The 277,103-nt window shown below is 51.4% G+C and overlaps 26 protein-coding genes and 1 long non-coding RNA gene across 28 annotated transcripts in view; 13 read left to right on the top strand and 14 right to left on the bottom strand.

Annotated features, from left to right (window-relative positions):
- Positions 1–40,983: 40,983 nt before the first annotated feature.
- LOC100899476 (forkhead box protein P2-like) lies at positions 40,984–61,961 on the top strand. The gene is made up of 11 exons (XM_029112301.1): positions 40,984–41,034; positions 49,952–50,125; positions 56,913–57,197; positions 57,340–58,201; positions 58,268–59,044; positions 59,189–59,367; positions 59,547–59,552; positions 60,092–60,273; positions 60,984–61,107; positions 61,315–61,578; positions 61,719–61,961. Exons 1-11 carry the CDS (start codon positions 40,984–40,986, stop codon positions 61,959–61,961), a joined length of 3,147 nt encoding a protein of 1,048 aa, XP_028968134.1.
- A 3,000-nt stretch (positions 61,962–64,961) lies between these two features.
- On the bottom strand, positions 64,962–69,619 carry LOC100899338 (integrin alpha pat-2). Its single transcript, XM_018640581.1, has 13 exons — positions 69,615–69,619; positions 69,343–69,512; positions 68,966–69,245; positions 68,615–68,820; positions 68,239–68,453; positions 67,902–68,124; positions 67,652–67,786; positions 67,422–67,545; positions 67,192–67,325; positions 66,898–67,088; positions 66,695–66,766; positions 66,296–66,566; positions 64,962–66,197 (listed from the first exon to the last, which is right to left on the bottom strand). Exons 1-13 carry the CDS (start codon positions 69,617–69,619, stop codon positions 65,185–65,187), a joined length of 3,039 nt encoding a protein of 1,012 aa, XP_018496097.1. The 3' UTR covers positions 64,962–65,184.
- A 17,110-nt stretch (positions 69,620–86,729) lies between these two features.
- On the top strand, positions 86,730–92,076 carry LOC100907958 (receptor expression-enhancing protein 5). Of its 2 annotated transcripts, none has more exons than XM_003746112.2 (3): positions 86,730–87,006; positions 90,842–91,046; positions 91,169–92,076. In XM_003746112.2, the coding sequence occupies exons 1-3, from the start codon at positions 86,880–86,882 to the stop codon at positions 91,356–91,358; spliced, it is 522 nt and encodes a 173-aa protein (XP_003746160.1). In that variant the 5' UTR covers positions 86,730–86,879; the 3' UTR covers positions 91,359–92,076. The 2 variants fall into 2 exon arrangements, with proteins under 2 accessions (XP_003746160.1, XP_003746161.2); XM_003746113.2 differs by lacking the exon at positions 86,730–87,006 and adding an exon at positions 87,097–87,135.
- Positions 92,077–93,112: 1,036 nt separating this feature from the next.
- LOC100899193 (uncharacterized) lies at positions 93,113–96,651 on the top strand. The gene is made up of 12 exons (XM_003746220.2): positions 93,113–93,252; positions 93,608–93,861; positions 93,965–94,084; positions 94,167–94,304; positions 94,451–94,698; positions 94,806–94,992; positions 95,075–95,165; positions 95,246–95,350; positions 95,663–95,728; positions 96,039–96,129; positions 96,253–96,475; positions 96,568–96,651. The coding sequence occupies exons 2-12, from the start codon at positions 93,622–93,624 to the stop codon at positions 96,649–96,651; spliced, it is 1,593 nt and encodes a 530-aa protein (XP_003746268.2). The 5' UTR covers positions 93,113–93,252; positions 93,608–93,621.
- Positions 96,652–97,598: 947 nt separating this feature from the next.
- Positions 97,599–102,442, bottom strand: rictor (rapamycin-insensitive companion of Tor). Its single transcript, XM_003746219.2, has 4 exons — positions 99,851–102,442; positions 98,820–99,714; positions 98,401–98,716; positions 97,599–98,280 (listed from the first exon to the last, which is right to left on the bottom strand). Exons 1-4 carry the CDS (start codon positions 102,326–102,328, stop codon positions 97,599–97,601), a joined length of 4,371 nt encoding a protein of 1,456 aa, XP_003746267.1. The 5' UTR covers positions 102,329–102,442.
- Positions 102,443–103,431: 989 nt separating this feature from the next.
- On the top strand, positions 103,432–107,046 carry SMSr (Sphingomyelin synthase related). Its single transcript, XM_003746110.1, has 7 exons — positions 103,432–103,714; positions 104,865–105,079; positions 105,201–105,374; positions 105,459–105,755; positions 105,847–105,961; positions 106,133–106,518; positions 106,640–107,046. Exons 1-7 carry the CDS (start codon positions 103,652–103,654, stop codon positions 106,743–106,745), a joined length of 1,356 nt encoding a protein of 451 aa, XP_003746158.1. The 5' UTR covers positions 103,432–103,651; the 3' UTR covers positions 106,746–107,046.
- Positions 107,047–108,614: 1,568 nt separating this feature from the next.
- Positions 108,615–110,897, top strand: Rbpn-5 (Rab GTPase-binding effector protein rabaptin-5). Its single transcript, XM_003746218.2, has 2 exons — positions 108,615–108,781; positions 109,289–110,897. The coding sequence occupies exon 2, from the start codon at positions 109,309–109,311 to the stop codon at positions 110,653–110,655; it is 1,347 nt and encodes a 448-aa protein (XP_003746266.1). The 5' UTR covers positions 108,615–108,781; positions 109,289–109,308; the 3' UTR covers positions 110,656–110,897.
- Positions 110,898–111,214: 317 nt separating this feature from the next.
- Suv3 (Suv3 RNA helicase) lies at positions 111,215–115,475 on the bottom strand. Its single transcript, XM_003746109.2, has 3 exons — positions 115,364–115,475; positions 114,028–114,106; positions 111,215–113,591 (listed from the first exon to the last, which is right to left on the bottom strand). Exon 3 carries the CDS (start codon positions 113,589–113,591, stop codon positions 111,447–111,449), a length of 2,145 nt encoding a protein of 714 aa, XP_003746157.2. The 5' UTR covers positions 114,028–114,106; positions 115,364–115,475; the 3' UTR covers positions 111,215–111,446.
- LOC100898758 (E3 ubiquitin-protein ligase Hakai) lies at positions 115,415–117,435 on the top strand. Its single transcript, XM_029112300.1, has 7 exons — positions 115,415–115,427; positions 115,773–116,009; positions 116,096–116,301; positions 116,398–116,583; positions 116,686–116,905; positions 116,996–117,056; positions 117,162–117,435. Exons 1-7 carry the CDS (start codon positions 115,415–115,417, stop codon positions 117,433–117,435), a joined length of 1,197 nt encoding a protein of 398 aa, XP_028968133.1.
- Positions 117,436–117,702: 267 nt separating this feature from the next.
- Positions 117,703–119,324, bottom strand: Sms (spermine synthase). The gene has a single exon (XM_003746216.2). It carries the CDS (start codon positions 119,135–119,137, stop codon positions 118,037–118,039), a length of 1,101 nt encoding a protein of 366 aa, XP_003746264.1. The 5' UTR covers positions 119,138–119,324; the 3' UTR covers positions 117,703–118,036.
- A 2,035-nt stretch (positions 119,325–121,359) lies between these two features.
- On the bottom strand, positions 121,360–129,730 carry LOC100898476 (kinesin-like protein KIF2A). Its single transcript, XM_029112304.1, has 11 exons — positions 129,575–129,730; positions 126,936–127,030; positions 125,951–126,064; positions 125,719–125,821; positions 124,832–124,903; positions 124,160–124,368; positions 123,945–124,069; positions 123,422–123,824; positions 122,547–123,290; positions 122,204–122,451; positions 121,360–122,077 (listed from the first exon to the last, which is right to left on the bottom strand). Exons 1-11 carry the CDS (start codon positions 129,615–129,617, stop codon positions 122,011–122,013), a joined length of 2,223 nt encoding a protein of 740 aa, XP_028968137.1. The 5' UTR covers positions 129,618–129,730; the 3' UTR covers positions 121,360–122,010.
- A 1,473-nt stretch (positions 129,731–131,203) lies between these two features.
- On the top strand, positions 131,204–135,253 carry LOC100898327 (kinesin-like protein KIF20A). Its single transcript, XM_029112299.1, has 7 exons — positions 131,204–131,255; positions 131,455–131,620; positions 131,744–133,284; positions 133,407–133,806; positions 133,913–134,049; positions 134,243–134,728; positions 134,843–135,253. The coding sequence occupies exons 2-7, from the start codon at positions 131,482–131,484 to the stop codon at positions 135,251–135,253; spliced, it is 3,114 nt and encodes a 1,037-aa protein (XP_028968132.1). The 5' UTR covers positions 131,204–131,255; positions 131,455–131,481.
- Positions 135,254–135,806: 553 nt separating this feature from the next.
- LOC100907390 (kinesin-like protein KIF20A) lies at positions 135,807–140,301 on the bottom strand. Its single transcript, XM_018640580.2, has 8 exons — positions 140,172–140,301; positions 139,610–139,769; positions 139,149–139,501; positions 137,856–139,031; positions 137,337–137,739; positions 137,000–137,136; positions 136,457–136,882; positions 135,807–136,376 (listed from the first exon to the last, which is right to left on the bottom strand). Exons 2-8 carry the CDS (start codon positions 139,767–139,769, stop codon positions 135,939–135,941), a joined length of 3,093 nt encoding a protein of 1,030 aa, XP_018496096.1. The 5' UTR covers positions 140,172–140,301; the 3' UTR covers positions 135,807–135,938.
- A 1,530-nt stretch (positions 140,302–141,831) lies between these two features.
- On the top strand, positions 141,832–145,384 carry LOC100898043 (nucleoporin Nup43). The gene is given in 7 exon segments (XM_029112298.1): positions 141,832–141,868; positions 141,871–141,956; positions 142,610–142,720; positions 144,157–144,228; positions 144,341–144,639; positions 144,733–145,052; positions 145,182–145,384. Coding segments are annotated over 7 exon segments (1,128 nt in total).
- Positions 145,385–146,533: 1,149 nt separating this feature from the next.
- LOC100897897 (kinesin-like protein KIF20A) lies at positions 146,534–149,786 on the bottom strand. Its single transcript, XM_018640578.1, has 6 exons — positions 149,696–149,786; positions 149,396–149,555; positions 148,903–149,258; positions 147,643–148,806; positions 147,131–147,533; positions 146,534–147,002 (listed from the first exon to the last, which is right to left on the bottom strand). The coding sequence occupies exons 1-6, from the start codon at positions 149,702–149,704 to the stop codon at positions 146,548–146,550; spliced, it is 2,547 nt and encodes an 848-aa protein (XP_018496094.1). The 5' UTR covers positions 149,705–149,786; the 3' UTR covers positions 146,534–146,547.
- A 679-nt stretch (positions 149,787–150,465) lies between these two features.
- Positions 150,466–152,617, top strand: ND-42 (NADH dehydrogenase (ubiquinone) subunit ND-42). The gene is made up of 6 exons (XM_003746106.1): positions 150,466–150,681; positions 150,932–151,177; positions 151,342–151,499; positions 151,594–151,802; positions 151,916–152,175; positions 152,301–152,617. Exons 1-6 carry the CDS (start codon positions 150,560–150,562, stop codon positions 152,536–152,538), a joined length of 1,233 nt encoding a protein of 410 aa, XP_003746154.1. The 5' UTR covers positions 150,466–150,559; the 3' UTR covers positions 152,539–152,617.
- A 925-nt stretch (positions 152,618–153,542) lies between these two features.
- LOC100897750 (uncharacterized) lies at positions 153,543–155,335 on the top strand. Its single transcript, XR_001951215.1, has 3 exons — positions 153,543–153,798; positions 154,526–154,654; positions 155,150–155,335. It is a non-coding gene; the product is annotated as an uncharacterized LOC100897750 (long non-coding RNA).
- A 2,224-nt stretch (positions 155,336–157,559) lies between these two features.
- On the bottom strand, positions 157,560–159,719 carry LOC100907102 (protein big brother). Its single transcript, XM_003746107.2, has 5 exons — positions 159,333–159,719; positions 158,283–158,474; positions 158,048–158,164; positions 157,859–157,960; positions 157,560–157,721 (listed from the first exon to the last, which is right to left on the bottom strand). Exons 1-5 carry the CDS (start codon positions 159,465–159,467, stop codon positions 157,653–157,655), a joined length of 615 nt encoding a protein of 204 aa, XP_003746155.1. The 5' UTR covers positions 159,468–159,719; the 3' UTR covers positions 157,560–157,652.
- Positions 159,720–164,169: 4,450 nt separating this feature from the next.
- Positions 164,170–173,506, bottom strand: LOC100906810 (protein big brother). Its single transcript, XM_003746105.2, has 5 exons — positions 173,011–173,506; positions 172,584–172,682; positions 166,944–167,060; positions 166,359–166,486; positions 164,170–164,608 (listed from the first exon to the last, which is right to left on the bottom strand). Exons 1-4 carry the CDS (start codon positions 173,230–173,232, stop codon positions 166,361–166,363), a joined length of 564 nt encoding a protein of 187 aa, XP_003746153.1. The 5' UTR covers positions 173,233–173,506; the 3' UTR covers positions 164,170–164,608; positions 166,359–166,360.
- A 9,412-nt stretch (positions 173,507–182,918) lies between these two features.
- Positions 182,919–188,859, top strand: Polr3A (RNA polymerase III subunit A). The gene is given in 17 exon segments (XM_029112261.1): positions 182,919–183,105; positions 183,217–183,402; positions 183,491–183,736; positions 183,868–184,051; positions 184,165–184,800; positions 184,919–185,109; positions 185,210–185,428; positions 185,431–185,661; positions 185,771–186,034; positions 186,111–186,356; positions 186,450–186,612; positions 186,710–187,013; positions 187,109–187,329; positions 187,452–187,632; positions 187,717–187,998; positions 188,137–188,443; positions 188,673–188,859. Coding segments are annotated over 17 exon segments (4,152 nt in total). The 3' UTR covers positions 188,777–188,859.
- A 10,375-nt stretch (positions 188,860–199,234) lies between these two features.
- LOC100906663 (nose resistant to fluoxetine protein 6-like) lies at positions 199,235–201,765 on the bottom strand. Its single transcript, XM_029112302.1, has one exon. It carries the CDS (start codon positions 201,732–201,734, stop codon positions 199,371–199,373), a length of 2,364 nt encoding a protein of 787 aa, XP_028968135.1. The 5' UTR covers positions 201,735–201,765; the 3' UTR covers positions 199,235–199,370.
- Positions 201,766–218,211: 16,446 nt separating this feature from the next.
- On the bottom strand, positions 218,212–222,526 carry hfp (Poly(U)-binding-splicing factor hfp). Its single transcript, XM_003746102.2, has 7 exons — positions 222,362–222,526; positions 221,949–222,015; positions 220,345–220,580; positions 219,994–220,227; positions 219,377–219,893; positions 218,955–219,270; positions 218,212–218,864 (listed from the first exon to the last, which is right to left on the bottom strand). Exons 1-7 carry the CDS (start codon positions 222,395–222,397, stop codon positions 218,582–218,584), a joined length of 1,689 nt encoding a protein of 562 aa, XP_003746150.1. The 5' UTR covers positions 222,398–222,526; the 3' UTR covers positions 218,212–218,581.
- A 296-nt stretch (positions 222,527–222,822) lies between these two features.
- MED31 (mediator complex subunit 31) lies at positions 222,823–223,372 on the top strand. The gene has a single exon (XM_003746103.2). It carries the CDS (start codon positions 222,934–222,936, stop codon positions 223,288–223,290), a length of 357 nt encoding a protein of 118 aa, XP_003746151.1. The 5' UTR covers positions 222,823–222,933; the 3' UTR covers positions 223,291–223,372.
- A 127-nt stretch (positions 223,373–223,499) lies between these two features.
- Positions 223,500–228,036, bottom strand: LOC100897313 (histone demethylase UTY). Its single transcript, XM_029112297.1, has 5 exons — positions 227,977–228,036; positions 227,712–227,864; positions 225,801–227,615; positions 225,481–225,648; positions 223,500–223,553 (listed from the first exon to the last, which is right to left on the bottom strand). The coding sequence occupies exons 1-5, from the start codon at positions 228,034–228,036 to the stop codon at positions 223,500–223,502; spliced, it is 2,250 nt and encodes a 749-aa protein (XP_028968130.1).
- Positions 228,037–251,369: 23,333 nt separating this feature from the next.
- Positions 251,370–258,397, top strand: vir (VIR_N domain-containing protein). The gene is made up of 12 exons (XM_029112295.1): positions 251,370–251,432; positions 251,887–252,030; positions 252,235–252,475; positions 252,588–252,822; positions 253,016–253,350; positions 253,481–253,783; positions 253,883–254,162; positions 254,340–255,291; positions 255,435–256,794; positions 256,898–257,133; positions 257,250–257,410; positions 257,559–258,397. The coding sequence occupies exons 1-12, from the start codon at positions 251,370–251,372 to the stop codon at positions 258,016–258,018; spliced, it is 4,770 nt and encodes a 1,589-aa protein (XP_028968128.1). The 3' UTR covers positions 258,019–258,397.
- Positions 258,398–270,388: 11,991 nt separating this feature from the next.
- Positions 270,389–271,015, bottom strand: LOC108864593 (neurogenin-1-like). Its single transcript, XM_018640577.1, has one exon. The coding sequence runs from the start codon at positions 271,013–271,015 to the stop codon at positions 270,389–270,391; it is 627 nt and encodes a 208-aa protein (XP_018496093.1).
- Positions 271,016–275,327: 4,312 nt separating this feature from the next.
- The window catches only part of LOC100909276 (uncharacterized), an 8,606-nt gene continuing 6,830 nt past the window's right edge, over positions 275,328–277,103 (bottom strand). The window contains exons 15-20 of the mRNA XM_029112294.1: positions 276,932–277,103; positions 276,724–276,827; positions 276,446–276,645; positions 275,959–276,336; positions 275,549–275,821; positions 275,328–275,440 (exon numbers count right to left, since the gene is read on the bottom strand). The exon at positions 276,932–277,103 is cut by the window's right edge and continues 138 nt beyond it. Of these exons, the coding sequence (XP_028968127.1) occupies positions 275,328–275,440; positions 275,549–275,821; positions 275,959–276,336; positions 276,446–276,645; positions 276,724–276,827; positions 276,932–277,103 (1,240 nt within the window). The remainder of the gene's footprint in view (positions 275,441–275,548; positions 275,822–275,958; positions 276,337–276,445; positions 276,646–276,723; positions 276,828–276,931) is intronic.

The following is a 277,103-nucleotide window of genomic DNA, read 5'->3' as shown; positions in this document are numbered from 1 at the left end:
ATACATAGTTACAAGTTAGCAATCGTCTAATGAGTTGCCGTTCTTCGTACGAGGATAGAATTCGCAAATTACTGCCCACAATTTCAAAGCTGAGAGTAGGTTGTTGCAAAACGAGACCTGGCAGCGGCTGCATACCTAGAAGAGCTCAGACGAGGTGGAGTTGCCCGCATACATTGTCTATCCCGCTGTATCCAGGCGGTCCTTGGGAATAAACTGAATATCAATCATTTGTATCGGTCGACCCTCGAAATCTGTACGAGTGTACCGATTTATCGCGCAGTGGCGAGTGTCGACAGTTGTAATCAGATTCGGTGGACAAACAGGACGGCGGTTAGGCTACCCATGTTTTGATGCGATTGGTTTCTGGAAAAGACACACGTACTCAGTCGGCGCTCAGCTCGATTCGATTTCCCCAAAGTATGGTCTTCGATTACCGAACAGCGAGCGAATAATACCGAGTCTTGAGAAACTGCCAACTGTTTCCCGATAGTTTCTTCTTTCGTTTATTCCTCTACCAGTACTCGAAGTAAACTGTGCATGCGCTGACCTTGGCTGTCAACAGACCACAAGCTGCTCAAAAGATCTGCCGCCTTCTCCCTCGTTGTGGTGCCATTCTCCGAGAATGTTGAGTGTGTAAGTTCTTGCGAGACGACGACGCTCTCCCTTGCGGCACGCTCCCCGTCGCATCTGTGAACGAGATCATCTGTTTGCGAGATCCGGAAATCGTCTGATTTTTGAGGTCTTCCAACGCGCGCACGGAAGTTCTCTTTGTGCCGTCGAGCCAGGCCGTCGACTGGGCATCCTGGTGCTCGAGAAGAAGGTGAAGCCGGCCGCGATTTGTCCTTTCCAACCAATATTCTCGGGTTTCTAGAGAACCTGCTCGAGAGAAGGATCTCGGTGTTGAGGACGACCGGAGTTCGATTATCCCCGGCGTCCCTTCATCTGCTGGCTGACACTTTGTCATTTTCGTTTGCGTTCGACAGACACCGACAGCAACGAGCTTAGCTGCCACGTTTAAAACGAACCTCACGTGAGAGTCAGGCTCGAGTGGCGCCGGTGCTTGCGGTGTCGCTAAGCCTTGCTTTCTTTTTCCTGCTATCCTTCCTTCTTGCCGTCGCTTGAGCGGCTCGAGGGGGCTGGAGCCAAGAAGGCTTAAGCCTTCAGACTTGAAGTGACGTACATAACCCCTTATGCTTCTTTCGCCTATCCTTCACTCTGCAGATGCTGATCCTTCAAGGATTGGGGAGAACTGCAAACGGAGAGACGGTCGACCGACTAGCCAGCCTTCTAACCAACGGAGCGACCGGCGAAAAAAGAAAATAGGAGAGACGACGATGGGGTTTTGATTAGGACGAGACTGGCGCTGTTGTTAGAGAAATCCTTAGGAGAGAAGCTGCATAGCTGCTGCCAGCAGCGATAGCGGAATGAGGGCATTGGAAAAATTGCGGGAAATCGAAAGACGACGGGCAAGGCGGGGCGGTCGGTCGCTGGGTCGGTCGATCGGCAGGCAGGCAGCCCGGCAAGCGGGGGATGCCCGCAGGGACCACTGCAAGACCCCACCCTTTTTCTTGTTCGGAATGCAAACGAGTGGATTCGATGAGTAGAAGCCAGCAGCCAGTGAGCTCCTTCTCCTATGAATGTAGTCGGAACGAATTTGCATCTCTGATCAGCAGCAGCAGCGGTGGCGGCGGTGGCGACGGAGACGCAGCCACGATTTGATTTCAAATCTGCCCAACGTAATCAGAGCAAGCCGAATAGAAGACGAGAGAGCACGTCAGCAAGAATCGAAATCACCTACGAACCGATCACAAACCGAGCGACCGACCAGCCTACCAGCCAACCAGCAAGGCAGACAGCAGCCTCATTTATTCGACCATCAGGCTAACAGCTATCAATGGAGACCGGAGGAGGCGCTTGGCTCAGCAACCAACCAAGACTTGGCTCGCGAATCATTCACGACGAAACAGGGTATACCGTCCGGGATTTTCCTCAGGAACAATGGCCGGGCCTGGAGATGATTTCTCCGGGCTCCTCAGGTGACTCGAACGGAACCTCGGGGATACCGTTGGCACGGTAGGAGGAATACCGAAAATCCCCCCGCTCTTAGCTCTTGTGAGTCGGCTTTCGCCGATTCCCGATTCGGGGAAAAAGTTGCGAGCTACGTGGGACGAAAAATTCCTCGTGCATCGGCTGCGGCAAGGAACGCCGACAGTTGATCATGAGGGGGGAGGGGGATCCGCCGTGAAATTTCAGAGTCGCAGTCAGGTTTCTCAATCAATTCAACCATGGGCACAATCTCTAGTGGCTCCGCTCTCCTGGGGTCTTCGCTCCTTCGTTCCTCAGGACGACAACCCGCTCCTTGGCGGTACCCTAGCTGCTGCGCTGCTATGGACGAGTAATTATTTTTTGTTTGAAACTTTTTCCCTTTGCTGTCGCTCGTTCTTTTTCCCCGATAGCGTTCTTAACGAACCCCTTCCGGCGCGATCGGAGACCTGGTCTCCGACGACGAGTGTATTCAATGTATGGATTCAGGAGCGCCGGTCTGTTCCTCCGTCCATCTGGGGATGGCCACGAAATTTTCGCAAGTTCCAGTCAGGGAAAAATTCCGTGGTCAGAAGCGGCTCGGGACCGAGTCGAGACCCGCCGCAGATACGGTGCCGTTCAGAACGGACATCGCCACCACTGTCAGTAGTCGAGCCGGTAGAGCTGACTGGGCGGGGTGGAACGCGTACACACTCACTTACGCACAGAGACTTAGTTCCCCGTCCTTTTTCTATTAGGTATTCGTTTATTTTCCCAGAACGCTCGCGTTGCTCGATTCGATTTCGAGTGCGGGCTCCGAGAGAGATGGCTGCTGGAGGATGGGTAGCGAAGAAGAATCGGGGGCGGGGGAGACAGGCGGGCGAGGAATCGGGGCAAACAGTTTCTGTGGGTGGCTAGGTGGGCGTCGGAGGCAAACCAACCTACGAACCAACCGTCGTCGAACGAACAGTCGTCTACTGCGGATGAAATTGATACACACTTACCGACGGCGGCGTAGTCACCAGGAACGAAAAGGACGACGGAGTAAGAAAAACCCCCAAGAGCGATAAGAACTCCTCCCTCAACTCTTTTTTTCCTGCTTTTCTTGAAGAGTGTATGCTAGCGAGCGGGCGAGCGTGTGTGTTTGAGTGTGACTCGTCTCGACGACAAACCAAGACGAATCCAATTTAGATCTCTTCGCTTGTGAAAACAGATTTTGTATTCTTGAGTAACCAACCAGCCAACGCTCCCCGGTCGGTATCACTTTAGAATATGCGCTCCGCTCAATTCATTCGCCAAACGCTTTCAGAAAACGCTCCGCAATCGCTATCCGAGCAAGTCATTGTGGTGGCTGCCGGCTTTACATGGAGTCAGAGGATTTACATAATTGGACATCATTCACTTGATATGGAAGGATTTTCGTCGCTGACACTGCAAGGAGTACTGGGGAAAATGTCTCCGCTTACGAATCAATCCGTTACCCGAACAGCTCCGAAAGCCGATCGGGACCACTGATCCCCAGAAAGATCCATTCGGCGACGGATCGACGAGTGTATGAGCAGTCATTCGATGAGGGAGCTATCGCTCTCATCATGATAATTATAACGATTCATATATCATGCTTGGTTTTTCAATCAACCAACCAATCAATAAATAAATCAATCGAGCGAGCGTTATATGCTGCTCGAGTCTGAAAGTTGCTGTACCTCCAATTAATTATCACTCTCCTCATTGACCTGCAGTTGGAGCTCCCTTATTCCTGCCTATTATTATTCCTTGAATAAACCGAAATGATGGAATGAGTGCAGCCGGAGTGGGTCAGCGAGCCAGGCATAGAAAGCTGTACATAGACAGAGCCGTCGGGGCTGGCCAGCTACGAATCATCTTGGTTCCGACTCGGAGCCGGGAGAGATCTAAGAATCTTCTGCGACTACATACAACTATTGAAACTACTGCCGAACATAAAGGGAGGATCGTGAGGAGGGACCGTAGGGACCGAACGGGAAGGAGGGGTTTCGGCGAAAAGTAGATGGACGACAGCCACTCGCCGGTCGGGAACAGAGGGACGAGGGGGCTTATCAAAGGAAGGAAGGAACGCGGCCAAAGCCTACTCTTTCATTTAATTACTAATGCAGCCAGCTAGTCAGTTTCGATCCCGGCGGGCAGGCGGCGGCGGCCAGCAGCCTCGTAAGACTACTGGGCAGCTATTCGCTTTTGCTGCTGCTGCGGCAGCGGCTTCCGCCGCTGCTTTGCTGGTTTTTAGAGGAGCGTGTGGACTTTTTATGAATCATCACCCCTTGCTTCCCCGGAGCCCCGAGCGGCGAAGCGACAACCCCACCCCTCAGTTGAAAACCCTTTGCTGCTCGTGTATGTGTGGCCTCGAAATTTGAGCCAGCCGTCGCCAATTCCTCGGCCTCGCCCTGAAAACCAAAATATATTTGCTGCAATATTTCCGACAACGACGACTACCACAGCGAGCAGCCCGACGCGGACTTCGATTTGAGGCAACTTGCTGACTTGCCGAAAACATGTCTGCATTCGAACGAGAACGACCGAGGTCAGGGAGTTGTCAACTCGCAGCCGAATTTCTTCTTGTCTGCTGGCTAACTGCCTCGAAGCCGTGGTTTCCCTCTCGATTCCCAGTCTGGCAGCGCACAGTGCTGTTGAGGCGCTTTTCCTCGCAGTCAAAGCCCCCGCCCGTGCTCGACCCTCGATCCGGACGCGAAATACGCGCAGAATACAAATAGTGCCCACCCTTGGATGCCCCCCCCCCTCTCCCACGTCGCAATCTTCAGGGATCAGAGATTGTTTTCAGCGACCTGGCCTCAGCTTCCTTGGTTCTCTCGAGCGAAGGAAGGGAAGCATCGGGGGGGAAATCAGGAAATGGGAAAAAATTATCTTCGCTGTATTTCTCCGTGTTTGACGTGCGGATCATCCGGATTTGGGCCGCGACTTCATTGAATATTATTTTTCTTGACTATGTCTTGAGTTCCTCTCCGTTTTTTTTCGCTTCCTCGTAAAAACCTGCGGCTCCCGAGCAGCCCCCTGCCCCCCTGCTGGCTTTGTTTGTTGTCAAGCATCGCTGCCGATGCTGAGACTTCTTGCAAGGACCCGCTTAGATGGGCAATGGAGCTAATAGATGGATGCTGAGAAAAAAAATGCTCCAACTAGCTTCGGAAGGAGTTTGTCTAGATTTGTGTCTTTCTCCTGATATCCGGATATCAGAGGCTCGCCGACGACCAGCGAGGCAAGCAGCGAGCGAGTCGACAGAGAGGGCGAGCACGAAGGCGAGGTCCCTTGAAAAATAATGGTCTCATATACGCTTGCCTAGCTGCTTGAATGCGAGCGTACGATGTGAATGGAGGGGAAATAAAAGAGTTTAAGAAGAGTACCAAAAAGGTGTGGCTGATCGACCGACGTGAGTCAACCTCGAAAATCCTCGCGGGCGGCTCGACCGCTCGCCCGATAGGGTTGCTTTTGCACTGCGTGTGACTGTCGTAAAGCATGCATGCAAGCAAGTAAGCACTGAGAGTAGGATATCTCACTCGAGAGCGGACAGTAGGGCGAGCGAGCGAGAATCGAAAACGGGAGGCGGGATAGGCCTTGAAAATGTGCAGGCTCGTTCTCCTCGTCCTGCGCTACGAAATTCCATACATGTTGACTTTTTACAACTCGAAGGATTTCATTTCGAAGAGACTGCATGAACTCGATCGGACTCGTTGCGTTCCTGATCGAATCCAGGACCAGGGTTGAGCATCCCGGGAAACTCGCTAGACACTGATCGGAATTCGAAATGACGTCAGAGGGAAATTGCAGGAAGTCCGGAATGTGTAGCGTCCCACAACTCGACGGGCGAATCCCACTGTGTCACGTAAGAACGTACGGGACAAACCGGTCTCAGATTTGGCTTTCCGGACCAGTTGCCTGGACAGGGGCGCAGGGCATCAATCAAGATAGCTTCTGGGAGTGAGAATCCCGCGAGATGGTTTGTCGGACGACGCAGTCGGTCGGGATGTTTCTGAAGAAAAGAATCCAAGGCAATCCACTGCAGATGTCGTTAGCCCCAAACTGGCTAATGCCCGAGATTCGCGAATCCGCTACGTGTTCTGTGGTCACGACAGGTCCGAGCTCCAGGACTGTCGGAGCGACACTGTATTGCGATATAGTCGAGTCCCTGGTCGATTACACAATTTTTTTGCTCCTCGGCCCCCAACGGTTTCGCGACAAGGGGCTTCACGGTCCCGTTGCGCGGGGCTCGGCAACGCACGGCTTGAGGAATCCCCTCCTGCATTTCCTCGACGGTCTCATTCCTGCCGTTGTTTCCGTGGAGCTTACGCAGGCAGTCGCCGAATCCAGCGACCGGGCGCTCTTGGCGACGGTGACGTCGTCCAAGCGGGAGGAGTTGGTCTACGTATTTCTTGAAATTCGGCTTCCAGCCGCCATTCAGAACTCTTCCACTCGGACCTCGGAAAGTTTGCAGACAATTTCGTGGGGAGAAGACTTCGGGCGACTACGATCGTATACGCTGTCTCGCGTTTTTCGAAACGACCCTTCGTCCCGGACAGATTCAGCCGTTCCGATGACATCTGTCAATGCTGTCGTGAACTCGGTCGTGCCGCCCATTCAATGTCGGTGTAACACATTGGCGACGACGAATGTCTGTGAACGAGAGGGAAGAAAGAGCCAAGGAAGTGAATGAGCACCAGGAAAAGCGAATTGTTTGTTTGTTCGGGGTTCGATTCTTCCGCGTCATCCGATCGGAGCTCCCACCTGCTGATCTCGACGATAACGGATAGCGCAGACAGAGACTGAGCTCTCCGATACCTGAGATTTCCGGTGACCGGGAGTCACCTCCTAGAAAGGGAAATATCGCTCACTACTCACTAGTCGTCTGGATGGCGAGGACCTTCTCTGTTGATATGGTCGAGTTTTCAACTAGGTAAACACATATAAGAGAATTGATCTCCGCACCTCATGAGCATCATATTCGAGCAGCTCTTGTGTTTTTCAGGTTCGGTCTCCGATGATCGTGAACTTTGCGTCCTGTTTCTCGTTCTGAAACTCCATCAAAATAGCTTCGACGGTTCTCTCCGCCTTGCTGCTACAGAGGGCAGCCGAGGTGTTGACCAAGGAGGGTCCGTCGAGGTTCGCTTCCGAACAAAGTCCCGGACGTTTCGGCGACGGAGTCGACAGCGGATTATTTCATCGACTCCTCAAAAAGGTGAGTGCAAGGCGTCCGGCGGGAAGGTCCGATACGGGAACACATGCGGGCACACTTGATTTTCATCTTCACCGTGATACGCGCATAACTCGAGGTATATTTCCCGGTGCGCGTCGGCGTCGCTCGAGAATACATGCACGGAAGCTTCGCGGCGTATAGCTAAGGATATCGTCTTTCTCAGCCGTGAGCGGGAGCGCCGTCGAATATTTCACTCTTGTTTCGGCAGCGCGTATTTTTTGTGTTGTGTAATTAACGGTATCATTAATATAGATTGTGGAAGAGAGCAGGCACCCCGCTCGCCTGCCCGCCCGCTCGCCTGCCTGGCAGTCGGTCGGTCGCATTGGCAAGCATACCTTGCTTGCCTCAGATGGATGAAAACGGATTCGAGAAAGACGATCGAAGAATGCGGTTGAGCGAAATTTTAATGACTGGGGAAAAAAGAACAAATTATTGGGAGACATTTATCAGAGGCGAGTGAGCTGCCTGCCATATGCTGGAGCCGAGGGTTCGGCGACTTGTGCTTTGCTTCGAAAGTGTGAATTGCGTCTTTCTGTTTCGAGCCCTCCCTAAGGTTCTCCCTTAATCGTCTCACTGGTCTGGATAGACCTAGTCTTGCTGTGGCCGGCCCCGTAATTGGTCGTCGGCAAACTCCCCACAAACACACACCAGCTGAGATCTCACATCTCGGATGCTCAGCCCTGTCTCGTCGGGTCCTACAGATGACAAGCGCAGAATGTGGTTCAGCGTGCGTGGTTAATCAGCTCTTGCGTTTTCGCCATCTCTCGTCTGCGTACCGTGCTCATATTGTTGTCCTCTGTTTGAGTTTTAACACCTAGATAGGGTATTCAGTCCGAGAGAGATGCAGCTGGGATTTTTTGTGCACTCCACTCATTGCCGCAATCTTACTCCTGGCATATGTCGCGCGAATATGCACGAAGGATACTCGGAGAGATACGCGAATTTAGTCGGCGGTAGCTCAGGACGCTGATGCATCCCTGAATGTCGTTTTATTTCGTAGAGGACGTAGTGAACGGACGGCAGTTCCTTCTGTAGGCCATAGATTTCCAGTCCCTCAGAAAAAAATTCTTTGCGAAATTTCAGACTTTTTCTTTTATCGCCGAAGGAACAATTCTCAAAACTACCTGCGTGGTGGTGGTCCATATGCTGCGATATATCTCTCGAAGATATATTTCTACCCTCGAATAACTTCCTCCGCTGGCTTTTGGGCAGATGATCTCAGAGATCGTGACCGGATGCTTACGAAGATTCGGTGTCTTCTTACAAAGCAACGAACAGCACTCACGATTTCCTCTCATGAAGCTCTCATGCGGGTGGCAGGAGACTACTGGCGGTAATGCTTCTTTCCGATCGCTTCTCGTTCTAGTTGTTGTCGATTCTTTCGTATGAAGGTTTTTAGCGGTTGCTACACATACTTTGCTCGCTCGGGGGAGTAATTCTCCTTTTGACGGGTTTTTCTCTCCAAATCACGGGAGCTGATGGGCTATCGGGAAAAATGGCGAATCTTCTTGAGCTGCTGAGCTTCTTCGGAAGGGAAGCCCCCGGTCCCAGAACTCGCGAACATACATGGCCTTCTCGCGGAATTCATTACGAGAAGAACTGGACTAAGCTCTCCCACGCTTCTGTTCTCTTGAGCACACTGACGGTGCGGCCCGACGTAGAGCCCATCGCGTGTCTCTCTGATACGATGCGCCTTCATTGAGTTTCCAAAGTCCTAGAGTGACGATTCATCAGGGAACGAGAATCGGAGCCGAATTGAGTCGATCGATCTCAGTATTCCCTCTTTCCGGGAGATGGAATGATGCAAATGATGAAACATTCTGTCTCCTATGAATACTAATCTCGGTTGCTATCTCTTCGTCTCTATGATTCGCATAGTGGTGCGCGAACTCTTCCTGTTCACTCCAGAACCGATTCCAGAGAGGAGGACCTAGAAGAGAAGTGTCTTTCCACGCTTCCGTAGACCTAATTCTTCCTCTGACTGAGCGACCGAAATCGCTGCCGACGCGACCTCTGAAGGTTTGGAAGGTTCTGCGTTGGCTGGCGACTATAGAGTATGGATAGGAGGATGATGGCGAAATGTCGTAGTTGTCCATGTCGACGGTGAACGACAGAACTGGGATCAAACAAAACCCGAGCGTAGAAAAAAATAGAAAAAAGAAAGAATGCTCCCAAAGGCACCGCTGACGCCACGCGCATGCAGTCGCATGTGTTCCCCTTCCTGGCTCCTTGATAGACACGCTGAGATGGAAGAAAAGGAAAAAACAATTTTTGAAAGATGACGATCGAGAAGACGCAGCCAGCCAGTAACCGAGCGGAGCGAGCAACAATTCGAGTCAGCGACTATATGACGGACGGACTGACTGGCGCTCGGAGGCTCTTTCGGCTAGATACCTACGAATGTCTTTGTTTCAAAAATGTCAGAACCCGGAGTCTGGTCCGTGGTGCTGGAATGCTTCCCGGACAATTATCTGACTGGACCGTTTTCGACTCTATATGAGAAACCGATAGAACAAACAGGAGATTCAAACTTATTCCCTCGGATAAAGCGAAGGGGCAGCTTTCTCCGAGTCGGAGACGTGTTCGTCTACCGATCCCGATCAGCGGTGAAGTCGAATGCAATGCTCGGCGAGAATTCCGAACAGATGGATGCGATACGGAGGCTTAAAGAGACAACGACTGACCCAAGGAGAAGAAGTTCAATGCGCTCCGTGGGGTTTATTTTCGCCCGAGCATCCTCCCCTGTCTCTCGATACGAGCAGGCGGACGACCGGTGGGCTACCGGCCGGCCGGCCAAATCAGGCTTGCCAGTGATCAGCAAGCCAAGTAGCCGCCAGGCGCACGACCAAGTCCATGGAGGGATTAAGCATGCACTGGTGGATGTTACGTAGCTTGTTCGGACGGAGCAAATCGTTATGAATGCGACCATTGTTGTTGCATTATATGGGGGATGATGATGTCCCCCGGCCAGTGGTCGTCGTCTAGTGCGCTGTTTTCGTAGTTGTCGTCCTATGATGATGTCTAATGCTCTCCATCTGGTGGAAGGACACAATCCTCAACGACACCATCGGCACAGTGACCTTGGAGTGGTCGCCACTCGCGTGCCACTCTCTAGACCGGCGATCGACCGACGCAGCGGTGTCACCGACATGAATGTGTTGCGAGAATGTTTTTTATTTATATTTTTGCGCCTACTTCCATCTATGTAGACATTCGTTTGTCGGTCGTTGGGTCGCCCGGCAGGAGTGTCGGTCCCGGCGAATTCCTTCAGAGGAAGACGACTCGAGTTTAGAATGTATGATAAAAAACGCTCTGTATCCCGCGGCTGAGATACGATTCCCTCCGGTTTCTAATGAAGCCCTCGCGAGGGAATATGCATCTCGACTGTGTGGGGAAGCCGTAGAAGCTCAAAGTCGTGGAAACGTATGGAAAACCACGTTTGAGGAAAAGAGTCGCGATATATATTGGAAGCGTTTCCCCATCGAATCCGTGCCTTCCCTCCTCCTCGGGGATCGGAATAATGACCGGGAGCGGCTGTTTGATTGATTTCTATACGAATGCAAGTCAGTCGGTAGGCTTGCTCGGGATGCTTTTCACCAAACAACTCGCTGCAGAGACGATTCTACTGCAGCGGCGGCGGCGGCGGCGTTCTCCGCATCCGGCCTGGGGTGTGGTGTCCTTGAACGACGGTGAGCGTCGAGCACGAGGCAGATGCCAGCCTCACTGACTGTTAGCTATGCAGCAGTGTCGGCGGCGAGTCAGCCAACCAGGTCCTGAACTCTGGCTCCTTCCTCTTCTGACAACAGACTCGCGCGCACAACAACGATTCCCTAAAAATAAGTCGTTCGAATGGTTCTCTTGCCGGTGCTGTCGGCAATGCTGGTTGTGGGCGATGTAGCTTACTGGCTCGATCTGTCACGAGTCGCTTCGTTCGTTCGTCAGATGAGATTCTGCCTTGGGGAGTGAAGTTTTACGGCAAGCAAAGGGACGACGGATCCCGACGGGCCTGAATCGTCGTCACCAGAGGTCGCTCACTGAGAGCCCATGAGCACCCGTCACTGACGTTTGCAACAAACCCACGAGCCCAAACAAGAGTCGGCCGACCCAGCGGCGACAGACAGACAGACAGACCGAGCGGCCGATGCCGGCTGCCTTGACCGAGACATTCGCGTGCCTCTCCTCGGTGAGAGAAGAACAGGGTACTACATTGAGTAGTCAGAGGATAGGAAAAGAGAAGGATAAGAAGATGGAAAAGGGGAGAATCCGGAACACAAAAGCAAAAAGTCAGAACAAAAGAACAACTCAACCAAATAGGTCAAAGGATTTGCCGCGCGGAACTGCTCGGGATGCTGCGTGCGCCAAACCGACGAATGGGGACCCGGATCGCTTGATTCTTCATTTTGTCGTTATTCCAAGTTTCTTGTGCGTCGAATGATGCTAAAACTCGATCAGCTGACGATATCTCCTAGCTCAGAGTCGTTCAGATCTCTCGTTCCTTGTGAGAAGTCAAATCGAGAGATCTCAGCTCAGGAAACCTCTCGCGATGCGACTTGACGCGGAAGGAGGGAGGTTAGGATTCTGTCCACATACATCGGCATTCATTTCTTCACACGGCATCACAACAGGCCATGGGAGGCTAGAGGCTAGACACGTGCCTTTTCGACACGAGGTCGAGAGGAGAGTAAAGGGGTCACCTGTAAACAAATACCTCCGCCTGACTCTCACTCTTGACTCGTTCCCCTGCGGGCTCTCCTCCCCCACCAAAACAAAATGCTCGCTGCAGGTATGCTGCTCCATAACATCATCAACAACAATAAGACGGAGCCTGGCGACCCGGTCCGCATAGCGCTCCAGCTGCACTTACGTCCTCGTTCTCTGAGAACGTGGGGGTGTTGGCAGGTGTAGGAATTGTTGTCGATGGGGGTGTCGAGTTTGTTTTTTATTCATCTCGACTGATGGTGGTTGTTGTTTGATGCGGCATCGAAAGCGCCCATGTTTTTGTCGATTGACTTCACGGCTCCGCTCCACGAGCCCCTCACAACAACAAGCTCTCGGAAGCATTCGAAACGGGTTCGCTCTCGGACGGGCGGATCGGAGATGCCCGTCGGCCGATTGAAATCCGCTCGCCTGCCCGATCGAGGGAACAAAAAGCAACGAGGTAAAGGGTTGTGAATTGAATTTTGCGTCTTGTGCAAATTTATGCAGATTGCTCGCCGGCAGTTTCCGAAAAGGGGTGAGGTAGGTTAGGAAGACCCAACCAACCAACAACCGGCCGATGCTGCAGGGTTACTTTGCAGATAATAGCCTCCAACCCGTCCCACCTCTTCCATGCCCAACAAATCGTCCGCGAGAGAAAAAGGAAAAACTCCCCGAGGAAAGCGAGAAAAAGCAAAGTGCCACGGCAGCAGATTTCTTGGGAGCGAGCTAACTAATTCATTTGACATACTGTATACCCGATAATGTATTCTCATCTCCGTGGGTGCGAGAGTGAGCCCGTGCCTCAGCGGATTCCTTCAAGAATCAACGGGGGCTCAGAAAGCAAGGAGTGGGTGATTTGCAGCGAGACGGCCACATTTCCCCCGTTTCCATTGCTCATCGACAACGAGCCCATATTTGTTTCGTCGCTCACCTTTTCCGACGGCATGGTGCGGCGATCGACAGGGGTCGAAACTGGAAAAAGCGCATGGAGTGTCGATGGGAAGGGAAGATACTCTCATGTGGGGGTTCTGCCGCGCGACCAAACCGGGCAGTAGGGCACAGGGAGGAGATGGAGGTATCAACTGCGAGCAGAAAAGAGTGTGAGGACGAGAGGAGACATGAAGACGGAGAGAATTCAAATTTTTGTTTCCTATTTTTTGTTTAGCGAGAGTCAGCGGGAGTTCCCTCCTATTTTTTCCTGCCTTTTATACTTAGCCGTATATGAGCGCGCACACGAAACCCCACTCTCGCATCCACCCGAAGAGGCGAACGGGCCAGCCGGCAGGCAGCAGGGCGGGCAATCGCGATGAGACGAGAGGGGTCTAATACCTGAGATTACTGGCGATCGCGCAAAAAATTCAAACGCCGAGCTCGCCGACCGTCGATCAAGCGGGAAGGGAACAACAGTTTTTTCTTTCTCGACGCCTTCGACCACTGCATTCGCACGGCTTGCCACCTCACTCCGAGTTATGAGGGCAGCCCGAACTGAACGGTAGCGCCCAGAACTCCAGCAGCTGTTCGATGGCTTACCGTGGGGAAAAATCACGATAATGAGAAGAATGCCGTGAGGCTGACAGCTCGCACTGGCTTCCCCGATAGCGCTACGTAGAATCGAAGGGAACGTTATCGATCCAGGCATCATGCAAGGAAATCAATCATCGATTCGTGACGAATCCAGTTCGACGTCCTTCCTCGACTTCCCTCATTTCATGGAGTGGAGGGAGGGAGGAAGTCCGCCAGGAAGAACCCGAGTCTGACGTCCGGGACCGAGTAGGAAAGAAGAGACAGGAGAATGTTCTCTACGTCCACTGTTACGTGTCGTTTAGTTTTGAGAAGTCAGCGGCAACGATGGGTTGGTCGCTACGGTTTTGACTTGGTCTCTTTTATCTTTCGCAGTTGTATCTGTCTGTCCGTCGGTGTGCGTTCGTCTCCGTTTTTCTCTGCCGTTACTGCTGACTGTCGGCCTGTCTGCTTGCCTGCCTGCCTGCCTGCCGCAGCTCAGTTCCATTTTTAAGCAATCAACGACAGACGCAGGGCGAGGAGCACGCGACCGAGGGACATGTCTTGGCATACACACACATAGAGACCGACCGAGGGCCCCTTCTCCCATCCTCCTGCTCTGGCCCTCGTCCTCTCGCTTTTGCCCCCTTTTTTGCTGCTGCCGCTGCATGCGCCGCCGCTGCCACCACTGATGCTCGGCCAGTCTCTCGCTCTGCCCAAAGGGAACGGTGGAGAGAATGCGGGGGCTCGGGAGACTTTAGGGGAGTGCCGGGGAGCAGCTCAGGGTGGCCAGTCAGTCAGGCTGGCTGGCTGGCTGGCTGCCGGCGAGCGAGGCAGGCAGGCAGCCGTCGCTAAAAACTTTGCTATTTTTTAAAGCCGCCGAGAGCGCCCCCTAGAAAGAGAAAAGATAGGGCAACGGGAAACGGAGTCGGGGCATGGGCTTCCTCCTGGGGGCAGAGCCGCCGAAGGGGAAACTTTGAAGAACGCCGGATGGGGGTCTCGGAGGCGAGTTCCGAAGAACGCGGGACAAGGGTCTGGCGGGGCCTCGAGGTGGTGGGCATCGCAATTAGTCCAGGGGAGTGGCCCCGACCTGGGTCAGGACTCCGTCGACGACGGAGGCAAGCGACGGGCGGGCGGGTGGTCGGATGAGCGGTGGACGGGCAGGCAGCTCTTTTTTATTCAGCTTTGCTTTTGCTGCTAACAATCGGACGTTTTTGTTGCATGCCGTAGTTTTTTCCCCGGTCAACCCGTGTTCGCCTGCATTTTTTTCTCCCTCTCCCGGTGCAGGTGCTCACGCGGGGCCGGTGTTGTTCGTAGCATTAGGAAACGGAAAGCAAATGAGACGACGACGACCGACGTCGAGGAGCGGGCAGAGGAGAAGAAGGAGGACAGCAGCGATCTGTCTTCCAAACACGCTTAATTAAGATGGGAATGAACGCACGCAACTAAGCAGCTCGCTAGCCTGGCGGCCGGTCCGCGTCTCGTGCGGTGGAAACGTAGGAATTCGTTTCGTTTTTTTCTCGTTCCGCAACGTTTTCTAAGGGACGAGCGACCGCACGGAAGAAGTGGGCCCGCTCACACACCCACACCCTCGGACGAGAGAACGACAAGACTCACGACCACCTCCAGAGTGATCGATCTGTTTTTCCGCCTCACTCCACCGGCAATACCCTCAACCTGTTCGCTGTGCTGCACGCGTCTCTCCCCGCTGAATTTCTTGGAGAGATTCCGTACTTTTCCCTATCGTTCGAGTTTTCGGATCGTTCCTCCCGGATTTTTCCAGGACGATCGCCATGGATCCTCGCCAGTCAATCGCTGGTACCCATGGCATCGACGTTCTACGCATTCATCGATGAAAATACATAGGAACACCTGTGTATACATCTGAGAAGATTCTTGCGTATCGAGACCGTTGTCGACTGAAGGCTAATCCATACCTAGGTGGACGCTGTAGGGAAGATTCTCCGCCGGTCCCTGCACTTGGGAAGGGTTCCGGCTCCTTTGACAACCCACGTGCAACGTTGTAATCATTCCGCTCGTCGCCGGCTTCGGTCGCTGCAGTCGTCCAGCCGTCGTCGCTGCTGCGGAGTTGAAACTCCTCCGAGAGTATTAGTCGAATGTCGAGCGGAGTTCTTTTTCCCCTCGAGGCGGCCCTCGGACTGGTCCCCCAGCTGCGTCCGATGGTTCGCTCGTTCGTTCGTTTGTCCGTCGGTCCCTCCGTTGGTTGGTTGGTTCGTCCATCTTTCTCCTGCTCTTTCCTTTACTTGCTCTCTTGCTCACTCAGTCGACGTAGGCAGCAGCAGCAGCGGCGGCGGCATGGGGTGTGTAATCCTTTTACTCCTAGGTCCCTATTTCCATTCGTTGGTTCGTTCGTTCTTCTTCTTATTATTACTTATGGCCTTAAGGGGTGCTTGCTTGGTCCCTAGCTCGCTCGTTGGTTCGCTCGCTCGCTCGCTGGGCAAGCAGGCGGCCGTCGGTCGGTCGTCCCGAGGTCCAAGCCGGCTAACTCTCTCGTCGAGAGCCCCTCGACGGACCAAGCAGTCGGTGCTCGCTTGGAGGAGTATTTGAATTTTTTTCTTTCTCTCGGCGGCGACGGCGGCGTCGCTCCCCTATTTTTTCTTTCTTAATGCCCCACCGAGCACAAGATCCGCGAGCAGTAGGCTTCCACGTCTAGGACAACCCTCCGACTTGGTCGAGCAGCAACCAACCAATGGACCACCGCCACCATTGGCGCTGCCCTTGCCTCGAGAGGAAAAAAAATTAGAGAATTACCACCACCGGTCCGAAGCCCACGGAAGAAAAGCTTACGGAGGTTTTCTCAGTTTGTCGATGATGTTGAAAACCCTCAGTTGTTGAACAGCTCTCAATTTACAACCGAGAGAGCCGGTGACAGCGGCGGACGCAGCGTCGAAAGAGGTTCTTCCTTTTCTCATCTTCGTCTCATCCCTTCAGCTACACCTGCGCCTTGTTCTCCTTGAGCTTTTTCTGCGGCTCTTCATCCGAGGTCCATCCGGACCGGATTCTGATCGTCTCCGTATTAACGTTGTAGCGAACCCCCTCCTGATTTGATTTCGAGGAGGCTCCCATTGAGATCCTGAGGAATATACGAAATATATTTCTGCAAGCGCTTGCGGACATTCCATCGGAGCTCGAGAAATGTCTGCGAGAGAATCCACCGCTCGAATCAAAATAATCACCACAAGTCTAGCGCCCGGCTTAAATGACTGACTGGATGGATGGATGGATAAATTATTCATCACTGTAGTCTAAACGTGTCGCTATCGGTTGCCTGCTCCCACCCCTTCGACGGAACTTGGGGACTTCGAGCCCTACTCCAAGCCTTTGACGAGGAGCAGTACCGAGCCTTGTGAATGAACGAAGGGAGTCCGAACGAAGAATGAAACAACCAACCACGGTTCCGTTGGCAGGCGGGATGGAAACTCCGGAGGTGGTGGTACCAATAGGGTTGCACGCAGGCTGGCCGTGTTGCTTGTTCTTAGCATAAAAAAATCAAAGGTCGCCTCGATTGATTCAAGAGTGGATTTCATTTGAGACGAATCGAAACCTCATGAAGACATCCCGTTCCGGCGGCGGCGATCGCCAACACTAAAAAAAGGCTTCCGGCGCAACCAGGCCGGCTGGGTACTACTGTTTCGTAGCTCGGTTACCTCAGACGGGCCATTTTCTATGGCTTGCTCGCTCCTTCGTTCTCAAGCAGCCGCCAATGCTCGGTAGTGCACCATCTCCGCAAGCACTTGCTTGGCAGGCGAGAGACCTCCGCCGGAACCAAAAAAAATCCAAAGCCAGCTAGATGAACTTTCTCTCTAGCTCGGCCGCTCACTCGCTCGCTCGCTCGCGCGTTCGTCCGCCTGCCTGCCGGCGAGTGAATGCAGTTTGTGAGGTGGCGGCTCACTCCACCAGAGCAAAGTGCTCGAAGCGGGACTCACCTGAGGACGGAAGAAGATTATACTGATTCAAAATCATCTCGACAACTCCGAGTGAGCCGACGGATAGGCGATTGTCGATCGGCTGGCAAGCCGATCGTCCGACCGACCGACGGACCACCCTCCTAAGGGACTAGCCCATAGTTTTATTGAGAGAATCAGAGGAAGAGCCATGCAACGGAAACGACGGCGCAAGCCGATAGCCAGCCGGAGAGAAACCAACAAGCGAGCAAAACAGAGCGAAATGTTTTTTGTTTCAACGAGATTCTCAAATCTCTGTGCGCAGACCGGCGAACCAACGGAAACACCTTCAGCCACACTGTCAACTCCCGAATGCATCCACTTCAAAGAGCGCGAGTTCCAATCAGACACACGCGAATCATTTTTCAAAATGTTGTGATCAACAACTCGAATGAGACAGAGTGTGACTTCCATGAATTTCGTTCACACTACGAGCTCGAATGAGGGAAGAAAGATTTGAGCGAGTTTCACATCGGGGAAAGTTAGTGAGGGATGCTTCGGGTGCTTTCGACTATGCGAGGGCATCTGCGACCATCGCACATTCTCATGGATGACTCCTCGTCTCTGGTTTTCCACTCGTTTCAAGAGGCTGTCCTGAATCGCTCCGACGCGTCGGTGTAGGACTCCCTTTCTTCTCCATCTCAATGGTGGGTACGATTCTTCAGCCGTTGCCACCGGCTCTCAAAAACCCGAACTCAACCTAACGGAAATGACCGTTTCGAATTTAATCTACCGTTTTAAGGTCTATAAAAGACAAGACCCGGCGAGGGAATGAAAGAGTTCGTCGGACGCAGTTTTCATTCTCTTCTCTCGCGGCACGAGGAGCCGTTCGCGGTGGAAAGCATTCCCGTCGTGCGTATCATTCGCTCACTCGTTCGTTCGCTCAGGAACTCGGAGACTTGAGCTGAGCGGCTCAAAGTCACCGAGCTCGTCCGCAGTTTTTTTTGTTCCTCTCCACCAACAGTCAAATGGACCGTCAGAAAGATACTCCCTTGGAGATATCGGGGGTCGCCCCAATAAATTCCGCAGACACCTCAATTTGAAGCGAGGTGTAGGAGACCAGGAAAAGCAGCGGCGCCGGCCGTGTGCAGATAAAGCGCCTCTGCCGCCCCTCAGTATCGGTTGCGGTGATGGTGAGCGTTCCGCCTGGTTTTGCCAGTTTGTTTCGCAAACCACGGGTTCGGGCCGGGCTTCGATTCTCTTTTTGTCGTTTGCTCCAGACTCTCCGCCGGAAGACAGGCAATCAGAGGAAACCGCGCCGTCGAGGGAAGGGAGAATATCGAATTTTATTTCTCTGTGGCATCGACGACGCCCGTGTTGACGGCAGTGCTCACAGAGTCTCAGACAATTTTCCGAAGAAGTTGAAAATGATAGACGCTAGACCTCCGAATCCAATGATGTCACCACCGTCAACCGCCCTCTTGCCATCCGATGGAGCTTGCGGGATGAAACGGGACGAGAAGGCGAGAGGAGGAGAACGAGTGCGAGGTTGAGACGGGACGTCTCCTCGATATTTGTTCGTCGCTTTCGGCCTCTGGTCTTTGGAGGAATTTATTGCGTATCGATCAGGGTCCAATGCCGTCATGATCGTCGTCGCCATCGTTGCTCCTCTGAATCCATCAGGGTTCGATCAGGATCAGGACTACTCTCGAGGAAGACTTCAGTTTCGAAGATGTGCTCGGCCGGACTACTGAAATTCGATGATTCAATGCGCTAAACTTTCCTATACGTCTCGAAGCTCACCATGAAGTGCGGTGATCGAGAGCGAAAGCAAAAACGAGCTACGTCGACTTCGAGGAACTCTCGGAGTCGAGAGAAGCGGCTTTGTTATTCTGACGAGAATAAAAAACAAAGCTCAGGGCTGACGCGTGCAGTGCGTGTTTATTTTTCCTCGCTTCCATCCTCGACTTCAGCGACTGCAAGTTTAATTCAGTCTTGTTTTGTTGCAGCGCTCTCCCGCCATTCATTTAGTGAGTCAAGGTCATAGAACAAGATGGATTAGGGGTGTCTTCAAGTTCCGCTGGCCCAACTGGCTTACTGAGTCGATGCTCAACTCACCGAATGCCTTTGCCGACGAGTCTCCGGTAGTCTATTTTTCGGCATTCGATCAAAATCTGCCAACTTTTAGCAAAAAAACTCCATCTATAAAATGCGACTCTCGTGCGGTGGTGCCTTCGATCATTCAATCGATTGTTCGCTCGCGCTCGATACCTTCAACAAACCTCTCATTGGTTCCCGATCAGCCTTCTATTTAATTCTCGATTGACCTCTTAATAAACTCCTGAACGTCCACGCACCAATAAAAGAAAATGCCCCATAAGGGCGAATGCCGGTATTCATAATTTAATAATTCAAGTAATCATCGCAATTATCAAAGATTCTGACCCTTGCCGATCGGCGAGCGAGCGAGGGGCACGTCGAAGAGAGTCTTGCCTCCCCAGTCCTACGATGCAGTCGACACCATTCATCCCCCGCGTGATGTTTTCGACGCGTAGTTGATGATCGCGATGATGATGTTGTTGGGCCAATTTGTCGCCGCGAGGGCGATACGAGCTAAGTGAGCACTCGGTGAGAGCTCCATTCAAGTGTGCCGCAACTTGTTGTTTAGGGGTGGTAGGTGTTCAGCTAGATGTTTGGTTGTTCGGCTGGCTGAGTGACTAGCCGGCCGCATGGGTTGCGAGGCGGTTTCACGGGTGGGTGGGAAACCAAATAAAAATTCCTCGTCGCTGATATCAACAACAACAGTGCTGCGACAGCGAGTTTAGAGAAGTAGCCTCATGATCGCGGAGTCACATCGATTGGAGGCAAACGAGGGGGAGCTCGGAGAGGCTGCTTTCGAGAGTGCGCGGATAGGTAGATGTCTGGACCGGGCCAAGGATCGCTGGGTCTAAGTGCGGTTCCTCCGTCAAGCATTTGGGACCTTATGTTTGTGGAGCAATCGTTCACGAACACTAAAGATGCGTCGAGCCTCATTCCCTCCTTTGGAATGCAACGGGAAACAGCACCTAAATAAACAATGCATTACACTCGATGATCGCAGCTCTAATCTAGTGGATTCGCTCGCTCGATGCGTGACCGAGCCCGATCGCGGGGAACCCCGATGCGACTATGCTCTCAGCTTCGGGTTCTGCGGAAGTCGATAGAGTCTTCGCGTCTGCATTCCTCGCTATACGTACGTATCTCGAGGATATCGCTGGATGTTCCCGTGCCCACGCACTCGTCAAGAACTCAGCAGAGAACTCGAGATCCGCATGAAATCAGGGAAATGACCCTTGTCGTCATATGCAACATTGTCTCTAGGCCGACTCGCGGTGGCGGGCGGTACGAATGTGAGGTGTTGCCGCGGCTTTGTAGCCGTTTAGCGGTGTCAGTTTCCTTAGGGAGGGCGGCAACGTCCGAGAAGGACGAAGGACTCACTCAGTCAGCCCGTGATTTATATTCAGTGGTATTTTCGCTCGCTGCTGTGGTCTCCGATTTCATTGGGTCACGACCGCTGGCATTGAGCTCGGTGGCCTTGTCGGCGTTGGAACCCTGCAAGCGATGGATATCCCTGACCGTTCTCGGTATCCCGTGCATTTTAACATTATGGAGGTGATAGGAAAGAAAAACGCCACGACCGAACAACGTTCGAGTCGATCCCGGAACGGGTCCATGAAGAAGAAAGGGAATCATCTCGCAGCGCGAGGATAAAAGGCTGCGCCCCGCATTATTTCTTCCGAGGTCTTTCCCAAGTGGCATGGGAACGGAGGCAAAAGCAAAGGCTCGCTCGGAAGAAGAGGCGGGTTAGCGGCTTGAGGCTCAAACGACGAGAACGGTGGCTGCTGCTGCAGCCGCCGCTGCCACCGCCGCCGCCGCAGTGGTGGCAGCAGCAGACGGCCGACCGAAGCTTATGCAAAGCAACGCAGGCAAACAAGCCCCGCCTTTCGGGCCCCGTGTCCCTTGCGTCGTCGTCGGAGAACTCCTAGAGAGAATCCTTGGGCCCTGCTGCTCGAGCGAGCGAGCGGATGGCAGTCTGCTAAAGCAGCCAGGCGAACATGCAAGCAGCAAAGCAAGCAGGCCGGTCATCCAGCCTTCCACTCAGGGCCGCCGTCGCTGCTGGTGGCGTGCAGGGATGATGGCCCTCCTCCTTTCGGCTCGTTCGGCTGCTCCAACTGCCGTCGGAGCCACACAAAAGGAAAGCCCGCCGAGGGATCCAACAGGATCCCTCGTCCGTCTCTCTGGGACCTTACCCCGATGGCGAGGAGAGTTCTGGAGTTGTTGCGGCCATCTGACTATAGCGGCGTCGATGCTCGCGCCATCGAGGCCAGGATCCGGGAATGATTCCGGCTCGGAGGGAGGACCTCGTCCGCATTGGGTCAGAGGAAGAGGGAAATTTTCCACGGCTTTTCGGACTCGGGGTCGAATGCGTCGCCGTACGGCTAACGACGGCAGCGGAGGGCTCCACGTGAAGACTCCGGCGACTTCCGGCGTCGTGAGCTTCCGGTGTAGATGACTTCCTTGGATTTGCAGCTTCCGTACTGCAAGTTAGTCCGCTGTCTGTCTGCCCGTCTGTCCATCGCCAGTCAGTCAGTTGCTCGGTCGCTCGCTCGCTGGAGCAATCAGTGAACCTCACTACTTACCCCTTTGAGGTTCGTCGTGGTCGTGACCCCGTCATTGTCGTCATCGTCGTCGTCGTTGTCGACGCCGCCGCCGCCGCCGCCGCCGCTGTCTATAGAGGAGCTCGATGTCTCGCTAAGCCCGTACAGCGGCGCCAGCCTCAGTAGTCACAATGCAGCCATTAAAAAGTGCTCCCCTCTTGTGAGCTATGTGTAAAAAACGCTCTGCCCCTGTCCGCTCACCCACCCGCTTGCCTGTCTGCCTCCCTGCCCGCCCCTTGGCCCGGTCGGTTGGCTGGCTGGCGGGCGGACGACGGGCGGACTGCCTGCGCGCCGACGACCCATTGCGAGTCCTGGCCATCCACTTCTTTCTCGAACTGCTAGCTAGCAAGCGAGTAAGAAATGAGACTACGACAACGACGGCGGCGCATACGAAGACTAAGAGGAGAAAGAGAAGGAGGGTTAGTACATAAAAAACGAAAAAGGGTGCGGCCGATGATGTCATCAGAACAGTTCGCTGCTCGCGGCTCGTTCACCATCGCCACTGCTACCATCCTCCGGCGACAGCTAGCCCAGAGCATACAGGCACGAGACTCATCTTAACCATGGCGGCCACTCATTCAGTGACGCGTAGAGTTCGTATCCTCTTGTTCCTAGCTCGCTCGCGCGCGCGCACACGATTATTCCTCGTCGCTCCGTCCACCGGGGTTGGTCTCCGACTCGAATCATCTCGAATTATGCTCGTCGCGCACGTCGTAGACCGTTCCGATTGTCGATTTACCCCGCGTCGACCCTTGAAATAACGGCAAGACCGACCCGTGGCCGACAGAGCTCCAGCGACTATTTTCCTCCCCGGTAAAAGGGAAGGGCACCGATGTCCCCGGTCATAGTGAAGCTTATTCGGAAGCGGTTCGTATCGAGTAGAGAAAGGCTGGGTGGGGGTCAGTACTTCTCGGCGATGACTTCCAGCTGTTCAGGCGGCGCCGATCCGGGGACTTTCGATGTACGGCAGAGCGCTCGTTTTGGTTTCGATCGCGGAAGGAGGTCTTCAGGTCCGTGATCTCCGCGCGCGAATCGGATGACCGTGGGCGATCATGGAAGCGCGTGGTACCATTCGAGAAAAGGTTAGAGAGTCATTCGCGCACCCAGCTCTTTTGCGAGCAGGGCAATCCTGAACACCTGCATTCTGATTTCCCGGTCGGAAATTCTCCCGATCTCGTTCCGTGATCCCCGCCGTTGAGGAATGGCGATTTCCGACTGACAAGCTAGAAACGTTGCTGATGATCTCGAGAATTGGGGATTGGGGAGCGTCCGTCGTACCACCTGTGAGACGGTCCGCGGCGGGACCTGTGAAAACTTTTCTGCGCCTTCGCGGAATCGCGTGAGGTTTTTCTTCATGGGTTCGTTAGGGTGGCGAGATGGACGGGCAATCGAAGATTCCCGAACTCGACACGATGGTATGACCAGATTCTCTCTTCTTATCCTCTGCTAACCCCGTTGCTCTGAAGCTTTGTTTCGAAGTGTTCCTCCTCTTTTCCTTGTGTGTCGTCTCTCACGGCCGACAAAAAAACCGACGAATGGACCGAAAAACCGATTTGCCTGCAGCTACAACTGCTATCCCCAAAGTTGGGGTTATTATTAGCGAGAATCTTTCCGATGGTGTTGCCGTTCTCCTCGTGTGAGTTCATACGCTGCGCGGCTGAGAGAATGAAAGAGGTTTCAAACACTCGGTCTTGTAGAACTCCTAGATGATAGATCGTCGGATTGCGAACTCGAGCAACTCTTCCGAGCGATCCCCAGCCATAATTAGCATCGAAACTATTGAATTCGAGGTCATCACTTGGAAAATTATTTCCTTGCCGACTGCCACCGTACTCGCAACCATCTTAATAGTGATACTCGATCACAATCCGCGAATAAATTGATGGTCTCCATGAGTAGGTAATCGCCCCTAATCGTCGGTATCGAAGACGGTGCTCAACTCGCGCTCGCGTCTTGAACCCCGCACGCAGGCGAGGCATCGAATGCGATGCGCTCCAGCGCGGGGAACTATCCGCAGCGAAAGGCTGATTTTGGCAGCGCCGACGTTTTTTACGTAGCAGTGTCCAGACGCTCCTTCGGTAAGATCCGCACCGGAACCGAAGCCGCCAGACTTCAGCGCGAACAGTCACGTCTGCCTTTCCGATTCTCTTGCTTTCATAGGGGTGAATTTCCAGGAAATAGATAGATTCACAGAAGAAGCGATTATAGGATCTAGGAATATCGCTCGCGAAACCCAGTCCGCTCGAGAGGGCAATCGAGGCTTACCGAGGGCAAGAAGCTCCGATGGCAGGGGGGCAGCGCTAACTCGGAACTCTGATGCGATGCCTGCGTCGAGCTGCTTTTGGGATCGCGTTCAATTTGGCTCGGTATGTCCCGACGGGCGAGTCAACTGAACGGAGGTATATATATGATGATATGGCCGTGCCGGCTGGCCACCCGACCGAGCGGATGGCTGCCTGCTCGCTTGACGGCGAACGGTAGCAGCAAAGCCGCTCGCTTGTCTGTGGGGTGATATGCTATCTGCCGCTTGTCGCTGGTTCGTTTGACCGCAAGCGTTCGCAAGGGACTCGTAAAAGCGCTCGAACTCCAAACTGCTCATCCGACAACTTGAGAGACAGGCAAACTTCTTGCTGGCAGGCTCCAAGGAAACTTTATTCGACGGTACGACAACAGACTTTCGAGCGCCCTGCTTCGTCCCTCCGATCATCATTACCGTCATGCCGCGGCTGACGGGGGCTCTTCTTGCACATCGCAAGCTAATCAGTCCGCGTAGCGACCGTGTCCATGGTTTGCCGTTGTTAGCCCTGCATGCCGTCCTGCATGGCTATTGTCCATCGCCTATTACTGTCATCGCCAGCTCACGGCGAATCGGTTGTGCGTGATCGATGGCCCTCAGTTGATTGGGGATCACAAGGTGCGCCCACCCGCGTGTCCACCGAAAAGTCCGCTCGTGCGCTCGCTAGGCCGAGTCCTACGTATCCCTACACTCCGGCGAGAGACAGCGGACCCCGGGCCGGAGCACCGTGGAGGCCCGGGGCGTTGATCCGAGGCCCACCAGAACGTTTTTTTTTTTGGGAAAGCGATGATGGCCGCGGTGTCTCTCTAAATGAATCAGAAATGCGTAGGAGGAGCTACATCGCGAGCACTTCGACCCGTGACGCCACGAAAAGCGTGACTACGACAAACGGGGCCGAATTGACCTCCTAATAAATCCGCCGATGTTTTTTCTTACATTTCGAAACACGTAACACAAGGACAACGGTTCAAGTCTCCCGATGGCTACGGAGCTCTCCCTTCCCCGATATTTTCTGTCTCGAGCACGCGTCGAAAACGAGGACGTGGGATGTGCAGCAGTTCGACCCAGTCGGCGATGATGAGCAGCCTCCCCATTTCCTTCTGCAGTGGTAACATTCGTTATCTGCTCCGCTTATTCAGGACTGTTGTCGAGTGCAGAAGGGCGACCGACGTAGGCCATTAGCGTAGTTCGTGCCATCGTCTACGTCTGCTTGTAGCATTCCCAGCATCGTTGTCTGTGTCTTATCGCATTGAAGGGGTTGAAATTTACACAAGCTTCCCTCGTTCGTCTTCCTTGCTCCGTGCTCTGTTCTTGCTCGAGTAGGAGGAGGTGCGGCTGAGGTAGTGGTGGAGGTCGTAGTGGTGGCGGTGTCGGCGGCCGATGGGGAGTGGGGGTTTCGAGGGTTAAGGAAGTTTCTCGATATGAGTTAGCTGGCTTGCTTGCTTGCTTGCCTGGTAGCTAGCAAGAGTCCGGGCATAGAAAGGGAGTGGTTCTTTTGGGAGCAAAGGGGTTGACTCACCTTCATCATGAAGCAGGAGGGAAATAGGGGGAAGTAGAGGGGTTTTGCTTGCTGCTCGGCTGGCATGAGAGGAAACTACGGAGAGCGAGCGGCAGCATTTTTTTGATCGAGCACACACACACACACAGGCGAGCTCGAGCAAGGCAGCAGGCAGGCAAGAGCCAGGACGATGTTTGGTGGACACGGAGACAGCGCCATAGTTTTTGTAAGACCTTGGAAATAGCGGCGGGAGCCAAAAGAGAGGGATCTGGGTTAGAAGGGTTGATGGGCTGCCCTAGACATTAGAATCAACGAGAAAAATTCACGGGTGGGGTTTGAATGCAGTCGGTATGTCCGTTTGTCCCTATGTCTGTCGTCCTCTTGTCGCTCCGTAGTATCGGTCTTCTTGCTTGCTCGCCTGCTTGCTTACCTCGAGGTATGCGGCTGGGCGCTCCGGATCATGATAATGCGGAGAGAAACGAAATGAAAGGAGGAAAACCAAACCAAGACCGGATGGATCCGTTGCGATATCTCCGCTCGTTTCGAGAATCGCATCGCAAATCATCATCGCGACATCGTAACGGCGTCATCGGACGCTTCTAATTACCACACGGGTAGCATAAAAAAAGGTTTCCGTGGGATAAGCGCTCCGCGTCGATGGAAGACCATTGGCCCAAGCTCCCATGCGACGCAGAAGGGATAAGTCGGTAGAGAATAACTTTGTCTTTGAGGAGTATTTACCTCACCGATCTCGGGAGCCGTCGATTTGAGCGCGATAGACTGAGGTGACTGAGTAGCTCTCTCGTTTCGCGTGTCGTTCCATCGTGGATGAATGTCCTGGTAGACTTCGTCTTTTTCGCCGGAACGTCTTCTCGGGGAATTTTTCGTAGCGCGTTGGCGTGAACTCCTGTGATCCTCAGAACCCTGTTCAGAGTTGCCTGACGGAGATGGAGAGCAGGACAGCTTGATTATGAAAGTTTCTTCGAAGCCGCTTGTTACGCGCTGTCAAAATGCAAATTCGGACTGCGAAAAGACAAGCAAGCAGGCCAGCCGGCGGGCGACAATTTTCCCGGGCAAGAGACACTCTCCGGAGACGTCGTACATAAGGCGGCGAACAAATGGAGCCTTGCCAAATGTTGGGCAAGCTTGACACAACTCCACCCTGCTGACATCCTTGATGTGATCACCGAGGAGCCAGCAGTCGTGAAGTAATTCTGATTTTTTCAAAATTCAACCTCGACGAAGAGAGCGAATGACGAGAGAGAGAGAGCTTCCGTTCCTCGATCGCGTCTTTCTCGCCATGATGGTTTTTGATACGATGGAATTCCTAACCCTTTTTCCTTTCTCTCGAGAGATTTATGACCAAAATATGATGAATTTAGACCTTGAAATCTCCGTGTGCAAAAATGGGAAAAGAATCCTCGGCGCCTGCTGGTTGAGCGCCCGAGTCGGCGAACAGACGGGCGAGTAGCGGGGTTGGTTTGCGGGTGGTGGGCATTGATACTTTCTCCATTCCGTCCGCCTCCCACGCCCCGATTTCTGATCGAAAAATTGGGGTTCGCGTCGCTATTCCTCCACTGCGCCTTCGTTCTCCGTCTCAAACGAATCAATCGAATGAAATTTTGAATTTTCTCCGATTCTGAGCAATGGCATCACGTGAATTCCCATTAGGATTCATAACTTACGCCTCTACTTTCCCCCCTTCCAGGTAAGCGCCAGACAACGGATTCAATTGCTTCCCGTGTGACGTTTGCAGAGATCAGACTTCTGATTGTAACCCACTTCTTGTGTACTCGCGGACGAGTTCATCGACTTCTTTGCCAAGTAGGTACTCATCGGGGTCGCGGAAGCATCAGACACAACGACCCTATTGTGGCCTCGTTGCCGTCGTCCTTAAAGCGTGTTTACCCCGGGTGTTTTTTTTTCCTCTTCGCCCCCCTCATAGCCTCCGTTAATTACCCTCATTAGCAATGGGTCCCCAATCAGGCACGAGACATTCTAAAAAACTGTGTCGACCTGCTGTACTTCCTACGAGGATGCGAGGGAGAGCGGGCGACTGCAACTCTGGAGCACACTCTGCCGTAGGATCGCATCTCCGGAGCGTACAACGGCGGACCCGGGAGGATGGCGGCAGCGGTAGCAGCAGCAGACAAGCGGGCAGGTAGCTCTCCGAAAACAGCCCGCAGTCGCCCTCACGCTCTGCGAGCCGGCTGCGGCGTTTTCTTTTTTTTTTAGCAAGGAGAGCGGACTCGTGGTGCGCGTCCTGGCCATTTTTTAGTTAGCAAGGACTTGTTGGTTGTCATGGCAACCCGCGTTTGCCTCCGTGCAGCGGTTGCTGCTTGCCATTCTGCTTGCCTAGCTGGATGGCGAGCTGCCTGCAAGAGGCTTTAGCAACGAAGGGGCGTTTGATTAATCGCAGCAGCAGTGCATAGAGTTTTTGCTGCTGCCACGCACGACGACGGAGCTGAGGATTCTCCTTGTCGTATCGTTCTTTCTATTTTTTCCGTTGTCCTGTGTACCCATGCAAATGCAGTGCGACGAAAGAACGAACGCATGAGCCAGTGGTTCGCTGGACGATTGAGCGGATCTGGAAAGCATACGAGATAAGGAAGAACCCACGGTCCGGAGGGACGGAAACTCTGGCAGCAGCACATTCTTGCCACGGTACGAGCACTTGTTGAGAGAATATCCCGCTCCGAGAGGGAGATTCCTCTGTCCTGATACTCCTCAGAAATGCGTCACATCCTCGGCACCGTGTTTTTTCGGGCGACGCTGCAGTTCACTTCTCGGACCCTCATCGAGTCCCTCGGGGAATGGATAGGGTTCGCTGAAGCTGGGGAAACTTCTCATGGATCAAGCGACCTACCAATCCGATCAAGGTACAGCTTCATCACTCAGATTGGCTCGCGATAATTGCGGGCGTACGCGGTCGACGGTTTCGTCAGTTTGTCAAGTTGATCAACAAAGAACTAGCGGCTCTCGAACCGAACGAACACCTGTGACCATCCGCAGTCTCACAGAGGGCAATACCGGCTGATAGACTCTCCTCACCGATATCAGAGGACTCCTGTTTCTACTGTTCCCATGTTCTTCAAGGGCCATCCAGCTCAATGACAAAAAAGATTCTCTGAGTGTAAATCCCATATCCTCCCTCTCCCAGAGGTACGCGGCTTTGGAGTATCGGTCACTCCATGAATTTTGTTTCATGTTCGATTGCCTCACCTTACGAATATCGATTGTAATACTATCGATGGATTTATCGTCCGGCTCGATCGATAGGGGGTCAAGTCGGAGACAATGAACTCGCGGAGATGGAAACAAAAGAGCGACATCAGCGACCTCCTTAATGATCTCTTCCCGGAGCTTCCACATCCATCGGGAGCGATAGTCACTGCGTATATTTTCCCGTCGCTTCAACAAAAGGCCGTTTTCTCGTGACGAGGTCACAGCTGGTGGAGCAATCAGTTTGCTCGTTTTTCCCCCCCGCATCCAGTAAGCAAACCAGGGAGCGAAAGAGGTGCAGCTGACGTCAAGGACGAGACACAGGTTTTCGTCTCCCCTCACACCGAGGGCCAGGAGGCTCCGGGGGAAAGCGTTCGGTCTGCTGCCGCTATCGACGTCATCGATGTTCTTCCCTCTCCAGCCGCCACAGATTCCTGATACGACGCTAGTCGGAACTAGCAGCTGAGCGCCGATGGGAAAAAATCGCTGCATACACGCCAGCGGAATAGGATTTCCTAACGGAGACCGTGGACGCAGAGGAAAAAAGAACGCGCGTTATCGAGTGAGCGACGAATCGCTGCGCGTCCGTATGGCGAGCGGGGCCCTTCCCCCGTCGGCCGGAGCTACCAAAGGTCGATCGATGAGAACTAAGAGGGACGGGGACCTGTGTTTTCCGCCGTTGGCTCTCGCTCGGTTCCGGACGGTGTTGGAGATGGGCGACACGAACAAAGTTACGGCCGTTACGACAACGGGGATTCGAAATGTGACGCCACATCGGCGGTACATGAGGGCTGCATGTTTATTCGACTTCACCGCGCGAACAACCAACGGAAGATGACATCAAACAGCTGACCAATAGAGGCCGATAGGAGATTTTTTGGCCCAGCGAGCACGCCCCCGAAAAGTCGTGGCAAACTCTCGCTCGCAGTATTCGCTACGAGAACGATTTGGCAGCCGCTGTGTCCGGCCGAAAATCGCGCTCACGCCCGGCGGTGTCCCTTACATAGGATGAGCCCGTTAATAAAATAATGACTGAGACGCATTCTGCTCGACGTGACCGTCCGACCAGCCAGCCGCCGCGGTGGTCGCTCACTCTCCCTCCCTGCCCCGCTTGCTCCCCCGCTACGACTGACTGTCACATTTGAAATTGGAATTTTTAATAACTTTGATGCCAACTCGATGCGCACCTCGTAGAAATAGCCCCGATGGAGTCTGATGGTCGTCGCGTATTCCACTGATTGGAGTTGGCTGCTGCTGCTGCCGCCGCCGCCGCGACCTCTGTCCCCGGAACAACTACAGGCTGGCGCGGGACATCGTCGACGGGCAATCCGTTGATTCAAGCGGCGAGTTGTTTTGAGCAGTCGAGATCACTTTTGCCCCGGTGCCGGATGTACCTGATCGCGGCTCGATAGGCAAGATACGAAACGACAGATAACGAGAGCGTACCGTCGGGTTCGATGTTGATACACGTACGCGCAACATCAACTTCGGAGTCTCTCGTTCAGGCCACTCGGTCGCCTGTTCGCCCGGTCGGGGGACAGGCAAGCAAAGGTTGATCGAGTCGAAACACGGGGCTCGAACGAGAGTTTTTTTTTCTGTGATGTGCAAAGGAGCGACGTGCTCCGGTGAGCCTCGTCGCCGTCGTCTCGACCCATTCCTAATTGTATGTCGCATCATTTGGAACTGCATGAAGAATACCCGAGCAGTGAGCTCGCTGTCTCTCTGTCCGACCGCCTGGCTGCTCGCTCGCTCGCTCGTCCGCCCGCCCGCCCGCCTGCTACGAGGAAATGATACGCGAGCAACGGCAAAAGGAGGGAGCACAGTGGCCCGCAGGAAGCACTACTCCGGATCAGGGAGATCCACAACGAGGCGAAGAACAGAATGTTCGTAGTTAGCTAATGCAATCGTGCGCGAATGAAGAAGGGTGCGAAAAAAAGACTCTCGTTTTCGGATCGAACCGGCTGAGCGGGATTTCTTCCGAGCAGCAGCGGCAGACTTTTTTTTTAATCAGGTTTTCCCTCTAGCTCTCGTCTCTCTCGTTTCTTTTCCCCTCGATACGTGAGATTTCCGACAATGGCGTCTTTGTTCGGCGTGATCACGAGCTTCCCGCCGCCGTTGAGCGCAATGACTTTTACGAGCTCCGAATACGAACTGTTTATGAAGTCGGCAGCGATCTGTCGTTGGATCGATCGATCGCGCGAACGAGCGAGAGAGCGAAGAAACTAGATACTTTCGTCTGTTGCGCAAAGGCGGCCTTAAGTGTCTGAGGGAGTTTTCCGAGCAGTCTCCTTCATCGAATTTCCGTTCAGATTTTTCCCGGAAACCCGAATAGCTGCGCGGTGCTCTCAAAATAAATCGAGAAATACGCCGACTCGGACAATAATTATTCCCGACTGATCCGGACAGAAACCGAAGAAGTCCGCGTTCGAAATGGAGTGAATCGTCAGCGCATGGGAAACGTTTGTCAACGAAAAGTTTCACATCACATTCTGCAAGGCAGTGGGCCGCATCGCTTGCGTAGTCTATCTCGTATGCGATCTAACAGCGAGAGCCATCGTCGTCGTCCACAATTTCGACAGTCCGGCGGCCAGCGTCAATCCCCGCCCCTCGAACGGATCGCGGACAGACCCCCGGTTTCCCTCGAAAGTATTCAGAGCCAGAGCCCAGTCGGAGCCGGGCTGGACGGGCCCCTTGATTGCCCTTTTCCAAAAACGCCCTCGGAAGCCAGCCCCCGAACGCAGCCGTTATGCATTAAGAGATCCCATCTACCGACGAGCTATTCGTCGGCGTTCACATCTATCACGTGCATCAGGATATCACTGGGACAGGACGAGGAGTCCCTGTCTGGCAAGCCGATCCAGTAGCTTGACGGTCCACCCGAGTCCACCCACCCCCCCCCCCTGTTCGTTATCACGTAGCAATCCTATGTTGGTTGGTTACAAATAATCGAGTAGTGCGTTACAATTTTGTTGTCCACTCGCTTCGTTGCCGGTCGGAGTCAGCGGCGGCTACCCGCACCGTCTGCCGCGTTCGAGTCCAGGTAATGGATGGCCGGACGACAGTATGCCGTCTGGTTCGAAGTGTATCGTCCCACAGTCCGACAGTCGCACAGTTCACCCAGATGCTAATTCGACTTTGATCATATTTTCCTGGCCATTCCGTAGAACTGAACGCCCCGACACTCGACGAAGTCGGTTTGCTCGTCACCGTAAAACATGGGTGCGTCGTTCGTTGCGTTCGGGGAAAAGCGACACATCCTAATTATCATAAGAACTATCATCATGGAGTCGGAACCGGGTTACGAGCTCCGAGCTTTTCCCCTCAGAACCATCGGATCAGCGCTCTGCCGACAGTCGATTCGCGAAACCCGTGAGATTATTTTCTTCGCTTCGAATTTTATTCCTCAGGAATCCCGGGGGAGCGGGGGAACGGATCGGCGGCGATCCGGTCGTCGGTCGATCTCTTCCGGCCAGGCTGGAAATAACGCTAATCGTCGAGACCGTGCTGGACCTCGACGTGCGATAGTGAATTAGTGTTGCACACATCCCTGAACAACAATCAGCGGCGTGTTCTACATTGTTGACCGAAAGCCAACGACCGTTTGTGACACGCTCTGCAATTCGTGGACAACTGTCCGCGTGCAGCGTGCCCCAAAGCTGAATGGGAACGTGGGTCATCGACGTCGTCGGGGACACCTATGTATGTAGGTACCACTATGAGAGCTGTTGCGAGTATTCCTGCGTGATGCGACGCTCGTGCTGGCGGTGGTGGTGGCATGATCTATGTATCCACGCCTGCATCCGTATGCCGACGTATACACGCTCCGTAGCATGCGGACTTTCGATGACGACTCCACGAGGCGGGACTCGAAATGCACTCGGAGCGGAGAGAGCCCTCGGTAACAACAAAATTACGGTCGTTCGACCGTCGGAAATGTGAGTAATTTCAAATGCAAAACCGCACCTTCATGAAGGGCGCGCTGCAGCTCCGTTATGTCACAAGTATAAACTCACATCAGTCAGTGAGTGAGCGTACGAACGGTCAAGCAAGCGAGCATTCAGTCGGAGTCGCCATTGATGTTGTACGTGCCTGGCCACACCCTGAATTCATCACGCACAACGATAGGGGTGGTTTGTTGAAGTCGTTTGTTTATGAACAACACAACCAACATTACTCCAGATGCAGTGAACTGGACAGAACACCGACTGCTACTCCATGCACGGCCGTGCCTGGGGTATCGCCTCGGATGTCGAATAGATTCGGCGGCAGACCGAAGGCCGAAAAAAACCGAGCTCCGATCCCAGATCTTGGTACCGCCGTGATTTCGTCAAGTTCCGTCGAATTCGCGTCCCCCGCCAGCCGTTAAGCGGCGGTAGCGCGCAGATTGGCCTAGTGAGTGAGCGGCGTGGCTTGCCGACCGACTGTTTCCATGCGCGACCACTCTCCGGGACAGCAAAGCGGGGCGCATGTCATCAATTCCGAATAGATCGACGAACGAGGCTTTTGTCGTCATATATCACGATAATGCTAATAGCGAACAATAAGCTGTCAACTAAGCCTTGTCCTCCTCCGTAAACACAACCCGTTCGCTTTCGGCCAACGAAAACGTGTCGTGCCTTCGAAACAGGCCGTCGCTAAATTGGCCTGGCCTCCTCTTACTCGGTGGTGCCGTCGGTCCTAGCACAGCTCCTACACTGCTCCTCTGTCGAACCTTCGTACCTATGAACTACCTGGTACACACAAACAGTCGCGTTCCCTCCTCCGAATCTTTGTCCGAGTCGACTTCTTCCTCGAGCTCAGAGCTCATTTCCACCATTTCGTGAGCTCGGGATTGTCGGATGGGCGTAAATCGGTCGGGGATCGATGAGAACGGCGACTAACGCTAGAAATGGTGCCGTATGACGCGCATAATCCCATTGCGTGAGAACGAATTCGGGGAGATGCGCGATCGCGGTTGTGCCACAGAGCATTATGTAATTGGAATCGCGAATGTTCGTTAAGGATGGTGGATGAATGAAATCCAAAGAGCCACCCCAGACTCGGTGCAAAGGGAACAGAGCTAAATCGAGTCTGCCGAGCAGGAGCCCGCGGGTCGCGGAAGACATTTGCAAGCTCTTTTTCTTTTTGTCATCTCGACGTTTTGCTCCTTTAGCAGCAGCAGCAGCATGCCAAGGAAGACACAGCCGGAGGGGCGACGACTGCGACAACGAAAGAGAACGACGACAGGCAGAGGAGTCAGGAGCCTCCGAAACGAGTCCCCGGCTTTCGTCTAAGCCACTCCTTGACGGCGCATATGGGTCACTAGGATTTTAATGTCGGTGCCATTCTTTCTCCCTCGGGGAGAACCCTCGTGGGGGAGTCGCGGAGTCCGTGCTTCGGAATGGCCGTACGGAAAGCTCTTGTGTACATGTTATCCTTTCGGTTTCGCTTTCCTCGGCGCTTTGCCCGATCGGACCGGACTCGATAGCGGCTCGCTGACTGAAGGAGCGCTCCTCCGACAGCTCGGTGTCTTTTCTGATATCGACGGACTCGCCCGAGATGGAGACTGCCGGGAGGTCAAGGCATGCGGGGAAACCTGGACACCTAGGAAATTCGAACCGTATGCGCATCACGGCTTCGCGAGATCCTGGATTTACAGACGTTTCGGGTCGCCGACAACTGCCGGCCGGCGGGCCTGCTCGAAGTCTGCCTGGACGGGGCGACCCCAAGCCGGCGTTTAAATATTGCGCTCAGTCACGTAGACTCGAGCAAAGAAATAGACAGACTGTCGGATATGGACGGAGAAGTTGTCTCGTCACGGGAAAGTCTCCACGGAGAGAAGACTCGGAGATTCGAACAAAGGCGCGGTATCGAAAAGTCGACGCTTCTTCCGAACGTCGATTTCCAATGAAAAAGGAAGGCTGCTTATTGCCGCTCACACTCAGTCGATTCCAATGATGAAAACAGCTAATGCAAAGCAGGGAAGGCAGGGAAGGTCGAAGTTTTTTCCCCAGCGTTTACGCTTCCGCTGTGCCACCCAAGGGAGAGGGGTTACGGCGTTTTTCCACCTGCTCCGAAGTTCTCCTTTTTCTTCGAAACTCTTTCCCGCTCAAGTTGTCGTCGTCGACAACATCGACGACAAAGTCCCCCGAGCGTCTCCCCGAAAGCGCGCTTCCTCTCAATCGAAATTACCATTGAAGGCTTATTGAATTTGCTTCCAATTTACGACTAGCAAACGAGCGAGCGACGCACCGGCCGATGTTCCGTTGCGTTTCAATACAAATATAGCTCTTCTCTCAAAACAAATTATCCCCCGTTGTCGAGGCATTCACTCCGAGTCAGAAGGAGGGAAATTTCTGCTTTTCGTCGTCGTATACATACCGTCCTTGACGATACCATGCCCGCGGCTTTCTCCATGACCCATATGGCGACTTCAAATCGTGAAGAGAGTCTCAGAGAGGTTACGGATTCGATCGCCGTCGTCAATCGCAGTCATCCAGTCGTTTCGGGAAGGACAGGTGGAGATGGGAAATCTAAAGACTTGTGATGATCGGAGCGAGTGGGGCAGACCCAGCCACCCAGATTGCTCTTGGTAAAATGGTTTTTCAATCTCTCCGCCTGTTTTTGGATGCGCGACGCCATTTCCGATTCTATTTCCGGCCTTTGAAGTTTCTTCTCGTGGATCCGGGGTGTTTAGGGAAGCGAGCGAAGCACCCATGGAAAAGAGGTGGGTGGATAGCGGTGACCATCAAGCCGTGGCTAAATGACTCCGCTTCATCGGAGAACGGGTGATGCCCACCGCATGTTCGGGGGGGGCGGTTCGCATTCGCTGAAGTTGGACAATAATGCACTTTCCCTCGTCCCTCAGGAACGCAATACTCCCCCATCACTATAAACAACAAATTGCTTTGTCGCTCCTAGATGAGCGTCTTCCGCTCAGCTTGAATGCGGGTGGGGGGCTTCTTTTTGGAGAAGCGGGGGCAGACGAGAGATGGGGGAAGGAGGGCAAGGGATTTTTTGATGACAACCAGGTAGCTGGAAGAGATCCGAGGCGCTGAGGACCGTGATGGGGGGGGGGGGCAAGGGGGCGATGGAGTTTCTGGGGCGACAAAGCGTCACGGCTTGTCATCCGAGCCTGTTTGCCACCATCAGGAAGACCTTTGTCAACGACTTCATATTTGCTACCGGCCTTAGTCGCAGTTAACGTTAACCGCCTGCGTCATTGTTCTCCTCTTTGTCTGCGGCTACTGCTGCTTCTGCTGAAAAGAGAGCAGACGATATTAATGAGACTATTGTACAGTGGCACTATCACATCATAAAAACAGGCTAACGACGAGAACAACGCTGACGATAAAGTTGATTAATTACTCACAGCTTGTGTCCGATAAACTCGACCAACGCACGCACGGACGACGGACGGGAGATGCGTGAACAGATTGACGAACTGATCGGAATCGACTCGCTGATGTTTACACTCTTCAGCGAGCGCAAACTGAGCTCGTCTGATAACAAGGCAACAAATCCGAGTGTGTCCCGATTATCCCGCACGTACGCGGAATCCGATAATTAGCGACTTCCGAGCTTCCTGGGCTCACGATCCGAGCTCCGATCGACGGGGCATGCAAGATGGAAGAGAAAAAGTGAAACTTTCCGTAGGAGCGTCTCGTATTCCGTCCAATGTGAATTTAATATCGACACCGACGTAGTAGTCCATGTGATCAAGGAAATTCAGGCGGGAAGATAGGCAAGAGAAGAAGACACGAGGAAGCCTCGAATCTCAAAGCGACCGGGCGTGAGCCTCGTCGGTTGGTTGGTCGGTCGGTCGGTCGCCCAGGCGGCTAGTTGGTCTCGGTCGCTCCGGCCGCTGCAGGAAGTATAAAACGGGTTGAAGCTTGATTGATGGGTTTGCTGCTGGCAAGCTCCGCTGTCCCTCAGCTTGCCAGCAGCAACGGCTGTGGAAGTCTCCTCAATCGGCTCCAGATAAGTCGAAGCAGCCCCACCCAGCCAGTGGGCAACGTTGGCGAAGAGATCTTGCCATCGTCGTCGGCGGCGGCGACGACGACGATCAGTCCGTCGTTCTTCCTCTTGCTCGCTCGCTCGCCTCACTCGAAGTCGCCCCGTGTGTGACCGAGCCCTGGCTGATCAACCATCCAGTCAGCCAACGAACCCTTTGACAAAAAGTAGACTTGAGAGATGTTTTTTATGTAGCTGCTGTTCCCGGCTTTGCCACCACCACCATTCGAGCTTCCTCACCGCTCCCGGGCGGCTAGCCCAAAGGGACCAAGGGGAGACAAGAGAGAGAACGCCGATTGGCCAACGGGGGGAAGAATTAAAGAATGGCATAATTCGAGATAGGACGAAGAAAGGAGGGAAAAGGGTGCTGCCCTGCCAGCTAAAGCGGCGGCGGCAGCAGCAAAAGCACGAGATGAGTAATGCAACGTGGACACTCCCCTGAGGTGGGGCATGCCAACCAACCAAAGCTTCTTATCCTCTCTTTTTTTCTAAAGCCTATTCCTCCTCTAATTTGGGCCGGCCTGCCTGCCTGTCAGGCTAGCTGCCTGCTTGCCCAGCAGCAGTGCAGAGATCTGCCAAAAGCAATCTATGCTGACGGCTTGCTAATGTGATCAGTAAAGGATTGGCGTCGTCGTCGTCGCCGTAGAACGACCGGCTTCGTCGGTGTGGAAGCTTGCGAGGCATACGAGGACGGAAAGATGTTTCGCCATGAGGAGGGTGGAGGTGCACCTTCGTATCCCATCGGCTCGTCTCGAACAGTCAGCCAGTGACATGTCTCTGCTGTCTCGTCACCGTCCTCGCCTCGGGAAGACGTGCTGTACGCAGGAACCCTATCAGAGACGTCACGTCTCTCGTGCCGTTCAGGCGCCGCAGGCATGTAACGAGTCTTGCCACGGCGGCTCGGACGCCATCGTTCCACTCCGACAGGAGAAATACGGGAGCGTTCTGGTTCGCTGCTGGATACGCTTCCACGACGTCAATCTGAATGATCATTCGTTCGGTTAAGCGCGAAATGCAACCAGCGGTGTCTGTGATGTCCTCACAGGCGCTTCTGTGGTGGAAAATGTTCCCGTCTCTCGGTGAACGGTGTTTTCAATTTTGAGGTCGATTGAGAAATGAAAACAAAAACCCAATTTATCCGACGAAAGTGAGCGGCGGCGCTGTTATTCTTGTAATTTGAATGCTCGAGGCTCTCATGACGTATCCGCGGCGACTGGGGAATTCTGGAAATGCATACGTACCTGTATCGAGACTTCATCTCCTGTCCTGGACTTGAGGCGATCATCCCGCAGAGGGATCCAAGGCGCTCTCGGGGCCTCGATTTCCGGGGACTCGTTCGATTCGCCCGACGTTTCGCAGCGTCGGGACGACCTCAGACAAGGCTTATTTGTAGCGGGCTTCCTTTCCCCGTTTGGGATCCCCGCTACTTCGGCAGCACATCGGAGAACGCACAGGTCGAAAAGCACAAGACCTGTCTGCGGTGGCACTCCAAAAAAGCGGTCATCACGCTTGTTCCAATCGAGCCTTAACGACCTCCCTCTCTTCTCATTAACGTTGGGGAAGACCAGCTCTCGGCTCCGGTTTCTTCCACAGCTTGCGATCAGCGCTACCGTCTCATCAGCGACGGAATCGAGAGCGATGGTATCGCAAAATGATGCATTGATTAAACATGCATCGTCGGGAGGGCATACGACGGCGTCGTAACACGGACCACGAACCACGCCTCGGGAGAACGAAACAAAACTGTGCGGAAATTTATTGCAATACGGCTTGGAGGTTTTGGTACATTCGCGACCGTCTCCATTGGGAGGAGGAATTCTGTCGCATCTCATTGTTCCTTAGTGAGGATCTTCGACTTTTTTAGCCGATCAAAGAGCCTTGATCGGGAAGTCTGGATGAGACCAAATTGGTCGAGCGACCTAAACGGGAACAACGCGAAGAGCTACGTCCCTCCTGCAACCGGAGGATTCCTCGCACCATTCCGATTCGCGATAAATCCGATCAAAATAAGATCGGCTCGCTTTCTTCCGATGCTCACCTCAGCAGCATAATTAGAGTTTGCGTCTCGCTTCCGGGAATCTAGCCCCTGTAGGATCGTATTATGATTATTGTTTCTTCGCGTCATCTGGATCCGTGACCCTTCCCCACCCCCCTCAACAACGCTTCGGGCCTTTAGGATCACTCGGTGGGAGTCCTCGATTCACAAGTGCGCCAGATCTGGCGCTGCCAGCCCGGGTGCGAGCTCCCTGTCGAGACCAGCGCAGTGACTCTGCGACTGAGTGTCGTGCGCGGAGTTGTCTTGCTCTGGGATTGCTTAGTTGCTTGCCGGATTGCTTGGTTGGTTGCTTAGTTGCTTGCTGGGTATCCCTTTCCTTCAGAGTTGCTGCTTGATGGCTAGCTGGTTGGCAGGCTTTGCCGCTACCCTCGCCATAGCAGGCGGGGCTTGAACTGAGAATTATTCCCATTGGGAAAGGGTGTGTTTAAATTGGGAGAGTAGAGCGCCCGCCACGCTCTTCCCAATTGCAGCAGCACGCCTGCCTTTCGCAGCAGCGGCGGCGGGAGAAACAGCAAAAAATAATAATAATAATAACCAAACTCGGCCCCGTTCGCTGCTGCGGCTGCTTGAGAGAGGACTCGTAGCAGCAGCAGCATCGACAGCCGCAGCTCGACGACGACGAGGACGAGGAGCGAGCGCGACTAGGACGAACGACTAGCTTCGTCCAAGAACACTCCCTCAGCAGTCAGAGCACTGTGGAGCCACGCAGCGGTTCAAACCATTTGCTGCCGGCCGCTCCGTGAGCTGCGCTACCGAACAACACGTAGAGACCGACATTGCCCTCGTTGGGCAAGCGCCTCGAAAACGAACCGTGTGTGCAACAACAAGAAGCGGCGGCAATATTAACGCGTAACATAAGCTCCCTTCGGCTGCGAGAAGGAAACGAGCATCAACGAAAACCTTCACAGTTATCACGAATCTCGAGTGAACAATGCCCCTCGTCTTAAGGATAATACGACTTCATGAGGACTACATGTGAAGGAACCCGTTCGTGCGACTTGTGCTAGCCGATTGCGAGGCTGATCCCGGACTCACGACATACCATACGCGATCTGTGAACAACCGTTTTGATTACAAACATAATTTCATCTCAGATCTCAGAGCTAGTCTCTCCCGTGATCCGTCGAGGTGATTTGATCCAATTTGCTCGTTGGATCAAACACTGTTCGTTCGGATCCGCAAACGACCGGCGAATATCCCAAAGGATCCACGTTTAAATCCCCGTCGTCCTGGTGACTCGGTGCTCATCCCCGACCCTGTCCTTTTTCATCACGACTCTGCCAGAATTCGAGTTCATGTGGCGGCACTTGCGTGTTTCGTAGCTTTTCGCACACCGTCTGGTGGAGCGTGATGTTTCAAACTGGTTAGGAGCTCACCCGTATCGACTCTTCTTGGTCTCCTGCGTTGATCTTGAGTTTCTCTCCAAGGAGTCCTTCGAATCGTTCGCTCCTGCCGCATTTGTGTCTTTGATTCCTTTCTAATCTCTAACGATGGTCGAGGCGTCCTGATTCATGTGAATATTATCTCTTGTGCTTCTGCTCCGAGTCACCGCTGTATTTCCCCTGGTTTCCGGTTGTGATAAGTTCGCGTTTCGGTTGTCGTCGAGTTAGGTGTTCAGCATTCATCACCCCTCACCATTTCGTAGAGATTCATAGGAACTCATAGTTTTACTTTGAAGCGAACTCTGTAAATAACGCCACAGCGAAATTGTGTCTCACATGTAACCCGAGATCAGGGTTTTTCATTGCTCACGCGAAGGAGAAACGAATATTTGTGCAAGGCTGTTGTGTGCGTTTGACGTCTCGACTGTGTTTCGTGTTCCTAGTTCTCCTGGAAAACACACTGAAAACCGTCTCTCATGGTTCTTCTGTGGCCTGACGCCGACCAGACCAAACTTCTGCTTGGAAACGTAAGTTACGCCGATATAGTCCGTAACGTCTCGACGGTCTTCGGAGACTTTGGAAACTCCGCCGAGAGCACTCGATCTTTACCTTCATGTTTCCGCGATTGCTTCACCTTCATGTTTCTGCGATGGCCAAACTGTGTATTCGATCAATTTTTCCTTCCATGCATCTATCACCCCCCCCCCCCCACCTCTCTGTGCAGTGAACTTTCCCTCGATTGAGAGTCCATTGATAACGCCTCCGATCAGGGAGAATCGCGAGGAGGGAATCGGGGAAAATTATTTACAAAGGAGTCCTCACAAGATCTACGGTTCGCGTTGCGGGAAACATCTTTCTATACTCTATCGTGCGTCCCCCAGTCTCGACATTTGTGACTGGCCCATTCCTGAAACTACTTCAGTGGATGGAATAAATCTACGATCCCTCCTTATCGATATCGATGATTTCTACGAATCCGATGTCCCTCCGAGACTCCAGTTTTATGCAAGAGGTGGCGGGAGTCGAGTTCGCGCTCAGTCGCGCACATGGTGGAGCCCCCTGGCGAGCCAGGCCACAAACTCTGCTATGAAGCCGTTAACGAGGGAGCGCGCTCCCCCTCCCGAGCCCTATTCCGTTCGTCACCTAAGGGTTTTCGCGGGACGTTCAAGAAAGGCGCCCGCGTGCATTCTTCTTGTCACGATGCATCATAAGAATTACACGGAGCCGAGACTGGCACACATTCGTTGTAGTGCTCTGTGTACAGTTATCCGTCAAAAAACTGAGCCTACCGACTGAGCCTATCGGGGGAAGCGGACGTTTGAGTAAGCTCTCGTCAACGGAGCCATCAGAGCTCCCTTCCAAGGGCCCATGGGAGAGTCTATCGTGGGAGCGGAATTTCCCTATTGGAATGAAGCATATCGCTCATTCAAATGAGCGGTGAGCCCGAGTAAAACGGATCGCGGCTTTACGGTGGCGAGAGGATCCGGTCTTGTTGTCGCTAAGGAACTGAACCTCTCAGATCGAGGAAGAGCGCTTCGAATTATTATTGTAGGCCGATGATTCCACTTCCTCCAAGACGCAAGTACAGCGCGGAACGATCCATACGGCTGTTCTCGCGACTGAACACGATGAGCGACGCGGATCGATATCCTTTCCTGTCCTTGCAAGTGTATGAGAAAACTCGAGACTCTCTCGTCCTGGACAGGATCCGAGCTCTACACCCTCATCACCTAGGGTGATGCACATTCAGTGATCCCAGTTTTGGGAAAGTCTCGAAGTTTGAATGGAATGTGATCATCGCTACAAGAATCACGAAACAATCTTCGGAGGACGAATGATTACGTGCAGGGAAAATTTTGCTCGCGACGCTGCCCCGTGAGATGTTCGAGGGGTTGGGTCGATCCGAGCTCACGGGGGACTCTCTCTCCCAGTCTCAGAGCGCTCACCATAATTATTGTCAAGCGGGTTGATGCCTGAGAACGAGCGCTCTCTGAATTGTACAACCGCAAACTATTGTCCTACGGGTCGAAATTACGCAGATTACCATTCTATTCGTATTTGTACGGCGTAATCACTCGCGAGCAGATCGCCAATCAGCTATTGATTTGTGCTTTGACCGGTTCATAAGCGTCAAGCGAAGAATGCGTTTCTGAGCGGCCGACTTCCGCTTCCCGTGGCTCTCGCTCGTATTCAATTCTATCTGCAACGAGTATGTTTACTAAGTCTGGACGGGCGAGCTATCCAGTCTGTCTCTATGAGAGCGTCAGCAAGTCTGTGTTAATGTTACTTGTCTAAAAAAATATCCAAGCAGTTGCGGTGGCTGCAACGGCCGCTGCAACTGATGCTGATGCGACACATACGATCAGCTGAGATGAGAAAAATATTCACATCGCAAAAATCCGGAGTATACGAATTTAGAATCTTTTATCTAGTAGTCGATCGAGGGAAAACATAAATAGACTACTCGGAGGCCGAATCGGCACCAATGTGATCCTGTAGAATGTAGAGACTACATAGGTGCATGGGTGATAGGTCCGATACGTCACAGAGGAGCTCGGTTTTATGGTTTTTTCTTCTGTTTTATGGTTCGGATCTCGAGAATGTCGGTGAATGGCTGTCAGCTTGAGAGTGGCCGCTCAAGTGGTCAAGCAGGAGAGGGCAGTAGCGTCTGACTCAACCACCTCGTGGTCTACTCCAAGGTCATTGCGTCGATACATATTCGTGAAAGTCCTACGGAGGCTTCGGCCCATTCCTTACACTCTGGCTCATTTTGCTGTTACCCGGAAGTACCCTGCCCCTCATTCAGATCAGGTGCTCAACACACAACCTGTGCCACACTAGATTGTCCATATCGACGAATTCGTTGGCATGAGTGACTCTCGGGATGGCATTTCCTCTTCCTCCGCTATCAGAGGTTTTCGGACGTCTCGTGACCGGAGGATTGTCCATTGAGAGCGAGCAGATGCGAGATTCGGCGCGAGGCCGGGGAGACACGCTGAATGTTCTCCACCGCCACCGTGGCTCCCGCTTGCGCTTGGGGCGATCGCGCGCTCCGGGTCGGGAACCTGAAAGTTTCTGTTCTTCGGACTGAGCAACATCGGAAGCGTCAAAAAGCGGAGTCTCGTGTCGCGGGTGACTCGAGGCGCTCTTCAATTTTCATCGAAGAACGCTCGCCTCGAACGCTGCCAGTAGTCGGTATCGTGACGGATAACGTGGTGAATAGCCTGGCAAAGGCTATCTCCGGCCTCCCCGGAGACCCTGATGAGAATCCTGATGGGAATCGAAACTCCACGCTCGAAAGGTTTTCGGTGTTTCTTGCCACGTTTCGAGCTTAACCATGAGGCACGCTGACTTCTTGTTGCCCGTCTCGCCGGCTGCGTCGATGCGGTGCTCTTGACCTCCCGTGAATTGATTGAGTCGTCTCGAAATGGATCTGCATGCATCAAAGCAGCGGTCCGAACAGACATCAAAGTGGTAAACATATGCGATCGTAAAGAGCAGGGCGTTCGCAAGGGGAGGAACGTCTGCGATTCCAGGAGCGACATCGATAGCGGCCATCAGTGTTACGGTTGCGAGTCGATCGGATTATCAATTTCGTACAAGGAGTGGAATTAACAGCTCACGCTTCCGGCGATATCCACATTTGCGATGAATCGACACGTAACCGTGTTCAGAGAGCCCTTTCCTCGGGTTTCGATGCATTCCGAGCGGATCTCGGTGGTTTAGGAGTTGGTATAATCCAATAAATGTTTCATTTGATCCCTCCCTGTATTCGGTGGGACAAAGCGTTTCTAATTTGACGAGATGGCCAAATCATGGAGACCGACTACGCGGAACGAGCTACCCTGTCTCCCTGTTCCGTGAATTGACCTCGACGCTCGGACTGCGTAAGATCGGAAAATAGATTCATGAATAAATATATAGACTCAAAATCCGTTGACAGCAGTCGGGCTCCGGGTGATTGGCTCCAAGATTCCCCTACCCCTATCCTGCACGGTGGGAACCGGTGCTTTCGAGGGGATAGCGTATGAAGAGACGGCGAAAAGGAACTTATTCGGGCCTCGCCCCTCTTCTCCCCCATCACCCCTTCCCTCGTGCTTCTTCATCTTGACATTTCTCGCGACAGCAACGACGCGACGGTACTGTACGTTCTCCCCCCCTACCGGCCCCGCGCAATGCTCCAGCAGGCAACGGCAGCGGGTCGAACTCTTCCCCGTATTTGCTCAGTTGTTTACAGTAAACACGGCTGGCGCGGTGGTAGAGACCGCCGCTGCTTGCCTGGCGAGGAGGCTGGCGGGCCGCTTGCTGCTGCTGTCCGTGCTTTCGTCGCATAGACGATCGTTCGCTCCACGAGCCGAGTCGCTCTCTTCTCTTGTCTGTCAATCCCCTCGCTCTCAGACGGTCCCTTTCCATACAAACATTCGGCCTCTGGAACAACACAACTACTTTTTCGCAGATGCTACAGACACCGGCGCGAAGCAACAAGCGAGCCAGAGCATAGCCGACAGCTATTCAAACTTGACGCGGACTCTCTGAGCGTCATTCGGTGACGGCGGGCGTATAAGGCCCGGAAGAGGTTCTGTTAGTCTCCGAACAATCTGCAGGCTTTCGCCCACGTTGCTTGCGCGCGGAGTTTCTAGAAACCGAACAAGAGAAGTGCGTCGAAACTCATGGAGTCCGCGCGGTGCGGTGAAGTCCCCGGCAGGAACCTGCGGGGAAACCTGCCACAGGGTAGACTATCTGCGTGCTAGTGCGGAGTTCGGTGACTATGGTATTGAGGTGCTCATTAGCAACGAAACCGATTCGTTTCTTGTTATTAATGCTGGACAGGAGAAAGCCGTAGCAGCTCCTGGGAACTACCTGTGGAACCGTGCAGCGGTCTCGAAGTGTGTCGGTGTAAATTAATCTGTGATTACATCCAGTCCTCGCGATAAGTTTACCGCGGGAAAACTGAGTGCGAAACATTTTAGGACAATTATTCTAGTCATCGGTCGTCAGAAAAATCGAGTCGTCGGAGCGAAAATGACGTTACTCACAGTAAGTACCCCCTCTTCACCCCCGTTCCTTCCCCGCCCCGGGTCGCAGTCTCTCACCCGTATTTTGAAGCCGAAGACATTTGCCCCTCGCTTCCCCGCCCCCCCCCCCCACGCTTACTCGGAGAGCCCGCTCGATCGTTCCTCTATGCAACGACCGCGACGACTCTCATCGGTGACTTGACATGTGCTCGTACCCGTTCACTTTTTTGTGGAGAAAGCGGAGTGCAACCTACATAGTGATAAACGCCTAAGTACGAGTGGACGGAGCTTTTTTTTTTGAAAGAGACATTTCAGCTGTTTTAAGCAGCCGTAGCGGCGGCAGCGGCAGCAACGTAAGCACTGGCCCTCTCCACGATCGTATCGCTCCCTGTATCTCGAGTTACGCAATGGACGACCTCTACTCAGTCTCGAGAAATTGACCCGATGCGGCCAAAAGCGCCCAGAATGGATCTCGCGGCCACACTCCCACCTCGAGCGTGGCAGGGAGCGGCAATGCTGCAGAGTGTTGCAATCGAGGGGCCTATACTCAAAAATATTGAGCATTCTGCCGCACCCTATATAGGTGTTCCATGATATGGAGTCTCGAGTGAGCTAGCGCCGGAGCCTTTTTTTGTGTCCAAACTGAAGCTTACTGGGAATCTTGATAAAAAGACCGATAATAATGAGCGTCTACGAATATGCTTGGTCCGTATAAAGCACTTCCAAGCCGCTGGTAACCCCCAAGGTCGCTGTAGACGGACGTCGTGGCACCCAACGTTACGGCATCTACGGCCCGTTGTCACCGGCTTCAAGTGACTCGGGTCACTTTACAAGTCGTTATTCTCGATGACAGGGCTCAGTCTGTCAATAAAAACAATAACACGATCGGAATGAACAACGATAACCGGAGTACCGGGAGCCGCACCTTATGACTTATGGTCTTTAGGAGCGGTCTTATCAGAGCCGTCAAAATGTCTGGCTATCACGCCGGAAAAAAACGAAGAATTCTCCAGCGGAACTCGCTGAACCTTGAAACTTCCAAACCCTGCTGCCATCGAACCTCCACCAAACTAATTAGGCTGGATTTCCGTCAGTGAAGCCGACGAGCCCCGGCGGCTCGAAGGGATCACCTAGCGCCGACGCGGCTAAAAACAGAGAGTTCCAAAGGGAGAATCAGGATGCCAGAACGGAGCGGACCGGGGTCGAATTTTCGAAGAATTAAAAGTTTCTAAGGCTATCTCGCGGCCCCGATCGTCGAATCGACAATCTAGCAGCAGAAATAGATCAACGGCATTTCCTCTAATCTCGAGAGGACACTATTGAGGCTCCGGGCATCATAATAATCATTGCGAATCATACTGAACGAAAACAGCTGAGCCCATCAGCGCAGAAATGCCCTGTTTCGCCAGCTCCCAAGCTCTCGTTAAATTGAAGAGGACTTAAAAATGAGTCGGAATTTGAAATGTCCCGCATCATTATTACGAGCTACAAGTCAATGGAGTCCTCTGACCAACGACAACAGATTTATCGATTGAATGCTGATGTCACTGCTTGCGTCGCCGCCGGCTGCTCCGTCGGATCAGAGGCTACCGCTGGCAAAACGGCGAAAACACGAAACATCAAAAAACACTGCCACGACGACCGGAGCTACGGCAAATCACGTAACGTCTCGACCGAGCTCAGGAGCGACTGGTGAATTTCTGATGATGATGCTCAGACGATTCCATCGAACAAAACATCAATCCTGAGCTTCCGTTAGAGCACACGCGTGGCGCACTCCCATGCGATCTTCCAATCACCCGTCACTCGGTGGCTGGGCAGGCGGTCGACACTGGTTGGCGGCTCTGACGAGCCGAGTTTGAAGTGCGCCGACCGACGTTGCCCCGTTGTTGTTCCGAGTTTCGCAATGGTCTCGTCTGTCGTCTTTTTCTTTACCAGAACAACATATAGGATGAACGAACTGAACCGGGCGAGCACCGAACGAACCAAGCGGTGGACAGACAGACGAATGAACGGACCGACGGGCTGCTTCGTGTTGTTTACTCTGCTGGCTGGCTGCCTGTCTGCCCGGCTAGCTGCTTGGATGGCATTCGGGCAGCCAGGCTGGATGGCTGGCTGGCTGCAACGCAGGCTAGCTGCTTGTGTTTATCCTTCTCCCTCCACAAACAACGGCCTACTCCCGGCGTGGCCTCTAGCTAGCTCGCTCGCTCGTTCGCTAGCAACCAAGCAAGCAACCAAACAAGTCGGCAAGCAGGCAGGCCGACAAGCAAGCAGGCCAGTCATCCAGCAAGGCAGCCTCCCTGCAAAGCTTCCTCGTGTCGTGTAAAAGACGAAGTAAAGAAAAAAACTTATGCTTCTAAGAGTTTCTCCCCTCGGCCAGTCGTGGGGCTCCCGTACAGTCTCGCGCAAAATTTCTCATTCCACATCCCAGTCTTGACCGATAATGATTATTGTGGCAGTCCACCGGAAGGCTCGAGCAGGAATCAGATTCCTACGCCTAGGAGCTGAGATCAGCTGATTGTCTTCTGGGGGAAAGGGACGACATTGCGCCGAAAGGTTGATGAATGGAGACTCGTAGGTCCTTCCTTCCTCCAAGCTCTGAATGATCAAGTGTCAGCGAGAAGAGAGGAAATGTCAAGGTCAACTTTAAGGTGGCACCTGGCAAATAAATTAGGAGCATGATTTCTTCTGCGCGCGGTCGGTGAAGCGACGCCGATCCGAAATCTGCGGAGGGGTGAATTCGGTTCCTCCTGCAGAGAATATCCTTGACAGGTGGTTGTTTTTAGACGGACCCGAAGGGTGAAATAATGCTGATTGCCATCTTTTTTTTCCACTATTCATCCCCTTCATCTGCCGGCCGCTTGACTTCCGTCGATCCGCGATACTCGGCAGAAATACTCCCTGCCCCCGCCCCCACTGTCCCTTTGACTGTAGGGTTCATGGCAGTAGTGAATGCGATCCCACTAGTGGTAGATATTTCGTTGTCGGTGTTGTTGCCGGCGTCTCTGTCGCCGCTGCGACTGTTGTTGTTATTGCTGATGCTTTCGATGTTGTTGTTCTTGCTGTCGTTGTTGCCGCCCTCGCCGTTCCATTGAAGGGTCTTCAATGCAGCAGCAGCGGCGGCGGCAGCTGAGTCGAGGTCTGTTGTGCTGGGCTGGGTGTTGTTGGGTCGTGTGTGTTTGTGTTTGTGATGTTTATATTGTGTGTTTACCCACGGGGCCCTTGTCTATTCTGCGCGACGCTGTTCTCGTTCTCGCTGCTGCCGTCGTTCAGAGAAGCCTCCCATATCGACTAGGCCCTCTGATCGGACTGACCATCGGTCACGGCTCGATCACGAGGTTTGCGGATCACTTGGGCCCCGCTCAGTTAGCGAGGTGGACTCTCGCATCGATTTCAAGTGATTTTTCCCTCCACACCCACCTGCTTCAAAGGGATCGAAAATCCTCAGGTCGATCGGTGCCGGAGTCGGGACCCACACCGAGAACTCGAGTTCCTTCCTCTCGGAGAATTCGGAATTCTAAAACATCTGACTCGTTATTGAATATTCCATGAGCTTCCATGAAACTGACGGGAATATATCCTGAGCCGTCCGGTAGAGCGACCTCGAGATTCTATCCGATCGGAATTAGGTGATAAGTGACGGGGTCGTTTTTCCGCCTCTAGAAACACTATGGGAAAGCGGAGCTATCGAAGACAGCATCCGAGCTTCGGCCTCTGTTTGGAAGTCCGACATTCACTTATTGGACCGACATCGAGGGCTGACAGAAAGAATTTCTCAACACTAGCCGTTTGGAAGTGATACGAGCCTCGAGATCCGACATCCCGAGGAAGAGAGAAGGCCGATTCGGATCATTGAGAATCCTACCGTCTTGTCCAGCAGGCCTGGCGGCTGCTTGCTTGGGAAGGAGGCTAGAGATGCCATCGGAGAAAGATGGTGTTTATTTATTTTTGATTCGACGCGACTTGTTGATGAGCACGATTCTTGAGCGAACACGGTCCCCGAACAGCTAACTGGCTGGCCAGCAGTCTGGTTTGCCGCTCGGTCTAGCACTCGCTAGCACCATCGCTCACCGTTCATCGGGCTTCTCTCCGTAAGCTACCATGCAAGCTTCACAGATCACGAACACTAGACGCTCGCTCGACGTCGACCGTCGAGCCCTCCATAATTTAAGAGATCAATGATTACCGGATACCGCTTCCATCCTGAAAGAGTTGATGTATGTAGATGTGTAGCTGGAGGAATCCGGTGCAGCGAGACCGAGGAAGCTTTGGCGATGAGCAGAAGAATCTCTGGGACACCTTGCCTGGAACACCTTTCCGAAAACCTTCGGGGACTGTTCCGGAAGACTGTTCCCGGGAAAAGTCAATGCGTACCGTAGAGGAGCGCTCAGAATGACGCGGGATCATTATTTCTCTGTTTCCATTGCAGGAAGATGAACGCATGATGGAGCATGAGGGAACATTGGAGACGGAGCCCGGCCACGCGATCAACTTAAGCACTTCTACGTCTTCAAGTGTGGCGCCTTCGTCCCCACCTTGCTCTCAAACCAACTTGATGGGAGGTGACAGTTCTCCACACACCACTGACCTCTCTGGAAGACAAGTGAGTGCAGTAGATTCGAATGAGAGCTCGTAGACACATTATCGATCCCGAAGAGAAACGGGCGGGAAAGCCGTCGGAAAAAGCTCACGGGAGAAGAGTGAGCGTCTCGAGTTCAGGATTCACTTTGATCGGGAACAAGTGGGTTCCGTTGAGGGATTATAAATGTGAGCAGGCTAAAGACGGAATCATTTCCGGGACGCTATCCGCCCCGACAGAAGCCCAACACGTCAAGTTACGAGGCAGATATCAAATTCTGACGATAACAACAATCAATAGTGTCGTTTATCGATCATGTAAAGGACGCGCGTTATACTGACGTCCGTCTCCCAGCGACCACGCAGCCATCCAAACTGCAGGCAGACAGGCAGGCAGTCAGTAAGGATCGTGTTGGCTTAACCCAAAACATCGGGGCGTTAACGTTTTTTTACGTCGACCGCTTTTCCTAGAATGTTTACGACTCATACAAACCCACACGAAAACACATATATACACTTACTCCGCAGAGCCAGACATAGCCGAAAAAACACGCGACAGACAAACACAAACACCAGCTTCGACTTTTTGTTGTTCGAACGTCGTTTCGACAAACTCTGGGATATTCATTTTTTCATTCTTTCAATTTCCACTCCTTGGTGGCATGCCGGCCGCTATTGAGCTACGATCGCTTCCCATGAATGTTGTGGAGATTGTCACCTTCGGCGGCCTCTTCTGCCTGTAGCAAGTGACTGTCCGTAAATTCAGTAGCCGGCGGACGAACCCTGGGAATCGCTGCGTCCCCATGAGTCGATCTCTGTGCTCCTGATAACATGGAGGTGCAATCTGAGAGTCGAGAGAACGATTCGCGATTGGATTAATATTTGTCAGGAGACTGAACCATTGATTGGTGACGACGCAGGATGGTCCTTTGGCAGGACTCTGAGAGGCTTCGCGCCGTCGCTCGCGATACCAACGCGTCGAGCGTTGCCGTTGCTGCAGTCTACAGACGAGTTCTCTATTTTTCCGTGTGTCGTTGTTGTTGTTTGTTGTCTAAACAGAATGCGGGAACGCGTACGCCGTGGTTCTTCCGTGCGCCCGACGGCTCGTCCGTAGATACTCGAGTCCCTCGATTTGTCAGCTCTTTTGGTGAACTTCGACAACCTCATTTCGTGCTGTCGTTGTTGCTGCCTTTGCCGCCATCGCGCCGTTATTGTTGTTGTTGTCGCTGTTGTTGTTTCCGACAGGCAAACCATCCGCTAGCCTTCGCTATCGGAGCTGAATTGACAGAACTCTCGTGGAAGTTGGCATCACTACAGCAACCACAATGACATCAACAACAACGACAACAACAACCAGCAGCAAAACCGCCGTAGACTTGTATTGCTGTTTACCAGTTGTTGTTGTCGTCGATAGCGTCAGTCGACGGGTGATGTGGTTTCTCGTTGTTAACGACAACAGCGGCGGTAAGAACTTGACGACGACGACGACGACTATGAAGAATAACCGAAACGGGGCTCCGAAAAAGGCGGCAGCCGACAAATATTGGTCGTCGTTCCAATGAAGCGCGGCTAGTCAGCCGTCATACGAACAAACCTAGCGACGAGTAGACAGCTAGCACCAAAACGGCAGACAAACGCAAAGACCGAAGAAAGGACACACCGACAGACAAACTCGCAACGGAGCAAACAAACTCTCCTTGTTGACCAAAGTCAGCGCGGCATGTTTTGGCGTTCGCTTGCTTACTTACCAGCCAGCCAGGCTCGCTGTGTTTTCCGAACGCGACATGCAGCTAACAATTGCAAAAACAGCCCTAACAGCAATCCACGCACATCGTGGCAGTCAACTTCTCGTCTTCCCGGCTAAATAATCTCGACAGTATTCGAGGCGTTTTGGCGAAGCTCTCGAATCGTCGTCGCCATTCTCAATAATCCATGCCCACGGCTATTTTTGCTCATCGACATCCCTTTTTTCATGTTCGCTGTGTTTTAATATGTTCATCCGTGTCGACCTAGTGGCTGGCTGAGCCGATCTAGAGCTCGTCCCGCTCGGCCTCGCCGCCAAACCAATTCACATCACGTGAACGATTAGAAAGCGAACCATTCCGATAAGTTCACGAGCTCAACTTCCATTTGCGAGACTCCAATTTGATCCGACAAGCCACTCAGACCGAGTGCTCAGCGGCGCGCGGGTAGGCAGAGTCTTCGGGATGGAAGAGTGAGATCGGCGGCAACGTGCTGCTGGGCGTGCGACGCGACGTTATTATACCAACCGATCATGCAGCCATCTGGTTATGCGTATCCATTTTATGCGGAGCCTTCGATGGCTCTGGTATGGTGATGATTCGAATGGCGACATTATTCATCGTTTTCACTACGTACGGCGGTGGCTCACGAGTTCGGGGTGTATCGTCGCTTCTCGATTTATCGCATTGTTACCTAAAACCGAAAGAAAATTCGCGAGTACAAGCACGACCGGGGGATACCGAGCCTCTGGGGGACTTATTTTTTCCAAGCGACATGTCCCGGACTGCACAACGCAGATCCGTGGGTGGGGAATTAGGGCGACGCGTCGCCCGTATCCACAAGAAGCAAAGGCTACCGCTCTAATCATCATCATCATGATGAAGAGCTAACATCAGCCGTCGGTGAACTCTACGGAGGAGTAATGACGCCCGCGCTCACTTGCGGCCATGACGTCACGGGGAGTCGATGAAGAGATGAGCAAGATGTGGCCTCGTTTTTTGTGCTGGAACATCGCACGACATGTGCTCGTTTGTAAGTAACTCCGCATCGACTGGGCTCTGACGTGAGGTCCTCCCTCCTGTCGGCTAAGCATGTGGTCACCTTGGCTCATGTTGGTCTCAACCCGTGCTCTCCGCGCCGCCGGTGCTGAGCGAGTCTACGGCCCGGATGTTGATTGCCGTGGTCGGCTGCGGTCAGCTGTGGTCGGTGTTAATTACGCTCGGCGAATACAAAAACACCTCCCATATCGTAAGCGGCTCCTGCGCGCCGACATCGGGTCTCTGCCGTGGAGTTCTTTCGTAGCGTCCGCTCTCGGAAGCTCTTGCTTCGGATGCTTCGACGTTTAGACGCTGAATCGGATAAGTAGCGAGCACAGCCGGACCGCTACGGGGGCTAGGGGAACCGAGGAGCCCGATGAAGCCTCCTATCGCCCAGGGCTTCGGAGCGCTGATCATCATCATTGATAAATAATTATTCGTGTATATTCATGAATAGCTAGAGATGGCTCGTGACCGAATGAATCGAGAGCGGAAATTACTGATTTATAAACAAATCGAAGCGGAGGATCGCGTTGCTCTGACATCGCTGGCAGTTGAGACGGTCGCGGCGGCGCCGGCTGCGTCGCGGGTGCATTGCTACTCTAGTTTCTTCCGAGTGAGCGCGATGGTTAAAGCCGGAGAGAAATTGTATACAACCCGAAACCGGAGTTCAAGTTGCTCGATGGTTTTCGTGTTATTTTTCGCTCCTTCTTCCCGTTTTCGGCTGCCACTTGAGCGGTTGATTGACCTAACCTAGACTAGTTCAACGCCCCTGTTAGTCGATGCTGCAGGACGCTGTTGCTTGTCCGTATTCGCGTCGGAAGCCTTTGGTCAGGAAAGTCCACGACGGTATACGTGCTCAGTGATTCCGAGTCCAGTTCCGGATACCGCTTCTGAATGTTTCACGAAACGAATCCGCGCTGCGACTTCTTTCTCTGGGATTCGCGATCCCAGATGGTGAGTTACGCTTGTTTTCGCTCGCCTCGCCTGTCCGAGGGAGCTCCTTAGAAATTGGGTACTGTTCTCCAAGAGAAATCTGTGTACGTACCTCGATTCGTTGAAGTAAAGTCTATACTAGATATGTCACAAGGTTGCGCTCCAGATCCTGATGAGCTTCGCAATCAGCTCCATTCCACGGGGTGAGAATTTGGGTGGTGAGGGGCGGGCTGTGTATGCCGTTGCTTATTCGAACGCCAGGACGTCATTAATGTCCCCTTTTGGCGCGACCCGAGCGATACGGTCGGAAGAGGGATCGAATTCGGGTATTTTTTATCTTGCCAGCCATGAGGGTGGTGTCGGGAAAAAATTCTGCGCAAAGTGTCGCTCGGGTGGCTATTCGAACGAACGCTCGGCGGTGGCGCACGAGAGACAAACAGAGGGAGGCCACTCAGGGGAAAAAAGCGGCATCATGTAGGGAGGGGGCTTAATGTACGCCGATATCATACAGCCGCCCGCCTGCCTGCATGCATTCGAGGGTGCATGCGAAACATGACGATCGATCAGAGAGACTCAAACCGAATCATCATTCGCCCCGCCAATTTCGACAGAGTCATGGTCATTGCTTTTCCTTTAGCGGGTCGAAGTGAGCTTTTATTGGGCTGCATTGAGAATTTGATGAGTGTAACCTCTCGTTACGTCGAGGCTCTTCGCTCCACCTCCCCTAATGAACCGATTCGTGCTCCGTTCGCGTCGAGCTCCTTTATACGGTATACTTGTTGCTCGGCTCACCACGAAAATTCGTGTTAAGACCTCGTGGTATGAATATCAGACACGTATGATGACAGTTTAATGTCCATCGTCGTTCCGGAGTCTTATCGCGAGGGAAGCTCATGTCCGGTCCGATTTCCGCAGAATTTCATTCCGAGCCTCGTCCGTGCCCCTGTGATATCTGAAAAACCTGGAGAGATTGCCTCTATTCTCTCGATGCTCTGTTTGGGACAAAACTGGAACGAGGTCCCCATGAACCCTCTGACCCGAGCTGCCGCCTACTCGCGCTCTCCGCGTCCCGTCTCCGGGAGCAATGCCTTCTGCCATTTAGGTGTATACGAGGAATTCTGGAATACTCAGATGGATGGCATCCAATCCATCGGAAGATCTAACCGAGCCCTTGGTGAAAAACAGAACGAGTTTTCGCACGGACAAGAGACTCCACGAAACACGAAGAGCTGATCCAATTGATTTCTGCTGGGAGCGATTTTTTGTCTGAGCACAATCCGTCAGAAAATCCGTAGCGAAAGTAGAAACAAAATTACAAAGGGCCACTGCCACAGCGGTAGCGGCGGAAGCGGCGGCGGTGGTGGCAGTGGCACCAGCAACAACAACAACGCGGACAAACAACAAGAACAGAGTAATTGTCGTTCGAGGCCACTGACGGCCGACCGGCAAACATCGGAATATTACGCATTGCTGCATCAGAATTTCTTCTGAATGACGTACCCTACGAACGAACGAACGAACGAACGAACACACACAGGCAACTGCCCAACAGGCCGGCCCTCCTCGTCTCGTTTGCGACTATCGAATTGTTTGTTTTACCCCTTATTGTCTCCGTTGTTTTCGATGATGCTGATTTCATGCCTGCCAAGCGAGGTGTCGTCGTTCCTGGCGTGGATTCCGATCAGATGTACAAGAGTTGACGATGCTTTCATCGATCCGACGACTACACGTCGTTTGATCCCTGTTCCTGATTCTCCCCATATGGATTTAAGTGAGGGAATCGCTCCAAGACTTCATGCTCCGGAACCGACTCGGGCTCTGCGGTTCGAGCAGGAGGAGAGGTTCGCTTTTTGAACTGAGAATCAGGGAGCAATCACATATGAGCGGATAGCACTCCGACAATCACGGAGTCGACCCGCAGTGATCGATCGAATAGTCCGTCCCAAAACCCCAAAAAAACGTATGATTCGTGATGAAAAAAACAGCCATAGATCTGCGGCGATATCCGTCGCTCGATTTTAAATACTACCCCCGTCTCTGACCAACGTCTGTTTGTGTTTTTCGCTCTCAGGCCGAGGGCTGATTGTACAGTCTGTCTCGGGTTCTCACTTGTTTATTCGTTTGTTTGTGTTTTTGTTTATGTTTTTCTAAGCCGATGCCGTCGGCATTCCTTCGGCTCGCCACTCGCACTCCGTGCCTGAGCGAAGGCAATTGAGGCTTATATGAAAGCTCTTGGTTTGTTTACCGCGGGCTCTGCTGTAATTGAAGGCCAAAACAACAACAAAAGCAACGGTGGCGACCACGGCTCCGTAGGCGATCGCGATACACTAAAGCCGTGTCGACGACAACGACGAAGGAATGATCAGCGGCAACGTCTATAGGGATTATATACTAGAATTGCGAACAGCAGCAATATTCTGATTTTAGAAAAAAACACGAAGTCTCGATACGGGTCGGACGACCGGTCGCAAGACGGGTCGTTCGGAATGATCGATGAGACTGTCGTTCTCTCCCAGACTGCCGGGAGATTTCGCTGGAAAGTCACGGGGAAATCGGGAGCAAACCACGGGAAGAAAGTGTCCCGTACCAAGGGCCTCACGGCCAACCATTCTCGCCTATCCGCGCTCACTGGACGGAGCGTCCTAGCCTCGAAAGATCAATTTTCTTGCACGGAGGCAACGGGCGAGTTCTGCCGTTTCTGGAGGACCGAAATCATTTGATATCCGATTGACTGGTGGATTGCTGTCGCAGGCACAGGGGTGGAACATTCTCGAGCGAGTTCTTCTTTTCCCTCCTCGATATTTCACCTTTGGTTCAGAACAGTTCTTTCTCGTACACTGGGTCTTTTCGTGTTGTCGTCTCCCCGCTCTCTCTCTCGAGTCTGGGACTTTCTCAGCTGATGTCTGTCGCGGTTACCGCTGGTGTACCGTGGCAATTAGGAACAGAAATGAGGTCCTGAATATACAGGTCTCGAATTAAGATAGACGTCCGTCGTACCTAATGAGTTGTGCAAACTCTTAGGAATATTTTCGCCCCGAGTCAGTCTTCTCGGAGCGAGTGACAAACTCTGTCTAATAAAGTGTCTCTCACTTCCAGAGTCCCCTGGCCATCAAAGCCTGGTCTCCGACGAGTGCGGCCGACACAGCCGAAAAGTCGGCAGTTCTCTCATCTCTGATTCAGAGCGCCGGAGGTCAACTGGACGGCATCAACGGACTCTCAATGAAGAGACCAATTTCCCCTCAGAGTTTACTCATGAACACATTGGCCCAACAGCAGCAAGTGCGGCAGCTCGTCGAAAACCTGAACCTGAACCCCCAGCAGATAAACCACTTGTTCCAACAGCAATCACTGCAGCTGCTGCAACAACAGCAACAGGTGAGTGTGAGATCCGACCTTTCGGTATAGGTACCCCGATCCCCGTGGCGTCTGATCGGATCCCTTACTCCGCGATGAATTCACGCAGTCGGAGTCTTCAGTTTCAATGCGAGCTGGTTTTGAGAAAATTTTCCTCCGCTCTTTCCAGCACACTCAGCAACAGTTCCAGGAGCAGTTGCAGCTGAATGTCATGCAACAAACACAGGTGTTTCAACAGTTGCAACAGTTGCAGCAGCAGTGCAACAAGAGCCATGGTAGAGATGGGAGCGAACGCGAACGAATACTCCAGGTTCAGCAACAACACTTGGCCGAGCAACAGCAGCAGCTCATTCAGCAGCTGCAAATGTCGCACAGAGGATACTTGTTCAACGTGCCTGGTCTGATGAACTTCAACCACCAGTCGGAGCAGCAGCAGCAGCAGGATCGAGAACAGAGAGACATGTTAGGAAGCGAACGGGAACGGGACACAAATCGGAGAAGTCCGTCAAACGTGAACACGACAGCAGCAGTCAATGGATCCGGCCATTCTACCAATGTTCAGCAATCGGATCATCGAACGTCTCGCGAAACGCATCGCGGTAGTCAGCTAGCAGCAGCGAATGCGAATGGCGTTAGTTCAGCTGTTCAACTTCAGAACAGCTCCAGTGGAGGAGCGGCAACACCGCAGGCTCAATCTCAGCAGCAGCACTCCCTCAACAGCGGTGCTGTGTTACCAAATAGCAACAACAATATCAGCAACAACAACAGCAACAACAATCAGTCGGTTACGCTAGACGGCGTAGGAGGTAATGGCGGCAACAACAACGGTGTTGGTGGTTCGACCAACACCGCGGGTTCGGCCTCAACGTCCACGTCGTCCCCGTACCATTCACAAACACAGACGCAGTCAGGGAAGGAGGAGAAGTCTTCCAGTGCCAGTAACCCCGTGAGTACCGTGAGCAGTCTGAGTAGCCTGAGCATGAGCCTCAACAACAGCCACAGCAACAACAACAACAACGGCCTCAGCAACAGTATCAACAACATGCACCCAAGCAACAACCTCAGCAACAACCCAAATAGCAACCAAAACAATAAAGACTCGCGGTCGGGTACGCCCGCGGTCCTAAGTCACCATTCCCTATATGGGCACGGTGTTTGCAAGTGGCCAGGATGCGAAGCGGAATGCGCAGATCTCGGAGCCTTCAGTAAGCACCTAAACCTCGAACATCAACTCGACGACCGTTCAACGGCGCAAGCTCGCGTTCAAATGCAGGTCGTCAGCCAGCTCGAGCTGCAGCTCGAGAAAGAGAAGAACCGACTCGAGGCAATGATGGCTCACCTGCATTTGGGTGGGGCGCAATCAAATTCGTCAGCGGCGGCGGCGGCAACGGCAGCCTCGTTGTTGTCGTCGCCGTCGTTGTTGGCGTTGACGTCATCGCAATCATCATCATCGCACGCCGCGACGTCAATCAACAAGAATAACGGTTCCTCGGTGATGGCAGGCGGCAGTAGCGCGAACGTCAACAGCGCCAACAACTGCCTCGCCTCGGCAGCTGCGGCAGCAGCGGCAGCGAAAGCCCTACAATCGACCCAGGATTTGCTGCGGTGCGGAAATGAGTCCAAGCCAGCCATATCTTCTCCGCAGACCCCCAACCCCGTGTCTCCTTCACCACCCCCTTCCTTGAATCCCAACCTACTCCGCTTCCCCCAAATCCCAAATCCTCATTCCTTGCCTCCACCGTCGGTCAAGAACAGTCGCCGTCTCAGTGACAAAGGCTCTCTGTCGATGGTGGCCTACAACGACCCACAGAACTTCCCCGATTCCCCGATGCGAAGAAGGGTCGCGGAGAGAGCTAACTTGGATATCACTGAAGGTGAGCCCAACTCCTTCTACCCTCCCCGTCCCCCTTCCTCGAAGCGTCGAGCTCCCCGAAAATCGAGGGAAGAGAGGCCGACCCTCGGGTCGGATGCGAAAACAGAATTTTCGGCCCCTGACAGCACGAGTTTCCCCTTTCCAGAAATCCAACGCAATCGCGAATTCTACAAATCATCTGACGTACGACCTCCGTTCACGTACGCCTCTCTGATCAGGCAGGCGATCATGGAATCGCCCGATAAGCAGCTCACTCTCAACGAGATTTATAACTGGTTCCAGAATACGTTCTGCTACTTCCGTCGGAATGCTGCGACTTGGAAGGTACGTGGAGCAACCTGGAAGGCACGTTTTCTTCTTTACTTTTTTTGTTCTGACGTTTATATACAAGCGACATATATTCTACCGACATATGACCCTCCCCAACGTTGAGTTGTCCGTTGATCTCCTCCCCAATTAAGCCGGTAGGCGGACATGTTAAACATGCAATTCCTACTCCACAGAATGCGGTGAGACACAACTTAAGCCTTCACAAATGCTTTATGCGAGTAGAAAATGTTAAAGGGGCGGTTTGGACAGTCGATGAAATCGAATTCTATAAACGAAGACCCCAACGACTTCAGGACAGGATTGCCGGGTGAGACTTCGCCTCCGAGCGGTTTTCGGGGCGAGGTCGAACTCTTGAATTAGTGGCTCACATTCACCTACACCTCTGACACCTGTCGAAAAAAGAATGCCTCATACCATTCGTCGACTCATCCGTATGATACGAATTGCGGTGGAAAATCCTCTAGAGAGATCACTCACAGTAAAGGCTCATCTCCCGACTCACACGAAGCACAAACACCTCGTAGATAGAGGCATGAATTGCAGGCACTCCCGCAAGGCAGCGATGAGAGCAACATTTTTTCCAAAAATCATCGAAACCCAATATCGATATGGGAATTTTCTCGACCAGTTCGAGTTCACCGGTTTAATTATCCCCGTCACGCGGTCGTACACCCTAACGCCAACGGCGGAACTAACTCCGTTCACTCATTACGCACAGAACGCCATTCGTACGAATCTTTCGCTGCACAAATGCTTCGTCCGCTTCGAGGACGATTTCGGTTCCTTCTGGATGGTAGACGATAATGAATTTGTCAAGCGGCGTCACCTGAATCGTGGTCGACCGAAACGCTTCGGTCCCCAACAATCGGATTCGATCGTTCAGTCCGAGGGAGCTCTTGAGTAAGAAATGATAACGGTGGAACGTTATCTTTTGATTCCCGTCGATCGGGGGACGGGTCATTTCATTCCCCGATGTACGCGCGGTGCTTTAGGCCCCGCTAGAACCCCGTGTTAGGCGGGCAAGCATCGGAACTCTGGAAACTCGTCGGATTGGGAACACACCAACTCGGAGAAAATTCTGTGCATGCATCGAATTCGTGATGCATTTGCTCTCGTTCTGGAAACGAACACTAGCGTCTCTTGCTGTAGTTTCCCCCACGCTCTACCCGCGCTTACCTACACCCGACTCGCTTTTTAGTTGAGGGAAAGAAAAACAATTATTAGAAAGTCGGAGCCGACTTATCGAAACCCCGCAACCCATTGAACATCAGTTCTGCTTAGGGAACCTGAACTTTGACGAGATGTGATTCGATTTGAATTCATCTCGATACTTGCTAGACTCGGTGAGCGCTCGATATATCGGCTGAGTGAGTCGTAGATAGCTGCATTGTGTTGACGCTTTGGAATTCATGCCTGCTACATAGTAATTCACAGCCACTAGTTCTGAGGGTTCGTCCTCGCCAGGTTTGTGTAGAATTTTCATGTATACGGAAAGAGATCGTGAACTTGTAGCTTAAACTCCCTCACGAACGTCGAGGGAGTCGGTTTTGTGCGTAGTGGCATTTTTCCTCCCGATCGATCCCACTAAGTGATTTTCTTTTCCACGACAGAGGTGGCGATGAGCATCAGATGTCCCCTGGAAGTACACCTCTCAGGGGCGGCCTCTCCTCGAGACAAGTTCGAAGTCCTACACTGACGAATAGCCTTTACGGCGACCACCTCAGCTCCCTTCATGTAAGCTTCGCGTTTTTGCCCCCTTGCCTCCGCAGCCATGAATATTCCTCGCGCAAACCGCAGCCCCCCGAGCCCGACCATGTGATTCGGAGAACGTGCCGCGCTCGTCCTACTGCCCGATGGGCAACGATTGATTGGCGGCACGGCGACGATGAAGCATCGGTCGATGCCACATGAGAAATGGTCGTTAACATAAAATCGTTTCAGGCCGCTTTGGCCGAGAGTAACCTATCGTTCCTATCGGCGGCTATGCAGGCCGGTGCGCCACCTTCCATGGCGAGCTCACCCCTGCTAATGACGCCTACCTCAACGGCTTTGTCAATGAGCGACGCCGAGCGCATAATGATGTCCGTGATGGAGCTCGGCCGCCATGACCCTGCCTTGGTTAAAAACGGTCCTAGCCCTGTGAGCCTCGTCCAGCAGGCAAATGGTACCTCGAATAACCATTCGGAAAAGCAAAACATCAAGCAGGCAAGTATTGTTTCCGCGAGCCTTCGCTTAACCAAACGAAGAATCATCACGTAGCCTCTCGAGCCCCTGTCCCTCCCTCGTTTCCATCGAAGTCAGTATCACGAAGGTTCCTAATGTCGATTCTCGTGCTCGTTCCTCAGGAACCCATGGAATGTTCCGTCGGGGGCCCAGATAGTCCCCCTGCCTCGGGAAGCGATCCCCGCTCACCCAGGTCCCCACGGTCCCCCTTACCGATGATGACAGAACCATCGTCTGACAACGAGATGAGAGAAGACGATGATGCTCCTCCCCTACAACTGAAGAGAGAATTCCATGAAAGCCCTACGGCCTCAGCGGAAGCCGAGGATCTGTCGCTATCATCGGAGCCGGCGAACATTTCGTGAAAAGTACTTCAACATTTATTTCGTCGAAAATCAGATCCGATAAATTGTCGACCCGATGGGGATAAGAGGAGGAGACTCCGCGACGGAGCTTGATTGAACGAAAGGGTTTCGGTCGATCAGTTAATCACGGCTCCGATTCGCCCCCCCCCCCCCCAGTGATAGTCGACATTCTGTGCCGCATATCTCTCATCTCCGGACATGGTTCTCGGTCATCTACATACATCAAATCTCATCTACGCAACCTCAGCGTGAAGGTGGTTCCCGAAGACCTACTCATTACACGAGAGCAACTTCGGCTCCATCATCATCATCAAATTCACAATCATCATCATAATCATCAGGAAAGGCTTCACTCTTATCTTGAGGGGGAACTTCCCAAAAAATCGAAGAAATCGAGCCACACAAGGAGAGCGGGTTTGAGAGGAATCGTACACAGACCAATTTAGTTTGTTTTTGAATTTTATATTTTCCCAATTATTGCTAAGACGTCGTCGACTTCACACAACTACATCATCCATGTATTGATCAATCAATTACAACTACGCCATTATAAAGTCACTCTAGTAATCAATTGAGGGGGGAAGAAAATTCCACCGCACTCTCGCATCGGGTTCGGTGCTGGCTGATTCGTGTTCCCAATGGAGCTCAGGTTTCCTCGACGCTGGAAATTCTCGTGGTGATCTGACTCTGAGGAATGGGGGGACATCGGAGAATAACATTGTTAGTCGTTTGATGGATGGAATTAGGAATTGAAAATTCAGTCTGTGGTTTCATTGACGGGACGACCCGAGATTGATGCCTCGGTTTCGTGCGATCCTCTCCGGAACAGGGTGAGGGTTTCTCTCTCGATGTGTAGAATGTTCAAACACGTTCAACGGTGACCTTCACGAAGATTGTTCTCTAGTACTGACGATCACTCCTCCCCCTCGGGATGGAGTTGAAGGAACACCAAAACTGTTTAGTGAGTCTATACCCTTGACGTCGACGACGAGACGGAGGAGCGTCTGTGAAAGAACTCGTTTAAGTTCAGAGAAGTAGGCGTCAGCGGTTTGTTTTTGGAATATTTTCTCAACTTTACACTTATTTGATCATTATTATCATTATTATTATATTATTATTATACAATATATATCCTGTGTAAAAACAAATGGTAGCGAGAGCCGGAGGCAGATCTCTGTACTGATTCTTCGTCTTCTATGCTAACCATGGAGACGAGCACTTGGCCAACAAAAATTCGAGAAATCCCCGCCATCGAACGAGCGGCACCGATATTGAATCGTCGACTGAACTTGAAGGGCATTACGACATACTGTCTATGGACGGATAGACGAAGTTGAAGGAAACGAAGATTGCGACGAGGCCGACGTTGGTTCCAATGGTCGATCGTTGAAGAATCGATCGTCTCATCGTCGAAATTCGGAGAGCAGTCGAAGACAACCGTTAAGCCGATCGAGGACGACCCGTTTGATCTCATCTTCGAATGTTCACTGATTGATTCAGCATCGATTGTTTGATAGATGAATTGATTGCGCGATGTTCTTATTCGATCGGTCGTTCAATCGGTCCGTCGGTCGGTCTCTCGGTCGGACGGTTGGTTGGTCAGGTTCAATTATAGTAGGAAACGAAAGGAGAGTCGACTCAAATCTTGATCATATCAGCAGCTGTATTGACTGTCTGACTGACGACTGCCACCTGCCCTCGTCTATCCACGAACATATCTCCGTGCTGTGTATAGGAAAAGAGATAAACAGGCCCGCTATATAGATATATATATATATATATATATCTAAGCAGATATGACAAAGAATACGACCGTGCTAGATATCGGAGTGTTTCTTTCGGCCAGACGAAGCTTTCCCGTGCAATATACGTCAACAACATTATATCCACTCACGTCCCGTTTCCCATCCCCACCACCACCTTCCCCCCGCCCGGCAGTACCTCATCCGCCCCTCGCTCTCCTCATGCGCAACAGCTCAATCCGGTGCTGAGGCGTCGAAACGCTGTTCCGCAAATTATAAATGAGGAGCACTGGAACTGTGAGTCTAGAGCGGCTCTCCTCAGTTGCTCGTTTGGCCGGAAGCGCACCACACCTCTTTGTTACCCGCGCGGTATAGTAGCGGGGTCTATTTGTGTAAAAGTAATAGACTATATTGAATAATATATACTAGATAGACCTTGACAACAGGGCGATGCATACCAAGAAAAATGGACAGCGTCTTGACGTGGAAGCAAGAGCGAACACGACGAATAATGACCGAATGGAAGCTGAGATAACGATGGAAGATGATTCAGGAGAACGAATACAATTGTAATCGAACCTCATGGAAACGTGACTTCTGATCCGAAAGCAGTACCGTGTACCGAGCTCGTGCTGGGCATGGAGCCCGCAGATGTCGATTTGTCACTCGAACTACGAGATGCGAACGATAAGATGAAAGGGATTAATGATACGGAGAGAATAAACGATGGAGCCGGTGGAGGATGGAGTAGAGAGAAAATTTCGAGCGATAAATAAAAAAATCTTGATAACACCTTGACTCCCTCGTAATCGTAGTCCCAAAGATCGTCGGACCTGTCCACTGATTGAACACCGGACGAGGAAACATGATTAGCTTATGAAGAGCACGCTCACGGGGACGCTCGATTGAGAAAAAAAAATGCGCGGAAGTGGAGACCAAGTTTTCGTAAATAACTTATTATTTATTCGCTTTAACTTATTCTTCTTCTCACTTTGCACAACCCGCTCCTCTCCTCCCTCTCAACTCTGAGAATTGATATTATTTTACACTTACTAATTACAATATCGGTCACTCATCTTGTGCAATCTCGACCGGTTCATTCTTCAATTCACTGATTTTTCAATATCCGATCAGTCGGTCACTAATATACGTTCCCCGTGGTCGTTCCCCCCCGCAGTTGATGTTGCCCCAGTAGCTGCTGGAGCCGTGAAGCGCGACCCTGACTGAAATATTTACAAGTTGGGCTATACATGCTCGGCCGCGAGGACATTGCGTCGACCGGCGCCTCAAAGCCGAAAACTTCCGCGGGCAAAAAACCCTGAAAGCATCGCGTTCTCTCTAGTTCTACTTATGCTGCATGAGTGAAACATCGGCTTGACGCGTCTACGAAGCGTGACTGGATGAATTATCCAGATTAGTGGAAGTTTGTTCCTTAGGAAAGCTTGTGGAACGGGGCAGACACCAGAGTTTGAGTTCTAGACCTAAACCTTGGAGTCATGGAATGTGGAGGTATTATCATTATCGTCAACATCGACCATGTTGTTTATGGGCGAATGATGAGCGGCTAGTATTGGACTGGCTGACTGAGGCTCTTTCTGCAGTTCGTTCAGATCCTCGCGGGAGTTCCGCTTGAAGAAGCCGCATTTGTAGAGCCCGTAGAAAATTATCGAAACCATTATAAGTCCGACAATGACGGCGAGCAGAATCCACCACCAATCGATACCTCGTCCGAGAGGTTTGCCCTCCCTCACTAGAATAGTTTCGATAGCGGCACTTTTCGGTTTTGGATTCAACTCGCTCGTGAACGGCTGCCGGTTCTTCAGGACTATTGCGGCATCTGAGCGGAAAACGATAACCTCCGGAATAACGCGAGCTTGGTCGATCAGCTCAGAAATGTTCAATTGCAGCTGCAAGTGGAACGTTGTTCGGATCTGATCAGCCATCAGCGGACCCAATGAACATTTGTACAATCGACAGCTGAACGATTCGCAGTTGATTTTTAATTGTCGCACGGTGGAAGTTGGCAGTGTCAACGAGGCGCTCTTCGGCACCGAGACCGTATTTCTTCGAACGCGTTTCTCATTCTGATAAATGCAGTCGATTTTGACGCTCGAGTCACTTGTCTTCGTCTCGGCTGAGAACACTTTCACGAGTGGATACCGGTGGAGATAGTCAGATTTTTTTGCTATCGGAACCCGGACCGTGAGCTCTATCGAGTCTACGGGACTCTCGTGGTACTTGGTGACGGTGTAGACGTGATCCATGGTGATATCGGAAGAATTCTTCTTGAAAATCACGTTTTCCAGCAAACCAGCGCCGGAGATCCCAGCGTCGGCGCGCAGTACCAGAGGGAATTCGAAAGTTACGTTGTTCGCCTGCGCGTTCTGGTCTTTCGAAGCCGTCACCAGGGCCACTCCGAAGCTAACGGTGGACGTGCTCGATGAAAGGCTCGCGTCGAGCTGTAGCTTGAGGGAAATCGACCGCGATTCTCCAGCTGAGGACAAGAAACGATTAGACCCCTATCAAACCGAACTCTTCCAGATGGCCGAATGAGACTCGATCTACATATATCACGCTGAGGGAAGGACTGACCTTGGAACTCATTGTCGACCAAGCAAGCGATAGAGTCCTCGGTGTTCTCCACCCGACTGCACTTGTCTGGGTTGTTGAAGACGAACCCGGAATTTAGCGTGACAACCACTTCGGTCCTAAAAGCAATGTCGCTCCTCGAAGCCGAGTCGACATCGATTTTAAGCGTAAGCGGTTCTGTACGACCGATAGCGATCGCTTGTCCGTTCTCGAGACCGTCGACAGAGGCACGAAGCCGAAGGTGGACCACGCAGCCTTCGTGTTTGCAGTTGACCTGGAAATTCCGACGCTCTCGTAAAGCTTACCATCGACATGAAGGTCTCCTGAATTCTACTGTGAACATGGATAATTCTATAGAGCTATAGAGCTAGATAGTCGTACGGAAATACGGAGTGCACATACCATGTAGGCGGTCGTTGCGCTAGCGGGTTCTTTCGAGTACAGAACTGGGCAGTTGGCACAGAATTGACCGGGCTGTAAGAATTTTTCTTTTTAGTATACATTGACGATTGGCGCATTGACGATTAAGCGGGCAGGTCCGTCTGTAGCCCTGGATGGACGTCTCTCCCAAGCTATCCCCGAACAGAAGGGACTAATCAGCTTACCTGCTCCGCCTCGATGTCATACATCACCCGGAACTCGATCGGATTGAGCATGTCCCGAGAAAGAGAGGCGGGTAAGACGAAAGCTCTGACATCGATACATTCCTCTTTTCCCGGGCTGTCTAGCTGAACCACTCGAGTGACTGCGCTCATGGCTGTTTGCTGATAATCGTAGCTGTCGAGGGCGATCAACGCTAGAGATGAGAAAAAGTCCTTTTTAAGTGAGGATGCTCATGTTCGGGGGGAGCATGAACTCAGGATAAGGAGGAAGGCGCTTGAGCTCTAGCGGGAATTTACCTCTCGGCGTTTTACTCTTGACGTCGGCACTGATATCGAGCTTCAAAAAGTAGCTTCTAGCCTCATCGCTGCTCGTGGGTTCGGGGTCATCGTACGAGGTACAGATGGTCATGTTTACACAGAATAAATCTCTCCTGAAAAATTCAAATCAAATGAGACTTCTTCCAGCTGTGTCCATTTCTCGCTGAAGCTCGAAGGGGGGAAAATCAATATTCCACCAGGAGACTCACCGTCCGTTGGCGGAGCATTTCCCCCCATCTTTCGGGATTTGTTTCTCGGTCAATTTTATCGAGGTCCTGACGATGATGACGGGCCGAGATCTATACACGAAGCCGTGACCACTGAGAACAGCACCTGGAGAGGCGTAATTTGTTTCTTAACTCTTTCGTACAGAATACAGCGAGGGCACGACAGTCATCCTATCGGACGGAAATCGACGAGTTCCGACGGGCAAACTTACCAACGGCAAAATCGAGGTACTTGTTGCCTGTGATATCCAAACCCTTGGAAATACTGTAGCCGAAGCCTTCAACTTCGGGTCGCGGTGGCTCGATCTTGATCCGATCGTCATTGCTCAAACCGTGCTTAGCAGAACCTATCGGGGAATTGATTCGCGTGAATTCTCAGTAGACCGTATCACGGCAGGCATCATCGACTTCTCGAGGGATAATCTTCGCTGAAATCCGATTTTCATCGTCAGGGGGACAAACCTCGGAAAATGTAGACGGCGCCGCGCCCGCCCTCAAAGGGAGCGCCGATCGCTATTTCGTCACACCGATCCTTGTCGAGATCGCCGAGATTTGTGATCACGGATCCGAAACGACCGCCGGAGGATTCGTCGCGATCGTCCGGATACAGTACTTTCGAATGACGCCGATCGATGTCGTTCTCTTTGCCCATGAACACATAGACCGCCCCGCGGTCGTACTTGCCCTGCGGGAGGAAGTTTGGCTTAGCCCCGAATTCAATACACACTGCAATCTTACGCATTCCGCGTACCTACGTCCGTTTATGAATCGTGGAGCTGCGACTACCAGCTGTAATTACCTTGGCTAATTTAGCTGTCACAGAGCCGAACGTATCGCGAACGTCTTCCGTTGGCGAATTGAATGGCGCTCCAACCAGAAGATCGTCGATTCCGTCACAATTGACATCGGCGACAGCAACAGCTGCCCCGAAATATTCACCGGTTTGAACGCCAGGAATTCTGATGTTGGTCTTCGTATTGTGAGTAGCACCGTGCGTCGCGAGAATCACCTCACCTGTGACGATTGGAAAATTTCCTCATTAATCATTCAGCCGGCTCTGATCGATCATCTAAGACTCTGTGCTCAACAGACTCGATTTCGCGAAAGGTTACGCTCGTATACGGGACCTTAAGCTTTGCAATGATCCCGAACGGGGCATGGAAATCCGGACTCACCGACGACGTTGTTCCGACGGGGCGATCCGTGAACGACATATTCGGTTTTGTTGACCGTTATCTGATCCACAGCGTAGCCCGAATAATCCGCGCTGTCGCGCATCTCAACTGGCGTTGTGCTGTAAGGATACTGTTCCATCGCCGTCTCGTAAGTGACGGACTTTCCGCTCCAGTCTTGGTATCCCGGAGCGCCGAGAACGTATTTCCTGATAGGAAAGAATAAATTCAGCAATATCTCGACGAAGAGATGATACCTGCGAGACCGACGACAATTCCTACGCGTATTTTTCCCCGAGAGGAGATCGGAATGGAGAGGAGAGCAGAATGGACACGGCAGCGCTGCAAACTCACCCATTTTTCGTGGAGACCGAGAAGCCGAGCTCTCTCATGGAGTTTATGTGATGCAGGACCTTGAACTTGTCGTGATCGTTGAGGTCCTCAGCTCTCTGGAGATCCCCTTCTGCGAAAAGTTCGGCCAGGGGCAGGAGCTCCTTCGTGTATACGTAACACGATCCAATCGTGAAATAGTGGAGATCTTTCCGTACGTCTGGCCCATTGACCCACGATAATGTACTCCGTGGAGCGCAAACCGAGAATTGTTCGTTCTTGAAGTCGTAAGCCATCGACATCCCTAGAAAAACCAACGTCATACCATCTTGCGATTCACGAAACTCCCGCGAGGTAGATACAGGAACGTGAAGTTAAAAAGAATGAGGACCAGGACTCACCGTAGCTCATGTTCTCGGCCTTCATCTCGACCCTGCGTCCAGCGAGGCTCAAGAACTTCGACTTCCCCTTCAGAATTTTCTCGCATACTCGGTCTAGGATATTGCAGCCATATACGCTACCGCTAACTACGCCATCGTCGTCTCTATCTTTGGGAGCTCCGAATAATGCCCTGGAAAATGAATACGGAACATGTTAGGTGTCGTCCGCTTTCCACCGAGACTATGGGAATTGATTTACTTTCACCGCACGAGCTCTCTCGGTCGGATCGAACTCCATTTCCCCCTCTCAAGGGGGAATCATTGCTGGAGGGGTAATCGAGATCCTTGATTATTATTTTGCTTGGCTCCTGCCTCTCCTAATCTGATTATTTTTCATTAGATCCCAACGTATTGCCCGCGCGTTGAGATTGTGCGTGCAGGCCGGGTAGCGAGGCGAAAATGAGTTCGTGGAAACCCGAGACCACCAGCCTAGTTGTGCATCAAGTTAGCGATACAACCGTTCGCGAATCATCATAAATCATTTCGATTCCATCTCGCTCCGAGGCAGAGCGCTGTCAAGAAGTCGGCAAGCTTCCCCGCGTCGCCCTTTAACTTGACACGTCCATCGAATACGTTGTCGCCATATCTCCGGCAAGGGCTCTGACGCATGAGATGAGTCCAGTATCAAAAACGCATACCTTCAAAGCGGCAAGGGAGACATCCCGAACATTTCAGGCCGCCTATTCGGCAGTCCTGGGCAGAGAAAAGCATTAAAGATAGCCGTTCGCATGTCTGACAGCCGCCCTGTCGGCCAAGCAGCTATTGGTTAATGATAGGGATCGCTACAGTAGTGCAGAGCATAAAGAGCGACACTGTCTGCGAGTCGTCCGTCACCAAGTCGAAGCGAGCGAGACAACGACTCAGTCAGTCGTCGAGAAACTTGATGACATCAAGGCGTTAAGCGAGAAAACCCACAAACGGACCAAGCTCTTAGGCGATCAAATCCGTCGTTCTCGGTAACGGCTTTCCTCGATTGTGTCGTGTTCTATAAACCGCATTGTTTACGCGCATTGAGCGCTAGGACAAGGATGAACCGCAAGAGAGTTCTGGATTTCCGGGAATCGTCATAAGTCAGCTCGCGATATGCGCGGATCGGGTTGAATGTTCCGAGTATAATTTATTCATCAGTATCATGGGATCGTATGCATTTTACCTAGCTACTCTAATCATGGAAAATAATTTATCTTCAGCCGTCATCTCCGAGATCGACGCCGTCCTGAGTCCCTGAGAGCGGCGGCTACCGGTTCGTTCCTGATCGACCCCGCGGAGCTCGGCGGAGGGAAAAAAGAGAAAAGACGGGAGAACCTTTCTTTCAGGACGTCGTCGCGGAGTAAGCGAGCATTCCTGATCAGGATTGCGGAACATTGGAGTTCCGTAAATCACAGGATTGTCTGAAGCAGAGCTTCTTATTGGCCTGTCACTCTGAATTTCCGACAATCCCCCTTTCGAAGCGCAATATCAGGTCCAGCGAATCAATGAGAGCTGATGTTTGCGCGGCATTAGTGAAAAATAATATAGCTCCGGAACGCGGGATGTTGTCTCTCTGCGGCTCTGTGAGTGTCCGAGAACGATCACGATGTCGAACAAGGTTTCACTCGAACCCGATCGTAAGACCATTCCGCAAACCTCTATGTGACCGAACTCCACAGGATTTTGTAAGGTACACAGAGCTCAGTTCAGAATCCAGTTCGTCTGATTCGGTCTTCCGGGGTCAGGCGGGACCAGTATGACCGATAGAAGTTTTTCTGGAGGCGCTCCAAGCCGACCCGCGGAAAAGCCATTACGACAGCCGAACAATACACTTCGAGATAGGACTTGAGTGAGGAAAGAAAGACCTTCCCGAACAAGTCAAAACTTGCAGTGGATGACACACACCACACGAAGCATGACCACGCCCGAAGGAACGTAACGAGAGCCCAACCTCGAGCCTTAGAAGGCTCTTGCCGACGCCGACGCCAACCTACCTGTCCGCCGATTGCATCGGAGACAAATCTATCCTCGAGCTCGAGTCGGTCTCAGGCCTAGCGACAGCATGAGCATTTACGAAGAATTCTGGCTCGTTCAAACTGTTAGCTACAAAGTTAAACGTTGGCGGCTCCGCGTCGCAAGCCGAAGTCGGTCCTACGACGACAGTCGACCGTACAATCAGCAGGTCGTGGAATCCCACGCGTTTCGTAAGGAAAAAAATCGATTTTTCTCCCTCTTGATAAAACAGAAGACACTTGTTCGCGGTTCGCGGAGTCTGCGGGACTTCAGACGTTCGGAAGCAGCAATCTTACTGTATTACTCCGAGGGAAGCACTGACGTATAACGAGTCTCGACAGCGCGTCACGGAGAGCTGTGGGAAGATTCGATTTCATCGGAATGAGTCACGGAAATGGCTCCCGCATAGGTTCGCGATTCCTCCACCTTGCGTTGAAGTCAAAGTTCCACTTGTGTCCGTTCGCACTGATGAACTCATCCAGAAACACTTATACGCCCAGCTAACAGCCCTGACGCCGGCTCTCCCGAGGAATGAAAGCTGCGATGGGTGCTTCGGGCCTCCCAGATAACGGAAACGTTTTTTTTCTCAGCCGCACAGGTGTCTGGAGCCGTAACATCTGTTCATGAATTTCGAAGCGGGGGCAGCCATGACAAACTTCGCGGTCGAGGTGTGAAACTCGCGCGACTTCTGCTTGACTATCCCCAAAACGGTGATTCGAATAACGAGGAATCGATGTCTTTCTCTGGAGGGGAGCTATCTCTACGATCGACCTGCCTCTTGAACTCAACGGACAACGTTTTCACGTAACGCGTCGAATACATTTTCTCGCTATCAGTTCGAAAGCTACTCCACGGCTGCTGACCCCGACCCGCTCGGTCTTTACAGAGAGTTTCTTCAATGCTGCGCCGACGGCACCGACAGGCAATCCGGCTCTCGCCGAACAAACAGAAGTGACCTCACACAAGGCATGAATTCCCTGCGACTTGTCCGAAGGCGGGCGATGCTTCCACGGAGTTTTTGATCGAGACCTCAAGCGATTCTTTCTGTGACGCCGCGCCTTGAGGGATACAGTCGGGAAAATTTACGACTTGTCATGTTGTATATAAACGCAGTAGATTCTCAGACAAGGAGGTATTCGGATTGGATAGTCCTGCTTTGCCTCGAATGGCTCGCAATATCGTTCGGTCTAAGCGATGGACTGGGAAACCATATTCATTGTTCTCATGATTCATTCCGACCCTCTCCAAGGGACCCTACAACCTGATCGAAGACGGGGAAAAACAGATAGGATGCCGCTGATTCGCCCGCGCTGAGAGCAGTGTTTACATGACGACGAAAGGGAAAACGATCGATCTGTGCTCTACGGCACGTTCCGCATGTTTCTTTTGAAAAATCTGCTGACTGGATCGTTCCACCATGTCGAGCCGTGCGATACCGCGCGGCGTGGACCGACTAACGAGAGCAAGCAATATCTATCCTTATGGTCGATTCGTTTCCGGCGCCTTATATGGCCGGTGACGTTCGGACTCGCCATGTGTAAACTATAAATCTCCTACACCGCCAACAGACCACCCGTATTTTCGTCCGTGAACGTCGATGTTAAATTCGGTCGCGCGCTCCTCACCTCAAGGGACCAGCGAGGGTATGAGCCGGCAAAACCGTCCACAGAGATGAGTCACTCACTCAGCCAGTCGGTTACCCGGACTGCCGCTGCAGAATTTCAGCGCTCACTCCGCAAAGTGACGGGAGTGTACTTTCGCCCGCTGCGTGGCCCCCGAGCGCGGAAGTCCGCGACACTCACGATAATTCAGTCGAATGGATCAGGAATTCACGAGCAGCTCGACGGATATTACGTCCAACGGATGTATCACTACGCGATGAGTGAACGAACGCTTCATTCGACTACCGCGGCTACAAACGTCTGAGTCATCATGACGTCGTGCACTAGTTGAGCCAAGAATCCATCGTCCAGGATCGTTTCCAGCCTTCGGAATTCGCTCTGACTGAGGAAGATACTACTTCTACTTCGTGGAGCCGCTTCCGTCCAACAACACAATTCAACATTACCTCAAGTATCATCAGCATTCAGAGGAGCGGGAATCGTAGATCTGAGTAAATTGTGCTATCTGCAGGTAAACACATCCCTGACAGATGGTGTGGAGTGTTCGCTTCGAAACCATGCAGGCGAACTAAATATTTCAGGAATGTCTCACAACGTTCCGCGATGACCTTATGGCTCTCTACTCCTTACCAGGATACAAAGTACTTGATATATGTCCGCTATTGTTTATTTATCATAAAACAAGCAAATTTGACAGACTGCTTCATGAGCAGACACGTAAACAGATCAAAATTGTAACTCGGCAAACGGACAATTCATGCGAGGAGCTTTTCTCCGAATCATGGATGCTTCGGCTTGTCGCACGAATCGTCCTCATTTTGAGGACAGCTCCCGGAATGACCGACTGAGATACCGAATTGCATTCAGGCCTACCGACTCTCACTGAGACGCAGAACAAAGCTCTCCCGCGAGACGAATCCTTTTATTTGACAGTTCTGACAGATTATTCCGACTCCGTCTGTATAACGCATTCAGTCAACCGAATGAGAAACAAGAGCTCTGAGTTAGCGGTTCCGGCGACGCCGACGGTGAGACCGTCATCAGACAGAATTCTCGGAAGTCAATGCATCGACGCGAGGTTACACAACGGTACTCTCTTCACGGTAGTTCCACGAGATGCTCCCCCGGGAGTGTGAGCGAGTATGTTTCGAATAGACTGACCGTTCGGAGGCGGTCTTTCACCAGTCACTCTGCTAATTCACAGCTGGTCTTCCTTTGAGCTTTCTCCATGAATCTAATGAACACCGCGACGCGTGGCTTCGGAGTCCGCATCGACATATGGACAACATCCAGATCCGACATACTCGAGATTCAGATATCAGGACAGTCCGCCCGCTCGTCCGCCTGACAGCCCACCAAACAGACAGAGGGCCCAACAGCATACAACACCACACCCTAAACATCTTTTGTGGTCGTCTGACAATGTCCGAGCAAGGCGTACTTAGCCAGAGCGGATCAGAAGAGAAGTAAATATAGAAGAGTACTTTCGGCTCGACGACCGATCCCACCGGAGTTGCCTCCGATAATTCCGCTGATAGATGAGAGCGACAGCACCATTAGAGGAGAACCGCGGTTGGAGCTTCTCCGAAGATTGGCTGCGATTGCTCATCGCTAAATATTGTGAGCACACATTACCCCAATGACCGCCGCGCCGTTCTCTAACAAGATCCACTTGGAAATGTACAACTACAACCATTAGGCCACGTTAGTAAGTAACCGGCCGAACGACCCAGTAACGAACGCTTGAGCCCACTCGAAAATACTGGTCACGCAATAGCATCCCCGCGGGAAAATGTACATATTGCCAGGGAACCACCTCTGAGGCCTGTTGCTTTTAGGGATCGGTCCCTTCGTGGTGGAGCACCTTCGGGTACCTTCGATGACTCACTCGAACAGAACTCGAAGGAAAAACCCCTGAGCCACAGGATGTATGTATGTATAGTAGGCGCTCTCCTCGGGCGAATCCGCTTAGATCATGCACGGGGCCGCTCTCTCCAATCGGTCCTCCCACACCGGCTGACAATGAACTGCGGTGAATCGACAATTTTCCTTATCAGAAAAAAAGACGAGGGGGAAGCTTGTTCTTCAGGCTCATTGTTAACATTGTCAGTCCATAGACCGATCGGGGATGCTCGCTCCGAGTCATACGGGTTATTGTGTAAATAATTTCAGATGCTAGCTCACTGGTGGTTCAGGCAGGCATAGGTTGGCAATAAGTCGTCAAGTAGGCAAGCGCACGGCCCAACGAGTAAGTCATTCACTCAGTCGGTTACACAGAGTGACTGTTCAGGGACGCGTTCCGTGGGAAAATCTAACGGTGGATTCCACAATTTCGAAAATTTCTCCGATGGAATAACCGCATGGTTCCCAGCCCGTTTCTACGGAAACGATGGAAAGCGCAGAGAGCCCGCGCGAAAAGACCTTCTCGAGAATATTGAATTTATTTCGATTCTGAATACGCGAAACGTGTCCTCTGGGCGCCGAATGTGAACGTCTACCAAGCATTATGATTGGAGCGAGACTCGACACAGATGAAGAAAAATACCTATCTAGTTCCTCTAGTCTATGTCTGAGCGCCAGTTTTGACAGCTCGTTCAAACACCCAAATCGCTTCGACATCGCTCTGTGAAACAGAAAGACCATCGTCTGTATTGAGAGCAGAATTCCATTTGACGAACACTGCTCTAAACTGTTAAGAACATCGGTTTCGCGAAGTCCACACATGGGATGGGTGGCGCGTTTCGGAGAGCTATTTTTTGTACCATAACTTATGGAGCCGGGCCTCCGATGCCCCGAATCGTCGGCCCACTCCGTCAAAATGTTTCAGTTAATGTACACCGAAACGTTTCGGTCTTACGCTCATCAGCTCCCAACGAGACTCGAGGGACCGACGTAATTTTTCCGCATTGATCATGACATCGTTGTTAGAGAAACGCTCAGAATCGGTTGATATCATTCCACGAGCTCAGCATCAGGAGCAGGAATCCGACACCGGACGTCCATGAAAACGAGAGACAATGTTTTCAAGGCTCGGCATATCAGTTGCTTACCCACTCTCACCACGTCGCATTTCTCGACGAAATTCGATTCGTTTTAAAATATTGAGCTCAACGAGACTCGTCGGAAGGCAACTGAGCGCATGTCGCGATTTCCACTCTAGAGTCGTTCTAATGAACGCTGAAGAAGGCTAGGAACGATTTCCAGATGCGAGGAATTCAACAGAAAATATGAGCCGGTCTAGGTATTCGAGAGACTGTTTCAAAACATTTGCGGTCCGGTATCCCAAAGAATGTCGGCAGACAGTCGCTCGAAGCCGCTCAGTTCCAAGTCCCAAGCCACAACAATGTTTCCGGTTGGAAATTTTAATTTCGAGGTCAAGGCACTCGTGGAACCGGTTCATAACGGCGCTGTGGTGAGTCGCTGTTATGACAATATCGGCGTACGGATACCCTACACTACCGCTAGAGGTGAGCAATTGCGCGACCGCTTGCTTGAGGCCCACACACGCACAAACATGTTCACTGCATATATCGATGGAAGACGAATCCGCAAACCGATAGATTTATTGCGCCTTCGCCTCAATCAGAGCGGGTCTCCTTTCGGCGTGTTTTTCACCTGAGCCGAGATAAACAGACATTTGCTTCGAATCACAAATCGAAAGCTAGGTCATGGAGATTGAAGATTCCTCCACTGGAAGCCTCGGGGAGATCTACGAGTTCGTATCGAGGTCGCTTCCGATTGCTTCTTTGCTTTTGATATCGCCGAGCTCACGTGTCGAGAGAAAGAGTCCCGAAATCTGGTCTAGCAACGAACAGAGGAAGAAAAGAAAAGTAGCTCCGTCGATCCGAGTCAGCAAGGTTCCCACGTCAGTCTCGACACGTTCGAGTTTCATGGAGTTAAATAAACACGTTTGAACGGTCAGCGAGCCCCGGCCGGCGTCTGCCCCCCTCGGTAGAGTTTTATGAATTCAAGCGCGAAAGCACAACACGATCCGAGAAGATTTTCGTTGGTCCTCTCTCTACCCGGTGTTTTCCTCGACTCCATCTAGCTTATGCCCCGAATCCAGGTTCGCCGAATTCCGATTGAATAAAACAGCGGTGGGTAGTTTACCACGAAAGCGATTCAAGCTGACAGATCGTCGCAGAAAACACATTGCCTCCACAAAATTGCTCGCAGCATGAAGTAATAATGGATCAGAATCCCAGGCTGGGGGACAATAGCCTGTGCCGATTCCGGACGTTATCAAGCGTTCAGAAGAAAACTTCCTAGTCGACACCGACAAAACGGTTCCCAATCTATCATGGAAGCGGCAGCCTCGACAAACGATTGCAATAAGAGCCGATTCACGAGCAGGCACCGCGGTGGAGACAATGAACGAGTGGAGATCAATCACTTGAGGAAGTTCAAGGCGCGAACGACTAATGAAATCTCGTCACTTCCAGTCCCCAACGCACTCGAGCGATCGAAAACATCAGAAATCGCTCTTGGGACGTGATTCGAACACGATTCATTCTACGGGTCGGCATTCTAGGAAAGTGCACCGTAGAATGTCATCCCAGCAGTTTCGTCTTTCGAATATTTCGAGATATCAGTGCGGATCCGATAAACACAAGCGGCCCGCCTCTTGAACTCACGTCAGAAGGGAAAAACTGTAGGCCATGCATGGTTTACACTCTGCTTCTTCTTCTCTCAGGGAGCATCCGCGCTTTCAATCTCCATGTGTGTGTGTTTGTGTGTAAGTCATGTTCTTCTCTGTCAGTCAGCCACTCACTCACTCAGTCAATCTTCCACCGGCTCGGGGTGAAATCCAATTTAGTGTGACATTTTCCCCGAAAGCTTCTTCCCTCTCGTAAATTTTCGTCACGCACACGCATTTACACACTGGAACCCCGCTAGTCGCACGAACGTGAAGGGAACGCTCAAATAGGTTCGACAGAACCCGCTCGAGTTGGAGCGAGTCTCTAAACAAGGCGCTCGGAGCGGGTTCACGGAGCGCTTCGATAACGACTTCTCGTCCCGGCCGATCCTCTGTCAGTTAAGCTCGCCGGTAATAGAATGACATTATCGAATTGTCAGAGATTTCTATCGTTATTACGATTGCCTCGCTCAGCGGTACTGTTCGCCGCCTGCTCGGCTCGAGGAATAGAGAGGCCCCACGATGAGATGCAACAGGTCGCCGCTACGCAGACTTCTGATCGTTCGTGCTCGTTGTTGTCGTTGTTCCCGCTGCTGCTGCCGCCACCGCCGCTGTTTCATGGGCAGACTTATGAGGCTACTCGTGGAAACTCGAACAGAAAATCAACTTACCAGCTGCCTCGTTCGTTCCTGAGTAGTACAACGCTGGCTCCAAAATCCTTCCCCTTGAATCCAGCACCTCCGAGACTTATCACATTGTTGAAGTCGATGTTCAACGAATTCACACACAACAGTGGTAATAAAACTAGCAGCAACGGTGGTATCAACGGGCACCGCCAACTCATGATTTGATTTTGAGCAAAAAGCGGCAAACTGTCAGAACTAATTGTCACAACAGAACAGATCCTAGCAAGCGATCGGGCAGCATCACAAAACTGTTCACTCTATCCGCAACTGAGCCAACTTCTTCGTCCGCAATAGACACCACCTGCGTTGTTCGTGCTCCGGCCGAGACTTGCTCGCCCTACCCTGTGTGTCTATGCTGGCCGATCGTAGTTGTGAGCCGGCGGCGGGAATCGAAAACCCCTCTCCATTTGAGAGAACTGCGGCCGACAGTGACGCGAGCGGCGTCCGTTCGAGGCTCCAAGCCGGCATGCCTTCCCGAACCAATTTCGACCCGGAGCCCCCCGAAGCTCGGAAGAGACTCCATGGAGAGACTCAGTGAGGGGGAAGAGACACCCGCGAGGACCGGGAAGCGCTCCGATGGCGTCGGACGCTCCTTGAGATCAGAGTTATCCTCCTCGTGGCTCGATCCCTCTCATCCAAGAGCGCGGAAAGCAAGTGAAGAGCTCGATACAGATGTTGGCGCCACCATCCCTCGCCGTTCGCTAAAGGCGGGACGGCGCTTCATCATCAAGCGCACACACTGTAGTATTTTCGCTTGCGGTTCTCGGAGTGTCCGAAAGCTCTCAGTCGCGCTGGAGCCTCATTGTTATAGCCACCACCAACACAACGAACACATTCGACAATGGAGTCCTCGAAAACTCGCAGCCGAATTCCTGAGCGGACTTGAGCTTCACATGAAGCTGCATGGTCTTTGCCGTCGCTGTGGGAGAAGCCTGTGACGTCAGCGAATTCTCCTTCAAGGAATCATGATGCGGTCATCTTGTGACTCACGTCATCTGCTTTCCGCAGAATGGACAGGATCGGGTTTCGTTCTCCTTCCGTGATGCCTGCGCTCCGGAATCCGGAAGACGCGGGGGCAGGAATTCGGTGACTCTTGAATGTAACATCCTGAATATACGGCGGGACCCGATGAAATCTCCGCTGAAGCGCGAGCTGAGCGGGAAACAATGATCGTTGGGTGAAAGAGGGCGTCGGACTCGGGAGACACATCTCACAACTCAACCACCAATCGTGAAACACAACGTAATCGATGCTTGTTAATGTTTCTGACCGCGGTATCGTGGATGAAAGACGTCTCCCCGAGAGGAGTTCTTGTCCTTGACGACCACAATCTTCTGTATCACTATGATTATTCTTATCACTATTTATATTATTATTCTTAAAAATAATTCTCATCACTGTATTATTCTTATTATTATTTTTTCTTCTGTATACTTTTGGGAATCAGTGTGACATGCTCGAACGGGTATTAAGTATTATATATTCCCGCTTTTGGCATGGTCTTTGTTCGTGCCGAATTCTAAAACGGATCCGGTCGGCATGGTTCCGTATGTTGTACAATTGAGGATCGACCGCTTATCGCTCCCAAGGGTTCTCAAAGTCAATTGAGTGTCTCGTCAGGGAAGCGTCGTATTGCTGCCGTTCTACGCCCGCTGCCTACTACCTTCGTTGAACACAATCATTCCGAATTCATGAATATGATGTGGGTACATGGGTTTCAATCCAGGCGGATGCCACGCGGTCCAGACACTTTCCCGAAAAGTTCGGAAGGACTGGGAGAGCGGCTTCTCAGCTCGATTCAATGGCGTTTCCATACAGAATTCCGAGGAAGGGTCACTGCAAGTCTACAGAACACTTATAGACACGCCTCGCGTTGAGCGTTCTAATCGGAAGATGATCTCGGGATTCTCCGCTCCACAATCCTTCGTCGATCCGATTCCCGTACCGCGGCTCGACGTACTCAGAAAATCGCGTCGGCTCCGCCTCCGAGAACGATGAAAGAGCAGCTTCAGTGTCAGATGGATCAAGCTTGTAAAACCGCCGCGGAGAGTCTCAATCACGGTCGGCGTAAGTAGTTTCCGGTCGACGAACGCTGTAATGAGTTCGATAAGAAGGAGGTCTGCGCTCAGGCGCTTAGTCGAACATAGATCGGTGAACAGATTCCGTCGTACAAGAACAGTGCACCCTTCGGAAGCACTCAAAGCTAAACGATTGACGTTTCGAATTCAAGCGGGTCATCTGCATGAAGCGTTTCTGAGAAAGGTCGAAGATCTTTGACCGCGACGGACGATCATCTATAGGCTAAGCGAGAGCCACCGTAGTGTCACGCTCGGAGCCCGCGCATTCCGCAACATAGAAATAGTCCGGAAGAACTTTCCGAGAAAACGCGAGGTAGACAGAACACAGCCAAGTGTGTCGAGACGCTTAATTGATGAATAATCGGCGCCATAGCATCCTCCTGTCTCGCTCTTGAGTGATCTGCGAAGAACTCGTATGGGATAGAGTTTTGTTTTCAAAAATCCGATGTAGCGGGACTCCTCGAGTCGTATTCTGTCGCCCGAAAGAAAATGATACATTGGAGCGAAACGTAACGATTGCTCCCCTGCGCGGCTTCATCGAAGGAGCAACCGGGAGGCGGCATCGTGTCGATCGTTTGGAGCGACTCACGAGAACGTTTCGATGAAAGCGACGATCTGCTTCGCATTGAAGAGTTCTCAAAAGCTCCCCGCGGACGCTGGGTGCACGCAGGACAATGTGAGTCGAACATTCTTCGTGTCCGTAGTGACTTCTTCGTTCTCATCTTCGATCATTCGCGGTCGCCCCGGCCGGACACGAACGCCTCCTCGATCGAGGCTGACTACCTAGGCTCCGACTGCGCTGATACAGGGAGCGATGAGAACTATTGGACGAGCGAGTGAACGAATAAGGGCCTCCGAGTCTGCGAGCACCTGCCTCGCTAGTTGCTGCGAGCGCTCCTCCAAAGAAGAGAAACTTCCACGACATTGGAGTATGAGCCGAGATATCCCTCTACGTTCGAGCCGAAATAGGCGACAGGTCTATTTTCCTAGGAACTCCCGGTTCTGAGAATCGCCGCTATTCACTTAAGATGCACCTTGAGCGTCGAAGTATGACTCTAAACCCCTTAATGGCCCGAAGGCCCCTTAATCCTGTTCGACACTCGGCGCGGCACGTAAGGCATATGAGTGAGTCATGATCAACAAAACGGCGGGGTAATTTGTCAGGTTTGTTCCGGTCGGAAAGGATCGGTTCGCGGATGGTATCCGTGCTGTCATTCATTGCTGCGTTTCCAGGCAGACTTACGCGCCTCGATATTCACCGTCCGATAAACTATTGGGCCTAGCAATTCCGAGAGGACAATCTTATCACAACGTCATGACATTGTTTCCAGATTCGGGTTGACCGACAGTTCCGCGCAAAGCGAGCCTCGCAGCGCGCCAAGTGAGCTTTCGATTTCGTGGGACTTGGAAAATTGGGTCTTTCTCCCAAATCGAGATAGAACAGTTGCTGTCGGACGAGACATCGTCAGGCTTGCGATCCTCTGCTCCGATGGAAAGAGGGAGCATCGTTTCGGAACTGTATGAGAATCCTCATTCTCCACTGTATTCGCGGGTCTCGCAGCGATAAAACTGTGCTGGGTGCTCGAGTTTTTGGATAATAGGCACCGATTACCTCCTGCCCCCGACACCCGAGCCGGGGTCGTATTTCGTGACACATCCTCTCGAACGAAGGCTGTGTGCGTGCTCCGAAGACTCATTGCTGCCTTGAGCATAGTCAGAGAATTAGGTATTTATTTCCCCCATTCGGCTCGTCCCCAACTCCATCTCAAGCCAGGCGTCCATGAGTCAAGGATGCCTTCGACTCACGCGAACATTCAGAGTTGAAGATTTTTGAAGGGAGAAGCTCCATTTCATTGGAGTCTCCGAGACGAAAATTTTCCTTCCGATGTGGTATGATCCGCCTCTACTGTGCCATTGAGTCGTCGATAGAGATCATTCGGCGCTATATCGGCGGGTCTGATTTGCTGAATAAGAATTGATCATTCCCGACCGAAGTCTAACGAGTCTGAACGACGGATCCATGATCGGTGACCCGAAAATACAATCTGATCGCTGGCAAGGCTCTCGATCCATCGAATTCATCCTACGAGCAAAATAACCCTACTTCTCCTCTCCATAACTTCCGAACAAAGTCTGACAACGTCGCTGGAGGCGTTCGACGTGATAGATGCTCAAATTAATCTGACGAATCAACAACAATTAGTCAGCGAAGCCGCTAATCGAGTACTCACTCAATGACTCAACGGTCGCGACCGGCGGGCTCGACGCTCAACATCTATAAAGCTATACGGATCGCCGATCTCGTGACCTTGACTCACACCGTCCGATTTCGTGCCGCTCTCCTCCCCCTTCGACACGACCCATCCTCGAAGTTCTCTCTGCCAATCTATTCGGGAAATTCCCAAACGCAAGGATCCATTCTTAATTTTTCAGCCCAAAAAACTCCCATGCCCCCGCGGATACTCGAAAATGAAGCCTTCACGCGGCGTCAGAAACTATCAAGAGCTCCACCCGAAATCGGGAAATCTCATTGCTCCCTCGAATATGTGAACCAAGATCCAGAAGCCTCTATTGGAGACCGAAGGCTATGATTAGTGGGAGGCGATGTCTGAAGGCGTTCGACAGACCCTGAGCAGCCTCGCTGAGGTTCGCTTTCTCATTCATCGATTGTAACCGAAACTTTGCAAACTGTGCTCAAAAGCGAGGTGAGCTTAAAGAGGAGTACCGACTCTTCTTCCAGAGAGTTCCAAAGCGTCAGGGAGGCGAGGTCGGCACCGATCGAACGGCACTGTGATGACTATTGTCGACAATCTGACAATCTGGCTCGGGGCAAGCGTTGGTCCCCGCTCGAAAGCCTCTCACCCGGAGTATGCTCTTACGATCGGAAGGCCGTGTTTTAGGTCTCGAGTCCCGAGCAGAAGTTCTCAACACATCTCTCCAAGTTCACGAAACTCAGAGATTCCCGTCCGATTCTCCGAGGTGCCCCATTCTGCGAAGCTGACCATGACTGCGACTCCTGGTTCTACCTTGAGGTTCGTGAGTCTGGCGCCTTCTCTTTCGTATCTGAGGGACTCCGACATATTCAAGGCAACTAAGAAGAATCTCTTGGTGCACATGCTCGCTCCGGGAGGTTTGACTCGAATCTCTGACCAATTGAGTCGTTGACGCGCTTCGTGGCTTCTTGGGAGCGGACCATGGAATGGTACGCTCATTATACTCAGTCAGTATTCTGCTCGTCCGCGACATGACAAGCTTTCGGAATGAATTTCTGCCGGGCAGCCCGAGGCCGATTCCCCAAGTCCCCGTCGTCGAACGATTGCTCTGCCGTTTCGCTAACTCTCTCTTCTCGGGGGTATTCGACAAAGGTACGGGCTCCACTCTCCGAATCGACGTGAACCCGAGCGACCTCGTCACTGGAAATGCCCAACTCCATAGAATTGCGCAGTCCGCAAGGGCGTTGGGAAGACGAGCGCTTCCCTCAGACTTGTCGGAACCTCTGAAGACTTAAGAACATCCAGAAATCCACAGGAGCCGGTCCCTGCAGAAGCTTCGCAGATTATCATCGGTTCAGAGAATGCCCCGAGCTTTCCCAGCGTGAGTGAATCTTTCCCGATCACAAATTATCGCTCGTTCCTCGAGCCGCGGATGGGAATTCTCGTGAGGATGGTGTGGGCGAAGTCGCTGCATACGCGACAACAGATAGCTTCATGGAGCATCTCTCATTGATGTGATCGTCGTGAAGAAGACTTGTGTGTATGATGCGGCCACTCATCGATCTCTCAGGGAGCAAACGTGGAAACCTGGATTCAATCCGCGATATTTGACCTCTACAGCTTTTCGCTTGGTGGCATTGAGTCCGAATTTCCCCCGATATAAAGCTTCATATGCACAACAATATGTCCAGTTTCACTTGCCTTCGACAAGCATGCAGAATAAATTTTCCAAAGGTCAGAGTTCCCGGCCAAACATCCTGCTTCAAGGGAGTTCCTTCTGATTGAGCTTTTTCGATTACATGGGGCATCGAGCCTGAATCGGGAATAGGTTTCTGCTCGAGCTGCCGATGGTGGAAGGGATTATCCTCCCCCCTGCCGCCATTGGATGCTTGTCGAGAGTCGGGAAGTCTCGTGAAAGGAAATCTATTGGAATGTCGCGAACACTGTTACCACCACCCATCTCTCCATCTATCATAGGGCGCGAAGCATACAGACCGACAGTGGCGTAGCGGGGCGAAATGGCGCCCAGGGCGAATCCGAAGAATGTCGCCCCTCAGCGAGAGCATCCCCGAAAATGCGCCCTCATTCCTCGTGTCCAAAATCCATGTTTTCGCAAGTCCTTCCCACCAAAGCGGCGCCCCTGGACGGAAAATTTCTCGAGGAAAAGCCCTGTTTCTGGTTTCCAGAAACGAAAATTGCGTCTCGGCAGCCCACGCCCGGATCAAGTGCCTCGGTTCCCCTCTCGGAATACGCCATTGCAGATCAATGAGATCACCACCGGAAAAGTCAGCAGAAGTCGGGAGAGGACACTCGGGAACTCGGGAGTCAGGTGAGGCTTGTGGTCACAGGATGATGACAGAAGAATTTCGCTTGCTCGGGGAGAGCTCGGTTATCCTGCAGAGAAGCCCGATGTCTCGCGACGAGCTACACCGTCTCCACGCGCGGAGGGATCGCGGCTTCGGAAACTCCTGTTGTTATTTATGCAAGAGATCGGAACCTATAGCGAGAGTCTGTCTACGAGCCTGGAAGGACTTCTCCGTATCGATACTTTCCTGCTCTTCCCTTTTTGAGCCTGGTGCTCAGAATCCACCCCGGTACCCCTTCCGAAAACACCTGGCTGAGTTTTAGCCGCAATCATGTCCAAGACCGAGGACAACTCCTTTGTCTCTGCTGCGGGTCAGAATGCTTTTGAGGAGTGTCAAACACGACAGAAGTAGCGGTGCGACCGTCGCTGAGCCCTCCCGGGGCAGTCTGATTCGCGCCATGGCGCGAATCAACCTCTCAACCTCGCCCCGAACCAAGGTGATTTCAAAAACCGGCTGTCTGAGTTAGTAGAAGAACCGTGAAGAGTTAGTAGACTTGGAGCGTGGATTCCTATGTGGAGAGCCGTGAAGAGTTAGTAGATTTGGAGCGTGAATTCCTGTGTGGAGAGCCTACCGATCACGGAAGCGATCACGGAACGCTCCCTGGGTATAACGGAGGTTCTAATCCAACGAATTTCGAACGCATCAAAGATCGTTCGGTGCCCACGGGAGTTGTCATCTCCGTGGTTGATATCGCTCTTATTGGGATCGGGAGCTTCGTCGTTGCCGGGTGCGTCGGGACGGTCTCTATCAATGTCCTGCATGTTCCGGAAGTGACCCGAAGCCTAATTTTCATTCATACATTGGTGAGTTCACTGATCACGAAGCCTGGGGACCATTCTCTGACCCCCGAGACGGGCGCTTGAAATCATGCCTGTCCGCGATATTCTCCAGAAGATTGTCTCCATGCCCGACTTCAGTACGCAGAATATCCTCGTCTGGTTCCTGATGCGCTACCCATGCCCCAAGGCGAGAAAAGAGGCAGAACAAGCGAGAGCCTAGGAACTGGATGAGCTCGGTTCCCATACCCGTTCTGGTGATGGAAACGACAATGCCGAATTAAACGTGTCGATGGATTAGGCGAACTCTCTCCATTGTATATCTCACACCGTGACGCATCTCGCGACTGCGCAGAAGCTCAGCGTCCCATAAATGTGTATCGCCGAATGTGCGCAAGACGGTATTTTGCACAATTAACTTAGCGTTGTGTAGCTGGGATTTTCTACGGGGTTGGGGGGACGGTCAATTTTTTTTCAGGGGGGAACGCTTCGGACTCCGCATTCTTCTCATACATGGGTAGTATAGGGGGATGGACCCGGAGGCTTGAAGCGAAAAATGCTGGTTTCTATGGTCTGCAATACATTACGGGCGCGACCCGACTGGAAGATCCGGTGAGCGATCCTCGTCGACGAGCGTGGCACTCCGTAGCGATGCGTTTTTCTTTGACGTGACTCCTCCTCCGGGCTCTCTCGTACCTCGTAGCTCGGGCTCTCGTAGCTCGTGTGAGATACTCAGCTGGTCCATCCCAGTTCCCGACGCTTTCCGCGAGACGATGGACCCCGATCAAGTCTCGTCCTGCGAAAATCATTCTGTGTCAACCTCAACTTTGAATTGACGTGGCAATGAGCTCCAGGCGCTGTTGCGCGCCGCGATGACAATTTAAAATCTGAGTCACGCCGCACCTCCTCCTCTTTTTCCCCATGCTCTGCTGACGGGACACCGGCAGCAGCAGCGGCGACGGTGCTGATGGCGGCGGCTGCCTGATTCACTGTTGCCAGCCCGTATCCGCTGATGACAATGATCTCTCATTGAGGGAGGCCATTTTGATTCGGAGAGTCGCCGACTACACATAGGTCCGTCCACACCGAGTTTCTTGAGGAAAAACTTTTGTGTTCCACTGTCCACAGAACAGCAACGATGCCTTCCGTAGACGAACTCTTCGTTCACTGCGAGAAGTTCGCGGCAGGACTTCCGAGCCCGCTGCAAGGGCTGCTCGACAAAGCCTCGAAAGCCACGAAGGTTCCCAGATCGAAGCTCGTCGCAGGTATGTACATGATCCCCTGCATTCCTCGAGAAGCCTTCGGTCTTCTTCAGGAAATTTACCGCGTCGTGAATTCGGGCTTCAGAAGACTCCGCGCACTTGTTGAACGGAGAGTATGTGGGCGGATGGCCGGTAAGCGCTCGACAGAGCTAGTAGACGACTCGTGAGCTATCCCTGTTGACGGCGCATATTTTTCAATACACGTATAGGGTCCATTCGAATCAAAAATGAGCCGCGAATATTTCGGCGAAGTTTGGCATATTTCGATTCCGTAGCTCGGAACTTCAATCACGCGTATTTCTGACAGTCATTCTCGTCGGCCGGCGACAGCGGCTGCGTCAGCAGCTCCTTCCTGTTGGAACGGAGCCTCCTGTTGCCGTGGCTGGCTCGCGACGAAAGCGTTTTTTCCTCGATGAGGACTCCGATTGAACGACGAAAAAACCGTGATCGAGAGGAATCACGGTATGGTCCTCCCTGAGGGAGATCTTCCCCTCCCGATCGGTGTATTCAATGCATCGCAAGGAACGTGTAGGAACCAATAATCGGAGGAACCGTATCAACATCAGCGACTGTGAGAGCTCCATTTGAATATACGCGAATATTCTTCGCGCAGGCGGATCGCATTGCCTGACTTGTGAGCATTGGCCACTTCCTTGACTCGGTCACCGGGTCGTCAAGTCCGCCTCATGAGTGAAAAAAGAACTTGAGCTGTTCGTGAGTCACCGGTCGGAACGCGAATCGGCCGGTCCGAATGACCGACTTCTGATTAGCCGGCTTTTACTGAATGTGCCAACGAGTAACTAAGCTAGCTGGAGCGACTCGGAAAGCCACTTGTTCAGCAGAACTCCGACCCTGATCTGATTATCAAAGCGAGCAAAAAAAAATGAGTCAATGTTTCGGAGTTGTCATAGTCGTCGTCGAGTTGCGCTTGATGAGCGAGAAAATTCCTAATGACGCCAGAATCGGAACTGCTGTGGTTTCTGCTGTGCCTGCGTCCAATCAACGCCGATCGGAAACGTGTGATCATCTCACGAGTTTCGTTCCGTGAGATTTACCCTGCGCTCCTGCCGCGTCGTCGTTAGAGGACATATGGTCTCGGAAAAACTCATTCCAGAAACTGGCATCGATTAGACACGATTTCGGGATCGGCGTAGCGGTTTCAAGCGGATAGTGAGCTCCTCCGGGAAGCGTCGGAATCTCCATCGACTTTTGGACTCTGGAAGGATTCGGCTCCGCGCTTCGGGATGGAGGTCGAGGGATGCGAAAATCCTCTTCTCGAACGGATGCTCACGCTCACGTATCGGCAGGATTTAAATCGTCGTCGGCTCTTTGCAGCGGGAGAAAATATCTTACCAGAAGTATAAATCTTAAAAGATTAGATTCCCTCGAACCCTGCGGCGTTCTAAGAATGTCATGGTAGATTATTTGGCGAGACAGCTATTTTTAGAGAAATTCCGGTTCATTCGTGCAAGAGAGTCATATCATCGAGGGTTGTGCACATAATGGCGGAGCCATGGGAGTGCTCAATTAGCTCTCATTGAGAGATTCTGCCGAATCGTTGTGTTTTTAAAACAAGACATTTTGATTATGTAATAATCTTGCCGCGAGACAATGTTTTACGGCTGAGCGAAAGTTGTTTGCGTTGAGAGATTTGAATGGCGGTCCGTTGAAAGCTGAGCGAACAGCGGACTGAGTCACCCCTATGAAGCACGAAGTCCGAGTTGGCACGTACACGAATTCGCTCCGCCGAATTCTCTGCGACTTACGATCCATTCCCCATTTTGTGGGCGCATCCACGATCCCGTCCGATGCTTAGAGGGTACAAGCGGAGATCTCCAAAATTCAATGAGGAAACATAGACGGTACCTGGTCGTATGTTGTTTTCTCTTGATTATGTACAAGCGGCTCCATGACCTTGGGAAGTGTTTGACGTCTGATCGTTTCCGTCTCTGTGAACGGAGAGATGCTACCCGGCTCGGTCGGATACAGAATCGGTTTCCTGCGAGAATTTCTTCTTTCGCGAAGACGCCATAGGACGGCTATAGTGAGCCATCTTCCGCGGGAGGCGAATTCAATCCCAGAGAGGGTTTCGATCATGGAAAGTCATCTGTCCGACGTACGAGTTCAACATCACTTCCTTTGCTCAATCACCGCGGTAGGCCGATGGTCATACCTTTCCCGAGTGACGCGGAATTAGAAATTGCCCTCTAAGGGACCCATCCCTCCCCAGAGGAACTCAGGAACCCATCCATTTCTGACTCACGTGCGAAGAAGACGCATTTTATTTTGTGATGAGTCGCCTCTGTGAATTCAGCCAAACGCCAGGTCGGAGTTGAAAACTTTAGGCCTTCACTTATCGAACGGCTCTAACTTCGTTGGTTGCCACGGAGAGTGTCTTCACAACAATCCTTAGACTGAGCTTGCGGGAGTAACCAACTTGTTGGATGTGATATCTCTGCAGCTGCTCCAGCCCGAGAACCACGATGCGCCCCGCGTCATAATCCGCGCGATTTCTCATGCGCTACTGGGCAATCGGCCCTCGTTGCCTGAGCGAGAGCTTGGACGAACGAATCTGTTCCGGTGCGGGCCATTTCTATGTTGTTCTCAGATGTTCGTCTCAAGCCGCTTCCCGAATCCACGACCACTCGACGTGAAATCCAAGCGTCTCTCAGAAGCCTGGTTCAACTGGTATCGGGACTACCAGCTGTTTTCGGAGGCGATAGGTCTTTGCCGAGAGGAGCAACGAGTTCAAGTCAGCCACCTGCTTCATTGGATTGGTGATGACGCACGTCACGAGTTTTACGCAGGACATCCGAGCCGGTCCAAATTCGACGACTTTCGCGAGACCGTAGCATGGTTCGAACACTTTTGCAACCCTCCCCCTTCTCCGGCTGCGCCGCTCACGCTCCATGGATGGATCTTCGCTACCGGAGAGAGAACAAGTACGACCTCCGGAAGAAATATACGAGTCCTCTATTCCGCTTTTTCCCCTCGAATTTCGAGTTCCCATATAAATCGACTAGAGGCGAATGGAGGCTCTCCTCGCACTCGTTCGGGATGAGTAATGCTCTACCAGAATCGAAGGTGAAATGTCCCTTGAAGCCTCGAAACGGAGGAAAGTGAGTTCGAGGGGTGGTGTGATTCAGCCGTTGCCATGGCGTATGGGAAACGGTCAAGTTTCATCGACTGTTCCCGGGGAGTGTCCGGGCGTGAGGGTGGGGCTTTCACCGATGGGCGTTGGCTGTTGTTTGAGAGCGGCGGGCTCGTGTTTCGCTGGTGAATGTTTAACAGAAAATTAGACACCACGGGAAACACTCAACGAGAGACATAGGGGGCATCAGAGGTAAAGTTGGAACGATGATACCTACGTGCAGTCATGAATTTCGTGATTCTCTGCTTTCGATGGTACTGAGGCGATGGACCGTTGGAGGGAATGCTCCACAACGGAAAAGAGCACGCAAGCAATTCGAATCAGCTGCGGACTGTTTCTGTGCATCGGAAACCCGTGCGAGCTGCCACCTAGTAGAAATAGTTTGGATGAGCGGAGAGCTGACCATGGAGTGAAAAACAATTTAGGTATCAACATGAAATCCGGTTTATGGGAACACCGGTCGATGGGATGCTCCGCTGGATAGAATCGCCCGCAAACAGTCCCAATCGCTTGGGCTCCATTGATTTGGGCTGCGGTCAATCGAAGTATCCGCTCATTGGGATCAGAACGGCCCGGTCCCGATGTGTTCCCTCTGAGCGCAGTTCACCGTCTTCTGCTACACATGGACCTTGCGTCGCTTGACTCGCGGAGCTCCGATCAAACACTTATGAAATAATTTCTCTTCAGGTTTCTTGGCCCTAGCTGCACTGTACATGATATTCGGATACTTCGCGGCGTTCATCTGTAACTTCGTCGGATTTGCTCTACCTGCCTACTGGTCCATGTCAGCCATTGAGTCGTCGAATAAGAACGATGACACCAAATGGCTCACCTACTGGGTAGTTTTCGCCGCCTTCAGCTGCGTCGATTTCTTCGCAGACGGCATCTTCGCGTAAGTTGAAAACTCGAAGCGGGGGACCAAGTAGGGCGCTCCCATGTGCTCCTCCGTATATTTTCCGCAGACCACCGATCTCTCTCATCATCATTTCTTCATGGCAGAGTCTTGTTTTCCAGGTACTTCCCTCTATACTGGCTCACCAAGGTGATCTTCCTCGCTTGGTGTTTCGCCCCCACGGAGGCGAATGGGTCGCAGGTGATCTACACTAAGATTCTTCGGCCGTACTTCCTGAAAAAGCAGAACCAGATCGACAAAGCCATGCAGAAGGGAGCCGACGTCGTGAGCAACCTCGTGAAGATGGATTAGGGCCCGTGTGGGAGTTTTGGTGCGAAATCGAAAGACAGGCAACTCAGATTCCACATTTACTCACGCAGCGTCTATATCTACCATAATTTCGTGTAACCACCCGACCCACCCCTTCCTCGGAGAGAAACCTACTGGAACATCTCCATTAGTCCACATATACATATATATATATATATCTTTCTACGAACTTGTCTTTTGAGTCGATCTTGATGATTGATAAGAGCCGGTGTCAGCTTCCCAAACGGTTGGGTCTCGCGCTCCGGAAGAGCTCGGGAACCGGAGGTCGCGTCCCCTCCTCTTCGTCCCAGCTCGATCGGTCGCTTGCTGAGGTTTCGCCGCCACGGAAATTTCTTTAAGACCAGCGAATGAACATTTCTAAGAGCCCTTCCGCTGCCACAAACTTCAGCTTCGGACGAGTTTCGTTGAGATGAACATCCATGTGCTGTTTGGATCATTCTTGGTAGCGTCAATTATAACATCGATCGCCTCCGTTTGGGTAGCTCGTACACGAATACTTTCCAAGTATGGCGATCCCGACGCGACGTCAACATGGTGTTAGGTGTACTTCTCCTCCTTTTTTATACAATTTTTGTTTGAGAAGCCTCAAATTATCGACAGACCCTATATGCGACGGCGCTGCGCGCTTCGATCATATATTCTCAACAAAGCATCCCAGCTATCAAATAAAGATGTGTACAGAGGAAGTGTCAGGTAACAAGGTATTCATCAATCCCGAATCGACGACTCACCTCCCCCAAGAATGAAGAGGTTTTCTGAGCGTCATCCCGAAAAATATTCGAGCTCATTCGGAGAGGCTTCCTCCCACAGATCATTCAGACGGGGGCCGATCCACTCAATCTAATTTTTTTCCGGACCCATCAATGGCGCCAGCTCTGTCTGGATAAGCGCGGTTCTCCCGATTTCCGCGATCCCTCTCTGGCTTCTTACAGCTCCATAGGCTCAGGCATAGCTTTAATCTGCCCGAGAGAAGGGACGTCACGATAATCAGGAAATTTTCCTCCGGTATCCAGTATCGGCTGGTGGGGAAAAAAGGACAATAAACGCCGTCATTGGATTTTTTTGGCTATTTCCCGAGAATTCTTCGAGCGGAGAGAAGCTACGGAAATTATTCGTATCGATTCAAAGCATGTGCGTGGGAGCCGGCAGGAGCTTCGATCATTGGAGATCGCTATCATAATGACAACTAGCTCCGCAATCGAAGGAAGACTAGCGCGATAAGCGTCCGATCCTCTCAGATTGGGATTCGATTAGATAAGACGGATAGATAAGGGATGCGGTGAGCTCGAACTCTACACAAGATTGAAAGGGCGCATATAATCAGCGCTTGATCTCAAATATTTACTCATCGGACATTCGAGAGGCAGACCGGAGGAGCGCGGAATGTATCATGAACTCCTCTCTGCACTGTCACGGGAACAGCATCCTCGGGATATCATCAGAGCCGGTGAGCTTGGCAGTGCCGCCTTGCTTCGCCGGGAGCAAAGATCATTGACATGCTCGTTGCCTCTCTGCTCACATTCTCGAATAACCCCGGAAGAAGCACAATATTCGAATATTCCTCCCGAGTTCGTCGAGGAACTCTCACATGGAGCTCTGGACGATCAACGCGTAACTCGGGGGGTCTCCATCTCTCGAGAATCGGGCGCGCTCCTCACAAAACCGAGGAGCAAATTAGCAGACGATTCTTCAGATGTCATCTGCTATCAACTGTTTCGACACAGACGGAGGCGCCAATGCCGCTGCGAGAAATTGCATCTTTCCGGAATCAAGTTCAGAGACTGGGATATCTAGTGAACCGGTGACGGACTTACAGGCGAAGTTTCGCCCACCACAGCTCTCTTCTGCTCTACCCCCACCGTAGAGGCTTACTGAAGTAAGATATCGGAGACATTCGTTCCCGCTTTTGACATGATCGGGAGTCCGAAGGCAGTACCCACAGCTCTTCTCCGCAAGGATCCCCTGAGCTATGGCGCCGAAGCGCAGAGTTTCGAGGGAATTCGCTCACTCCCACCCAATCTGATTGAGCGATAAGCGATTTCCATGTATTCGACGTCTTCTGTTGCGGACCAACATTCCAATTCCGATCAACATGTCGATTAGGAGCACGGGGGAAGCTCCTAGAGGCTGCTGAGCGACGGGGGATACATTTCGGAACGATTCTTTTCCCACCGTCATCGCCTGCCTGGTCTTCGAGGAAGCAGCTCTCGGAATCAAGCGACTCATTACAGGTAACGATTCAGCCATGGACTCCTTCGTGATCGCAGCTGAGCAATTAATTCTGTTCACCCGCAGTCCCGATGGGAGGGTCAGTGAAGTTCTATCGTGCATGCCCAGGAATCCTCTCAGTCTGAGGGACTTGCAGCTGTCCCCGGACGGGAGACAGGTATTGGCTATTTCCAACAATCCAGAGCAGGGCGTGTGTTTCGCTTGTCTGACCAAAGGACAGAATGAGTGGCTCTATTACGATTTCATCCCGGAAGACGTGAGTATCCGCGCTCAGTTATCGGATCACTGCTGTCAATGAGCCTGATTTCGATCGGAACTCATCGCCGTGTGAATAATATGTGGTGAGATGGGATTTCCAGTTCACAGTGACGTGCGGAATTCATTCTCCAACGGAGAGTCATGTCGTCTACATGGGAACCTCGACCGGAGCTCTTGTGCAGTTCAATCTCAAAACGAAGATACCAACCATCTTGACCAAGGTTTGCCTCTCTCCACTTCCGAACATGAGCGATAATGCTGTGGACGGTGAGACGAATTGAGACCGAACCCCCACATTTCCAGAGCTCCCGTTGTGCGCCCGTTACTTCCCTGGATGTGAACTGCATGGGAACGCAGCTTGCGGCATCCGTCGCGGGCTCGGTGCTCCTCCACAGTATCCGCAATAAATTGGACGTTCACCTACCTTACGACAAGAGGCCAGTGAGTGGGATCATGACTCAACGATGCTCTCGGAATCCAGTCGATTCGACACGAGTACAAGAGCATTCTTCCGACTGTTTTTCTTTCTCCAACCACTAAACCTCATGTACTCAATATTCATATCGTCCCCAATCTGCTCCTCACAGAATGCTGAAGTGTTCATTCGATACCATCCGTTCCGCTCGAATACGCTCGGAGTTTTCTCACTGGATGAGGGCGCAGCGCTCCTCGATGTCTCATCGGCGCAACCGACGCTCCCTGACCGCAGGTCCAGGTTGCGACCTCCGCCGGGAGAAGCCCACGTGTGTAAACCCTGCGCGATTCTATGGGGGACGGCCGAGACTCTTTTCACTGTGGCCAACGACGGCCGCATAGTCCAGTACGGGAAAAAGAGGTGGGTCGGAAAACGATGGAGATCAGTCGCCGTGTCGTGGAGATCTTTCTCCAACCCCATCATCCTTATTCTCCTCCTCTCAACCAATCATAAGCCTCTGTTCCTAGCTGTGGTCTCCTCTACCGCCACTCCGACATCATCTACGGAGCCTGCATCATGAAAGACGGATGCGAAATTCTCCTCGGTCTGGAAAACGCACTCGCTTGCTTCGAGATGAAGAAGAAGCAGATCTCGTGGACCAAGACCCTGCGAATGATCAAAACCATTGAAGGCATGGCTAGAGCGAAGTCTTATGTGAGTTCGAAGGTCCAAAATACGTCGACGATATCGGCATTTCTTCCGCCTCGCGCAATATCGTTCTCGTCCCGTTTTTCAGCTACCGCTGGCGCTGCAAAAGTCCGGAGTAGAATCAATGTATCCGCAGAGAGTCGCTTTCAATCCTGACATCCGTCTCGGTTCGAGGAAGTGTGAGTATTGGAATTTTGCAGGACGACGCTATGAGATGAGGAGTTAAGGAACTGTCGATGACCCTGCTTCCCTCTTCTAGCTTCGTTGAAACCGAGCGATGGCGAGCTCATATCGCCACTGAAAGGAGCTCCCGATGTCGCGGCATCCTTCCAGAGTATGGCATCATCTCATGTGGAGACCAAAGGTGAGATCGGGAGGTCGGGGTATGGACCCGCCGCGGAATCAGAGCGAATGTCTGCTTATCGACAATCGAAATCTTTTCTCCCGAGTAGATGACAAGCGTCGCAGAAGCTCATTGGGCTCCATGATTTCGCCGCCGAAAGCTCACGGTTCTCTTCTGAGTCAACTCTCCGCGATAAGCATCCCTATCAGGAGGACCTTCGGGTCTGCACCTATAACCGAAGGTCTATCTTTCAAACAAAGAAGACATCTAGATAATTTATCTGAGGCTGTGATGAAGCAGACTACAACTCTGACTCCCTCTCTCAACTTCCAGAAACTTTCACCGATTCCAATGTCAAGGAGAACGACAAGACCATCTTACAATCAACTATCCTACAAGGTTAGACACCTCCGTCCGTGGCTCGCTGTCCTCCATGATAAACAGGATAATGATTGGGATTTGAAAGCACTTAGTTGAGGAATATTCAATGGGTGCTGCCTTCCCAGGAGAAGATATGACCTTGGGGAAAGTCGATTTCGGTCTCGACAGTTCCTCCCCTGTCCGACCGCCACGTGCCAACACTCGCCAGCCGCTTGTTCATCGACAAATAGGTTAATTACACAAGCCTGATTGAATGATTGATTGAGTCACAGTTATGATTCTGCATTTCTTGTCGCTGAAGATAATCCTGATGATAATCGTCCCACAGAGAAGGGGGCTCATAGCCATGAGGAACCCATGGACAAGGCCGTCTTTTGCAACGTGGATGGCTCGAGATCAATGTCGAAACTGAGTCAAGAGTGAGTGATTTTCAGCTGGAGATACTGCCGCAACTATCTATCGGGGACGCAGCATCATTAATTATTTCATTATGGTGGACGGGCGATCATCAAGACAGATCGTGAGAAAAGCTCTCTCTGCAGAAGCCAGTCCAGCATGACTTCCTTGATGGAACGGCAGAATACGCTGCTATCTCAACTGACCGAAGTTTCGGCGCGCATAGAATCGAGACTCATGGAAAGCTCAGCGAGGGTCGAAGCCAAACTCGATGAGATCCTGGAAGAGATCCGAGAGCAAGGATCGAGCGACCGAAGACTGATCGGTCACGGTATCCAATTAGTCAAAACATACCATGGCGATACCATGGTGAGGAAGACTGCTCCTTACAGGCTCTATATGTACTGCTCCATGTATGTAAGTCGGGACAGTAGAATTTGAGAGGTTCCCTGCTCTTCCAGAACATTCTCACAGAAATGGCCGAGGTCCAGCACGTCGCATGGCTCGATCCCTTGGATGATTACGAAACGCAGGTCAAACCTTGAGACTTTCGGATGGATGCAAATAAACTCATACCGCAGTTCATGATCACCAACCACATAGTCACCTTCAGAGAGGCACCAAGTCCGGGAATCTTACGGAGTGATGTGGGCATCTGTCCGGGCATCTGTGCGGTCTCTAGCAATCAGCAATGAAAAGACGCTTGTTTTCTGCTGAAATAAATGTCCCTTGCTGTGGTTTTCATTTAACGACACATCAATCATCAGTAGACCACATCTCGTGCTCTTTCACATTCCTATATTTGAGTCTTACTAACAACGTCGAAAGCTATGGACTATTAAGACATAATCGAATTCACTCCAGAGCCAGCTTCATGGGAGAGATACCCGATAATCATAATTCTATGTAAACTTTCGGCAGTCGAAGGCGGCTCATACGGAAATGTCCTAAATGATAACGCGTGAAGAAGTTGGTCATTTGCTTGCACTCAATCAGTCATTACGTCCGTTCGCTTCGCTCAGCTCAAGTGAGGTCCTTCAAATCCAGTCATCGATACGGTATACGTGTAAATCCACTCCGTCTGTACATACCCTCGTTAATTTGTCAACTGATGGATGACGTTTCAACGGGCTAGTAAGTTAGAAAAAAAGTACAGTATCCAGCGGCTCTTCCGTCTGGGTCTCCTGGCAGCTATGAGCGCCTTATTGCGGCGGGAGCGATAGATGTCGCATCCACGGAGTAACACTTCGAGGAATTTTCTATTGCTGTAACGGAATCGGAAACTATTCTTCGCCAAATTGTTGAGTAATGAGATGAATAAAAAAAACGTGATCTGAGGGTCAAATTGTAACGAAAAATAAATCAGTGATCTGTTGAGAGGAGGACGGCAGAGTGCAGCCCAACGAGAAGAGGCTGCACTCGAGGAAGAAGCTTCCGTTTGTACTTCGAGGAAAAAGTTATATAAGAAATATATATCTCTCTGGAAATCTGCCTAATCAGCTGCCGACTTAAGACTTTTACGTCTGCGTCGTCGACGTTTGTTGGCGTTCTCTTTGGCGTCCCCGTTGAGCTCTCGCGGGTCACCAGGTGTCTGCATCGATGCGAAACTGTTCTCTTTCGAGCTGTCCTCTAGGGTCGAAGACGTTTCTTGGACGGTCATCTTCACAGAACTGTCCTCCAGCACTTCGGCTGCTGTCAGATGGGTCTCGAGCTCAACACTGGCCGCTGGTTCACTTTCCGTTCCAAGGACCGACGATGCCGACGCCTCGACTCCATTCTCTTTGACGTTTTCCTGCTGCTCAACAACAATGGACGGTGTTTCGACTGAGGTTCGGCTTTCTTCGAACGTCGTCTCTGAGTCGGTCCTCATCTCTGATTCCTCTTCTTTTATAGTCTCCGTAGTAGTTATGATAGAAGTGCTCACGACGGAACTCTTCTTCAGACAGTCTTCAGCACGCAGTCTGAATTCACCGAATTCCACGTCCATGAACAGTTCTTGTAAGAATTTTCGGAAGGGCTGTTTGAGTTGGAATATTCGCAGCAGGTGACACATGTCTGAGTAAAGACAGAGATCGCTGAAGACCCAGGATTGCTTCTGCTTCATCGACAGCAGGAGCTGTTCGATAGCCTTGTTGTTTGTGTTGGGATATACTGCGGCCAAGTTGATGACGTACCTGAAAAACGAACATTCGTATCCTCCTGATCGGCGCCGGAAATCTGGGAGGTAGTGGCCAGGGGACAACAATGGACAGGCCAGAGGGAGTAACAGAGCTCTGCATCGAATAGGTACACACTTGAGTAGGTCATTCCGAACTTGTATGCGATCTTGGCTGGTGATCTTCTGCGAGGGAGCTCCGAATTCCCTCTGAAGACGTTCAGATATCCTCTCGTCAGCCCAATCACCGCATCGGAAGCACGTAGACTTCTTGTGGAGGGTGCCGAAGGTTTCTCTCGGGAAATCAGCGATCGCGGATTGCGGCTTCGGTCGCTGTAGGAAATTCCGATTGAAAATGCTGCTGATATGACGTGGAAGAACGAGCCCGATGAGAACCGAGGGTATTCCGACGGCTTCTTCCTTGATTGGCAGCTCAGGACTTGTCGGAGAAACCACTGAAAGGAGGAGGACATTGTTGTTTTTCCATCAGAAAAACTCCATCCGAGGAACATTCGGGGAGAGCGGTTTCTGGGGAAACCGAAAGTCAACCGAACATACCTGGCTGCTCCATGGATCTATGACGACGTTTCGGCCTGAGCATTTTCAGCGTCCCGTAACCGGCGGCGTCTGTTTGGCTCGTGTAACAGTGCATCATTTTGCGCATATCGGTGAAACTCCAGTTCGATTGTGGACTAGTTATGTGAGTGTGCATCAGATCCTCGCTTGTCGTGGAAATGTCGTCGAAAGATATCGAATCCCGCGTACTGCCCGCGCGATCTCGGAACTCGTGTATCGATGTCCAGGACGAGTCGAGACTCCATTCCGAGTCGACGGATTCCGCTCTCCGTTTGAAGTACCGGTCCCCACGGGACAGGCATTGTCGGACGCCCTCCCAACCGAGACCCGAAAGGAGATCACAGCCTTCGCTTGTCACCGAAACAAGACAGAGACAATAGAAAGCCGTGCCTCTCACGCCGAGCACGTCAGCGGTTCTGGCGAGCTCTACGATTTTCGGGATAATGTTATTCTCTTCAGCTAGCTTCAAGCCCTGAGCTGTTTTACATAGGTGTCCGATTCCCCACAGGGCTGCTTTCACGTAGAATACGCAAGTGGGGGTGTCGAGATGGGCGTTCTGTATGGTTTCGCACAATGGCTCAACGAGATTGTTCTCTTTGATGATCTCGATCCCTCGATCGTGGGAAGCCAGTTGACCCAATAGGTGGGGCGGGCAGAATGCGGGCCGGAGACGGTGCAGTTTGTGTTCACCCCCGAATCTTCGCCCGTATTTCCCATCGGGGTTCCTGCGGTGTCGACTCACGCTCTGGTTGATAGTGTCTTCGACCCATTTGACGTATTTCAGCGAGCCCAGAGTGATCCAGCGACGCAGATCGCTCTCCAGTACTCCTTTCTTCTCCAGGAGGACTATTCCCTCGAGCCGAGAGAAGTATCGTATCTGGAAAGAGAGGAAACGATTATTAGGAGGAGATCACAGGCTACCGACGCGAAGAACGGGAACCCGAACGAGATACGTATTGTTCCTGAGGAGCCTGTTAAGCTTGGGCACGACGGAATGCCATGTCGATATTCACCTGTAGAGCCCAGGCCTGATCTTCGACAGCGGTGTTAAGGTCTGGGTTGATGGCAATCAGAGAGTCGAGATTTTCGTTGATGTCACACGCTTCGTTGAGAACTTCGTACGATGTGTACTTAACAGCCAAACTCTGATCGTTCAAACAATCGACGAGGAGCTCGATAGCCCACCGCGAGAAATCAGCCACTCGACAGCGAAGCAACATACGCAACAGATTAACACAGTAGAGCTTCGAAGTCTCGTTCCTATTTTCGCGATCGACTCGGGTCATTACAGTTTTGAAAAGCTCTCGAGTTGGTCCCGGGTTTGTGTAGTTCAAGGGAGACAGAGCCAATTTAATGTAAACATCATTGTAGTTCATGGACGATGCACTAAGAGTTTCGGTGAGTAGCTTGGTCAGTTGCTCGAAGATGGACGCCCGTTTCAGAACGTGGAGCCCCAACGAGCTCCCCGTCAATCTCCCGATGAGCAGGAAGTACGCCTGACCAAGAGTTGAGGAGGCTTTCGCAGGGGACAGAACCGAGTTCGGCGGAATATTTTCCCCTTGGATCTGCTGGAGACAGCTGCAAACATCGTTCATGATATCGAGCAACAGGTTGCTCGCCGGCATTTTTTCCAGGAGGAAATCGGCCATCACGAGCAGCGTCGAGCACATGGAGCGCGCCTGCTCGCGTTCGGTCTCGATGGCAGAGAACCGCCGGTTGGACGGCAGATAGAACGCCACCAAATGTTCGAGGAATTTCACGGCCTGAGGATCGTCTTCGAACTCGGGAGTTTTCAACAAACATTTAATAATGTCCCAATCGTAGTGTTCGTCGCAACTGAAGACGCCCGAGTTGAGCAATAGGTTTTCGAGACTAGAAGCGTGTGAATTGCTTTTCCGTTTGCTTTTCCTCTTTGATTTTACGTTCGACTCCGCTTTGACGGGGGTCGAGGTCATCGGCGATTTGGGACTGTCGACGAAACGTCCGCTACGGGCCTCTCTGCAAAACTTCATTTGTTGGTCCAGGCTGAGGGAGTTCGCGACCCCGACCGTCTCGCACTTGAACTGCTCAATATACGCCAGTCTGTTTATGACCGTTATAGCTTTCAGTCGGATGTCCATATTTGGCGACATGGTGGCGTCGATAAGGCCCGGCAGTAGATGGCACATGTGACTGGCATCGAAAGGAAAGTACCGATTACAGATGTGGAGGAGTTCCGCGAGCAGCACCGTTGCGTGAATCGAAACCTGAACGTCTTGCCCGACCGTTGCCTGCGCGACCGCGTCGAGGAGGCCGTGCATCACCATCGCTTGAAGGAGAATGCCCATGTAGCACGCGGACAAGTTGACGCTTTTCGCAATCGGAGGTATCAGGTCGAGGCCTTCGGCGGCGACGAAGCCTTCGAACAGCAGCCAGCCTCTCTGCAGACCCGTCTTATCGTCTGACGCCAATAAGGCAATCCTGAAATCAGTGGTCCACTCTGGAGTTTGGAGACAGAACAAATCGAAGAAAAGACCCATCACGGATCTCTGTGTGTCGGTATCGGATAGTCTCAAGAGCTCGATTAGTTTAGTCAGACCGCTTTGCTCACTGCAGAGATATATGAGACCGGGCCACGAACGTAAAACGGAACAGAGCGCGATCCGAGCCTTGACTTCCCGTTCGTGTTGATGCAGCTCATCGTCGGGATGAACCATGAAATTTCGATCGGTGAATGGGGAGATCAGGTAATCGAGGACAAGATCAGCGTTCACAAGATGTCTGGTTTGGGGGTCATTTACAAGGTACATCAACGTGCTGATGAGTGATTCCGCCGCCCGGGCTTCGTTGACGTTCGTGCTCAAAACACTCCGGACGATCGTCAGGAAAGCGCCGGAACCGATCCAGAGTCTGGGGTTGGTGATACAGAGTTCGGCGGCCGTGGCGAGACAGGCTTTGGCGAAATTATCTCTCTCTTGCGGTCCATCACTGGCAACAGCTAAAATGCAATGTACGAACTCTAGAGGGAATTTCATCGGCGCTACGGCGGCGCACCGTCTCATCAGCCTGAGGGCCTGTAGGCGTTCAACCTTGTTGTCCAAGACGATATCCAATGACTTCACCACCAGAGACGGTATCAGCGCTTCACACAAGACGTCGAACGATTTCTCCGAACCGGTTAGATGTCGTAGGGCTCGCAAGGCCTCTGCTCTGATCTCGGTTTCTTCGGCCACCAACAAGAGTCTTATGCAACGATAAATGTCGACCAAAGTCCACGAGCCCAAACGACTGTCCTTCCTGTGGAAGCTGTCCAGGATGAGCGGGGCGAGCTTGACCAGAGGCAACAGATACGCTCTGGATGTCTGCGTATTGTGCACGATGTTCTGGAGGACCTCATTTAAATTGGTTTCGAGCGGAGCATCGAAGTCGAGTTTGATCTCCTCCGCCTCCTTCCGCTGAGGCCTCTGAGTAGGTCGGCCTCCACGGATGCGACCCGACTTCATGGCCATCATCCTGCCGATAGCAATCAAACGCTCTCGTTCTCACATAGTCGCTAGTTTCCCGGATGCGAAAAAAACATCACGTTCACTCCTCAAAACAAGTCTCCGTTAGATGATGCTCGGAGCAGCACTAGAAGACGTCATGGTGATCATCATATCATACGACCGCTTTGTGAGTAAACAATCACAAGGAGCAGACGATATCTCACATGCTTTTCGAAATAATGTCCCGGTAGCCGTCGTCGGCAGCAGCAGGTAGTAGTGGAGAATGGAGAGCCCGAAGCCCGGAGAACTTCCCGGAGGAGGGGGTTAGGGAGGTTCCGATCGCGGCCCCGGACCTGTTTAGTATTCGTGAAACGCTCTTCCCCAACTACTCCATGATAAGTCGCTCTATGCTCTCAGCGCATACTGGGGAATTTCGAGGGGAAAACTCATGGAGGGAAGTCATGAGATATTCGGCACCATTCCGGGGCAGTCCAGTGCTTCGGGAAGCAGTCCTTCGGGTTGGGTCGTGCTTTGGGGGGATATTGATCTCCGGAACACATCATGACGAACCAATACTCATTGCCCTCCAAGAGAAGGAAGGAACCCAGGTGTCGGAGCGACGGGACGTAAGGCCGTCAGAGGAGAGCGGGGAAAAAGACTCCGGCCCCGACTGCGGTATTCGAATCTCCCGTTGCTCATTCAAAGTCCGATAGTAGCACGCGCTTCTCGGAAATTAGACAAAAGCCCAGCGTAGTCCTCCTGCGGGAGACTTCACTGTTCCGCGCGGAGTCAAAGCCTCGGGCCTTCAAGGACTACTCCGGATGCGATGGCTGTTGGGGATGAGCGGAGAAATCTTCTGCAGAGGTCTGAAGTGATCCTCTTCACGGAACTCAATCGCGAGAGTCTTCATTCTCAAGCAGTTTAAAGCTACGTTGCTGAGGTTTCACCGCCGCAACTTGAATTTCGCGCTGTTGCTTCCGTCCTCTCCCTCGAGCTCCAGCATTCAACGTAAACAGAGAGGGAAGATCCTGCTGCCCGGCACTCTACGGAGTTGTACCTTCAACCTCTTCTCCCCTTCTGACTGGGAGAAGGAGATGATGCTTTTGATCATTTCCACCGCCACATCCGGATTGCTTCACTGCAGACGACAATCTCCCGTGCAAACCGCAGAGGCGCCGTAGAGGCCGGAGACCGTCGCCTCGAACAGAAGCTGAAGTTTCAACCTGACGGCCCATTTGCCCCTGCCGTGACTTGTGCGGCGAGTTCCTGTTCCCTGTGGAATCGTAGCATGTTCCGACAGTCAATGCCCTAGTGAAGGCGTGGCGGATTCGCTGAGTTTTGACGTGAACCATGGAGACAACCACCGACACCACCTGCCCACACGGGCCTCCAGATTTTTGGAGTATAGAAGAGGTAAAATTTTCGACCAATAGCAACATGAGCAGGGGTCAGACATGGAAAATTCGATCGATCCGCCATCATTCATTCTTAGGGGCTCCGATCGCGCATTTGTCGTGTGATGACAAGTGCGAAATCTCGACAAGAGCGTCAGAACACCATATGTGATTCCCGCATGGTTTTAACAAGTCTCTGACTCCGCTGCCAAGTCGAAAATACGGATGTCGGCATGATTGGCACTTGCTCCCCATGGAGACTCGAAGTTGTAATGGGTGCGCGATTTCCATGAGACCGGATGCTCTCAGGAATTGGTCAAGGGATGTTTTTCTCTGACCCCGTTTCATCGTCTCACGGCGGCTGCTGGTGAAGACTATTGTCGGAATGCGTCGATACCTTGAGACGAGATACCATCGACGGCAGCCATGGATCTATCCAGCATGGGCTCGATGTTCTACAGCTCCCAGAGGAGGCTCAAATCCGATTCAGGGTCAGAGATCGTACAGCGGCGGGAACGCCGAAGAACGGGAATGATCTTAGGGGAAACTACAACCCAGCTATTGATGCATCCGGTTTTGTCGGTGAACGCTTTCCTAGTATTCGCGGCCGAAGTTACGTGAACGGGCTGGCAAGAACAACCGATAGCGGATCGCCCGCAGTTTTTTTGTGGGCTATGCACAGTGTTTCCCCGAAGATCGAGTGGTGCAATATGACATCAGATCTCCTTTCCATCGCTTCGATTCTAGAACTCATCAGGAGAACCCCTGTGCTCCGAGAGCAATCTATATGGGAAAAAAACTGAGACCTTCGCGGTCACGCGACTCAAGATTCTTGTGATGGCCCAATTGCGTCGAATCTTTCGTCTTAATCTGGACTTATTCCAACTTTGTGGCTATCCCTCGACATTGCCGCGGACGTCGATTGGCGATCTGACTCGACCGCCTGTCATGCGTTATAACGGTTACTATACAATGAGGATCGTTCATCTCACGTCCAACGTGTGAGAATTCGTTTCCGAGTTCATGATCGGATCTGTCATGAAGAATTCAGATTTCGCTTTCTTATGAGTTCAATCGAGCTCGCGATATTCTCATCAAGGAAGAAAATTCTGTTTTTCAATTCCCTCGGGGAAAACCATGCCTCATACCCGATATTTCCTCGATTGCAGGTTGGTCTGTGGCTGGAATCCGTGGGATTCCGAGAACAAAAAGGAATATTCGAGCGGCATAAAATCTCGGGCAAAGCCCTTCTACAACTAAATGAGCAAGATCTGCGGAATCCGCCGATGGGATTGCCCTGCCTCGGGGATATAAAGGTTCTGTCGAGCCACATTAGAGAGCTCAGGCGGATCTACTGTCCGCATTCAGCTATCGACTCACAGAGGTTTGTAGAAAATGTCATTCTCAAACCCGATCAAACCGGAGTCCCATGCGGAAGGTCACCGGGGTATGGATGTCACCAAAACCGATTATATCAGGCATGGTGAATTTAACTTCCCTCACAGACGCTCCCTCTGCTCTTCGCGGCTGGATCGCCAGAGACGATTCGAACGAGTCATCTCGGATGAGTCGAGCGACACGGACGAGAACCTTGATGAAGAAGCTCATAGTGATACAACTTCCATATTTTCATTCGAGAACGACGACGAGACCACCACGGTCGATGGAACGAGAAAGAGGTGAGTGGTAGGCAGACTCTCCGGAGACGAAGGGGCTTCCTAGACCAAGTCAGAGATTGATTTCACTATCCACCTTGCTTCCAGGTTCAAGCCAGAGATCTGGAAAACTGTGGTGGCCATGGCCTATTTTTTCGCCGTTACCGCGGTCACTTCATTCGTTATGGTCGTCGTTCACGATCGTGTGCCTTCGATGGAAACTTATCCTCCGTTGCCGGACATTTTCTTAGACAATGTGCCTCACATTCCATGGGCCTTCGCGATGTGCGAACTCGCCGGCGTTGTCCTTTTCGTTATATGGTTGGGTATTCTAACATTCCATAGGCATCGTTTCATACTCTTGAGACGCCAATTCTCTCTGTTCGGGTCGGTTTTCCTGTTGAGGTGAGTACGCGGCTCAGAGAAGCTGATGATAATGATATTGATTCGATTGTCCCGAAAACCGCGACGATTGACAAACACTTCGACTCCCCAGATGTGTAACCATGTTGATCACGTCACTGTCAGTGCCAGGAACGCACCTTGAATGCAGAGCGCGAACTCCGGGAGATATTTGGCAGAAACTGCAGCAGGCCTTCCAAATATGGCAGGTTCGTGAACTCTCGTTTATTATTCCCTCGAGACATGGCTTCTCCCGACACCATATGTAGTTCCGAGTCCCGTTTCCTCCGCTCGGGACTTCCGATCGTTGTCGAGCAAAGCTTAGAAAGTCCGGATTCTCAGAGCTCGACAACAAAATCCTCACCCCCATATCGTTGCAGGGAGGCGGTTTGCTGATCCAAGGAGTAAGAACGTGCGGGGACTACATGTTCTCAGGCCACACGACAGTTCTCACATTGCTCAATTTCTTCATCACGGAATATTCTCCGCGAAGTTATTACTATTTGCACACGTTTTCCTGGGTGGTCAACTTGTTTGGAATCTTCTTCATCTTGGCGGCTCATGAGCACTATTCGATCGATGTCTTCGTAGCGTTCTACATCTCGACTCGTCTATTCCTGTACTACCACACGCTGGCCAATAATCGTGCCCTCATGCAAATGGACTCGAAGCGTACACGGATATGGTTCCCTCTGTTCTACTTTTTCGAAAGTGGGGTCGACGGCATCGTACCGAACGAGTTCGTGACGCCTCGATCTATTATGAGGTGAAGCATCGTTTGATTCTTCGAAAGATGGATGGATCTTGACATCCTTGAGACATAGAACGTCAGCATTCGATATTCAATGTTTTTCCTTAGTCTGAGGAGTCTCTCTCAAATTTTCCAGGTACTTCAAAGTGAAAAGTACACGACTGTACGGTCGAGTGGCGACCAAGAGCGGCCCGCTGGCGGAATCAATGATAGAAACGATTCGAAGAAAGAAACGGGAATGATTTCCGGAGTCGTATCTTCCCCAGGAAAATCTGGGGTTCTACAAGTACCGAGAATGAGATACTTACTCAGTGACAGGAGCCTTATTACTTATCATCGAGCGACATCGAGAGCCTACAAAGTGTAAATCGACTGAGAGCCAAAACCCCTGTGTGACTGTCGCCCCGGATTGGATCAGGCTTTCAACGGGAAGAATGTTTTCTGGTTCATGGAGTGTTGTTGAATATATATATATAGAATATCTAATGGAAATCAGAGAGGCCGGGAGGCCAGATGTCGCAGCTTTTGAAACATGTGAATAGAGAGTGTTTATTTATTCGTTCGGCTCTCCTCAATGTCCAAACTATGGATGCGGCAATCTTTATTCCTGAAGATTGCAAACATAGAGCTGAGTATCGGTGACTGAAGCGTCAGGTGCCTGTCAGTCTCCCTTGCGTCGAGGTTCACGGTTCAGGCGTGTGTCGATGTATTGCGCTGTATTCCACCACCATAGAGTTGAGAAGCCAATCTGACGAGTCCGGAGACCTGAGCTTTGGATGAGCGAGTCGCTCAAGCATCGTCCGATGCGGGCGAGCAAGCGAGAATGCCTCTGCGCACCTTATCATCGTCGGCATGGGATCTTCGTGAGCAAGCGACATCGTCGGACCTGTCGCAATCATTTACGTAAGGCTCTGACAAATGAGGGGCATCGATAGGTTATACCGAGGGAAGGAAATCACTCAACTTAATACACCTCCTGGTATCCTTTGCCATATTTTCCGTGTTTTCGATACCCACAGTTATCCAGCGGCAACGCAGAGATCTTGCGAGGGGAGCAAGATTTCCGCAGTCTCATTTGTACATCGATCTTTGAACACCGACGGTTTCAACGATTAAAGTCGGAGGTTTCCCCTGCCAGCAGCTCACGATTAGTTCCCAATGACTGTAGAGTCTCCCGAGACGATCCGGCCATCAGATCTGCGCCCACTCGATCCTAAATTGTTCTATCGTCGCGTCGTCGGTCCGACTAGTGAAAGGTCCGGTGATGTAAATACCAACGAAGGATGATTGAAAACCAAAAATAATCGGTATCGCTCGTCGAGTCCGCGTACGACCTCTCCCCCCGCTCACCCACGGTCGAGAGACACGAACAGCCATTTCATCCAGAAGATAAATATCGATCAGAGGCGGCTGCTCTCTGGTCTTTCAGAAGCAAAACAAGAATGAGGTCTCGACAAGACTTTCAGATATGGGATCACAGGCCATCATCGAGTCTGCACTTTTGACTTATCCTGGAGCACAGCCTCCTCTCCGAGGCTGGGAGTCCCGTCGAGCTAGCTACTGAGGATAGGAATTTAGGGTTCCCCGAAGTCGAGAAACTTCACCCTCACAGACCGCAATATTCTCACGAATGCTGCGTCGAAGAGCCCTCGAACATCGAAGGGCTGTTCTGGCAGCAGTCGGGCGCTGGCTCGGATCCTTCACAGAACGGGGGATATAGTCTCGATCCTTTCAGAATAAAGAAAACCCCTATGAGATGATATAGTGTCTCCCGAAAGTTTCGATAGGTGAAAATCTCGGCGAGCGGACCTGACACCTGACTCGATTCGTCAACCGCTGACAGACGCACAGCTGATCCGATTTTTTGACGTCAGCAACCATGTTGGATTCTGTTGACCAGGCATTGCACCAGCGGAAACCACGGAGTTCCAAGCCCCAGCAGAAATCTCAATTCGTTCTCATCGAGCTGGTGAGACGGAACGTTTCGTGTTCTCAAACGAAGAGCGAGATCGAACGCGCGCTCCGCTCGGTGGTACACACCACACATAGCTCGGTTCTCTTACCGTGTGGATAGTTAATAAGCAGCTCCACATTTCGAGAAGCCGTCTGCTGTTTTCCTCAATGCGTTCATAGAGTACACAAGTGACCCCTCCATCCGTGTGTGTGGACACAGTCCTGTGTCTGTGTGTATGTCGCAGGGTTCGAAGTGAGTTGGTCAGGTTCCCCGGAAAGACCCCCATCATCGAGCCGGATGGACGAGGAGGATTCCCACAACTGAGTAAGAACTTTCGGCTTATTGATCTCTTTGATGACGTAGCCGGTGGTTTCCAGCTTCTCCTGGACGGGAAATATTCTATCCGACAAGGATTAGCCGAAAGCTGTCAAATAACCTCAGATAGTGACTCTGCGAGCTAGTACAGCGCGTATCGTCGATTACACAGGCTCGCCGGTTCGATATCGAGCCGAGCTCCCTTATCCGCGGGAGCGAACTGATGCGAGCTTTCTGCTCCAGGTTTAATGAGCGTTCCCCGTACGAGCGCTGAGTTGTGAAGCTGTAAATTTTTGATGGAGCGTTCTCAGGACCGGTCCTCCTGCGGGATGTTCGCATTCGGTCACTTAGATCCCTTTCCCTGTACTCCGTGCTCCACCATTCGGGTGGGTCACCGGGAAGACGGACGACGCACGCACGCGTTCTGCGATGCGTGACTCAGCTGGGCCCCATTCGGGAAACTTTTTGTTTCCTCGCGTTTGTCCTCCGCTGATCGATGGTGTTTTCGTTTTCCAGCTCTACTGCCTGTGGTCGCGATGGAAGGGGTGTCGGCAGCGGAATGCGGAGACGCGTCGAGCGATCTCGATGCCTTCAAGAAGCAAATGCAATCCGAGTTCGACGCACAGAGGGCTGCGCTCATGCAGATGTTCGTCGCGAAGGAAGAAGAACTCAAAATTGAACAGGAGAAAAACTTCGCCCTCCTGAAACAGATCGAAGAGTTCATAGGTCCTGCGGGTCTGGATTTAGATGAAAGCATGAGGAATGCCCAGAAACAAACCGTTCTCCTACGATCCGTCGTGAAACCTATGGAAGACGAGATCGACGTCTATAAGAAGCGAATCGAAGAGTTGGAAAGTGTTCTTGACAGCCTGCGGGCGGACTGTGATAAAAAGAGACAAAATGAAAAAGAGGAGCTCAGCAAGCAGTTGAACGAAGCTGCTGCCGAGACGCGGAGTCTGGCAGCTAAAATCGAAACCAATGAAGGCTTGCTTTTAGAAATGTCCGTTCAGCTGTCCGGGTCCGATGCCGCCTTCCGATCGGAGCTCGAGAAGCTCAACCATCAACTGGCTCGGGTGGAATGGCAGAATCGTCAGCTGACCGAGGACAACGATAGGCTTCTGGCGAAACACGTCAGCCGGATGGAACAACGGATTAAAACGGAGTCCGAACCGCTCCCCGACGTGTTCGAGAAAGCCGCCAGGATGGTCGAGCACGACGAGGCGCTTTCGACGGCATTTCACAACCTGCAATTCGAATATCTCAAGCTGCATGAGAAAATGATCGAATCGATGGTCACTTGGGAGAATGCCGAGGGAAAATTGCGCGCCGAGCTGCTCTTCCTGCAGGAGCAGCAAGACGAGGTACAGAAAGAGCGACGCAGTTATGAGGATACTGTAAATGACGAGCTGGAGCGAAAAAATCTCGAAGTTCAGCGACTGCGGGCTTGCGAGCAGGAGTTGGCCACGACCAAGGTCCGAGCAGCCGAACTGGAAGTCATGGAACCTCTGAAGCACAAGTTCGAAAGAGAAAACCACGAACTTCGGTGCAAGGTTCTCGCGCTGCAGAGGGACCTCGACAATTCAGAAGCCGTTCAGAAGGACTTTGTGAAACTCTCCCAGAGCTTACAAGTAGAACTGGAGAAGCTGCGCGTCTGTGACGGTGAGGTTCGATTCCAGCATCCGGACGACGTGACGGAATGTAACAGCTGTAAGAAACATCTGTCCGGGAAAAAGCCCAACTGTAGTCATTGCGGGAGAATATTCTGTCCCACCTGTGTCTCGAAAACCATTCAGTCGGGACCGAATCGTCGAAGCTTTAATGTGTGCGCCGTTTGTCATACGCTCCTGGATCAGAAGAGTGCTCCTTACTTTTCAACGCAATAGTAGCATAGTTGCCGGGATTCGGTGGAGCGGTGGATCGTAGGCTGGACTGGCCGTCCGAATTCTTTCCTCGCGCATGATAACACAGAGACAAGAGGCTTACGGCTCGTGATCGAGAGACGTGTCGGACTGGGACGTCCAGGATGACCTTTGAGGAAAACTTCCTTGTATACAAGTTTGATCTTACGTGCGAATTGAGCGGACACCCACAGAAGTATCAGAATAAATGAGTTCCTTTCCTTGAAGATGAATCCCACCAACCATCCCTCAGAATTCATTTGCACCCGTGTTCCTCTGTGGGGCTTGACGGATGCTGGAGGATCCGTTTCCGCGGCGGAGTCGAAGAAAAAAAATCGCCCACGACTTTTGGTCTACGTAAATTCTTCAGGAGCCCTAGATCAACGCAGGGTTCTCTCGAGTTCCGATTTCTCGAGCTCTAGGCTCCATTCTCGATGTCTCCTGAATGTTCAGGCGCCACTCGTTTCAACTCAAATATGTAGTTTAGATTTATTACTCCAAGATTATTTTACAAATGAACATCATCGACCCCCAGTTTGTTCCACGTCCGACCTTCGTCTACTCGTTTCCCGTGATGAACCGATCACGACGTCAAGTCATATGCTACGGACTTTCTGAGTCTCCGGAACGGTCACCGGAACTCCAGAATTAGAATCGGGCTGATGACAGATGACGACTATCGCGAGCGCTTCCGTTCCTCGGAAAACAATATTGTATGTGTGTATTCGTCTAATCCTACGCTGAGCCGCACCACCCATTTTTTTATTATCGGACACCTAGCTGGGTTTCGATGAATTCAGCCATTCCTCTTGTAGCATTTTTAATTCGTCCTCGGTGATGAGTCCCCTTGAGATGAGAGAATCTGTCAATTTCGTTGCGGATGCGTTCTCGGGGACTACCTTTTTCGTTTCGCGACGGGGTCTCCGCCTTACTGCTTTCTCTCCATCGGCAGAAGTGACGGCCCTCAGCAGCCGCGTGAACGAAACCACCCCGCCCTGGATCATTTCATCCAGTTCTATCTGCAGTTCGCGCACTCGTTCCTGTTCGGGGAACAGGTCCTGGAAGCGATAGCTGAGCCAGAGGTACAGGTCGACGACGTCGAATACGGCTTCGAGATGCACGAGCTCCACGATGTTTTCCGGCGATTTCAGCGGCCAGCCGATGATTTCGTGAACTCTCTGACAAGTGACCGGTTCGTTTCGGGAGTACTGCCTGGCGTACTTGAGGAACACGGTGGTGACGAACGGCATTTTCGGATTGATCGGCGCGCAACAGAACACATATCGCGCTCGCAGAGGCAGATTCACGTGTTGGATGAGGTCGGCCAGGTACTTCAACGATTCGACATTGCACATGAAATACTGTGCGTTGTTCATGCGGGATAGGGAACAGAAGATGTCGATGAGGTTCGATAAGTTCGCGTGGGGCAGGTGATATGCGAACAGTTCGATCTGGTCGGCTGTCGGATGCAAACCAGCTGCGGCTATCGTTTCCGGTTTCGAATTGAGGAGATGGGTCAGAATCGGCAGGTCCTGCGGCTTCATTGTCGTGACGCGACCTTCTGACCAGGCCGTGCCGAATCTTCCGGCTCGGCCGGCGATCTGGAGAGCCTGGGAGACCGAGAGGACTTCCCTCTCGCACACGCCTTTCTCGTTGGTGTTCGGCTTGGTCACGTTGTAGAAAATTATCCTCCTGATGCTGAGATTCAGTCCCATACCGATGGCGTCGGTCGCGACGAGGATTTTGCAGGGGTGATCGGGATCGTTGAATTTCTCCGATTGTGCTGATTTTGTACCTGGCGATAAGGAACCGTATATGATGGCACACTGCTTGTCCATTCGTTCGATCTCTAACGAGACAGTGTAGATGTCGTTTTTGTTGAAACACACAACGCAGTCGCCCGGCTGCAGATTGGACAGCGACCTCAGAGCCTCCTTCTCGACGACGAGTGGCGTGAGTCTCTCGTAGTTCCTGACTTCGATCTGCTCACCGAGCGGGGCTAAGATCTCTCGGATGAGGGGAATCGCGGCTTCCTCACCGCATAGATGAACTTCTTTGGCTGGGATTCCGAGGAGCGCACGCGTCCATGCCCAACCTCGTTGAGGATCCTTCACCATTTGGATCTCGTCTATTATCGCTACGTCAACAAATTCTTTGGTGGAAGTCATCTCCACGGTACAGGCAACGTGACTCGACGGCATATCGCCGTTCGGACGCCGACGCTCTTCACCGGTGACAAGATCACACGACGTACCCCGGGCGTTCGTTTTCTGATAGACTTCGACAGCGAGCATTTTCAGAGGACCACAATATACACCGTTACTCGCACTGATGAACGCCTCCATTGCGTGGTACGTTTTTCCGCTATTCGTCGGTCCGGCGTGGAAAATGAATTTTCTCTCCACGGATCTCGCTTCGGGATACCAATTCGCTGGTAGACGCAAATCCGAGATTTTCTTTAGCTCGTCCATGCACTCGACATGCGGGAACACTTGCTTCGCGTGCCGCAAGAAGTACGGGAAAATGTCCGTGACATGGCCGGAGCCTCGGAGAAGATCGCTGCACACTATGTGAAATTCGGCGTCCAGTTTCTCGGAGGTTTCGCAGAACTGTCGAAACGATTGGAAGGCTCTCTGGAACAAGGAACTGTCGAGACCATTCTCAGCGGCCAGCTCTATGACCTCAGGACGTTTGTGGAACTCATTCAACGCCTTCCGAAGGCCGTTCTTGTCGATTTCAGCACCGAGTTCCGCTCCAACGTTTATGTCGTCTGAATTCGAGCCGGGCTTCAGAGGTGCCGGCATGAATAGAGATGAGACGGCTTGGGAAGTCGTGCGTTTTTCTGGATTCTTCTTCCGCATGCCCCGAGTTGCTCCTCGGAGGAGGCTGGGAGCGAGTCCTTGGAAGATCCTGGACGACATCTGCAAGAACCGAAACATCCGCTCGTATTCCGATCTCGACCATTGCGAGAAGGATTCTGGTTATCCGCACATATTCCGAGTAGTGGCGATGTCACCGCAATCAAGTGAAGATCTCTCGGCGAGGAAAGGAAGCTTTTCTCTGCAGAGTTTTGACTGTACCGCAGTCGCTCGAGTTCCCGAAGAGCTCCCTATTAAATTGTGTTTCGGCTGTGCGACATGCGCATCGAACGTCGGAGAAGCCCAATTAGCCGAGCGTGGCACTGGATTGAAGGATAGGGGGGCCTCAGGGTTCTCGACACCATGGCTGCTCAATCAAAAAAATATGCGCCGTATGACGGCTATCAAAACACAGAGTTTCAACTTGGCATTCAAGGTTGATCTCCTCACAAGGTCTCGGTAGCGGCGCAAACTTTTTTCGAACACCACAGATACTCACTCTGCTGGCTTTCCCGTTAAGGGTCACAAGTCGTTGGTCGGGGTCCCCCTCCGAAGCTCAATGACGATCAGATCCACCCCTGTCGATAATAACGCCGAGTTTCATGCAACGTGCGCGAATCAGCTCCGGTGTTTCAATGTTCCTCCTCCGCACCGAACGATTGCGCGTGGTGTGCTGGCTTGGCAATACCACACACGCGCTCCTTATAGCGAGCGATACCGCCGCTCGAGGAACGGAGTTGACACTCTCTCTGTCAGCATAATTCCTCGATCTTGCCTCTCGACAATTCGTTCCTAGACGAATGACTCGTCTCGATAAGATGCGCGATCGATTCGGAAGATCTCTGGCGAACGATTCGAGAGAGTGCTCGCGAAGTCGTTCCGAGAACAATATGCAAAAATCACAAGCAACGGTTTCTTGCGCCGATCGGCTCTGGCTCTCGGGCTGCCATCGGAACGCGTCTGTGTGAGACGTTCCGGGTTTCAGAGGAACGCTATATCTCAAGCACCCGTTCCCACGAAACGACAAGGGGTTGGGAAAATCGAACGAAAGGAATAATTTTGATGAGGAAAGGGGAATGCTTTCCCTCCTATGTGAACTACTGTGAGCCCTCTCTCCAGCAGACCAATACGGGCTCTCTGCGATGTTGATGATCTTTACTGGGAAGCAGGGCCATCATCTCCACGTACTTTCAGCTTCTTTTCGGGACACGCAGCTCTTCTAGAAGTTCCATACGGTGTCGGTAAGCGGGCGGATCATTCCTCCACCCTGAGCCACGCTGTCTTCCTGGAAGAAGCTCCGAGACGGTCTTCTCGACGGCGGTTATGGAAGGAGATTCGATGCGGCCACCGCTCTGGGGGTCTCCGGTTTGAGGCGATTCGTTGAGATATGGCTTCCTTCCCGCTATACCATTTCCTTCTTCTGAGAAGACCTTCCCCGAGGATGGACTCCCTCCAACCATTGCGCGCACTTGAAATCCGCCTCATCGTCCCATACAGCGCTCCGAGTTCTGTCCCGGTTTCGTCTGAGTGAGTGGCACGCGCGCGTTCCATCGAAGAAATAAACATCAACAAAGATAAATATCAACACACGGTGGTGGTGCGGCAGCGACGGTGAAGTTCGATACACAGAAGCAAGTTCTCCTGTCAAGCCGGCGAACTAGCGTAGCAGCCGGATGAAGGCCTGGCGATCGAATCTGACTCCTTAATTCTAATAGCTACTCGCTTGTTTCGGCTAAATCACGATCAATCGCATGACCATCGACGTAAGTTGCGCCACCGCTATCGCATCATCGCTCCAAATATCGAAACTAGCGGCATCAATTCAGCGAACTCACCGGGAAGAATCTTGGCAGTGTAACTCTTGAGAGATAGCGGTGTCCGACAACATGTCCGACAATGGTGAGTTCACTCTGTGCATAAAAGAATGCCGCTTCGATTTTTGAACGTTGTGATCGAATCATTGCGTACAGTATCTCCGCGCTCATGAGGGGGAATGGGATTTTAGACTTCCGAAGGCTAGGCGGGAATTACTCTGACTATATATTGCCGATAGATCAGCGCCCCAATTGCCGCTGTAACGAAGCCAGTATAGATTCAAGAAACATGGGATACCGTGGGGGATTAAAGGCTGGAGGAGAAGTGACATCCGCGGATTTTCCGGAATCTGTTGAGCTTCGCTGCATCATGGTTCCAAAACCTCCCTGAAGCCGCTAGGTTCTTTTTCAATCACCGCGACAATTACAGATTCTGATGAGCCCATCGGACGCCGAAACGCTTCTATCCGGACGAAATCACGGTCTTCAGGCTCGAGGAAAAGAGCTAACCTCCCTGCCAGAAGCAAGTCGAAGAGGAAAATAATTTCTTCGGATGAGGAGAGCCTGGAGGATGCGATCGTCAAAAAACCTGAGAAGCATCCAAGCGATATGATCCATTCAGAACCGACAGTCCCAATCGATATCGTCGAGCCCGCGAAGTTGACAGGTACGGCGAAATAAATCATTGAGAACTCCTCAAATAGATCAGGGCTCGGATAGAATGATTACGACGATTTGTTCGGTCCGTTGCAGAGTCATCGTCCCTTTCACCTATGCTCGCTGCATCGCTGGAACCACCGTCGTTTTCACCGTTGCTCAAAGGTCCGCCGTCTCCACGACATCACAACGAGAGTCTGAAATGGAAGCATAAAGTGAATCTCATCGGCGAGAAAGTGGTGGACCCAATGATTCATATTTGCGACAAGTGTCATCTGCCGATTCTCATCTACGCTCGCATGGTAAACCGCTCGTCTTCAGCTTCCCCTGATTTCCAAGCACGGTGTCGGAATTTCCGTTGACCTTCGGGAGCCGACTAATTTTCTTCGCCCCTCCAGATTCCTTGCAAGCACGTTTTCTGCCTGGAGTGTGGCCGAGCCGCTGATAAAGTCTGTCACAAATGCAACGAGAAGGTTTCACGGGTGGAGCAAACTACTCTAGGCAAGGTTTTCATGTGTACACATCAACAAAGCAAGACGAGGGAGCTCTGTAAGAGAACCTACTTGAGTCAGAGAGATCTCCAGGTGAGTTCCGAGTCTTCGACTTCCCCCAATAGATCGGAGAAGCGTATCGTTCCTTTCCTCCAGAAATCCATCGCCCTGGATATTTCATTCCATTCATTGCAGGCCCACATCGCTCACCGGCATGTCAAGTGCAAGGAGAAAGAAAAGACCGCGACCGTGCCGGTGACGAGGGATCCTCGCAGCGTTCATCCGCTCCCCGCGGTTCCCCCGACAGCTCTTCAAAGAGTTCCGTCGGTGCCTTCAGTAACAGTCCCCGCGCCGACCAAACCTGTCGTGGCCTTCAATCCTCCCCCACCGGCTCCGCCGCTCCCGCCTATTCCCGGTTGGTTCACGAAACTTCCCTTCAAGAACACGATTCTTGCCCCGCAAATTCGACCGATCCCCATTGTTCTGAATCAACTTTTATTTTCAGCGTTATCCGCACCCGTGCCCCCAGCTGGTCCACCTCCGCCTTACCTCACACCCCCGCCCGTGTAAGTAACTCTTCTGATTCCTTAAAACTAATTCTTCCCCGAGATGAGACGCATCGCTCGTTCGAGTTTATCGCCGCAGAATGACCGAATTTCGATCCTTCACAGCTATGCTCCCCAGATGGTTCCGCCGCCCACGGCGGTCTATACGGGAGGACAGTATCCGCCGGTACCCTCGGCGGTTCATGCATCCGCGTACGTCCACGGACCTCATCCCACGGCCTACGGCCAACCCCCACCTCCGCCAACAGCGTATGCCCCGCAGACCGCTGGATACGATGACTTCAGGGGAGCGCCTCCTGTTGCGACACATTGGCAGCAACGGCCTCCCCATCCACCGAGAGATTACAGGGCACCACCTCAAGGCTATTACAGACAGTGATACGTTTGCCGTCAGGCTGACTAAGTCGATTTTACCATCATTTCGCTCCCCGCAGACCACAATACGGCTTGTGAGAATTTTAGCGCAGAGGAGTCCAGAATTCTCAAAACAGAAGTCTGTCTCTTTGTGTACCGTTGGGCATACATGTAAATATATTGAAATATTACATAAAAAAATGCGACTTTGACCTCGGCTGTTTTTCGTAGTAGACCCATGATACTCACAGACAGTGAGAGGACCATGCGAATGACCGTCGATCGGGGATAGCGAGTCGAGACACGCGCAAAATTTATTCATAAATTACAAATAAGATTTCATTGGGTATAGATCGTATCTAGCCACATAGATATATTATTATGGTATAAAAGAATGAGCGGACTCGGAGTTCCAGAGAAACACAAAGAACGACAGACTCATTCGGGGCCATATTAGGTCCACTTCGATTTGAAAACCCATGTTCCGGACACTACGCAGACACGAATTTTGAGCCTCAACGCTCGGACACGGAAGTAACGTTTGACAGCAGCGGGCAGTGAAGCGCTTTAGTTGATCTAAGAAGTTTCCGGCTGATGAAGAGACTCTCTTCTGGAGCATATCCAGATCAGGCGTCTTTGAAGATGCTGTAGAAAACCCATTCTTCCAGAAACGAGGGAACGAATCGAATACGCTTCGTGAAGTGTGTACCTTTTAGGGTATTGAGGAACTTCTCGTAACTTTCGAGCGCCTGAACGCATCCTTTACCGATCGCGTGGTTTTGGAACACTCCGTCCTTGTTCATAATGTCCAAACTATCGTTTAGAACCTTGCTCAGGAATTCCCACTGTTCGTTCTGTTGGGCTAGCCCGCCGATTTCCGCTGAGATCGGTATGTCGGTGAGATCACTGAAGACCACGTCGAATTTTCTTCCTTCGTTCTTATAGCGTTCCATGTACTCCAAGCAATCACCTACAATCACATTATAATTGGGACCTTCGTACGTATCCAGGCAATCGCCGCAAGCTCCTCTGAGATGTTTCCGGCACGATTGCATAACAACTTCGTCGATGTCGATCATCGTGACGAATTTGGGGCTCTCCTTGAGTAGCTCGTGCAGAAGTCCTCCGTCACCCCCGCCGAGAATGAGTATGTCCTTGTCGGTATAGCTGTAGTTTCCGAAATCCATAATACCGTGCGTGTACGGCAAATCACATTCGCCCAAGTTCTGCAGATCGTCGAGGAACAGCACGGCGCCAAGCGTCGGCGAGCTGAGGATCTTCACCTCCTGGAAGTCGCTCTGCTTCTCGAAGAGAATTTTATCGAAGTCGTACTCTAGCAAGCGTTCGTCGGCTGACGTATAGTAATTTGGGACTGGCGGACCCCTCTTGAGGTGTGGCACTCTGACGACGCGCATTTCGAGCTCTTTCTGGAGCTGTTTGCGGAAACATTCGATGTCTTCGTTGCTCATCGCCTGCTCGTCGCTCGATTCCTCCAGCGTCAGAGTGGCCAACTTGTTCGAGGGATATACGCGAAGGCTGCCGCTTATGTCGTTGTCGCTAACGTAAACGTAAAGCTGCGATGAAGCGAGTTTGTGGGTGAAACTGGTACGCGTCAGGCCTAACTGTTCGAGCTGGTCGTCGAGCACTTCCAGCAATCTGTGCTTCGTTCCTTCATCCGATGCCGGCAGATGAACATCGATGAGAATCGATCTCGAGACGCAACTCATCTTCCCGGCGGAGGTTTTGGAGGCTTCTGAATTCCGGACGATACTCAATCTCACGATCACAAGCGCTCCGCTCGAATCTCAATCGCGCTTTTTCGAACTCCGAGAACTTTGTCTGCTTTCCCTGTCGACAAACGTCCGCTGGCGGGCTATATTTACACAATGAGTGGCACTGTATGTGAATGAGAGCGAGTGCGGCTGTTTGTGAGAGTGTTGCTCAATACCCTCTTATTACTCGGATGCGAAGGGAGTTCTGAACCCTCTCCACGCAGACTCCAATCGGCTACGATACGCGCGCGGAGTACAGTATTGTTCGGTCGGTGGAGAAACTCTCCGAACTGGTCGCGCATGCGAATACGTGCCCAGTAAATTGACCTTGGGGGAAAGTGGAGTCCAGAATCCGGTCGTCTGAGTTCGAACACGAATCAGGAATAGGTATTTACGAGAATCCACCTTGCACATGTCGGCGTCGGTCCCATGAACGGAGACCCTCGACACTTCGACGAGAACTCCAAGCCGAAACGATACGTCATCCGAAACTCAGGCTCCTGATCCCGATTTTGGGAGGAGGCTCGCTCAAGAATGCATCGGAATGAGGCAGAAGTCGCGTTGGTGAGAAGCGTCGAGGGGAGGCAATGAGGGGAATTCCCCCGTCGATGCAACACACAATACAATATAACGAAATAAAGTACTCCGTGTGCCGCAATATTCCGAGCGGGACGCCTTCCCGACTGAACTGCTCGCTCGGGTGACTAGAAACGAGGAAATAGTGATGTTCATTCGCAAAGGCCTTTCGCGAGAAAGGCTCGGAAGTAGGTGAACTGCTTAGATCGTCAGGTACCTCACACGTGCCAAGCTCGGAGTAGAGATTTTGGGGGCTCGACGGACTGACAGTGCGCACTCCGAATTCCGCCCCGAATCGACACCTCATCGAACGTTTGAATTTATTCAACTTTGACGGAGACGTGCTCGTAGGTGAGTCAAAAAATGGGCTCTGAGAGTGGCAAGTAGCCGAGACCTGAATCATCTCTGCATTGCGTCAATGAGGGAGGAACACCGCAACGGATCGAGAGAATCCGCTGGGCCGCGAATGAACATCAGATCATAGAGAATTCGCTGGAACGCTTCTGATCTCACATGAGCCAGATGTCATCTTGAGGACCTCGGTGAGATCTTGAGAGAGACCTCTTGAGATCATCTCCGCGGAGCAGCTCAACATTCAAGGATCGCGCCTGATTCTGATGAAACTATCAATTCATCGCGGTTCCCTACCTCTGGTATCTTTCATTCCTGGTGAATGCTCCGATGGCGGAGAGTTGGGGACCGCCTTTGATGTCGTCGATGGAGCTACGATCAAGCCTGCGAGAACCTACACTGCCCGAAGATCCTAGCTCCTTTTCCTTGTGCCCGTGGTTCTCCGTGGAGTTTATATACGCCTAAATCCAGGGCACAATCTTTCGCACGGACTCAACGTGTGGATCAACCTATGATAAGGATCACAGCTTCGTTGTGGAGTGGTAAGCCTTTATTTCTGCAAAATCATTAGCTTTTCACCGTATCTTAAAGCAAGGCGATTCTTGTCCAAATCTTCATCCTCCTCCACTGGTCAAACCTCAGCCATTGCTTGGATGGCTCTTCGCGCCCTGGGGTTCGATAATCAGAAAATGACTTTCATCTTCGAAAAGGATAGAATTCAGTGCTGAAGGAACAACTCCTGATTTCTGAGATTCGGAACGTTTAATAATTAAAGCTTGCGTTGATGATCGAATTTCGAAATTTATCCCCTGAGTAGACAGGAAATCTCGTGTCCCTATGTATATCCAGTTCACTAGAAAACCTCATTGAGTCTCCTCGATCATGCCACTGATTCACGACACTTCCGCTAGAAGCTTCGTCTGGCTTCGGTACACCCCCGTCCTCGAATTCTCCGGATGACGTTGGGCGCAAGTGACGAATATTATGCCAACGTTCCATGCATTTTCTTCCGCGGTATACCGAAGCTCCCCCCATACTGATTGATCCATGATAATAATTATCGAACCAGGTATCAGATCGCGAGATTTTCTTGGGGTGATAAGTGAAGGGAAATTTCGAGCCGCCGCGAGGAGGGATTCATAGAGAGAACCGCGCATCGAAAGTCTTCTGAACTTGGCGTCAGCTCACTGATATATTTCGTTGAATGTATAAATACCTTGATAAATATGATATTAATGATAATTACTATGCATGCTCTGTCATATGAATAAATTGTTCACCAAAGGACCATTTCTCTGAATTTCGAATCCAAAATCGCGTCCCCCGACAAAGAACCCTACCGATTTTTTCACACCATGTAGGGGAAAACGAATTTGGGGTGCTTGCTGCGTAGATGGGGAACTCAAGATAACCTACACGGATTGGACACGAAGATGTCACAGTTGAGGGCAACATCCTTCGAGGCCGAAAGGTTTAGGTTGACATCACAGATGAGGCGCCCCCAGAAACCTCGAGCGACCATATTGGAGCATTCACACCGCCGAGAAGATTTTCGGCGTGGCGGCAGAGAACTACAATGAGTCCTCGCTCCCACGCCCTTCTCCTACTTCCCAGGAACTCTTAGCCGTGTATCCCGGTCTTGGAGATTGGGGAAGAACGTGAGTGAACTCCGATAAACTCATTTTTCGAGGAAGTAATCCCTGCTGCCGGAGATAATCCTGGAGCGAAGCAGCTTAATCTGGGAGCTAGGGAGGCGGCCGAAGACCCGCATGGCTGACTCCGTCTCCTAGCGGGTGGGGGACGGGCAGAACAGGAGTCCGAGGCGTCTATATTTTCATCTCATTAGCGAGCGGTGGTTCTAATAATGTCTGATGAGTGTTGAACCGGGGAAAAGCTTTTTCCTAGTAGTGGGGCCTCTTCATAGCCATTGAGATTTTTTCTTCTTCTTGCATTTGTTGTCGCATGGCTCTGCGGAATGAGGGAAATCGGCGAGGCTCGTTAGGAAATCGACGGACGGGATTGCATATCGTCGTCTCAGACCCCAGATAGGAGAGAGGATATGAAGTAGGAAGATAGTCGATGTTGTGAACTCACCGGCAGCGCGCCTCCATTCGCTCGATGTATTGCTTGTTCTCTTCGATGAGGTCCGTCATTCTACCGACGTATTCGTTCATATCGTAATCCACCCTCTTGGTGATGTCCATGATTTGGCGGAGCTGCAGAGTGAACTTGGGGTAGACCTCGATCATCTCCCCGTGAGCCTCCAGCAAATCCTCCTCCAGCTCCTGAAGGTGGCTTACGGCTTGGGTCAACTCTAACATTTCCGATGATATCTGATCGCCCTGGAGAAAATCTCGATTAGATCGAAAGCATCTGCGACCAAGAGCGGCTTGCTCGATTATATTCCTTGAGGCTACGCCTTGCGAACAGAACTTACGTCGTACAGTTCCTCATCTAGATCGACGTCGACTATGTTTTCCATCTCACGATCCTCTCTCTCCTGACGTTCTAGGGGATTTTCAGCACCGAGTTCTTTCACACGGTCTGCGTAGCGTAAAGTGTTGAGCGAGTTTTCACAAGACGACATTCCGGGCGAGATCATGGCTATCATGCAAGTTCTCGTGTTCTCGCCGATGAACGAATCTTTGAGAATATGGGTCAGTTTTGACGAGCGGAACGGTGTGTGCGAGGCGTTTTTCCTCCCCAGAGCTCGAATACATTCTTTCAAAGCGAGCAGGGATTTGTTGATCTCGGCGCCCTCCATTCGAGTGCGTTGATCGGCCGATGCCGTATCGGCTCCACGTTCGTTTCCCGCGAGATCAATCAGAGAGAACTTCCCGTGGAGACGAGTAGCCTTTCTGAGCGAAATTTGGAAAACGGCGTGTGACCGAGATGAATTTGCGTTCACTTGCGTCTGTCCGCTGGTTCTGTCCGTGGAGCCTTTCTGGATGAGCTCAAGAACCCCATCGACCGAGTGAACCGGGATTTCGGTTAAGCCGCACACTTGTACTTGGCCTTTGGCGTCCTCAAGAACACGAAGCATCTCTTTCCCGTTGAGTAAGTCGAACACTTTCCCCGCGTAGATCTCAAAGTATGAAGCTGTCACCACAAAACTCTGCGACGCGTACTTCGGCTGTCGCAGGAGGGTGAAAATGTCCCGCGTGGCCATGTAGTAAATACCCTGAGTAATTGGCGAAAAATTGCATTGAGAACTTGAGTTCGAATCATACTCCTTGACACAGGGGAATAATTATTATTATAATATGATTTTTCTGTGGGAATACGGAGAGGAAACCCGCTTCTGATTGGTACCTTCGAGCAATCCTGTCCTTTCCCGCTGAAGTTTCCTCCCATTGTGTGGGTTTTTCCGGACCCAGTTTGTCCGTAAGCGAAACAAGTTGCCATGCCTCCATCGAAAATCGTTTTGACGAGAGGCTTCGCGGTGAATCTGTACACCAACTCGTTGTCGGCACCTTCCTCGAAAGCATAGTCGAACCGGAAGTTCGAATGGTCAAGGTATCTAGTAAGATCTAATTTGGTTTTTGGTTCATGGATGAGGATCGTATCCCGGTTCGGGATGGTGATCACATCGACCTCTCCACGTGCGTTCTCGCGCTTGTTCAAGGGTCTCTTCCGGACTGCCACACAGATCTTATGATCCAGCACTGGCTCGTTGATGTTCAACGCCGAAATATTCAGCTGGGCTCGGTACTCTCTGCAAGGAAGGAGTTTCCGAGCTGAACTAGGCGATTGATTCCGACGAGCATGACCAATGAATGAGATCCGTTCACTCGGCGGAGAGCCCAAGTTTTACATGGCTTATTTGAACACTAACTTGATCATGTTTCCGAACTCCCAATTCTTGTTGTTCGATTGATTCTTGGTCATTTCTTGTTTCTGAGCCATCGCTTCCGCCTGCTTCGCTCGGCGTTCCTCGCGGTTCTTCTTGATCTCGTCGACCTGAAACAATTCCCAGATCTTATCTGTGAACGAGTTCAAACCGAAACGGGTCTTCAGTGATGACGAACAATGAACGGGGGGTAATTTCACCTTGCTCATTGCGACGCTCTTCCTGGCGGGCCCAGCGTTCTTGTCTTGGCCGTTGTCCGTGACAGCGTGTTTCGGAGGCTCGGGCTCTTGTGGGGTGACAGGCGTCACGGGAGTAGTCGCTTCCTTTTCTTTGTTTGCTTTATTCACCACAGCGTAGTTCGAATTGTTGTTATCTTGAACCGCAGTGACGGTGGAGGCTCGTAGCTTGACTGGAATGCGTTCGCTCTGACGTCAAATAGGGGTTTATCACGACAAATGAGGCATTTCGCCGCGAGTCGGCGAATAAGAGAACCGCGTGCTAGAACCAATCGTTTGCGAAAGACTTTCGGGATGCACTCGTATAGTGCTCAGAGTTCACTCGTGCGAGCTTGACACCCCCTTGATGTGGTGGAGTATTCGATTGCGATAAATTAAATTCGGAGCGTGGGATAAGACTTTCCTCCCAAACTAAATCTTGCGTCTGAGCATCGTGCACCCTGCATGCCGACGTGCCTCCCTCTTGCTCATTGAGTCGGGCAGATTGCTAATTCCTCAAATCAGTTGCAGAACTTCGAACAGAAGGCGAATCATCCAGCCGTGCCAAGGGTCGGAAATACAGCAACCACAATCATCCTTTCGCTCATTTATACCGAAATTACGGAAGCAATCTCCCTGTCTCAGGAGTGAACCTACACGTATTATTCGAAGCCCGGTTAAGACTTCCGCTGTGCGGAGGCACCACGGGAACCGTAGATCCTGTACTCGCTAAAGTACGTAATCGATGTTAGATGCTTGATCGCTCGAAATCATAGCGGAGATTCCTCTGGGAAGAGGAATCACGAACGACTCCAGAGTTTCTCGTAACGCGAAGTATCAAAGTCCTCGATCGGGAGACGATCAAAGTTCCGAACCATTCGCCTCGGTGGTTCGTCTGACGACAATTATCGAATTTTTCTGGGCGGGACATGGGTCGAAGTTCTTATGTCTGCCTCCAGAGACTGGCTCCCATGAGAGAGAAAGAGAAGACGTACTTTCACTCACAGGCACCCACACATCTCAGGTTCAAAGCAAATGGCAGAAGTTGCACTTCTAGTCAAACTTCATTAAATCCGGGAGGTCTCGGGGATCTGCGGTGGGATACTACGGAGCAGTTCGGGGAGTGCACGGGGGGGTCCTTTTGTGTACCTCTATCCTCTGAACATGTCTACGGCTACAGAGGCTCCGATTTATTGACTTCGGTCTGAGTCGGGCGGACCGGAAGACTGACTGATCGAGCGACTAAATGTTCCACTATCCGCCTAACTCTGACGGCAACGAAATCGATTGCTAAGAGATAAATGACTGGAATGACTCTGTACAAGGGGAAACGTTCCAATGCGGATCGACTGACCGACGCATTGGATCTTCATCGAGCGGCCTCTAGTCTTCCTATATCCGAAGTAGAGCACTTCCTCTACCGCTCATGTCTACCGGCCTGCTCAAAATGCGTAGGTCCACAGCGTGTTTATACACGAGGAAATTCGGCGGAATGGTCCCCCGATAAATCGCCCGATCGTTATCGAGAGTTTCTCGTTGCTCACCTCCAGGCTTAGCGATTTGCTTCTTGTGTTGGGGCGGAGCCGGCGCCACGAAGTCATTGTCGATTTGCGCTGGAACGATGCGAGCACCGTTGATTTGCGTGGTCTGGAAGGACAATCTCCATGAGGATCTGAACTTCGACGGAGCCCTCGTCTCTTCGGACGTATGATGCACCTTCGTGAATCGGGAATCCTGATTCCCGACTCGCGGCCTGGATTTTGAAAGCTGACTTACCCGACCATATTGATGTTGACCGATGGCGATCCGAGGTCCTGTAGCGCTGAGGTTTGGTGAAGGTGCGCCGACGAAGTATTTCGGATTGAGCTGCACAATGTCAGCAAGAGAAACCTAAGAGGGGTTCAGCCATTAACGCTCCTTAGTCCACAGGAGGGTTCATACGGACACCAGGCGATCGGGATCGCTTCGATCTTCGCTCGAAATCCCGAGACGCGGAAAGAATCCGCAGCCACGCGAGCTCGAGTCGTTTTCTCCCTCGAACGGCTGCTCTACATCCGAGGGGAAACCCAGGATTTCCTCGCGGCTCCCATCCGCTCTTCCATTTCTACGCCCAGAAGATACATTCGCTTCTTCAATTCGGGAACCCGGAAGAGATCTCCGTGAACAAGAAGTTCCTGTCTGAGCAAGGAAGCCCCCGCACATCCCCATGCTTTCACAACCCTTGTTGGTTGGGAATCGCCGCCTCAGATTGTTCGAGCAGCAGAATTGAAATTCGAGCCTTCCAATCTTGTTCCATCGTCTCCCTGGCCCCATCAGCTTCCTCGCGCGGTATTATTCCCATCCGGAATCAAGAAGGACTTCGAAGAATGAGGATAGAGATTTGGGAACAGTTAGGAAGGATGATGGAATCGATTACCCGGACAGAGTCGCTGTCGAGACAGCTTATGTGTGTTGGCTTCGAGTGCGTGCGGACGACGTCTATTTAGGCCTTTCGGCCGAGAATGATGCCATCATCCGCATTCCGCTCAAGCGACGAACCTCGCAGGCGATCTTTTATACGAGCTATTAATTCGTTGATTAGCCATGTGAGCGGGTAGCATCGGCGATTACCCTCACGGTGGCGTGCTCTTCTTGTCTACTCTTTGTTGTGGCAGTATCCACGCTAACTAGTCCGCTGCTACTGCCAGATCTCCTCGTTGGAATATTTCCTGCGTTTCGCATCGAATTTCCTCGTCTTTCCGTGCTCTCGTCTCCCACTCACCTCTTTTCCTTTGGTGTCTCCGTTTTCGAACCATTCAACAGTAACCGTTCGGTTCTTTTCGTTGATTTCTGTTACTTTAGCCGAGTGGACCTTGCCTGGAAAGACAGAGAAATCAATCGACCAATCAATTCTAATGGGACCCGATCCGGCGAAAAAACACGCGCAAGTCGAAATAAGCTCGCAACAAGGAAAAAATTCCATCTCATCCCTCGCAGCGCACAACAGAGCACCCAACCCCCTGGAAATCATCAGGAGCCGATTTTCAATGCGCGTACGTGTCTCCTCATCAGGCGACTTCGATTCTCGCATTCTAAAGCTCTCTCACAGCTAATGTGCTTGAATGACGGGCGTGATTCTTGCGGAACTCTTCCACGGTATCATTTTAGGAACGTCACGACTTGTCGTCGGGGCGAAGTCAGGGGACAGGATTCGCATCAGTCGGAGACACGCGCCCGTTTTTGACTGGGTTTCGGGAAGTGTGGAATTGTCAGCTTTCAGATGCCACCGACCAGCCGACTGAGGGGACGTCTGCTCGGGAAAAATACCGATTCAGACTAGCTCCCTTGAGTAAAAAAGACGGGCTGAAAATGCAGGAAGGGATGAAGTTCGGCACGTTTTTTACCGCATTGTGCTGCAGCATTTTGGGATAATCTGACTTCCGAAGCGAAATTCGGGCTGTCCCTACTGAAAATTGATCCCACGCGACGCCGTTTCCGGAGCGAACGAGCTGCTTAGGCTCAGAGCGAGGGCTCGCGAGAAACAGTAAGTGGATAGATCGATCCTAGTCCAGCCTAGAATGTAGGCCAGAGACGTTGTAGGCCGTTTCGCCGCCCGGATGCCGAACTCCACCCGGGTCGCGTGTATCGCTGGGCTAAATGTCCCGTCTAGCATACACTTCATTGATTGAGCTCAAGTTAGATGGACGGTCCGGCCGCTCATCCAATCAGGGAATCGTCCTTCGAAGCGCATCGCTAGTATGTGTCACGAGGCAGAGTTAGCATCGCGGCTCCCGTCGCGGGGTTTCTGGCCGTCCGGATAACCGCAGCAAGAACTGGACGACTGCGACTATGTCCGTCTCCCACGCTCCGTGAGCTCCTCTCGGCCGGATTGTACGGAACAACGGCTCGCTACGCAAAGCATTGCGATAGACGGGCATGTCAAGGCCGCTTCAGAAAAGTCGTTCCGTCATACATTATTCTCTTCATGTTGGATTTACCGAATGCTCGACCTCACTCCGACAGAGTCGTGCTCTGAAAAACCTCAAAACTCCGAACGACATTGAAACTCAGCAGTGGTCGTGTCCCGTTCATCAAACAGGACGAAGTAAAGCGTTCGACGCACTGGACGAAGTAGGGCTGGCGGCTCTCCGAAATACTCCCGATCCGATTACCGGGATTCGCCCGCCCTGTTCTATCATTGTTCGATGGAACAAGCAAGACGAATACGTATCGATAGTCGTAACTAATGCGGCATGCTCCATGAACGACACGATAAGCAATTTTCCGGAGCATGGCTCGCGGTGAAAACAACCGTCGTGTTCGTGGTAATTCTCGAAGAGGCATCCAAATGGTCTTTGTTGTCGTGTCAACGGTTGGCAGAAGCCAGGCTCTCATGTCTTGGTTACGGTGAAGAAGATCAAGCCTCGTGCAATTCGTGGATTCCGTCCGACAGCCCACGAGCTTCTCATGAGCCTTTGAATCGAAATGCTCCAATGCAAGAAAGTGTATGAGATTAAGGGAAAGACAGAATAACATACGCCGAATATCGAGGAGAAACTGCCTCGGAGAAGCTTATCCGAGTTGGGCACGAGCCGAGCGGTGGGGTGGTTCTCGAATGTTGAGGTGAGTCACCGCTTCTCTGGTGGCTTGGCAAACCAAAAGCAACGCAAGTACTTTCTGCGAATCGACTGGACCCCATCGTTTCCCAGAGCCGGGCTCGTTTCGCCAGACCGGAGTGTCCAAGATCGAAACTCGCCGACTACCAACCGAAAAGCGTTCTCCCATTTAGCTGCTATGCTACGGTCGGACAATGACGATGGAATAGAAAGGCACGACACGGAACAGCTGTCCGTTCCCATGATGACCGATTCGCGGACGCATCTATGTCGATCACGAGCAATAAAGTTCATCGGATACGATACAATTATGATTCGGCGGCCTCACTTGTCGAATGAATAGCTCACGTCATTGTGAATATCGCACGCTCGAATGTATGCCGAACGGGAAGCGAGCGACCGATCTGTCAATTCCTGTCCCGGAAGCGTGACTTCGAGACTGAGATTTTCAGAGCTTCGCGATCGGGTCTGAGGCTGCCAAATTAGGCAGAAACTCCAATGGGACTATAAAGCTCATCATATGAATTGATTGTCATTTCCAGATGAATGTCTCCGGAGAGTATTCGCGACGGAACGCATCACGATGACACTAGTGGTGAGCACTACTCCTACATCAAGCCACCAGCCCGGCGTAGGATGGTGCTGTGCTCACAGGAATCAGTCGAGCGAGCTTTTCTGAAGACAGAGCCCTTCTTTCCATTTATTGGAAAAGTTCTTCATTCTGATGTACTAGTAAGCCGGAGTCCCGACCCCGGTCTGAGATCTAGGGCTAGAGGAGGCATGGGGAGGTGGGGTGCTCGCTTACCAGAGGTTCTCTGGATAGAGACGTCTACTCCGACGGTCAGCATTGTTGCTGTAGAGGAGCTTCTCACCCACAAACACAAAATATCCGGAGCTCAGTGCGCTCCGTCGCGGGGCTGTACCACCAACCGCCGTCCACTCGCAGAGCAGCCCCGATGATGATCTGCGACCATCTCCTCACATCTTTGTCAGACTTAGTACCACATGAGCACCACGTTGGTACTAAATAGTACCACACACAGGAGAAGATCGGGAAAAATGATCTGGACCAAATGAGGTGAAGATTCCGGAAGTATTTTGGACTTCTTGGATACTTTCAGATCCCTCCACAGGCAAACTCTTGTTTGACGGAGGTTCCTATGGAAGAGGGACCACGATTAGGCTCGAGCCTCCTCATCGGAGGGTCCTATGTCCTATTAGAGAGCGACTTCTAGTGCTTTATCCCGGAAACGGGGCCTGACCCATCTTCGCGCCGTGGAGGAACCTGTTACGGGCCGCGAAGATTCACTGGTGACATCCAGATTTCGGAAGTTTTTGAGAAGCGTCGGACTCACCAGATCTCGGTCGAGTATTCCGGATTCCGAGAGCCTTCACTATTCACTAGAGCATAGCTCCTCACAGAGAGCATTCATTGCAATCTTCGCAGTAGACATATCCAAGTCTACATCGAAAGAACATACGGGATGATCCCAATGCACGGTCAGGTTTCTAAGGGTCTGAAAACTTACGCGAAAGCCCCTCCATCGGGACATCCACGGTTCGTACACACTTTACTATCCCGCGAGCGCGAACAAGATGCGACAGAATACATGAAATCAGCGATCAAATTGGATAGGCTTGATTTATGACGACACACGCCAGCATATTAGAGCGGGAATGATAAGAAACAGAACTCGAAAAAGTAGTTGATAGCGAATAGCGAAACAAGTATCAGATGAAAAGTATTTTGTCGGGGCGCTCGGCTGGCGGGGAAGGGGTCGCAGGACGTCGGCAAGAGTCTCGAAGCCCCCGGCCATGAATTCCTGCGCGTCTTCATAGGGAGCGGATCCCTCATTCCATAAGGATTGTTTTAGCGACCATTAGACGAAGGCCTAAATTGAAAACTCCCGCGCCTAGCCTGTGTTATTCCGCGCGCCTAGCTCCCTGTAAACACAGCTGATATCCAGGGAGTTGTGTCGTCTGCTCCTCATTTTCCGCGCCCGTTGCTTTCCTTCCGACCTCGCGTCTGATCTAGTCGGAGGGGTCTTTCGAATACCGTAGAGTACGCTCTAGCTCCGTGTCGCCATCTCTCCACCGAGAAGCGCACATGGGACAGGACTGGGACGCTGAGGGAGAAAATCTCCTATTGAGAATTTGCGGACATGGAAGCAGACAGGAATATAAACAAGCAGACAGCCGTTCTCCACTATAGAATTTCTGCTTCAAACGAACGAAGGCGGCGCTGACAGTTACAGAACGTCGGCCGATAATTTTGTGTTCGTCCCTTTTAACGATGTATATCCGATCACCGTGAGTACGTGTTTGCTCATGCGGGCCCGAGTTTCCCTTCATCAGCCAGGGGGAAAACTTGATTGGTGACATTACCGAACGATAGCGAACAACGTCATTAATCCACCTTGTCGTCGATGGGTTGATGTGTGATGTGCTATCAGATGTTGATCATTGCAAATCTGGTTCCGGCTTAGGTAAACCGATTCTGTGATCCCCTGGCTGATTGCTTCGGTTACAACTTCGTATGGAGATATGAATCATGGCCGAAAAGCTATCATTGGCATGGATCTTCCTTATCTGCGAAACTGTGCAATGAAATTAGCTCCCATGCAGAGGCGGATATAGTTTGGGTCAACGATACAGTTTCATCCCGACACCTTGCCAATCTTACAGGTCAAACTTTTGAGATACGAATCGGAGATGGGGGATCCTCGCAGGATTGACTTCGAGGACGAGAAGCCGCTCAATCTGCCGGTTTACCTCCGCATAAAGCCCCTCAAAGACGCCACTGAGAGTTCACTCAAAGTTATCGACGACATCACGGTGGAAACGAATCATGGTCAGTCATGGGTATCCTCCCTGCAGGTTGCATCGTATTCAGGTCACCTCTTGATCGTGCAAGAAAAAATATATTCATCCGAAGATTGTATTTCTCTCTCATCCTAAGCATACCTGCTTGCAGATGGACGAGCCAACAAGAAAGCCACATTCACCCGCGTATTCCAAGGTCACGACGACCAACAAGAAATATTCAACTGCACCACTGCATCGCTCCTTCAACGATTCCTCGACGGGGCGAATGTCATGACATTCGCCTACGGAGTGACGTCTTCCGGTAAAACCTACACGATAATGGGCACGCACTCTAAGCCAGGGCTTGTCCCGAGGACTCTGGAAAGAATTTTCGGACACTACCACACCAAGATAGCGAGCTCGATGCTCGCCTACAAACCCGTTCTTTTCGACGGCGTGCAACAGCTCAAAGCAAGCGAGATATCTGATCTGAGGAGGATGAAATCTTCCCTCCTGGCCAAAATGAAATCAACCAAACCAGGTTTCGGTCATTATGCTTTCCAAGACAGAACGAAGGACCAGGCCTCAGGATGCGATCTGCACACCACGACCGTATCTCCCGCGGACTTCTGCACGGTGTGGATTTCAGTGTACGAGATATACAACGAGATAATAACGGATCTTCTCGTGAGCGACTGCAATAGGGCGAAGCGTAAGCCTCTCACGATCGGACAGGATGCCAAGGGCAGCACTTTCGTCAAGGATTTGACCCAGCTCCCGGTCAGCTCTGCGGCTGAAGCCTATACTCTACTCCGAGTGGCGAAGCAGAATCTCGCAAAAGCCTCAACAAAACTGAACGACAACTCGTCGAGATCGCACATGGTTTTCAACATCAAGATGGTACACTGGGGTGGTTCCTGTGCGGATCCAGTGGTCAATCATTTCGTTATTAGCGATTTGGCGGGAAGCGAGCGTCAGGCGAAAACCGGTAGTTCGGGCATTATTCTGAAACAAGCTGGCGCCATCAATAACTCACTATTGGTTCTGGGTCGTTGTCTCGAGGCGCTCAGGAAGAAAGACCGGGGGATTGCGGCACCGTTCCGGGATTCGAAACTCACGAGGATACTGAATCCATTTTTCTCCCTCGGGGGCTACGTGAGCCTGATCATCTGCATCAATCCTCACGTGAGTCTAAGAGACGAAACTTTGGATACGATCCGCTTCTCTGCGATCGCGTCGGAGATCGTCCAGGAAACGGTCAAGCCCCTTGAGCGCTTGCGTAAGCTGAGGAGACTGACGCAGACGTGCGCGGCGGAGCCGGACGCGGTCCCTATGGCTGATGTTGAGGATTCGGAGTGTGTGGAAAACTGGAGAGACGCGGTCGGATCTTCGACAGTTCACAATGGCGTTCGATATCTCGAAATCAGAGCCAGTTACTTTAATGATATGGCGAAGGATATTCTCTACGCGGAGAAGCAGTTGATCGCGTTCGAAGAGGAAGTCGAGTCGCTGAAAAACCGTCTGAAAGCAGCGGAAGCATCGAAGGAGAACATTCAATCGATGTATCAAGATCGCATGAAAGAGCAACGTGACAGATTCCTGCTGCTAAAAGCAGAGATGAAGGAGTTTTATGAGAACGAGAAATCGTTGATTGTGAATTCACTGAAGGAGGAAATCGAAACCTACGAACAGAAGTATCTCAAGTACAGGGTAAGCAAGCTTTGCTTCTTTCGAGGCCTCACCGCCCTTGATCGACACTCCCCCATTCCCCGTCGAATTCTGCATCTTCTGTATGATTTTCGGAATATATGGGGACTTTTATTTTTTCACAGAACGGCTACGCGAAAGTCAGCTCCTACTTGGAGGAGAAAATATGGCCCGAGATCAGTCTTTTCCGAGAGCGTTTCGGTTATCTGCCGGAGTTCCCTCCTGTAGGGGGCGACACCGAGGATGAAGAAACAAAACCGGAGAATACCATCGGATATTGGCGCGAGAAACTTGCAGAAGCGGAGCGCGACATTCAGAGTCTGCAGGAAGAAAATCTCGAGAAGACCAATCAATTAGCCGAAATGCTCCGAACGTGTGAAAATCTGCGAAATACGAACACCGACTTACAGCTTGTCGTCAACGAGGCGATGAACCTCGCCGCTACTGAAGCAGCCGGACGTCTTCAACTGGAAACGAGAGAGCAATCGATTGCGAACGGGGATGCTGAAGCTCTCGGGTGTCAAGGTTTGATCTTTCCCATGTCGTTGCTTCCTGTGCTCATTAGCGAGAGAATGCTCGCAAGTCAGACCTTCGAGTTTCTTCTGCGATTGAGCTATCTTCCATTCCTCAGTGACCGAACTCCAAGAGGAGCTGCGCATCGCGGACGAGAGGAGGGAAAATCTTGCGGCGGGATATGAAATCAAAATCAATGGACTCGAAGAAGAGTTAGCCAAGCTGAGAGGTCAAAAACGCGATTCGGACACTGAGGTGATATTTTCGGATCGACTTTTCGGACATATCCCGGATTTCTATACGCTTCCGGGGAGTCCTCGGGTGACGTTCATTCCGGGATTTTCTGGGAGCCCTTCCCTCTCAGAGAAATTCCTGGGGAAATTCTGCGATTCCATTCTCGACAATTCGCTCAGCCAAAAGACGTCAGAATCGTTTTTGATCGTTTCAGCGTTCGGATGGCTATACGCTCGACAGCGGAGACCATGGTTCTCTTCGCGAGATCCAGACGTCCGATATGAACCGGCAAATCCACCGTCTTCTATTGGATATGAGTGGGTACTTGAAGAGCTTCGCCGCGATGCTGTCGGCGGGTGGGTGTGTTGAGAGCGGACTTGTCGACAAAACGACATGCGCGATAGACGAAATCACAGAGGTTCTGAACGGCCTGCTCGAGTCTCCGGTGTCTTCGAGGCGCGATTCTTGCCTCACGCAACTCTCCGAGATTTCGGCAAAACTCTCCTCATTGATGACATCCAGCGCTCGCGCCTCGCAAACCGACTTGCGGCTCACTAGAAGAGGCCGCACCACCGAGGAATACATAGCCGGAACATCAGAGGAAATCACTCATTTGAAGGAAGACAACCTCCGACTCCGAGAGAGACTGCAAGAATTCCAAGATTCCATCGCGGAGAAGGAATCTGTTATCGTTGCTCAAGTGAGTCTCGATCGCTCGTGAGCTTTGAGCCATGGGATCGAACCTTCTCTCCATATCTCATATGTAGAACCTAATAATCGAGGATTGCCACCTGACGAAGTTTCCCATTTTCAGGCATCTGAGCTGGAAGAACTCAGACAGAAGAGCGTCATCAGCGAAGTATTTGAAACGAAAGCCGAAGCTCTGGAAATCGAAAATCGAGAACTCCGCAAGCAGGTTGCGACCCTGAGGATCGCTGACAGGAACTTCCGTTTGGAGAGGGACAACGCTCAAATTTTGTCTGAGAACCAAAGGTTCGCACAACTCGAGAAATCGCTCGAAGCCTCATCGCAGACCTCCCGCGGCGGCCCCTTCGGTCCGAGCTCCGACCGCGACGGATCACTGAAGAGTTTAGGAGATTCTAAACCGCGGAGGCGATTGAGACAGGAGAATGATGAGAATTCCCTCTTGGATAGAACTCTCACAGAATCGATACAAGACTTCACGCCAGTTCGTGATTTTAGATCAAATCATCGAAGACCTTGAAAGTTTCGTGGTGACCATCGGCGAAGCCCCTTCAGAGAATAGACGGGCCCGCTGGCTGGCATGGTGGGAGACACTCATCCCACAGAGCCAATATTTTGTGCGTATTTTATGGATATGAATAGCGACGAGTGTCTTGAAGTCTTTCAATTGTGAAGATTCCCCGCTGGGATATAGAGATCACGATTCCATGAATATCGTGTCATGTGAGAAGAACCTATCTGATACGATCGACAAACCCTCTAAATAAATTACGCTGTTTGTCGGAGTTGCCGAACTAGAATAAAGATTCTATGGACGAGATGTGCTTTCGAGATGATGACGAATATCAACCCGGTTCAGTTGATGAAGATCCCAGGGCTACTACGCGCCGACGACTCTTGACGGCATCGAGTTCTAAGGAAATGGCGATTCTTCCCAATGTGGTGTTGCGCTCGTACAACGCGTGGTACAAGTACAGTCCTTCCTGGAGTTCGAGAGAGACTGCGCCGTACCTAGTGTGGAGTCTAACCGAGGATGAATGAAAACCTCGCGGAATTAATCAGATTCAAAGCGTATTGTATTGGGTTATTATTAACATTTATACTAAGAGTCCCAGGTTATGAAGCCGATCTGACAAGACATTTTGCCAGATGGTGGAAATTTAAGAGGACCGCACAAAATGATCGGAAATATACAACTCTCCGCCTCAACGCTTCCTCGACGACCGCGTTCTGTATGGCGTTGGTGCAGGCGAAATGTCTCGGATAGCCCGATCCAGGGTTCTGTCAAGGACCGAGTTCTCTTCGTTCCCAAGTCTCAGGCGCCGCCTTGGTTTTTCCGTGGCGGGAACCTTCAGCTCGACTTCGGACGAAGAAACCGAACGTCGACGTCTATTCGGTTTCTCGGTTTGAGGTTGATCCCGCAGGATTCTCCTCTGTTGGTTCTCTAGTTTCCGTGTAAGGAACTCGACTTCAACCTCGAGCTCTCTCGTCTGCTTGACTTCGGTTTCCAAACGCTTGTTTTCGAACTGAAAGACTTTGAGCTTATCGCGAATTTCCTTATTCTCTTCAGACAGTTTCTCCATCTGACGTCCGAGGATTTCGATGGTCGCTACTTTGTCCCGGAGCTCGTCCAGCTCAGCGTCCTGCAAGGAGAGAGTCCGGTCATTGAGAACACATCGGTAGAAACTAACAGGGATTTGGCGAAGAGCGGTCGAGTACTTACCTTGGACAAGACTTGGATATTCTTCTCGGCCAAAGCCTCCTTTCCCTCATCGAGAGCGAGCTGAAGTCGTTTCATATCATCCTCCAATCGAGCAATGTCGTTCTCGGAGGTTCTCTTCAGGCGCGCATTACGTTTCCCGAAAGCGATCTGTGCTTCGCGCTTCTTGAGGTCGGCTTCCTTCTCTGCGTATCTCTCGATTTCCTCCCGGAGCGAGAGGATACTCTCCCGCAATTCAAGCGCCTGCTTGCGCTCCTTTCCGAGCTCAGCTTCCAAGGCGAGAATTTTCTGCTCGAGCTTCGCTTTCTCTGGTGCGAACTTCGCATCTGTTTCGCATCGAGACTGTTGTTTCTCGATGTTGGCGACTGCTTTCTTCAGAACATCGACTTGAGCTTGGGCGGAAGCTAAAGCTCCGGAAGTTTCTCCGAGCTGCAAAGTCAAGCGCAAGATTCTTAATCCCATATTCTACGACAGGCAATGATTATCAAGTTCGTATTCGGGAGGAGGGGGGGGGCGTGAGCAGGATACACAGTCGTCCCCAATTACCTCGGAATCCTTCTCTCGGAGTTCGGATTTCAGAGAGTCGAGCTCCTCGATCATTGCGTCGATTCGAACTTGATGGTGGGCAACGAGAGACTCCCGTCTCTCCTCTGCGAGTTGGAGGCGCTGCTTGAGATCACTCACTGCAAGAAAAAATTCCCGATCGTCTCAGTCTTTTGCGGACGAGTTAGTCAATTCGGAGTACCATAGTTCGGCTCCCCGCTATACATGAGGCCCCATGAGCTCAGAAGGGTGTGGGGTAGGAGAGGAGGGGACCGCGGGGGGGAAGCGAAGATGAACATAGGAAGACCACGGAGGGTCCCCAGGCAATAATTGAACTCGCCTTCATCAAAGAGCGTATCGTGATCACTGAGCTGGTTCTTGAGCGCCGCAAGCTGCTCGTTGAGCTCCGTCACGCGAGATGACAACACGGCCGCCTCTCGTCGAGACTCCTGATAATCAGCTTCCGCGGACTGCACCTGTCGTTTCTGGTCCTCGAGCTGCTTTCTCAAGCTCGCGAGCTCTTCGTTCCTAGTGCCGAGCTTGGTTCTGAGAGATCGGAACTCAGCTTCTTTGTCCTGCAGTTTATCTTGCCAATATTTAATGGTATTTTCCGCTTTCGTCTCCTCATCTTGTTCTCCATCTTTCGGTGGAAACTCCGGCAGGTATCCGAATCTCTCCCGGAAGAGGTAAACCTCCGGCCAGAGCTTGTCCTTCAGATAATCGCTCAACTTCGCGTAGCCATCCTGTTGAGAATCGATAAAAATTCGAGTCAGAATCTGGGGCAACTCCGAATTCGGTCCGAGGTTCGAGTCACATCGAGCCTCGGACTCGACCGACTCGGAGGAGCCTGTCGACTCACCCTATATTTCGAGTACTTGTCTTTGTAGGTCTGGATGTCCTCTTCGAGCTCCTCCACGAGAGTCTTCTGCATGTCTCGATGCATTTCTTCCAATTCCGCACGCTGCGCAGAAAATTTCTCCCTCTGCTCCTTCATCTTGTCCTGATACATAAGCTTGATGTTTTCTTTCGAAACCTCGCTCTCCCTCAGTCTTTCCTTCAGGGATTCGATCTCCTCTTCATTGGCTGTCAACAATTTCTCCGCGCGGAGGATATCACGCGCCATATCGTTGAAGTAGCTGGCCTTGACTTCAAGATAAGCGACCCCGTCGTGCACGGCGGTGCCGTTCACGGCATCTTGCCAGTGCTCTACGTCTGTATCGTAGACAATTTTCATCGGACTGTTCTCAATACAACCGAGAGTGAGCCTACGCAGCTGCCGTAGTCTCTCCAAGGGTCTGATCGGATCCTGAACGATTTCGGAAGCGATAGCGGAGAATCTGATCGTATCCATGGTCTCATCCTGGAGGTGGACGTCGGGGTTTATGCAGATGATCAGACTGACGTAACCCCCTTGCGTGAAGAACGGGTTCAGCATTCGGGTCAGTTTCGAATCTCGGAACGGAGCGGCGATCCCTTTGTCTTTTTTCCGCAGAGCCTCGAGACAGCGACCGAGAACGAGGAGGGAGTTGTTGATGGCGCCCGCCTGCCTCAACGTAGGCCCTGAAGTGCCGGTCTTCGATTGGCGCTCGCTGCCTGCGAGATCGCTGATGATGAATTGATTCACAAACGGCTCCGCCATAGGTCCCCCCCAGTGGACCATTTTTAAGTTAAAAACCATATGAGACCTCGAAGAGCTATCGTTGAGCTTCGTGGTCGCCGTCGCGAGATTTTGCCTCGCGAATTGAAGCAGAGCGTAGGCTTCAGAGGCGGATCGGACAGGAAGCTGCAGGAGATCCCTCACGAAGGTACGAGCCTTCGAGTCTTGGCCGATGTTGAGAGCTCTCCGTTTGGTCTTCGGATCGGCGTGGAGAAGGTCGGTGATGACTTCATTGTGGATCTCATAGATCGAAATCCACACACAACAGGACATGGCTGCGAGTAGTGGAGACTCTTTCCTCGGAATCGAAGTGAGGCATGCGTCTGGCGTTGTGTTTGCGAAAGAATATTGATCGAAAGCCCGGTTCGATCCTCTCAGCTGTGGAATGGAGAAGTCGGTCGTCATAAGATCTTTCCCGATCTATGAAACGCATGCTCATTCTGTTCATCGTGTATCGGAGTGGTCTCGAGTCGGAAAAGAATTCTAGCGGCGAACCTTCGAGATGAGTGTCGATTTGTATCTCTCCAGCTGATCGATTTCTTCCGCCGTGGTCTCTTGCGCTTCGTCGAACTTCGACGGCATGTAGATCGGGGAAGATTTCTCGATTTTCGATCTGAACGATCCGAAAATTATCTCGAGCGATCGCGGCAGCACGCCCGGATTGTTGGGGCTTCCCATTATAGTGTAAGTCTTCCCGGATGAAGTCACTCCGTAGGCGAATGTCATGACGTTGGCGCCGTCGAGAAACTTCCTGATCAGTTGAGCGCTGGAGCCGTCGAACACTTGCTGTTGCGTCGCAGACCCGGGAAAAACTCGAGTGTACGTTGCTCTCTTGTTCGCTCTGAAGGCTACGAGAAACGGACACAGATTTCAGCTTCGAGCAGATGGGATATGCGACCTCAAGATTCTCAAATACGTCAAACGGACCTCGATATCATCGCAGGGAATTTCCTTACCATGGTTTGTTTCCACGGTCGTGCCGTCGAGGACTTTGATCGACATCTCCTCATCGTCGTGAGGCTTAATTCTCAAATACACCGGGAGACATTCGCGTCCTTCATCCTCGCCGTCATCGCTGAAGTCGATCCGACACGGTTCGAGTAGCTCGGTCTCCATCTATGAATAGAAAAAATTCAGAGAGATTCTTTGCACGGTTTCTCCCGACAGCTGCACACAGGAGTCGGATTGCACAAGTCTCCAGGCGCTCTCGAGTTTGCACGAAGTGACAACCATCAGCATCGGTAATTGGCGAGGGCTCCGGATTGGAGATTTGGAATTAGTCCGCAGATGACTCAGCGCTGGAGCTCCCCGCGGCGGGAATACAGAAATATTACTCGTAGAAGGGTCATTCATTACAGCAGCGAACAGAAGCTCCAAGGGGGCGCGGAGGGAGAACAGCGCAGACAAGTCCCAACTTGTTCCGCTTATTTAATAAGTAAAGATATTGGAGCGATCGCATCCATTGCGAAGCGGATTCTCCAATCGGTTCTCCTCAGAATAGTCGGGAGAATTCAGTACCTCTTGCGCCGGTTGAGATGGATCTCGCGGTGACAATGATCAGCAGATGGGCAGAATTTCACAAGTGGCGATGATTCGCCCCGAGAGTGCGCCGCGGTTTTCTTTTCAGATTCAAAGAACCGCCATCTTTGTTGATCCGCGGCGGGTTTTTCAAATGGCAATGAGAGGAAGGAACATCTCGACTCCGAGGAGCCGATATCGGGATCTGGCACCTGAGGAGGCAGATGAGCGGTGCGTGATCGAGCGTTCCCTGTGAGAGCAAGGAATCAGGTCGCCTATGTCTGCAGGCAACGGAAAGATCGTACAATCGTGGTCGTCTGCATTGACGAGGGTCGCACACGCGGGGACAGAGCTCGTTCTCCTCTGGGAGCTCGAAGTCTGAGGGATGGTACGGATCTCGTAACCTCAAGTTGAATATCTCAGCCTCGAATCTCTCATGCGGAATGCTTCCCTTGAGTTAGCGAAGCTATTGGTCGGTACTACAGGTACTGTAGTTCACAAACTTGCACCCAAGGGGTAATCCATGAAGCTACGCGCCGGTTCCACGGGGAAGCGTCAGTTTCTCCGTCGTTTTCGTCACCGCATTTGTTTGTTGTGATTATGCAAGTGCGTGGGAGGAACTAGGTAAGTGGAGGAGAACGAACAATCAGGACCACGAAGATGCAATCACAATATACGCGTGGGAACTTCCTCGATCAGCTCCGACACGATGCCGTATGGAGAACCTTACTTTCGACAGGTATAGGATTTGCCGAAGGACTTCCCCGGGTAGCGACTCCGGGCGAGTCTATCGACTATAATCTTCCCGCGGGGAGTCTTCTCTGTCACCGAATTCGCGGATCTTCGCATAGAGCTAGTTGACTGCGGAGACGGTTCTCGGAGGGGGCTTAAAGCGGGAGCTTTCCATTACATTGGGTTGCTTACGCGTCGGGTAGCTTCGGGGCGGGTCATTTAACGATGTGAAGCTTGGTCGCAAGGCGAGGAATTCGGGGACATTCAAATACCTATACAATGATGAGATGTCCGGCGAGGCTCAAAAATCAATTTGCTAGGTCATGTCGGAAGTAGTCCGTCCGGAGGAGGCGGGTGATAATCTAAATAACCTATTCTGGGAAAGAATGCAAAAGATCTCAATCATACGGATGAATTAGGTAGAGACGGATATCTTTCCTTCGTTCTCGAAGTTTCCCGTGGACAACAGAAGAGCCTCGAATTTGCTTTGCAGGTGCACGGGGTTCTAGGCAAGAATCAACGTCATCAGCATCTAGGATCGATTCGTCTGCGATCGCTCCTGACAGATCTTCCAAACTTGGGTGCTCACTGCTCACATGCGGTGCATTCTTCCGAATTTCTCGGAAGCCGTGGAAACATTTCCTCACGATACAGCCGCCCAGGGAAACGCCTTTGCTGACTTGTTGCGACGCCGTGGACGAAGGTGCGCGGATCCAACCGCTGCGTGACGGGCCCTTCCTGCTCTCCCTCCTAGCTGGCGCAGAAGAAGATTTGAGCGAGGAGAACTGTTGTGATCATACCGTGTGTCGGAGTTGGCGGTTTCCGAAGGAGTTTATGCGTTTGAAGTAGTGGAAGGATAGACTGAGTATCGGTTTGCTCCAGCTGAGAACCTTGAAGATTTGTGCCCACGGAATCCAAGAGCTCGAACATGAGCTCTCTGGTGGCGTCGAAAATAATTGGCAAAAAATTGCCAAGCTGCGCTTCATGCCCATCAAGGAGGCGACGGCAGCCCAGCGCGAGACGATCCTGGCCGTGGCTTCGTGGGACGACGACGTGAGTATAGTTTGTATAGTCGTGGTACCCTCAGGAGACCACAACTAAGACTCCATGTCGCTTACTCGAAACTTCCTTCACGCGTTCTCTCGTACAGGACTATAACGAGGAGACTCTTATCGAATGGGACTTCTTTTCCGTGTGAACGATCTGCTATCCGAAACGCTCGTTGAAGTTTGGAGATAATTATAATCGAGTCTCGGAATCATAAGAGTTCGAGAAACTCCGGATCTCGGAGCGAGTTCCATAAGAAAGCTCCATCTAATGTCCTGATCCGTTTCCGACCGCGTTTCTCTATGGAGGACAGTCTCGAGTTACTGAGCGTCGATTCCCGGACGAGCATTTCTGTGCTTCCACTCCCTCCCCTCTTCCTGGAATACGCGCTTCCGGGACAGTCATGACCGAGGGATTTCCCCACTAAGTTTATAGGGACACGTTAGGGAAAGGATCTCCTCCGAACGCGGGCAGCGGACGGTGCACCGAAAATTTCGAAGGGTTGATCGAAACATCAGGATCAAATGTTTGATGAGCTCTACCGCAGGGCTCATCCTGCGCGACGAATTGCGTCAGACGTACTTGTATCAGATGAGAAATCTGACTGATTCAAATTTCTGCTCGAGCGCGAATACTCAGCAGCAATATCTATTTCACAGGACAGCCTTATTCAGCTCTGGAACATCTCGAGGAATGATGAAACCGATGAGCAATGCGAGCCGCAAGTTATGGCACAAGCCAATATCCAGGGCGACGTTGCCGCGATGGAGGTGAGTTTTCTCCGGATTTACAAGTTTTTCCGCGTCGCTCCGTGCAATGTCTAAAACTAGCGGGACATGACTCCGCGAGCACCTGCCCGATGGAGTTCCTTCTCCCCATCAGTACTTTTGCATGGGATCCAATGCAATCCGCTGTCCTGCTCCCATGGCGTCGGGATATTTCGATACAGAGAGTGAACTCGTCGAAGTGGCTCATTCTAGAATTTTGATCGAAACTTCTTCAAGTCATGGAGTTTGTTAAGGCTCAAATCGTCCCATTGCGAATATATTCAATAGATCTCAGTGCGCCAGCTGGAGGAATGAGATTGGGGTCTCGACTAGTCTGTTACGTCTCCAGACATTCCACGTCGCACGACAGCTGCGGCTAGTTCTTACCACGATTTTTGAGGGAGACAATACCGAGAGTCCAGGACTATTTGGAACACGTCTTATACGGCTTTGATTGTGGTGAGGTCGGTTTGTACGATGACCTCTGCCTTTCTCACTTTCTTCGATCATCTCTACGCGAGCCTTGGCCGACGGCATGTCTGGGAGGATGCGTTCCACCGGTGTGTCCTCGAAAGCTTCTCGGAACGTTCTCAAGGCTTTTCCGACCGCTACACATACATGGCTGTCGATGCCGCTAGACCTCTACTCTCTATGAGGGAACCTCTTCACTGGATCCACGTATTGCCGGAGATATTTCGCAGATTCGTGCATGCACTTGAAACAGGCTGATAGATGCGAATAAACGGCAGGAACGGTATTCGTTCGAGGAGACCGCCCCGCGCAGAGCCCTTCGGAGAGACTACGCGCCCTGATCCAGAGCTGATCGATTCCTGCAACGGGATTCCTGCAAAAAGTTGGGATCCTCGACGATTGGATGCAAGGAGCATCAAAAAAGCTCGCATGAACCGAAACTTGACTTAGCTCGGGAGCGTCGCTTAGAATTTCGTCGACGATCTCCGCCGAGAGTCGCACGATTGCGACACGTAAGAACATTCCGTAAGCGTTTTGAGTCACACTGAGACGAAGGGTGGCGAGTCGGATGTCTCCAATCGATGTGACGAGATGATCTTGGGTTTTCGCTATTCCTCTGCAATCGGAGAAACAAGACAGCTCAAACGCCAAAGTTTGGCGTATGTCCATGATAGGAGATTCCGTTCCCTGCTACGTCAGACTCAAGAGTTGAGCACCTTGGAAGCTTTTCGGAAATTATGCAACGGAACTCGCTAGGGTCTTCGACCGGAGGAACTGTGACTTCGGTGGTCATTCGTGGTTCCTCAATATACTTGAGAATCATCCCGGACTCGTTCCCTGTTCTGTGTAGGCAGAGTCGATGAGAATTCCGTACCTTTCTCCGACCAGTTATCGAATCCCGGAATCAACTCCCGAATCTCAGAAACTTATTCCGAGATAACAGTCTAATTGCAAGTTTCGCTTCACAGTTCATCGATCCCAATAACCTCATCGTAGCCACATCTGCCAGTGAGCTCGTCTTATTTGAATGCTCTGCATCGGTGAGTGCAACCTTCGCCACAGTCGGATCATCCAATGAAAGTACCTGATGAGAAACTCTTGTCATCAACATGTGAAAAGAGGAAAGGGAAATAACCTTCATCTTTCTTCTAGTCAATCACAGAGACCCGTCGATGGCCGGCGGCGATCGAGTCCGCGATGCCTTATTCCGGCCTTGCCGTGAGACAGGGGACCGAAGGCGCGGAAGTTGTCACAGTAGGAGAGGACGGTTTCATAAAAAGGTTCATACTTAAAGATCCCAAAGACACCCCCGCCCAGTCAATCGAGTCGGGAGCCGACTCTCTTACCTGCGTAGCCTACCTCGGTCAAAATGAAGTAGCCGTAGGGAACCTCGCGGGACGCCTCCAAATTTTCGACCTCAACAAATCTCAAGAAGTTCGAGCTTGCCTACTGTAAGTGGATCCGGATAATTAATAGTCAACAGCGTCATGTGCAGATCCTGGGGGAGTGCCGGATAACTAACGAAGAGAATTTTTGCACCGTAGGCGTCAAGACGATCTCGTCGGCATCACATGCATTTTGCAGCACCCATCCCAACCGCATCTGGTATTCTGCGGCACGGAAGCGGGTTCGATCTGCGTTTGGGATCTCCGTCAAGAAGATCAGCCCAATCCATCCGCATTCTACAACTGCCACACCGTTCTCATTCCCGAGCTACGCTTTCACGCATTGTCGACTTCTCATCTCATAAGCGTGTGCTACGACGGAACAGCCCTCTGGTGGAACGCGAGCAAACTCATGAGTCCCTTCGAGACTACAGCGGCTCTCGCGTCCAACCGAGAACTGAAGAGAACTCAGAATTCAGGTATGCCTTTCGAATTCGCGTCCTCTCGTAAAACAGACATATACCGTCGAAGCTCAAATCGAATCGCTACTCGACCCCTCTTCAAAAGTCTGAATCCGCGTAAATCGGCGTCGATATTTTTCCTTCCAGACACGAGTGGCTGGCTTATGCCGGATGTCATGAAAGATCGCATGGAAATTGAGAGACTCGTGGAGCCGTCGATATTCTGCGTGAACTCTGTCGATTCCAGTGGAGATTTGGTTGCCGTCGGTGGTGATTCGGAAATGCTACAGATTTTTCTATTCCGGTGTAAATATATTGCTATCCAAGCTCAGCGACGAATGATTGAGTAAAACCATGTTCAAATATGTTCTCAGAGGGAAATGGATACGGGAGGCAGTGCCACAGTGGTATTCATAAAGATATCTTTTATTTGATCGAAGCGGTGTCTGTGTTCTTTTTCCGCGGAGCGGCTCGCGAACGGCTGACCTAACAATCCTCAAGAGAAAGGCGAGGGCGGAGGGAGAAATCTAGGGAAAGACAGAGGGGGAACGAAGAGGTGCCATAGGTGAAAAATGCATCGATGCACGACCCAGAAGAGCGCAAAAACCGTTGGAGACGCGGAGTGTGAGGCTCATTAAAATAATACTCATCAAAGTAGACCCTTTGCGTGGAAGGAGATAGCGGAGAGCGTTGGATTTGGAGAATATAGGATTATACTTTGAAGCTGAGACATGAGTGGGGAGGGCATTCCAAAGACGGGATGTGCGGGAGAAAAAATGTGTTGAACTGAGCAGTACGATTGGTGTTTTTACGGTTGGTGAGTTTTAAAGAAAATGGGGTCGCCTTGCATCTTTCCTAGTGACATCAGGTCGACTGCGGCTCCGAGGATATGAGGTGACACCTTCATCTATGTAATTCGGATCCTCCATATCAAATCGTGTCCGAGGAGGGACCCGACGGCTTCCCGTCTGGATCCTTCAGTATGGGTATCGGACTAGGATGACTACAAGTCCAAAAGGGTACTTGAGTCCCTGTACATCTGAGTAGGTTTCCTTATAAATTATGATGGCGGCTAGAAAGATAATGGTCTCCGAAATATCAATTCGTCCCTTTATACCGCGCACTCACGATGACTGAGGTCTTTGTCTAAGCAGCGCTGACGCTTCTGAGCAGGTGGTTCGGTTTGATCGATTGATGCAATTCTTTATTCCTAGGAGTCTCCCTGAAAGCCCAGAGATTTTTCAGGGGGCTCTGGCGCGAAGCTTGTGAAGATTCTATTTCCTTTTGCCGATAAGTTCCTCCTGTTGGGATCTGCTGCCCACGGTTCGATAACTCGGGAGCGGTTTCAAAAGGGAAGAGACCCGTTTTTTTCGTTCCGACCACCTAGAGGGTCGAGAACTGACCGGCAATTAGACTCACTCAGACAGCCCATCCGGGCTTCATCGACGGAATAAAAACCAAGCTCCTAATGATTGATATATAAGAAGTTCTATGTTCTTCTATAGTCTCTTTATTAATCATCGAGGGACGCAAGCCTGCTTCGAGGAGTTCTTGCGGGGAGCTTCGAGGGTGTCTCCTCGATTCGCTTTGACGGCGTTTTTGTGAGATACTTCGACGGTGTTTTCGTGAGATGTCCAGACGGTGTCCGCGTGACAATCGAAGTCGGTGATCTCAAGCGTGTCGGTGTTTTCGTGCAAATCATACTCGGTGTCCTGGTCCGGGCTGTTGACGGTGTTCTGGAGCTCATTCTCGACGGTGTTTTGAGATCGTGACCGTTGACGACGCCGCGCCGCATTCGTGCCGCAACTAGCATGGGATTATCCGGGCGAAGCTCGACGACACCGTCGCTGAGCTCTGCTTTGAGCCCCCGAAGTTCTTCCTCCAGAGAGTTGATCTCTATCTGATGCTGGACGACGAGACATTCTCTACGTTCCTCGGCGTCCCGTAGACATCGTTTCAGATCGCTCACTGAAATGAAACCAAATTGTGTCTCGAGAGCAATAGGCGTCGAACCTTATCCGCGATTGACTGCGGGAACGAGTCGAGATCTCCTGCAGTCGGCGGAGTCTTCTCCGTGAAAGATGCACCCAACCCACCTTCTTCGACCAGCGTCTCATGGTCGTCCAATTGATCCTTCAGCGCTACCACTTGCTCGCTTAGTTCCGTCACCTGGCGCTTCAAAGTTGCCGATTCTCCCCGAGCCTCCACGCACTCCGCGAGGGTTTCCCGGAGCGACTTCTCTTGTTCCTGGACTGCTTCCTCCAATTGATGCAGCTCCTTATTCTTATCACTCATTTTGCTTTTCAGAGCCCGATACTTGAGCTCCATGTCTTGGAGTTTATCTTGCCAGTACCTCAGCGTGTTTTCTGCTTTCGTTTCACTCTCTTGAGCTCCATCCATTGGCGGGAACTCGGGCAGATGACCGAATCTCTCGCGGTAGAGATAAACCTCTGGCCAAAGTCTGTCCTTTAGATATTGGCTCAGTTTCGCATATCCGTCCTGTGGAGGAATGTTTTACGAGAATCGTCAGTCTCCATGAGAGAATCGGATGTCTTGACTCCGTCCTGCTGAGTCGTTCGTTCTGCTATGTTATCGAGCATGGACCTACCCTGTATTTCGTGTACTTGTCTTTGTAGGTCTGGATGTCCTCTTCGAGCTCCTCCACGAGAGTCCTCTGCATGTCTCGATGCATTTCTTCCAACTCCGCACGCTGCGCCGAAAATTTCTCCCTCTGCTCCTTCATCTTGTCCTGATACATGAGCTTGATGTTTTCTTTCGAAACCTCGCTCTCCCTCAGTCTCCCCTTTAAGGATTCGATTTCCTCTTCGTTCGCTGTCAGCAGTTTCTCGGCGCGGAGAATATCTCGCGCCATGTCGTTGAAGTAGCTGGCTTTGACTTCAAGATAAGCGACCCCGTCGTGCACGGCGGTGCCGTTCACGGCATCCTGCCAGTGCTCTACGTCGGTGTCGTAGACGATTTTCATCGGACTGTTCTCAATACAGCCGAGAGTTAGTCTTCGGAGCTGTCGGAGTCGCTCGATAGGTCTGACTGGATCCTGGACGATTTCTGAAGCGATAGCAGAGAATCTGATCGTGTCCATGGTCTCATCCTGTAGGTGGACGTCGGGGTTTATGCAGATGATCAGACTGACGTAACCCCCTTGCGTGAAGAACGGGTTCAGCATGCGGGTCAGTTTAGAATCCCGGAAAGGGGCGGCTATGCCTTTGTCTTTCTTGCGCAAGGCTTCCAGGCAACGACCGAGAACCAGAAGGGAATTGTTGATCGCGCCTGCTTGCCTTAGCGTCGTTCCTGAAGTCCCGGTCTTGGACTGACGCTCGCTGCCGGCGAGATCGCTGATGACGAAATGATTCACGAATGGTTTCGCTGTTGCTCCTCCCCGATGCAACCCCTTGAGATCGAAAACCAAATGCGATCGCGACGAATTGTCGTTCAATTTCGTTTTCGCCGTTGCTAGATTCTGGCTGGCGTACTGGAGGAGAGCGTAAGCCTCCGACGCCGAGTTGACGGGCAGCTGTATAAGGTCCTTGACAAAGGTCCGACCATTGGGATCCTGACCGATGGTGAGCGCCTTGCGTTTCCGTTTGGAATCAGCGCTCAGGAGGTCGGTTATAATTTCGTTATGGATATCGTATATCGATATCCACATGCTGCGGGACATGTCCGATCCGTCCTCGTGTATGGAGGTGAAACTGTCGTTCGGTGGAGATTCCGCGAAAGAATATTGGTCGAAAGACCTGGTGGACCCTTTCACCTGGAAGAGACTCGATCGTTGATTTCCGAACAGGAGAATGCGGATCAGTGCTCCTTATAAGTATCTGGTGGACGAGAATGATTACAGCGAGCAAACCTTCGAGAGTAGGGAGTTCTTCATATCTTCCAGTAGGTCGTAGTCCTCTTCCGAAATATCCTGGATCCCGTCAAACTTCGACGGCTGATAGCAACTTCGTGTGATATTTCCAAAATCCGAGAGAGAAGGTTTAAAAATGATATTCAGCATCCTCGGCAGGATGCCAGGATCGGCGTGGCTGCCCAGGATTGTAAAAGTTTTCCCGGATGAGGTCACCCCGTAAGCGAATGTCATCACGTTGGCTCCTTCTTGAAATTTCTTGATCAAATGAGCGCTTGTGCCATCGAAAACTTCTTGCTGACTTGCATCCCCGGAGAAAATCCGGGAATACTTGGCCCTCTTATTCGATCTGTATGCTGTAGAGAAGAATCACGGTATCGATAGCCCTGAAGAGCTTAGGTGGGCTCGTTCGGATCCCAATTGAGATTCCGGATTTCCTTTGTCGTATTCATCAATTGCAGCGATCGGACTTTGGCTCGGAGGATTAGCTCACCATGATTCGTTTCCACTGTTTGGTCGTCGATCACCTTGATCGACATTTCCTCGTCCTCCGACGGCTTGATCCGCAGATAGACCGGAATACATTGACGCGACTCATCATCACTCGCCTGACTGAAGTCGATTCGGCGAGGTTCCTCGAGTGTCGATTCTGTCTAGAAATATTAATAGAGCTGATGGGTTCGCGTCCATGTTGACGATCTTGGGAACAATACTTTCCAGGAGCTCCACGAGTTTCTCCATGACCGAGTCCTGTTGGAGACGGGGAGCCGTGATCGCGCTGCGATTCGCCTACCTGAGTCATTTCACTTGCTTAGGCAGGAATCAAGCATTGATCCCGATACCGATCAAGGGGACATGGAGAAGCCCCGCTCGATCGAGGATACACAATAACATGTCAGCGGCGTTCGATAATATCGGGGGTGCACGTCAGGGTCAGCTTCCTCAATCACTTTTGTTTAGGAGACCGAATATCTAGAACCGGTCTCTGAAAGAGTCTCTGATGATTCGTCTTCTATCTGCATGGAAATACGCGCATTATTCTCACCGAGAAAATGATCTCAGCCATGAATGCTCTGCAAATGTCTCAGCTCCCGGGTCCTGAACCGAAGTTGTCTGATTCAGCTGCCTTCATGTATTCACCGCGAGAGCGACTTCCGGAGGAGTACATCTTTCCGGACGCCTGGAGGCAGGAGCGTGGGGTCTATCCATTCGATTCATCTATTGACTCGATTTTCTTCCAGAGAACTCGCTTGATCCCCGCGTCCTCAGTGCGCGGATCAATCGAAGCGAAATCGAAGGCATCATATTCGGGTTGATCACGATTAGCCGCCGTGATTCCAGATCAGTCCACGAGTCTGATTTCAGACCGTTTCATCCGAACAAGGGAGACGCAGATTCTCTCCGATCGATATTTGATTGAAGTCAAGACTCACGATACAGTGACTCTCGACTCGTCTATCGATAACCGCGCGGACCATGTTTCCGACAAAGATCAACACGCGGGCCTCATCATCTCCTGCTCTCTGGACTGTCAGGAGGGGGAGAATCAAAACAAAAACAAATGTCTTCTGCTGCTGCTAGGTGAACTTCAGGAGAGGACACCGACACTTCGGGGATTGACAAAACGTGAATCGATCGGGGGAATTTCGTGAGCGAGATGGCTCTGTCCATGCTTCGTCATGGACTTCAAAGTGGTCGAGCCCTCATCTCAAGCGTGCGTCTCACGCCCGCGGCGACTGCGGTGATCAAGAAGCGAACCATCATAAGCAAACAATTCAAGTGAGTATGATTTAGATTGGACCAGATGTCCCTATTCAGATTCGCGCTCCCCGATCGGGTCTCCTCGGGAGCTGGTGGAACGGAGTCGGCCTCTTCTCGAATCGTTCCCTCGGATGCACGAAGCAATCTCATTCATATCGGGAGCCCCGTGACGATCCAGCCCCAGCAGCTGATCGAGCCCCGGGTCGAATTCTCTGTCTAATACGGAATCCCACGGCAAAAACTTAAGACTGTCCGTTCGGAATCACAGGGAAGAAAACCCCGACAAGCCTAAACCGTGGCCGTACGAGAAAATGTCGTTCACGGTTTGGGATACCTTTTCGGAGGACACCGCGGATCGGTTCGACGAGAATACGAGGCTCATCGTCATCGACGGCAACGTAGGCGTCGGAAAAAGCTATTTGGCGAAGAAACTCGCTGAAGAGCTCGACTTCTTCTTGTTTCCTGAAGCCACAATGGACTTCAAGTTCATAGACGACACAGGATTCGATCTCAGGTAGCAGGAGAAATTACTCGAAATTTATCGCAGAGATTCATTCCTACGCATGCATGACTAAAATAGCTCGAGCCGGACGGAGACCGTGACCGAACCGGATACTTTCTGTCCATGGCAAGATATCTCCCCCAGAACGTTCTTTAATGGTATCTGAATCCTTGCAGATCCATCTCGGAGCATTTCCCCGAATCCTTGAAGCCCTATGACCTCGAGAGATTTTATTCACATCCGAAAACCATCATGACGGCCGACTTTCAGTACTCCATGCTGGCTTTGCGGCTCGAGCAATACATAGATGCGCTGGTGCATCTTTTCAACACCGGTGAGTGGAGAATCTTCTGGCTCTCGAGCCACAAGAACATCGCCCAGTTGACAGAGGATTCGTCGTGACAACTCGGAAATTTTTCATTCCGCAGGCCAGGGAGTGATTTTGGAACGTTCTCCGTACAGTGACTTCGTTTTCGCGGAAGCCATGCACAAAGCTGGCTATATCGACAATTACGATAAGGAAGTCTACGACAAGATGAGGAGGAACTGTCGGGAAGACATTCTCAGACCTCATGTGGTTATCTATCTCGATGCACCAATCGATACTCTGCTACAGAGGATCAAAAGTCGTGGAGTGGTAAGGGAGCACGGGATTTCTTTTTTTTTTATCACTGACTGGGTTTGGTCGAGAAGTGTCTCTCTGAGTATGCGCAGAGCTCAGAATTGATCGAGTTTCTTCCGTCCTCACAGCCATGCGAGCAGAACAACAAGGTTCTGACGCCGGAATACCTCGCCGAAATCGATCGATGCTATAAAGAGCAATACCTCCCGTCGATCAAAGACCACGTCGAAGTGCTTTCTTACGACTGGTCGACTTTCGGGGACCCGAGTCACGTCGTAGAAGATCTTGAGCGGCTACCTCTTGACGCGATGCTCGATGATCGATTCGAGAGCAAACTTTCTGACTGGAGAGGGTTCAATGACCGCGGATGGGATGCTCTGAGAATGAAGTAAGTTTCGCTATCAATAGAAAGACACCTGCAAGAGGAATTCTGTTACTCTATATCGCCTAGTCGTGTCCTAGGTCATCGTCGGATCGAGGATCTTCTAACGATATGTATTCCTCAAACCTCAGATATACCAATGAGAAGCGTCGGCTGCTCGTCGAAGCCATCTACAGCGTCGGTCGCTATAATCATCCGAGCTTGAATGCCCCCTACGGCGACGTAGAGTTGTACAATACAGCATGGGAGACCTATTACAAACCGAAGTACGAAAAAGGCTTCAACGAAGAGGATGGCAATTCGATCGGGCTCCGTTTCGAAACCGATTATAGAGCGATGCAGAGGCACGAATTCTTCCGTACTCGATGAAGGAAACTTGTTCAAGTTTTGGAGGGATAGTGAATGACCTTTAGGTATCTGAGACCGGAATAAATTGAGTGAAAGTGAGCGGATGTATGACCATCCTTAACCGCCAGGCGAGTCGGAGGTCTCCTCAGAGAAATAATTCCCATCTCCCGGAGGGGGATCCTCGAAGGTCCGCCCGGGCAAGCGGAATGCCCTCGGAGAGGTCCATTCGTCGATGAGATCATTCATCATTTCTGAAAGATCTCATCATGGAGCCCCCGATTACACATACCTATTGAAGGAAGCAAGTATCGAACTACGACAGTCGCAAAACTCGTCAAGAAAGGGACGGGCATCAATTCGACTTTGCGAGATCATCAGGACCATCATGGAGAATTGCGACGCACTTCACGCCCTTGCGGCGGCGGTCAGTTCCTTCGCGAGCAATCCCGTCCGAGGGGGGCGAGATTTCTGATCATGTGATGTCACGACTCGAGTCTCTCCTGTTTCGGTCTGCGCATCGGCTGAGAATTCGATTGAAAATTTCGATCTAAGGTAGTTCATAAAATGGCTTCGGTGCCGCTAAGGGATGTGTCGACATGAGGAATTGTGCTCCGATTGACATCCGCGAGTACGCTCGGGGTCGTAGTTCTCGGCTGCCCCGTCCGAGAAAATAAGAATTAAGCGGTCTCTGTCGACATCCCGACCGACCGGTCGGGAAGCGGGAAGCTACGGAAAAAAGCTGCCGTCGACCCACCGGGATCCGCCGCGCCGCCCGATACAAAATTCTTGATGACCCACGGAGCGCTTTCCGTCGGGGACGTCTCTTTGACGCTTCCCGTAGGTTAGCAGACGACCCGACTGCGCAAGAGCATGCTGAATCTCCGTGAATCAACTCTTCGACAGACTCCCCTCGATCTATGGTTCCGCGACCTCCCGAGATCTTCTGCGAGTGCAATCCGCTGCCGTGAGAATCCACCGCCTTACCTCAAACAATTTGTTCACCAAAAGTCGTCTGCTCTGTCATCATCATTTTCACAACAAGTCACCACAACTAGCGGTCGAGTTTTTCCTTGAATTCATGGAGCACTCCAACGCCCGACCGGATCAGTTCCGGTAGCTTTCCGTGTACCCGTGACAGGCTCGTGGAGGGCGGAGCTGCTTGGAGGAAGGATTCGGCTCCCGAGTTCCGGGGCATTCTCGGAAATCAAGGACATCTCCGAGAGGAAACAGGCAAACCTGTTGGTCTTCAAAAAGTCCCTTCTTCCTCTTCGAACTCGAGAGGTGAGTTACGTCTTATCTGGATGCTCATCCTGTGGATCATGTGTCTTCGATTTGCGGGTTTCCGATGTCTAACTCAGAATTTCGAACAACGCCTGCAGCATGGCTCACTTTTTGGTCCTCGATATCCATTCGCGGCCGAAAAATTCCGAGTTCTTCCTCTCCATTCAATATTGAACACATTGATATCCGAACTTGATATCTGTCTCGACAAGGTGAATGGCCGAACATTCGCCAGCTTTGAGAACATGTGACCGATTCGAATAGGAGTCTTCGAATTTTTTGTGCCTTCCGCAGCTGTCAACTCTCGGCGACTCGATAAAGTGAGCGGGGGAGATATAGTTGCTCGTGAGTTGATCTGGAAATTCGTTCTGGAAAGAGAGTGCGTCCAATTGGGTCTGGGATGAGTTCGTCGCGGGCTTTCCCTCGAATGCTAGTCGGAAACTTGAAACATCTTCCCAGATGAACTCCCGCCGGCGGAGCTTCCGCAGGGTCTGTATGTGAGCGTTCAGAATCTATCGGGGTCCTCTCGACCGGTGAGGTGATCGGGAAGGCTTTCAAGCTCCGTGGGCCGAGAATTCCAGTGAAAGTTCATCGAGAAATACTGGGACTTCCAGAAGAAAAATCGACCGCCACCTCGAGGAGGGACTCGGGAATACTTCGAGCCGGACCCTGGCGCCCGAGATCGGCTGATCACGTGATAAGCTCTTCTTAATTTCAATAATTTCAGATGAGTCGACTTCCAGCTCCGAGGAGCTTCAGAACCCTCGGAGCAACACCGCGAAGATCCGCGAGATTACCCGTCCCGAGACGAGAGGTGTCCTACTTCGAGCACCTCAGCAATCAGAGAAAATTGAAGGTACGTCCTGTGTCCGCGAGCTCTGCTACACCTGTTCACGTTCGCCCTTCTGCATTCACACTTGGCGGTGCCGCCGCCACCGGGCAAAACCTCCTACGCTGGTTGCGTTGAGATGCTGCGAGCAGTTATTCGGAGGTTCCCGAAGTCGATATCATCGAGGCAATTCCTCCAGTTTCTCGATTCGATTGCGTCCCTTGAGGTCTCTGGGAGCATCTGAAAATCGTTCTGATCTCCCCGGAACTCACAATCGATCTGAGGAGCGCTCGGGTTCGATCTGGAATAGGCAGGTAATCGCTCGATCTCAGGGGATTCTTCTGCTCCGACACCGGACGGAGCTCCAAACTGAAGGATCGACTCGGAACTCCAGATATCCATCCTCGTTGTCTGAGAGCGAGTCGAAGAAGAGTCCCTTCGTAGCGCGGCTTATGGATGCAGGAATTCCTCCGGAGAGGGTCCCTCCCATTAATCTAATTTTCCTCTTTGCTCCTTCTGCAGACTCTCCTCATCAAATTCGTTGCAAGGCGGCTCTATGGGGGTTTCAGGCCAAGTCAGAAACGGAACACTAAGCTGACGGTCCGCTTGGAAGACCTCCTCACAGTACCGTATCTCGAATCGGAAGTTGTCGAGTTCCTCGAGAGAGCCAGACTTCACGACGCGATTTTTGATCACGACGAGATGTTACGGGCTCATGACCAGTGCTTCCGAGCGGTCAGTAATGTGATGTGCGTCGGCTACAGCTTCGACCTCGACGATGGCCAGATACGTCGGTTCCTGAACGTCGCTCGCCGAGCCTTGCGCCAAATGAAACGTACTTTGCGGAGTATGGTCGAAGCTCGCCGTCGATGCATACTCAACTTAATTTCGGATTTCACGCATCTGACCATCCATCCCGATGATTTCGGACACCTTGAATGTCGCCCGGATCGGAGACCCGCGCTATTCAATCACAGATTCTTCGCCGTCCTCGAAGAAGCCACAAAAAAGAAAATCCGGGAAGACGCGTGCACGAGATGAGTGTTGACATTGCGCGATTTGATCAGTGTTAGATTCCGATGTTTCCTTGTGCGAGGCTCTGTTTGTGAAAGCACAAAACATGCATCGATTAAGGAAGATGAAACGGACAAAGCCCGGGAAAGCAAACGAGCGATTGGAGTCTGGTGTCCCTCCAGTTCGAGAAAAGTGGATGCGATCAATTGTTAGGGCAGCGCGAGTATTTCGTCCTTGGCCGTGTCGACCTGAACGTCAGCTCGTATGGAAACGTGCTGTGTCGGACCATGAAGGAATCGTCTCCGCTGGAGTCACATGTGTCTTTCAAACGTATAGAATCAAGGAAGGAGTTGTGCGATCACACAGAGATGTTTTTTGATCTCGTAGGTTGAATAAATGTAAATTTCCTATCAGTGGTCTCATTATACGTAACTATCTTGCGGTTGGGAATGCTCCTTATGCGGAGTGGCTGGAGATCTTCCAGGACAGGTCATTCCCGAGAGCGGCTCTATTCCGGGCTCCTTTTCTCGGAGATGTAGATTATCATCGAGCTGCCCGAACTCGGTGAGAACCAAGGCCACACCTGGCTTGATGGTGCAAGGGCAGATCTCATTATCGAAACTCATGCTCCTGAATTCCAGGAGAGCTTCCCCACGGATTCGAGGAATAAATTGAAATGAAGGCTATACAAAGGTATCTACGACTGACTCGGGGGATAATATGAACGTGAAAACTCGTACTTCTGACGGGCACTTTCCAGCCGCTATTCGTCGATATCTTCGGATTCCCGTCAATGAAGTCATACCGACTGATATTTGGGGCTGGGAAGTTGACGCGATCGCGCCAAAAGCCGTGAATTTTCACGGTATTTTCAGGCGATCCTCCATAGGAAGTCAATGGGGGGTGAGAATTGCCGTGAATTTTCGGGAAAAATGCCGTGAATTATTCCCAGCCTTACTGATGTTCATTATTGGAAGAAGCACTTGAATCATCTTCGAGGACGTTCACGCCGAGGGCTCAGAATTTCTTTATGAATTCATTCCCATAAGGCCCAATTTGCTCACTGACTGGAAAAATCCTGCCGCCATTTCGAAAGATAATCTCTCCATTAGTCTTGCAGCGGCGAGGGTGGCGGCAGTGCAACGAAAATCACGGTCTCGCGAATTTCTGAAGAGAAAGCATGCAGTATGTTCTCAAGATCTAATTGAATTCTCAAACAAAGCGAGCGCGTTGAGTGCCGAATGCATTAGGGATGCGTCATCAGCCGAGAACACCCTGAGCAGGAGTTCGAAACAGGGTGGATCGTAGGAGAGAAACTTCGGGTCCCCAATGGAGCTTTTGGAAAGCTCAAAACCGATTTGTATAAGAGAGGGAAGAGACACTTCGCATTTAATATCGTACGCGTGCTGGAAGCGGATCGACGTCGCTCCTGTCGCCGCTCGAGACTGTCACGGAGCAGCTCCAGGGATCGGATCAACCTCTACCGAGCGAGCGCATTGCAGATGGATATGAGATCTTTTTATTGAGGAATTCATCGAGCGTGCCATTCGAGTCCCCGCTCACTCCGAGTCCGACGGGCGATAGAGCCCGACGGGCGCGGGGTTAAGTACACTCTTAGGGTATGACCCCCCGTCCATATCAGGAGACTCCATGTCTCCTGCTTGCGAGTGAGGGGACCGAGGAAGCCTCCAGCAGCCATCTTGCACAGATCGACGGCAGCCTGATGTTTGCGATTCATACATACGAGCACATCGACTATTGTTTCAAGAGAATCTCCAGATCATCACAAAAATAAACAAAGTTTTTCTACGACAAGATGACAACACAAGGGCTGAGAATGGTCTTATTAGCAGATTCCGCCAGAAGCTCAGTCGCCGAGCTCGGGATGGACCCAAGTCGCAGAGGTAACGCACCAATACCATTGGAGGCTTTTATTTCGAGTGCTGCTCTATCAACTACTCCTTCTCCTATTGAGTATTCGCAACTGTATTGCACGCAAGCGCCTCGACGGTTAAGGTAGAATCATCTCGTCGTTGTTATTGTCATGTGGTTCCTTCTCGAAGTCACGCCTCCGACGAGCCTGGAAGACGAACAGAGATTCTGCTCTTACGAATCGCATTCGGAGTTCCAATTTCTCCCCTAGCCATAAACGTGAAAACCGGAGGCGAGGGACACCGAACAAAAAAAAGACGTGAACGGGTGATTGAAGGCAAATACCTCATCTTCGCGCTTAACTGTGTGGACTTTACGGATTTCTTCCAGTTGCCGCAGTCTTTGGTTGTAGACCTCGATCTGATCGCGCAGTATGGCATCCTCGATCTGTTGAGACACGGATAGAGCGCGTGACATTACGCTTCATGACGTGTTCTGCCCGAACAAGACAAGAAGCTCTTGAATGACTCTTACCCTGGCCCGATCCTCGTCGAACTCCACGCATCCGATACCGTCGAGCCTTTCAAGGTCAATCCAGCCTCGCCATCGAACGCACACGCCGTTCATGATGAAAGAGCTCCGCAAGTGGACCTTCATTGAACATATCGCTTGAATGGAAGCTCACAGCGAAAACCTACTGACTCTGCGGTTTGATTTGATGGTTCCTCGAGTGATATCCTCGACACTGTCTCGTAGCGAATATTCTCACCTTTCCCCTTTCTTTCGAGAAATCGCAGTAGTCTTGAGGGTAGCCCAGGACAGGGGGACATGCGCTGAACATGAGCTGTAGATTAGTTCCGTTGGCGACGAAGGCGATATCGGTATGTCCTTCTCGGACTCCGCTCTGGAAACGGATCTGGCGCTCCTCGCGCGGTCTGTCACGGAATCCAGTGTACCTCACCTGAAATAATGCGCGGGGTGAGCACAGTTCGTACGACAGAACATTCGACGTAGCTGAACTGAGATAACCTAAACAATAAATACTATGCGGTCTGGCATTTCACCAGCAGCTTGTTGACTCGGCACAGGCGATTCCGACCGCAGCATCCGGTGTTATAGTCTTGCATATTCGAAATCGGTCCTCGTCACCGTATGCGTCCGAGATGACGTAAGTCCCGGGGCGTCCCCTCTATCGACATACTTGTCTGAACGGATGGCTTTGATTTTCGGTCGAGCTAAGATCTTTGGATCCCCATTGAATTCTTGGAAACACAGAGAGTAGGAGTCGCTGTTCCGAATCGTTCCGAGCCGAAGCCGATTCGGGGCCACTGGACATACAAAGCCTTCGAGCTGCCATCGAGATGCAGATCTCGTGATGTAACTCGCATACCCCGAAGGAACTCGCCGAAGCTCGGCGTTATTGCTCACAATTGGGGAAGGGACTCCACTTTTAGTTTTGTCGCAGAATTGAGTTTTTTTCTGGAGCCCTTGTCGCCTGAGAGCCCAGCTCGACGACACTAATAGCTTCGGATCCACTCGAGGCCCGAGTTTTCGAGGACACTTCACCGCGGTGTGACGATGCGCACTTCACATCGATTGCTCATTCACATTGATCACGAGCGTCGTTTCTCTATTACGAAGAGAAACATTCTTGTTGAGATTTGGGGGGAGCTCCGGCCATCAGAATTTGCAATCTGTCCTATTCACCGGAGGGCTCCGATCGCAACGAATTCCTGACGTGCTAGTCTGCTTGATAGACACGAATACCGGATCGAGTCGATAGCGGTACCTCTCGAAAACGTCGAGAAACCTGACTCACCTCTCCTTCACGGCTGAGTTTTTTGAATAGATCCTCAGTCTCGAACTTGTGTTTCTGGTCCTTGACCACCCGCGGGATTTTGAGCAAATACCGCGGGAGTTGATCGAACACCGAAGGCGTCTCGAAGGGCAGCATCCTCCGGGTACCACCCGGAACGCCTATTTCACTCCAGCCCACGATTGCGAGTTTTTGGTTCGGGAGCTTGAAGCACGATTGTGACGTTGCGCCGGTGGCTGGCACACGAGATTTCTGAACAAAAATCAGGGAAACCCAATGGATCGTCAGGGAAGAATCCCGGGAACCAGAGAAGAAGCGGTCGGCCGACTCGGGAACTCGCTTGCTGACGGACTGACTGACGGATCGACCGACCGACTGGTAGCCGACGGTCCTGCAGGACGAGTTGCCTTCGACGCCAAGGAGTGAAGCAAATTATCCAAGATGGAGCTCTCGAAGGCGGAGCCTCGAGGGCCCTCCAAGGGGAGCAGAGGGAGCGTGGGGAGTGCGCTGCTTGTCGCTGGGTTCTTTGCAAGCGCTGGCTGCACGGGGAGAAGAGCGGAGGCACCTCAGGAGAGGAAAACGGTTGTCTGGCGATAGATACAGCAGCAGCAGAGGTACGAAAAGCGAGCGTCGGACGAGTCGAGAGGACGAGAAGCGTATCACTGACTAAAGGCGTCGTCTCGCTCGGTGATCTGACGCAGGAAGTCAAGTTCGCACTTCGAGTTCCGATCACAAAATCGATGTTGACCAGATTGAAGTCGAAGGCACTCGACCGAAGCGTTCGGATATTTTTTCTCCTTCACGCGCCCAGTGATTCTCGTTGCCTGAGAACATTGCTCGGACATGAAACTCAACGACAACGACAGCGACGAGAAGAAATTCTCAATTCTTTATCCGAAAGCGAAAATCCGGCGAGTCCATTCTGTGAAACGCGGTGTCGCCTTGACGATTCTGATGAACGAATTTGAGTCCGACGGAACCTGATAAGGTATGGCGCACCGTCCATTGACAAATATTCACAAGCTCGGTGTTGGATCCAGATTTATGATGTGATTCTATGGGAAAGTTCGAGCCGAGGCCGCTTGGCGCCAGCCGTCGGTATTGTTTGATGAACAAACTTCTTGTATCTCAGCGAGACGATATCGCTCTCGAAAATAGGCTCGGGCCCGAATCCCATCGGGCTCTCCGGCTCCGTGCGCTTCCCGAGACTCCGAATGCGCCATCGTCCTCCCAATGGAGCATTTTCCCAATCTCGCTCTCAGGCGCAGTTTGCTACTACTTGCGAAAATGGTGCAAACACGCTCTCCTTATGAGAGCTTGGGTATCACTTCAACTGCTCTATGAGCTATAGCTCAAAGACGAGTGAGCCCTAGCGGAAGATCACGTTAAACAGAGCTTGATCCCGCGATCGGATCCCTCAGACACGTGACGAGAAATAGTTGTTTCTCGTGCACGAGAATCATGGTGTATCACACAAGATTCGAACCCCGCGTTGATCTCGAGCATATAAAGGGGCGGAGTACTTCTAATAGGTGATCACTTGTGTCAATATTCGCTCGTTTAGCGGATCCTATTCGACAGCATCGAGTTCCGTGAGAAAGAAGAGGGAAATATCCGATACACTCGAGGATTAATTTTCTGAACATATAAACACGCAAATCTGGGCTTGCTGGCATTCGGATCCTATATGTATTTCAAAATGAGAGATTCCTGCATGGTATCCGCATGCAGGACGACCGCTCATTTCTCGTTATTCGATCAAAAGAACCCCATCCGAAAGTCTCGTGCGAGATGCCGACATGAGACGAGTCCTAATGACTTGTAGCGATCGGGCGAGGATCATGGATGATCACCTGATCAACGACCCGACTTAGGAACGGATGAAGTGCGAGCCAGCTTCCAAATGAATGTCGCGGCCAATACGTATTCTGAAACAAGCTGACGAGTCACAGAATCAGCGCAGCCGGCGGCGGATGAACAATCCTTGTCGTTCGCTGGCGTTGCGGCCGCTCTTCATGCGTTTCTGTTCTTTCGAAGCGGACGTCTATCGTAAATCGAAGCAGGCTGGCCAGTCAGCTACCCCGCTTTATGCGAGCGAGCCGAAAGAGTGACCCGCCCATTTTGATTCGACTACCTAGATGCGGTCCCGCTCAGGAGAGATTGACTTTGAACATCCGCGAGTAGGATATCCAGATTCATGGACCAGACGAGCGGATAGCGGCCGAGAGAAGTGGAAAACTCAATCCGAAGCCACGGATTCGTGTGATGGGGTGATCGGAATTTCCCCCGGCGCAGCGTCAGAGCGAGCCGAAAATCGGTTGAGGAAAAAAGCCTCTAGCGTCATACGATGAAGAGAGATTCCGGTGCTTCGAGTAGATCATGCCCGTGAAGTCGAGCTCCCGAATCGATGCAAGTCGCCCAGATCGAGGGAGTGCGATAGTGTGCAAGCGATCGACAGAGGCACCCTTCCCGAGTTTACGCTTCTTAGCAGTGAGAGCAATTTCATGCAATAACTTAGTTGCGATCTTATCGGACTCCCTCCATTAGATCCGGAGTCAGTCAGTCAGTCGACCCTCATCATTCCTTGTGCCAGCGACTACAATGGCTGTCAAAACACCCCGGCTCGAACAGCGTGTCTGAAAATTGACGATTCGGAGCGACCCCACTCTGAACAGACGCCTCCGTCGGAACTCAACAGATGCTTGTTGCTACAGCCGTTTACCTCCACCTGAGTTCTGACTGGGCGTTGAAACTTTGAGCGACATCTTCTTCGACCTCAACAGAGAAAATGAAGTTTCCGCTGACTCAGTTCTTATAGTTCTGTAAACTCGATTCACCTCTCTTCGGGTCGCCGATGACGTCTATCCGAAAACGATCGTTCAATCGGAAATCAACGAATTCGATCGTCTCGCCGCCGCTCACACTTGTCGGAATCGATAGAAGACGTTTAGGCGCTTGCAGGTCGCGCTACGGGATCTCTTCAAACAGAGAGACGACTCACCAATCAGATACGGACGATCAAGTAGCTCTCGGGTCTGGTTTGGGAGATTTCCGATGAATCTCTGAGATCCGGGGCTCTACGGGGATGCCTGCATCCAAGTTTGGGCTTCGGATCGCCCGAAGACCACGCCGGTTCATCTCACCGACCGTCCACCTGCACGCTCCGTTAATTAGACCTATTTTCCGCTCTTTTTCGGCAGTATCTCGATGATTCGTCTGCAAAACCGCATCAAAGCAGAACCGCTCGGAGCACAACCGAGGCCGTTCAGAAGAGTCTTCGGAGCCTTGAGCTTTCGCATGCTCCGGCACAGCGTTTCCCATTCGGGGGTACGCGTATCCCGCAAGATACTCGAAGCTTCTTCAAGATGCACACGGTGCGATCAGGATTTCTCAAGCCACAAATCATTGAATCAGACGAGGGTGATTGCTGGATCAGCTGGCGATTCTTCAGATGCAAGCTTTCCCCCGATGGATGGCTTGAGGAATCAAGAGCTGAAAAATCTGGCGTCACGATGCAAGCTTGTGCCTCCTCCCTCGCGTCGGATCCTCGGTTCTTGAGGTGGCATTCGGTGGCAGAGCGGAGTCGGGAAACTCAACTTCCCCGTGTAGTACCAAGGATGAACAACGCTGGGGAGCGCCGCTCTAGCAGGTTCAGAGGGACGGGGTCCTCTAAGTGAGAGATGTTCGGGAGCTTTATGATCGGCTCCATTCCCGACAGAAATTCTCGTCTCTGGGGTCTCCCCGGCGGAGACGGCTCGACGTCTACCCTGATCAGCAGGAGCACTCAATGATCCTACGTAAGGACTGGCTGGGCAGTTCAGATCAAAACATTCTTCCTCACCACTACGTATTGGCCGATGCTCTCCTCGTGTTGGAGTTCGCTTGCTCGCTCGTTCGCCGGGCTTTCGTCTGCCTCTTCGTCGCAGATACAGCAGCTTGTTTGAGATCTTGTCTGGCGCCGGCGTTCGACTAGGTACCGTAATTCGACACCTCTTCACAGATCCGCTGAGAATAATCTTCTTCTAGAACTTGATTCTAGTCCTTTACATCGCTAATTGAGTATCGCCCTCGGTAGCGCATTTCTCTCCCGGTGTGCTTCTGTCGGAAATTTCCCCGGGACCAGCTTATCGTTAATCTCAGGTGGATCTGCGGATCCCCAACAAGGAAGCGATCGTACAGTTCTCTGACGATTTGTCAAGCCGGACGAGTGAGTCAGCACTCGGAGCACCCTGTATGTATGCTGATCGTCGCCGAGCATGAGAGGAGCGAGGTATCTTAATTTCTTCGCACCTTCTGCTGTTGCGAGCTCCGAGTCGCGACTCGCTGCTCGTAATTTTATAAACGTTCTGAACGAGGAGAGGAGAAATGGGGATAGAGAGTGACGACAATAGAGATTGGGGCGCACATTTCGACAGAGAGCGAACGAGCAGCGAGTCGATGGGAGGAAATAGGAGGACTCTAGAGGTGCACTTCGCCTGACTGTATGCAAACACACATTCGAAACTCGGGACGCTCGAGCTCTGCGACGCGTGTGAGCGGAACACCGTTTGCGGGAGCGGAATCATCTCTCCAATGAATTGAGAGGAGCCTCAAAGAGAAGACATCCCTGGGTAGATAATCGACTGAATGTGTGATAATAATAAAATAATACCAAGGATTTCCCGGCGATTCAATATCCCTCGAAAGCTCAGGCGGAGGTGAATTCTCCTCAATTTCGAGCGGAAGAATGGAACCGATGAGCAGAAGCATATTTCATCTCGAGCGCTAGCAAAAATCTGCAAGATGAACTGCTGTGGAAGAATACTGAAATCGGAATGAAATCTGCACAGGTACCATTATATACAGACTCTTTTATTCACAGGAGTTTACACCGGCGTTATCCAAGGGACTTTTCAATTCTAGTAGAAAGCTCGATATTCCTCAGGAAGCGTCATCGAACACTGTCAGAATTGTTTCGGAGCTCCTGCGGGAGCTCGCATCTCGTCATGATCCTCCGGCAGCGGGAGTTCTTGTTATCTAACAAACTTCGTAGAAAACTCGCAAGAATCAACACGAATCTACTTTTTAGATGTAACTTCATGTTCGCATCGCGGAAGTCGGTCTTGCTTGAGAACGGGAGCCCGCGAATTCCGTCGTGAGATTCACTATAACAATCCGTTTTGTGATGTACGGCGTTTACCTAACATGGATGAGAGATCTCCGCTGACGGAAGCAAACCTCGAGGGAAGGCAACGTGGGATGGGGACAGAGTGTCTGGGAGGAGGATTTCCTTGCAACGCCTGCAACAAAGAGAAAATTTTCTCAGCACTTCAATTCTCGAAACGAAACTTCCAGAATTTCCGACCGTCTGCTTCGAGTTCAACTTTCATCCGAGAGCGAGAGTCTTCCCGCATTTAGATTAGATCCACATCAAGTAATCAGAGGTGAAGCCGTTAGATGACCAAAAACCACCCGACCTCAGGAAAGGCTGCGGTAAATTTGTGGCGCAGTCGCGGTGGCTTGCCTCTGATCTTAATTAAGACTGAAAGGAGGGCGAGGATCTTGGCAGAAAATATCCGGTCTGAGTGTTGCACAGGGACTGCTAAGACGCAGTCAAATGCACGAAATGACTATGATTTCACGCTTGCTATTTTTTTTGGTGAGGTTCGACCATGGGGACGGTAATGACCGTCTGACTCTGCACTCGGCTTCTCGTGGATAATCTGGTTTCGAAGTCAGCACCTCCGAGCCGAATGACTTGCCGTATTTTGGGTGTTGACACTAATCCTAATTCGAGAATTTCGATGCTAAGCCGATCAGCGAGTCAGTCAACAGAAGGTGATCGGGACTCGAGGAACGAAAGAATCGAGGTTCCCTTCTCTGGGGCGAGTCTGGTTTACTGCACGACTCAGGATCACGGAATCATGCGGAGCGCAGCAAACTGTGAACACAGAAATTCGCGCGACGACTCTCGATGTACACCTCCCTGGAAAGTTCTCATCGGAACAGTCGGGAGAGCACTTCTGAGAAATGGGCCGTCGGATTCTAAATCGGGGAAGGTCCGAGCGCTAGGGACTGCGAGGGAAAAAAAACAAGTCCCCACGTTCAAGGGACAATGGATCCGTTGACAAATCAGAGGCTTCTCGCTTGATTCACAGACTGCGTGAGTAGCACCAATATATGTGTGGACCAGATGAGAGGTAGAATCGCACCGTAATAAGGGGAGCGTGAATAGAAATATCGGGAACCCCGCCAAGCCCAGCGGGATCATCAGGAGGTGTGACGCTATAAAGGTGCAACTGGTGGCGCACAAGCGACTCTAATTCTGAGTGTCGATGCATCAAGCCGACTTTTGTAATCTCTGGCACTCTTCATCCCATCGGAGGAGTCGTCTTCGATCCTCTGCGAGAGTCCCATGTTTCGAAGTCTCGTCGTCCCGCATATCATAGACTTCACAATTCCCATGTTGCAGCATGGAGGCGTGATAGAATTATGTGCTCAGATTCCCGACGACATCATCAAATAAGGTATCTATTACTGCATCAATATCATATCCTATCCTTCCTCTGGTGATCACACTCAGAAGTCGAATCAAGGGCTAGCTAGACAAGTTATTCGGCTACGAAGCGGATATGAGACGAAAGAGCGGTGTGAGAAATTCTTCCATCGAAATCGCTCTGTTGGTCCAACGACAGAGGCCTCGAAGAATGCAACCGTGCCACACAATACAACAAGAAGAAGGAACACGCACAGAGAAATCCCGTCAGATCGAAGAGAGCCAGCCTAAGAGCTGACCGATCGGACGGACAGACGGTAGAGCAACAAAAACAACGTTTCTAAGCGTGAAAAGTCGCTTTCATCAATAAGCGATTCTTTCGTCAGCCGTGAAAAGTGATTCGAATTATTTGATTGATTAGTCTGACGGCTGAGGTTATTTTCAAAATAATAGATTCGCGCTCAACTCCATTCGTACGGCAAGACCTTAGACGTGAGAGCTCGCACTCTTCTTCGTTGATAAATAATTATTGGATCCTCAGAGAATCAACTCACCGTCATGCTGGATGGTACGCGATATTCGTCTCGCCTTCGACCGAGTCCCTGATAAAACGTTTGGAATCCGATTCTCGCATGCGTTCTCTATGGTTTGCGATTTGTGCTTTCAAAATTTCGTCTTCGATCTGCGAGGAAACGATTTGAGACGTTAGTACGTGTCGGCAAGAGGGAAAAACAGCCGCACTCTGAACGCTTGTCGAAAATCAGGCAACGGGTGAAGCGAGGAACTTCGACAACAGGCTTCGACCGGGAGCAGCAACAGCAAATCGGAATATAAGCGCTGCCAGGCGAGGCAGGCGTGCCTTGTCTCCGAATCTTCTTCGAAAGAGGCATCAATTGACTTAATTGCTACTCAGGTTATGATCCAGCATATAAAAGCAGGCTCTCGAACTTCAGAGGAGCCACACCCGTTTCTTTCGGTCGACGATACGAGAAACATACCGACCGAGTAGCCACCAAGAAAGGAGCTAACGTTTACGAGTACTATTCGCGTAATTCGTACACGCGTAACCGACTGCGCCGATTAGCGTATTCCCGTCGCAGATGAGAAAATCGAAAGCCAGCGTAACGTCAAAACCCTACCTTGGCTTTCTCTTCGTCGAACTCCAAGCAGCCAGTTCCTTCGAGTTTCTGAAGATCGATCCAGCCTCGCCATCGTACGCAGACTCCGTTCATGATGAAGGAGCTCTGAATGTGTACCTGAAGTTAGAGCGGGATATTTTTAGAAGGCAGCTCGAAGAGAATTTCTGTCACCGAGTTCCGAATGCATGCCGAAAACACGAAACCGGCGTTCGGCAATGAATCTTTTTCTTTCGCCTCCCCATTCTGTCTGCCGAGCTTGTTGAGACGCTCCGACGAACGGCATCGCGAAACGAAGAGAGCCTTCCCCAGCCTCTTCCCCCGAAGCTACGAGGTAATGTTATGCGCCTCCGGGAGTGCAATCTCCATAGCAACCTCCCCGTTCCGATGTCGGGACGAAGGGCCTGCCGGTCCTCCGAAACTCCCCACAGAGCTTAGCGGCGAAAGCAGCACTGCTGCCGACACGCCAAAAGGGAAACTTTACTATAGAGTCCGGCTTCTCCTCGGACGAGTCCGGTGGCAGGACGCTAATGACTTTGCGAGTACCACGCGTATGCAGTCTAGAATCTGGACGATGATGGAGGGGCTGGAGGAATGTTTGGACATAGCTGCTCGTATCCTCTCGAGTGTGTTCGATTTCGAACTCAGCCTAGGCTGCGCTCTGAAGCCATGTAGTCCTGAGATGTCGGTGTCCCAGCGAAAAAGAGCTGTCGACCTTTCGGCCGAAGATCCTAACAAGCACAATCGTTTGCGAGCCACTTAGGATCGTTGATCCCGAAGTATCTGATAAAATCTCTAATGTTCAGAGTCTATCTGTCCCTCTGTATCCGAGCAGCTCGGCTTCTCGTTCTTTCCACCGCTTATCAGTGTTTGTATTGGCTGTTCCCTCGACGTCTGTGTTATTTTTTGTATGCTCGCATGTACGATTGTCTGAGGTGATCTGTTCATGGGTGAGCTCCTCATAGTAGAGATCGACAGTGGACGAGGTTTAGGGCAGATGTTCGTACTAGAATAGAAATGCGCCAAAGAAATCCGACACCGGGGTGTCTGTTCGGGCACTGCTCACAGCGTAAGGAACGACCGAAGGTGTGTCTTCTTGAGTGTTCTATAGTGCTCATTCTCGACCGATCATGAATCTACAAGTTGTCAGCAAGTCGCGAGTCCGTCATGGAGATCTCCAGAATCAAATTTCGAGGATTGGTCTCTGTCTCTCGGATGAGTTTTGATTAAAATTTGGCCCACTATCGTCCGAGTTCTCTTTCTTACCTAACCGTCGCATTGATAATAGTTTGATCTCATTCTTAATTACTTTCGCGGATCAGAGCCACCGACGCCTCAGGAGAGCCTTCCCCGAACGTCTAAGTCCCTAAGTGAATTTCGGGGAGAAAATGCCTTCTTCTTGCTCCGGCGCTTCCACCGTCAGCCTCTACCCGAATCGTCTCTGAAGAACATGACGAACCGCCACCAAGAGTATCTGATAGGAAGTCAAACGATGAGAAAAGGCATCAGATGAGACGAACCGAGCAGGGAAGGGCTTTCTCCTCGATAGAGGTCCGCATTCGCGCATTCCGCCACGAACACTTCGATTGTAGTTTAAGCTCGTGCATCAGTCAGAGTTTTTTTCAAGAAACGACTTGATCCAAGATTCGGACGGAAGCTGATCCGGACGTCAGCTCCATCGAACGAGTTCCCTGCCCAGAATCGGTAGCTCGCAGGGATACGGGAAAGAGAATGAACCCAAATGTGTCTTGAAGCTACAAGTTTTTTTTACGACTTGACGCGAGCATCTCGCCATGTGTGCGGGTGGACCGTGCGCCGTCGGGCGTGAAAAGTGTGCTCCACCATGAGCTTCAAAAAGAAATCAGGTGTTTTGAGCGCTATGAAGTCGTTGAACCCGTTTAAGTAGGTAAATTGGGTGAATCTTCGAATCCCAGCTTATCTTTCGAGGATTCCAGAGTCCCGAACATATAGGTTGGTCATGGTCAGGCTTCCGATGCTTTTCTGGGTCCGGAACAGACACCGTGTTTTCGGACGGATCGTCTCGATGGACTTCATCCTGAGCCGGCAACCCGAGGCGCCTGGCGAGGCGTGAACCCATAATATCCGCAGGTAGGTCTGTTTACTTCTTTCTGCAACATCCCGAGGCACCGGCTCATCGACGTCCAAGAAGCAGCGTGTCTTCTCACGACACCACTACTGGAGAAGCTCATTCAGGAAAAATGTAAGTCTCGGCATCGCTTTCGCCTTCATAATGATCATGGACATCTTTTCTTCTCCTATTTTTATGAGCATCGAGGTGTTTGTCTGTTCGTCTTTCTCTTCTTTCTTTGCCTCCGTTTTCGAAGTCGGGACGTGCAGGCTCGGCTCCATTCAATGTCCATTCAAAGTGTGTCCACTCGGTGAGTATCTCGAACGCGACCGAATGTATCACCGGGTGAACACGAGAACCGATCCTATCCATAGATCAGACGGCGTTCAAGGAACGAGCATGAGAGCGTCTGTCACGTCAGGTTGTTTCACGAACTGAAACACCGATCCGACGGGTGTGCGGATCAGACTGAGGAGAGAACACACCATCTTCCGTGTCGCTGGATGCAAATTGCCCGCTCACTGAGCAAAGCAGGCGACTACCAACGCCGACGTTCGAACGCCGAGCGTCAAGAGGTTTCGCTCTGAATCTTTGTTCAGCGGTTCTGGGATGAATCACGCTCCCAGCATTGTCTGTTGACGTCAGGAATCGTTTGAACTGATCAAGAATGAAAATCGTGATAGTTTTAGTAAATTGGTGAGCGTGTGTATTTTTCGTCGGCTAAGTCCTCCGTGCTCCGGTTTTATGATAGCGCGCCTCCACATGGAGTAGTTGGAATGAAGCCGCATGCAATCGTGCAATCGTGTGTCGAGAGAGCGGGTACGTTTTTCGAGACATGGAGTCGACATTCGGAGGAGAAGGGCTTACGACCAGCAGCTAGTCGCAGGCCCGCATGAGCCGTTTCTTGAATCGCTGCTCGTGCTTGTTTTCTGCAGACGTCAACGTTCGTCTGACGTTATGACTTCGGCTCCGTTTTCTTCGGCTGCTCTCTCACGGACTTGACAAAGCAGCGGATGGGTATCGGGTATCTGGATGGCCAGGCGTCGTCGACGCCGCCGTTTGAGTGACTGCCCGTCAGACTCTGGTCGTTCTTAATTCTCTAGTAGTTGGCGTAATCGCCGTGCTGGCGGCGGCGGCGACAGCGGCCAGCTAGTCCGTTCGTCCGACCGACCAGCAGACCGACCGTTCGTCCGTCCGTCTAAGCGATCGCTTGCTTGGGTTCCCGTACGAGAGAAAGAAAACACAACACCTGGCTCGATTGTCGTCACCAACGGTGCTCTATGGATGCTCTTGATGATGGTACTAGTCGTCGTCGTCGTCGTCGTCGGTCTTACGAAGCCCAATGCGCGCGGCGCGGTTTGTTTTCTCCCGTCGCGATGGAATATAATTATCGCCAATGTTGGCAGCAGACGCCGAAGCAGCAAGTTCGGTGGAGCTCCAGAATAATGGCTCGACTGGAGTCTCGTCTGAGCGATCTAAAGATAATGTTCCTTTCTGTCCTGGTTCGCGCCTTCCAATTGGGTGGTCGGTCGTTGCGCTTGCACCGAGCGAGGAGTAGCTTCATCCCCCGATTCCTCGGATGACTGGTTTGCTGCACGCACCCGGCTAGGTCGAACCTCGCGCGGCGCGGTTGCAAACTCGCACGAATCCTCACGGGTTCGTCTGTTTTCCTGTCTACACGCCGCCGATGTTTCTCTTCGTCGACGCCGCTACCGCCAGAGTCGATGTTCTCGCGTTCCTATTCAACGGATAGAAATTACTCGCTTGAGCGCCTCCGTACTCCTAATGAGCGACTAATGCAAATTTCTACGTTGCGCTGACAGCGAATGTCACAGCGACCAAGTGACGAACGAAAGCGAGCGAACGGTGAGACGTCGAATGCGAGTGGAAATAAAGCAAGAACCTCTCCGCTCTCGGATGCGGCCCACGGGATCCATCGACACGCTCTCGTCGCATGATGCCTCCGCTGCCACGCTCTTTCGGGCACGAGATGCCCCAACGAAACGACAGAACGAAGTCGCCGATCGACGCCGTCATGAGCATCATCCGAACGAGCGCCGATACAGTCCTACGAAGGTCTTCGAATCCACCGTAATTGCTATGGGCGGCCAGCGGACCTCTTAATGACTCGTTGTTGCTGTCGTTGCTCGTGTTCTTGTCGATGCTGCCATCTCTGATGTTGCTCGGATTCGTGTCGATTCGATAGAGGAGCAAGCGAAAAAAGTCGACAACGGCCGACGAGAAAGAGGGATTCCTGTCCCCTGGTAGACGGCCGTCTCGGTTTATCGAGGACTTCTTAGTTTTAGCGAGACTAACAAGATCCACATTTGTCCCCGTGGGTCGCCGAGATTCCAATGACTCAACTCTTGGCAAGCCAGGGAGGCGAGTCCTGTCTCGAAAGACACACGCCGAGAGCCCCGGGGATACGAGGGAGCCTAATTCCAAAATAATTACTACAATCACGTCCGTGTCGAAAAACACAGTGGCTTCAGCTGCCTGCTGGCTTAGAGACAGGAAACCTACAATTTCTCCTTCCGAATCTCCTCGCAGGCTTGCCGCGAGTCGTCTTCATCCGCTGGGTCGCCGTCGCCGCCTTCGGAGCAGTCTGCCAGGAGGAGATTTAAAATCCTCGGCACGTGACCGGCACGACAGGGAACAGATATGAATGTTCGACTCTAGTTCAAGCACATGCTAGCGGAAAATTGCGAGCTTGACTCGACGGCACAAATTTGCACCGGCGGCTGTGCTCCGGGCAGCTTACGAGAGCTTTGTTCGGGTATTCGAGCCGAATGATCCGAGGGATCCAGAATCGCGCCGGAGGGATCGTCCGGTCGAAATTTCGTCTCCGAATGCAGGCCCGGGAATAAACCTTCGGGTGGGTCCTGGGTTTTCCCTCGTGAAGCCATCGCGAAACGTTCCATATTCTTATTCCTTGTCGAATGCTTCTCGAATGATCATCGTTCATCGAAGTTTCGAGAGCGCGTATTAGTCGCAGAGTCGAAGCATAGTCGCACTGCCGTTGAAGACGCTCCTTGACCCGGTGTGGGTCGCTCAGTTTACAATATGTATACACACTCTCCTCGCAAAGTTCGCTGTGTTTTAATGTTTACAGATTGTGAACTAGTGCCGGGCGGGAATCCACTCCCCAGGTGATCACGTGCACTCATCACTACATGGAGTGGCAGCTCTCGAGAGCGTTCCGATGATGAGCCCTCGATGCCGATAAGATACACCATTGTCAACACTGGATATCGTGGGAAGAGAGCCCGAGGACAAGAATTTACATGGGTTACATAACGGGCTGTTCAAGAATCGACCGGATTCGATAGGAGCCTGAGTCGAGAGGAGGCTAGCTCACGTTGCCCGCGGGCCCCCAGTGATTCACTCCGATTCACACCAAACGGTGGTGATTAAAAACCTAACAAAGACGGAAGGTACGACCTTCGTCGAATGCAATTTTCTTCTTGATCTCGTGTTCTCGCGGGAAGTCAACGGATTCTCTGAACTAGCCACTCTCCGATTTTCGCTTCTGCTATTCCGAGAAGATCACCTACTTTTCCTTGTTCCTTGTCGAAATCACAGTAGTCGCTCCCGTAGTTGTTCGAGCGGGGCGAAAAGACGAGTTGCAGGTTCGTTCCGTGCGACACATAGGCCTGGAAGAGAGAGCGTGTCAGGAAGAAATCTCATGAGCTCGAGTCTCCGAGTTCAGAGTTCCGGTGCGCTTCTAATGAGGGTGGCGCATGAGTCCCTCAGCTCCGTGTCGCGGTCATCGTCAAAATACGAAAGTCTGCCAAGTCTGGCGGGAAGGACCTCAGCAATAGAAATGTTCCCTGATCTATTCATGAGGAAACTGAGAGATCCGCGAGTTGTGAAAAAGAGAGTTGATGGGGGGAAGGGAGCAGGAAATTCTCTGGGAAGCTTAATACCTGCCATGCCAAGACTCTCCGCAGATCCGCGCGAATTTCACTCTAAGCCACTTACCAATTCCGTGTGTCCTTCCCGGAGTCCTGTTTGGAATCGGAAATTGCGTTCCTCTCGGGGTCTGTCCCGGTAGCCCGTGAAGCGAACTTCGCTGTCGCGGGAGCATTTCTTAAAGAGTTCGTCAGTTTCGAACTTGTGCCTCTGGTTCAAGACGACTCTCGGTATGTAGTAGATGTACCGCGGCAACTGGTCGAAAATCGTCGGTGTCTCGAACGGTAGCATGGTTGTATCACAATGTGGGGAACGATGTTGCTTCCACAGTTCGAAGGGATTTTCTTCCCCAGACGGTGACACTTCTTCACACCTCTATGCACAAACAAGAGTTCTAGACGACTTAGAAAAACGCTCGTCCGAACACGAGCCGCACAACACGTTCAAGACGAATGAATGCGATAAGAGACGATTCGCGCCTTCCCGGTGATCGTGCGTCTTCACGATCGACGTTCCTACTGCCTCCGCTCGCCAATCGCTACAGGTCGTCGGCCACCAGAGTTCTGTTCAGAATCTGTGCTGCTCCTATGAGTCTTCCTATCAAAATATTAGCTCCTCGCCGACTCTTAGCTCCGCCCGTTCTCGGAGCTCCGCCTTCAAGTTTCGGGTGAGACGATGCTCTACGTCATTTCCGCTCCGCTCCCTGGGGATACGCAGGCGTTTCGAGCTGTGTCTAGGAGCGAGGAATCCATATTCTTCACGGAGGGTTCTTTCGAGCGACTCTTCTCAGTATGGAAATCGACTTCACGAGTATCGCAGGGGTCTCCGGCTCCATCTCTCATGGTCTCCTCCGTGTTTATGCTGCGGATCGGTCCTGACTGCACCGAGCCCTCACCTTGCGGGGAGCGAAATGAAGCGCTCCGAATTTGCGATCAGCTTCTTGCAATTTATTCGTTGAGACTAAATGATTTGGGCCATCTGTGCTACCGTCGCGTCAGAAACAAGATCGCAGGTTACTCAGTAGCTCCTCCGATAGCCGAGCACCCTACCAAAACGTTTTGCTTCACAGGGAGGAGTTGTATGTAGTTGATCGCTCATCCTGGGGTTTGTATGCTGAGATTTCAAGCGGCCGAACTCCTCGCGACTATGTCACCGATTTGCGCGCGACTCCGCTTCGATTGATATCCCGGCGAACGAGCACGAAAGTACCACTCTGGCTGTGAGGTCTTCGATGAGAGCTTTCTGACTTCTGCCATGACGGCTCCTTCAGCGCTAAGCGCAGATTTGCGACTGCGGGACTAACTTTCGGGAGTAGGGGCACCGATGAGAGCCCGCTGCGATTTCTTCTTGTTCTAGTTTCCGGGCGAATACGTTCGCCAGAGAATTCCGCCAGGATGTTTCGCCTAGGGTTCCCGCCAGGGAGTTCTGTCGAAGGATTCCGTCAGGGAGCTCCGTCAGGGAGCTCCGTCAGGGAGCTCCGCCGGGCTCCTGTTCAACTTCGTGCCTTCCTCGAGGAGACCGTTGATTTACCGAAGATAATCCACCGTTGATCCAGCCCCTGAAAGTCGACATGGATGCAAGGAACGAAGGGAGCTTACGACAACATCCATATGAAACGAGCATGCATGCCTCGACCCCCCTACGCATCTGTGAGAGCGGAGTCATTGGTGTCTCTTGGGACGAGAATTTTTCGCCAGACTTGAGCTCTTCTCCAGGTGGAAGCAATCGGAGATATCTATGGAGGGCGTCGCGCTCAAATACTAACTCCTTGCAGAGGAGAATCCCTCCGGCCAGGTCTTGTGAGCCAAATAGGAGCTATCACTGCCACGACTATAATGATTGGCCGATATCGATCTGGACAATACCCGAAGGGGAAAAATGCGATGCAAGCTTCCTCCGAACGATGGGATCGCTTTGGGGAAGAAGCACAGACTGAATCAAGCGCCTTAACCGGAATGGTTCCCATCCGAGCCTCTGATTTTCCTTCTTCCACCTTGAGATGAATTTCTCTATGAGAAGTCTACAGGTCCCGCCTCGAAATGGGGCTCGCGATATGCCCCGGGGACTTCTTCACTATGTCTGGCGCTTCGTGTCAGTGTCGAACCTTCACGATAAGACTCTCCGCTGCTCTCGGGTCTCGTCTTGTCAGGGTCCGATTGACGGAAGCGTCAAGCTTCGTCTGTGGAAAGGCAAAGTATTCTAAGTATCACGGCGAATATCCCGCGGAGACTATCATTCGTGGTGATTCGTTCATTAATCATTCGTTCCCGAAGTCCCAATCTTGCGGTAGAATGGAAGACCCGGACCGAGGATAGCAGCTTCGTACCGTCGCAGCCGCTCCCTATTTCAATCCTATGGAAATTAGTGCTTGCACCCGAACGAAAATACGTTGGAATCGATTCATAGCGTGAGCGAAATCATAGACCCGCGGGGTCATCTCATATGTCCTCGACATCTCAATTTTGAGAAGGAGGGGGAGCTTGTAGACGATTCGGAAAGCCTATCGCATGCTCGATGTCTGCACTACGTTTCTCGTGGATCGGTAGCGCGACGCTCTCTGAAGTTGCGGTTGACGAAACTTGGCGTTGCTGACCACAGACACAACTGGAATTGTGGTTACTTCACAAACACAGAATGTTTCTCAGAAGGCGTGGAGCCTCGCATATGGCATGGGAAAACGTTTCAGACAACTTCTCCAGTCACGCCTCGATTCGTGGTTCGTACGGCTCCTAGTCCGCCTGCCCACTCACCCTGAATCACCGGAGGGCTGGGAATTCTTATTCAGACGTCTTGCGGGTAGGAGCAAGGCCCACGTTTCTTGCAGTCTCACAACGTCATCGATTTCGCGACGGTCCTTATTTCGACTCTGTGTCACTTTGTCCGGAGCTCAGGTGTTCCACGATAAAACCTCGGAATTTCGGAACTCCCGAATCTTTCTCCCGAAGCCGTGCTTGCGTATCCGGGCCGGACATCATCGATTGTCGGTATCGTGGAGAACATTGGTTTCGGTGGAATCAGCCTGGATCGGTGATGTAACTCATGTTTGAGAAAGCATCCCGAAACAAGTTCACACGCTTGCTCGTCTCACGGGTTCTGCTCGCTGCCTCGAGACATGGACGGGCGGTGGCGATGATCCGACAAAGGCTTTCCAGAAAATCAATCGGATTCGAGGGTTGTCTTTATTACCTTTGATTGGGAGGGAGGGAGTGATTCCTTCAAAAGAAACATGCGGCTCACTGCCTTCCTCCTCCCCGATCCAGACACACAACTGAACGAGAGATTCAGGGGTTCTGAGCGTGCGGTTTTATTGTTCTACGAATTCCAGTTCGACGATACATCACCGAAGAGCAGTATTTCTCCCCGATTCTCCTCTTCTCATGGATCGGATGAGAGAAAAAGACCCTTCCGAATTTCTCGGCGTACGATTTTCCCACGATTACGGACTCGAATCCAAAATTCACCTCGAAAAATGTGTATTACACAACCCTGCTTGGAGCTTGTTGACCGTTGCTAGGATATCTCAGGTGCGGTCTTCAAAAGGAAAGTTTTGCGGAATCGAATGACAGGGGTCAGAGATCAGGCTCTGGAAACCGACGGCTGATCTGGGCATATCGATCAATAGTATTCGACACCATGGAAGTCGACTAGAGGATCTCTCTGCCGTTGCCGACGCAGACACCTGTCACTCCTTGGAAACATGCTTTCGAACGACCGAGCACAACGCTTATCAGCGAGTTATTTTCCATTACCATGAAATCCCGAGACGTAGGGTTAGGCTTCCCATTTTCCCGAATCTACCACATAACGCCCCCCGAGTCAGCGGATCTGCAGACAACAGAAGAATCGCAACATCTTGTTCAATAATTAGACGGAAGTTTTCAATCCTTGAGCTCATCACGGGGAGAGCACCAGGATGCTCTGAGATGAGGTGCACATGGACACACACAACGATCCGGCGTTCGGCTCTCGCCAGCCGAGCTCCCAGTGTAATTCTGCCCGGCTTATCTGGGAATTTCCGTCGGGAGGAATCCGGCAGTAAACTTCGCATGCCATTCCTGTCTTCCGCTCGTCGAAAAGGGTTGGAATTCCGAAAGCATATCAACCAGTCAAGTTTCGAGCAGCTGCTCTAAATTCCTCCCTGGCCTCATTATTTCCGCTCCGGTCGCATTGAGTTCGGAATATTTTTCGCGGCCGATACGAGAATCTGTCGCACGATGCTAGTGACTCCGCAGCATACGCTAGACTTGAGGGAATCGGCTCCGATATCGCGAAAAATGGCGGTCAAGCTCAAAAATCAATCTCTGGGTTCGAATGATCTTCTCGCAGCTAGAGAATTATCAGTTTCGCCCCAGGATCTTGTGGGAGAAGTTCCGGAGTCCGATTTAGCGATCGGGACTCCGGGCTCAGCCGCCAGATAGACTCGCCAGCTGCGTCAATCGCTGCGCGGAATGCGCTCTTATAATATCAGAGAAGCGGGACCGAGCCTAGGTTCCGCCAGAATGGAGCGGCTCATATTTACGTCTCGATCGGAACCGCAAGACCTGGCCTTGCATGTCTGGTCTCTGACGGTCTCGCGAGGTATGCTCGGCGAGAACACATGCTCTTACCTTATTTGACGTGATATCTCGCCGCATTCTTCTTGGGATCACAGTCTCACAGTCGATCGCAAACCCTTAGAATTCGGAATCCCGAGAGGAAGAGGGGGTCGCGGCACCTCTGCGACAGAGAATAGCCCGGAGCTATCTCCCGGGAAGAAGCCTCAGTAACAATTCGCCTCCTGAAACCTTGGCCTGCTCCAAAGCATCCGGACGACGCGCCTTCTATTCGAGACCTCGCCTGGCGGATTCCACGAGGACTGGATTAATGAGCAAGAGGGACAGACGCCTGAGCAGAGGTGGTTCAACAGAAGATCGGGAAAATCCCCCGGAGCTTCGCATATACAGTAAAAGCTCGTTATAGCGACCCCCATTACAACGAATTTCTCGGTACAACGAACAAGGAATTTCTCCTCCTTTGGCCAGCCCGCCATAGGGAAAGTGTTGAGCGGCATTCGTTACAGCGAAAACTCGGTACAACGAACCAGTGTCGTCGGTCCCTTCGTGTTCGTAGTAACGAGCTTTTACTGTATGAAGCAATAAAGCGCTGGAACGCACGTGGCTTTCCACTGTATTTTCGCCGTTTCAAAGCGATTAAATTTCCACAGCACTTTTGCATGAAGTTGTTGTAGCGCCTTGCGCGTTCTCTCTTTCCAGATTTTCGACGTGAAACGTCTTTAAAAAGGTTGGCCTAGTATTTCACCAAAAGTGTGACGAAACTTGTCCATTTTCTACGCCCTGCAGCTCCGTGCCTTCTACACCGATCGACACCCGGTTGGTGTCTTTAGATAGCAAATTTACGGCACATCAATTTCATATACTTCCTACGGAATTCCCACACGCACAGATCAACTCCTGGAGGCAAGAATGACACCCTATGCGCCCTATTCGCCCGTGATCATGGCTGCTCCTGGGAGAGGGCGATTTCAAATCTCAAGAGCGCGCGTAACGGCCCAATGGCTAGCAACGGAATTCCGCATTCACCTCTTTCAAAACTCAGAAGGAGATATTTTCCACTCAGAAGAAGATATTTTCCACTTAGAAGAAGATGTTTTCCCAACTTCGGTGAAGAGTTCGACTTCACCAGTGATAATGAGACCTAAAAGTACGAGCTGATTTTAAAGGGATAATGACGATGCTCGAGTCTTACGAATGTCGATTCCGAAGACGTTTAACGTCCTCTACACGGTAGTGGCTCTGCTGCTACCTCTGAATTTCTTTTTCCTGGTCCTTTATATTTTGCGTCTATGCTAAGATGTGTGCCCAAGTATTTGTAGGATCTTTCATTCGGGATTATCTTTCCCTGAATGTATGAGTCCCTATCGGTCGGGCCGCCTACCCGATTGAATTCTAAAACCGCAGATTAAGCGGGATCGAATACGAGGCCACTTTCCTCACCGAAGGTAGTCGTGATTTGGAGAAGTTTCTCTATGTCTGACCACGAGTGTGCGATTAGCACTGAATCATCTGCAAACAGCAGTCCAGGAATTTTCCTGTTCTGAATACTATTACCTAGGTTGGAATATGTCTTTTGAGATTGTCACGTCATAGCCTTTCCTGGATTCGAGTAGTTGCTCTTCCAGATCAGATATGTAAAGGAGAAATAGGGTCGGCGATAGGGCACAACCCTGCCTTAGACCTACTGGTGTGGCGACTCTATCCGAGTCCCCTTTCTCTGCTTTGAGAATGACCGTATTCTCTTTATATAGTAATTTCAATAGTTCTGTGACCTCCCGTCGCGTCGCAGTTCGTGTTTCTCCAGGACTTCCCAGAGCTTTGTTCTGCATACTTTGTCATATTGAGAAGCTTTCAATGGGGTGGGATAGTTTGTATCCTCCCCCGTTGACTGCTTCTGTTTTTCCAGAAGGTCTTCGACAGTCTCGGTCGAATGACTTCGAATTCTACTGGCTTTGACTTCAATGCCATTCTTATCTTTGATATAAACTTCTTTTCTTGTCACCATGTCGGACTTCCTGATTCCTGACATAGTTCCAGAAACGCTTGGCTCTAAGGTTTCGTGGACAGCGGGCTATGTGATCATACATTTTCCTGTCCTCCGCAGCTATTTCCAAACTGATTTTTTCCGAGAACTCTCTCTGAGCTTCTTTGAACTTCAGAAATAATTCCTCAGCATTCGCTGCTGCATTTTTCCTTGCTTTACGCCATTCTCAGCTGATATATCGCTTAATTTTGTCAGGGTGTGCAATCTCTCTGTTCCACAGAGCATACTTGCTTTTAATGGTGATAGCTTTGGAGCTCTCTGATATTTTAGCCTTGATATTCTCGATTAAGATCTCGTGACTAGCAGTTGAGTCATTAAGTAAGGCTTCACGGAGACTGTCGCTAGTGAGATTAGCTGCTTTGTCGTAATCCATGATCGTGAGTCTCTTTTTGAGACTCGCGTCTTGAATCTTTTTCTCCGTTTTCATAGATATGCTGATTAGGTTGTGATCCGACAGGGTGCTTCGCACTCTGACTTCATCCACCTCCATTGAAATGACTCAAGTGATTCAACTAACCTTTGCCTCCGGGCTTTCTCCTCCGCTTCGGCTTCTTGGCACTTTTTTTGTATTTTTTTTTCTTTTTTTGAGATAATACCTATTCGCGCTTTTGAGTTAGTTGGCGATGAAGGAGGATCTGATTTTCAGAAGCCTCCATTCCTATTGCCTCTCGTCCTGCCCCTAAAAGCTCCTCTTTGCCCTCGTGGAGGGTACGGAGCAGAGGTGGGATGTCCTCGCCCTCTCGGAGCATGTCGATTGAACGGACGCCCACGCCAGCTGCCTCTCACGTTAATTTCCGTTGTGGGTCTCACATTTTGTTCGACCCGGACTCCTTCTCTCTCTTTCTCTGGCTCCTTCTGGGAGATTCTTTTCGCGTTGCGAAATTCTTCTTGACAACGGAGGATTTCATCCTCATTGTATTTGTTCACTTTGTAGAACCAATCTTCGATTGATTCCATGAGGGATTCTGATCCCTTCCTGGAGAGTATCTGGGTGGCGACTTGGTCGCTCGTCCCCTCTCCGTTCGCGAGCCATTTGTTTACTATGATTTGTCTCAGGTTCATATGGTTAAATCCATCCTGAGTTTTGAGCCAGGCTATTACCTGCTCGTTTATTGCGTGAGCCTCTTGTTGAAGCTGGTTTCCAGGGGGTGCAACTAGGGTAGCCCATGTTACACTCAAAACTCCTGGTTCCTTTCCTATCTCTTTGAGACATTCGATTAGTCTCTCTGCATATTCGCCTTCCTGGCCGATTTCATAGTCCTTGCCTAGAAGATCGGAAGTGCCTAGGAAGCACAAGATGTTTATGACGCGGCCATTTACCACGTCTTTTGTGAGTTTCCTCACTGACTCCACGAAATACGGTAGAGATTTGTTGTTTGATTTGGCTTGCCTGACGATCAAGCCCTCTTTGAACATGGGTTTAAACCATGAAAGGTTTTCCTTCATGATTTGGATGAGTATCCCATCCCCGATTATCAAAGTGAGGTCCTTCGAAGCCTCTTCTCCTTCGTTTGTGTCCATCTGTGCATGGGCTTCGCCCGCACCTTCTGGATTTTTCCGTTTTACTTCTACGAGCTCCTTCATGAGCTCTTCAACTCGCTTATTTAGCGCTTGGATTTTTTCTTGCGCTTCTTTCAGAAATCTCTCTGATATTCTCGAGTTTTCTATGTTGACCTGCACCAGGTCAATGTTTTGTTTGTAGAGGGTCTCTGCCCTCTCCTTCGCTTTGGCTAATTCCTCGCTTAGCGAGGTAACCTGGCCCTGGGCCGTATCAATCTTATCGATTTGTGTGCGATTTGCTGCTACAGCACATGCTAGACATGACTCATTTAGTGTCGTGAGTCTGCGGAGACTGCGGAGGCTGTCCTTACAACCATCGCAAATCTTTTGGTACTGAGACATGATTCTTAGAATAATATCCCTTTTTAACCCTCAAACACGCACTATAGCACCTCTTTTTCACTTTTGTTGGAAGTTTTAGTTCGTTCTAGGGTTTTTAAACACCTTTTTTTTCCTCCACCGCTTCCACAGCACGTGTTTATTGTCAGCTGGCTAGCAGACGAGCGCTAGAGTCTCTCACACGGGCGCCTTTGGTGATCGGAGACTCGATAAGTGAGGGAGGCGAACTCTCGCTGCCCCAATCTCGACTCCCGACTTTCCGCTCGCTAATCAATGCGCCCATACCACCTGTTCGCCATAGCAGATCCGCGCGAGTCGTCTGCTCACTGAAATCGGTGCTACGCCTTCATGAAATTCGAAATCCGTACTCATTCACTCGTTTCCCAAGGGGCGTGTCCCATAAGTCCAGAGCCTATAAAGTCAGACAAGGAGACTATTGTATGCGGAAGATACAATAGTCTCCAGTCTCTTAAGTCCGTTCATCCATGACGGCTTGGTCTAGCGCAGCCGAGACTTATCCGCCGCATCTTCCGTGAGACGCAATAGCGCATATGTTCAATCCTTATGTCAATGAATTTCCCCCGCGTAGCAGCAGGATCAACGTAGGAGATATGAGTTATGTGAGGACGGGTCCCCAGTCAGGAACATTCCCCCATCGCAGCGGCTGGTAGAATGAATTCCTAAACTGACAGCGACTGCGCCCGCCAAAGCAAGGAGCATCGCATCTCTGGATTGTGTCTAACTCTCTCTACTGGTATTCGAGACAAAACATTATTGACGTCTCCCTTTTAATCACTAGATATGCATCGAAGTCCCGCTGCAGCGACCGAAACCCGTCATCTGATTCGAGTGCACTCCGCATCTCCGATCTACAAGTGGTGGAGCGCGCCGCGCGCCAGTGAGGAGAAAACCCAGACCGGGTCAAGTTTCGTCGTGCGAATCCCGCAAACTAACTCAATGTTTACGCATGGTACTCCGGAGTCGTGGGTCGTGGTATGTGTTCTCGTGTACCGTTCTATGTCCGATATGTAAGTTCTATTAACTCGTGAACCCATTATATCCTCGGCTGAAACTGTCTCCTTTACCCGATCCACTAGCGCTGTTGACGCTGAGCTGAAGCTCGAGCGAATTTGGAAAACTTCGCCAAAACGTTATTTGGAACGTGTGTTCGAAAAACCGGCAGCCCTTGACAGTGGATTAACTTGAACTCCGAATGATGGAATAACGATCGAATCTCGCAGTTGGTGTTCTCTGAGGATCCTGAAAGCATCGGGAGAGTTGGACATCCCAAGCCGGAAATGTGACAGGGGAACGAACAGCAACATTGCATCAGACTCGGTTTGCCTCCTCGTATTCAATTATCCGTAGGAATTGCTGTGGCGCCATGCGACGTATTTGAGCGGCTGTTGGACAAATCTAGATCTGGTTTTGCCCTCCTCAAGCAGAAATTCTGAGACTGGACGCCAAATAGAATTCGGATCATGCCGAAGGAGCAGTATCGGGCCACTGGCGAGACGGTCGAAGTCCGTCAGATGGCCTTTGGCATACTGACGCCGGACGAAATCGGAGCTTTGTCACACATAAAATGCGTCAACAAGAGTCTTTACATCGCCGATCATTCGAAGGGCAGACAAGCCTCTCCCTACGGGGTTCTGGATCCCAAACTCGGTGAGTGAGAAATAATTCAGGCTATCCTCTGATCTGCATCGGATCGACACCGCAGCGGAACAAACTCAGGTAATACTTATGCCTTATCTCTGGAAAAATCACTCGTCGCAGGCACTTCCAGCCGAGCCGGTGTCTGTGAGACATGCGGGAAAGGACTGACCGAGTGCGTTGGTCATTTCGGTTACATCGATCTCGAATGTCCCGTTTTTCACTGCGGCTTCTTCCGTGAATGCATCAACATCCTCCAATGCATCTGTAAAAATTGTGCTCATATTCTCCTGCCGGACGAGATTAAGGGTGAGCAGCGCAATGACATGAGACGTAAGCGTGAACGATGCAGACTCGCCATCATCGTGGTGGAATATCCGTTTTTTTCCCTCATCAGACAAATATCGTCAACGCATTCAGTCCCGTGAGCTGGACTACGTGACGAAGAAACATCTGCATACAGAAATCTTAGAGAAATGCCGCAAACTCCAAGGGAAAACCTGCCCGAAATGTCAATTCGTGAATGGCTTTGTCAAGAAGGCTGGTATGCTCAAGATAATGCACGACCGGACACGGAACAAACCAAAGAAGAGAACGAAAGAAGAAATCGACGCGGAAGACTCTGATCTGAAGGCCGGCAAAGGTCAGATAGAACTGCAGAGAGGAGACGCGAAAGATTCGGCGAGCGCGGAAGGTGCAGTCTGCTCTCGTGAGGTCCAGTAGGTCATATATCGATCCGACGAAGTTCCGATCTTCCTCCAGATGGACTGCCAGCCCCGTCGACGGAAATAGAGCTAGTGGATGCCATGAAGTGCCTCCATCTTTTTGAGCGTATACCCGAGTACGACGTTCCCCTTCTGTTCATGAACGCCGAAATCGGAAGACCCGAAAACCTCATTCAGACCCGTGTCTTGGTCCCACCGCTGTGCATTAGACCTTCGGTTGCATCTGATTTCCGGTAATTATCTCTGCGTTGCTATGCTGAGTACTTATTTCTCACTAGCTGAGAGTACGTTTCTCACAACACTGCGTTGATCCACCCTTCAAAAACTCATCCCCATCGTTTCCCAGCGCCGGCACAAATGAGGATGATCTCACCGTAAAGTTGACCGAGATGATTTTCTTGAACGACGTCATCGAACGACACCGTCAAACGAACGCCAAGCCGCAGATGATCGTAGAGGACAGAGATTTCCTACAGCTTCAATTCGCTCTGTATGTCAACGGGGAAATCAGTGGCGTTCCTCTGCACATGCAGCCGAAACGACCAACCAAAGGCATAATTCAGAGATTGAAAGGGAAAGAGGGCAGGTTCCGACAGAACCTGTCCGGTAAGAGAGTGGATTTCTCCGGCCGGACGGTTATTTCGCCTGATCCGAATTTACATATCGATCAGGTAGGGATACCGGTGCACATGGCCAAAATTCTCACCTTCCCCGAGATGGTGACGCGACATAATCTCGATCTCATGAAGAAGATGGTGATGAACGGACCCGACAAGCATCCCGGAGCGAATTTCATAGAGGGAAGGAACAAGCTCAAGAAGTTTCTCAAGTACGGGAACCGTGAACAACTCGCACAAAATCTTCGCGTCGGCGACATTGTTGAGAGGCATTTGACCGACGGCGATGTCGTCCTCTTCAACAGACAGCCTTCCTTACATAAGTTGTCGATAATGGCGCACAAGGCGGTGGTTCTGCCTCACAGGTTGGTTGAACGTCGATGCGAGTAGATGCGGTTTGTTCTCGCGGGTTTCTGAGAATCGTCTTGGCCGGCGTCCCAAAGAAACCGATGACCTGATTCATACCCTGTTCATTCGTTGCAGAACATTGCGCTTCAACGAATGCGTGTGTACTCCATATAACGCTGATTTCGATGGAGATGAAATGAACATCCACATGCCCCAGACCTATGAAGCCCGAGCTGAAGCCATGGTCCTCATGGCGACAACTGCCAATATAGTTACGCCCAGGAACGGTGAACCCCTGATCGGAGCGATCCAGGATTTCATCACAGGTGATATTTTAATTGATCTTCTCCGGGAAATCGATGTCCATGCGGGCAAATCTCATGTGCGTTACGTGAATATTCATTCGCGTTGGGGTCCATGTTGCAGGAGGCTATCTGCTAACTCACAAGGATGAGATGTTCGACCGGGAAACGGCGTGCCATCTCATCAGTCAGTTCGTCGCGGGGAGGGACGTCTCAACGACGGTGGAGCTTCCTCATCCAGCGATACTCAAACCCAAAGTCCTGTGGACCGGGAAGCAGATATTCAGTCTGATACTGAAGCCCTCGAAATCGTCCGATGTTCGCATCCACCTGAGGGCCAAAAACAAAAATACACCAAGAATGAGGACATGTGCACCAACGATAATTATGTGATAATGCGAAACTCCGAGCTGCTGTGTGGTCGAATGGACAAAGGAACCATGGGAAGCGGATCCAAGAACTCAATTTTTTATCTACTGCTTAGAGATTATAGCGCACAACATGCGGCCGACGCCATGTGGAGGTTGGCGAGGATCAGCGCATTTTTCCTCCTCTCGACGAGAGGCTTCTCCATTGGTAAGAGCGTCGGCATGCAAAAAATACAAAATGTGCTGGGCTCCATCCGGGATTCCCATTTCCTCAACATGATGAGAGATCTTGATGATTTCCCCTTTTTTCCCCGTAGGAATCGGTGATGTAACGCCCGGTGCGAGTCTCGTTGCTCAAAAAAGAGAACTAGTCAGAGTGGGCTATAGCCGATGTCAGGAATACATTCGAAAGTTGGATCAGGGAACACTGCCAGCTCAGCCCGGCTGTACCGAGGAGCAGACTTTGGAAGCGCTGTGTCTAAAAGAGCTCTCGTCGATCCGAGACAAAACAGGAAATATTTGTACTGAGGAATTGCATCAAACTTGCTCTCCTCTGGTCATGGCCCTCTGTGGTTCAAAGGGTAAGTCTGGTATATGATTTTTTCCACCAACTCGCTTGAACGCCGCAGTAACTCATTTGAATTTCTTCCATTGCAGGCTCCTTCATTAACATCTCCCAGATGGCAACTTGCGTCGGTCAACAGGCCATCTCTGGGCATCGAGTCGGTAATGGTTTCGAGGATCGCTCGCTTCCGCATTTTGAGAGGAAGACTAAAGATCCCGACGCTCGAGGCTTTGTGGAAGATTCGTTCTTCACTGGTCTTACACCGACCGAGTTCTTCTTCCACACCATGGCTGGGCGTGAAGGTCTCGTGGATACCGCTGTCAAAACTGCGGAAACAGGTATCGGCTGCGTGATCAAAGTGAATTATCGGGAGCCAACGAGATTCCCCCTGCTGAAGACGAAGATGTAATTGATCCTATCAACCTCCGCAGGGTACATGCAACGACGTCTCATAAAGTCCTTGGAAGATATGATGTTGAACTACGATAGTTCGGTACGCTCGAGTACGGGCGATGTAATCCAGTTTGAATACGGGGCGGATTCTTTAGATCCCGCGATGATCGAGGGCAAAGACTCGGTCGTCGACTTCAACAGGTGGGTCCCTCTTGACTTATCGGTGAACGATGTATCATCATGAGGAAAAACATCTCGCGGGTTGAACCGGGGCTCATGAATTTTGGAATCCTGCTAGGGTCCTCGAAATGGTCAAAGCGTCGAATCGATATCCTGATGAGATCGCTGAGGATCCCGACACTCTCATTGAGCTGTCAAAGCAGATCGTCAGAGAACCTGATTTCGACCGCGGAGTCAAACGGTACTTCATCGACATGCTGTTGGAGTACATCGAGAGAGTAGCAGAATCCAACCGCGAATCGTGGAGGAAGCTCGGTGTGACCAAAGACAGTCCGAAAATCTTCAAAGAACCATGGAGATTGACGAAAAGTCACTTGAGAGATTTCATTATGACCAGCAAGAATAAATATCTCAAAGCCAAGGTGGGTGCGGCGTTCCAAACTTCTGGATCTCTCCACGTAAGAAACAGGGGTTCGATGCATCCAAGCTCGACTAATTTGATGCTTGTCCGTAACAGCTTGAACCTGCAACCGCAATCGGAGCCATATGCGCACAGTCAATCGGTGAACCGGCTACACAGATGACTTTGAAAACTTTCCATTTCGCGGGTGTCGCTTCGATGAACATTACTCAAGGCGTTCCCAGAATAAAAGAAATCATTAATGCATCGAAAGCCATCGCAACGCCGATCATTACCGCCACCCTCTTGGACGACAGCGACCCGGAATTCGCTCGAAGGTTCGTCCCATCGTCTGGGATTTACTCCATACGGTCCCCTCGACGTAGATTCTCTCCCCCGATCGTAGATTTCGCTTGGCCAGAAAGGCAAATTGATAAATCCCTGGTCGCTTGTCCCACAGGGTGAAGAGCCGTGTGGAGAAAACCACACTGGGGGAAATCGCTGAATATCTGGAGGAAATTTACGTTCCGGACGATGTTTTTGTCATGATCAGATTGGCGATCGATCGGATCCGACTCCTGCAACTGGAAGTTTCTGCGCAAACGATCAGATACGCGATTTGCTTGGACAAGAAGATCAAGGTAAGGCTCGACAGCTGCGCATTTTTACCTTCGTCCAAATTCCGTTATGATACCTTCAATCAATTGATGTTCCACCGTCCTCAGGCGAAGCCTAACGATGTGACTGTGCACTCGAATTCTGTCATAACGGTTCGGGCGTCGAAGAGCACTTCGAACCAGAACCTCTCGCACATAATTCAAGATCTGATGGCAAACCTTCCAAAAGTCGTCGTGAAAGGGGTGGCAGCGAGAGCAGTCATCCATTGCGACGACACAACGCCGGAGAAACCCGTCTATAAATTACTCGTGGAGAGTAATCGATTGCTCGATGTGCTAAGCACTTACGGTGTAAGGCCAGAGAAATGTCGGTGTAATAACATTCTTGAGGTTAGTTCATGAACCAATCTGATCTCAACGCGGAATGTAGCTTTCTCATCTCGGGGGAAGCCTCACGGACTTGTTCACGTCGAAACGTCACGACGGGGCAGGGCGTTGAATACAACATTCGAACTATCTGTCCAACAGGTATCAGAGGTTTTGGGAATAGAAGCCGCTCGTCACCAGATAATCACAGAAATGAGAGAAACCATGGAAGGACACGGAATTTCCATCGACATGCGCCATCTGATGTTGCTTGCCGACCTTATGACGCGAACCGGTGAAGTTGTGGGTATAACGCGTCACGGTCTGGCGAAAATGAAGGAGAGCGCTTTGATGTTAGCTTCCTTCGAGAAAACAGCTGATCATCTCTTCGATGCTGCGTACTACGGTCAACGCGACGATGTAACGGGTGTTAGCGAATGTATCATCCTCGGCAAACCGATGAAGCAGGGTAAGACACAGGGATTAAGGAGCGCGCAACTCACTTGTTGATGGTTCTAGGGTAGCTCGAGGTTTCTTAAGGGGTTGACGAACTGCCTCGGGGTTTCGAAGGAGGTTCCAGACCCTCGAGGACCATCCAGACCCTCCGGACTAGATTAGCTGATCGGATGCACTGCTTGTCTGAACTGGGGATTCTAGGTTCATGAAGACGATCGGTATTCAATCCTCTATAATTCCAGGTACCGGCTTCTTCAATCTTGTGTACGACTTCCCGAGGCAGCCACCTCCGCCCTCGGACTTGATCTTCGACGTTCCTGAACTGCACACTCCACTTTTTTCATGACTTCGAACTGTAAATAACTTATTCGTCGTACCCTGGATTTACTCCCGAAGGTACGACGGATACCATAAATCATGTCGGAAGATGTTACCGATGTTTCGTTTTCACTCGAGTCGCTAATTTTAGAAAGCTGCCGAAGCGTTTGCGGAGGATTCGGAGGCGGCTGCACGGCGATCGGGCACCTTCCAGCCTTTTCGTGAGCGATCAGAAGAAAGCAAGACAGAGCTCACTTTGAGAACACCAGGAATACTCCTGTGGAGAATATTTGCGAATGAGCGAGTATCGGGTGGAATCTATTGGAAAATTCCTCTTTTTTTTTTTTTATAGAGAGGGGGGGAATCCGTAACCGGACACCGGGACCGGTCCGCGGACCGCAAGCCGGTAGTGTGGGCTTTTTACCGCACTAAAACCCTAAAACCTCTCTGCCTGATCGTCCAGGAAATCAGGAAGTGTTGAACTTCCTTCGAGATTACTTCCGGTCCGATCTAGGCGCCTCTATCACTCCCTCTCCTATCTTCCGATCACTCTCCGGAAAATTCCTCTGCGATCGGGGGAAGTTCTCGAGCCACGACGCAGGTTCCTTAAGAAAGAAGCTAGCTGCTCCCACTTTATTTTCATTCGGATTCTGTTGTGGTGCATTCAGTACCCGAGGGGAAGAGCTCCAGCTTCGCGCATTGGAGTGTCCCTAATTCGCTTGAAAGAAGGATCTCCACATTATTTCCCATCCACTCCCGAAAGTCTGATATCGAGCACGCCCGTTAAAATTCTAGGGGCGCAATATTGACGGCCATTCGCAACAAAGTCCTCCTCGGACTCATTCAGAAATTCAGGCGAGACTTTCACTCTCGGATCGGGCGGTTGAATTTCCCCCGACAATGTATATCTCAGCCACTTGACCTCATACTATCCCAAAAGGCCGTCTGGGTCTGGGAAACCCGGCTCGAACATCGATCCCGACACGATACGCACCGCATAACACGAGCACCGATCCACATCATGTAATACTCGATTTTTTGAATACTTGCTCGTGTCGAACGGGCGAAGATTTTCGAATGCCGAATTTCGGAATGAATAGTTTATTCATTATTGACTAACTTCGGTCGTGGGATGCCACCCGTCGTGAGCTGAGGCGCAGTGACGCAACATACCGCGCGCGCCCAGCTATCATAGTGGAATACGGCGTATTCTGTTCGCCGTCATTCACGTAAGGAGCAATGAGCTCTGCACGCTCGGCGCTGTCAAATGAGGGGACAGTCAGCTCAATTGATTCACAAATTGCGAACATCGATGTTGTTTACTGGTTTTGATGGCTTTTGTCGAGCGCTCGATGCCAATGGACGACTTCGGTCGTCTAAAACGGGATCGGACAGACGCGGAATAAAGTAGTCGACCAGTCGGCGGGCGGGCGAGCAAGCAAACTGGACAATCGGCGGGACGGACACGAGCGAGCGGATGCATGGACACCCAAAGGCATACAAACATCGACGGTTCGTTTATTCGCTTATCTGAAGGCTTTCTCTCTTGAGCAGAAAGGCTGCCCACAACCGAATCGAATTATAGCACTCGTCGAGAATGCGTCCGTTGGTGTCGAACATTATTAGCATCCGCGTGAACAGACTTATCGACACCGACTTGGATAACATGAACAATAACACCGTGCGGAAAGGCTACGACTCTTGCTGGCTGATACTGTAAGTCACGCAGAAGACCGCCAGTAGCCAGAACTATGTATTGTGTTACGATTTTCGGCGCAGAGACGTCGAAGGTGCTGGCGCTTCGCTCCTTCCCGTGGGTGATTATGAAAGCCGGCCTGGGTTGTTTGTACATAGCTCCGGGGAGGACAAAAAAAGGCCGGCTCCCAGTGACGAGTGGGTCTTTAAAAACCCCGCGATCTTTTCCGGCGCTTTCCGAAAGCCCTGACGACTTTTGTTGTTTCAGAAAATCTTAGTTCCGACTACAGCTCGGGGAAATCTGGGTTTCGCGACGCTTTGTGAAGGGTTCGTGAATCAGTATTACATCAGACGCGCCGGGAGACGGCGGCCGCTGTTACCGCGGCCACTGTGGCCACTTTCGATGTCGGAGCTAGGCTTGTTAGTCGATGGCCTTGCTTCGGAACTGATGCTACTGAATACTGGAGGCGAGAAACCCTGCATAGGGAGGCACGGTGCAATAGTCTTCGCTGTTTCCCTGATGAAACATATCAAAGACGAGGATGCAGTGTTCATGAGTCGCGGGCGCTTGCGCCGTCTTGCGGTAGCGGAACAGCGTTCGAAACTTTGGAGTTGCTGCGGCGATGTTTTCCAAAATATCCGGGACCGATCTCCCCTTCGGGAGCAGCCGATCGCCCGTGGCACCTCAGTTCCCAACCCTGATCGAATCCTGCATACGTCATTGACCAGAGCAGCGGTTTTCCCGCCGTGAAACCGAGACGCTGTTGGTTTGTTCCGTCACTCGAGCCGATTGCTTAGGCGGAATGACTAATCCCGAAGGCGGTGGGCTCATTTGACAATGATTGCCGGCTTGATTGTATCAATAAATCTTCGAAACGTATCGTAAATTGGCTCATTTGTCCCTAGGGCGACTCGGTCTAATCCGAGGTACAGATTACAGGTTGTGGATTATCCCGCTCGAGGGAATGCGGTATCGACCGCGAACTGCTTCAAGATGCTGGTGATGTCCTGAACCTGTTAGCCTCACCCGCTCCAAAATCAACCACGCGGTCTACGAATTCCCTGTTTTTTCGCACAAGTCGCACGGATTCCTCGACATGCGTACATACAGTCTTTCTTTCTGAGGGCAGCGGCTCCGGTCTGTCTTCTAGAAAAATCAGCTATCAACCTGAGCAAGCAGGATGGGAAAATTCCAAGCATAACATGACCCAGACTTCGACGGCGCTGAAGTCAAAAAGTTGACTCTACGAAGTGTCCGTTAGAGATCATGTAACGGCTCATGTCTGGGATCTGGAGAGTCGTTCTGGAAAATCTATCATCCTTCCAGCGGTCCGGACAGACGACTGAAATCTTCAACCTTACCTAAATAGGATAGAAAGACAGTTGCAAGACTCTCGATGAGGTAGCAACGCCTGAGCGTCGCTATCGATGCCGTAGCCGCCGTCGGTGTCAGACCGAAATTCCGTACGCGAAGCGAATGGGATTAGCATTGGGCGCTTCGGGTGAAGCGTCGCCGCTGCCGACCCCGTCTTCGGACGCATGAATATATTAATCTATGTGGTAACGAAGGCTATGGTGCCCATCGCGATTCCTTCTCGCCCCTTTCCGACGTCACCGGATAGTCGCGAGCGATTCTGTGCAATCGATTTGCGACGGGTATTATATTTCACCAAGTCCGCCGATGAGAGAGCATCCATTGGTTTCCTATCATCTTCCTGGGGGCTCTCAAGCCCTCCCCATTGTATAATAGAGACATTGCAGCTTGTATCGAATTCGTGACCTCAGGCATCGCATAGAGCAGAAAAAATGGCGATGATATCGATCGCTCTGGCGTTGAGTGGTATTTCTCAATCTGCGAAAAAAATACGACAATGAAGAGAGGTCCCCGATTCAGACCGGCTCAGCGAGCGTACAACTCCATTCCACGCTTGCGGCGCGAGCGTCGCGACGAGACTTCTGCTTGATGAAGACTCCCCAGGCAAGCCGAAGGAAAACTCCGTCGTCAATCATATGAAGGAGAAGGAGGCTGACGTCGTCTCGAGTCTGAAGTCGGAGTCCCGGCTCGTCACAGCGTGAATGAGTCTCTGAAAGAGTTCTCCGCTCATGACCGATGGAATATCGATACCGGAGCTCCGCTCTACGGTGCGAGATCTCGTGTGGCTTGGGACCGGTCAGAAGTCAAGGGGAGAGTCCAAGCACACCACATCCGAGAGGCATAACTATCGAGGCCGGAGCCCAGATGAGGACCGCTCATCAGGATAAGAAAGGAATATATCGCACTCCTAGCTCGGCTCCCGCGTACGGGGTTCCAGTTTTTGTCGAGGTCGTCCGGCTGAGATTGGATCTATTCATTGACAAACGATTCGATGACGAGAAGCGAAAGTTGACGATTTGTCTCTCCCCCGAAACGAGCTTGCGAAAGCGAGTCGTGACCGGCAAGCTCGCTCGTTTTCCGATCGCAGTCAATACAATACGAAATTGGGAAGCACTTCCTTTCATTCCGTCCCAAGTACTTTCACGTTCTGTCGAGCAGATCTGAAACACGACCAGCTGTGGCAGCATCGCGAAAAAAATTGATCAAGACCGGCAACTTTCGATTTGGGCGCACATCTTCTTCAGGAAGGCTTACAGTCTGCTGAACGTTGAGTAATCGGTCCCCACTGCAATCATTACTCGAATATTCGGTTGGCCACCACGTGCGTATGCCTTGAATGTCAGGAAAGATCTAATGAATCTGGAGCCACGAATGAAAACGAGCTCAATCCGCCGCTCCTCTGCTGTGCTGTTTCGATTTTCTACGGACAGTAGCGATAGCTCGAGCTGATTCTCACGTTTTAGGCGAGGCTTCCACCTCATCGAAGCAGCGTTTGTGATCCTGTTCACAGGCTTCTATATTCCAGGACTATGTGTCGCCGCCGTAGAAAGTGCTTGAAACCCACAGCCCGCGCAGATATCGAGGCTGGCTACGATATAATCCGGGGTAGGTAATCTAATCACACCGCTGACGTTTCAAAGCTACCGAATTCCCGGTGTGCCATAGCCGCACCCATTCCGGTTGCTCTTTATTGTTTTGCATTAATAGTGTCCGACAGGTCTTGTAGCATCAGATCTACTGCTGTGTTCCGTTCCGATCGGCATCGCAGACTTCTCGGGAGCAGTCTGCGACTTACTTGCCAATTTGATCTGTTAGCCGTTTGAGGGAAAGGGCGATCTTCCGCCGGAGAATCGACGTGGGCTTTGTTGTTGGGACAGAGTTTGTACCGTTTTCGGGGCTACGGGCTTCATACTGTTAGCTCACATGGAGCCGTAATGGATAATTAGCCGAAAGAGTGGCATTTATACATAATGAGCATCATCCGACAGCGGCAATCGATGTGGCTCCACATGTTCTGCGCGTACTGGCGATTACTTTCGCGGTCCGAACGCTCGCTCGCGTCGGTGGAGACATCGATTCCAATCGCATGCTCATAACTCTGCCATCTCACCATGATCGTCAGACACCCGAGAAAAATCCTCGCTGGAGAAGAGCTTCCCCCGATGATTCCCCATAACGCCATTCCCCATTGTTCCCAGCATTGAGGCATGCAGTCAGAAAGTGATGATAGCGGTTACAAGTCTCGACCAGCTTGATGCGGAACTCGGAGAAAGAAAGCGCTCCGAGGCGCCATTTAGATTATGCGATCAAAACGTCAAGCATCGCGCCGGAGTGAGACCAGGAAGTTCTTTGATCAAGCTCGCGACCGTCGGTCGAGCAGATCGCTGAGCATTCATTCCGCCGAAGAAGGCTCGAAAAAAGTTCCCGAGGACTGAAGTGGTGAAGCCAGAGTAGCTTTTCACGTGCCGATCTTATTCTCGTATGAGCGAGCACATGTAAACGGTCTATCGAATTCTATTCTTTGGGTTGAAGTCATCCGTGCTCGTTTCTTTTTTGCGGGATCCAAGCGCGCGACGTGACAGCTTCTTTCGTGACAGCATTCCCAGAAGGAATGGGTCTACAGAAGATATGCTCGTCAAGACCGACTCGCCAATGCTCTCGGTGCCTTGCTGAACGGAGTCCTCGGATAGACCTATCTTGGCAGGGGATTCGCGGTCGAAAGCGGCTTATCTGACAAGTTCTGTTCGTTTTTTGTCAAGTTTCGATTGTAGGAGGGATTGCGGTAGTTCCAGAATAAATAGAATGCTCTTTGTGTCAGGGAAGCCGTGCTGAGGAAACCCGGCGGAAGACATCTTCATACAATGCTGATCGCTTGTTTCCCGATGCTGAATTGATAAGGCACGCTTCTAGCTAAAGGCTCGAGTCGCGTAGAAGACTTGTACGGGAATTGCTCCAGCCGGAAAATTCCCATTCGGTACAAGCGTAAAGAATGGACCACAAATGAAACTCAATCCAAAGGCTCATGCGGGCAGCGGAAGGAAAACAAAACTATACGCGATTGTGCCCGTCCAAGTCAGAGGAATTCCGAGACGATTGAGGATTTCAAATATCCCAAAGGGACCTGGAGAAATCTCGGTTCGGAATAGATTAGGATGAAGAGCTCTCCCGAAGTTCCCTGTGCGGCGCGGGTTGCGATCAGCCCTCGTCGGGCTGAAATCAAGCTTTGTCCGATGGAAGACGAATAATTGGGGAACACCGAGAGGTATCTTTTTTAAATTATTCCCGAACCATTGTTCTAGGGTTCTGTTCCACTCGGCGGCTCTACCCATTTTCTTCTCACCCTGTTGAGTTTTTGCTCTCATTTTGTAATATACCGCAACTCATATCAGCTGATTACATCTGCGATGCTTTTCCTTTAGCAATATTTAGTTGATGAAAAGAGCGAAATACTGCTCGACTTTGAGTTTGGGTGAGCTGAGGAGAACATTGGCACCGGTCTTGGAGATGAAGACGACCTCAACTTCGATCGACAGCAGACCACCGCTTAACACGTGTTCGCGACGTATTTTTCAGCCAGAAGGGTTGCCGACCACGGGAAGAGGGAACAAATCATTAATTGCGGCTCCAACATCGGATAAGGGAATCAAATGAGAAAATATTTACTCTTTCGCTCGGGTATAGTCGATGGGCGGCTCGCCGGTGTCGTCAGACAAGAAACACATTACCGGCCGCAGTCTAATTCAGGATCGTTGATTAAGGAAAGCGGCGTCCCACCGTAAACGTACATGGGAAGGTGCCGCGAAGCGTCCTAAATGACTTGCCCGTATCGAAATCGCAGTGACCCCTGGAAGCCTTTCGCAATGGAAGCAAATTAGCAGAAATCGATCAAGAGCCGGGTGACAGGCAAGCCAGAATGTCCGAAGAATTGATTCGGTCACATATATGGGACGACCTGAAAACGCTTTCTCGATTCTCGAATGACTCTGCTGTAGGAGCGTTCGGCGCTTCGTCAGGACCACGGCGACGTACGATAGGATTCCGGCAGCGATTACCGTGAGATGACACCTACGAAGACAGTTCCAAGCGACCGGAAGACGAGGGAACTTATCCGTGGATATTGTGTATATCATGTAAATATATCATTGTATTATGTCGTAGGCCCCATGGCCTGGATTTTGGACGAGGACGCCTCTTAATCCCTCTCAAGGGAAGCGGTTAGAGATTAAACAATAGGTCAGCTAGCGAAGAGGATCAATGTCCGTACGAACGCTTTATCAATCATCAGCTGATGCGTTTTTGATGGTTGGTTTCCGCATAATGAAGCATCGCATAAAATTGAATCGATTCTGCCCCTTGCCCGAAGCAATCACGCGTTCTTCGGAGCGGAAAACGAGGTATAAGAGCTCTATTCATATCTAAAGAGGAAGCTGCCCGAGCGTTCCACATCTGAGGTACGACGGATGGCTCCGAGAGCACGACCCCATGAGAATGTTCTCAATGAGTTTATGCAGAGCGTTCTTACTGTGAGGTAGCGGCGGTAGAAGATAGAGCACTAGCGACGGCGTGGATTGAGGCTCGAAGCCCAAGTTCTTATCACGGAATGATACACCGGCTTCGGCGGTTCAGTGGGTGAATGAAACACAAACACACGCGGATCGCTTATCCGGGCCAGAGAGGTACCATCGATCATGTGATCGTGGAGGAATAATTATAAGCTACGAAGGGATTATACTCAAGATAAGTTCGCATGGACCATCTTCGCAAGAAGCTGGAATATAATTGGTTTTCCGCTGTGATGCGCACAATCACGTTTCGCTTTACGAATTTTACGAGCACGCTATGGATCGAAGCGCCGACACTTCGGAGTGAACCGCTTGCGTTAGATCTTTATACTGTGTGAAACGAATAAACGGAAGAGAGGGAGAAAGTGAATAAATCCATCTATCAGCCCCGTTCTCATTGACCGCGAAGACGCTCACAGTAGATCACTGTGTGCGCCCGCTGGATTTCCCGCGCACCGATTCCGACCTTTCCAGACGAGCAAACGAGTCGCTGAGTAGGGCGAATCCTGCTCGTTTCGCCCTTCTAATTAAGAGGAACGGGCTGTCGCCCTGCGGGCGGCGGGGACTCCCATCTCGGGAGTCGAATGAAAGTTGATTAGAGAAATCGAGGCGCGAAGCGCTTGATCCAGGGCTCGTCTCCATCTAACTTCCTCGACCGTGGTTGAAGTGGTTCATCTGAATTTCGCAAATGACCGTCAAAATGTCCATAAAAGTTGCCCGATGCGTTTTATGGGCAAAATTCGAAGACGCTCGGCAATCGAGACAGCGGTTTTGTCTGTTGAGTTTCGTCAACCGTAAACCGTGTACGGAACGGTGAACGGTGTTTTTATTTCGCTCAGCAACCATGGAGAGAATGACCACCGACGGACGAGTATTTCAGCGACTCTGGAGGAGCGGACGAAAGAAAGAAGCGGAGAAATCACCGAAGCTTTCATCGCGCTGTACCGATGCTACCGCCACCGGATTTTTTCCGATAGGAGTTGACCGGTGGACCGATTTATTTCATTAATTCATTTGAACAATTCTTCCGCAACAAAGGGGAACCTCTGAACTGCTTCGGGAGAGGAGTTCCCCGTCTCAAGCCACGATTCTCCAGGAATGATCAACTCGCCAGTTTCCATATCTCTGCATCGGAGGTGCTCAGCTGAAGAGGTCGCAGGGGCCACTCGGTCACCTCTGGGCCCAGACGCGGGCCACCAGCCCTGATCAACCGCCTCGCCAGAACTACACCCTAATTCCTGGGTACCACCTGGGATTTTCGATTCTGAAGACGAACCCGGAGCGTAAAAGAAGGTCGAGCCTTCGGGATACGGACGTGTGGGGTCTCGATTGAGGATGCCGATTGGAGATTGCTATTGATTGTTCATTGACCACTCTCGGGAAAATTGTCATTCCCTTTCGCTCGAACCGGCGCTGACCGAATTCTCCGTCCATCTCATCCGTGTTAGAGGGTGGAGATCTGTGCACCGACCATTCTCTCTTGTTCTCTCGCGTTGATCGTATCTGCCCGGGATTCCACTGTTTTGATTGCTGTGCCAACGAGCATCGGCACTGGTGGGGGATTAATGCATATATCGGTCGCCAGAGAAACCCTCGATTGTTGAAAGAATTCCCATTCTTTCGCTCCGCGCTCGTCAGGGTTCCGTTTCCGCCGGACCATTAAACAGAGGCGCGATCGATATGTTTGCGTAGCTGCATCGGGCGGCTACGGCTGGTTACGCGGGATCAAGTCTTCGTGTTTGCCCATCAGATCGCCCCTTGAAAATGTTTAAAGAAGAAACACGGAGTGAAGCTCGAACGCAATCTGGAATATATTTCGCTAAAGCGCCGGCATTCCTCTCCGTTTCCACTATCACCGTGAATTGACGGTGCCAGCAAGCTTGATGCGTCCCGGAGCTTTCGGTCGTCCTGATGTGTCATCGGAGCATAGCCGCGGAGCTCGTTCCGTCTCGCCTGGCGAGAAGACAAAAGAAAGTGTAGGAGCATCTCAGTTTGCGCTTACCATGCGATCCCCTCACAATCACGGAGAATGCGAAGCTGCCCAGATGTCCGCCGGATCCCCGTTGCATGCTCGGTCAGTACATCGAAAGAGCTAATCATCGGTCGCAAACAATCGAGCCAACGAAGCCCGCTAGTCTTACAGTGGAGGAACGACCATGTCGTGATTCCGTCGCATGTTTCTTCAGTCATTCGATAATAATCATTGATTCGCCGGTTGCCTTCGATCAATCGTCTCCGAAAAGACCCACAAACAGATGGCATCATCGGGTCTTTAGCGGGAAAACGGACGAATCAAGTCGCAGTACGGACAATCCATGATTTCGTGTTCATGAATGGAGCAGACGGCTCGATCATTCGATTGATTCAAAGATAATAATCAGTAGCTCCCGATGAACGCGTGATAGTCGCCTGATAAGTCGCTGCGAGTGTTTCCGAGCCGATTATCTACTCAGTCCGATAATGCAGGATAAAACTTCGGCCAGCCTCAGAACTCTGAGACATCGACTAATGTCTCCTCGTTGCTCGGAGTGCATGGAAAATATTTGGGAAATTTCTCTCTCGATCCCTAGAGAGCTAGTCGAGAGGGAATATTATTGAAAAAATGCGAAGGGGGGCTTCAATCATCTGGTGGATCAAAGTGACCAGTCTTTATTCCACTCGAGAAGTTCAACTAGTGACAAGCATCCTTCCCGACCATTTCATCCCATCTATCAATCCAAAGAGGCAGTGGACGCGATTTTCTTCATGAGATGACACACTCCTTATGCCTCGTGGATTCCCGGATTCATTTCGATGGTACGGCTACAAATACGTACGTACTCCGTACCCGAAAGCTGGGTCCTGCTCCGTTCGTTTGGTTCGTTCCTCTCATTCCAAACTCCATGGTTTGCTCCGCCTCCAACGACAACAACAGAAACTCGGTCGCGGCCGGGCAAACCAGATTATGTTAACGGTATAAATCTCCTCGCATCCATAGAAGGTCACAATTCCTATAGATATGAATGATTCCTGGGCTCAACTCTTAGCGTTTCCATGACGGCGTCGGACTTGGCATCGTGCTGAGAGTCGCTTCTGGCACCCGCAGTGGACTTTTTTCGCCGAATTTGGAAGAGTTCACCACCGACAAGCATTTTGTCTAGGAGAGCAACCGGCGCCTCGCAGAACAAGAATAAGACGTAAGCGCTGATGAACGAAGCTGTCGTCACCGCGAAGTAGTTCATGATTTTTGTCACATGATTGTACGGCACACGCTCCTCTTGCAACATTAGTTGCGTCAACAGGATGACAACATGCGCCAAGAAAGCTCCAAACGAAAGTCTGCTCAGCGGTACCAATGTCCTCCAAGACAGGATCCTGGCGATGATTCCCGCTCTTCCCGTAGCGCAGGCGAAAGCCACCCAGGCAACGCCGAGTGTCCACGCCAGCCGGTGGAAGATCGCATAGACGATGCACTCGGTGCTCCCGAAATCGACGTAGTCCACCGAGAACCAGTCGTGGGGTTTGAAGAGAACAGTGAGCATCACACAGACGGCGATCATCCAGCATACGATCACCGTGCTGAAGTTCATTTTAATTTTCGGCTGCTTGTAGATCAGGTAGCCCAAGAGTATTCCTACGTTGAACGATCCCACGTGAGCCCACGGTCTGAACTGGACGAGGTTCGTCGTGTTGACGGTACTGTCGATATCCGTCGAGGTGAAAACGACGGTCGGTTGCAGACCGAGGCTCACGGTCGTGTAGCCGACGTAGACCGTCGTAACGATGGTCGAGACGATCGCGACGATCATTCCGTTTTTAGGGCTCTTGAGCATGATGATCGGGATGATCATGAGCAGAACGTATAGCTGGTAGTCGATATCAATGTACCACAGGTGACCGAGGCACATGTCGAAGAATGGAACGAAATTGTTCGTGTGCGTTAGTACTCGCCACCAGTTCGTTTCGCAAGACTCGAGGAATCGAGGCCGGTAGTCGTTCATGATCGCACCGTCACCCACTAGTGGCACCAGAAGCCAAATTCCCACGACCAACATAGCGGGCACCGTTAAACGAATGTATCTTCGCAGGAGGATCACTGGTACGGTCAGCCACAGTCGTTTGCAGTTTTGTAGAAGTTTGTGGACGTTGTAACTCAAGAGAAAACCACTTATGAAGAGGAAAGTCTCGACGGCGGGAAAAGCATTCGCGATTACCGTCGTGAATATGCTGTCGACCAAGTCGATAACGTTCGACAATGACGTTGTCGCTGTGGGGTCCCCGATCAGGTAGGTATGGCCTAGAATCACCCATGAACAGCTGAAAAACCTCATGCCGTGGATGAACATGAGCTTTTGGTCGTTGATGTCCCGGGGCTCGACGTGGAGAAGTTTTTCCGTGTTGTGGACAATCGACATACCGAGGAGAATCTCGTCCATTTTGTAATAGACGTCCGAGGAGGATCGTAGCCTCGAGATGATGTCGTCTTCCCCAGGGGTTTTTAAAAGACGGCAGAGGGTGTCGTACGCCGTCGCCGAAAAAACCACGCTAGCAATGACCGCCAGCAGTCTCAGTACGGCTTTTTGTACGTCGCTAGTTTGTTGTTCGCCTTTGGCTGTACATCCTCGTACGACGACGGTCGCCTCGAGTTTTTTCGCTGCAACGCTCGCAATATACGTCAAATCTTCGGCTGAGCAGGCCGACGGTATGCAGACCGAGTTCCTGAATCCTTTGAACATACTGTTGCCCACGTAGTTCAGGGGGTCTCTCCGTCCGATCAACAGTCCTACGCCTTGAAATTTCTTGAGAACTTTGGGAACCATCGAGTTGTGGGCCATGTTGATGTAGACGGTACAGAAGCGACCGGTGAAGTCGAGGCTGTCATCGATCCTCTTGCGGGCCTCGATATTGAGACACTCGTGGAAATTGCCCAAGTCCCCGAGGGTACCTTTCATCAGACCGGGCGCTAGTTTTCCAGTAGCGTCGAACATCTGGAGAGCCCACGGTTCCATTTTACGGAGACCGAGAGCGAATTTCACGAGAGCTGTCGAACAATCTGTGGTGATGTTGGGATCAAAACCGAATTGGGTAACGAACGGGAGAGCTTTCCGGTAGATTTCATCGAACACTTCGTTCATCATGATTTCCATGGGTCCGGGCGCATCGGGATCGATCGTTGTAGTTTCCGATTCACCGAATATGCTCTGCGACCTAGTGTACGGATCTCCATCCTCTTCGGGGTAGAGTGTTGTCGTTTCAGGGCTCTCCTCGTAGAAATCCGTAGTGGTCGTAACGTTCGTGAAGTCTTCATCACAAAACACCGCTGGCAGACTCAACGGAATCAGAACAAATATAATCCACCGGCACACGAACACCATTGCGAATATTCAGGTCGATCGTAGAGTGAGGTAATCCAGATCGTAGGAAAGACACGAGCACGAGACTACCGTCACGAAGATGACGAGAAACGACAAACGTAACCGAATCGGTGGGGGACGATCACACAACACACTGGAGGACGACGGTGGGGTTTCCCTCAGGAATTTTCAACGAAGTACGACGCGGATCTCCATCGGGAACTACTTTGTGTTATGCACGCGCATGCCTTCGATTTCATCTGGTACCGCGGCGAAAAAGCTTATTGGGCGGTCGGCCCTGCGGTTCGAAAGCTGCTGCGGCCGCGACTGGGAGCGGTGGTGCCTGTGTTGGTGGAAAGCCGCGATTTGGGATCCCTTGCCCTGAAGGTCGATCATTCGAACTTTCCCAACTAACGGATGGATCGAGAATTCCTACGGGAATTCCTCTGCCCCGCTCGGCTGAACGACTCACAGAATGAGATAAATACATCACCGCCCATAGGAGAGCTTTAGACACTTTCTGGCATTTCGATCGCTGGTCGACCCCGTGTCTGCGGCTCTGGTTTGAAGAGTCGGTATCGGGAGGAATTTTTCCATTTCTTCTCGCTCCAATGCCTTAACCGTCGAATTTCGCGAGTGATTATTCATCGGAAGCGATCGCGGACATTGGTTCCGTGAACTCCTTTCTAGTCTGTCATCAGTCATCACGGTCCCCTGAGTGACCCGTTCCAGGGGAACACGCTGCTTCTCTCTTGATGGGAACCAAGTACGCGGACGTGCATTGTGTTGAGTAATTCTCCAGATCAGAGGAGTCGATCAGCCAAAGTATTCCATTGGGGGGGAAATCAATTGTATCACGTTATTGACCGTATACCGCAATAAGAAGCTCAATACATTCCGATTCGCCCCCGACGACTGTGGGCGTTTCGTTGATTAACGATTATCGAAATGATCGTCGAACCGTTGGCTCTACTCCGATTCAGTAAATGGGGCAGGGTGAACCTATTGACTGCGGCCATTGCAAGCATTCCGCATGCTCCGATTCCGCGGACTCCCAGAGAGAGCGGTCGAAGAAAAAAACCGTCTGTACGGGCTGATGCTTTGCTCATCCAATCGCTCAGATTCCGAGACACGCATCCATCTCGGCTGCTCGCTGAGCATGATCGAGCACAGGATTCTTTCTCCCTAAGCTATCCGTTCCGCAAAGATCTGAAACGAAAATTAAATATGGACGCAAGGGGACTCGGGATTTAACATTCTTGATCCCTGATCGATTGATATTTCCAAAGATCCGGATGCGGCGGAAGAAATGAATGCTGGATCCCTCGGAAGGGTATCCGTTGACTGGAAACGGTCGTTTCAGGCAACTGGTGTTTAACGTACAAAATGCGGAATCTTCATCGCCAGCGACGCTCTAGCAACTAAAAGTGACAGTAATCGTCCCATCGCCCTCGAACTAGGATCGTGGGCTTTTAGCGTCCGATAAGGCTCTCTTCCGATTGCGAGAATTATGCCATCTTGAGATAACACACGCTCCGGATCTCGGTTACTTTCACAACTCGCGCTGATGTTATATCATATGTTTACGTCAACCTATTTGTTACAAAGTTTCTAATGAGGCGTAATCGAGGCAGACTACAAATGAAAACAACACGTCCCGGACTAGATCCGACGACCTTAATTACGGACACTTCTCAAAATGACCGATTTTTCTGTGTTTGGTGGTCGCTCGGTGCCGTTTTACGAAACCGAGATACCAATCGGCTGCATTGAAATCCTGGGACATACGAATCAATTTGGTCGATCGAGTCCCCCCGTCCAATCTGGCGGACCGTGCGCGGTAGTATCCGCTGGTCTCGTGTCCTGGGATTGATCCCGCGCTTCAAGAGTCACTTACGAGCTCATACAGCGGCAACGCTTGGTCGGAGCGGAAGTACCTCGAAGAAGCTCTGGAAAACGATCGACACCGGTCTGATTCCGTGGAGCGACGCCGCCTGTGAACTGCTCCCGACTACGGACAAGCTTCCAGCCACGATGATTGGATCATCGGGGCCTGAATGGATCGCGCTTTGTTGAAGTGCTCCCCAGGGAAGATCATTTACAGCTGATCAATTACGTATGTCCGAAAAGACGGAGCTTCCCGAAAAAAAGCTCTTCAGGGCTCATGTCCGAAGAATCCGAACTGTCGGTTTCCTGTACTGTGTTTTGCCCTGTCGAGGAGAAACGGCCGAGTCATTGGGGGAGAAGTCATATTGATTCCAATTATTATTGGGACATTGATCCAATCGTTGGGCCCTTCATCTCATGCTCAGCTTCTGGAGGTCCGGACCTTGCGATACTGAGCTGGTCATGGAATAGGCGATTTTCCCAAACCGGGATCTAGGATCTGGGGGAAGGACCGTCGCAGAATCGAATTGCGGTTGAGATTGGCCGCGTCGGAGAAATTTTCGATCGCCAAAGATTAACTTCGATGCCTTCTGCTCGCTCGTGGTCCTCGGTGCTCGCTGGAACGAGACGCACGACAGAGGCGTTTCTCTGAGCTTTATCGAATATCATTGCTATAGACCTCGTGATTTCTGATGACAGAAGTCCCGGTTCCAGAATCAAATCTGAAAGCCATCAGAACAATGTCGATGTGTGATTGAATCGTCGAAAATCCCCAGTGGCCAAGATAATCGCTGATTAAAAGCTCTACCCGCTGAGCGCTTCCGAAGATTTGATTCTGGACCGATTGGAGCCCACGTGAAATGGCGATCTGTCCAAATAGACAGCATCTCTGACAGCGTCAAGAATAGCGTGTCAATCCGATCCCGATCCTTCTTCTGAAAGTATTCTTGACAGCCCGTCATTCGCCTTCATATGATCCCTTCGCAAGTTTCCCTGGATGCCGACGGAAGACTGCGCGCAACGCTGCCCCTAATGGATGCGAAGGGTTTGGTTCCGGCGCAAAGTAAATGAATTGTATATGTCAAGCATTTCAGGAACGCTTCGGAGCAACGTGAACAAATTTATCCTTACTGCAAGCGGCAATCAGTATATCTTCGCAACGTATAGAATCGATCGGCGTTCGCCGGGTGACATACGCTCGTTCCGTTAGCTTCCAGCGACGTAGCTGAGAACTGAGTTTCCGTCCATCGGGACCGCTCGCAGACGCTGATAGTATGGGCTGAATCAAGAACAAACGCGATATAAATTACGTAATTGATCAAACTCACAAGGGTGTTGATCGGGCAAGGAGCGGACCATCAATACATCAGCGTCCCCGTCTCAATGTACCGAACGCCGGCGCGAATTTTTTCGGGAACCGCGCTTATCTATGTAGTGTCGTTTATCACATGCGCTCGGAGGGCTTGCGATACTTCGGGGTTTGTTAACACGAAGGTGCATTCCCCGGACGGGGACAACATTTCTTTCAAGTTCAAGAAGTTCGAGCCCCTCCATTACAATAAAGCATTCAAAAACTAGTTCAAGAATATTATCTGGGGAGAAGGTGCTCCACGAGGGAATGACGTGTGAACCCGACAGCCTCAGTTCTGGTGCTGATCAGAAACTCCAGACCTGAAGCGTTGAGTTGTAGATTGAGGGTTGACCTCTCGATCTGGCGAACGGCTTGAGTTTCCCTTTGTGCGATTAATGTAAGGCGGCCCACCCCAAAGCAGAACTACTGCGACAGATTTCGTGACGGGCCGGATCAGATGAGACCCAGTACGATGATATTGACGGATGCCCTCGGAAAATTTTGCTGAGATACACCTTGGAGGTAGACAAACCCGCATCCGCGGGCGGATTCTCCCTTGGAATTTTGGGACGGACTCTCTTCGCACAAAAAAAAACTCTATAAGGAGGAACATATGCTGCGATTTTGTCGTACGATGGAGCCAAAGCTTCAGATGGAGCCGCGCATACAAGGGTCTGACTCCGGACTCGTTCACCTCCTTGAGAATACAGTCTGATTGACAATAGTAATGTCCGAGCCCTCCCTCTTGACCGTTGATTGTGATTGCGCATTCACATGATCCCTCGATAGCTCATCAATCTACGATCATGGAGCACTTTGAACGAGCCCGGATCGCCCAAAGAACGGCATTAAATCGGAGAAAGTCAGCAATGGGAATGATAATGCATAAGAAGGAGGAAACTAACCAAACACGCAAATAAGCATCGAAAGAGATCTATGGCTTCCACGAATCCTTGACCATTCCACAAAGCGCAGATTCCGGATCATTGCCGAGCTTATCTATCATGACTCTTCCGAGCGGTCTTGACAACGGAGCAAACAGAACTCCTCGTGAGACTGGTACCCGACTGGGAGGTAAATATCGGATGCTCGAGAATGAGCTGATGAAGCGATTTCCAATGTATCCGACAGGTAGTAAATGGAGAGGTGATCAAGGGATTTCAATACGCCCGAGGCAGGGAAGAGACAGTCAATGCATCGGTGGTGATGAGATAAATTGGGACTGGGATATTTTGCGGTCTTCAAGAATATATCCATAGTTACGGAACCGGGTACACGAGACTCTTGTTTGTTCATTTGCTTTCACCGGTTGGACAGGGCCGATGTGGTAGTGTCCCCTATGCCGATGAATTATAATCGACGCGACGCCTAGCATTCGTCGTCTTCTTCGGGGCGGTATCTCTGTTGGGGCAAGTACGTAGCCGTCCGATGGAGCAGGAGCGTGTCCGAAAAAGCGCCGAGCCTGTTGACAGCAGCAAGTAACAAACGTGTCCCGGGAACGTAATCTAAACGTGATGGTCGGATCACGACGTGAGAGGTTCTGAAAAAGCTGAGTCGCTCCCTCACAGACACCGCGACGAATCGCATGAAGTTCCCCGATACAAACACTGGGAAAACTATGACAGCAATAGAAGAAAAGGGGTGTCATCGTGACTCGGCGGTCGCCAGATTCTGCTGAACTGTATTGAATGCCGATGGGCTTCGGGCTGCGGTCAAAACGCAACCTTGCCTAGCGCGGAGTTTCTCGATTATGCGACGCTCCCACGTAAATGCCAGCAGGCGTAGCGCCTATACGCACGGAAAGACATCCGAGCATGGATTCTGATCGAGTCATCGACATAATCGCGAGCGAAGCCATTTATCACAAGGCGTGAACTCGGCACTTTGGAAGGCGGGATTCACGGACTCTAGTCGAGCCTGACAGTCTGCAATGCCAAAAGCATGGAAACGCAGTATTGATCGGCACAGTTGCATCACGTGCGTAATTCGATTACCTATACCTATAAGCGAAAGGTATGTCGGTGTACAATGTCGGCGCAATTTGCTCGTCGTCTGCTCGCGAATTTTTCAGCTGCCTGGCGGCGATAGCGACGGAGTAAATGGGGCGACTTGAAAAATGAGAAGGAGACGTGAAGTTTGGGTTCCAAAGTATCCGATTCGGTCAGCATTCTTTTCACGTGTACCACGGGGGGCTCCTTTATTTGAATGTGCACACAGATTCATGATGATCATTACACATCCTGCAAGGGCGCTGCTATTCGCGCTCTACGGTACCCGCGAAAAATGTCGCTGTTCGGATAGTCTCAATGCTGGTTCCAATAAATCATCGATTACAACGACGCGAACTTCTTCGGTCGGAATTTCCGAGGCGTCACGGACCAGTGAAAACCACGTTTTCCCCACGAAGCCTGCTAATAAGTATTGTAAGCTTGATCCATTCGACCACAATTCCCTCAGAAGACTCGGATATGATCCTATTGATGACTCTCTGGCCGCCAGTAGCTCCGCGCGGAACCGCAATGTTATCTCGATGCCAGAATCGCGGCTCTTCGGGAAGTGATTGCCTCGGAAAATTTGATTAACAGATGCGATCTATGCGAGTTTGTTTGCGGCCATCGCTTTCCCCGCGCTCGCCCGCGAACGTGCCGCCCAGCATTAGGGTAGGAAGCAGGATGGCCTAGGGACTCGATTTCGACTCCAATCAGACGGAAGCGGCAAGCTCGGTGACTGAGCTCAGTGGTGCCGACTCTCGGCTTCGTACCAGCGATGAAATAACGGAACATGATGGTGAATAATTCCGCAGTCATCGGGCCGTCTCAATCGCTCAGAGCCAACGTGTCGACCCCGCGAATATTTGAGAATTCCGCGGATTCCGCGGAATTCGCAGCGCGGAATCGTGCTCAATTCCCGAAAAATGTCCAATCAGTGATAGATATGCACACTGAAATCTTCCCTAGGGAAAATGAGTGTGGCGAGTTTTACTTTCTTTTCGTTCCCCGCTCGATCTTCTCGGTCAGCCGGAAACCGTCGGTTCGGTTCCGTCAGGGAAGCGTTCTACCCGGTCTCACTGTGCCATCGGGCGTGAAAATCTCTAGAAGAACCTCATCGTGAGCGGAGTCGCGATCAGTCGCCGCGCGACAGTGAGCCTGTTTTTGGACTTGTCCGTGAGCGATTGCGGGGAGGTTGGGCGAACGAGTGCTTCTGTATTATGATTCCAAATCCGGAGTTGTAGTCCTTTCATATGATATCAGTCGGTTCAAAAGGCAAGATTAATTTCATGAGTCACTAATTTCGACAGAAGTCATGAGCATGACGCGGGATTGAGTTATGCAACTTCAAAACGCTCGATCTCCGGACGAAAGCAAGGGCACAGGATTATAGAACACTACTGAAATTCTGTGTTCACGGCTCATTCCGGGAATGCTTCGTCCATCCGGCCGCCCGTTTGCTCGTGAGCGGAGCTCCGGCTCTCGTCCATTTGAGCGAGGGGTCGTTTGTAAACAAGAAGTCGTTTCTCCGGCGTTGGTGGCATTCACGTTCCAGGTGATTTTCTCTGGAGAAAGTCAGCTTTCACACTTCAGGAGAGCTTCCGAACCGCGGCCGGGCTGAAGCCCGCCACCGAATGTAAGAATGGACGGTGTTGAACTTAGAAGTTTTGCTCGGTCGTTTGCCAGGCCCGATACCGACGCGTTTCGCCATTTTCCAAACGAGGACCCCACCGTTCCAGGCCGGGATCTAAATCTGATTTTCGTGCTAATACGCCAGCTCTCTTCGCAATCGAAGAACCCCGGCCCAGACGTCCCGTCGGAGAGGCGGACGCTAAAACGCTGAGCCGCCGATGACCAGACGCGTGGGCAAGTGAAACCCATGACTTTTAAATGAACGTAACTGAAGTCCGCGCCTGAAGAACGCAGCGCGTCATTACGAACCGAATACATCACGTGCTTTCCCAACCCCCAGAGCCTTCAGCGTTGGAAATCAGCGAATTCTGAAGCCGCACCTTTTGTCCATCTCCCGAGAACTTCCCCATTTTCTTGAGACGAAAGTTCAAGCGATCGACCCTCAGAGATATCCCGTTTCTCACGATGATGTAACATTCCACCTGATTATTTTTCTCGGTGTGGCCTGGATCCTGGATGCCCCGAGTGCCAGCTCAATCGATCCCCATCGGGAGTTACAATTCCCGATATCGGAGTATGTCTCCCGCTTTATATCCATTCCTATCATGGAGTGCGATTCATCTACCAACTCTCACATTACTGAGATAATGATGATGAATAGAGCGCTTCCAACGCCACCGGCCATCACGGAGGCGCGCATCGCCCGCAGCCTGACGTGAATCCAGGATTCCCCCAGGATCCGGAGCAGCCTACTCCTGAGCCGCGGGCGTTCCTAGACTCCAATGAATGGACCTTCAGTTTCTTCCCCGCCTCTCCTGAGGAGAGCTCGGGGTGGTCGGAAGGAGGACGCCAGAATCAATCTTCAAACGCCCTCATCGATTCGGTCTGATCGCTTCGAACGCCTTGCTGGTTTCGGATTGGCGCTGAACTGTGTGATTGTCTCCTTTTCAGTCAGACGAGGTGGCGATGTTGCAACTTGAAAACACGAAAGCGTTTGTTTCCAAGCATTTGCGACTTCATTCACTCACTTCCTTTGCTACCAATAAAAGCAGATTGTTCTCTTCATGTAAGAAAGCCAGTCATTCACACCTTAGAACGCTCCTCGTGGACCTTTGCGAAAGCTGGCAACACTCCGTCAAGGGAAAACTGGGAATTCCTTCTTCTCGAAGAAAGCAGTTGTCGAAAATGCGCTCGAATAACATCGTCTCGAAATCGGCCTGTTCGCTATGAAATGATCAGGGACATGATCTCCACGGGCCTTGGTCGCGAGAGAACTCGGACGACGGCGCGAATCGGCCCATAAGTGAGGCAATTAGGGCATATGAAATATCCTGGACGGATTCCCTGAGGGGAACCGCGTTAGCGACTAGCAAGCCGTATTCTCTTTGGATGCAGATGTTGATTGGCGCGCTTATCAAGCGAGCGGATGAAGCGGATTCGAGGCCGCTTATAAACCATGCTCTTCTCGACTGAATCCTAATTAATCAAATCTGTTGCAATATTTATCATGGGTGAGTCGTGCGGCCGGACGGCTTTCTTTTTCAACGCTAGTCTCATGTATTCCCGACAAACGTTTTGCTGACGAGAAGACTGCTTCCTTACGGGTCGATCGTGGCGCAGCGCTTACAGTTACGATTTAGACATGCATCGAAACGAGATGACCGGAACCATGAATGACTCGATACGATTGAGAGCTACTTCAGCATACGTCGACGAAATCGGTGATGAACAGAGAATCGAGATCTCCGAATGTGACGGCCTCTGCGCCGTCCGATTAGCGGCCCTCGCGAAGCTCATTTCAGGGGACCGAAGTCATTGAAAAGAGAAATCCGAAACCATGAGCGGAACATTGGGATCATCAAGTCACACAACGACATTCGACGAATGACGTAAAGTCAAAGTATGCGTTCCGATGCTGACCGAACCGCGTACGGATAGGATTCAATGGTGGAGTTTTTGCTTTCGTTCCGAGCAGCGGTCGCAGTCGCTATTAACGACGACGCGATTGACCAAGCAGCGTCCATCGACATTTAAAAAATGGACATCATTAGAAATCGTTCAGCGCACTTTGGTCGACTCAAAGATCCCGATCCGTTGTCTCTGATGACAGTGATAGTTTGCGAGCAACCGAAATAACGAAGACTGGTCAATCAAGAAGAAAACGTCATGTCGGTCGCCCACAGCTGATTATCAATATAACTAGCATTTCATCCTGCTATTATCTCGCTTCCCGATGCATGTAATCGTGCTCACGGGCTCTGGTTACCAATTGACTCATCACAACATCACAACTTTGTTTCACCCATCGCTTCAGACATCAATCATCCCGAGCGTTCAGATGTCAGTCCACGTGTATCGGTGGTTTCAACCCACTCAGCCAGCCGTCAGTTTTCACGAACAAGCGGCGAATTCTCCCATGATCGTCAGCGGCCAACGAGGATCTGTCGGCTGACTGCATTCGACAGAGCGTCTTCGATTGTAACAAATCCGAGATGATTTCCCACCGTGGGTTATCGCGGTCGGATGTTTTCTTCAAAAAGGGTTTGTGCGACCGTGTTGGTGTGCTAATCACTTTCTTGGAGGAGCGTCGCAGTAAGGAGCCATTGCAATGCTCTTTCGGTTCACTATAGGATGTTTTCGCCGAAAAATATCTTATGCTAACATCGTTCTAAATTGATGAAGTACTCTGCGGGTTGAGATTGTGTAGACGATTGCGAGCGACTTTCCGGTCCAGTCTCCCGTCACGACAAGCATCAGCTCCCGGTTCAACGAAATATCGGGCCTGCACACCAGAAAGACCATAGACTGGATGGTCGTCTCCGCAGGCAGCCGGAGCGATTCCTCTGGAAGAATATTCATCACCCCTATTCATCTCAAAGGCAGAATGGGGTACAGGGAGGCGATTGTTTCGTACGGAGACCATTGCCGTGATATGCAGGTCAGCGTCAGCTTCGTCCCAGGGACTGATAAATGTTCGCGATCATGGAGTTCATGTCTTGGAAAGGAGAAACAGGTCGCGCAGCGAAATTGTCACAATGAGCTAGCGTTGTCCGACCCACCTTCTCTTGATCTTCGCACGATCTATTGCACCCTGATCACGCTTTGCGACTTCTACCTTCGTAGGATTTATTTTCCGGGGGGAACGATCGCACTTGTTGCGATCACTTCTTTCGAGAGAGCTCCATGAGACATCCGTGAGAGTTTTCGTTCAGCTTACGTTTTTCTGGATGGACGACCCATGTCCTAGGATGGATTGGTGACGCTTGTCGAGCGAATTCCCGCGGGTGCACACCTAACAAAGGCACACACGGGCTAAATCACATCTCAGTGCATCCACGCGCTCTCATCCTCTCCCAGATCCGCGAGCTCGAAGCGATGACTCGCAGAAAACTCGATCAGAGAATCGGTATCTCTGCTCGAAAAAATCACAGTCCTGGGAGATTTCGACTTTTTTTCTTGGCATCCCGCAGACGATATACACTTTTCTTCTAGGATGAATGGCCGGGACTTCCAATCTGAATCACAGAGCCATGTCGAGCACGAAGGTTGCGACCATTCACAGCTCGGTGGGCGGATGCTTTATTATCTGATTAATCACACACAGTGCTGACTTGCTCCGACAAGGATCTTGGCTACGGGTCTTGATTAGAATTCCACCGACTCAAGGATCGATTCTCCTTATACCTTTATCTGAGAGAGACTTGCATGGCAGCACCGATATCGGCGGGGGTCCCGATCCCGCTGCTCACCCGGCAGAATGTCGAAATCTTCGAATCAGCTTCCTCCGAGAAGCCGCACGAGTATTCCTGTGTCTGCTCCGCGATGTCGTTCTCGAAACGACATGCATTCTCCATTCGAGGGCTCTGTGAATACAGTCTGCGTACCTCCGGAGCCGAACGAAAGACAAAGATATTGAACATATCATACATCGTTTTGTATCAATACATCCAACGATCGCTCGACACCGGTGAGAAGCGCCCGATAAGAGCCGCCTGCTCCTCCGCTCGCGCCCGAGAGGAGAGGAAGCCTTCATTCCAAATATGCCTCTGCGATTCACAGAAAACCGATTAGAATAAGCCCGCTCCTACAATTTTGCAGCGCCGGAGCCCCACCCCCTCTACAGCCCAAAACTCATCCTGAAGAAACCGTGCGGCAGGTGTTCAAGCCCCGACTTAGGGGATGATTTGTCGATGCCGGCGGGACGTCGCGTCGCTTGGTTTTGACGGTCATTGATTGTGGGCAAGGCAACGAGTCCATCAATATCAATAGTATGTTGTAGCGACTGCAATGAGAACTCTACCGCAGTTTCACCCGCAAGCGCGAGCTCCGGAGCCCCCATCGAATTGTGGTATGAGAGTTCCCACTAATTCCCGGGCACTCCAGGACCTTCCCGCGGTCTCCCGAGGGCCCATGGGCCATGGCCCAGCATTCGGTCGGAACACTGCCCTACATGACTGATCCTCTCCTCGTTTCCCGGAGTCGTTCCTTGCTCGCTTGAGCCGGAATCGTCATCGAAAACGTGAATGAAATGTCTTTTCCCTAGATGTTTTGTCTCTCGGTTAGGCGTGCGCTTCACGCATTAGGCTGAGCGACGGAAGAGCGGCGACAATGGTGCGTGTAAGTTCGCCGTCACCACGCAGAGCGTCACGCTCGCGCTGGGAGAAGTTTCCAGACATATTAACCTCAGCGTTGCTGGATGCGCCGCTGGAGTCATTGTCGTCTTTTCGCACCCAGATCGTATCAGTCTACCCATAAAGCGATCGTGGTCACGGAAAACCATGACTCTCCTCAACACTTCTGGCATCCGTTCACGCGCAGACTTTTTATTCAGCAACTAAATTATCTTGTTTACGATTCGCCGTAGACGACGTCGCATGCAAGCTCAATTCCGCTGCTTTCCTTGCTTGTGGTAAACACCCCGCGAAAGTATCTATAAGTAGAGCCAGACGGTGTTACAGACATCATTATGTTCAGCGACCGAATCTATCGCTGGTTAGGTGTCTGGTGAGCCCGGTCCGTGACGGCAAGAATTCCAGTAAAGAGCTACTGACATAACCAGTGGCCGATTAATGGGGTCGACATCCTGAGGGCAGCCGCTGAGAGCGTAAGATCTGCCCCGGACTTACGTAAAATGGCTCCTTCTAGAAGTCAGACCCGAAATGCGGAAAATAAAAACGTCAACATTATCAGCAGCGAGCCCACGGCAGCATCACTATCGTCGCCATATACAGGACACAGGAAGGTGTTCGGACAGATAACTCGCTGGTTTGTCCGGATCGCAGTTTTATCGGCGAAAGTTCGTCCGAGTCGCGACGCCCATCAATGCATGGCCAATATTTGGCGGCAAGAGTCGAAGTATAGCATTAGGAGAAGCATGCGTTGTACGGCCCATTTATGGTTTGTGATATGCTCGACTTTGAAAAGACCACTTTCTGCCAGTGAGGAACGCCCCGAACGAAACGGCTGATGCGGAACGGATATGATTGTGATGTCCTTACACAGTGAAAGGACGACATCTCGAATTCATTATCCTAGCAGATGACTTGGCAGCGACGAGCTTGGAAAATCAATGTCTCTGAATCAGCGGTCATGGGCTCATGAGCTGGACTGGAGGAAATGCCAAATCTCGCGGAGATGATCTGCGTGTCACCGGGCAATCCTGAAAACTCGCCGACTGTTGATCCGTTTTTCCGATTGAGAATCCATACGGGAAAAGTTCGTGATCGCTAGCAGTGGCTCGCTATGGGTCTTGTTGGAGTGAATTGTAAAACTAACCGACTGCTTTGGATCCGAAGTTGCCCGTGTTTTTCTCTGTGGGGTTTTGTTCCCGCGATGGTCGCTGAAGTGACATAAATTTTTATATGTGACTTCCTCCAGCATTTTATGAAGGTGATTGGTCTTCGCCTTTGTCTGGAAGAAGAGCGCGGCTAGAATAAAAGGTGAAGAAAACACGACAATCGCGAGAAGTTTTTGAATCATCTATTGAAAATTACCTTGAGGCTCCTATCAGAGGGGGAACAATTCTGAGGCCTTGCATTCCTTCAACTTTCAAAATTCAAATCCGTGTCGACTGGTTATTCGCAACAGGAGCCGGACATCTCGCGCTACCCGATTTTCCTAGTGGGGCGAGAATGAACGTCTGCCTGGGGAGACAGATGCGTCAATCGACCCTGGACCCGCTTAAAAGGTCGTGGACTAATCAGAAAGCGGGGACCGTTATCGGCATCCGATCAGGATAGTCGTCGTCCTATGTTTTGCGATCAAGCGCTGTGCGGAGAATAATTCCTTCCGATAGGGGCGGAGTCGGAAAAGACGAGGGAAGCCATCCGCATGACGGCGATCGGGAGGTTTTTGGAATGCCAAGCAGTAGTCAATTGCAGGTCGGGAGAGCGGAAACCGAAGCCACGTCGGGATCCTCAATGTGAGGAGCTTCAAAAGGAAAGAGAAACAACAGAACGTTGCGGGATCAACATTGGTTTTATCAATGGCGGATTCGATTTCTGAAGATGAGAGAACCTTACGGGATGATTCCGAGAATCGAATCATTTATTTGAGAGCTCGAGAGCACCGAGGAAGGCGGTAGTGATTAGGTTGAAAGAGGCTGATGCAAGAGCATGAGACCGGCTTCAGCCTCTCGCTCTACAATGATCGTCGCCAATTGACAAATTCAACGATCAGTAGCAGGCAGAGTCGATGTGACCGATATCACATTCTGCGGTCGAATTCCCCGGAATACGCCTCCGAATGTGTACGTGGTTACAGCTACAGTGAAATCCGATTCTTTCAAAATGAGCGAACTACGAGTCAGAACACCCCTTGACCCCGTTCCTAATACGACAGATCGTGTCGAGGGGAAAGGCGGGAGCTAGCAAGCAAGTGATAAACAAACGAACCAGGCATGTGTTAAGCAATAGTCACGATTGATGAAAACTCGGAGCAGGTGCTCGAACGTCTCATTCATTCACCCTTCGGAACCGAACTCCGATGGCGGTCGCAAATGGAGCATCGGAGAGGCTCCGTCAATCCAGACATGCGAAAGTGCAAGCTGCCTCGGAATGCGCGTGGAGCCAGATGCTGCCTCTCGCGATATCGAGCAGCTTCGGAGAACCTTTTGCAGCCGCTCTTCGCTGGATATGATCTCCTAACTCCTAACGCAGGGGTTCTTAACCTTTTTTGCCCTGCGGAACCCTTATTATTGGTTTCGGACTCTATCTTTCGAAATTTTTCCCCTTTATCACCTTAAAACCTTCGACCACGATCGCATGAAGTACCCTGCATGCATTCGAGCTTAGGGGCTTAAAAGTCTGAGCAGCCGAGCAGGGGCTCGCCCAACCCTGGGATTCAGCGGAACCAAGGTTAAGAAGCGCTGTCCTAGCGTAATCCTCAGTATTTGGAGCAAGCCCTTCGTCTTAGTCTACGCCACATGGAGCTCATCAAATTTTACCCTTCTGTTTTCACATCTGACGAAGCGGTTTCCAATGATGTTTGTTCGAATGAATGATTGAGCCGAGAAAGCTGACCCGGCACATCTACAAAACCAAGCGCGGGCAGGGGAGTTGCTCGGACTGTGGAGCTGTAATTCATCGCGTGAGCGTGAGCCATCATCCTTAGATATCATTTGTTCCCGGAGCCATTATGGCAGGGTGCTGAAAATCTGAAGTTTCACATATCTGATTCCAGCTGAAACGTTCCATCATCGACGCCTCGCCGAAAAGCTGCACTTTGACTGATGTCGGCTGTCAACATCCGAGGAAATGAAATTTGATCCAGCTAAGGCAAACTTCACGTTTTCCCCCGAGCCACAGTCAGTACTGAGCAAGGCATATTGTGCGTTCGGGGGAATGACATCGAAACTCGTGGTTCGCTATCTCGTGCGTTTTTATGCACAGCTCTGCGCAGGCACGTGTTGAAAATGAACGTTGATAGCATCGTGGAGCCTTCGAAGCTCGACATTACTATTTTTCTCCGTTTGCAGATCCATCGACAGTGTCGTGGGCAAAAGAAGTCCCATCGGTCGGATCACAACGATTTATTCATTCATTCCGAACCCGACTATTTGAATTTTCGAGCTTCCGCTGCCCGTTGGCATCTGGTATCCGAGTATAGAGCACAGCGTTGGGACGGATTATCTTGATCGATGAGGTATCTCGTACGGAGAGGAAGGTATTCCTTCTCCACGGAAAATCGATATCAGCTGCCAATGCTCTTCGGGCTCATCATTGGACATGGACAGAACATCTGATTGTGGGGTTCTCGGATTCTGATTTCGCTGAGGAACGCTCGAAGAGAACCATGGGCGGAGCTCGTCCGCACTCATTCATGCGATAATCATCTCGTTCCCTCATCGGATGCGGGAAAACGTCTTCCTATTCAAACGGACCGCATTTTTTTGACTCCCGCGTGTCTTCAGGGCTGATTCAGCGATAAGTTCAACTAATTGGCCAATGGCTCCAAGGCTCCATCTCATTCAGATGCGCACACCGCTTGTTGCGTCATCGTCATCGCCGCACTGAGACATCTCGTGTAGGATCGGTACCGATCCAGTGTATTTGATCACGTATCCTATGAGTATGATTAATGAGTTCATTCCGCTCACAGGCGAGAGATATCCCGCTCGAGCATCAGCCCGCACCCAAAAACGATTGGACGGCTCCCATTGCACGGCATGTCACGAATGCTCGCAAGCTCGCAACCCAATGATGGATGCATCAAGAACCCCGCGTTTATCTCTATTCGTCGAGGAAGGAGACCGCTAGACTCTGAAATCTCCTGGCACGTGACTCCCAACCCGCTATGATTCTCTGAACCTGCTAGCTCGATCTGGGGATCTTTGTGCAGGGTCCGATCCTTTTCTTGAGACGAACCAAGGAGGCTTGAGGGTGGAACTCGACTGCGTTTCCGATCCCACGATCAGACAGACGGGGATTCTACATCCTATATGGGATGGAATCCTCTAACTGAGTGAGAGCTCGCCTTGAGTGAATTCTACAGCTGAACTTTATTGAAACGCTCGCGATTTAGAAGATTGGAAATATGTACAGAGAAGATTTCCTGAATGTCGATCCGTAGCCGACTGCAGGTCTTAGTGGACCCTACCGCAGTATCTCATGCCTAGGGCAGGAAGTTCTATCAAGAATTTACAGGGTGTTCGAAGCCGAGATTACGGCGCTCGGTAGCATCTGCAGATTCGAAAGCATTATCGTTCTGCTGTCATCTCTCACACATTCTCAAGGGTTGGTCATCCCACTGCCGATCCAGGTTTCTCAGTCGCCAACATGTTACGTTGATCGACCTACAGATGTCTTCTACTTAACGCGGATCCGCTGGACAAAGAAACTTTTTTTGCATGTAGCCGTTTGCAGGGTCACGGATCAGTCCGCAGACTCTCTCATTTGCCCACCCACCGCTCAACCGGAATTCAGAAATCCAGCACCGTGAGATTTAGACCTTTTCTGATCAGACCTCTGAATTCTATCCGAGGGTTTCATTAGAACCTTGTTCGATGCCTCGTGGGTGGATTTGAGCTCTTTCTGGGTATCGGTGTCCGTTTCCGGAAACAACATCTAATTAAGGCTAAATTTCCCGATTCTGGACATTCTTCAATTTAGATAGGGGATGATAAAGCAATATTTCGATCTGATACGTTGAAGATCCCACCGCATTCACAACGTCCCCTCTGGTGCTGTCAGCTCAGTAATACTACTACGTTAGGTCCTTAGATTAGCTCACGACGACGGTCTGGCTGATGACCGTGAGACACTCCTCCAAATACAACATCCCTCAACAAAACTCTCCTCGCGGAAAAACTCCCGCTTGATTCTGATAATATCCGATAGCTTCCAGAACGATTACTCGAGAGTACACTTGCCTTCCTTGTCAATGAGAGCGACAAGATCATACCGCTTGAAACATAGCGTGAAAATCAGACGGATTCGGCGGGTTCACAAAATTGTTATAACTCATTGTCCTCGGAGCCGTCTGATCGAATCAGTAAGCGGATGCGTCGCATTCTAAGCTGACAGATTCCCGTTATCGTACAGGAATACATCGTACATCTCCGCGATCACTTGACGGCCTCCGAAAAATCGCCCGTGCAAAGCTCGAATCGCTTGATGCATTTCCGCGGTAGAGCCGAATTCGACGAAAATTTTCACATCAGTCGTCGAAGCATCGTCTTCTTCACCGTGTCTCTCCATGTGGATCAGAACCTTTTGCACCTTTCCGAATTTCCCGCATTCTTCGCTGATTTCAGGCTCCAGATCTTCGTCTACTTCGTCTGCTCCAACCATGTTCCTGAAAAGCCACGGCACGGCATCAGTAAGTGGAATCCATCGAGGACGACGAGGACATCGAGGACGACAGAGAAAACTCAAGCGTTCTCACCTCAGGATCATGACGCACTGTTCACGTGTCTTGGTTCGCATAAGTCTCCGCATCATGGCAAGTCTGGCGCCTCCTCCTTTGATAGCCACGTCGCCTTCAGGATCTTCGGAGTCCCCGACAGGAGCTAAGGGCAGTTCTTTCGCATCCTCCAGAAGATCCTCAAAGGAGGGCTTTTTCAGTTGAGGAGGAGACGTGCTCGCAACGGGAGCGGGAGCTGGTGCCGGAGCTGGAGGATGGACAGCGACACCGATCGGTGGGAGAGTGTTAATGACAGTCGGAGGTGGGAGGTGGACCTTCGGTTTTCCATCTGCGTCAACTGAAACCGAAATTTTCCCGTTGGAGAGAAACTCACCGCATAAGGGACTCATGCGGAAAATGAAGCGATCTCGGTCACCGTCATCGCCCCAAGAATTTGAACTTACGGGTCACGATTCCTGGCGGAGGGAGGGCGACAGGAATGCTAATGGGGGAATTACTGGATTGGGAAGGGGGAGGAACCGCTTCCATCGCTTGAATTTTGGCCGTGGCAGCTGCGGCGGCAACGGCTGCAGCGGTTGGCAGGGGTCCAACGATTCCGGGGGCCGCGGGCATAAGAACTCCGTGCGTGTTGAGAGCGCAGTCAGGTGGCGTGATCGCACGACCGACGCGTACCAGTTGGCCACCAAGATCGAACATATTCATAGAGGCGATCGCGTCAGCGGCGGCTTGACTCGTCTCGTATTCAATGAAGCCGAATTCACGGTGTTTCTCTGCTGCCGTCATTCCGGGCGCCAATTTACAGCTTTTGATCTTGCCGAAAGCTTCAAACACCGAATGAACGTCGGCATCACTGAGATCTTGATGGATCGAAGCAATGTATATGCGAGGCGACGATTTCGACTCTTCCATTATTTGCTCGAGAATCGGAGCCGCTTGAGGCATGTTCGAGGGACGACCGACCTGTCGAAGAAGAATCCAGAGGTTGGTCTTGGACGGATGGAGGAGGGAACGAATGCGAGACCGAAATTCATGCGAGAATGAAGCGATGGTTGCAACGAACCTTGATGTTTCGGCCTCCCATGAAAACTCCATTCATTTGCTCCAAGGCCAGTTGAGCGGCCTCGGGGAGCTCGAATTCCACGAAGGCGAAGCCTTTGTGTCTCGAAGTGATGGTGTCGTAGGACATGTTGATGGCTTTTACCGGTCCGAAAGGTTTGAACGCCGTGCGCACCGCGTCTTCCTTCAGCTCAAAGCTGATGCTGCCGACGTAGATACGGCACATCAGGACCAGGGCCTATGATGAGAAATCAGTCAGATTCTGAGAGTATAATCATAAGCGAAAGATACTTGAGAAAGTCCCGGATCGTGCAATCGCGGCTCCCTGGCGGAAAAAATCCGGCGGGCAACAGACCTGGTGTCTCTGGAGGGATTTCTGCTGTTGCTGCGTATGCGCCATGGTCTGTTTTATGATGACGGTCTTTATGCTCTGCTCCGTGGCATATTTCTTCGCTCGATCGACCATCTCCTTCTGTTCAGGTGTCAATTCCGGGAGCTCGTAGCTTCGGATAGCTTCCAGGGTAGCTTGGGCTTGGTCTTTCAGAGCGCCGGGCCCCGCCAGGACGGGACCCGTTTGTACCCCTAGAAATGCTACGAGAAATCAGCACGCTTGAAGTTGCAACCGACTCAGCCGGGAACACTCCGCGACTCCGACTGCAGGAGAACTTCCATTCGAATAATCGTGAACTGTTCAACCCTTGTCTCATACGAAAAAAGATAGACCCTATGTTCCGTATCAAATGTCCGAAGAAATCGTTGTTCGGCGGGTTTTCGATTCCCGAATGAATGCTTGCTTTCTGAGCTGAATCTTTCACCACAACGGTCTACCTAGTGGACTCCAGAATCTATGAGGTACCTATTGGCTAGAGGGCCATTCTCAACAGGGCCAACGGTTTCTGTAAGAGTAGGACCTGGAATAAACGAAAAAAAACATCTCTTATGAGCTCATTGGAAACAGCTCGAACGCGATCAACGGATCATCGAGTCAGAGCAGCGAGTATCTCTTGGATAAAATGGTGCACTCCGAGAACGATGGAAGAGAAATGGAAGCCTAGGTGGTCGATGCGTCTTCTTTCAGGTTTTTAGTCTTGCGGTTATCGCAGGGGAGCGATCTACGAAACTCTAGGGAATTCCCTCAGAGGGAGCTGCCGTCAAAGGTCAAAGCTTCCTTCGGATGCACAGCTCGGTGCTTTCAACGCACACGAATCGACTAAAAATCGGAGCGGAGAAGACACAAAATGCGAAAACGCAACAGGACTCTGCGGATAAGTTCTGAGAATATCTCTTCGTATAACAACGAGCTCGATGGGATCGACGGTGCAGGACGCATCGGGAGTCATTCAGGAGGCCTTTCGCCTGCCGGAATCGCTGAGGAGATATAATAGAAAAGTTTAGATGACGAGGATAGCCGGCTAAATTCGCAACCACTTCGATTCATGAGAGAGCGCGTCTGACTACAGCAAGAATTCGCTTCGCATTCGATCGAATCGGGTAGGACGGAATGCGACTCTCCAGCACAATCCTCTAACTGGTGAACTATATCGGGTTTTCCCAGACAGGATGCTTCTGTCGCTGGCATCAGTGCGCTTTCTTAGTCAACCAGGCGCAAATCAAGGTTAGCCAGGCGTGAGGACTGACGAGTGATATTCGTCTGTCGTGCCCGCTCTTGTTAGTCTGAACGTTTCGCGTCTAGCCCCGTTTGCCATGTTGGCGAATCGCCTTGTCGCGAAACTGACTCTTGTCCAAACTCATAGCCGTGCGCGTGTCCTTGGAGCTCCCAAGCTGAGGAGTTGTGCTGCCGTCTCGTGGAATAAACAAAACACAGTTCGAAACGTTATTCAAAAACCCAGCTCTGCATAGATCTCTGACAGCTGCTTGTCGATAGCGAATGCAGAGCGGGAGGATTTTTTCTAAGGACTCCGATCTGTCTTTGTCTGCCTGTTCACTCGAGAGACTCACCATATTTATTGTCGACTTTCGGCTTCTTTGCGTTCTCAGCGTGCCATACATTGCCGCCGAGGTTTGCCTGGGGGAAAACAAATCCTTTTTCAGAAGATGCCCGGAAACGATTTTATAAGGCGAGCCGAGTGTGATCGATAGCTCTAGTTTAAGAGAGTCCGCCCGAAGGCCAGATCGGGGTATCCTCTTCCGAGGGATTGAGAATCTGGAACATTGTTCCTCTCGAGTTTCGCAATAAGAGGATTTCAGCGGTAAATATACGCGTCCATCTCTCGATCCTCGCGAATGGAGGGGTATCAATCGTGATTCGGCCACTGATCGAATTCCGATCGCGAATGTATACTGAGGCCACATCTGGTAGGGGTTTCGATACGTTTTCATGAATGCGCTCTTCTTTCAAATTTTTGACCTACTTGCGGAGTCGGGAGGGTCCGCGTCATCGCGTACATCGTGCGAGGAGTCCCAGCAGTCCTGTGTCTCTGAAATTTCGCTAGACTTCCCTGAATTCGGGAAACGATCCGATAATCCTCTGGCTTCCGCTCGTTTGTTGGTCCCAGCTAGCTGCACACTTGCCTACTACGCAACAACAACAATAAGAGGAAGTTCGAAAACAGACGCTCATCTTGTGCTGTGACTAGTTCCGTCACTTAACGAGTCGCCTCAAAACGCTTACTTTCTATAGCGAAATCCCCACGTGTTCGCCATACACTCAAATCTATACGATGTCCCCGTGTCCTCCTCGGGAAAGCTTAAAGTGTTCAGCTCGATGAATTATTCGAAGATCGCCCCCGGGAACTCTTCTCGACAAGCAAGGGGTCTAAAGCTCGGAAGGCGAGTCAACTACCGACCGGCCATCAACGACAACGACAGAGTCGTCTTCGAACAGAGAGAGCTTGCGGGATCAGTTCGGCTCTGCATTGTCTTATTGCTCTCTGCTAATCAAAAATCGTCTTCTCATACATCCCATGAGGAATTGACCGTCATCATGGCGTCCGCAGCTATGAACAGCAGCGAAGACCAAGAGAAAGTGAGGTTCCAGATCGAACTCGAGTTCGTACAGTGCCTGGCAAATCCGAACTACTTGAACTTCTTGGCCCAAAGGGGATTCTTCAAGAAGAAAGCTTTCTGCAATTACCTGAACTATCTCCAATACTGGAGCAAACCGGAATATGCCAAGTTCATCAAATACCCGATGTGTCTGTATTTCTTGGAGCTCCTCCAATATGAACATTTCCGGCGAGAAATCGCGAACGGCCAGTGTGCGAAATTCATCGAAGACCAACAGCTGCTGCATTGGCAACATTACACACGCAAAAGAGCGAGATACATGACAACCCTGTGAGTTCCGATAGAGGAACGTGTTTTTTTTGTGGACTCCTGATCGAGAATAAAAAAATGAATGAATAAAAATAAATAATAAATAAATATATCTCCCAGGAATCATTGTACTCATCTCTCCCAGAATCATTTTCCCGCCGGAATCCTATCCAATGCTAGTCGACCATTGGCAGTGAGAGGATATCCCGAAACTTCCAGCCATCCCAAAAACTCTCAGGAATTCGAAGTTGACCCGGAGGAATGGCGGGAGGCGGGGATATCCGCAATCTATCCATCGCATGTGGAACCATGAGGTATTCCGCTTGTAATAGCTGTCGAGGTAAAGATATTGCTCTGTCATGACGATAGGTCGAGTCAAACGCACAGATATGAATGATTGATATTCTGTTTTATTGAAACACGTGCGGCGTCATCTATATTACAAGCTCTATATACAGAAACGTTTCTACTCTGCATCCATCGTGCTTCATGTTTCTCTCTGTCTACCTGTGAGTCAGACTCTTCCGGCGTGGACCTCAATCGAATCTCAATCAGAATATGTTCAATATATATAGAAGTTTACATACTCGAGACCCGCAAGATTACAGCGGCGGCGCTGATAGAAGACGGAGTCAAGTTCAGAATTCCCCTCCCGCCCCAATCTAGTTGCAGTCATATTTTTCACACGCCGAATGGGAGTTGGCCAGATACGCAGACGAGAAATTTGCATAGCACTGGTCAGGAGACCCGAAATATAGTTTATTCTCCATTCCGATTACTATGAGACCGCTCAAAAATACACGGTCGTTTGAGCTTATCTTAGACGTATACTTCTTCTACTCCCGATCCCAAACATTCGTTTCGAAACTCCTCGAGAGAAGCGACATAAATTACTTTAATACGGTTCACAAACTTGTATCTCAAACTGGATTCATGTACTTCGAGAGATTTCGGTCAGACCCAATCATACGGTTCCCTTCCTCGCGTTTCTCAAGGTGAAAATTTGATAATCTATTTTCAGTATAATGGCAGTGACTTAGCTTGGGACATACTCGGTAATCCATCGCTGACACTCGCAAGGAAAAAGGAGCTCGCGAAAAAATATGTATAAAAGTGGCCTGAAAGCAGCTCTTTCACAAGCGATTGGTCTCACACGCAGATGATCCCGCAAATTCGCTCGCGTAAGCTGTATACTTCCAGGAAAAATCCGGAAAAAAGGTAGTGAACCCCAAAATACGTTCGGGGCGATTAAAATCCATAAAATTGAGGAATTTGCAGAGGGAAGATTTGAAACAACATATTCTAACTACTAATCGAAATCTTCTTCAAGCCTACGAATTGCATTCTCTCTAGAAGTCGTCGCCGATTCGGTGACGGATACTGATGAACGTTATTCATTGAGATCAAAGACGTACGTTAGCATTCTCGGGAGAAGAAGAAACGACTTTCAGGGCCTTTTCTCCTTTTTGGGCAAATGGCGTCAAACAAGTTTGACATTTTTCCTCCTCCAACTAAGTCTCCTCATCTATCTCAAACTCTGTCCCTTCGGAACTGCCTCCCGCTGTTGGCGGCAATTCCCGGGAACTTCTAGTAATTGGGATTCTTACATTCCATGTGTTCGCCTCTCAGCACTAAATCTCCCCTAACAATAAATAGTTGCAGTACATGAGATGCAGTCGTGGCTGGCTCCATGAGAACCGCGGTGAGACCGTCGGATTGCATGTACCGATTCGGGGGGTTTCTGGTCTCTGCTACCAGGGTTCGTTCCGAAGCTGGCAATAAGATCCGATGCAGCCCGCCTGCTTTCCATCTCTCTTCTTCGGTCTCACGGCTCCATCTTTTCAGACGTTCCATGGAAGGAGGACCTAACTATAAAGCTTTCATAAGATTTTGGGAGCTAAGACGCGACTCTCGAATTTCGATCCGAGGGGAACGAACGAAAGAAAGATGGCGAGCTCGTGAGAAGAAGTTTGAGGAGATCTTCGCAGAGTTATGTCTCAGCTCTAACTAATCGATAGATCGATGGATCCTCTCTGAGTGAAGGTGGCAGCCGGAACTTCATTCAATCGTAATTTCTGAGATCTGGAAGACAGAAGGAATTCTTCAGCGTCGGGCCTCGCGTCCAAGTGGTCGTTGACCGGTGGCGGAACGCAGTCGCCATGATTCTCCCTGATAGGTACAGGATTCGAGGTCTTCGGTGATTCCAGTGACCCACCTTTTTAAGTACGAAGTTGTCGTATATGCGGTGGAGTTCCTCTTTCGTGTATTCTTCGAGAACCACGATGTTTTTCAGGGTTTTGCTAAGCTTCAGTGCGCATTCGATGCAGTGCACCATGTGTTTCTTGTCGATCTCTTTCACGAATAATATGTTGAATACTTCCACCTGGAACATGATAAAAAACATCCAATCATCGATTCTGACTCGCTCGAAAGTATGATGGGGAATTGCCGGAGATTCACGGCGAATATCAAACGAAGAACGACTCCCCGTCAGTTCGCTCCCTAACATGAGTATTCGAGGAGGAAGGGACTCACATCACACGAGTTGCAATAATAGGTTTCTTCGTCATCGTTGCGCCCGTGGAAAATGATGTTCTTGCCGAGACGCCGCACGAACTTCCGCTGGCGTTCTACGCACCGAAGACTCGTCATCAGACACGATTGGATGTGTCGGAAGAGCTCTTCTTCGACCGGTTGGATGTTCCGGATTCTGCTGTTACGGTCTTCTTCGGACGCGGCGTTCCCGAGCTTTTGAAGCCAGAGCACTTTCTCCATGAGGCTCTCGTTCTTCGCCGTGAGCTTCGGGGCGATCTTCTTGGTCACACCCTTGACGTCAACGAAAGTCAGATTCCGGGCGAGATTCCAAGTAAGGTGCAACATGGGCACGATGGACTTGAAGCCCTGCATGCGATTCCACTCGTAGCGCTCTACGCCGAGTCTGTACTGTTCGAGGTTGAAGGGACCGATGTTCCACGCAACATTGTTGCACCAGCCCGACGCCTGTACCCAATGCACGCAGCCCGCGTTCACGAACACCGTATCGCCTGGCTTCTGAGTGAATCGGTACACCGGAATATTCGCAGCCAGGAGATCCTCTTGGAGAGGCCACCAAGAGCCAAACAAGTAACTGGTGCCGTTACGCTCACAGAGCGCGTGGATGTCTCCCCAGTAGGCGTCATCTACGCCGAACCACTCACAGTCGCCCGGTCCGATGTTTATGTTCACCGAACAGAAGTTATTGTTCTCCTGATGACCCGGAGTCCTCGAGCCGGGAACTTTCATGTACAGTTGGACCGTGTTCATTCCCAGTATCGTGTGACCGACGTGCGATAGCATATTGCTCTCGTCAACCACTCGAGCGAAGGGAGGGAGTTTCTGGAGCTCGTTAAGCTGGGCTCCCCATTTTTTATGATCGGAAAGGTCCAGGTTCGTTCCGAACTTGATTGTCTTGAAGCTCGACGACCTCCGCTGGCGTTTGGGTTTCAGGGTTCCGGCGCTCTGCAAATTGGAATCGGACTCCGAGTCGGAGAACTCGATTTCTTTGAGCTCCGGGAGCTCCAGGTCGCCGCCTTTCTGCTTGAGCTTGTTCTTAAGACTCTCGACGTAGGTTTCCGACTGATACTGAGCGTATCTCGAGACGGTTGTGTGGCCGCGATGTGATTCGCATCGCCAGATCTGCCGTACTTTGTCAGCATCCCAATTTTCATCGGAGCTCTGCTGGAACTGTGTCCGAACCTCGATAGTGTGTTCTGGGTTTGACTGGGAGAGAGCTTTCGTTGAAAACAGCGAGAGGTCGACCTTGAGAACGTTACACATATTCCGAACTATGGTGATCGGATGCGATGTGCAGAACGCCTTAACTCTCGCGTTCAGCGCTTCCTCGGCGGTCCGCACCGTGACGAATTTCACCTTCGGCAACAGTTTTTCTCTCGGGAGTCTCGGACCGTCTCGCGCAGGAAATTTCGGTCCGGTGTAATCGTCGAGGAGCGCCATCGTCGGCACGATATGTCCCAAGTCCTCCACCGCGCACTGTTTCTCCAGTTCCTTGGCTGTCATGTTCTTGGAGAAACAGGCGTTGAATTCTTGTAGGTTCACCTTGACGGCATGGTGTGCTGGATGAATGAATCGGGCGTCTTCGTACAAGACCTCCTCCTTCGAAGGGTCGTCGTCTCCACTTTCTTCGCCCGAACTCCCCAGCGAGTCTCTAGACATGCTCTCAAAGTTACCACTCTTCCGTTTGCGGAGGAGAAGCTTCAAGTGCTTCCTCTCGTCCTTTATATCGACTCCTTCACGAATCATGCGCTTGATAGGATCGCCCTCGTCGCGGACGTTGTACTTGCTGCACACAGACTGAAATGGGAATAATTCATTCCGATTATTCGACTGTCACGCGCGCTATCACTTTCGGGGAGAGGATTGGGCTAACAAGAAAAGTACTATACTCACCTTTTCCAACGAATAAGTCATCATCGGAGGAGCCATCGGTGGAGGGCAGAACGAATCAAGGGGGGGCTTCATGTCGATTTTGCCGAGACCCTTTGACATGACGTCGGGCGGCATTCTGAACGGTCCTCCCCGGACGCTTCGCGACGGCATCAGCTGCGGGAAATTGTGTCATTCGTCTTTCTGTCACATTACCAAGCCTAGGCAATGAGGAATCGAGTCCTCTCTCAGACGAACGGATAGATATCTCGGAGCACGAGAGATTTACCTTGTAGGATGCGTCATCCTGGGGAACCTGCTGGGCGTTCTCGTAGTCCGGTGAAGACATCTTGTCGTAGTGAAGTTGCGTATTCCGTTCCACGCAAGCGGCAGTGTTGAATGGCAGTGAAAATCTGAGGAACGAGAATGTCTCCTGTTACGGGCGGTCAATATCGCGGCTCCGCTTTCGATGCCCATTGTCTTATCTGAAGCGACCGAAAGCCGCAACGTAAGCCCGCCGTGCTGCGACCGCCAACGCTGGTCGGCGGTCATGCAGTCCGGGCTTACCAGTCTACAATAAATCAAAGCAGGACGGGGACGAAAAAATCGTCGCTTCTTCACCCACACCACCCCACTCTGGGGAGCGGTCGCTTGTCTTCTGGCTCCCAAGTGTCCATAAATCGTCAGCACCAATTGTCAACATTTCGATCGATAGATAACAGAGCTCATACACGAGACGAAGCTGGCGGACGAGAGCGAGTCCAAGCCCGAGAGCCCGAATTCCCGCTCCGACGCTGAGCAGCCCCGGCGCCTCACGATATCGATAATCTCACTGTCGCGGAAAACTATGGAAACTTGGTATGCTCGACATCCGACAGCTCCCTCTACAAAAAGCTTCAGTAGATCCCCCTGGGTGAAGACCCTTATCATGGGGAGCGATCTACCAGCGGAATCCTCATGGTACCGTTCAGCCATCGACCGGAGAAGTCTCTCTCCATTCCTCGCTTGTCAAGCTTCGAGGTATCATTCAGCGGAACGCTGATTGAGTCATTCTGAATGACTCGCTTTCGACGCGATCTCGAACGTGCGCCCACCGTGGGAACCTTCCGGTTTCACTCGAATACGAGGAGCGGCGCTCGACGACTTAATGAGAGTAACACCGACTGGAACGCGTCCGGAACGCTCGAGCTGCGACACAGAGCGTTGGTGGATTTGAACCGCACGGTTTTCCGGATGGAGTCTCGACGCACGATATCAGAGGCACTTCAGTCCGGATTAATGACATCAGAGCTCCCTATCCTCACCGCCACATAGTAGGACCTCTTCTGGAAAAGAGGTTTTGATCCGCTGCAGTGAAGTCCATGAGATGCACTCAGACACTTTAGACACACTGCGAAAGCGTCGATCGACAAGCGCGGTACATCGTCGATAACTAGCATCCGATCACTTGTGTGGATTTCTTTATGCTTCGGCATTCTTATCGAGCCACGCCCCCTCTCCTCCATTACGTCTCACGTTATTTCCAGCAGAATTGATGTTTTTTCCCAGAAGCAGGTACGTTCCTCCCCGACCGTCCCGTTCCGGACCGGAGGGCCGTGAGTCATCCTCACGGGCCGTCACCGCGCTGTGATTGTCGTTGTCGGTTCAATCATCTTCGCTGTGATTTCTTTCTTATTAGCGAAGCGTTAAAGCTGCGGAGCTATTCGATCGAAGAAGAAACCCTCAAAGCTCCCTCACGGAGGGCTCGCGAGGATCGACCACATGCGACATTGAAGTTTCGTAAAACTTTAGCTAGCGATGAAATAGGCGAAATGTTCACGAGCGACGACGGCCTACGCAATAATAATGACGCTGATGACGGTGACGAAAACGATAGAGACGAAGAAGACGAGGATGCGAAACGCCCGAAATGTCTCTTCCGTTGAGAGAAACTAGCGAAGATGAGACGATGGAGGAGAGAGATAGCGAGAGATTTTTAGAATATCGTCGTCTCCACCCTTTGTGTCTCGTGTCTCGCCTCCAGCCGGAGACACGACAGACGGAAAACGCTTCGGTCCTCCGACCTTTCGATAAGCGCCGTCTGGTGGGAGTCTTCGTCACCCGCCACTCTATCGGTCGGTAGCTTGGACGCTCGGATGGTGGCTCGCCTGCTCGTTGGCTGGCTGGCTTGCATGCTTCGCTGCTCCGTTGGGTGACCCACAAACCGAAGTCGTATTCTTCATCTCGACCCGCTGTCTTCGTTGAAGTTATCGTCAGGGAGCGACGTCTAAGCTCGGTTTCGAGCCTCACTTAGCGAGCTTGACCGAGGGAGCAAGTTGGACAGCTAGCAAAGTAGAGCCTCGGTCTGTCAGTCAGTCAGTCACGCGGTCGGTCAAACAGCCAACCAGTCACTCATTCATTCGACCAAACTGCTAAGCAGCGGTTTACAGCGGCGCTGACTTGACTTGGGTACGGCTTACTAGTTACACCGACACTATCCCCGAGCATTACTACCAACACCACCATCGCCACAAACATTATTGTTAAGAGCGCTCAAGCAGGAATTCCGTGGCGCCGGAACAGACAGCTGAGCGTCGAGAAGTTCCACTTCGGAAAACTCCACCAGCCATGTCGGCCGTGCAAGCCCATGATTTGGATTATTATGGATATTTACTCTGATTCTTATCCTTGGCGCATGTATCGAGCGTTCCGGATATTCGCGAGGGATTTTTCGGGATAGAATAGTTCCCGGAGAATTTTTGTTTCATTCTCCATCATTCGAGCTATCCAAGATTGCCGTAGTTCCTGTTGTGTGCACTAGCACAGATGAGAACTCAGGTGTATGAGCCGCCCTGTGGTATCCGACACCGCGCTTCCCCGTATCACAATGGCCGAAAGACGTGGGTGCTCGGGTGCTGCGGCGAGTGGGACTGAAGAGACTCATGCTCAGCAAATCATTGATGCTTTCAGCAAGCGTCGCCCTACAGGACAAGCTCAACGGGCATCTTCGAGTCGTAACTCTCGAATCATCCTCAGAGGCGTACCGGGAAATGCTCGTTTCATGGTCCGCTCCCGATTCCCATTCTAAGCGTCTGATCGGCTCGATGGCTTCTTCTGACTCTTCGCCCGTTTGTAGACCTAGCTGGTCAGAGGGTCGCTCATTAGGAGCGTAGGGCTTGTTCTCCGAGAATCGTGAGTCGGTTTTTTAAGGGATTCTTCTTCCTTTGAAAACTGCACACCGGAGCCGCCGCCGCCGCCTCCGCATCGTCTGTCTCTTCAAGGAACGTGCGTTCGACTTCAGAAGCGCTCCAGAATTGGGATCATGGGTGCGATCTAGGAGGAAAGCAACTTTCGAAACAGAATATTCACCTAGTTTTTGAGGTGGGCAGTCCGATTAATCCCTCATGGCAGTGAATTGACAGTGGAGCGAATCTGGAACGAAAGACGATTCTTATAATACCTGAATTATTATCGGGCTCCGTCGGAACGGAGAAAAATTGCGTCACCGTACCCATTTGCGGGAAAGTCAACCCCGACTGCGAAAACTAGCGATTTCTGAAACTGCCTGCCCACGTCACGTCATGCGACGCATCCGAACTCATACGAGAATCTATAGCGTCCCCAGTCAATGACAGTACAACATTATAATTTGGGCTCAGCGAAGCCTGACAGCGCAAGGTGGGTATGATGACCGATAAGTGTTATCCACCGGAATGGAATTTATTCATCGGAACAGGAAGCACACCGTTACGAGAGACGCGACGGGATTCCGGATCTCTGCATGCCCTCTCTGAGCTCTGCCTACCGTGAAACCCGTGAGATCCACCACAAGAATTCGCTCCAGACATCAATCCGAATCTATCTATGAGAGTCAATGAAACCGTAGGCCGTCACGTAAAAATACACGTGGATGCCGTAGGTGCGTATGTGAGTTTGCGCGTCAGATGCCTCGACTTCCGGCTTCACTCGGGCAGACATCTGCGTACTGACGGAACCGCCAGCTCCGAGCACCTCGTGAGCGTGTAGGCTCGTAGCAGATCAGCCTAGCGAGCCAGAGACCACCTGTCCGGTGATCTTGGGCGAGCGTGGATCCCGACGACCGTTCGCTCGAGCGTCTCAAGGTCCAAACCGTTGAATCACGACGACAACGGCGATGACTTCTTCGTTTTCAGACGCCGAACCAGCCATTTTGAATGGGCGGAATGCTTGCAAACAAAAAGCTCAGCGCCGAGACAGTTCCGCCGTCCTCGTAGTTCTCGCCATTCTGTTCAGGTCGCGTCGCTTTCGCGGAGGCCAAAAGAGACAGGGCATTTCGGGTCGATAGCGGCGGCGGCGATTGCAGGGATCCCTGGATGGATGGCTCTGGACTAGAAGAAGGCTCTCGAGATATTCCCGAAGCTGCTACGGACCTCAGCGTTGCCGGCGACCGTTGCGGCTTCGGTGAGACGGAAAATTACGGATCGCTCAGGAACTTTTGGAATGGCCGTTGGATCGGAAGTTCCCCGTTGATTGTTGGAAGTAACACGTCGTTAGGGAGCTCGACCGTACGTGACTGTTCGTTCCTCGGTTCCGATTGATTCTTCTGCGTGAACTCGAATGGATGAATGTCCCGGGTCCCGAACCAAGTGTTCAGACGCGATTCGGTGCTCTAGAAATCCAGAACAAGCGAACAATGCCCGCTGTCGAGCGGTAACTCATAGACAATTCGGTGGGAAGCTTGGTCAAGTTGGCAACGCATTGCTTGCCGCTGAGCGAGAGGGCTCGATGGCCCCCATACTCATTGAACATCTTGTGAAGTTTTCTTCTGTGCATCTTTTCTACTTCTCGTTTGGTGCCTCTCGGAGGCCACCGCTTTACCTTCTTTACCCGTGGCTCCACGGCGTTCCGAAGTCTTCGATCCAAATTCGGTTAAGGGAACGACGAGAATAATCTATGTATATCGCCGAATTATTGTTATGGGATCGAATTCGAGGAGCCGATGGACGAAGGTAATTTTCGCGATAGGTGAGAGATCGTCCGAGGAATCGTTTGACCTGGTCTTGCCCATGAGAAAAAGGGGTACCTAATTGAAAATGTCGTTGAGCGTCTAGAACTCGCTTTCTAGCTATTCTATTCTGTTGGAACCCGTCGAGCTTTAGGCCCTGGTTTCGGGTCTGTGACTAAAGGAGCACTCATTAGCCGATGGAAATCTTCCGTACGCCTAGTCGACGAACGCCATCTGGTTTTTGGATCCGATGGGGTAAACAGACCTATGAAGGAAAGCCCTAGCCGACGACACAACGGTCCGTGAATTTTTTGTTTTCAGATTTACATATAAGTCGACTCTTTTCTCATCTGATGTTTCATGTCCACGGAACCCGAAACGTATTCGGCGCCGCATTCACGGTTCGCATACTGAATAGGTTAACCTTCAGCATGCGACTCCTTTTCCTCGATGTTGGGGCACACGGAGTCAAAAGCAATTTCGAGTGATTGTATGAAACATGCGATAGTCTCGGAGGATCACGGTAGATGCCATCGATCTATCCCGGATGGAGCTGCTTGCTGTCGAGAGACCGCATCGGAAAACGGTCAAAACTCTCATCATGCATCTGTTCATTCGAAGGCACTCGTAGTTCTCGTCAGCCCTCCCGCGTTTCGCACAAGAATACGTATCTGATTGAATCAAATATCATGATAACGGGAACGGAAGAGAAAAACGTGCAACGCGTAGGTCTGAAAAACGGCACCGGCTCGCGAAAAAGTCCGTCAGTACTCTCTGATCCGGTGTATCTTCTGTGGATCTTCGTTGTCGTGCCTCGAGCCTCGATACGGCTAATGAAGTGTTTCCCTCTTCGTTTAGCGTCCCTGAGATTCCCCTGAAGCGTCGATTCGGCATCTCATTAGATATCCGATACTGGACGAGACCGGACGATTGCCGTATTTTTCGATTCTATGCAGCAAGAAAATCTGAGGATGGGCGAGGATTGATTTCTGAACAGATCTCAATAAAGAGCAACATGTGTCCATCAATAAGCCCAGTTGTGCACGTTGAGAAAACGACTGAGAACGCAGATAAAGAGGCGCCAAACGTTCGTGTTCGGCGGCCTGACGTGATTTTCGTACCGGTGTTTGGGGCCCAGGAAGCGCATCTTCCGTCTCATTATTCCTGTCGGTGTCGCTCGAGATTGAATTTCTCTTTCATAAAAGAAGCGCAGGTGAATCCTCTCACCGAACCTAGGTAGCCTCCGACGATTTCCACTGCGGACATCGGCGCGAAAAGCATTCCTGGTCGGGAGAACGCACGACGGTGTATACTCTCATCCATGAGATCTCACTCAGTCAGCTGGCTCAATATACTCTACTTCCGGGTCATTCCCGACATCTGGGGAGTTCGACTGGACATGTTCGCGGGATAGATGGATATTCTGAAGCATTTGAATTGTAGAATCCAGAGTTGGGATTTATCAGAACAATCGATTCAACGATTTCAGTCGAACTTCGATTCGCCAGACCTCTGCTAGACGTTGAAGTTTAGGACTTCCGCGTTCGTCCGGAAAGTCCGTTTGAGGATTTCCCGAATCGCATTCGGAAAACTCGGCTTTTGGAATTCCGTATTTCCCGTATTTCCCTACCGACCGACGTGCGGGCTATGATGCGACGAGTTTGTCGATTGCTAGTTTCCACGTTGACCAGAATCGAAATGGATGATGCATAGGGTTTCATAGAAAGATTGAATCAAGTCACGGAAGCCCGCTTCATGCTCCCCGAACTGGTACTGGTTCCAGGGTTGCGCTACAAATCGATTGCCGGAGATCTTTGTGAGACAGCAGTTCCATAGCAGATCACCGAAGATTTCCAGAATGAATCAGCGGAGGGTGAATGGAAGCGTGTCCACGTTTAGGGCACACCCTTTCTCTTCGAAGCTTGGGAGAGCATTCCTCGCCGTCCCGTTGACGCTGTCAGAACGGAAACGCCGTCACGCTCGGGCAAGTTTTCTGTTCTGACGGGCCGGTCAGGATCGCTTTCCAAGCACCGAAGTCGCTGACGAATAATTGGTGGCTTCGGAGAATCTAACGATAGGATTCTTCAGCCGCACCGGAGATGACTCACGGAGTTCTGGACCGACGCTGCGAGGTCAACTCCGTCGTTGTGACGTGATACGATAACGAGTTTTCGTTTAGTTACGGATTAGAGAAAACGCCGCATCGTTTTCTCAGCGGCGCTTCCAAACGTTGAGCAAGCGGGTTTTTGTTCTGTGAACGTAAACGATATAACGGTTCACCCGTCTATCTCTCACGGCTAACTTTCAACGGCAGTGAACACGAAAGCGTTGAAAGGACAGCTCACTATCTCGTTATCTCACTGTTCTTGTCTGTTATTTTTCTCTTCGAGGTGGCTTGTTCTCACCGCATGTCTCGATTAATTGCCTTTCAGCAACAATACAGCAGCGGCTGCAGTTCGCGACGTCATCCAAAACAAAGACCATCGACAGGAGCTTCAGCTCCTCGAAAGGCAAACATCACATGACGGTCGGTAGGAGTGGTGTCTCGGGGTTCGCGAGAGCACGAGTCCTGTCAGAGGATATGTATGTTCATTTCAAGAAGCTCAGTGCGCTCCGCGCATCAGAATCGACAGAATGGCAATGAAAACTGAATTTTCCTCTTCCCCCTCGAAGAGAAGTTAAGAATGAGATTCAGGGAAAACCTCGAAATCAACTCCGCGTCAGACTCCGATTCGGATCGAGGAACTTCCATCCGTACAAGACAGCAGAAAGGTATGGATCGAAAGCACAAACGCCTCTCCTCTTCGATTCGTTCCCTTGTCCTCTGGCCAGTCCGTCAGTCAGCCGGTCTGTCCGTCGCTCAGACCTTACACCAAGCGTCTTACAGACAGAAGAGCTGAAGAAGAAGAGATTGGCTTCATTCCAAACTCATCATGGATCATCATCATCACAACCACCGCCACCGTAATGCAGAAGAACTTCATAATCATTCTTCGTCTCTGATTCTCTCCCCGGTATTCTCTCGGGATCGGCGGCAGCTGCTGTTGCTCTACCAGAAAGAGCAGAGCAAGAGACCAAGCCAATACCAGAGCAGTTCCGTGGGGCGAATGACTTCAGCATTGGTCGGTCGGTCGGTCGTCCGCTCGCTTGGTTGGTTGCCTACCTGCTCGCTTGCCTGCTTGATACTTGCGGCTTTCCGCTGTCTGTCGCGACTGCCGACGACGACGCTCATCGAATAGTGCGGACCCTCTGCAGTATTCACTTGTTTCTTCTGGCAGTACAAAAGAGCAACGACCTGAAAGCGAACGACGGTGTGCCGTGCTGTCATACGCATGGGCAAATTCGCCGCCGCTTCCTTCCCGTTGAAATTGCTCTATCAGAATCGGGCTCTTGTTCGCTCCGGTCCCACAAATCTCTCCCTCTGATCTTCTATTAGATCCGTTCCGTTGTTCAACCCTGTCTTCCAGAGAAGATTTAGATCGAGCAACGAGAGGATTTATGCCGGAATCTTTGCTGAAACCCTTCCACGTTTCGAAAATCCGCCGAAATGTGGAAGGAATTTATTCTCGCGGGTTTACAATGCGGCCCAGAGCGAAGTCGTCCGTCGCTGAGAAGGACTTCGGTCGGAACGTGTCGTCATCGAACAAGTCGCTGTCTCAAAGGAGCAGCCTCCTTGCTTGCTTATAAAACTTGGTAGACCGCAACGGTTGTTTCCGATCGCGTCATAATCGCTAGACGCCGTGTGGTTTCCCTGCATGAAATCGTGGAAACCCGATTCACGCATGTGATCTCTTCTTTGGTTCCTCCTGCTCCATCCGGTCAATCTATGTAGAGCGTGGTCGACAGTCGCGCCGAATACATATTCGCCTTCCACATAAACTTTCGGAACGATTGGGTCCTCCCATCATTACAACCATCGAATCCCGATTGGCAGATTTATTTTGAATGTGATATCAGCGACGACAACGACAGATATCTCAGTCATTAGATTCATCGTCATTGTTTCTTTCATGGCGCGTAGGCCGACGCCGAGCTTGGCGAAATTGTAGGTTGCTCAAGAATTTTTCCTCGGGGGACTCCATTGGTAGTTTTTAGCTGCGCTGGCCCGCTCCACGAAATTTCTATCGGATAAATATCTCTTCCAGAAGAAGTATCCGAGACGCTTCGGGAAGTACTTCCAGAGAAGCGCCGGAGAAGAAGTGTACGAGAGAACTATCCAAGGGATGGGCAGAACCTCAATAGGAAAAGGAAACGTGTAGGTAATGATTCGCTCGGCCTTCCTCCTAGGGGGATTTCTCGCAGAAACGGCCGATTTTCGGATGCGTCTCAGAAACCCTCTGGATATTCTCGACTAAAACGTTGATACGGGTTTTTGACTTCTGATCTAGTCCCGTATACGATTCGGGTCCTTGGCCGAGCGGGGAAAACGGTATTTGTCAACTGCTTGAGCAATGATCCATGGAGATGGGAGTTTCCTGGTGAGCTTGATCGGTAATCCCCAGGTCTTGAGGAATAAGACTCGGCTTAGTAAACTGCGGAAGGTCCCGATTGCAGACCAAATAGCTAAGAATTTAGTCATGCTAATTCAAAAGCATCGTCTGTAGGATCGGTATCTCTGAATAGATATCGGAACATTCCCTTTGTCTCCCCTCGATATCCGGTATCGATGCAAAGATGACGAGATCGTAGATCGCGAGCGATCCATAGTCCCCCAAGCGAGGTTCGGAACTGAGATAATTCAATAAAAATAATAGGAGCCTTGCATGAGAAGCTTCCTCAGAAGGGGGTCCGTGGTCGAGGCTCGGAGCCTGCCATAAGATTTGCGGCATGAAGACAACGGATATAGAGATCCGAGTAAACAAAAATAAAGATGTCTCATAAATAAAAGGTCGGCATCTGGTCGGACAAGTGGAGCAAGCGAAGAGAGGAAATGCTGCCCCCTTCGCGGATCCGATCATAAACGCCGAAAATGTCGAGAGCCGCGCGAAAACACCCGCGAACATATCTGAGATAGAAGAATAACTTCATTTTAGTATTTCTCTCAGGATACGGAACCATTTGACAATGGCCGCCGCCGTCAACATTTCAGGAATCGAGCGTTTTCTACATCATAAATCTTTTTCACTCGCTGGGAGTCAATTCTCAGACTCGTGCACGAGACAGAAGGATCTTCGGCTTTAAGACCGAGTCGCATCGTTTCTCCGGAGCGAACCGCGCGCAATGTCCATGGTCGTTTTCCGGTGACATGTGCTCACCCAGTTCAGACAGCCCTCGATGAAGAATGAAGGCAAAATGAATCAAACAAGGAACTACATTCGCCGCGCGCCCAAGGGCTCCAAGTATGTAGGAAGCGGCCGCCATCGTGTCCGAAGGGACCTTCCGACCTCTCTTCTATAGATTCCGCTTCTCACAATGCCATTCCACAAGCGATTCGATTCTACGAGCGGTTTACGCGCCGCGAATAATCAGTCGTTGGATATTTAGTGTGCGTCCATTTCGATACCTGTACAAATGATTCCAATGAGCTCGCCGCGTTCCAACTTGTTAGAATTCCAATTCCTTCCACCTTGTATCGCATATTCACATTTTGGGCGGTTTCAAAGAGCCCGGACAGACGGATCGATCCCGCAATGGGAAGCCCGTTCCGTGAGAACGGTATCCTTGCTAAACGCATTATATCTTTCCTTCCTGGCAGTGGGAGGGCTCTGCTTTCCACGTTTTTTCCTGCCTTGAGCATGAACGTCTACTCCGGCAAAAAAGCGGATCTCAGTTTTTGAATTGATTTTGATTTAATGATTATCATATTTTTTTTTAATCGAGCCGATAGGCATATGATAACTCGTAACCCCTACATCGGGATCGGCAGATCAGAGCGGTGTTCTCCGCCGATCAACCTCGGTCATGCGCCACATTCACCCTCAGCCCAGAGTTTCACTTGTTTAACTGGAGCTCATCTCCCTTGGTTTTTCAGCGTCGAATCCCCGGAAATTCCTCGTAATCTCCCAAGCGGTCGATTCCGAGTGTCTCAGCATAGCCACTGGAAAGAACCCACATAGCTCAAGCCTTGGAAGACAATGGCCTACGGAGGAGACTTCCGCAAGAACATTTACGAGATATCGTCCTAAACCAAGAGGAGCAATCTACCGAAAGATAGTTAGGCTTTCGGAGCGACTCAAGTCTTGTCACATAATATGAGCGGGATATCGTCGAGCTACTATCTGCCGCTCGACTCGATCTATCTTGGGACTTAGGGCCCCTGAGCATTTCGGGCCTTCTTCTCCGCCGAACCACCAGAGTGCAGTCGGTCCACGATCTCCTTGCTGTTCGATTCTCACTTCGATGACAATGTCGACTTCCTGGTTCACCGTATTTCTGGTTCACCCTTGCTGTCATTCATATTCGATGGGTGGTCGTTGGCGAAATTATTCAATTTAGCCGTGACCAACTAACGAGTAGAACTACCGGGTCGCTTCTTGAAAACATTCCAGCTACCACGATGCCGAGATCGAATCGACCGTTCCATGACGTCTATCTACGGCAAGGAAGGTCTCTCGCTGGCGGGCAACAATGCCAGCACTTGAGGCACTCTTAGATACGCCGCTGACGACGACCAACTATGTAACCAATTGTGAGTGAACGGCTGGGCAGCTATCGGCGTAGCCGAGCAGCAGTTCGTCGAGCTGACGGTAGAAGAGCGTGCCGGGGCACCTTCTCGTCTCTTTCCAGGGATCGCTCCCTGGATGCCTCTTGGAGATGGACGCGAGTCCCTTTGGGATGAATGGATATTTCACATCGATATATCGAGTTCCGTCCTCTCTCCCCAAGATCAACGTGGTCCGGAGCGCGTCCCGCTGTCATTCGGCGGCGGACGAATATTCGATTGAAGCAGCGCGTACGCTCAGCTGATTCAGAATTTTTTTGGCGTGCCTCCGCGAGTCAGCAAACGATCGAGTGAACAAAAATCGACCGGACTAGACGCCCCAACAAAACAATCCATGCAGACGCCGCATCCATCCAGCCTCAGCCGCTCGCTGAGCTGGTCGTCGGCGGATAGCTGCTGCCCATAGCAGACAAAAAGCAACCACCGCCACAGCATCAGCGATCCAACGCCAGCTACGAAAGAGAACGCCAGCTATGAGCATTGGGACAGCCGCAGCAACCTTGTCGGCTTGACTACGAAACTGGGCTCACTCTCTCGGCTAGGCAGTCGCGACCAGGTCCACAAGAGCAGCATCGACGGGATCGGCATCACCTCATAGAGGCCCACCTGGCCATGATTCATCAGAACAACCTCCGAGAGTCGCTCCCTTTCTCTTCTTCGCTACCGCTCTCTGTACTTCGACGACGACGACGACAAGGGATACAGGCGGCAATCGTTCTTCTAGTCTGTTGCTGGAACCGCCGATGCTACTGTTAGTATCGGGAATGGTGGCGGCGGCGGCGTTGGTAGAGACTAAGAGTCGGTCGCGCCGCCAGCGATGGGTAGAGCACGAGCGAGCAGAGTTTGTTCCCTTTCTTCAAAGAGCCATGGCTCCGGCTGCAGCGGGAGCCATAGCGCGAGGTCAAGCAGCTACACAGAAGTGATGTGTTTCCTATTTTGAGTTTTGATCCCCCCATCCGTCCCCCTGTTTCTTTCCGCTTCTTCGACTTCTCTGAATTTTTCTCTCTCGTTCCTCTTGCTCGATTTGTGGGAATGGAGAATTGCGTCCCGCGCGAGACTGTCCAGACAGGCAGACTGACGATAGTCAATGCGCGATCCTACAACGAGAGGCCTGCGCGACCGATCATGGGAGATCTCTGTGGATATCAGCCGGCGTAATTCTTCGGTCCATCGATAGAATTCCCGTCCGAAGAGGGTTTCGCGAAGACATGGGTGGAGCAGGGATCGCCGAATTCGGGAGCCACTAGTGCTTAATTTCCGCCTTTGCTGCTGGTGTTCAAGAAGATTTCCTGCTCTTGCTCAAGATTAGGGATTCAAGTACAGCGTAATATCGATCGCTTTCATCCGTTCAGGCTCCCGCTGGAATGTTCTCTCGACCTAACGGCACTCCTGGAGAGCGATGGCGAACGACTTCTGCTTCGAGATTTCTGCCCCACTACCGGAGCTCTCAAGCTAGTCCGCACCCACTTGCTTGGAATTTGATGTAAAGCTCTCGACTTCTCTACTCCATGAATCACTCTGTCCGTAGCGTGATTTTATTTGACGATCCCTTCCATCCTCCCATCCATTAGTTCCCCCGCGACGGCTTCACCTGGATCAGGGATCGCGAAGCGTTCATTCCGCTCGAATTCCGCCAAGCTGAGGATGCCTCTAGCTCTGGATAGTATTTCGGGAGGGGAGAAATCTAAAATACACAGTCTCGTGCCCACCGAGGAGATTGGTGAACTTTCTCAAGTTATCTTCACCAAAAAATCGCCTCGTCATTGACTTCTAGATGCGAGAAAATTCTTAGCATTCCTCGCGGGAACCCCTTCGACAATCGACTGCAGGGGCTCGAAGACCTGAACGCTGCTTCCGGAATCGTTCCTATCGATGATCACATCACAATCGTGATGATTATGATGCCGACGACATAAAAAACCAATTACACTCGTCAAATGAGGTTGCAGTTGGCCGCAGCTCTCGCTGTCTGTAGAAGCGCAATGCTACCGGCAGCCGCGGCAAGCTCGGTCTCAGCGGACTTTGACGAACGGGGTCATCTCACAAACGATTATTATCGCGTAGTAGGTCCATCTGACAACTTGTGCATGACTCTCCCTCCCCTGCTATCCGCTGCTCCACCTCGCACAATGACTTGCTACTGGAACGCGTAGCATTCTTGTCGGGCCAACGAGGCTAGACATAAATAATCAAAAACCCGCTATTAGAGCTATCGAGCGAGTAAAAGTTATGATGAGAACTCTTCTAGTTCACGTTGTGCTCCGGGAGGGGAAACGGTGTCGAGAACTTTTTTTCTCAGGCTCAAATAAGAGCGAGTCGTAACTCTCTCGAGCTCGCTCTTGGCCTACCGGGAGGAATCAATGTCATCCGCTTGTTGACACTGCGCTTTCCATCCGAGGTGTTCACTACATATGAGTTTTCCTAAGACAACGTCGTAAATCTTCCCGGGAATACCGTGTTTTTCCCCACTCGGTTCTTGGAGCAGCCCCCCAATCGTCCCCGATCGGAGCTGTCGACGCATGCATGCGTCGCGACTCGCGACGCTCACTCGAGCCAGACCACGTTTCTTGAGCCCGAGCCTTTCGTTTTTCGGAAGGAGAAGAAAAACAAGAACCGTTGATGAGAAGGAGAGGGAAATGAAGACGAGTTTAGGTGTGCTCGAAGCGTGAGAGAGTGTGTCTGTTCTAAGGTGGCGTCAGCGGAGTTTCCAACGCTCCAGAATCCTTGACCCAATAAAGAAATGCCTCTTCCCACGCACCTGCGCCGACCGCATTATTTGCTCCGCTACCGTAATTAGTGTCATCCTTAGCAACATTGACATCATTATTACAGCCGCCGGCGCGAGGTCGAACTCCGTTCCGAGCAACGTGTCGCCAGAGTTTGATGAACTTGTGGCGAGTTCGAATCGTGATCTCTTTCCTATCACGGACAAACGCAACATTTCCTACTAGGCCCCGATCAGCAGAGATTAGAACGGATCCGCGTACTTACTACCTGCCCACTGTTCGGCTCGCCCGCTGCCGGTCGCACCTGAGGCCTCTCGGAGTCCAGACGCATTCTTGTTGAAAAGGGAATTCTCCCCCATTTTTCTATTCTCTCCGAGCGATCGAGTCCGTCGCTTTCGTTGCACCATGGCAGTAGAGTAGCTCTTCCTTTCGATTGTCTGCCTCTTCGACTGATTGTAAGAGCAAGAATCTGTCCGCTAGGTCGCCGAGCGTCAAACTCTCGTCTGGTATCGGGTTGTGGGTGTGCGGGCCGCCAGAAAATAGATTCATGAGTGTGCTCTATCCAAGAGAGCTCTCGACGCAGACCAATGAACCAGCCGAGCGAGGGGACGACGAACCGAGAATTCTGCCTGCTTTATCTGTTCACATAGTATTGTAGTTCTGCAGCAACGTGCGTCCATCCACCTGTAGGCGGAGGAAACCGCTGATCCGCAAGCTTTCTGAGGGATTAGGCTCCGAATCGGTCAAGTCCGATGATTTCTATCTCGACGGATGACCAGAGTTGGGGATTTACCTCCGCTAGATTGTGCTGTGCGGATATCCATGCGGATTCCTCACGAAAGTTCTTCAATAGCATCATCTGGCCCTGATCCATGTTTCAACTTTCAAGAGGCGTTCATCAAAGTGGATGATCGAGATCATGAGAAAGCACGGATGGGATCAAGAGAATGTCGTTCCCCCGATAGAATTGGTTGATCGGAGATGTGACCTGCTGGAATTCTCACCGCCACGACAACATTTGAGAGCAGGCTGAGGAACCATGTTTCGAAGCAAAACAGAGGTGCCTGCGCGCGGATTGTTCGAAACAATATTACGACGCGAATCATCGCCCCATCCAGCGATTTGCTCGTTAACATTTTACATGCACCTGTTAGGAATCGCGGCGTCCAGACACTGTTCAACTCCGATTCTCACGCTGCCCGTCGCACCCGATCGCTTACTGGTTAAGGCTTCGCAAAACAATCCCCGATGATTCTGTTCCAAAAATCACACATTTCGAAAGCGAATTCGGCCGACAGAGGGGGTTGACTGGCGAACCGATTTTTTCAAGCAAATCGACGATCTAGAGACCGCGGTCGCTGCATTCCGCATCTCTCCGATGTCGTGAGAACTCCGTGCGGCAGACAGAACTTCCACGTTCCTGTGAATATTCCGCAGATCTCTGTTTTCGGGGCCGAGCTCCTGGATTCAAAAGCGGAATAGCATGTGAGCGCGTCAGTTCCTCGTGCGATCCTCTTTCGAATTCAAGCAGAGAGATCCCACGTACTCCTTTCATGGCTTGAAGCCATCGGATTAATGAACTTGCTCCGGCTCCCGGCGGAGATTAGGCTGGAGTTCAAAGCTGTAAAATAAAGTCGCCGGGCGTGCATTGTGAGATGCGAACTTGTATTTTTCCCAAGTTTGGGCAACTCGGCACGTCGTCACCTCTCGCCAGCAGCCTAATGGTGCTGGCTCCCAGCGAGTTTGGCTCCCCAGAGATCGCTCCATGAATTCTTGGAAGCCTTCGCTGTTCGTCCGCATTCAAAAACACATCGACGAGAGGACACCGCACCGTGCTCCTAGGCATGACTCACCAGGAGCGGAACTGAGTGAGCTGCTAAGCAAGACCCAATCAGTGCGTTGATAATAATAATCGACAGAGGATGATTTTCCGTTCGTTCTCCGAAACCGACCCCTGAACTGTTCGAGTCGCGGCAGTGCAAGCGGAGACCGATTTACGGGAGGGAAGTCGAGGTTCATTGACATTCTTTTCCGATACAGCGTCGTATCGGTAGGCGTGGGAACGAAGCATGAAACATAATGGAATCGGAGAAGAACGGGAACCAAATCTCTTCGCTTCCTCTGAGATCGTTCGACGGGCATTAGGATTCCCGCGCGAAACCCGGAGACACCGGAGAGCAATTGGCGGGTATGATGTCAGATCAACCTTCGGGAATTCAATCAGCGATCACACTGTTCGCACTCTGGATTTCCCTATTTCAGCTTGCCGCCGTTATGTTCGTATATGTATGTACATCTTCGAGACCGTACAGCTTGCTTGAATATGCTGCGTAGACGGCGCGGCGTCGGTTGCGTTGGGGCTCGGGGCTCCTTGTTGTTGAAATTACCTAGCGCCACGACGACCAGCAGCGCATGGATCGAGACCGCCATCACCCCAAGCGTTTAAAGCAGAACCCGATTGTGAGAACCCCCGATATTTTCTCCTGTTCTCCCACTCTTCCTCTCTCTCAGGGTTTCCCTTTGTGTCCCACTCCTCGGATCAGAGTTGAACGAACGGACTGATGGACGGAGGGACGGAGGGACCAATTCCTGAAGCTGGTGAGTGTGAGGGCTTCTCCGACGAGGCGAAAGAGTGGTTCCACGCGAACTCAGCAGCGCTCGAGCTCGCTGCCGGACGGGCACGCAGCCAGCCAGCCAGCGAGCGAGCAGAGAACGAGCGAAACAACCCTCCTGACGAGAACACCCGAAACCCGCCGCGGAAGGGAGACTTCGGCCGGCCATATGCCGACCTGGCAGCCCGCCTTCGACTCCACGGGATCTTCATGGGAAAATTCCAAACGGAGATCGTGTGGGGAGAAAACTACGTTCAGAGCGAACTTCCGGGCCGAAAGCTGAACTCATTGATTTCGGTCGGCTAGAGAAGCAGAAGTCCCCTTCGAGCTCACTCAGTATATCGGTCGGAATATAAACAATAGACGACGGATCCGATCGAGTTTACCTTCTCGATTGGCTCAATCGCCGAATCCGATAGCGCGAATCAAACACTTTCGAGCCTGTAACTCGATCCTCCCGGAACTATTCAGAAGACGAAGAGCTCGCATTGGTATCCGGAAAATATTGGGATAGGAGCTCCTTGAAATTCGAACTCCGAACATGAAAATTACCATTCACGAGTGATGTGAGGAACAGCTCATCGAGAATACAGGAATAATGTTGAAGCGGCAAATGCGACAATGGCCCCGGAGTGGGATGATGTCGACGCCATTTCAAATCATTCCGGATACGGTGGGGAGGCGTTCAGAGCTTTTGGAGATCGAGGGTTGTGGCATGACTGGGAACAAACTCCATCCCGCGCAAACGAGGCAAAGTGTACTCACTGGTGAGGCTCTGCTTCTGCCTTTTGCCACCGAATCTCTCCCCAACGAAATTTCTTGCGAGGCGAAACCCATGTTTATGTTGTTTTGGGGGCTTCATCTGCTCGAGATCGCTCGCTGCGATTCCGGACTCCCGAGTTGATCAGCTTTAGTCTTCAAAAGTAGTGCGGACGATACAGTCATCCTGTCGACCTTCATGCGGCAGGGCGTTTCTCTTGGCAGCAAGCTGAGAATCGGAGGAAGACTTCCTCGAGTCTCGAGGAGGGCGGGGGAGTAATTCCCGAATCGGAGCTTCGCGAGCTAAATCCGCCCTACGAGACACTAGGTGCCGCGCTCTTCCCGGAGAGTGGAGTTTCTATAGAGTTTTGACATCCTGAGCGGAAGGATTCCTGAGGCCCGCCACGATCCTACCACGTACTCCGAATGATGTCTGAGGGACGGATAAAATGCGGATAGCGGGTAGATCAGGATCAGCTGAGACGCAAAGGCATCTGGACAGCGCTCGATATAGGGGCGGACTCCGCTCGACCCTAGGCTGGTCGCTCATGAATAACGGAGTTCGCTGCTCTGTTGCGCGCTCCCCGGAACCGTCACAGTATATTCGGCCTTATAAAGGAGTGCCGTCGTTCGGGCAGTGAACTCAGACATGATCCGTTGTTTAATTGCGAATAATTCGCTATAATTCGATCAGTGACAAAGCCAAGATCTACCGTCCGCAGATACAGAACCGATGCCCTGCTGCAGACGGGGACGCGCCGCGGCGCCGACTCCGTTGGAGGAGGAGCTCATCGTTATGATGATGATGATGGCTGTGAGGATGACGGTGAGAAGTGCTCAAACGCGTCGAGCTTTCCGTTGGATGAGCGCCGATGAGTCGCCAGGTTAGTGACCCCTGGCGGTATGAGCGGATCGTCGACGATTTGAATACAATCCCAAACTGAAGGAACGCGTGACGTGAGAGCGGCGATGATGATGATGCATCTTTTGATCCGTCGTTGGTCGCTGCTAGCTGCGCTCAATGGCTTATATGTAGAAGCAAAGCGCAGAGGATTCTCGGTTCCCGCGATGGGGGATCGAGGACCAGGAATTCTAGGGCTCAGAGGTTACGGGTCTTGAGATCAGAGCTATCAGGAAGCTCCCTACGACTCGCGAGAGCGACCGGCGACTGTGCGTCTGGTCCACGTTCGCTAACCGCTAGGAGTTCTGGGGAGCGCTCACGAGAAGAATACGGCCGCTATACAGAATGCGTCCTTTCACACTACAGAACAGACGCGAGCTGACTGATTGTGGGGACATCTGGAAATAAAAACTAGGCCGTCCGAAATCAGGCTCCGCGCCGTCGTATAAGTACCAGCGAGTTTTGAAAATGATAAAGTGCTTTCACCCATTCTAGCTGGGCGGCAGCTGGTCGCAGTTCTTTTTTTTCGAATTCATTCTCTTACGGAAGGATTTCGAACCTGCGCACGTCACCAGGCTTCAGTCACAGCCTGTTGCGATACAGCCCATTTCACAATGTCGTATGCAACGCTCAAATGCATCAGATGAGTATGCATGTCTGTCTGTCAATGGGGACCTATGCTGTTTCTAAGCGGAACAGCGCGGAGACTCGTGACGACACCCGTGACGTCGTGGTTCGATCTGTGGGAGATCCTGCCCTCCTCCTCCTCCTTTTCGGTGGACGGAGGGTTCCAGATCCGCTCTCGGATGGCTGAGGGCTAGAAGTACAGCTCTTTCTAGTTCAGTGAACTGTTTCGCAACAGTGTCCCAAGCTAGCCCTCACTCCAGGAAGTAGTGGAGAGAACGGCCTCGTCGTAGAGACCTCAAACCCAAGGTCACGCTCCATTGAGGAACCGGTACAGCTTCGCGATGCAAGGAGCCGACTCAGCTGAGCCAGCTCGAGTACCTGACGGGAACCTCGACCCAGCTGCGGACGAAGCTCTGCTCCAATCACTGTTGGTACAGCGAACGACTCCTCCGTGAATATCAGACTCGGAGCGAGGAGTTGACGGAGCCGGCGCCATTGAAATTGAATGCGCGAGAATCTCCGACGGGAGTCCTATCCTAGATTACCGTGAATCAGTGCAAAAGACTGAGAGAAGAGCGAGGATAACGTTCTGATATTTGAGCTGCCCCAGCTGAGATAAACATGAGCGATCCCAGCGGTCTTTAGTCAGGGCTCGTTCACGGGAACTTTCGAGCCCGCAAAGCGAGCTTGACTTGGCTTCCTCGACAGGATCCGAGGGGCCAGAAATGGGGGAATTCATTAATCAACGACAACTATTGTCGCCGAAACGAAATCGAGGAGCTCTTCTGTCCTCGACCATGAACGCAGAATTATATTTGGTCGCCTTCGAATCTCTTTCGCGATCCATTCCTCCGCCGAGTACGAAGGCGAAAGAAACTCGAGGCAGTATCAACTGTTCCACGAGCGCAACAAGTACAAGAGCAATCGGTCACCGGAACGGAGGTCACTGTCAGTAGCGTCACTGGCCGAGCGCACGCACGGAAAAGAAGGCTCACTTTTGAGCAACGATCAACTCGTATCTAAACAATGGACGATATCCACGGAATATCATCGCAATATCCAACCGTCTAAGTCGTCTCGGCGAAGTTCATTGTGGCAGGCCGCTCGCTCATTCATTTTTCTGCGATGTCGTTCCGTTTGGAAAGCGTGTTTTACGTCTCATCGGCGGTCGCGTAGTCCGACATTTTCAGAATGTCGGCCCATGCGGCAACAGTGGGTCAACGCGTTCTCTTGCCATTCGAGTGTCTCCGTTCGTTCGAAGCCGAGCGCGATGCCGATCGTTGGACTACATATTCCACTATCACCAGTCAGCTGGGCGAACAGCGCTGTACTATCGAATCGCTTCTCTTAACCAACTGTTGACATCGGAACAGTGGCCGGTGGGCTGACTTTGGATTGGGCAGATTTCTCTTCAATTGCTGGTCTGGGAAGACGGAGAACGGCAACTCATAGACCATTCCATCGCGACGTCTGCATCCGTAGAGCGGCGGAATCATCGATTGTTCCACGGAGTCGAGAGCCCTCCTACGACTTGAGAACCAAAGGAATCACGGAGTCCGAGCCATCGTTGATCGAGGCCTTCCCGAACTCCGATTCGGGCCCCCCCAAAAGATCGAATTCGAACCGCCTCCGAATGGACAGAGTCCTCAAAAATAATCCCGTTGGCGATCCGTCGTCAGCCCCTCGAGGAATTCGGGAGCCGACGCAAGACGATCTCCCGCATAGATCCGCCCGGATTCCTTAGCATATACGATAACGCGATGTTCGGCAACGATGTAAGTCGGAAACGTCTCTCAAGCTCGTCTACCCGCCGGAATATTCCCAAGAATCGACATCCGTCATATTCTTCTCGACGTGAGCGGCAGGGGCGAGCAGAAAGCCGACACGGCAGAAGGGCACTGTCCGTGTGTGAGGAGCGTTGTAAAATGGGCCAGCATTGCGAGATGCCGCGATGACGTTCTCAGGTCATTGAACGTCGCTCTCCGTTTTTTTCGGAAGGGGCTTCCCTGTTCGAATCGCTGGATGGCGCTCACTGACTGCTCGCGCACACATCGTACCTTTAATCTCGGTCGATCTTCCAGGGTCTCACTTGAGCTCAGCCATGCGAAGAGGGATCCTCTTCTGCTGGGAATGCAAGGAGCGAGACTCCCCGGGTTCTCACAGAATTCGGTAGTTTTCTGCGAGAGGGCTGCGAGCTGGGTTTGTTCGGTCTAGGAATTTCGGAGGTCGGGGAAACTTCGATACCAGTCTGTTCGAACTTACGCTAATATCGAATCTACACTAATATTCGAGCGCGTGACTTACCTTGAGTTATGAGAGATGCGAAATCATTCGTTCTCGACTCCTGGCAGCTTTGTAGCAAAATCCTCGCACAACCAGCGGTGATGTACGTTGTATCGTGCGTACCGATTAAACTATGATGCTATCCTCAGGGCATTCAATACATTCACAAACACACAGCAGCAGCTTCGCACTTAGAACGATCAGTCGTACATCCAGGGCGGTGGGGTTGTAGGACGCATTGCGAACAGCATACACGAATTCCAAGTATCCATCCAATGCAATACGTTGCAGATACTGACTTCGCTATCGCTCAAACAGACAGCACTACCAGCATCGGCAGTACCATGAGCCGCAGCAGCACATCCACTCAGACCACCACCATCATTATGGAAGCAGCAGCGGCGGCGGCAATAGAAGCAGTACCGCCAGTCGGAGCAGCAGCACACAGAAAACTTCCTTTCACTCAAAGCTGGCGTCGATAAGCTCCCGCGAGATTCCCCTACAGCTCCGGAATAAGAACTCCTGGACGGAATCTGAATCTAGCAGCAGCGGATCCGACAACTTTCGCATACAACCGCCACGTCTGGAGGGGCGGCTTTGCCACAATCGGCAAAACTAAGACACCACTCCGACGGAGATCCACTCGCTTCAGGGCCTCAACACAGACTGAACGGTTACCACTAGGAGAGAGCTGATCGTGAGAGAGAAAAAAATGACTGCTGCTGCTGCTGCGTTTGGGAGACAGCGGCGGCGCGACTGCAGGCAGCAGCCAGGCAAGCGAGCTGGCAGGCAAGCAGGCGGCAGGCATACGATCGGTCACACACACATCCGACCCAGTTCCCAAAACTCTCTCCAACTCCAGGAGGCATCGGACCACTGACAGTAGAGCCGCGAGAATTCGAATACATTCCGTGCTCCGCTGGTCCCGCCGGGCTGCGGGAAAAATTCGCGGGTTTGATTTTGAGGAAGTCGTTTCCGGAGGCGAGAGAGGACATGAAAAATCTCGATGGACACTGACCATGGCAATAGGAGTTCGAATCCAGGGAATCACAGACCCCCGCGCTCAGGAGGTCCGTGATATGCAGGGGTAGTTTCTTCATCATAAGACACGAAGCTTTTAGACAAATCATGTGTCCCGCGGTGCCAAAGTGGGAACCGCAGGCGACGCGTAACCCTCTTTCATCAACCCTACCCTCGACGCCGAGATTCGATCGTCAAATCTTGCAGAGCAAGACGCAAGGACCCGATGCCTTGTCGAAGTTTCAGTGATCTTGGTGGATTCAACATAAGGATTAATTTTCTAGTATCGCATTGTTGCAACTGTTGCAATCGATCGTCTCTTTCGCTGGTGGCCCGGTCTCGGCAATCGCCCCGGGATTATCTCTGCAAAAATGTTCAAACATCGGTCTCCCTAGTGGACGGGGAAAACTGTGAGCATGGCTCATCATTGCTGATCATAATCAGAGAGTGCTTCGCCGTCAGATTGATCCATGTAGAGATCGAGGGTAGGATGCGCTTCCGAATCCAATCATCGGATCCCTTCAGTTCCCTAGTTTGTATAGTTTTTTCGACAGAGTTAGATTATGATGATGATGGATGAGCTTTGAAACTCAAAATAGTTCGAGAATAAAAGCTCTCAATCGGTTGATACGTGGACAAATATTTCGATTCGAGTAGTGAGAGCATCCCGCGTCGGATAGATGAAACACGATTATATCTATTTAACCACTGTATGGATTATGGCTGAAAATCATTTAAGTCTCAATTTCCAGGCTCTGAGTAACCGCCAACGACCATCTACGCTCGCGACCGAGAAGTCGACTTCGGCATATCTGAGCTATAGAGCATTTAGGCGACGAGGAGCTCGGGAAGATAGCAGAGCTAAGCTTCTTCTTTTCGACTGAAGCCGCATCAGGATTCTATGTGAGCAGCGCGCCGCACACACCAAAACACAAACAGCCGCAAGAAGCTGCCGATCGAACGAAAGAGAGCTCCACAAGCTACCGGTTTCTTCGGTGTTTCGGAGAAGGAAGGAGAAATCATTTTTTTTGTGAAATCATTCCAAAATTACTCGACTCGACATACGTGTAGGGCTTTTCGGGACTGTCCATAGTGACGGCTCCGATCCCAAGCGTTCGGGAACGCGCACGATGGACGACGACAGCGTTGAATTGTTGTTTTTCGACACATTTTCCCATGCAACGGCTAACGATGTGAGTGACATTCTGAGCGGATCAGCCTGATAAGGAGAATATTGAGTGATAACTGATAATCTATCGGCAGCGAGGCTCTCGCTTGTCCCGTGGTCAAGCTATCTCCACGAAATCATTTCACACCAGCTGACCCTTCATGCTATTATAATCTTTTCCAAATCGGAACTCAATATTCCGCTCTCCCGACTTCATTCCTCGTTCATTGTCCTACTCGTCGGTGGAGCTCTGGCTCGTCACTGGCGGGCACACATTGAGCTCGGAAGCTTACGACCCGAGCCTGCGAACGAGTCAGAGTCCACACTCTGGAAGCAAGAGCTGCAGGAATGAGAGAATATTTTTTTTGACGCGTCTTTCTCGCGCGCGAATCGAGAGCTGCCGCCTATCGTTTTGCGTCGGTCTTGAGGCCGGTATCGTCGCGTGAGGTCTGACCCGGTATTTACATGATAAGCTTCAGGGCACTGGAAACATGGACCTCGTTCAATTCCCGCAGCCGGTGGAAGTGTCAGAAGTCCGGGTGATCCCTTTGGGTTGCCGCGTTCAAGCAGATTTCCCTGGAGGACATCCACGGCTCGGCGCAACCAATCCATCGGAGTTCCAGGTAAGATAACCCTGCTAGGCATTGAGGTTCCGTGTCGGATGGTTATCCTGCCAGGAAAGGATAATTCTCTTTATTTGTCCTGATGCGTTCACCGTTCGGAAACCTTGGCGGCATTTCGGTATTCGAAAGCCTCGGTTGGGCTCGCCAAGGTTCTCGATCAAAGTGGATAATTAGACGTCTACGATGAAAATCCTGTTCCCTCAGCTCGAATTCTTCGTGAACGATCTCTCAAGACGGAATGCGTCGACCTTTGTTCAACTTGGGGAGCTCGATTTCGGGCGGGATGAGATTCGTTTCTGCCCGAGCCGTGTGCCAACAGACGGCCTGCTGATAAAGGGTCGCTACAACACGATCACCTTGGCTGTTTATGGCAATACGACGACTCTCGAAGCTGAACTCACTCCCCCGCCTGCCCAGCAGCAAGCGACGGCCCCTATCAGAAACGGTGAGTCTGACTGAGCTCTTGGTGTAACTCATGTCACTCAATCCGCTCGAAAACTTCATCCAGAAAGCGATCCGAATCTCGAGGAGATAACGAGCTCTTGTTCCTTCGGTAGATCATGGAGGCCACCACCCTTCCCATCGTCATCATCACCCAAGTCATGCTCCCGTCGAAGTGCCGTTGGAATGGAGTGCCGAGGCTGACACGCCGCCAGTCGATGTCCGTCAGCAGCATCATCATTACAAAGAAATTCTCAACAAAAGTCCCGAGAAGAAAGAGCTGAGGAAGGACATCCTCGTGGTCGCGAGAGATGAGCCAATCGTAAAAGAGAATTCCAAAGTAGACGAAAGGTGAATTCAGTGAAGCGAGAGCGTTCCTTGAAATCGGGCGCTCATTTGAGGGAAGGGGCTCGGGCTGCGATGCCTGAGTTCCGATTCCGGGCTTCGAGTCCCATACATAATATTGGGAAGACAACGGCCCTAGGAACGCAAATGCGACGCGGTATCTCCGGTTCGCTGACAAGGTGCTCGTATGACGTTGCAGATTCACGCCACCGGGTGCGAAGAAGAGGCGGAGACCGCAGACGCCGCCGATGCCCCCGATCGAATCGTCGAGGAAGTCGCCTTCTCCGCCGATCAGGAGCAACAGATCGGAAATATCTTCGAGACACGACCGTCCCGACAGCCGGACACGGAGGGATCGGGACGAGCAATTCCGTCGACGGAGCGGTAGTTTCGAGAGAGACGATAAAGTACAATCGAAGCAATCGGTTATATCAATGAAGAAGTCCCGAGACAAGGAGAGGGAACGGAGACCGCTTTCGCCCCCGAAGAAAATCGAGCGCTCCTGGAGCGAATCTCCACGTTCCGCACCCGAGGGTAAGCTCCTTCACGTTCATCGGTCGGGACCGCCAGCCTGCGTCATTTCGATTTGGGGATTCCTAAGTGCGTAGTATCGGCAGCGAAGGACGAAGGAACATTGACTCAAGCGCAGTCGTAGTTATTTCAGACGAGTTGGAGGAAATCTCGTCGGAGGACGAGCTCTTGGACCCGACGAACCTGCGCGCGGAAGAGTCGCCGTCCGAGAGTCCGTCCGCGGTCAGTCCCGACGTGCGCGAATTCATATTCGACGTGAGGCAGCAATTGCTCGAGGAGGTGATGTGTCCGTCGTTTCTGGCAGAGAAATCTTACCTGCCCCAGGGCCTAGACGCCGACAAGATGTCGGAACTGGTACAACGCGTGGAGAACGAAGGAGAACTGCTCAAGGGAGAGAAATTCGTTCTGGCGATGGAAGACGCCGCCAGTCTGTTCGGTGAGCCCCCTCAATCCCTACCGTTGGACGCTGCGTGGATTCTAAGAGATCAATCAGTCTTGCTTGGGAGGCGTCTCATCAAAAATCTTCCGTTCCCAGGGGAGAATTCCAAGTTCGAGACTCTGGCAACGGACGTCCAATTCGCTCTGGTCGATTGGTGTCGTGACGGTCTCGACTTCGATCTCGCAATGCAGCAAACACAGCCCGCATTCAAGGTCCGACATCTTAAGGCAGGGCTGCGTTTAACTGTCGCAATTATGGGGAGCTGTGGTGAAGACACAGTGAAAGAATTTCTCAGGACCAGTACTGCCGGCTTCCACTTCATGGAACTACTTCTTAAACCTCACATGACATTGCCCTTAAAGCTCCATCTTGTTAGGTTCGTATAGCTTGCCCGCCAGAGTTTATCCGAGTCGTCGGTAGCGTCAGGTTGACCGGGGACATGAGTCGTCTTTACCGGATTCGGAAACCCTCTAATATGCTCCGAATGATTATTCCATTCTCCTGGTGTATATTTCGAATCAGACCTTCGATCATTTGAGCTATCCGTTTCCAGGTGTCTCGACATGCTGTCGCATTTCCAGTGCGGCATCCACTATCTTCTGTTTTCGAACTTCAAGCTGGCGTTCGATTCCACGGAGAAAATCGAGAACCATACGTGTTATCAGTCGATCGTGAAGTTTGTCTTGGCGAGACCGACCGCCCGACTCTGTCAAGCGCTGTCCGCCTTGATGCGACGGCTCCATTTGTGTGAATCGTGTGCCGCTCTACGCAGTACGACGATCGATCTCATTAAAAGTGCGCCGGGTATGGAGCCGTCGCTAGAGGAAGCGACCACCATGATCAAAGAAGTCTTAATCACGCACCAGGAAGCACGCAGTATCTTGGCACAATACGTCCGGAACCTGCCTGCCCGGAACAAATTGGATACACCCAAGCCGGCGGTGAATCCCTACATCGGCCTGTATGCCATGTACAGATACTCGAGACTCATCGAATCGTGCAGTGTGCTCTCAGCTCGGAGCAAGAAATTCCAGAGAACGTTTGAGCTGTTTTTGAAAGAAATCATGAAAGACATCGAGGGTTGTGTATATCTATTGAGGACACCAGCATCCCTGAAGCTACTGGAGAAATTGTTCCCATCGGTGTCGGCCACGCTGCGCTCGATCTGCTTGATCAGCATCGTGTTCGAAAACACGCCGAAGGATTCACTCGACGAATTTCAAGGCGGAGCCGACCAGAACGAAATGCTCGTCCAGGCTTTGCATCGTCTCGCGTGTTTCACGCTGGAACGATCTGAGCCCCGGTTCGCCCAGGGTCTGGTTCACGCTTTGACGCTCAACGACAACTTGAAGTGCATCCTGCAGTTCCTCCAGAAGAAGAATGGTCAACTCGTAATCAAAAGCTCGGTGTGCTACGGATACTCGGTGATCCTGCTGAAAACTGTTATACAAACCGCCGTTCTTTCAAATGAATTCCTCGAGAAATACCTCAGCACGTTGGTCGAGGTAAGTGACCCTGCGAAGTACTTCGAACTTCACTGAGTCTATTCATCATCGATTCTCGGGATTTTCGCAGAAAAAAATCCCCCCACCATTCCGTTTGCGAATTCTTGTCACTAACCTGAATCCCCACTCTTGACCCTTTCTAGCTCTCAGAGAACAGCACCAAACTCGAATCGATCGCCCCTTGGCTCGAACCGGTCTTGAATCTCCAGTATCCTTTGGACAGCAACTGCGTGGCCTCATTGGTCGAATCTGTGAAAAATTACGTCGAAGACAACGCTCTGCTATGTCCTCAGATCATCACTGCCGTACAAACGTTACGAACCGTCTGTGGCTGTCCGGACGTCACGAAAGAATTCATTACGCTCAAGGATCGCTATATCTTGCGGGAGCTGTACGCGCAAGACGGCCTAGCTGTGATGTGTGAGCTCTTGGAGAAGCTCTGTGAGCACTTCTGCGATCCCCTCGTTATCAAGTTGGAGTTTAGTTCGAAAATGAAGGTCACCCGAGTGTTGCAAGTGACAACACCCGCCCTGGAGATGGTCTGTTTGATACTGAAGTTAGTGATTGGCTCGCAAGAAGCTGACTTCAACGATCTGACACCGATCCCTATCCTGCTTAACGTGTATCAATTGCTTTGGTGTCTCGGCCAGTATCAGCTGTCTGTACTCGTGGTAGATACGTTGCTCGCGTACACTCAACCGATTCGTTACGGCAACGAAACCGAACAAGTGCTCAACAAGAGTCTCTGGACACAGATGCTCAAGGCCGTTGTTTGCAATATCCGTCACGGACCGAAGTGTTTCGGTGTGACCCTGCAGATCCTTTGCGAGTTCCTCCCGCTGCCCTTGCCGATGAAGGTGGGAAGGCAGTTCGAGGAGAAAGACGCCGTGGTGCTCATCAACAAACGCAAGCTCTGGACCGTTTATCTGTACCAATGCCAAGAAGAGCTCCTAGAACTCTACCAATGTCTGGGTACATCTGCGGACCTCAACGTTATCCGCCTGCTGGAGACCCTCACCATCCAGATGTGCGACCTGAGCGCCCCATGTTGCCAAATGGTCCTCAATATCGTATCTCAGAGCATCGCGAATTTCCCGAAGGAGATCGACCAGCAGTATCTTCAAGGATACTTGAGCATTCTCTCGAATCTGTGCGATAACCATCTGGCGTCTGCCCTCGGCGTCCTAGCCTTGTACGCCAACTCGGAATCACCGTGCAACCCGTTGCAGTTGGCGGTGTCTCTCCTCGGGGAAACATCCTCGGATGATGTAGCTTGGTCCTGCATCCGATTCATTCAGAGTGTTCTCATGAAAGCCACGAAGTATTCCCAAAAATCCTTGACGGCAGCCCTGCTCAAGGTCATCCTGTCCCATGCCGGAAGTGAAAAATGTCGGCCCGCAGCTATTCTGGAAGCGATTCGATGCGTGGTCACGCTGAAGTCAGAGGCTACGGTCCCTCACATCACTGAAATTATTGAGGACAACATCATTCTTGTGTATAAAGGTTCGTAAATTATCCGCTGCGCCTGGCTCATCCCCCGGTGTGGACTCCGGCTGATTCCTCTCAAGATTCACCTACGTGTGCTCCAAGAGGATTCACTTTGCAGTAAGCGCTCAATTGGCTTCGAAGTTCTCGCCAGACTCTCAGGACTGTGTCAGCGCCCTCTTCAGTCTAGTGGAACTATTGAAAAAATTGAGCGAGAACGCGCTCAACCAGTTGATCGCCATGGAGGAACGTTCGAAGCATCCTCTGACCCTGCTCAAATTGAAACTCCAAGCTTCATCGGTGGAAGAGTTCGCAGACACCTTTGATGTGCTCGAGACATTCCTAGAAACGCACCAGGTTCGTTTGAAAATCCATTCCCGCGTCCTTGACTCCCGAGTCTTAGGTTTTCCAAAAGTGCATTCTTCAGTCCATCGGCCGACAGATTGATCAGGTTCCGTCTGTTTCTCCGCCAGAATAACGATATTGCCAATGCGGATGTGGAATCGACTCCCGCTCTCGAGCCGTTCCCCGCAGAAGTTCACCCCCAGCTGAGTTTTTCCGAGGTGTACGGCATCGAACGCACTGTTTACGTCTATGAAGAGGTATCAGACGATGAGTCCACCGATTCCTCACCGTGAGTATTTCAGTCTCGAGAAGATCGAATTGCTCACAATCCCCAGCAGCAACGTCAGGAAGGGTGTATTCTGACTGCTAACAGATGATGAAAATAATAATAATAATAATCATCGGGAAGGCTAACATTGCGATCTCATTGATTGCAGGATGTTCAACACGCCGGCGGATCTGGATGACTACGAAAGCGACTGCGCGATTGTCAAGGACGAAGCGTTGGTCGAGATAGATCTCGTTGACATATCGGAGATGTGCACGATGTCCGAGCTGAGTCTCCGAGCCGAACTGGAAAAGCTCTTGTCGCGTATCATCAAACAGGAGATGTCACTGTTCCTCCCAAAACACCACAGAACGCAATCGGTTTCGGAAGAAGTGAAGAAGCCGTTCGTTGCACCCATGAGAGCCAGTGTGGCTCCTGTGATGACACGCCAGTCACGAGCAAACGATCCCTTCCGGTCGCGGCCCCCGAACACCTCGAGACCACCTTCGATGCACGTTGATGATTTCGTAGCTATGGAAAGCTCCTCCCGGGGCATTCACCGTCAGGAAAGGACCAGGAGCCGGGGTTCCCGGACCAATTGGCCGTCGGGCAGTCAGCGTCATTTTTGAACCTGTTTATTGATTCCGGTTGTCCGGTCGAGGGAACGATGACGACGACGACGACGATGAAGATCTCTCCAGTTGACTGTGTTTATTATGATAATTTTGTTTTTTTATCTATTCCGCTGAGTGGTCTATGCCGTGGACTGCGTTGTGGAATCGTTCTTCCATAGAGGGCGTAAATCTTGTGAGAATGTTCAGCCGCCGAATTTCAAACCTCAGCCGCTGCCCCGATATCGAGCTTGGGATAGGATAACATCTATAAATTATAGGCACTCGACCCCGATCGAAATGGAGATCTTATGCGCACCGAGATCATACCTCATACGAATATTGAGATATGTACAGAAAACGGATGGCTGGAAACATAAGCTGATAATAGGAACAATTTCCGCGTGACAACAGGTCGCGATAAGTGTCTGCGTAGTCGATGGGGCGAATAAAGATCATCACGAGCGACGCTCTCCGGAGATCACGAATTATCTGCCTTCCTGAGCACATTCCGATGACGTTACGGTATTCGAACTCTGAGTCTCATTGGACTCCCCCACTTCACAGAACGATTCTCCGAGATGCGCTGGCGTGGCTCCTCCTCTCTCCCTGTACGGATCAAGGCGAAACGAGATGTTTTCACGTGTAGTAATCCAGGCTGAGAGGCGGGGCTCCTAGGAACGTGTTGCCGAACACCTGAGCGTGATTCGGATGGATGGGATGCGGCCGCCTCGTTGATTCCGATTTAAAAACGTACACTTCTGGATGCGCTTTCCATGTCTGACTCTTCGTATCCTTCGCGGCAGCCAATATGGCACTGAAAAGGAGAATCAAACCGTTGTGAAGGGCTCGATTCGAATGATATCGATCATCTGCTGCCTTCATTCGGCTGCCTTCATACTCGTTTCGCTTCAAGCTTACCTGTTCCGCAAATCTTTCGACGAAGGGCCCGCGCTGGAACTGTTTTCCTCTTGAGATGTTCGAGTTTGATGATTATTTTTAGAGTTGTCTAGTTTCTTCATCGAATCAGGCGTGGGATGGATTGGCGGTGGAAGAATGATGATCTGTGTCGGCCTGTGGCGACTCTCCGACAGGAAATTATCCTTGGTTTTGAAAGTCGGGTTGAAATCTCTATCTCGGTAGAAGCCGTGCCGATCGCGGGATCCGCTCATGATGCTGTAATGGAGCGAGAATGAACTTCCTCAAATCTTCAATTTGCATATCGATCTACTGCCGCCTGACACCTGCCTTTCCAAATCGAAATAGGTCCTGGATTCTTCCCGATGACTCCCGAATTCCTTGCGTCCGGGATTGCGACTGTTGGAATTGTGGGGGAGATGGTCTCTTAATTGATTCTGGGTCTCTCGCATGATTTCCTCGCTACTCGCCGTCGATGGCATCATCTTGACGATATAGACATGTCTAGTGAGAGAATTTCGCAATCATGAGCGATAGAAGAGGGAGAGAGTAAGCAAATAGTTGCCAGCTGTATGGTGTATCTCCCCGCGGTCCGATCTTTCTCTTCAAGAACAATGCCCCAAACTGTTTTCCATAAGGAGCCATTATTTCGCACCATCGGACCGGACCGTCCACGATTGTCCGTGAGTTAGATCTCATTCAACGTAGGCACTCACTTGATGGTGTACTGCGTGGGGCTATTTTGCTTGACTTTAAGCTGAGGATCTTGCTGTTCCACGTTAGCGCTAAAATCGTCGTTCCGTTTTGCTGGGAAGCCCATCCTCCGGATCCCCGGATCTTCCCTGCGTTTCCAATCATCGCGACTCGGGAAGCTTGTTCTCCGCTTACTCACGGGTACGAAGGGGTCTGTATCCGGTGGGACGATCGCACGAACTTGAGAAGACCCTGGACCGGTAACTGCGAGCACACGGACGACGTCGGAGCAGAAACTGATTTCCCAGAGCACCTGGGAACGAGATGCGGCGGACGAACGTGAGAGCTGTGCTCATCCCGTACCGTCGATCGGAATACATGCACAGAGAGAGCACCTCACTGAGGAAAGAGAACTCTAAATGAAGAAACTTGGGGAATCTTACGAAAAAAACGAGACTCTCATAAACCACATCCTTCAGCCGTTGGCAGACTTCATAGAATGAGAATCTTGACCATTCTTCGGCACGGAGCGGTGCTCAAACCTCGCCCATCTTCTAGGTTCCGGGGCGGACGAAACTCTTGCTCTTCTCTCACTTTGAATAGACACGCGACTTCATAATTTGCTCACCGTTTTCTCAAGGCAAAATCCTTTAGCCACAACCTCTGATGGAAGACGGGCAAATGAAAATAAAAGTCGGACTCAATCGCCGTGTTTAAAAATCCAGCAACGAAAGCGGACGCTGTTCCGTCGCGTCGACTATGTCGCGCGAAGCTTGGCCCCTGTAAGGGTGATCCTGAGCACTCAGAATCCGAGCGTGAGTCCGATCGGCTCGCTTATCTAGATCCATCCTTCTCTCGGAAGATATCCGGATTTCTCAGCCGAATTTCGAGAGGACGACACCGGAAGGATCTGTTCCCTGGATCATTCTCGACTCTCAGCCTCGGAAACAATACCAATTGTCTCGTGAGAGGTATGGATATGGTTTCTTCTGCAATGGTTCACCCTGCCTAACCGAAACATCGGGCGGGAAGTCACGCGACTAATATCTCGCGGGGCATTTCTGAATGAAGGCAGAAATAACCGAAGGGTGAGAAGAAAGTTCGCGAAGAAGAATCGTCATTCTGAAGATAGCTCCGGAAGAGGGAGAGGCCGTCTGGAAGCGTTAGAAAACAGGGTCAGTAGGGCTATCAGCGTTACTAACACGAGAATTCTCATCGGCAGCTCCGACCAGAAATTTATCGACGCTATTCCGAAACATAGAAATCCACTCACAGGCTCTCCTCGTAGAGTGCGAGCAGTTCCGCGGAATTATGGCGAGTCCACATCGAAGGTGTCGAAGCCGCACAGTTATGTGGAGGGGGGTGGTCGACGGAAGCGAATAATTAGGCGAACGGGGGAACAAGTTCTCGATAATAGACCAAAGAGTCCCATCGCGAGAACTTGTCACTCCAGATTCGGTTGTTTTCACGCTCCCATCGATGATCCGACATGGCATCGGACCGCTCAGGAGACACCGCACATCTCAGCTCGCATTCCGTTTGTAATGATGAATCGATTACAGTCGTATCTGGGCTCGATTAGACCACGGAACCCGACCGGACGTCTCCAAATATACAATGGGGGGAACTGGTAGTTTCGATTCCCCGAAAGATGGACACGTCCACCAAGAGTGAGGTATCTCAATGAGGAATAGGGGAGATGGCATCCGACACCCGAGGTGCATTGTCGATGGTGCTGAGGAGAGATACAAGAGGGCGCCGAAAACCTCTTTGGAGTGACCGCCTGGCTTTGTAGCTCGCAGATCGGAAAACACAGCTCCAAACGAACGCCCTGTTCACACCCCGAGGCGCGAGCTGCTTTCTTACGTCTGCAGTCGGCGACTCAACACCTCTGACGCTTACAATACACGCACACACACAAGAGAAACTCGACTCTCAGTCAGTTGTTGTAGTCTCGGTCTTCTTTTCGGTGGGTCAGTCAGTCAGTCATTCACCAAGTCACTTGAGAATTCACGGTCGATTCGATGTCGACGCCATAAATGCCAAACCCTAACGAGACAATCGCCTCACAAATTAGCGCCGTATTGTATGTCTGCGAACAAGGGTTTCGCTGTCAACGATCTCGTTGGAACCGGAGCGCTCTCTATAGATCGTCGCCGACAGCTCGAAACTCATTGCTGTCTTCCTCGAGCTTCCGCGACACCGACCCTCGAGGAGATCGAACCAGCGAGAAATTCGATACCTATCAAACCTAAAAGCACGCAGCCGATTGCACCTTCGGGGGCGACGCGATTTCAGAAAACAGGAAACGCTTCTTCCACTCCGTTTGTCACTCACCTTCGTATCCATTTCTTTCCTAGGCAACATCGGAATCGGAGGCTGTGAACTCAAATCCGCTCTTAATCTCGTTTCACCTAAACGCTGTTGGAACAGACGGCAGCGGGTGGTCTGTCGTCGTTTTTTGGGAAGTTTATGAGCGGCCACGTGGGCCAATGTATGTATCGATTGCGCTCGCCGCCCATTCCGTCCCTTATCTCCGCCTGTTGTCCAAACAAATCGAAGAATAATTGCGGTGAGACAGTTGTTGGTGTTCCTGTTGTTGCCGCTGGCGGCGGCGGCATTCCTATGCGCGGCAATAGATCGGACGGTGTCGCTTATTGCTCTCCGATGCATAGAAGAGATATCCACGCGAAGCTGTTCCTCCTACGCCCAACGTGGATTCGACTGTGTTACCTTTTCGCCTCCGAATACATAGAAGAGCACGAGCCAATACTGTTTACAGTAGGAGGCGCAATTGCTCGAACAGCTTATTGCTCGCGATTCTAGTCTCGAACGCCTACTGTCGGTGCACGATGTCCCTTCCGACATCGGAGAATTCTCCGGGAGGGAAGTATTGACAAAACTAGAGTTGCGTATCTTTCGATCGAGCGGATCACTGGCTATCGAATGTTTATTTGGTAAAATAGCGAGATTTTTTTTCGGAATTTCCGTATCGGCTGCGAATTTATGCAAATATCGGGCTCAGCCGACAGGCAGAGAATCACAGGATACGGCTCGAGTCGGGGTTTCAGAGGAGCATTTCAAAAGTCGAATGATCCCCGCTGAGTGACTTCTCTACAGGATGTCTTGGTAGAGTGTGAATCGAGGGTCACATGAAACAATTTATCTCCGAGACTCGAATGATGTGAGCTACGATCCAGTTCCAGGATCTCCGCGTATTCAAGCGCTCTCTCGAGCCTAATTGGGGGCCTTGGTTGAGATCATGGTACAAATGCGAATCTCAATGTTCCAAGCGCTATCCCCGTCGAATCAAACGCGAGATTTTCAGCCCCCGGCGACCCCCTCAATGGCTTAAATCTTACACGGAGGAACCTCGGATATATGCCGTGCCTTCGGAGTGAAATCGCACCGTCGCGTCGGCTTCACCGACTTGGGCTGATAGACGAATCTCATTGTTTTCGCTCTGCTTTTTCCTCTCTCCTCGACCGTGCTCCGTCATGAATTCTCGAAGCCAACTTAACACCTGCTCCGCTCTGGTAAGCCGGAGTCAGTGAATTGAAAGCGATACTCAATTTGTCGCATTAGTCGTTAATATTCATCATGCCGAACATGTGTCGTTCGCCGGCGGAATCGGGGTACATTTTGAATATATTTTCTCGATCGTTCGATTGGGTTCTTTGGGGGATTCTTGCAATGCCGCTCCAATGATCACACGATCTATGGAGTGTCTGCGAGTCACATAAAGTCTTACTCACCCAATTTTTGCAACACCAGCCATCGGAACGCGGTGGAACCTCTGCTTCAATACAGATTCTCTGCAAGGAGAAAACCGCAATGAGAAACTACAGCACGATGGGCTAGAAAGGCCGAAGAGAATAAGTCATCAACGTGAGAAGTCGGAGAACGGATTGACTTCCGTCTGCCTCCGTGGGCGCCCCGCTGAGCGGAACTCGGACCGGCTACCAGAAACCTCTCGATGATCTCTTTCCGTGGGCTACCTTAGAAGAGTCGTTTCCGATCCCTCGGTCCGACAGACGAGCTAGCTTAATTGATTCGACCACTACGCTAAGATATACACACACCGCCCACTCACAAAGAGACCTCCCAAGAGGGAGTTCCCCGGAATTAACACATCGTTGGGACCCGAGCTCACGCGCGAAAAAAGAACTTGGATCACATTATCCGTTCTGAGCTGTTCCCCGAATCGAGAGCAGGTTGCAGCGGACTCCGGAAACATTCCAGCCGCACACTGAGGTTGGCCAACAAGGTCACTTCAGCGATTCTTGGAACTGCTGAGGTCATTCAGAGGGCATCATGTGAGAAACTCGGTTGATTGTAAGAGCATGCGAATGGACATCGCAAACATGTGCGCTTGGCTAACGAAAGGAACACCGGATCCCCGACGATCGTTCGATGAACAAGAATTCCGGTCGGATGTGGGGCTCGAGGCGCAAGAGCAGCCGACTCGCTTCGAGACGAGGGAATTTTCCGAACTAAGATCGAAGCTCCGGGGAGACTCATCGGAGCGAAGGTGCGCGATTTGCTGATGTTCTGTAAAACTGAGCCCCGAACGAAAAACTCAGAGACCTCCCGAGAACTATTGACTGTCTGTAGTATAAAACGCCTCATTCAAGGCCTCTGTCGGGCTTTGCGTCGTCGCGCCTGTTGTCCGAGCTTTCCATTGTCACCGGCGAGTCTCTCGAGGAGCTCTGTGAGGTGTTGAAGTGAATCCAAGCTGAAGAATCTCCACTTCAAAAGGACTTAACGGATTTGCTTAAACGCTCTGCTAGCTCTTCGAGAGCCACAGTCTTCCGAAGCGAAGGGCACCGTACGACAAACGAGTCGCTCACGAAAAGAGCAACGATACGAAGCCAGACGTCGGCGTCTTCGCACCCGCGTCGTGCTCCTCGTCTGTCGCAGCTTCGTCACTCCGATCGAAGAAATCTGATACTCGACATCACGAAGCTACCGCGTCGTACGAACGCTCTCACATTTGCCACGTCGTCGGACCCGTCGCTTGAGGGTTAGAAGAAAAACTGGGGCCCCGGTGCTGAGCGACCTGCGCATTTTTATTCTCTCAACGGTAGTTTTGTATACTCACGTCGGATACGCAATCGATTGGGATGCGCCTGAGGAGACATCCGAGCTCGGAAACGCCTTCCGATTTGCCTGCAGTTGCCTGGGGGGGAAGAAGTGCTTTCATATCTTTCTTTTTTTACACGAGACGAGAGGCTGATACATGTCGTATTCGCTCACGACAAATACCTGCCTCTTTCCTGTTTTGCTTAGAGTGAGAAGGCCTGTGTCAGCTACACAGATCTCTTGCGATCTGCACTTTGCGATCGGAGCATCTTCGAATTCAAGGCCGTCGGCAGGCAGTGAAAGCCTCGTGGGAAGATTGTTCCTGATGCGAGACTCAAGCAATAACATCTCGAGGAACGGAAACGATGATGAGCATATCGATTGGATCCCTACTCCATCGGCATGGACGAGTGCATGCAGCCATGACCAGGAACACGTGGTATAGTTTTGAACTAGCCTACAGCAATTATGACGAACCATTTAGAAATATGCCAGGAGCGTCGCGTTAGAGAGTTTTTCGCGAGAACACCCGGAATTCGGAGCGTCGACCCAGTCGGAGACACCTCAAATCCGGCTAGCGAGAGTCACTCAAAGACATACAGCCGCGTAACATGAATAAGGCATGCACGAACATCGTGCTCTCGCGACGCTAAAATCCAATTTTGTCTCCAGACCAATTCGTCTGGATTAGCGGTCGGAGCATCCTTTGTGGACCCAACAAACAGCGGAAGCCTGGACTCGAAGGCACATAAGACACAGGTAGAATGTACCTACCTAGATCATATATGAAAGCGGCATCAGGAACTTATTCAGAGAGTGGCTGCATGTCGGCCGGCCGACCGACTTAGGGGTGGGTCGGGCAAACGACGATGAGCGGCGCCGACGTCGGAGTTGAATCTACTCGAACGAACAACGCACCGAGTGTATTTTTTCCAGTCGCGAAGATCTTGAGATTTTTCAACGAACGATTGAGAACAGCGTTTGGAGTACCCTCTTGTGCTCAAGGTGCGCTGCGGTCTCGTCGAACAAGGGGTTTGATGACGATCTCGGCGGCGCGGCGGCGGCTAATGCCGCGACTCGGCAGTACCCGATGGTCTTTGGGTGCCACGAGAAGCTACGATTGGGTGCTCGGCGCTCTCTGATTCGGAGCGTGAAATCAGTTACAAAGTAGCTCGCTCCGACTGAGCTTAATCTTCTTGTTTGGTAGCGGAGAGCTCCCAGCGCTTCCTTTGAAAGTCCACCACTTCTTGAACACTTTCACTGACCATTGGACTTCGAGGCTCAGACGATCTCCTCGAAGGCCAACTTCGCTTGAGTACCCTGCTCCCGACAATCAGACATCCGGGCGAGCTACAAACAGTCGGATCTACTCGAGGACCTCAACTCTGAACCGGGATCGAGAAGTTCAAGAATACGTTAACCGCACTGCTCGTTGTCCGATCGGAATCGGGAAAGGGGTGGCGAAGGAATTTCACATGCGAAAAATTGATCGACGGAACGACATTCCATGAAGATGTCCCTTGCCGTCATGAGGTATCGCGTGGGACGCTTCGGTGACCCGCAGTGAAACGTAATACGTTCGATTTCGCGCGGGACCTCAAACGTCGAAATCAAATATTTGTTCTGACTCAGCAAACGAGCATCATCAATCATCACACCTCGGCGTCCCATAACATATTCGCCGCCCGTTTACTCGCCTGCCTGCCCACCTACTCGACCGATGGTTCGCTAGCCGGCTAAGCTAAACTACCGCCGGACTTCGAGGAACGGCCTGCGTGGTCGTGAATCAGGTGACTTTAGCCAAGTAGGATCACCCAGAAAGTTCCGAGAACAAAAACGAGTTAGTCCATTTCGTGCCCTCGATTCAACCCTTGCTACTCAAGCTCGCTCCGGACGTCAAGTCAATCAAGCACGCGTCCTGAGCGTTCCGATTTCATACACGATCATCCCGTTTTTTCCAGATAATCACGTCTCCGGCCGATCGGCTCCGACCGATGATTTCTCCGAGACCGAAACTCACTCTTCATCGCTCATGTTGGATTCGAAACCTCTCTTCGCAGTAAAAATCAACCACCGCTCTCTGATTTGGAGCAACTGCAGTCCATATCGCAAGACATCGATCAGAATTTATGCAGAGCTCTGTCGATCTCAACAAGTTGATTTTTTGTCAGTACCGAGCAGAGACCCAGCGAGCCGAACTCTTTCGATACCTGAAGCTTCTTGAAATTCGCATAAATTTGCCACAAGGCGTCCGAGAATGCATCCTCTCGGCACACTCATGGATTCAGGAGCCCCGCGTCGGTTGAGCCCCAAGTTGTTTCTGCTTCCGCTGAAGCAGTCCAGCTGAGCTTTCAGATATTCAGGAAAAATTATCTGGAATTTTACTCAAGCCGAGCGCCGCTCCCCCCGATAGGGCCAACGATTCGCCGATAAATTGTTCGGACTCGATGGCGGCCGAATTCGTGCACTTTGAAAACCAATGTCTGAAGATATTGAATGACTAACACACATATCAATCAATTTCTTCGCCGCTGCAGCAAACGAGGGGTCAGGGGGAGCGACAGGGAGTGCATTAGCGAATTGAAAGCACGAACTGGTTTCTCGCTGGCGGATGTCAGGTGTCGCTCGGTCGGATTCAACCGACTGGAAAACTGCGGGTAGATGAAAATCCCCTCTGAACGCAGAATTGCTCTCGCTGACGACAAGCCTTGTGTGTCTAGATCTGGACCCTAGACGAATGGACGAGCCAATGGATTGAGAGACAGAAAGATAAATAAATACCGATTGATTTGCTCGCAAGGACCCGTTGGGACGCCTGAGACCGTTGGAATGAGAAGCTTCTTCTCCGCCATCCACTCCCAACCCCTTTGATTTCAGCCGCTGAACAAACTCCTTAGTTTCTCCGGACGTCGAGATGATCAATGGTGTCGGAAGTGGATTCAGCGCTCCTTCCAGACCTTCCAAAAACTGCCGAATCGTATCGGAAGCGATCGCCGATCATCAATGATTCCGATGGGATGATGGTGTGGAAAAACGGAAAAGATGGAAAAAAACCTCTAACCGTATTCACGCCCCTACTCCCCCCCTGTGTACTCGGGTACGTTTGGCGCGCAACGAGGATTCCCGAATCAGATCAGAACTTCCTATTGAGACCTGTCACGGTGGAGACAATCAGTGGCGGGGTAAATCCATGCGCGGCCATCTCTCGAGAGCCTGGCTTCGTTCGCAGATGGTGATATGAATCTCTTCACATCAGAATGAGAAGTTCTCACATTGCGCTCTCGCGACTCGTTGCAGAAACTCTGCCTGCGAGTGAGGGGACCAAGATATAAATCGATAAGCCAAGGTGCGACTTGTACGCGCACAAATCGCCTTTTGGGATCCGATGCGTTTTCGTGGAACGGTAGCAAGTTCCTGCATTCATCTACAATGGACTGTTGTGGACTTCATTAGCGCACCCGGGACGACGATGGCGAGACCGAGAGAGATATTTGTGTTACTAGAATCGAACAAACTTGATCCGACACGAGCTCACAAGAGAACCGTATTCGAAGCCTGCCTCGAGACTTTCCCTGGTCGGATGGAGATCGGCGGATGTTAGAAGTCCTTCGGGGCTTCCGCACCATGCGGTCTTTGTCCCGGAACGACGTCTAAGAGCCCGCCACTCAGCGCCAATTGACGAAAAACGTGTCCGGTACTCTGGTGATATCCCTGATTCACCATGCTTGCGAGCTGGTTTTCCAGTCCGGAGACGCTGTTGAAGCAGAAGGGCAGACTCCAACGGTATCCGAGAGAACTCGTGAAGAACCGCTCGTAGCTCGCTTCGGTGTTGTTAGTTTATGTAGAGAGTTGCAACTTGTTTGCATGAAGCGGTTGACTTCCGCCACTTGAATGACCCAGATATTGACGAAGGCCTCAAGGACAGCCGATCCGTCAACTCCTGTCCTAGAATTTCCTTTGACGCCCAAGTCATATCTAGCGTGCGACTGGCTCCATATGCTGACCTTCTGTTACTTCTGCAGAGGGAGACAAATCTTCGAAATTCTCCGCGGTTGGTAAGTCCTAAGAAAATCGAAAGCGCGCGACTCTCGAGACTCCTCTCTTTCCGCTCAGAGACGCGAGAATCCCGTATTTTTTTCCCGAGCTGAGGCTCGCGGACCCAGAGGATGGGTTCTCTCAATATTCACTCTCAAGGTATACTCAGGCTTACTGTTCCGGGTTTCGGTCCCTAGGGCGTGCCTCGGATGCGAGACCTTATGTAACTGGAGATCTTGTTAGCTCCACTAATCTGGCTCTGGATGCCGCTGACTGGCGACGACCTTTATGCTTGAGAGTTTTCGTAGTGTTTTGTCGTAGATTCGTAGAGCTCTTGGGTGTCGAGCGATGGGCGACCTCAGTAGCATTGAAAAGCCATTGTTGATATCTCTTGAGGTCCGCCTGTCTTCCATCATCCGCAGAGGAAGACGAGGCCTGCTCTCTGACTTGACGAGTCGAGCTTCTCATCGGCCGGTCACTCTGACATCCCACAAACACGACCATCACGTCCGCCACAAAAGCGCTCGACCGATGTTACCTCATGCATTAGACTCGAGCAGGGAGAGAGAGTGAATATATGTAGAATAGTAGTCTGGTCGGCCAATGAAACAGTGCACAGCGAATCATACCGGCTCTCGTGAGGGCACGTGGCCATCCAATGGAGATCCCTAAATACAACTCCTTCAAGCTTTCACGGAGACAAGCTTGTCTGAGTCATTGCATTTCATGAGGTGAGGAACGAGCCCTTTGAGGAAGCCCTCATGATGATATCGAGCTCGGCCATCCGACGCGATCATCGAATTTCTCCATCGACAGACGATTTTGCGCGCTGGAAGGCAGGGAGTTCCCCTAGAAATGAAGAAACATTTTTGCCTACTAGTTGTCTCATACTATTCTGGGGTGATTCCTGCTCAAGCTCGCTGACTGATAACTGGCTCACCGGCAAGTCCTTCGCCGAGTCAGAAGATCCCACAAAGCACGAAATCCTGCTGTAACAGAAAGTCGGGAACAAAATTGAATTTCGCAAACAACCGATGTAATCTTTTTCGGGCGTTTTGTCGCAGCGAGACTCGGACCTGCATACCTTAATCCCGTCCTTGTCACTCTATTCCTACGGGAAAGTATTGTTAGACGGCGCTGAGAATTGTGTACTGTTGTATAATCACATCAAAACATCCCGCCCACGAGCTATCCGCGTTGACGACATGGGGCTCTGACGGCTCATTCCGCCCCTAACACAAGCCCTAGGCGGTTGGCGACCAGATTGACGAAGATTCCGAAACTCCGAATTTTATCAAAGTGTATCTCAGCTCGATCCCCCATTCCATGGAAAACTTTCGTTCATTTCGCACGAGAAACGAGCACGATGGATCTCATAACTATCTATCGTGCTTCTTCTTCTCCATTCCATGGGGCGAATTCGATCGTGATTCCATTGATGGGTAGAGCTTCTTCAGAGACGGGCTAGCGCCACAAGCTTCCTAATTATTACTTGCTCTCCGAATCAGAAAATGAATATTCATCCTTTATGTAACGAAACGATGACATTTTATTCATGTCGCCCAAAAGTCACAGAACGCTTGTAAATTTTCTACCTAATTGTGAGATCCCAGACATATAATCGGTCGATGGGTTGTCGGGAGTCTCTCGCCTCGCGAGGTCAATAAAATGTGTTGTCGAAAAAACATTCTGGAGAGCTGATGTGTTGACTGTGGCAGCTCTCGCTGGTTGGAGATGAGGGATTTGAAGAGCAGAACGAGTTGATTTCGGGGTAGGATGTCTCAGACTGGAAAGCTACGCTCTGGAAACTGCTCGAGCTTGATGTCGCGCTCGAGCAAGGCGCCAGTCGGTCGCTCGAGCCTGAAATGTGTCGCCGAATCGTTTGCTTGAGTTGGGACGTGCAGGTCTTCGTTTGCGATCCCTGTAGCGCAACGGCGGCGAGGAGTGGATTGATGCCGGTATCCGGAGGGCTCTGTCCATCCAGCATCTTCAAGGTCTCTGACAATGCGTATATGTAGTTGTGAGCGAATCTGAGCGTTTCGATCTTCGTCAATTTGAGAGGGTCTTCCGCTTCACGATCTTGTTCGGGCGACACGTTGCCGTCCGCTGCCGGGAGGCAAACCGGAAGAACGGTCCGCAGGCGGTCGAGGGCGTCATTGAGGTTGTGCATGCGGTTCCTTTCACGATCGTTGGCACGGAGTCGTCGGCACTTCTTGACCTTCTGCTGACCGCCTACTTCGACTTCAGTGGACCGATGCAGCCTTTTCCTCGACTCCTGTTGGGGCATCGTCTTCACAGCGGTCAACTGACCAAGGTGAGGTTCTTCACAAAGGAGCATGATTCGTTCACAGGAGAGTGTCACACAAAATCTAACCACCGGTTGTGAGAGAGCGCAATTTATGTGCTCTGGGACTCCAACCCCCGGAGGAGAGGATGAACAGAGAGGGGAATCCGGAGGCTCGGCCTCCGAGTCGCGGTGCCCCAATGACATCGAAGAGTTTCGTGCCATCTCGATACGATCAATCCCCGGCCCGACAATTAGTCCTATCAAGGCTCAAGACCTCCCATATCAGAATCTCGTACGAATTGGTTCATCATGAATCATGAGCCCGTTCCTGGTTGGGCGATCTGCTCACAATCAGTCAGACTTCGTTGCTTACTTCAGCGAGTACGCAGCGGACTTCTGGATCTGTGACGGGCGTTGGGAGAACAATTGATTGTAGGTACACTCTGCAAGATGAGAAGCTTCGGACAGGAATACCCTCTTATCTGACTTTTCCGAGGTTTCCATTAGGCGAGCTCGCGAAACTCAAACGGATCTGGATGCCGAAAACTAATATCATAGTCGATGCCGCGGCTGACAATAAATGACTCCATTACCGAAAACCAGCCTCCCGTCTGGCTTTACGGTCCACTTGAGCTATTTTGAGGAATACTCTGATGGCTCCATTCTAGAGAAAGTCATAAATTAAGCGGTGGTGGACATTCACGCCCTAGTTTGGGTGACCCTTGCCGCGTAGGTGCCTTTTTAGTGAATACCACAAAAGCCTAAAGGGAAAACCGCAGCCATCGACAGTCGTTGCTCGCAGCTCGATTTGACTGCAGCACAAAGCACTGTTTGCATACAACAACACCACCGCCGGTCGTTATGTCTGAGGAGGAGCAGGAGACCTCGTGGAGAACGTTCCGAGCCTCGGCTGCTCTAACTCACTCGGTTAGACCACATCGATCGCGCTGGACTTCGATCCCGCCCGGACATTGGCTTTAATCAAACCGCGGAGCCGACTTCTCGGTCTCCATCGGTAACTTCTTCCTCCGGTCGCTCCTTTTCGATCGCTCCGAGTCGCCTCGAATCGGGAAGTTGCCGAACGAGGTTCAGAGAGTGAAGTTTATGGTGCCTATCTGCGTTCAAAAATCAATCGATGACATTGTAGTTTGCGAAAATCCGTCGGCCCGCTTATCGTGTGTGACATCTCACGATCTGGGGGTCATCGTAATCCCTAAGCTAAGTCACGGAGAGAGAAACGCGTTCGGAATCCGGCGTATGGGCCACCTACCCAGATGGAGAGATGGCGTTCTAGATATCAAAGATGTATTCGACACTTCAGAGGCGCGAGATTTCCCGCTCCCTCCCTCCCGTCGGTGGGTAGGCAGACTCATTCGTAGCCAGCGATCCGCTGGCTGCGTGTGTTGTATGTCGTCGAACGACGTTACGAGCTCACGATCAACGATTCGAGGTCCGAAGACAAAGCAACGAGAGCCGAACAGACCAACTTGCTCGAGACTGACGATGTGACTGAGAGTTGCGATTTTCGTCGCGTGTTTGCGGAACTCATCGTAGCGGTCTCTTCCTTGTTTTTGAGGCACCATCCTCTTCGTCAGTCAGTCAGCCGAACGATCAGTCGGTCGGCGGCTCCGTTCAGAGTCATCGATCAGGATCAGCCTACGAGGCCCTTCGAAAATCTCCAACAACTCGCTTGCCTTCGGAGTAAACACGAACACGCGGAGTTCAGAACGCCAAGGCCGTCGGAAGTCTGAGCGGTTAGAAAAGCAGCCTCGTGCAACTTCCGGACAGATACGCTCTCGATTACCCGAATATGTCTCCGATCAAAAAATTTTACTCTACACTTTCTTTTTCGAGTGGCTGAAGAATATTATTTCCCCATTGAGACATGAATTCGATCGTTCGGATTTTCTCCCATATTTCTCTCAAAACCAGAGCGAACCTCGAGAGTTGGAGGTTGTCCGACGAGAAAAACGTTTTGCAAGGCTACTTTTTCTCCCAACGTACACCGTAGACTATTATGCACGCATGTATGCAGGGTGTCGCTCGCCGGAGAAATAGACTAAGCACACCGACCGTTTGTCGATCGTTTGTGTACCGATCGTGTCTCGTGTCCCTCTTGTTTACGGGGACGGACAAGCGAATGTAACAAGACAGAAATGCGAAATTCCAACTCCGAAAGCTTCTGGATGAAACCTTGGATAACTCGTGTGACTCCACTCGAGAATCGGTGAAATACGACCGAGATCTATTGAGCACTTGGCTTCTGTTGCTGTTCAGACCGAGGAGGAAAAAACATTCCGCCAAACAAACAAATCGATTCACGCGACCGATTGTTTTGGCCATTCTCGGAGGCACCTCGGAATGTGATCGGCCGGCGAAACTTTCTCCCTGTCGAGATGTCACTTTTCACGACGACGAGAAAGAGAAGAGCCTCGCGAGTGAGCGGGCAGAGATGTTCGACTTGGCGCATGGATTCTCGTTGGGCAGTGGATTCTCAGGTTCAGCGAGGCTTGCAGCGTATCCGCCGTCGTCATCCGCGTGAAGATCCAACGCCTAGGATCAGCGGCAGATCCAGGTTCCGACAAGCGCCATCGCATGCAAATGAGCTCAAAAGTTCGACCCTGCGAATCATGGCTTTGCTTGAATGGCGTTCGCGCGCTCACGGGGAGCCCGGAAGGAAACTTTCGATCTTCAAAAGGCGGGATAATGTGCGGAGGAGCACATGGGTGACACCGGACCCGGAGCGAAAGAGTTTTATGAGAAATTCGATATCTCCTTGTCAGAGGGCCTCGCGTCAATCAGTCGTCCAGTCAGCTCCGGGCAATCCGCTCGTACATTGTTGGACGATGTGCTTTTTGTGTCTGCACGTTTGTCTTCTGCATGCACTTCAAGGCTCATCCTCTTTCATGATCTTCATGAGGAGTGTATTGGGCTCCGCGCTCGACTAACGGACTTGCGTCGACTCTGCACATGCAGGGACGCCGTGTTTTACAGGATCCTGGCAGCCGTTCGCGTCTGCAGGACATTTGCAACATGCTGCAGCAACACTAAGCTCAGAGAACTTCACTGCGCATTGTCGGGCGACAATATTAGCGGTGGCTTAGACAGCGACCGCCATTGTGAGAGGCTCTCAGTGGAGTTGAGTTAGGGCCACTGTAACTCCGATGTATGCAAAACTTGGATTGGATTCAAATTTATGACTCTTGAGTTGGTCGGTTGGCGCTGTAAAAAACAAAGTACGGAATTCTTGCGCCGACTCGTCCATGGAGTAATGGACGCTGCGCCAAGCATGATAAAAACTCCGAGCCTAAAAGCAGTTTTTTGTTGGAGGCATCGCATCGAGAAGATACGTAGTCTCCCTCCGCATCGATGAAACATCGCCGGATTTTTTTCCGATCATCGCTGTAGGCTCATCCTCTCAACAAAAAAACAAGCCGACAAGGAAGACTGATTCCCGGGAATAATTCAGGTTAATTATTCAGAAAACTCGCCCATACTTCGTCCCAGTCACGGGTCATCCTTCCATTCCACTCGGATTCTGGTGATTCGGTGTTTCCACGCACATCGAAGTGTGATGACACGGCATCCATCTATCTATATATAATATGAATAATGAATAATACTATAATGAGCGGACAGGAAAGCTTTTTGTATGAATCGTCAGTTGTAATTTACACATTGATGAACAACATGATGATGTCACCCAGCTTGAGGGGCTATCGCTGTGATGCGATACTATCGAATGCTCGCGGAAGCGCGACAGGTCCTGAGTTTCAAGGTGAATAAGAAATGGTTTCCCATCGTCGAAAATATCATAGCTGAAAACCTCGACATCTTGTATTAGACGGATAACAAACTCCAAAAGTTTCAATAAGAATCCTCAGGGCTGCTTGTCCCCCTCAACTCCATGAGCTCGCTGAGATCTGCACGGTTTTTTTCGTTTTTTTTCTCGACCCCCCCCAACCAAACCAAGTTCCACCAAGCGAGACAATAGAAATTCCTAAACCTTCGTTAGCCTTGAAATAAGTTACGGAAACGAAGACCTTTTCGACCGAAGCTCAGAAATCGAGACTCCTCATGGCGAAAAACTGCATGCCATCAACATGAAATCCGGAGCGAGTCTCATTGCAGCAAGAACACGTGTACCTAACCTACCGAATGATACGGATGGGAGCTTTATTGCGACGGAAAGCCGAAGGAGTCTCTTACGGTATCCCGACTCAAACTAGCTAGCGAACAAACAAACATAGTGTACAATCGTTTATCCTGAGTTTTCATTCCTCCCTCCAGCACCACAGTTGCGGTCCGTAGATCAGGGTGGTGTTTCGAAATCGCCGTAGACCTGTCGGAATGAGACCTCCGAGGTTCCATATATGATCGGAGGACGTGGCGAGTGCAAATCTCGAGTGCTGTTATCCTTCGAAGCTGAAACCGCGGAGGAAGATATTATTCCCGCAATTCACACCAACAAAATATCTCGTTCGGTCGCAGGGGAGCGACAAGCCGAGTTTTTCTATCCCTTGAATTTTGAGCACTTACTGGACTGCAGGTACTGATAGTTCATCGGATGGGATGGCGCGAGGAACATCTGTGGATTTGTGGGCTGCGAGCGCAGGCTCTGAATCAGAGCTCGACTCCGCTCGAATGAGTTCTTGTGCCATCGCCAGAAGAAATACCCTGCGCAGGCGAGACCGATGTGCACCAATGACACAATGAAAGCTGTCACGATCACAGTCGTGTGCGTATCGCAAACGAAATCTTCTTCGTCTTGGTACACACTTGAGCCAGTTATGACTGCGGGTATCTCTGTGGACGGAAACGACTTGCATGAAAAACTATAAAAAAACTCATTGTCAGTCAGCTGGAGAGAGAGTAGCTTTCGGGGCTGCCCTCTTCTCAGCGAGTGACGGACCCGGAGAGGATCTCGAATCTTGAGAGTTCACCTTTTTTCCGGGTCCTCGATGTCTGGAACGGGGTTTCTCGATTCCAGTTCCTGTCCAGCACCGACTTCTGCTCTTCGTTGACGACGATAGCTAGAGAGAGAGGGACTTCTTCTTCTTTGTTATCGTCATTCGATATTTTGTTGTCTCTGGGCCCGTCCACCAAGTCCGCCGTGTGGCTCAGTGCTCCTTGGTTCCATTTGGCCACGCTGAGAATTTCCGGCGCTTGTGTGTTGGAACCAGCTCCAGATAGGCCGACGTCGCCCGCAGTTATCGGAGGCTCGGGTGTAGAAGTTTCGTTATCAGTCGAGTTCGAGAAGGGTGAAGTAACCAACCGCGGCGGTTCGGGAATGTGCGGAATCTCTCGAATGAAGCCCCGGTCTGTTGAACAGGTCACATGGAGTTAGCGCCTCTTAGATTTTCGAAAGAATTCTCCTCTTCTCAGAGAAGGTAAAATTGAACTCTGATCCGGAAAAAATGGAATACTCACAGACTTTGGGACCGGTATGATACGACCAAGGCGATGGGTAGCCCTGTGGGAAGGGGCGGGTGTATCGGAAGTACGTGTTCCACTGTGGCGGGACGTACTGCGCTCTCATTGGCGGCATATGATGCAGAGGGATCTTGTCGCGAATGAAATTCATTCTCGGGGATTGGGGTGGCGCTGCTGAACGATCTCGACGCGTATCTCTGCAATGACCATTTATTGAGAATCGTTCCAACCTCTCCGATTTTCGAATGAGCTCTGACCTCCGGAGTTCCACTCACAGAGTCACGTGGCTCTCGACTATCAGCGGAGGAGCTCTATGGTGTCCGCGGACGTCCACGGTCGACTTGTCGGAAGCGGAGTCCGCTGCAAGGGGGTCCGTGTCCTGGAGAGATACAAAACAGCGTAACTTGATGATTTATTCCTACTACTTCGAGGCGAGGAGAAAGTTGAATCGGACCGTAATTCGCGCAATCACTCGCCGCTAACCTCTGGGAACATTCGCGCGTAGACCTTTCCGCCCCCCATTCCGTAACCGCCGTAAGGCTTGTGAAGATCTTCTTCGAGCGTGAGAGACGCGTTGGAGATAATTTCATGGGAAGCGGCCGCTTCGATGGTTTCGTTGAGCGAGACCGGCTTCGCGTCGGTATCGTTCGCCGGA

Source organism: Galendromus occidentalis, unplaced genomic scaffold (assembly GCF_000255335.2).
Source record: "Galendromus occidentalis unplaced genomic scaffold, Mocc_1.1 scf7180000077488, whole genome shotgun sequence".
In the NCBI taxonomy this organism is placed as follows: domain Eukaryota; kingdom Metazoa; phylum Arthropoda; class Arachnida; order Mesostigmata; family Phytoseiidae; genus Galendromus; species Galendromus occidentalis.
The sequence above is the reverse complement of the archived record's forward strand: the minus strand, read 5'-3'. Positions and strand labels throughout refer to the sequence as shown.

Excerpts from the sequence above, each read along its gene's own strand:
- LOC100899476 (XM_029112301.1), top strand. The coding sequence starts at position 40,984 with ATGGTTCTTCTGTGGCCTGACGCCGACCAGACCAAACTTCTGCTTGGA. Across the intron at positions 50,126-56,912 it reads CTGACCTCTCTGGAAGACAA|AGTCCCCTGGCCATCAAAGC; the intron begins GTGAGTGCAGTA and ends TCTCACTTCCAG. Across the intron at positions 61,579-61,718 it reads AAAAGCAAAACATCAAGCAG|GAACCCATGGAATGTTCCGT; the intron begins GCAAGTATTGTT and ends CTCGTTCCTCAG.
- LOC100899338 (XM_018640581.1), bottom strand. Across the intron at positions 69,246-69,342 it reads GGCCGAGAACATGAGCTACG|GGATGTCGATGGCTTACGAC; the intron begins GTGAGTCCTGGT and ends TGGTTTTTCTAG. Across the intron at positions 67,326-67,421 it reads AAATGCTCCGCCAACGGACG|GAGAGATTTATTCTGTGTAA; the intron begins GTGAGTCTCCTG and ends TGAATTTTTCAG.
- LOC100907958 (XM_003746112.2), top strand. The coding sequence starts at position 86,880 with ATGCCTTCCGTAGACGAACTCTTCGTTCACTGCGAGAAGTTCGCGGCA. Across the intron at positions 87,007-90,841 it reads CAGATCGAAGCTCGTCGCAG|GTTTCTTGGCCCTAGCTGCA; the intron begins GTATGTACATGA and ends ATTTCTCTTCAG. Across the intron at positions 91,047-91,168 it reads TTCGCAGACGGCATCTTCGC|GTACTTCCCTCTATACTGGC; the intron begins GTAAGTTGAAAA and ends CTTGTTTTCCAG.
- LOC100899193 (XM_003746220.2), top strand. The coding sequence starts at position 93,622 with ATGGACTCCTTCGTGATCGCAGCTGAGCAATTAATTCTGTTCACCCGC. Across the intron at positions 94,305-94,450 it reads TACCTTACGACAAGAGGCCA|AATGCTGAAGTGTTCATTCG; the intron begins GTGAGTGGGATC and ends TGCTCCTCACAG. Across the intron at positions 96,130-96,252 it reads ATGTCGAAACTGAGTCAAGA|AAGCCAGTCCAGCATGACTT; the intron begins GTGAGTGATTTT and ends CTCTCTCTGCAG.
- rictor (XM_003746219.2), bottom strand. The coding sequence starts at position 102,328 with ATGATGGCCATGAAGTCGGGTCGCATCCGTGGAGGCCGACCTACTCAG. Across the intron at positions 98,717-98,819 it reads TAGATCCATGGAGCAGCCAG|TGGTTTCTCCGACAAGTCCT; the intron begins GTATGTTCGGTT and ends TCCTCCTTTCAG. Across the intron at positions 98,281-98,400 it reads GTTCGGAATGACCTACTCAA|GTACGTCATCAACTTGGCCG; the intron begins GTGTGTACCTAT and ends TTCGTTTTTCAG.
- SMSr (XM_003746110.1), top strand. The coding sequence starts at position 103,652 with ATGGAGACAACCACCGACACCACCTGCCCACACGGGCCTCCAGATTTT. Across the intron at positions 105,375-105,458 it reads GTCGATGGAACGAGAAAGAG|GTTCAAGCCAGAGATCTGGA; the intron begins GTGAGTGGTAGG and ends CCTTGCTTCCAG. Across the intron at positions 106,519-106,639 it reads ACGCCTCGATCTATTATGAG|GTACTTCAAAGTGAAAAGTA; the intron begins GTGAAGCATCGT and ends CAAATTTTCCAG.
- Rbpn-5 (XM_003746218.2), top strand. The coding sequence starts at position 109,309 with ATGGAAGGGGTGTCGGCAGCGGAATGCGGAGACGCGTCGAGCGATCTC.
- Suv3 (XM_003746109.2), bottom strand. The coding sequence starts at position 113,591 with ATGTCGTCCAGGATCTTCCAAGGACTCGCTCCCAGCCTCCTCCGAGGA.
- LOC100898758 (XM_029112300.1), top strand. Across the intron at positions 116,584-116,685 it reads TGAGTCAGAGAGATCTCCAG|GCCCACATCGCTCACCGGCA; the intron begins GTGAGTTCCGAG and ends CATTCATTGCAG. Across the intron at positions 117,057-117,161 it reads TACCTCACACCCCCGCCCGT|CTATGCTCCCCAGATGGTTC; the intron begins GTAAGTAACTCT and ends GATCCTTCACAG.
- Sms (XM_003746216.2), bottom strand. The coding sequence starts at position 119,137 with ATGAGTTGCGTCTCGAGATCGATTCTCATCGATGTTCATCTGCCGGCA.
- LOC100898476 (XM_029112304.1), bottom strand. The coding sequence starts at position 129,617 with ATGCTGACCGTCGGAGTAGACGTCTCTATCCAGAGAACCTCTG. Across the intron at positions 127,031-129,574 it reads CTCTATCCAGAGAACCTCTG|GCAAGGTCCACTCGGCTAAA; the intron begins GTAAGCGAGCAC and ends CTGTCTTTCCAG. Across the intron at positions 124,904-125,718 it reads GCAAATCGCTAAGCCTGGAG|CGAGTACAGGATCTACGGTT; the intron begins GTGAGCAACGAG and ends TACGTACTTTAG.
- LOC100898327 (XM_029112299.1), top strand. The coding sequence starts at position 131,482 with ATGGGGGATCCTCGCAGGATTGACTTCGAGGACGAGAAGCCGCTCAAT. Across the intron at positions 133,807-133,912 it reads TGAAGCTCTCGGGTGTCAAG|TGACCGAACTCCAAGAGGAG; the intron begins GTTTGATCTTTC and ends TCCATTCCTCAG. Across the intron at positions 134,729-134,842 it reads AATCTGTTATCGTTGCTCAA|GCATCTGAGCTGGAAGAACT; the intron begins GTGAGTCTCGAT and ends TCCCATTTTCAG.
- LOC100907390 (XM_018640580.2), bottom strand. The coding sequence starts at position 139,769 with ATGGAGACCGAGCTACTCGAACCGTGTCGGATCGACTTCAGCGATGAC. Across the intron at positions 139,032-139,148 it reads AATCGACACTCATCTCGAAG|CTGAGAGGATCGAACCGGGC; the intron begins GTTCGCCGCTAG and ends TCCATTCCACAG. Across the intron at positions 136,377-136,456 it reads ATATCCAAGTCTTGTCCAAG|GACGCTGAGCTGGACGAGCT; the intron begins GTAAGTACTCGA and ends CTCTCCTTGCAG.
- LOC100897897 (XM_018640578.1), bottom strand. Across the intron at positions 149,259-149,395 it reads AACAGTGGAAACGAATCATG|CATACAGATCGAATAAGAGG; the intron begins GTGAGCTAATCC and ends TCTTCTCTACAG. Across the intron at positions 148,807-148,902 it reads AGAACTCCCTACTCTCGAAG|GTGAAAGGGTCCACCAGGTC; the intron begins GTTTGCTCGCTG and ends AGTCTCTTCCAG.
- ND-42 (XM_003746106.1), top strand. The coding sequence starts at position 150,560 with ATGGCTCTGTCCATGCTTCGTCATGGACTTCAAAGTGGTCGAGCCCTC. Across the intron at positions 151,178-151,341 it reads GACACAGGATTCGATCTCAG|ATCCATCTCGGAGCATTTCC; the intron begins GTAGCAGGAGAA and ends GAATCCTTGCAG. Across the intron at positions 151,500-151,593 it reads GGTGCATCTTTTCAACACCG|GCCAGGGAGTGATTTTGGAA; the intron begins GTGAGTGGAGAA and ends TTCATTCCGCAG.
- LOC100907102 (XM_003746107.2), bottom strand. The coding sequence starts at position 159,467 with ATGCTGCCCTTCGAGACGCCTTCGGTGTTCGATCAACTCCCGCGGTAT. Across the intron at positions 158,165-158,282 it reads TCTCGAAAGAAAGGGGAAAG|GTCCACTTGCGGAGCTCTTT; the intron begins GTGAGAATATTC and ends TGTTCAATGAAG. Across the intron at positions 157,722-157,858 it reads CAGTTAAGCGCGAAGATGAG|GCTCGTCGGAGGCGTGACTT; the intron begins GTATTTGCCTTC and ends TTCGTCTTCCAG.
- LOC100906810 (XM_003746105.2), bottom strand. The coding sequence starts at position 173,232 with ATGCTACCGTTCGAGACACCGACGATTTTCGACCAGTTGCCGCGGTAC. Across the intron at positions 172,683-173,010 it reads GGGAAGGACACACGGAATTG|GCCTATGTGTCGCACGGAAC; the intron begins GTAAGTGGCTTA and ends TCTCTCTTCCAG. Across the intron at positions 166,487-166,943 it reads TCGACGAAGAGAAAGCCAAG|ATCGAAGACGAAATTTTGAA; the intron begins GTAGGGTTTTGA and ends GTTTCCTCGCAG.
- LOC100906663 (XM_029112302.1), bottom strand. The coding sequence starts at position 201,734 with ATGGTGTTCGTGTGCCGGTGGATTATATTTGTTCTGATTCCGTTGAGT.
- hfp (XM_003746102.2), bottom strand. The coding sequence starts at position 222,397 with ATGTACGCGATGACGCGGACCCTCCCGACTCCGCAA. Across the intron at positions 220,228-220,344 it reads AATCCCTCCAGAGACACCAG|GCCCTGGTCCTGATGTGCCG; the intron begins GTCTGTTGCCCG and ends TTCTCATCATAG. Across the intron at positions 219,894-219,993 it reads TGGGAGGCCGAAACATCAAG|GTCGGTCGTCCCTCGAACAT; the intron begins GTTCGTTGCAAC and ends CTTCTTCGACAG.
- MED31 (XM_003746103.2), top strand. The coding sequence starts at position 222,934 with ATGGCGTCCGCAGCTATGAACAGCAGCGAAGACCAAGAGAAAGTGAGG.
- LOC100897313 (XM_029112297.1), bottom strand. The coding sequence starts at position 228,036 with ATGTCTTCACCGGACTACGAGAACGCCCAGCAGGTTCCCCAGGATGAC. Across the intron at positions 225,649-225,800 it reads ATTATTGCAACTCGTGTGAT|GTGGAAGTATTCAACATATT; the intron begins GTGAGTCCCTTC and ends ATCATGTTCCAG. Across the intron at positions 223,554-225,480 it reads ACAACTTCGTACTTAAAAAG|ATTGCGGATATCCCCGCCTC; the intron begins GTGGGTCACTGG and ends TGCGATGGATAG.
- vir (XM_029112295.1), top strand. The coding sequence starts at position 251,370 with ATGGACGACGACAGCGTTGAATTGTTGTTTTTCGACACATTTTCCCAT. Across the intron at positions 253,351-253,480 it reads TCCACGTTCCGCACCCGAGG|ACGAGTTGGAGGAAATCTCG; the intron begins GTAAGCTCCTTC and ends TAGTTATTTCAG. Across the intron at positions 253,784-253,882 it reads AGACGCCGCCAGTCTGTTCG|GGGAGAATTCCAAGTTCGAG; the intron begins GTGAGCCCCCTC and ends TTCCGTTCCCAG.
- LOC108864593 (XM_018640577.1), bottom strand. The coding sequence starts at position 271,015 with ATGCCCCAACAGGAGTCGAGGAAAAGGCTGCATCGGTCCACTGAAGTC.